Source organism: Drosophila eugracilis, unplaced genomic scaffold (genome assembly GCF_018153835.1).
Source record: "Drosophila eugracilis isolate 14026-0451.02 unplaced genomic scaffold, ASM1815383v1 contig_1765, whole genome shotgun sequence".
Classification (NCBI taxonomy): Eukaryota; Metazoa; Arthropoda; class Insecta; order Diptera; family Drosophilidae; genus Drosophila; species Drosophila eugracilis.
In genome coordinates, this window is record NW_024572605.1 from 3,239,350 (window position 1) to 3,515,817 (window position 276,468).

At 42.4% G+C, this 276,468-nt stretch overlaps 36 protein-coding genes and 2 non-coding genes across 50 annotated transcripts in view; 17 read left to right on the top strand and 21 right to left on the bottom strand.

Moving 5' to 3' along the window:
• Positions 1-19,003: 19,003 nt before the first annotated feature.
• On the bottom strand, positions 19,004-19,549 carry LOC108108871 (caltractin-like). Its single transcript, XM_017217089.1, has one exon. It carries the CDS (start codon positions 19,547-19,549, stop codon positions 19,004-19,006), a length of 546 nt encoding a protein of 181 aa, XP_017072578.1.
• A 3,635-nt stretch (positions 19,550-23,184) lies between these two features.
• Positions 23,185-24,113, top strand: LOC108108913 (trypsin beta). Its single transcript, XM_017217163.2, has one exon. The coding sequence runs from the start codon at positions 23,185-23,187 to the stop codon at positions 24,022-24,024; it is 840 nt and encodes a 279-aa protein (XP_017072652.1). The 3' UTR covers positions 24,025-24,113.
• A 6,943-nt stretch (positions 24,114-31,056) lies between these two features.
• On the bottom strand, positions 31,057-31,565 carry LOC108109017. The gene has a single exon (XM_017217289.2). It carries the CDS (start codon positions 31,448-31,450, stop codon positions 31,178-31,180), a length of 273 nt encoding a protein of 90 aa, XP_017072778.1. The 5' UTR covers positions 31,451-31,565; the 3' UTR covers positions 31,057-31,177.
• Positions 31,566-32,581: 1,016 nt separating this feature from the next.
• LOC108108937 lies at positions 32,582-34,703 on the bottom strand. The gene is made up of 4 exons (XM_017217190.2): positions 34,538-34,703; positions 34,384-34,470; positions 33,983-34,324; positions 32,582-33,931 (listed from the first exon to the last, which is right to left on the bottom strand). Exons 1-4 carry the CDS (start codon positions 34,623-34,625, stop codon positions 32,736-32,738), a joined length of 1,713 nt encoding a protein of 570 aa, XP_017072679.1. The 5' UTR covers positions 34,626-34,703; the 3' UTR covers positions 32,582-32,735.
• A 1,001-nt stretch (positions 34,704-35,704) lies between these two features.
• On the bottom strand, positions 35,705-36,465 carry LOC108108988. Its single transcript, XM_017217246.2, has 2 exons — positions 36,005-36,465; positions 35,705-35,942 (listed from the first exon to the last, which is right to left on the bottom strand). Exons 1-2 carry the CDS (start codon positions 36,345-36,347, stop codon positions 35,776-35,778), a joined length of 510 nt encoding a protein of 169 aa, XP_017072735.1. The 5' UTR covers positions 36,348-36,465; the 3' UTR covers positions 35,705-35,775.
• Positions 36,466-49,412: 12,947 nt separating this feature from the next.
• On the bottom strand, positions 49,413-52,886 carry LOC108109090 (basic salivary proline-rich protein 1). 3 transcript variants are annotated; one of them, XM_017217462.1, is made up of 7 exons: positions 52,758-52,886; positions 52,000-52,264; positions 51,109-51,794; positions 50,934-51,025; positions 50,508-50,874; positions 49,967-50,422; positions 49,413-49,905 (listed from the first exon to the last, which is right to left on the bottom strand). In XM_017217462.1, the coding sequence occupies exons 2-7, from the start codon at positions 52,073-52,075 to the stop codon at positions 49,768-49,770; spliced, it is 1,815 nt and encodes a 604-aa protein (XP_017072951.1). In that variant the 5' UTR covers positions 52,076-52,264; positions 52,758-52,886; the 3' UTR covers positions 49,413-49,767. The 3 variants fall into 3 exon arrangements, with proteins under 3 accessions (XP_017072951.1, XP_017072953.1, XP_017072954.1); XM_017217464.1 differs by lacking the exon at positions 52,758-52,886 and adding an exon at positions 52,584-52,745; XM_017217465.1 differs by lacking the exon at positions 52,000-52,264.
• A 75-nt stretch (positions 52,887-52,961) lies between these two features.
• Positions 52,962-53,946, top strand: LOC108109091 (mediator of RNA polymerase II transcription subunit 8). Its single transcript, XM_017217466.2, has one exon. It carries the CDS (start codon positions 53,068-53,070, stop codon positions 53,824-53,826), a length of 759 nt encoding a protein of 252 aa, XP_017072955.1. The 5' UTR covers positions 52,962-53,067; the 3' UTR covers positions 53,827-53,946.
• On the bottom strand, positions 53,815-61,320 carry LOC108109088 (tudor domain-containing protein 7B). Of its 5 annotated transcripts, XM_017217457.1 has the most exons (9): positions 61,263-61,318; positions 61,113-61,162; positions 60,199-60,426; positions 55,562-58,534; positions 55,383-55,501; positions 54,667-54,940; positions 54,455-54,606; positions 54,250-54,398; positions 53,815-54,191 (listed from the first exon to the last, which is right to left on the bottom strand). In XM_017217457.1, the coding sequence occupies exons 3-9, from the start codon at positions 60,406-60,408 to the stop codon at positions 53,965-53,967; spliced, it is 4,104 nt and encodes a 1,367-aa protein (XP_017072946.1). In that variant the 5' UTR covers positions 60,409-60,426; positions 61,113-61,162; positions 61,263-61,318; the 3' UTR covers positions 53,815-53,964. The 5 variants fall into 5 exon arrangements, with proteins under 5 accessions (XP_017072946.1, XP_017072947.1, XP_017072948.1 ...); XM_017217458.1 differs by having other exon boundaries at positions 61,113-61,277; XM_017217459.1 differs by lacking the exons at positions 60,199-60,426; positions 61,113-61,162; positions 61,263-61,318 and adding an exon at positions 59,553-59,704.
• Positions 61,321-61,421: 101 nt separating this feature from the next.
• On the bottom strand, positions 61,422-63,135 carry LOC108108954. Its single transcript, XM_017217208.2, has one exon. It carries the CDS (start codon positions 63,123-63,125, stop codon positions 61,479-61,481), a length of 1,647 nt encoding a protein of 548 aa, XP_017072697.1. The 5' UTR covers positions 63,126-63,135; the 3' UTR covers positions 61,422-61,478.
• A 3,681-nt stretch (positions 63,136-66,816) lies between these two features.
• On the top strand, positions 66,817-71,698 carry LOC108109147. The gene is made up of 5 exons (XM_017217552.2): positions 66,817-67,658; positions 69,250-69,483; positions 69,526-70,473; positions 70,535-70,905; positions 70,972-71,698. The coding sequence occupies exons 1-5, from the start codon at positions 67,655-67,657 to the stop codon at positions 71,143-71,145; spliced, it is 1,731 nt and encodes a 576-aa protein (XP_017073041.2). The 5' UTR covers positions 66,817-67,654; the 3' UTR covers positions 71,146-71,698.
• A 364-nt stretch (positions 71,699-72,062) lies between these two features.
• LOC108109146 (dehydrogenase/reductase SDR family member on chromosome X) lies at positions 72,063-76,478 on the top strand. 3 transcript variants are annotated; one of them, XM_017217551.1, is made up of 5 exons: positions 72,063-72,163; positions 74,458-74,678; positions 74,741-74,848; positions 75,512-75,893; positions 75,952-76,478. In XM_017217551.1, exons 2-5 carry the CDS (start codon positions 74,498-74,500, stop codon positions 76,346-76,348), a joined length of 1,068 nt encoding a protein of 355 aa, XP_017073040.1. In that variant the 5' UTR covers positions 72,063-72,163; positions 74,458-74,497; the 3' UTR covers positions 76,349-76,478. The 3 variants fall into 3 exon arrangements, with proteins under 3 accessions (XP_017073040.1, XP_017073038.1, XP_017073039.1); XM_017217549.1 differs by lacking the exon at positions 72,063-72,163 and adding an exon at positions 72,793-73,114; XM_017217550.1 differs by lacking the exon at positions 72,063-72,163 and adding an exon at positions 72,793-73,033.
• A 12,910-nt stretch (positions 76,479-89,388) lies between these two features.
• Positions 89,389-93,021, top strand: LOC108109270 (pro-resilin). The gene is made up of 2 exons (XM_017217759.1): positions 89,389-89,505; positions 91,886-93,021. The coding sequence occupies exons 1-2, from the start codon at positions 89,500-89,502 to the stop codon at positions 92,528-92,530; spliced, it is 651 nt and encodes a 216-aa protein (XP_017073248.1). The 5' UTR covers positions 89,389-89,499; the 3' UTR covers positions 92,531-93,021.
• LOC108109269 (casein kinase II subunit beta') lies at positions 89,537-91,857 on the bottom strand. Its single transcript, XM_017217758.2, has 2 exons — positions 91,137-91,857; positions 89,537-91,075 (listed from the first exon to the last, which is right to left on the bottom strand). The coding sequence occupies exons 1-2, from the start codon at positions 91,685-91,687 to the stop codon at positions 90,967-90,969; spliced, it is 660 nt and encodes a 219-aa protein (XP_017073247.1). The 5' UTR covers positions 91,688-91,857; the 3' UTR covers positions 89,537-90,966.
• Positions 93,022-93,143: 122 nt separating the features above from the next.
• On the bottom strand, positions 93,144-93,918 carry LOC108108872. The gene is made up of 2 exons (XM_017217090.1): positions 93,880-93,918; positions 93,144-93,725 (listed from the first exon to the last, which is right to left on the bottom strand). The coding sequence occupies exons 1-2, from the start codon at positions 93,916-93,918 to the stop codon at positions 93,144-93,146; spliced, it is 621 nt and encodes a 206-aa protein (XP_017072579.1).
• Positions 93,919-94,418: 500 nt separating this feature from the next.
• Positions 94,419-99,859, top strand: LOC108109219 (VWFA and cache domain-containing protein CG16868). Its single transcript, XM_017217684.1, has 6 exons — positions 94,419-94,636; positions 94,696-95,024; positions 95,086-95,845; positions 95,899-96,573; positions 96,629-97,210; positions 97,278-99,859. The coding sequence occupies exons 2-6, from the start codon at positions 94,758-94,760 to the stop codon at positions 99,344-99,346; spliced, it is 4,353 nt and encodes a 1,450-aa protein (XP_017073173.1). The 5' UTR covers positions 94,419-94,636; positions 94,696-94,757; the 3' UTR covers positions 99,347-99,859.
• A 409-nt stretch (positions 99,860-100,268) lies between these two features.
• On the top strand, positions 100,269-102,419 carry LOC108109278 (phosphate carrier protein, mitochondrial). The gene is made up of 4 exons (XM_017217770.2): positions 100,269-100,407; positions 100,970-101,182; positions 101,314-102,078; positions 102,143-102,419. Exons 2-4 carry the CDS (start codon positions 100,990-100,992, stop codon positions 102,307-102,309), a joined length of 1,125 nt encoding a protein of 374 aa, XP_017073259.1. The 5' UTR covers positions 100,269-100,407; positions 100,970-100,989; the 3' UTR covers positions 102,310-102,419.
• A 390-nt stretch (positions 102,420-102,809) lies between these two features.
• On the top strand, positions 102,810-105,601 carry LOC108109263 (ATP-dependent RNA helicase DDX24). Its single transcript, XM_017217748.2, has 5 exons — positions 102,810-104,315; positions 104,372-104,491; positions 104,549-105,001; positions 105,058-105,241; positions 105,296-105,601. Exons 1-5 carry the CDS (start codon positions 102,890-102,892, stop codon positions 105,552-105,554), a joined length of 2,442 nt encoding a protein of 813 aa, XP_017073237.1. The 5' UTR covers positions 102,810-102,889; the 3' UTR covers positions 105,555-105,601.
• LOC108109265 (sister chromatid cohesion protein DCC1) lies at positions 105,555-107,059 on the bottom strand. The gene is made up of 3 exons (XM_017217749.2): positions 106,964-107,059; positions 105,765-106,904; positions 105,555-105,705 (listed from the first exon to the last, which is right to left on the bottom strand). Exons 1-3 carry the CDS (start codon positions 106,999-107,001, stop codon positions 105,606-105,608), a joined length of 1,278 nt encoding a protein of 425 aa, XP_017073238.1. The 5' UTR covers positions 107,002-107,059; the 3' UTR covers positions 105,555-105,605.
• Positions 107,060-107,216: 157 nt separating this feature from the next.
• On the top strand, positions 107,217-110,115 carry LOC108109163 (putative sodium-dependent multivitamin transporter). The gene is made up of 2 exons (XM_017217586.1): positions 107,217-108,454; positions 108,513-110,115. Exons 1-2 carry the CDS (start codon positions 107,473-107,475, stop codon positions 109,292-109,294), a joined length of 1,764 nt encoding a protein of 587 aa, XP_017073075.1. The 5' UTR covers positions 107,217-107,472; the 3' UTR covers positions 109,295-110,115.
• A 489-nt stretch (positions 110,116-110,604) lies between these two features.
• Positions 110,605-116,879, bottom strand: LOC108109162 (phospholipid-transporting ATPase ABCA3). Its single transcript, XM_017217585.2, has 10 exons — positions 116,645-116,879; positions 116,072-116,579; positions 114,879-116,021; positions 114,277-114,829; positions 113,259-114,215; positions 113,076-113,203; positions 112,856-112,944; positions 112,609-112,794; positions 111,663-112,547; positions 110,605-111,178 (listed from the first exon to the last, which is right to left on the bottom strand). The coding sequence occupies exons 1-10, from the start codon at positions 116,869-116,871 to the stop codon at positions 110,998-111,000; spliced, it is 4,857 nt and encodes a 1,618-aa protein (XP_017073074.2). The 5' UTR covers positions 116,872-116,879; the 3' UTR covers positions 110,605-110,997.
• Positions 116,880-116,930: 51 nt separating this feature from the next.
• On the bottom strand, positions 116,931-117,855 carry LOC108109165 (40S ribosomal protein S18). Its single transcript, XM_017217588.1, has 4 exons — positions 117,807-117,855; positions 117,705-117,739; positions 117,369-117,554; positions 116,931-117,303 (listed from the first exon to the last, which is right to left on the bottom strand). The coding sequence occupies exons 2-4, from the start codon at positions 117,705-117,707 to the stop codon at positions 117,034-117,036; spliced, it is 459 nt and encodes a 152-aa protein (XP_017073077.1). The 5' UTR covers positions 117,708-117,739; positions 117,807-117,855; the 3' UTR covers positions 116,931-117,033.
• A 236-nt stretch (positions 117,856-118,091) lies between these two features.
• On the top strand, positions 118,092-118,812 carry LOC108109164 (DNA replication inhibitor plutonium). Its single transcript, XM_017217587.1, has 3 exons — positions 118,092-118,146; positions 118,196-118,600; positions 118,672-118,812. Exons 1-3 carry the CDS (start codon positions 118,131-118,133, stop codon positions 118,773-118,775), a joined length of 525 nt encoding a protein of 174 aa, XP_017073076.1. The 5' UTR covers positions 118,092-118,130; the 3' UTR covers positions 118,776-118,812.
• Positions 118,813-118,956: 144 nt separating this feature from the next.
• On the top strand, positions 118,957-120,062 carry LOC108109215 (proliferating cell nuclear antigen). Its single transcript, XM_017217660.1, has 2 exons — positions 118,957-119,211; positions 119,269-120,062. Exons 1-2 carry the CDS (start codon positions 119,104-119,106, stop codon positions 119,941-119,943), a joined length of 783 nt encoding a protein of 260 aa, XP_017073149.1. The 5' UTR covers positions 118,957-119,103; the 3' UTR covers positions 119,944-120,062.
• Positions 120,063-120,080: 18 nt separating this feature from the next.
• On the bottom strand, positions 120,081-124,149 carry LOC108109214 (hormone-sensitive lipase). The gene is made up of 4 exons (XM_017217659.2): positions 124,049-124,149; positions 121,267-123,636; positions 121,081-121,206; positions 120,081-121,019 (listed from the first exon to the last, which is right to left on the bottom strand). Exons 2-4 carry the CDS (start codon positions 123,628-123,630, stop codon positions 120,867-120,869), a joined length of 2,643 nt encoding a protein of 880 aa, XP_017073148.1. The 5' UTR covers positions 123,631-123,636; positions 124,049-124,149; the 3' UTR covers positions 120,081-120,866.
• A 257-nt stretch (positions 124,150-124,406) lies between these two features.
• Positions 124,407-127,055, top strand: LOC108109280 (arginyl-tRNA--protein transferase 1). 2 transcript variants are annotated; one of them, XM_017217772.1, is made up of 8 exons: positions 124,407-124,596; positions 124,674-125,123; positions 125,403-125,575; positions 125,766-125,918; positions 126,192-126,373; positions 126,433-126,596; positions 126,657-126,808; positions 126,867-127,055. In XM_017217772.1, the coding sequence occupies exons 1-8, from the start codon at positions 124,512-124,514 to the stop codon at positions 126,957-126,959; spliced, it is 1,452 nt and encodes a 483-aa protein (XP_017073261.1). In that variant the 5' UTR covers positions 124,407-124,511; the 3' UTR covers positions 126,960-127,055. The 2 variants fall into 2 exon arrangements, with proteins under 2 accessions (XP_017073261.1, XP_017073262.1); XM_017217773.1 differs by lacking the exon at positions 125,766-125,918 and adding an exon at positions 125,962-126,111.
• A 316-nt stretch (positions 127,056-127,371) lies between these two features.
• LOC108108897 (sialin) lies at positions 127,372-134,564 on the top strand. 2 transcript variants are annotated; one of them, XM_017217120.2, is made up of 7 exons: positions 127,372-127,440; positions 132,221-132,285; positions 132,611-132,765; positions 132,826-133,368; positions 133,640-133,919; positions 133,984-134,225; positions 134,292-134,564. In XM_017217120.2, exons 2-7 carry the CDS (start codon positions 132,267-132,269, stop codon positions 134,448-134,450), a joined length of 1,398 nt encoding a protein of 465 aa, XP_017072609.1. In that variant the 5' UTR covers positions 127,372-127,440; positions 132,221-132,266; the 3' UTR covers positions 134,451-134,564. The 2 variants fall into 2 exon arrangements, with proteins under 2 accessions (XP_017072609.1, XP_017072608.1); XM_017217119.2 differs by lacking the exon at positions 127,372-127,440 and adding an exon at positions 128,102-128,175.
• Positions 134,565-135,209: 645 nt separating this feature from the next.
• Positions 135,210-137,152, top strand: LOC108109173 (sodium channel protein Nach). Its single transcript, XM_017217598.1, has 5 exons — positions 135,210-135,601; positions 135,657-136,393; positions 136,451-136,568; positions 136,625-136,734; positions 136,788-137,152. The coding sequence occupies exons 1-5, from the start codon at positions 135,210-135,212 to the stop codon at positions 136,925-136,927; spliced, it is 1,497 nt and encodes a 498-aa protein (XP_017073087.1). The 3' UTR covers positions 136,928-137,152.
• A 115-nt stretch (positions 137,153-137,267) lies between these two features.
• LOC108109172 (2-hydroxyacyl-CoA lyase 1) lies at positions 137,268-139,840 on the top strand. Its single transcript, XM_017217597.1, has 4 exons — positions 137,268-137,449; positions 137,957-138,152; positions 138,224-139,463; positions 139,527-139,840. Exons 1-4 carry the CDS (start codon positions 137,399-137,401, stop codon positions 139,744-139,746), a joined length of 1,707 nt encoding a protein of 568 aa, XP_017073086.1. The 5' UTR covers positions 137,268-137,398; the 3' UTR covers positions 139,747-139,840.
• A 13-nt stretch (positions 139,841-139,853) lies between these two features.
• Positions 139,854-142,579, bottom strand: LOC108109171 (EF-hand domain-containing family member C2). Of its 2 annotated transcripts, XM_017217596.1 has the most exons (6): positions 142,419-142,579; positions 141,810-142,363; positions 141,165-141,684; positions 140,570-141,091; positions 140,390-140,506; positions 139,945-140,159 (listed from the first exon to the last, which is right to left on the bottom strand). In XM_017217596.1, the coding sequence occupies exons 1-6, from the start codon at positions 142,467-142,469 to the stop codon at positions 140,046-140,048; spliced, it is 1,878 nt and encodes a 625-aa protein (XP_017073085.1). In that variant the 5' UTR covers positions 142,470-142,579; the 3' UTR covers positions 139,945-140,045. The 2 variants fall into 2 exon arrangements, with proteins under 2 accessions (XP_017073084.1, XP_017073085.1); XM_017217595.2 differs by having other exon boundaries at positions 139,854-140,506.
• Positions 142,580-143,238: 659 nt separating this feature from the next.
• On the top strand, positions 143,239-144,126 carry LOC108109175. Its single transcript, XM_017217601.2, has 4 exons — positions 143,239-143,297; positions 143,365-143,491; positions 143,549-143,904; positions 143,960-144,126. The coding sequence occupies exons 1-4, from the start codon at positions 143,239-143,241 to the stop codon at positions 144,111-144,113; spliced, it is 696 nt and encodes a 231-aa protein (XP_017073090.1). The 3' UTR covers positions 144,114-144,126.
• A 43-nt stretch (positions 144,127-144,169) lies between these two features.
• Positions 144,170-146,722, bottom strand: LOC108109174 (leucine-rich repeat protein SHOC-2). Of its 2 annotated transcripts, XM_017217600.1 has the most exons (6): positions 145,968-146,722; positions 145,733-145,915; positions 145,501-145,648; positions 144,785-145,096; positions 144,261-144,451; positions 144,170-144,203 (listed from the first exon to the last, which is right to left on the bottom strand). In XM_017217600.1, the coding sequence occupies exons 1-5, from the start codon at positions 146,296-146,298 to the stop codon at positions 144,286-144,288; spliced, it is 1,140 nt and encodes a 379-aa protein (XP_017073089.1). In that variant the 5' UTR covers positions 146,299-146,722; the 3' UTR covers positions 144,170-144,203; positions 144,261-144,285. The 2 variants fall into 2 exon arrangements, with proteins under 2 accessions (XP_017073089.1, XP_017073088.1); XM_017217599.1 differs by lacking the exon at positions 144,170-144,203 and having other exon boundaries at positions 144,208-144,451.
• A 507-nt stretch (positions 146,723-147,229) lies between these two features.
• LOC108109293 (nuclear polyadenylated RNA-binding protein 3) lies at positions 147,230-147,562 on the bottom strand. Its single transcript, XM_017217786.2, has one exon. It carries the CDS (start codon positions 147,536-147,538, stop codon positions 147,335-147,337), a length of 204 nt encoding a protein of 67 aa, XP_017073275.1. The 5' UTR covers positions 147,539-147,562; the 3' UTR covers positions 147,230-147,334.
• A 715-nt stretch (positions 147,563-148,277) lies between these two features.
• Positions 148,278-151,359, bottom strand: LOC108109291 (F-box only protein 39). The gene is made up of 6 exons (XM_017217785.2): positions 151,048-151,359; positions 150,855-150,994; positions 149,792-150,040; positions 149,383-149,727; positions 148,891-149,325; positions 148,278-148,644 (listed from the first exon to the last, which is right to left on the bottom strand). Exons 1-6 carry the CDS (start codon positions 151,133-151,135, stop codon positions 148,366-148,368), a joined length of 1,536 nt encoding a protein of 511 aa, XP_017073274.1. The 5' UTR covers positions 151,136-151,359; the 3' UTR covers positions 148,278-148,365.
• On the bottom strand, positions 150,508-150,578 carry Trnag-gcc. The gene has a single exon. It is a non-coding gene; the product is annotated as a tRNA-Gly (tRNA).
• Positions 151,360-153,772: 2,413 nt separating the features above from the next.
• Positions 153,773-153,843, bottom strand: Trnag-gcc. Its single transcript has one exon. It is a non-coding gene; the product is annotated as a tRNA-Gly (tRNA).
• Positions 153,844-171,584: 17,741 nt separating this feature from the next.
• On the top strand, positions 171,585-172,782 carry LOC108108950 (protein crossbronx-like). The gene has a single exon (XM_017217204.1). It carries the CDS (start codon positions 171,730-171,732, stop codon positions 172,486-172,488), a length of 759 nt encoding a protein of 252 aa, XP_017072693.1. The 5' UTR covers positions 171,585-171,729; the 3' UTR covers positions 172,489-172,782.
• Positions 172,783-241,281: 68,499 nt separating this feature from the next.
• LOC108109085 (dynein regulatory complex protein 8) lies at positions 241,282-242,225 on the bottom strand. Its single transcript, XM_017217451.1, has 4 exons — positions 242,199-242,225; positions 241,909-242,140; positions 241,645-241,855; positions 241,282-241,581 (listed from the first exon to the last, which is right to left on the bottom strand). The coding sequence occupies exons 1-4, from the start codon at positions 242,209-242,211 to the stop codon at positions 241,570-241,572; spliced, it is 468 nt and encodes a 155-aa protein (XP_017072940.1). The 5' UTR covers positions 242,212-242,225; the 3' UTR covers positions 241,282-241,569.
• A 30,688-nt stretch (positions 242,226-272,913) lies between these two features.
• The window catches only part of LOC108109084 (toll-like receptor 7), a 5,502-nt gene continuing 1,947 nt past the window's right edge, over positions 272,914-276,468 (bottom strand). The window contains exon 1 of the mRNA XM_017217450.2: positions 272,914-276,468. This exon is cut by the window's right edge and continues 1,947 nt beyond it. Within this exon, the coding sequence (XP_017072939.1) occupies positions 273,833-276,468 (2,636 nt within the window). The 3' untranslated portion in view covers positions 272,914-273,832.

Genomic DNA, 276,468 nt, shown 5'->3' on the forward strand with positions numbered 1-276,468 from the left:
AACAGAAAGCTTTCGGCTGGCAAATTACATGCCGAACTTAACATTACATTTCCTACTCAGACTTAATTTCGGCTATTGTTATTAGACTTTTCCACTCCTACACCTCGCTTTATGTTGATGTAGGTCCCTTGGGCATTAAAACTTAAGCTTACAGTGAGACCAAGGCGAGTTCATAACTTGCATGACTGGAAAAGTCAGCAATTATGCAGCAGACTATTATGATTTTAATAATCATCTCACTGGCAGTGTTCAGGATATACAAAAATACATTTGGCAAGAGCAAATAAATTCCCATATAATTGCAATTTAATGTAAAAGCAACAGCACCGGTCCATATTGCCCAATCTAAGGGCCAAAGCTGATTCCTAATATCAGGCTGAGGCTCGAGGAGGCTCTATGATGGTAGTTCAGGGGCCAGTATTTGTAGTCAATATTTGATATTTGCACAGATGTTCAGCTGGCAAATTGAATATGGATTTTGCATAAAATCCACTCACATACACACACTCAAGCCGAAGCAGCAGCATAATGATGAGCAAAAAGCCAAAGTAGATAAATACTAAAGTGGACTGACCGGAAACCAAATTGAAAGCAACAACCCATTGACCTCGGCATCGGCCTCGTCCTCGTCCTCGGCACAATTGCAGACACGGGTCGAAAAACAATATGTGTTAGGGAATCAAATCAGGAGTGGAAAGCACTTCGGCTAAGGCCATGCTCTATGGTCACATGTGAGGATGAACATGAATCAATAAATGCACGAAACATTATTTTCCAATCAATTAATTTTCGGGTCACTAGATTTGCCTGTGTAACACATGCGCTGCACTGCACCCACCCACCCAGAGTGGTTGACCCACCGCCCGCTTGACCAATGAACTCTAGGGTAAATCATATGGAATGATTTCATACACACAGCTCATACAACCTCATCGCATCGGCTATTGAGCATAAATGTTTAATCAAATGAAGCATGCACAAATTGGGGTCCGCTCTTGGGCACTCCTGGAACCCTAGGCCTTTGGCCCCCGGGCCGTGGATGGATTCCTGGTTATATACAACCATCCCATGGCCATGGCACTGATTTAATAAACATAAAATGTGTCAGTATTGTAAAATTATTTTGTCGCCGACGGGCAGAAAACAAACAGCGGACAGCAGAAACAATGGCTCACGACCTTAATGTATTTGCTTTTTTATGTTTTATGACAAGATTCCTTTTTATTCCTCTTTGTTTTAACTTTGGGTCTCTGCAATTTTCCGATACATTGACCGCACAGACTGTCCGTCAGCGCATCTCCATGGCTGCTGGGATGCATGACAGGGCGTATACGCAATATTCGCATATGCAAATTAAGTGGCGATCGGCGGGTGACAGGCTTTTATTATGACACCGAAAATTTCATTATTAAAGTGTTGCAGAAATCTGAGATTTAAAACTAAGAAAGTTCTCGTAAGCTTAAAATTCTACAGAATTTTCACTTAATTTTCGCAGTTATTTTCCTAGAAGAATTACCCTATCATTTCCTAGCACTTTATGGACTTTTTGAAGACATCAAAGGATATATCTTTTTACCAAGAAAACAATATAAAATTAAGTACCTTTTGTAGTTCCTTTACGTCTGATCTATTTCGTTTAATTAAACCAGATTTTCTTGTTATTTCAAGGCAATCATTAAAATTTATTTTGCAAACCTAATCAGCTTTCGACCGGAATGCCAAAGCGTCTTGGCCATAAGTAGAAAAGCACAAACTCACACAGAGTTAGGGGCGGGGGGGCGAACACACACTCGTACATATTCAAAGCAATAGAACCGCAATTCATAAAAGCAAACACATATGAATGTAAAAAATACAACAAGCCAGTTACACGATAATAAAACATATTTTAGAGCGGGCAACAAGGAAAATTGCAAGTGGAGAGAGAGAACAGCAAGAAAATGCTTACGACAGTTGCCTTGCCAACCCTAAAAGGGAGGGAGGGAGTGGCAGAGGGAGTGGGTGGAAGAGCCAGCGCACACACAAAGCGACAGAGAGAGAGAACTACTTATGCTAGTCAGCTAAAGTGCAGGAAAAACTATTGCCCACACACACACACACAGAGAGAGAAAGAGACGTTCATCTCGCTCACTCCCAAAGTTGGTATAACATTTATTTGTTTTTGTCGGAAATACTTGGTGCGTATGATAATAAATACTTAATCCTCAACAAAAGAATATTAAAAACAACAATAAATGGAAATGCTAAAAAGCATAAAGAAATGCATAAAAACAAACGTTCATGGAAAGAGGCTAGGATATACGTGTGTGTGTGTGCGTTTGCAGGATAACAAAAGGCTCTTTTGAAATGTAAAATGAACTTGGTTGCTTGCTTTTCATGCTCCTCAAACATGCATGCATATAAAATTAAACATAAAAACAAACGCTTAGCCCTGAGCTAAGCAGAAAGAAGGACGATAGACACAGCCAGCAAGGACACGCCAATTAAATTAACCTGAGGAAACCAAATGAAAAAATATGCTAAATTCATAGCTCACAGTTAGTGGAAGAGTCATTAAAATAGGCGGATAATAGTGGCAAAACAGAGCAGAGAGTTTTTGGCTTAGCAATTAGAACAACAATAATCATACGCCCCGTTGCACACATCGACGCAACAAAATCTATTACAGATAGCGACGGCTTTTCAGGACGATTTCTCGTTTAGTTTTATAATTACCATTTTATGCGGTTTATATTTACACATAGACAACAGACTGGTTGGTGTGTGTCTGTATTCTGTATTCTGTTCTCTATGTTCTGTGTTCTGTGAGTTTTTACCAGCGTTTCGGCAAATATTAACATTTTGCCGCAACGATAAGCGAAAAGTTTTCGGTGCGTCCTGCGTCCTTCCTTCATAGCGATCCTGGTGCGTAAAAGTGTATGTATGGGCGCAGCATTATTATAGAAATGTTTGGGAAAAAAACTTTGCATTGCCATCGGGGCCTGGAAAAGTGGAGGATATGGAAATGGAGATGAAAATGTATAGGTGGGGGCGAAGGCAATCTAAAGCCAAAACACGCTGCCACTGCCGAAAAGTTGGCTCTGTGTGTAAAACTTTAATTACAACTACGAGTATTTGGCGAGTTTTCTCCAATCTCCCCAGCGATAAATGAAAACTTTGCCTATTTACATGTGTAGACATTAGATAATAACATATTTTGGGGGAATGCCTGGCTGACAGAGAGCAATTACTTGTAAATATTACTAGCTAAATAGGACTAGATCAAAGGCAAAGCACCACCAGTCGAGCATGTTGCATGTTCATATGTTTGTTTATATTTCGCTCGTGTGTGGCATGTCGTTGACTCTTGACACAAGTGGCATAAGATGCCATGAGATGTAGCAGCATTTAATTAATTTTGTGGAAATCATTAACAGAAATGGGCAAATATGAATACGGAATGTGTACTGTTTTCCCATTAGAGGCTGTCTATTATTTTTAGGGGGCTGAAGAAATTAACTCGCATTCCTGTCGCTTCCATAAATCACTTATTGTTAGGATTCCAGATCCTCTGCTGCGTTCCATCTTTCCTAATTAATTCAACAAAACTTACCGTCCAACTTTTTGGCATCTTATAAATTTTAAAATGCTTAACTGCCGGGTCTCTCTGCCCAGCCCTGCTGCCATCTCACTCTTAATGGCTTGTTGCTAATCGAATTTCATGGCATTTCTCCGGTTTTCCTTGGCCTCTGTCGGTGTCCTTTTTCCCGGCAGTCCTTTTCCATGACAGTTTAGCCGGGAGTAGTTTACATATTTCCACCAATCCCCAACTAGAGAGTTGAAAATCCATTTAGCGTAACTCAACACTTGAGCATATTCCTTTGGCGTTAACTCTCCACTCTCCACTTTTTCTCCGCCTGGTTTTTTCTATCATTTCCTAATATAAACTTACAGTCAGCTGACAGCCTTTTTAATTTATTTCATTAAAAATTTGTGCGCAGCAAAACTTTTTCAATTCGCATGCAAAGCGACAGCCGATCTCCTGCAGTTGATTAGTTGTGCATTTTGGGCTGATTAAATCGCATTAACCAGCTTAACCCGCACTGCTCCTTTGTGGGAGCATCATTCTGGGGTTAAGGACTTCAAAAGCACAAAAACTCATCGAGATTATTGAAAACCGAGAGTGGTTCACAGTGCTAGAGTGTGAGTGTGTGTGTCAGTGAGGAAAATAAACAAAATGGAGAGAAATCTGCACACTTGACTTTTCCCACAATTCCCGCAGGCAGTGCCCCACTCCTCTTTTTTTTTTTTTGCCAACTCAATTAAATCTTATCACATGAAAGGCGGGCTTCCAGAGGGGAGAGGATATCCCCCATCTGCTCCTGCAGCAACACAAATATCAAACAAACTAATGTCAGTTGTCATAATAAAGCGCAAATACTTTTGATGCCACTTGCTCACATCCACGCGCTTTTCTTTTTCCCAACGTTTGCACGGGGGGAGGGCAAGAGGTGGAGGATTGTACATACATATAAAGTGAAAAGCAAACAGCTGCGCAATTTAACGTCGAAAGTAGAGCCAAGGGCATATAGCCATATAGCCATATAGCCGGGCCAAGAGAAAGAAGGCAAACACAACAGACAGCGAGACAGACAAACAAAAATATATATACTCAGGGATACACATGAGGCATTCGTGCCTGGTGCCCCTCTGACTTCTTCATACATATTTATAATAACTTTAATTAAGATTTTACAAGTAGATTATTTCTTAATAACAAACACAAAATCGAGATAACAGGACCGCAGCAGCCAGCCAGAACAGATGGCTTTGTTTGTTGTCTCAGTTGTTCTCCTTTTTCCGATTAAATCTAAATTTTATTAATTAACTAAAATGCAAAAGGCCTATACTCATGAATAATTAAAGCAGATATAAGCTCATTTAGCGATAACAACTCAACATTAAAGCTCTGCTCTCAACTTACTGTTGAGTGAACTCCTCGGGCTGGAGCAAAATCCACAAACAACAATGAGAACTAATTTCATTATGGCCAGCAAATCACATGTACATAATTTTTTTAGCATTTAGCCACAGCTGACTGCTGTAGGACAGCCTGGAGTAGATGTGTGTGTGGTGGTTAAGGACTCTGGGGAACGGCTGCAGCCATGTCCTTCAGGCAGTTAGCACTGGCACTTAAAAATTAATTAGAGAACTTATAAACAAGTGCAGCATGTGCAAACTAACTCGAGCGGCAAATCAAACGCACTTGACGACGACGTTGTCGGATGTTGGCTGTAGAATGCAGGATGCAGGATGCCGGAACTCCAAGGATACAGGTGGGGTTACCCCTCTCCCTCTTTACAACCTGCATATACCTTCAGCTATTTGTGATTCTCGCACCTTGCCCGCCACAACATTTGGCGCGTTTACTTAATGAACACCGTTTGTGTGTAATTATGCATTAAGCCAGCCGGCTTACACTTTGCATGCCCAGAAGTTGGGGTCCTCGAGAGTCTCGCGGCTGGAAAAATGGTAAGCGGCATTCTTTGCGGCTCCACGACAGCATAAAATTTTAATTAGTTTGCCCTGAGAGATAAATCCACACCCTGGCCCGTGTCTTTGCAATTGAATGTTTGGCGTTTCGGACAGAAGTTCGAATTTATGGTCAATTTGGATTTATTTTCGGACACAAAAAATACGAATAAAATGGGGAAAATATGAATAATTTGATATGAAAGTTGACTCGATAGCTAGCCATAAAAAAGAAGGCTTTAGAAAGGCAGAATAATGGTTGATAAATCAAATATCAGTTAGGTAGTTTAGGTTTTATTTATGTTCTAGTCGTTATTAATATCTTTGGAATTCATGAATTAAAACTTAAATTTTGCATATTTATTTATAGATTTTTCTTCAAATCGAGCTAAATCAATCGAATAAACTCTAGTTCTGATAGAGCAGTAAGAAAAGGTTATTTTTCCACATAAATAAATGACCCATCAAACTAGTTAACATCTTTAAATCCCCAAATACAACCCTCTTAATAGACATTTCCACTGAACTATGACATTCTACCGATTCATTAATGCAATCAAGGTGGAATCAGAGTCAAGTACTAGTCAATTTCCCAGCCATCCCTTGGCTTTGACGCATGTTGTTAGTAAAACAAAATGTCGGACAATTAATTTGCGATAACATGTAATCGTGGTAAGTTAAGTAGTTTTGTTTGTAATGGGTGGGTGGGGAGTCAAGAGTAAGTTGGAGATAGAATGGCAAGGACAACATTCACATTGATGACAATGTGACTGGGACAAGGACATGGACATGGACACAAGGCTTCACGTCTAATGAAATTGTTGTCAGTGGCCCGAGTGCTTTGGGCGGTGGTTGCTGTATGTCTGTCATCTGAAGGTTTCCATCTGCCACGCCCCAAAACTAGATATCTGTGTAGAAATGTTGCACACCCATAGCTATGTATAGCTTATTGTCTGTCGATGGCTGTTGTCATGCCAATTATTTAATTTGTTAGCTGGCTCGAAAATGTTTTTCCGAATTGTTTAAATTAACTTTCGCATTTTTTCTGTGCTTACCTTTGGGCTAATCATTTTACACAGTCACGTGTATCATTTTTTAGATACATTTTTCATGTGAATTATTTGAGTTATAATTTTTGGAATAAATTTATGACTTATCCATGTACACTGGGTATTTATTAATAATTCAGCAAATCCGCACACCGAACTGCATAACTAATAAACCTGCCAGGCCAAAACAAACTCGATTGAAATGGAACCCAAACTCCTGGAGAAGATGGCCAGAAATAATAAATAACCAAAACCTTGTAAACATGCGCATAATCCTGCCGAACTCTAAGGCTAAACTAAAGTAAAAATCACACACACACACACACAGAGAGAACTAGAAGGGGGAATCCCCAAGCCGGAATACTTTTAATCCTCGACATACAATCGACACATTAATTTATCACTACCAAGCCAACTCGAACGTAGGCCAAACAAAAACAAACAAAAAGCCTTTCAATTAATTCCAGGACACACAGAGAGAAATCCCAACACTAGCCGGGGGTTCGGTTTCTCAGTTTCTCGATTTTCCGATTCGAACTACTATATATATACACACACAATTATATATACTAACTAAGATAGTCAGAGAACTGAACTCTATAAATACTTTATCGCCGACTGTCGTCTGGGGGAATATTTTGGCATTTCTGGCATTTGGCATATTGACTTATGAGCGCTGATTTGTAAGCAGATTCTAGCGCCTTGAGCTTGTAATTAATTCATGTCCAGCTTTTTTTCTCAGCCATTTGTCTTGCCCTTTTGAAGGGGAAATAGTGTAAGGAGGAAGGAAAGAAAGGATATCAAATGAGCAGAGGGACTGTAACTCATCTGGGTGAGTGCATTTTTGGCAGGCACTCAGCGAGTGCATTTCCCCAGGACTTGCCAGCGACACTTTTGTGGTCTGCAAGTGTTTTACAGGCGCCAGACAAATGGCCAAAGTAATTACCAACAAGCCTCTGAGGCTAAGTGACTTTGGAATTTGGTATTTCGGTATTTTGGCCAGGTGAATGACCAAAGTGCCAAATCAGGCAAATTCCGGGACTGCGAATTGCAGAAAATGACGAGAACTAACCAATGGATGGATACACTCTCTGCCTTATTGTACATATGCAAATGCCACAAAGGGATAGAGGGAGGGAAGGGAGGGAAGCAGAAGAACGAAGGACGAGCAGCCGCAAAGGATGTGGTAAGTAAATACTAAATTTAGTTGGCTTTGCCACACAACCGCAGCGACATTTCCTCTTGGCAAGGCGTCGACATCATCCTTTCTTCTCGCAGTCTTCGTCCTTTTTCGTCCTGCCCCTTCAACTTCAATTGTATGCACTCCGACTTGGCCCCCGGCTTCTACTCCACTCTCCTTCCTCTCTCTGCGGATTGCTCTGCATAAGAAAATTATGCAAAATAGTAGCAAAGTTTCAATTTCCTCCTCCGAATACGAAAAAAAAAAAAACCGAAAGAAAGGATGATGGAAATGCCAAAAAGGAGAGACGAGCTGAAATGCGGAAAGAAATAAAGAAAATGCAAAGTACAAAATTGTGGTCTCGTATAAATAAGCGTAACTTATGAAAAGTTATGAAAAACTTCTTGCCTTTTACAAGCAATACGTAATTTGGAATGTGTATATGGGATATATATATATATATATGTGCACCGCGACTACGACTCAGATCTGTGGCAACTTTGGCTGAACAGTTTTCTCGCCTTTTGTGCGTGGAGTGATATTGAAAATTATGCCCATCGAGAGGCGTTTTCCCACTAAATTTTCAACTTCTAATGGGCTCAAGGAGATGTAAGGTAATAAAAGAGAAACGATTAGAAGGGAAACTTAGCATGCAACCACTAACTGGAAAAGCAGTTTAAACTTAAAACTAAAAATAAATTCTTTAAAAATCTAAGAAATTCCAAAACAAAATGGAAAGTAAGTAACACATAAGCTAAAGCCCACTCAAGTTCTAAGAACTCTTTGAAAAAACTTGAAAATTTAAAAACTTTATCATAATTTTAAGGACTTAAAGAGTTTGCCCGATCAAGTTTCCACATCAATGAGCCCCAGCCCACGAGCACGAAACACAAATGTTTGCCCAATATTGTGCGAAAGTATCTTTCCATTTATGCATATGCATAGGCGGCTCCATTATAAAGGCAATAACCCCACGCCGGGGCACTCAACACAAAAGATAGTTTATAGTTTTAATTTCTCCCCAATTTTGCCAGCAGCCCACGCAGACAAAGAAATAGAGACTCATAGCCTATGTACTATATATGTAGGATGCTTCCAAAAAATTTGCATGCCACATGGATGGGGTTTGTTGGTTATATGATATTTTATTTATTGTGGAACTCGGATAAGAAGCTGTATGTTTAACATGAGTAACTTATAAGTTTATATGTTTAATAAGGCTGCGCGACAATATGTGGTGACGTCTTCAAAAGCAGATACAAGAAGAAGGAATACATAAGAAAATATCGCATAAAGCAATAAAAGGGTAGCTTAAGAGTGACCAAAGTTTGTATATCGATTGTTGCCCGACAAATCATATTTCAACACTCCTTCTCAACAATCATATACTTTATACATATTAATAACAATTCATTTCATTAATACATTTTACATGTTTGTTCTTTTGCAAGTTTTTAGTTAACACATCTGAGACCATATCATTAGTACTTATATACTTAACATCTATTTCATTTTTAGTATATAACTCTCGTACATGATGAAACTTAATATCAATATGTTTACTACGTTTATGCAAAATCGGATTCTTAGCTAAACATTGTGCGCTTTGATTATCGCAATACAACAAAACGGACTTGGTTTCTAAGAAACCCATTTCATACAATAGTTTCTTCAGATATATCGCCTCTCTAGCTGCCGTGGATAAGGCAATGTACTCGGCTTCGGTGCTGCTAAGTGCCACCGAACTTTGTTTTTTGATTCCCACGAAATTGCCCCGCCAGCAGCAATGAAGACGTACCCGCTATACGATTTGCGATCTGTAGTATCGTTAGCCCAGTCAGCGTCCACGTATCCATGTATCTCCTTTCCAGTAGCCTGATAGTGAAGCTTCATGTTAGCCGTGCCTTTAAGATATCTCAGCACGCGCTTTGCCGAAACTTCATGCTCCTTGTGAGGATTGGCGTTGCGCTGCGCCAGTTTCACTACCGAGTGTAGTATGTCTGGCCTAGTTGTTATAGCCAAATACATCAGGGTGCCTATTAACGATTGATAGCCTTTCTCGTCAATGGCCTTGCATTTGGCGTCATCACATTTGACTTGATGACCCGCCTCCAGTGGTGTAGCTACAGGTTTGCATGTTGACATGCCCCAGGCATGAAGCATCTGCTCGACATACTGCTTATGGCCGATAGCTATGCTGCCAGTTTCGCCATCGCGCTCAACTTCGATGCCCAAAAAGTGATTGAGCTGGCCGCCATCCACAACATCAAACTTATTAGCGATTGATGCTTTGATGCCCAAAAGTTCATCTTTATTTGAGCTGGCAAGTAAAAGATCGTCAACATAAACTGCTATTATATTTATACTACCTTGTCCATTGCGTACATATACGCACGGCTCGCTGACACACGGTGTAAAACCAAGTTTTTTCAATACTGCGTCGAGCTTAGTATTCCATTCTCTGCCGCTTTGTTTAAGCCCGTACAGAGACTTCTTTAGCTTTAGGACCTTCTCGGGAAACTCTTCGCTTACGAACCCATCTGGTTGCCGCATGTACACGTCCTCCGATAGCTCGCTGTTCAAGTAAGCAGTAGATACGTCCATCTGATGCAAATGCAGCTTCTTCTCAACCGCCAATGCCATGATCATTCTAACGGACGGGTATCTGACCACAGGTGAGAATGTTTCCCAGAAGTCAACACCATAGCGCTGAGCACATCCTTTGGCAACTAGTCTTGACTTAAAGCGCTCTACATAGCCTTCCTTGTCAACCTTTACGCCAAATACCCACTTGCAGCCTATAGCCCTTTTATCTTGTGGCAGATCCACTAGATCCCACGTGTTATTGGCCTCTAGCGCATCCATCTCCTTCTGAATCGATGCTGACCATTCCTGCTTCATTCCTGACTGATTAACCTCACCCAAATTTGCTGGAATGTGTATATCCTCTGCCTTCAGCATATTCAGACAGTTGTATTGCTTACGTGGTCGCCCCGGCTTGCCAGTTTTAACGAGTCTTGGACGCCCTGGTCCACGGGTTTCAGATACAGCAGGCTGCTCTGCCTCATCGCTGATAGCACTCTCGTATTCATCACTGTTCTGATCATCTCCTGTGTCCAAGTCATCCTCTCCGACGTCCAAATCATCCTCTGCCTGAAGCTGCTCATCATTGTTGTCTTGTGCCTGCTGATTATCTGCTACAAAATCATCAAACAATGCCATTTCCATTTTATCGCTTGGAGATCCACCTACATTATTTTCCATGAAAATAACATCTCTGCTTTCAATAACTTTCCTTGATTTAGGACAAAACAAACGATATGCTTTTGCCGTTGCTGAATAGCCAATCATAACGTATTCATTACCTTTTTGGCTAAACTTCTTTTTATGGGCTTTATTCAATACGATTGCCTTTGAGCCAAAAACCTTGAGGTGCGACACATACGGTTTCTTGCCAACCCACGCCTCATATGGTGTCATGTTGCACAACGCTTTTGTTTCTGACCTATTGCGCAGATATGCTGCAGTCTGTACTGCCTCAGCCCACAGGCTCTCATCTGCGCTTGAATGAATCAACATACTCCTGGCCATTTCTACCAGAGTGCGATTTGCTCTTTCGGCAACTCCATTTTGCTGTGGAGTATAGGGTACTGTCAGCTGTCTTACTATACCGTTTTCAGTAAGAAATTGTCCAAATGCGTGGCTCACGTACTCGCGCCCGTTATCGCTTCGAATTGCTTTTACTTTCTTTCCGCGTTGTTTTTCTGCAAACACAACATAGTCTTTGAATGCGCTTAGTATTTCATCACGAGATTTTAAAAAATAAACAGCTGTATAACGCGAGTGATCGTCAATGAACGTTGCAAAATAACGCGCACCCCCGACAGACGGTTTGTTCATTGGTCCACATATGTCCGAATGAATCAAATTCAACACTTCTTCTGAACGACTTTCAGATTTCTTTGGAAATGGTTTCACACTAATTTTACTTTTGGCGCAAGTCTCACACGCATTGCTGTTTGAGTCAATTTTTGTATTAACTGTTTTTAAACCATTCACCATTCCACCACTCGCCATTTTAGTTAAGCTTGACAAATTTATATGGCCAAAACGATAATGCCATTTCCACATTGCACTGCTGTTTGTATTAGAATACATACACTGCTTCATTTTTATGTCAATCATAAACAAGTCACCATATCTGCACGCTTTCAATATGTCCACATTTTGTTTATCCCTAATCACTGCTTTGTGGTTATCAAAAATGACTTTATATCCATTTTCAACTGCTTTAGCCACCGATATAAAGTTTGTCTGTAACTCTTTTGCATACAACACATTTTTCAGTTCTATTGTGAAACTTTTTACACTAACACACACAGTGCCAATGCCATCGGCCAACACAAAATTGGCGCCAGCAAGAAATATTTTTTCTTTGTGCTCTCTCATTTCTACGAACCACGACTTATCACAACACATGTGTACAGTCGCGCCACTGTCCAGACACCACATTGATTTGCTCAAATTGTCAGTTTTCTTCACATTCGCCAGAATAGCAAGGGCTCTCTTCTTCTCAGTGCTTGTGTCTTTGTCATTTTTTAATTCTTCTTTGCACTGAGCTATAAAATGACCTTCGCGTCCGCACCTATAGCACTTCTTTTTCTTTTTTTGTATTACCCTTTTGGTATACATTCTTCGCGCGCGACATAAATGCTTGCTGCACACTGCTGTCCGCAACTTCACTTTTCACTTGTTGTCTCTGTCCTTCTTCAATAATTTTTATTTTCAAGTCAGATAAGGACGGCAACATTTCTCGCGTCTCGATTGCCACAACGAAATTTTCAAATGATTTGCCTAAGCCGGTTAGCAACAAAATTGTAAGCATGTCTTCACTTATGTTCATTCCTATTTCGTTTAACTTTTCCACTATGTCCGAGAATTCACTTATATAGCTTTGCACACTTGTACTTTCTAGCAAGCTCATTCGCAGCAATCTTTTAAACAATGCTATTTTTCTAGCTGGTCCGCGCGGCTGGTACACACTCATTAATTTCTCCCATGCCTCTTTTGACGACGTGCAATTCTTTATGAAGTTAATTTGCGACGACTTTACACCCAGCAATATGCTTGCTAATGCCTTTTCGTCCCGTGTATCAAACAATGCGTTTTGTTCTTGGCTATCCCCTTCATTTTTCACAGTTCTCCCGCACACAATTGGCCACAGATCACTTTGCACCAGAATGCTTTTCATCTGTACCGACCATACCGCGTAATTTTCCTCATCCAACTTTTCGATGGAACATAACCCGTGTCCACTCATGTTCATTAATTTTTTCGCAATCACACACAGTAATTTAAATTAATGTCACAGTTTTTTATCCACACGAGCCCTGGGCCCATAACCTGTTGGTTATATGATATTTTATTTATTGTGGAACTCGGATAAGAAGCTGTATGTTTAACATGAGTAACTTATAAGTTTATATGTTTAATAAGGCTGCGCGACAATATGTGGTGACGTCTTCAAAAGCAGATACAAGAAGAAAGAATACATAAGAAAATATCGCATAAAGCAATAAAAGGGTAGCTTAAGAGTGACCAAAGTTTGTATATCGATTGTTGCCCGACAAATCATATTTCAACAATGCTGCACACGCATTTTTCCCACTCTCGCTGGGCAAGGAGGTCAAATACAATAAAGGGCGATGGCTAGGGACGGCGTTAAGCATTCGGAGAATCAGAGTTATGTTCGCATTTATTATGCCGCAGCCGTCGCCGATGTGGTTGCCATCATCCGACTGCCCAGATTCCAGATTCCAGCCCAGAACTCGAACTCTCCGAACTCTCGAACCCTCGAACCCGACTCTCCGATTCTTTGGACACCCCGGGCCTGGAACCCGGTTCGAATGTTTCGTTTGTAAATTAACTTTACAGCTCGCGGCAGAACGCATTTTTTAACGCCGCTTTCGGCTCTTCCTTTTTGTCTCCTTGCTGTTTCATATATTTTGTATACTTTTTTTTTTATATTTTCCGTTACTGAACAGACTTTGGACGCGTATCAAATGCAACGCATGCGTCGACCCCCCCTTTAAAACCAGTTAGCCCCGCCCTTCGTCTTGGGCTGCCAAAGGAAAGAACACAGAATTTTTTTAAATTAAAAAAGTTTTCCAGTTGCCATTCGGCACGTAGCAATACGCAGCGACAAACGGCAGTCGGATATACGCTATATAGAGAGGGTATATGTATAGATTCCCTTTTCCCGTTTGCCCGCCCGCATTGACAGGGGGGGTGTGGCTGGTAATAAATGCGACAGAGCTTCAGCATGCATAGCATGTCCATTTCCCACCCCTTCCCAGAAAGTAGCGGATTTTCAAATTTTCCCTTTACAGTTTTGCTTTATTCCTGTCAATTTCTGCAGCCGCAACAGCGGAATATTGAGAATGAAAAATGTATTGGCAGAGGGAGGAGAAGGTGGCTAAAACAAAGTCGTAATATTTCCGCGTTTCGGGTTAAGACATTAGTGAAAAATATATTGGATTTTTCCTAAAGGAAACCTCTAACGAACCTGGTTGGGATTAAAACTTTGCTGCATCACCCACCCTCCTTTCAACTCATTAATATGATTTTTTCCATGTTGACTTGATGCCCAGAAAAAGCTGAATAAATACGAATATCTATGTGCAACCTTTTGAAGGTCACAAATGGAATTTCACTGCCGGAGACTCAAAGAATTCACTCAGCGAGTTAGTCAGTGAGTCAGTCAGTCCATCACTCATTCAGTCAGTCAGTCAGTTCAGTTCAGGCAGTCAGTCAACGCCTAAAGTTTTATTACTTTTGGTGCTGTCAACAGTGTTTGTTGGCTTTTTGGTCGCTGGGTTTGTCTGTGGAGAAGGAGCCTTGGGCCAGGAAATAGATGTATAAACGCACTGAATATTATGTGCCATAGTTGCCAGGGAGCTGGGAAGGACGAAGGAACGAGAAGGTTGCTGCTTATTTTTTAATATTTGAGCAAGGGCTACATGTCGTATGCGCAATGCCCAGAATGCCACGGCAACGGGGCGGATGGATGATACTCTTCTCTCTGCAGTGTTGCTTCTTGCTGTTGTTGTTGTTGTTGTTTTTGTGCCCAGACAGAGTCGAGTCGGGCAAATATTTAATCTCTGTACGTCATTTGCCCGGCAATGATAATGCGCCCGATGTTTGCATTTGCTCGGCTGGTTGTTGGTTGTCTGTTGGCTGTTAGCTGTTGGTTGTCGGTTGTTGGTTGCTGGCTGTTGGTTGGCAAAGCGAGCCATGTTTGGTTTGTGGCAAACTCCAGCTAATATGCCACACACTGTTTGCCCATCGGCATTATTATTTTGTGTGATCTTGCTGCTTCTTCAGCTTGCCTGCCTTTGCCATGGTCCGCCTCCCTTTTGCAATTCAACTTTTGGCAAACGCACTTCATTATTAACTCGGTCACTGGAAGAAGCCCACCATCTCACCACCCACTCGAGTACTAGTAAAATTTTTATCAATTTCCCCAGCAGCAAATGAAGTTCTCTGGCCAAAACTCATCTGCATACACATGCGAGTATGCAAAATCTAAACTACCCCGAGCGTTGACTACTTAAGAAAATTGTTTGCCAACTTTGAACGAAAAATTTGACTGCCTGCCCTGTGAGTGTTTGTGTGTGTGTGTGTAATCTCCTATGTATGCGTGTGTAATAATATTCAAATTGGCAAAATCCATTATGATCGCAAATATTATTTCAACAGCCCAAGCTGAGTAGAGCAGAGCTGAGCTGAGAACGAACTGGCGGAAAAACTGTTAATGCTCAACGCACTGCAATTGTGTGTCCTTCGAGTGCTAGAAGGATATAGAAAAGGATGAAGTTAGTAAGAGAGAAAGAGTGAGTACGAGGGAAGAAGAGAGAGGAACAGAGCCTTAGTCTGAAGAGCAAATGAATAAAAAAGTACTCGGAAAAACGTTAGCTACAGTAAGCTAACGATAGGTTGTACTTTGCAAGAATGGTGCATGTAAAATTGATACATAATAGCTATGAAAAATTAGCTTAGATTTGCAAAGTATTTGAATTTCAATATGAAAATTACAAAAACTTGTCATTTCGCATCAGGAGCCCTCGTAAGTATGCAACAGTTTTATTCCTTTTTCGTTCCAATCCATTCCATTCGTTCCTTTTTTCTATATTTCGAAATTAACTTGTATAATTCCATTGTAACCCAAAAAAGACCCACACTTAATCCCCACTGTACTCGATCCATCTGCATAGCCAAAATGTACAACCAACAAAAATGGGTTAAAAGTGTTGACAGTCAGACAAAGCGCAAATTATACACTCAACTGGCGCTTTTGTCTGTCGGTATGTCAGTGGTCGTAAGTGGGCCCTGCCAGGGAGAGGCGTGGCATTGACTGGGAATAGTTACAAAGTCCTCTGTTTTTTTTTCTCCTTTTGTTAGCTGGCAAGCTGTTGAAATATTTGCACACGATATTGGCAATTGAGTTAACATAAAGATTGAGCAAATATCAGTGGCGAGAGGAAAATGCATTAATGGGTCAGCGATAAGAGAAGATTGCAGGGGAAACAAATATTCGCCGAAAAATAAATACTATATAGAACTGAAACGGACTGATTGAGGGAGTGCTGGGTGGCGGGTGCTGTACAGAAAATTATGTAAATTTAATCAAAATAAGTAGCAGCAGACGCGGATTGTCGGAGCAGCGGCTAAAAGCGGCTTATAACAACAGCCGTCAGAGCCAAGAGCCAAGGCAACAACAGCGACCAGGCCAGAAGATGAGTACAAGGAGGAGGAAGCATAAGACCGACAACTGGAAAGTGGCAGGATAATAAGGATTCAGCATCCTGCGATGATGCTAAGTAGCCGCCGTTCCAGCCACATGCTGTCAACGCGCTAAACCCAAAATAACCAACAACAACGGCCAACGGACAGCGGCAACAACTCATAAATAAGACAAAAATATATATACACCCGTATATATATTTACTTGGAGCAGCCAGAAATTATGTGTAATAGCGTCGAAGGAAAATAAGTCATAAAGCCAACGCCACGGAAAACAATAAAAAAAATGCTTAATGCCTCTTATTGTTTCGGGCTATCTATTTAAATGCCCTCCGAAAGGTAATTCAGCGTGCTCAACCATCGTTTACTATAAAACAGAAAGAGTCTTACCGCGATGACTGCTGAGGAAAATGATAATAAGATCAGGAAACTCTGAAAGTTGAAAGAAAATTCATTTGCCTTTCCACGAATTTAAATCTGCAAAAGATTACAAAATATATAGAAAAAGTTATCCAGAGAGGAATATATCTCTTATTTTATAAAAACGAGTCATGTTTTTACCTTAACTCAAATATTTAAAAATTTAAAACAATTTAATTTATGATTTCTTCCCCCAAAAAGCATATATATCTAGCAAGTTTTTTACTCAGCTCCTACAACTTTATCGTTTTTAGCCCAAAAAAGAAGTTAATGTACGGCAAAGCATTTTTATGGCTCTGCCACAAAAATGTTCTAATAAATGCAAACTACATTTTCACTCGCTCACCCACACAGACGCACTGGCAAACTACTCTGCACACATACGAGCACACTTTCAACATACACACACACACACATAGACTTACATATACACGAATACATAAAACCAAAGCCATTTTGAAGCACATTTTAATAGCATTGTACGAATTTTTTGCACTTAATTAAGTGTAATTAAATTTGCGCTGCTTACTCGCACAATTTTCCAACCTCCACCGCCCTACCCGTCGTCTATCCAAACCCTACAGCCGCATCCTGACAACGTGCTGTGGTAGAGAAAGCGAGAGAGGGAATGTAGAACGATGCCTAACAATTTGTGCCGTGCCTCACTTGAAGTTGCCAAAGCGCCGCAACTCGAGTGCCATTTACTGGTTTTTTCTTGTTGCAACAAGAGTTGTGCGCTCTTGAAGGTGGCGACTGAATGAAAAGGGAATTAAGTGGAGAGGCGGTTAATGACATTTTTAAAAAATAACCCAATGTTATGGTTATGGAAACGGTTCTTAAGATAAATCTATCTAAAATCTCCATCCAAAAAAGTTCTTTCTAAACATACTTAAAGTTATTAAGTCTGTACCAACCACATAAGCCATAAGGATTCGTCCTGAAACTCAGTGTTACTTCCATCTCTGTTATCGAATTTCAAAATGCTGCTGGCCATAATTGGCCAGAGCCAAAAGCTTCGCTGTTGACTCTAACGCCACAAGCTCGAACTGCAGCAACTCACAGGCATTGGCAGTCCTTGTTTGACAGAAAACTGCAGCGTTGCAGATGGCCAGGATGCAGGATGTTGGATTCAGGATCCTGGATCCCAGTATCCCAGTATCCAGTTACCAGCAGTCAGCAGCCGTAAGCAGTTGGCGCATTGGCATTGGCAGGGGCCAACGTAACATTAGCAGTTAAAAAGCCGGCGAACAATGGGGGCATGTCAATCGCTACGGGCCCTGTTGACTGAAGCGTTGCGGCGTTAAGTATACGCCGTGATGGTGTGTGAGTGTGTGGGTGGCTGGTCTGCCAGCCGCCGGATGTCATATTGCAAAATTGAATTTTTCGTTGCACAGCAGCAGCACTGCAGCAGCGACTGCCACATCTGTTTGCCCCGTCATCATTGCAATGATTTTGAATTGTTGACATCGCCGACGTTTGTCCGGCGAACATGAAGCCAAGCGATTCGATTCGATTCGATTCTAGATTCTATTCGATTCCCGTACATCAATACACTTACATAGCTGTATCAGCTTTATTTGATGTTTAGCAATTTCCTGATTTATCCCTCATGTCATTTCCGTTTTGCATTTGTATGCGCTGACCACCGTTCGACCCCCCAGGACACAAATAGAAAAAAATCTCACAAATATGATAAGCATTGAAATGAAATTCTATGATTTCTCCCTCAATGCTAGGGATGTTGTGTGTATGTTTTCTATGTGATTACGTGTTTTTCAATGGCATTTCCTGCTTAGTCGTTGACTTACTACCAATACCTAGCCGCCCTTCGATTTTTGGCTATTTTTGTGGCTTTTGTGATTTGATTTATATGTTTATATTGCAGTTTATCTTTGTCATTGCCGTTGTTCCTGCTGACAAATTATTGGTTTGATTGGCCTAATAGAAGCATATGTAGGGTGACCTTTAACCGAGAGTTTAGATAGAAAAATTAATGTATTTATTGATCATTAAATTTGTTTCTTAATTAACATTTAGCTTTTCAATACAAGCTAGTCTTCTTCATGATCCGCAGAAACTCCTCCTGGTTGACCTCTCCATCGTTGTCCAAGTCCGCCTCGTCGATCATCTCCCGCAACTCCTCATCTGTCAGCGTTTCACCCAACTCACGGGCCACTCGTTTCAGGTTCCTGAAGGAGATCTTCCCCGTTTCATCATCATCAAAAAGCCGAAAAGCCTTAAGTATCTCCTCCTTGGTGTCCTTCTCGGCCATCTTCATGGTCATCAGGTGCTGGAAGTCATTAAACGTTAGCCTTCCGTTGCCTTCCTTGTCGATCTCGGCGATCATCCTCTTGATCTCCTCTTTCTTGGGCTCAAAGCCCAAGGCTCTGATGGCCACCTTGAGCTCTTTGACCTCGATGTAGCCAGTGCATTCGTTGTCGAATAAGTCAAAGGCTTCTTTGATATCAGATTTCTGCGCTTCGGATAGCTCAAACTTGGGCCCAGATTTCTTACGGCCCTGTTGAGTAGGTTTTTTAGCATTAGCATTGGGAATTGCCGCCGCGTTGACCACTGTGGTGGGCTCCATGTCTGGAAGTTTAATAAAGTACTATGAGTGGTCGACGCTGACTAAGAGGGTTGTTGGGTGGTGATCATGGCTTGTTTATTAGCCATAATAAACAGCTAAAAGTTAGTAGAACTCTACAGCAACGGACTGTTACTAAGGGCAACATTTAAGTTGACTTCGTTCTTAAGGGAAATTTTTTTATACTTTAAGTATTTAACAAATTTCCAACTCATTGGCATTGCATGCCCCAAGATGGGTTAATTAAATGCGTCATCATTATAGAATCAATTGAATTTACAAGCCGCAGAACAGCACATATGGAACTCTGTGGCATGTAAGGCTCTAAACGACGCCCACACAAGCAAATGTAGCCGCTTGCCTTTATTTTTTGGGCAACATTATTTCTATGCAAAACATGAACATTTAATAGAACGCTCTACGAATTTTTAATGAGCTTCTTTGGCTGGGAAAATAAAAGAGTGAGCGCAGAGTAGATTTCCATTTTTCTGTTTTTTTTTTTGGCATTTTACATGTTTTATGAGCTTTTCCAGGGCTTGGTGGGCTCAGGTAGACCAACTCAATTTGGGCCGGCACCTCCAGCAGCTTTTCCTTTTGTTTTTTTTGGCCTTGCAGTTGCCGCTTCACGTACGGGTAATCAAATCAGTTGGTGAGGCAACTGCGTGCGTCACATAAATTTGCGCACATTTAGCAGATAATGAGCACAATTAGGAAATGGCTGTTGGTTGGCTTGGAAGGACCTTGCAGCAGATTGTATACATAACTTATTCAGATTGTTGGTAAAAGCTTTTCTTTCTGTGAACTGAAACGTCCACTCAAATCGTTCGCAGCAATATCTCAAGTTGTCGCTTTCGAACAACCGCATTGCACCTAAGTAAATTATCGTGTTTCATTTGCCAGGCCATCAGTTGACCAACCACCCACCGACCACCGCCCACACAACATCCAGCAGCCAACATCCAGCAACACCCAAAGTTGGCAACACTTAGTCACTCGGTTTCATGAGTAAACACATCTTATAAATTATTCAAAAACGCAAAAAAGCTATTTGCAACACTTTACCGTTAGCAATGCCACCGACGCTGCCGTTAGCATACATTTTTTAGAATTTCTTCGATGTTGCTGCTGCTGCCGCTGCTGCTGCTGCTGCTGCTGCTGTCCCCGGCAATCAGTCAAATACTTTGGCGCAACATATGCGTGGGAGGAAGAGAGATGATGTCGCACTGAAAAGCAAAGGAAGCCAGGTAACAGCAGCAGCAAAAAGCATGACAAATGAAATGTTCAACTTGCGCTTTAAGCCGAACAAAAAAGAAAAGCATAGCCCAGGAAAATGGGGTCGCAGAGAGAAAAGCGGGAAAAAGAAAACGCAAGCCCTGTAGTATATATTTTTGGAAAACTGAAGGAAGTGAAGTGGAGTTACGTTTCGTTTCGTTTCGGCTGATAAAGTGGCTCGTCTTACCGGCAGCTCTGGGCCAAGCTAAAAGAAGAGTCCTCTGTCCGGTCGAATTCACTACTCAACTTGGGGGCTCCTTGGAGGTCCTTTTCTTTTCCTTAGCCTGTTTGTCGCTCTAAGGCTTCCTTCAAATATTTAACTTAAGTAAGCGTTTGTAATTAATTTCACGCTTAATACTGACACTTTACCACACTTTTCAACACTTTTTCGGCGCCCATGCTTTGCCCTCTCGCTTTTATGGCATAATAAACACGCATTTTATAATAAAGTCAAAAAAATTGACTGCATAATTTATGTGCGAGGAGTGAGCGGCGAGAAGTTTGCGGCAAGCGTTTGCCTTCTTCGGTTTTTCTTTGGCTTTTCGCGTTTCCCTTCTTCTTTTTTTTGTGGGTAATTGATGTTCTTTACCCTGCAATTAACCCCCAGTTTATCCCCCTCCCCAGCCCCTGTAAAACCACCTCTCCACAACACAAGATTTATGTCCTGACGAGAGTTATGTGACGAATTTTCTGAGAGAATTCTCAATTACACGCAATTAACTCGCACAATTTCTGGAATAAAATGGCACATAAAAACAAAGTCAAGCAGGAAACGAGGTGGAATTACTTAAACATCATGTGGGTTGTACTAAACTAACTAAAAAAATCAACATTTACACAGATTTTTTAGTTTTTTGATACATAAAACCAAACTTAAAATCGAAAACTGATTATGTAAAAACATATTCCGATACCAGAAGATATATAAAAACTCTCTTTTTCAGATATTATAAGCAATTTCTTGTTTCCATTCGAATTTCCAATTCAGCAATAACGAATATTGATCACATTTCCAGGATAAAATGCAACCGCAAAAAGTTACATGAAATGCCCTACGATTATTCAACTTTTTGTTGATTCATCTGAATAATGTATGAATCGAGGAGTAACCTTGCTCTGCATTTTATTAACTCCTGCCATGTTTAATTAATTGCCGGCCAGGCAATTAGCATGTGAAGAAACTCTATGCCCCCGCCCCTGCTTAAGTGTCAGGAGCAGGAAATTGAATTTTGTTAAAATGTAAACTACATATGTGACCGGGAGTGTGTGTGTGTGTGGGCTAACATATATTTGTGGATTCTGCAATTGTTTACTGTCTGGCAGGCAAAATGAAACAATTAGTGCCTGCCCGCACTGACACTTGCCTGGTCCTCAACGTATCTTGTCCTTTGCCCCCATATCTTAGCACTGAGACGTAGTCAAGGACTCCTCTGGAATATTTATGCAATTCGTTTTTGTCTAAACTAATAAGTTGTTGCTGTTACTGGGGCAGGTTGTTTTATCTCATAATGAAATAGTAGACTGACTGACTCTATGCAAATAATGCAGATACACATGTCTCTCTCTTGGCCTGGCTACGAGTTGTTAACATATTCATTGAATCTGAATCAACTTTTCCACTACCCTCCCCCCACCCACAGACTGGCCAGCTGTGAAATATGACTCCTTATCCTGGCTCAAAGGCAGGACCTCATCCTTGCTTACTTAATTTGTGGAAGCCTGTGTAATTGAACATTATGCAGCCCATCTAATTGGGTTTCGTTTTCCCTTGTGACCTGTCTTAAATGCCCAGAGAGTGTTGTTCTACAAATTGTTGCAAGAACACTTCTTTATCTTCTTTCTCTGATGTTATTTATGAGTTACTATTTCTCTTTACAAACTATTTTTTAAAGTTGTTACTTTAATTACAAAACTAAATGTGCAAATATAAAGATTTTATCAACGATAAATTTTGCAGTTCTGATTGAAATAATGAAAATAATAACTTTTTATTCCAATAAATCATAACTTTATACTCAAAAATACCTAATAAAATCATTGAATATTACTTTCCACACTTTTTTATTGAAATAAACCAGTTATTAAGTTAAAAAATTTATCTCAAAAATAAATAAACAAGAAACCCCCATTTGCTAGACCCACTTCGCTCTATCTACAAGTGCCAAGGTTATTGGGTCAAAGTCAGATAACGCGTCTCCGTCACCTTGGTGAGTAAGCAAATATCTCGCGATAAGACCAATTTCACCCCAAATTACCAAATGGCAAACAGATTTAATTACCAACTCTGTTGACAGACCGATAAGTTCCGACCCACTGACGATGATATAAAGCCAAGACTCGGAAGTATTCCTCAGTCAGACGGTGCAATGTACTCGGCGGGATTTTTAGGGTGCCTAGTAATTCTCGTGGCATTTGGTAGTGTCACACCCTCTCCCAGTGATGGGCGGATTGTGGGTGGTGAGGTGACCACCATCACAGAATTTCCCTATCAAGTATCCGTCCAGTTGAACGGCCAACACATATGCGGAGGAGCCGTCATCGGGGACCAGTTCGTACTGACGGCAGCCCATTGCTTCGAGATTCCCTGGAGCAGCGATGATTACACCGTGCGAGTGGGCTCCAGCGAGCATGCCAGTGGCGGCCATGTGCTCAGCCTACGGCAGGTGATCACCCACGGCGGCTATAATCCCCAGAGCCACGACAACGACCTGGCGCTGCTCATCCTGCATGCCAGGCTCAATTTCACGGAGCACCTGCAGCCAGTGCCGCTGGCCACATTAGCGGACCCACCCACCGTGGACACCCGTCTCCTGGTCAGCGGCTGGGGCTTTCAGGCGGAAGAGAGTTTGGTCAGTACAGAAGTTTCAGTGTCTCCGCAACTACGCTTCGTGGACGTGGACCTGGTGGAGCCGGATCAATGCCGCCGTGCCTATCGCCAGGTGTTGCCCGTAACCCAGCGGATGATCTGCGCAGCGCGTCCTGGCCGTGATAGTTGTCAGGGTGACTCCGGTGGTCCTCTGGTGGGATTTCCAGCGGATGAAGGTCCGGCTAGGCTCTATGGTATTGTGTCCTGGGGTCTGGGCTGCGCTAATCCCAACTATCCGGGAGTCTATGCTAATGTGGCTGCGTTTCGCAATTGGATAGATGCCCAGATGGGTGTAAGGGGTTGGAATGGACTGCTGGCTGGGTGGAGTGGATTGCAATAATCTGGAGGAAGACTGAAGGCCAAAGAAAGTAGTTTAAGATTTGACTAAACTTAAGGAAGTCAAAGAAAAGGTAGTTAAATTTGTAATTAAATAAAATCTAGTAACTAAAACAAATAGATTTAAAGCCCATTTAAAATAAAATTCCAATTTTAAATATTCCAAACGGAAACCAGTTAACGACACCAATGACTTTTACCAAAGAGCCAAACACCTAGAATAAATGCCTTGGGAAAACAAACAGTTTCCCCCCAATAAACACATTTAAATTTTTCTGATCAATAAGAGTTAAGGTTTTTGTTGGGGGAAACCCCAAAATGCATACATATAAATAGAATATGTTCTAGTTAAGTTGTGCGGCTAGCCAGGCCTGATGTTTATTTTGGCCTAAGTGCATAAGTTACCTAATGCTGACCGCAGCTCCCTTGGCTGGCTTTTCTTGCTGTGATTTCATTTGAATAAATCAATTGCCACATGCGCATTTGTTGCCACACCGACCACAACAGCCACATGGCCAACCAGACCTGGCCAAAACAGTCGGTCGGACGGGTAGTTCGTCGGTCGCCGAGTCATTTTGTCAGCATTTGCTGATGCGGTTTTCACACTTTTTTGGCACTTGGCTGGCAACTACCAAACCAGCACAGTTATCTTTGGTGTTATTTCAATTTCTGTTTTGCTTAGATGTTTTTGGCCCAGAGCCCGGGAAAAGTCAACGAACCGCCGAAAAACCAAAGCTAGTCTATAAGCCTTTTCGCGTGGCCCACGAAATTGGATTGCCTGTCGATGCTGATTTAGGCCTAATCTCGATATTTGGCTAATCGGCACACAGTCGGCCAATAAATTGACGCGGCTTAAAAATCCCTATGGCACATTGGCCAGGATATTCTCAAGTCGCGGGGGGTCATAAATAAGCATGACTGTCAGAAAGTAAAAGGCCATTGGCTCAGTGAAAGTCCTTTCCCTATTTCCTGTATATATTTATTTGTTTCGTTTTCGTTTTCCTCACAACAAATATTTACTAAGATGGTCGTAGTAGACCTTGGTATCTATAAAAAGTTTTCACCACACACCTTAGTGTGGAAATTTTTGCAATCTTTGAACTGTCACCAACACAAAACTTGACATTTCATACAAGTTATTCCTGCATATTTGGGATTTTTTGTAACAAATTCAAGTTGTCTTTGGATGGCTGACTTTGGGATGAAAGGGTTTGGGTTGTATGATTTCAAATTTCAGTTTGGGAGTATTGAACCCTTCGCTTGTAGCTCTGTCTTGATAGATTCTTGAATGATTGCTAGAAAAACTGATTTATTTTGGCAAGCTGTTGATTAAGAATTTTATTTATAGGTTGATGACTTGGTGATGATAACTACCATAAATTCCATAATGATATCTCCATTTCTACATTCAAACTTCTTTCCTTTCGACATAGAAAATAATACAAATGCAGTTGGGTGCTGGAAAAGTCAGCAGTACCCCTAAGCCAACACCTGAGCTAACCGAATGAGTCCCCGGCCCTTCGCCTGCTCATTGCTCACTAAACACGTCTCGATGTGTTTTTCGAGTTCTGTAACTCATTTGCAACTAAACTGGGTTCATTAAAGTTAATTTGAACGTGCAACATTGGCATGCCACGCAGTGTAACAACAAGGTGAGGATGGAGTATGAGTGGAAATCGGAAAATGGAAAATGAGTGGTCGGGTAGTTGGCATCTGGGGTCTCTGTCCTCCTCTCACTCCCTCTGGCACGTGGCTTAGCGTCTATAAGTTTGACATTTGCGCAACGCAAAATGACAACTGCAAACCCAAGTCCTGGCAGAGTTGCAAAATGAAAAAGTTGCCAACACTCTGCTGACATTTGCATTTGTCTTTGTGGCAAGCAGGAGAAGCTAGAAGGGGGAAACGGCGATGGTTTTCCTACTGAGGTAAGTAGCAAAGGAAAAACCTTTCAAATTAGGACCAACTCCGGGAGTTCTTGTCGCACGTCTGGGCTAGGTAAAAGAAAAATATGCAAATAATTAGCTGCGTAGCAGAAAAAAAATAGTATTCGGAAAGTTTGAGACAAGCTAGCTGTTTCTGTCACTAATCAATTTTATGTCCTGATACAAACTCAGACACTCAAAGAACCAAAAAGTACTATATCCTGAATATCCTCGAAGGGATGCCACGAAAAAAACAAAGACATAAAGCGAACATTAGGGACATTTGCATTGCCAAGTGTGCTCCATCTCTTATCTCCTTGGCTGGCAGCTTCTCTAGACAGCTTTTGCACACTTTTCCGCTTTTGTTATTCCGCGTATTATGTTACCCATTCCTCGCCACATTCCACTCTCTGATGCCTTTCCTTTTCCCATGCATGCCACTTACATTTTACTTTACGCGCTTTCCCACGCACCACAAATGCTCAGATGGTATGAGGAATGTCGAGTATCCCGGGAAAAATTCCATTGCCCGCTAGCTGATTGCCTGATATGCTCCACTGGCTTTACCCTGGGTATCACAAAGAAAATGCATGCAGATGGAAAAAATTTCCATGCGTTAGGTAAGTGAAAGGCTGGCAGACAGAGACAGCTGGGGAAAGACGGTGAAGGGGAGTGCTGAAAAGCACTAAAAAGTATTATCTAAATGATAATTTGTTGCTTTGTTTGTTGAGTAATGTAATTTTATATTCCTCCCAACGCGGCTACTGCATAATGCACAATGGACATTTTCCCCAGATATCAGACTTTGAAAAGCTAAACAAAAGTTTAAGGAAATACATTTATATATTTAACAAGTGAGTGGCAAGGATATCTTAAGAGGTTTTTAAGTCTGTCAGTTTCGAAATCGCCTTTTTTTCAGATCCTCTTTAGGGAAAACCCAATTAAAATTACGTATACGACTCGCTGAACAGCTTACCTTACCTTTAAGCAATGTAAAACCTTTAATTATTGAAATGCCTTAAGAAATTGCTCAATTAAACGAATGCCTTCAAATTTTAATAAATTACCCTGAATAAATCTTAAGCAATTTCATAGTCTGACTTCCATTTGATTTATTTGATTGAGCTTCGAAAGGATTAGTAAGTCCGCAAGGTTATTATTGCCGCTCTGCATTATTTTCTGGCACTATTTCAGTTTGCTCAGTCAACCTGGCAAGTGAACTAAACAAACAATGTTTAAATTCACATAAGTTGTGTCAACTAACTAACAGCAAAACTATTTCGCATTACGAACCCAAAAGACAATCCAATTGAATGGGATTGAATCGTTTTTGGGGACGCTTCACCTGCAGCACTCAGCTCATTCGGAATCAATTGGAATTGCAACGCAACTTGCAATGCAATTAAATGCCAAACAAAGTTCGCAAAATTCAATTTGAGAAACTAAAATCGCTGCCGTCTCATCTTGGACCCTATCTTCCAAGCTCTATCTCCATGGCCATCTCCATCTCCATCTCCGGCGGATCGTTATTCCTCCGGTTGGTTGGCCAGTCTGCTAGTAGCTGCGGACAAGTCAAAGGCCGAAAGGCAAAAGGCACAAAAAGCCAAAAGCAAAGCTCTGAAATTCAATTCTGTTGCGCTCGATTGCGTTGCATTTCAATATAAATATTTATTTTATTTATACTCGTAGGATTCCAGGAGGACGGTTAGAAGCTGTAGTAGGGGTCATCGGCGGACTTGAAAGTGGTCACGGGGGGGGGAAGTAGGAGTGGCACACACAAATGGACAGAGCGACAAGTTGCAGCTGACAGTAAAAGATGTTGTGGAGCCCATTTGTTTTAGTCAATGGCAAGCACAAAGTCACTTCGGGTCCACTCAGCCAGTGGAGTTCCAGTTGAGTTCTTGGTATGCCAGCAGCCCAATCTGGAAAACCCTTTTCCCTTCTATCCTCTCCTCCTGCCCTTCACTGCTGCAGTCGAATTCAATTTTCGAACTGATTTTCCCTGCCATGTATGTGTGTGTGTGTGTGTGCATTTCCAACTGCAATCGCCATAACTTTGGCTTAGCCATGGGTAACCAGCTCGAAGTCCTTGTCACAACAACCGCTCATCGAGGTGGAGGGGCGGGTCAACCTGATGCAGCTTGGCATTCGGAAAATGCAATTGCAGCCAAACATGCTGGCCAATTTGTACAGCCTAGCGTTAATTTAAAATCATTTTACATGCCAGCTAGATGCTTGACTTGTTCGACTAAACCGAAATATTGATAACTATTTGGAAGGGGACAAAGGAATTCTTGGTTTTTATAAAGGTTAGAACACTTTAAGATTGAATATTGGAAATAGGGTGTTTTATATGCAGTTCTTACCAAAAGCCCTATTTTTTAAACGGACAAATGGGCATACGGACAAAGTACAAGGATTAACTTCAATGTCCTAGTTGATGGGTTGATGGTTCAAATTTTACATTAGCTTGTAATCTCAATACTTGCTTCTCGATAAGAAGAAAACAAAGAGTTTGGGAAAGACATGCACTGTCGTGTCCCGTAATAAGCCGTTAAACCTTCACCTTGCCGCCCTTTGACCCCACACACGCACACACACACACATTTACATTCGCAATCACATATGCACTTGCACATTTATTTGCGTGGATATGAGTATTTCATGCACTCAGCCGCATTAAGTTCGTAATGCCGTGTGTAATTATTCTTTGTTTAAATATTTCACAAAGATGCACTTAAAATGTCAGCGCAAAAAGTGACGCGCTTTCACGCACACAACAGCACATTAACCCACACACACACATGTACGAAATGCACAACCTTTTCGCCTTTTCTTTTCGCTCGCTCTTTCATTATGATCTCCCACTCTCCCTCTCTTACCATTTTGCACATTTGCATTTTTATGAACATTTTGCTTCTTACCCTGGAAACCCCCTCAGCCCCTTTCCACACATCTATCCCACTCTAACTCCCGTAATGCATGTCCTTTATATGCGCATACACTAAATATACATTATGTACGTGGGCCAGAAAGGGATGGTATGAGTTGTTTATTCGTAAGACAGAGCCGGCATTAAAGTGTATTAAATTACTTAAGCCGGTGAGCAACAACGAAGACATATGCTCAACTTTTAAAGCATAATTTCTCAAGCATAAATCTTTGTGGCTTTTCGCGAACAAACAAAAATTAGTTGCACTCGGCGACGGGCGAGGAATCAGAAAAAGTGCAGAAACAGTGTGGCCAGAGGATGAGAAATAGCTGGCGAGAGCAACGGTAAATTATGCCCCGCAATATGTCAGCATGTTGCCATGAAGAGACCATAAGAGAACGAGGAGAAAGGGATAGCCAGAAGTAGTAGCGGGGCATACAGATGGTGGCTGCTGCACCCATTGCGTTTGTCACACTGCGGGGGTCATGGCATTTCCCTCAGGCGCGTTGGGTGGCGGGGGGGTTTCAAGGCCCACCGCCCATGCTTAATCAGAAATTATTTGAAAATGTAAAGTCGACATGTCGACGCACGCACAGCGAGTGCAGCCGCAAGAATACCAACACCCACTAGCAAACCAAAAAAGGACCACCCGAACCGCCTCCGCTGGCAACTGCAATTTGCACACGCCACGACCCCATGACCCACTTCGTCCGGAGCGGTAAATAAAGAAATCTGCAACAAGAAGCCAAACAAAAGCCACATGGAAAACAAAAACCCGCCGACAAAGAATGGAAGAAAGAGCCCCGAAGACGACGCGCTTCCAACTTTCATAGACTAATGCAGACTTTGCACCATGCTGAGCGCGACTGGTAAGAAAGTCGGTGCAGGCGAAAGGGCTTTGGGTTGGTGGAAGAAAGTCGAAGCAGGAGCCTGCAACACTGGCAGAGTCGTGGCTCATTTGTTTGGCCGACTCACACACAAAAGTAAGTCACAGAACAAGACAAGACAGTGAGGGAAAAATGCCTTGGAATGGCGACTATTTCTGCACTCCCTACTTTGTTAGATTTAATATAAAATTTAGAAAACAAAATTGAAAAGAATGCTCTTATTAACTCGTAAGAATATAAGTAAATCGACTACTTTATGAAAAACTTATTTAGAGATTTTATTTCCGGTAACAAAAAGAACGCAGCTTGCTTTTTAGCGACGCCACAAAATTATATTCTTCTTCATAATTATAAAACTAACGAAGCTTTATTCTAACTCATTCCATTTTATAGGGTATCGTATTCGCATATTAGTTTCTAGTTGTGAGACGCATGACAAAGGAGGGGGAGAACCGCGGAGCCTTCATTTTTGTGGCATTCGCTGTGATCCATTTCCACCAGGACTTCATCTTGAACTAGTTGGCAAGTCTGAGCCATGAGTCCGTACTGCCACTCCCACTTTTGCACCCATAATAATAAGTCATGTTAACCGAAAACCGGGCGATGTCTTTTTGTTGCCCCAACATCTTCTCCACCTATTTTTTCCTGTTTATTTTTTCTTCGCAGAGCGCGTGGCATCAACACAAAAACTTTTCGCGCACAATCAGTTGCGTTTCAACATGGTACTGCATCATTGTTGCAACTGGCAACTCCTGCTGTTGCTGCTGCCGCCGTTGCTATTGTTGCCTTTGCTTATAATTTACTTTTACTTGTGCGCTTTGGCTTTGTGCAGCTCGTGTGTCGTGTAAAATATTTGCACAACAAGGCAAGAAGTCGGTGGAAAAATGGGGGCAGCACGACAATGGCGCAAGCATTAACCATAATAATTTTTCTGGAACGGGGGAAACATGGAACCCGGACATGCCCATGCCCATATAGTCAAGGTTCCTGCTACTGCTGCCATTGTTAATCAGCAGCTGGTAAACAAAAGTTGCATTGAGTCTCATCAGAAAAAAGAAGTTGGGGAGTGCAGCAAATAAATAGAACCGAAACTTATTTACTTGGTTATATACTCTTTTAAGAAATTGTTTAAGAGTTCATTTTCATTTTTGATAGGGATATATTGAACCGTTATTTACTTTTTATGATCCTAAAAAGCCCAATAAATAACTTGGATTCCAAAAATAGGAATTATGGCGATGCCGAAAAGTATGCAACAAGCCCCCTTGTCCACGAAATCAAAGAGAATATTAAAATTAACATATTCAATTATTTACTTTGCACATCAGAATGTGAATTAGGCACATCTGCAATGTTCTGCGGGCTAAATATGAAATTGCAGATTTGACATTTCAGGAGGCTTGACCACATGGTCTACTAGGAAACGGAAATTGTACGTCTCTGCAGCCAAGAACGCTTGCGAGAGAGTCCAGACGAGGGCGTCAGTTCGGCGTCCTTGCGGCTGGACTGGTGCTTGACCACATGTCCGGAATTCATGTCCTGTTCTCCGTTTTTTTTCATGATGAACTTGGCACTCCACATGCCATCTTCGTTGAATACGGCTGGGCAACCGGCAGCCAATTTCCCGGGCTCCGATGAACGGATTGGTGCCTTTCGCAACAGAGAAGAAACAAAACGTTTCAGGCCCATTTTCAATATATTTTCGTCGACCGCAGGTGACGGCTAATTTTGCAGAAATTGTTGGAACGTAAAAATTGCTCTAGGACTGATATCCAAAGTAACAAAATGAATATGAAGTGTGACGAGTTTTTCATCGCCCCATTTCCTCATGATGTCATTCCTCAAAAATCTTTCAAAAGATTTTCAACTGCTGAGTTGGCAAGACTTTCGAAAGCTGTGGAACTCAATTAGGCCCAGTTGCAGTCGCTCAGTTCGATAATCGATTAGATTGCCCATTTTTATACATTGGCGAACTGAGAGAAGGAAAATTGCTTAGCAGCCAGAATTGTTAACCAAGTCATAAATACATATCTGTGTGCATGTGAGCGTGTGAGGTCTGGAAACTTTTGCTCCCGCCAAGCTCCTCTACCCCAAAAAAAAAGCCCAACCCAAATTGCAATGCGAGCGCTTTGCAAGTTTTTGGCCCCCGACCCATTCTGTGGCACATCCACATCCAGCTAGTCAGGCCACGAAGCTAAAATAATTGATAACAGATTATGTTTTACAATCTAAGCAAGGAGAGATATAATACGAACATTTTAATGGCCACATGTAGCGGGGCACACGTAGAGAGCACCCGGATCCGGCTCCGTCTCCTTCTCCTTCTACGATCCCTGCTCTGAGTTACCCGCAAAACGTTTGCAAAACTTAATTATTTCGTTTTGACCTTTTTGTCTTCGTGTGTGTGTGTGTCTGCTAGGGGTTTGGGGGAAGTACGCAGAGATGGACAGTTAAAAAAGTTATTTATTTTATGGTCGAAAGTTACTTTGGCCTGTTTTATGGCAGCACAAGCCGGAAGGACGAGGAAACTCTAGTCTCCCGGTCTATTACCAGTAGTGAAGAACTAGCTCCTTTAAAGCTAAATAGATATCAGCAGTCTTTTAAAAATAGATAGATTTTTCCATTAGTCATTATTTTTGAGGAACCTTGTACTAATACGGATGATGATGATGATGATGTTGCATATAGTTCCCCTTTAGTTTAAGACCTATAACCAAGGATTAAGCCAGTCCTGTGCTGTAATTCACTTCGAAACCATCTCCTTTTCGTCATCACTAATCCCTTTTGCAATTAAATACCTAACCAGATTTTCCAAGTGAATAATTTTTCTCATCTTTATTTTAGCTTATTTTCCTGCGGCCAGCACTGAGCTCCTTGCTGGGCTCCTTGTGGCCACGTGAATTCATTCGAGCAAGGATCATAAATCAAAAACGAAAAGGATTTCAAAAATGGAACAAACGTGGAGCAGAGCGACTTAGTCTTTTCCAGGATGGATCGATACCCGGGAACCGCTTTTCCGTTCCGAAGGTTCTACCAGGGTGACGGTAGTCCGGATTACAGAGTGATGCTCCAACTGCGTCTGGGATTGAGATTGCGATTCGGCTACTGGATTTTCTTCATCTTCATCTCTATTTTCCATTGCCCTAAGAACAGAGTCCTTGAAGAACAATGTCTCGTCGATCCTGCGCCGATACAGCCCAGTGGGATGTTCCGGATCGAAGACAATATCCGGACGGATATCACTATCAGTGACCAAGACACGAGCTCCAGGAATCGGAAGGAACTTGAACAGGCGCTTGCGCAACTTGGGCATGTAGGTGACCCTCTGGTGATCGGGCACCTGTGTCAATCGACTGGGAATCACTTCGGGCAGATCAATGGGATAGTCCTTGAGTCTCCTATCCTCCGGTAGCTTCTGCTTAATGGCCTCCAATTGACGGGCGGTTAACTGGAGAGGTCGCTCTCCATCCTTCCACCGCTCCTGACCACTATTAAAGGCGATCTTCTTGTTGTTCTTCAATTGCTTTCTCATAATCCGTTTGGCGGCACAATTGTAGGTGATCTTGGGTACGTACGGAGGAACTGGATACGGCCGGATTGAAATGGGATTACGATTTGGCTGGCTCAGCATATTGATATACTTGGCATCGGCAAACATACTGATGGGCTTGCCCTGCTTTTTCGAAGCAGTTGGAGCTTTCTTCGGTGGCTTAGGCCTGTCCTTTCGGGACATTAGGAAGATATGCCGGTGTCCTTGACCAGCAACGTGCCGCCAATCTGGCTCACAGAGTTTCTTGCGACTAATCCGTTCAAACGGCTGACGGCGAAACTTCAGGCGCTTCTGGTCATCGATCAGCAGCTGCAGACCTGGCACACTGGTCTTTCCCGCCGGACAAGGACACAGATCCGGGTAACTTATACAATAGCGACCCGGTGCTGGTTCCATGCTGATGTGACGAGGTATAAGCCGGCTAGGCTTTGTGGGCACACAGGACAGACGAAGAAACTGGTGGGGATTGGGGCGTGGGGTTTTTGTTATGGGAGTGGCATTCGCTGCGATCTCATAGATGTTTGTATGAGTGTCGCAGGGTCCGGCTTCATTGGGATCACGCCAGCAGCCGGAAAGGTTTGAGATCATGGCGTGCGTTGTCGGACGACGATCGCGGGCATCTAGAAGTCAAATATTAGATACTAAAAATCCATCCTATCCTAATCACTTACTTGATAAAAAGATTCCCTTCTGCAAGTTCTCCCGCTTGAAGAGTCGATCAATCTCTGGTGGGAGTTCGTAAAACTGATAGGGCGGTGGCTTGATGGAAACACGACTGTGGTTTGTGTGTGGTTTGGCAAAAACTGTGCCCTTGGTTCCCTTGAGACGGAGATAGGGCTCCGGAGGCACTCCATAATGATTTGGCGGAAGCTGCCAGCTTCTCCATTTCGTCATAGATCGATCCATGTGCAGGGGCCGTCGTTCTGGATACGGATTTCTCGGTGCCTTGTCATAGCCCGTAATGTGGCGATAGTGATCGTATGTGGCCTTGCTGAAGGCCTCTCGGCGGTTCTCTGAGATTAATTAACTAACCATTACTAACTAACCATTTCAAAGTAGTCCTAATACTAACCCTTCTGGCAATCTGCATTGTAATGCTTGCCAGCCAGCTTAAACTGCTTGTCCATTCTTGGCAAGTTTTCCCTTTTAATGCGATTACCTTGTATTAAGATGGAAAGTATATTAGTTCTAGTTTAGTTTCTAGTTAAGGTTATAAACTAACTTACGAGACACCATAAAGAGCGGCAGGCTCATCTTAGTGGCCACAAAACTTTGCCGGTCCTCATTGTTGATTTTCACTGTCTTCTTCTCCATGTTAGTTAGAGTTACTTTAAATCTTAAATATAATCATTTATTTTAAAGGAAGTTTGTGTTTGAAAGAGATAAGTTTTGAATCGAAAAGTTTAATTATAGATTAAGATAGCCATGCCTACTATGATTTTTAAAAATATTACTAAACTGATGTTAAGAATATTAATAGCAACCAAGGCCTTGTTTCGAAGTACAAAACTAACCAATAAATATGATTGTTAATATAAGCTGAAATAACAAAATGGATTATTATGGCTGAAACTGAGAGACAACTTTATTTCCAGAAGAATCCATGATGACGTCATGCCATTTATCAATGTATCGGATTCAGTTTGAATATACTTTATACTTTACCAACGTATTCAGAGCCAATTCAATGTTCAATTTATTGTTTGTTTATCAATTTGTAAGGACAACCAAAGCCATCAATTCAGTCCAATTTAAATTGCAGACCATTCGACAACCAAATAATTTGGTTACGTTACCCAGATAACTCGCTCACGCTCCACTCCCGTGGATATTTGTAAATATATATATATATATATCGGTCCGCCCATCTCCACACACACACACACACACTCACACCCATATAGTGGCCACATAATTAGCGTAGCCAAGCGAACTGATTAACTTGCATTCAACGATTTTCAATTGAATTTTGCAGTTCGTTGATTTGTGCCGAAAAAAGAATGAGACTGAATACAACGGCAACAAAAAGTTGTATGGAATGGAAGCGGCGACTGCCGTGCAATTTCAATCAGCCGCGAAGGGCGGCAAACGGCGTGGGCGTGCCAGTTTCGAGAAGCCTGAAGCGAGGCACTGGCTTTTTGCTTTTCGCTGCATCGAAGAATGGGAAAATATGCAGCCGGGCAAATGATGAATGTGAAATGTGCCATTAATTAATTTGATTAAATGCAGGCAATCAGTCGAGCGAGGGTAGCCCAAGGGGTTCCAGTAAAGGAAGTAAAGGTGGCAAGTACGGGGGCGTTTTGGTGTTAAAAGCTCCGTCAGTCTGCAGGCCCACTAAAAGGATGTGGCCCTTGTAAGCTTATGGCAATTCGAGGGCAGGAAACGCGCTAAAGGAAGATCATAAAAACTTATTAAACATTTTTTAAATTTAGAACACTTTACAATATATTTATAGTTAATGTTTTTATGCTTTTTCGGCGTCTTTATAGGTTCGAATGACCTTAGGCTTGAGGTCGTCGCCTTTGCCACCCTTTCCTTTCCCCTTTTTGGCGGCTTTCTTGGCCTTCTTTGCCTCCCTTTTAGCCTTTTTAGCTGCCAATCTTTCACGCTTGGCCTTCTTGCGCAGCTCCACTGTAAAGTTACAAAATAAATATATAAAAATTATACAAAAACAAGCATTTAAAACTATTTACCTTTAACAATCCGGGCTGTAGCCAAATTGACGGGCAACGGTGCGCACTTGAAGCCGGATGGTGGAGCCTGGGTCAGGCGGATGAATCGGTTGCCAGTGGCATAGAGCAATCCCAAGCAGGCTTGCGGTCGAATGCGACTTTTTGGCCAATTTTTGAAGTACAGGTCACTCAGCTTGATCTGCTTCTTCTTCACGCCTTCGATGTCACGCCAGTAGTACATATTCCGCGATGTGGTCTTGTCCTGAATCTTCCAGCTGTGATTCGGCGGGTACTTCTGGTAGCTGGTCATACAGCTGGGCTTGTCCACATAGAACCAAACGTCTGCATCCGGATAGAACTTCATTTTGAATGGTTAAATTTAAAATTGAATAAAATTTTAACAAAAATTTTGAGTTTTTGAACTTATTTTTGTCGGAGAAAGTTTCTAAATGCGAATAAAAAGGGAAATTGAACTCGAAAATGGAAGCTATGTAAGTAAGGGGTGCTGTGTTACGAAATATAAATACAAGAAAGTGTATTTCTCACTTTACCTAACATTGCTTGCCATCTGTTTTTATATTGTTGGGATTATCAGCACTCGCAAAGGCAGAGAACAGACGATAGACTAAGGACTCACACTTTCTCATTTGCAAGCTGGGCTTAGTAACTTTTTTTCCTCTGTTTTTATCTGCTTAAAATGTATTTTATTCCGCCTGCGAGAATTAAACTTGACTAAAAGCAGCTAACTGCCGGCTAGTAACAGCGCTAGTTACTTTTCGCCGTAAAAACTAAGCAGGCACTTGCTGCTAAAAAGTTAAGCTCGTTAGGAGGAGCAGTAGAGGGAGGAGGAGGTCCTGGCAAGGTATTCTTCTCCTGACTTGTCACACTAAAGCGACAAAGGTGATGTCGAAAAACTGTCAATTAAGTTTAATTATTTTATGCTGCAAGAGAGTCGAGAGGACACACACACATACAGGGCAGCTAATGTGCAAAAGGCGTCTTATGCAAAGAGAGGTCGGGATTGGGGGTACGCCGAGGCTAAGCAAAGTCAATTATCCAAGCAGCTTTGATGCAAGTAATTGGCATAATGAAATTTCCTCTCCAGGACAACCGCAAAGAATAGAAGCCGCAGCAGGAGCAGCAGCACGAGCAGTGGCAGTAACCAGCAACCAGTAACCATAACCGTATTAGCATATCGGAGGGCTCCCGGGGGCTAACTGACAAGCCGTGGCTTTTTTAGTTCTTGTCCTGCGTATTGAGTAAATATTTAAGCAGTCCGCCAGCTGTCGCACAATATTAATAGCATGCATCCGGGCGCAACTTGAACTTTCTGCTTTTTTTTTTTTGGCCAAGAAAAAGAAGGAAGAACAGAGAAGGACGAACATTTGCTGCCCGTGGCCCCAAAGTGCAAATATGTTGCGGCCAAAGCCGCAAAAACGTTTAAATATTTTATAAGCCAAAGGCACTTGCCAGCCCGACTTGCAACTGAGCCAGAGCAGTGGAAAGTGGCGAAGGAGCAGCTAACTGCTGCAGTTACCAAATCGTCAACAACTAAGGCAGACAGGACACGAATGTATATATATATATGAACTTTATATATCCCAGTCTAATGGGAATCGGTTCGAGTTGGTGGCTGAGTCTGAGCGCTGAGGGTATATTGGATGAGAAAGCCAGCTTAGATCAGATCTGTTTTGGAATTTTCGGGTGAAAGCTGGAGTTTGTAGAGCTTTGAATGCTGTCTGTACTTGTCTTTGGAAGAAGAGAGATTTGTTGTCTTATTTTTAAACAATTTTAAACTTTTTAGTTCCCATTGATAGTGAAAAAAAAAGTTTTATTAAATCATTAAGAAGAATCATATTGATAATAGGAGTTACTTTCTTATCTTTGGAAAATGGTTTATAAAAACTTAAAGCTTTTAAATAAAACAATTTGTAAGGCACTTTATCTAGAGATATTTTAAAAGTAATGTTTTAACTTTTATTTAAAATATTTTAAGAGTGTAATAAAACACTTTATTCCTGCAGGATATCCCTATGTCGACCCTTCTCTTTCCCTATAATCTCTCTCTCTAAATACCCCGACTCCTTTTTAGTTGATTCTGTTGCTATGTTGCCCAGCTCGTTTGGCATTCCCCTAATGCCATGAATTTTCGTTGGTTGCATTTCAGGCGGCAGCTCTTCCCCTTTTCCTTTTGCACCACCAAGCCATGGGGATACTGCACATTGTCTTTGGTGGTTGCGGTGGTGATGGGTGGTTTTAGGGTGGCTTTTGGATGGTGCCTGCTGCATTGTTGCATTGTTTCGGTTGCATATGAACGACAGCTTTCCACACTTTTTATCGCTCCGCTCTGCTACTTATTATAGCATTTTTTTCCCTTAGCTTTCTTGGCTTTTGTGCGCAAATTTCCATGGGGAAACTGAGAGCCGCGGAGTTTTCCGGCTTTTCAACTGTTGAGCTGATTTCGCAGAGACATAATACACTTGTAAAACATTCAGTAAGTTAAGGCCCCACACCACGGTCCTGGATCCCCTTTGAAATTATCGTATTTCAATTGAATTTCTCACATGCGATTTGCATAATTGAATTTGGTCTTGCAATGCCCGCCATCAGATGGCTGGATAATTTATGATGGCCAAAAAGCAAGCGACAACTCCGAGCTGTTTGAGCCGCTCATTTCTGGGATAATTATGCCGCTGAAGATGCGTCTGCTTTATTTTTATCGATGCGCATTAAAAGGCTTTTAAAATTTATTGATATTACCGACTCTATTAAATTATGCCACCACCTCGGTGGCTGGGCGGCTGTATGGCTGGATGGCTCTTTGTGTTGGTGGCGCTACTACTGCCATTGGTGTTTTTGTTGCCTTGTTGCTTTTACAGCCTGACTGAGTGACGCCTGGCGATGGCAGCAAATTTTCCATGTCGCCAGTGGCAGCCAGTGGCACGGCACCAAACAGCAGCACCAGCAGCAGCAGCAGCAGCAACATCAAGGGCTGCTGCGTCCGTTGACTGGCAGCAAAATTGGCAATTCCAAAGCATCAACCGGCGGCGCAGGCGACTTTTGCCATTGCCATTTGGCCCATGGGAGGCGGTGGGTGTCTCGGCGTTTTTTGCAAGGGCATGGCACGAGCCACCAGGCTGTAGCAAACTCAATTTGTGTGAAAAATACTTTTAGTTACTGTGCATATTTTAAATGTTACACAGAACATCAGCCACAAAAGCAGCAGCAACAACGCATCAACATCAGCGAGATGTGAATTTTGTTTCATAAATATATATACATATTTTCTATATATATAAAATAGCGAAAAAAATATTAAAAATTATATTTCACACAACGGGGAGCGTGAGCGGTAAGCTGAATATGGGATAAATTAATGCATAAAGAGTGGCAGCCATTGAAATCAGTTTATTATGCACACACACACGAGCACAGTATGGGCATACGTGTCGTATGATTGATAAATTTGCACTTTGAAAGCACTCAAAATGTGGAAAAAAGAAGGCGAACAAGTTTGAAGTTTGTTTGCTTAACTGCGAAATATGCTAGAAAAATATAAAAAATATTTTCTAATTTAATGAAAAATAATTTGCATTTTATAAGTTAAACTAAGGGAAAAAATTTAAGTTTACTAGACTAGAGTTAAGTGTAGTTAATAAAATGTCTAAAAAACTTTTAGAATGTGTTAATGAAATATATGTAGAATGATATATATTATTGTTCTTTTTATTTAATAAATATTTTGCTTCAAAATATATAAAATTCTCAGTGTTTTGCCAAGTAAAGCCTTAAACCGGCAAATAGGATTACCATTTGCTATTTTTTAAAATAGGCATTTAAACTAAAATAACAAATAATAAATAATTCATAAAGCATTTACAGCTGGAAATAGTCACAAAAAGATTTAATAGAAAAATCATGAAAATGTAACTGATTAAGTATGAAAATATTACAAAGAATTATTATTATTATTCCTCACGCATTACTAGTCCGTAATTGATAAAATATAATCGCTTTATTAAAGCTTATATTAGAAGTAGGCTGAGTAAGTTAATCGCTCTTTTTAAGCCAGCATTTGCCCACTAAGTAATTAGAATTCATCACGCATCTCTGGGGATTGAAATAGTCACAAAGAAGCGGCAAAGAGAATCACATTTTGGCCAACATCACACTTCATTAGCACAGGTTATCGCGCTGTCTGCTGGCCAAAATGTGCGACTGTGACTGTGTGTCTGTGTGTGTTTGCGTGTGGCACACCCCTTTGGGATCCATTGGGAAATTTCGCATGCACATGGCGCAGACATTTGAAAAACGGCCAAAGCAATGGGTGAGATGCCCAATGCCGAGGAGTTCGGGAAAACCCCCGGAAAACTGTAAAACTCCCAGGCACGAAAAAACTGCAAAGTTCGAAAACAGACGCAGACACACGAGCGGTGAAGGATTTTTGAGGCAGGAGGCGGTGCTCTGAGTTCCTGGGAGGCGGGGCAGGCTACCCTCTGAAGTGGCAGACACGTAACCCCTTTAGCTGGTGTCAAAGGCAACATACAAATTCGAAGCTCCAACAACAGCTAGAAATGGCACACTCACTCACACACACACACACTGACACAAAAAAAATGAGGATTAAGGAGTCGGGGGCACACTGGGCGCCATAAATTATGCAGCGCGCGGTAGATGCTGCAATCTGATGCCCTTCTGGCCACCCCATTCCACCACCCATTTGCTCCTCCCCAGCATTTGGCTGCATTCAATTTGAACTCCACACTGCCTCCCCGAACACCGGCCTAGACCCTTTCCCTTTCCCCGAGCTCAATTGCCATGGCGGAAGTAGCAATCCAAGCTTATCCATGGAATGTGGCATCCAACCGGCCGTACTGGCTGCTCAATCATCAATCCGCGTGCTAGCAGGCAAAAACTGCAACAAGAGCTGACTCGGACTGGTTGGTGCAGCCAATCGGAAAAAGGTCATGGAAATTCTGGCTGAACACAATCGAATTTGTGACCTGGTTTAGGCCAGAAATCTCCGATTTTACGGGACAGATTCCTAATGAGATATCTTTGAGATCTTACTTTCAGCTGGTAATTAGGTTCAGAGAGGTATTGGGTTTTAATGTTGTTTAGATTTTCCTTTTGCTTTCTTGCTGTTTTTAAAGTAAACATCAAACCCGCTTTACTACCTGATCTCTTAGGAAGCTGTGAAACACTACCCACTTTGTTTCCCTGAGCTCGTAATTAGCTCCCAAGCACTCAAGTTGAGTTGACAGAATTATGTTTAAACTAATATCAATTATCCAAGGCGCCGAGACACTCTAGAGATCCGCCAGTAGAGGCCAGATCAAGTGGTTAACTCCGCGTGGCGTCTGTGAGTGTCATCAATGCCAAAGTGCCAAGTGGCCAGGGGTGTAGCTGAAGGGGATGAGAGTTCCATCAACACAAAGTGGAGTAACTAAAACATGATACTTACTGGCTATTTGGAAAATATACATAGAATTCCTGATATATAGTTAATTTTTCTCTTTAATATTTAACATAATAAATCTTAGTAATTACATTTACCATTAAATTTCCCCTAAAACTTGATCCCTTGAAAACTTTCAATGAACTCAGCTTCTGACTGGCCATCAACACATTCTTTTCACTTCCGTTTCCGCTTTTCGTTGGCCCCTTTAGTTGACTTCGACCAACGTCTTCATTAGCTGGAATATTTGTCTCCTTTTTCTCTAGCAGTCGTTTCCCTTGAGAGAGAGCAGTAAAGGAAACTAATAATTAACACTTTTTACTGCCAAGAGTCGATAATTGAATTACAGAGTGCAGTCAATGGCAGTTTTAACCCTGCAATTTCATTTCGCCTCCTTTATGTTCTTCATCAGCAGAAGGTCTCAGTCCCCAGCCTTCTTTAAGTTTTTAGCAGCTGCCAGAAAAATATTCGCAAATGCAATCGCTTATACACTGAAAAACAAGAAAAACAACAATCCAAAAAACAAATCCAAATCCAAAGGCAAAAATTCAAATGCAGCAGCCAGCAGCAGGACCAACCCGAATGAATCAAAAAAAGGGGGCTGAGGAGTAAAGGAGCAGAGGCGCCAGCATTGGGGATTCTTGCATAAAAACGTTTAATTAAAATTCAAGAGGTTTTGTTTTCAGAAGCTGCAAGTTTTTGTTTTACTTTTTGCCCCTCAGAACATCTCCCTGCTACTCCTCCTCTTCCACCAGTGCGTGTTTGAACGTCTTGAGTAATAGGTTCCCTTATCCGAAAGAGGGTTTCGTGGGTGGTTGGCTGACTGGCTGAAACGAGGGTCAGCTATGCAAATTGGTGTCTGTTTTGGATCGGCGTTAATTACTTTGAAGTAAAGTGCAAGCGACTAGCAAGTGGAATCGAGAAGCGACAGGCTGGAAAAGAGTATGAGGAGGCTGCGATGGCGATGTTGGAAATTAGGTGAAAACAATAGCAAGAAGTGCAATAATGATTTTGAATCATGCCAGAGGAAAAACTAGCACGTCAAAATTTAAATATTATTACCATTAATCGTATTAGGTTTAGAGGTATAAGTTGGATTTAAGAGCCTTAAATGAGTATATTATCTTTTTAGTTAGGGAAATTCTCTTTTCATTATCATTAACTTAGAAAATTTCTAAAATATTTTAAAATATTTTTACTTCTTAAATAATGAAGTCAAGAATTCATTAGCACCTTAACTGATATATAGCCACTGTAAATCTGTTTAAAAACAATTTTGCCGCTTACAGAAAATATGAAAGTCTCTCTGGACAAACTAAGGCCCAATGATAAATGCAACATTTCGCCCGTCCTTGATAATTTTCCATAAATCCCGAGTAAAAGTGAGGAATCCCCAGCGAATCTTTAGCTCTTTTGCACCCTGTCCTTTTCGCTCTCCGACACTTTTGTGTGTCGATTGGCAGAGCAAACACAGGGAAGTAAATTTGAAAATCCAATTTGCATTTCCATCAATAATAACGGCCGCACAAAGGAATATTAGACGAGGACGATTCTGCCCAACTCTCCTTCGCCTTCCCAACCATCGCCTTCGCGTCCTTCATCTCGATTTCGATGCGTTTTGGGACAGAAGCGAAAGGGAGAGCAGGATGGGGTATCTGGGGGAATGAGTGAGCTAAGGGAGGAGCCGTCAAAAAATTTACCAATCATTAAAAATACTTCCACTTCCGTTTCCTGTGCGCACCATTTTCTAATGCGCCGCCTCGGCTTCCGTTGATACAGTCAGAAAAAGGTTGACAATTTTTGATTATTTTTAAGATTTATTTTTAATAATTATTAAGCAATATTAGTATTAGTATTTAGTATTTTGACCCTCTTAGTGGTTAATAAATTACTTTAATAATAGACTTGGGTTTCCACTTTGAATTGCCCCAAAAAATGTGATGATTGATTGGAGATTTTATCAAAGTATAAATATAAGATAAAGGTTATCATATTTCCTTCCTGTGCAATGACCCCCTCTACTCCAATCACAAACTCCTACCCCCATGAAGGCCCCTCCTGGAGCTTTGTTTGAACAGCTAATGCTGGCCACGTTCCGTTGTCGTGGACCGGCTCTGGCCTGCCACAGTTAGTCATCTCGCGCTGCTTTATGTAATTTATATCCTTGCTGCATTATCCTTTATTTACTTTACTTTTTAGCATTATATTTCCCCGCATTTCTTTTGCGCTTTGGCTTGGACCGGACCGCTTCACTCGTGGGTTTGCCTGGCAAATTTATGTATAAAAATGAGCGAAATTGCAGAACACATTTTTTCCATTACTGAAAATAAATGTCTGAAGGATGTGCCAAAGCCCAGTCAACGTTGTCGTCGTCGCAGCAGGACTCCTCCAGCTCTCCAGCTTTCCAGCTCCAGCTTCATCTGCTGTCTTAGATAGAAAAAAATCGCTTCTTACTGATGAGCTTCAATGAATTCAATCAGAATTCATTTGAATACAGTCCGTGCATACCAAAAGGGCGAGATTAAGTGGCCAAGCTGGAGAGTCGAGAAGTCCCAAGTCCAAGTCGAAATTGGAGTAGAAGCAGGAGCTGGGAGTCGGGGTCGAGTGAAAGTGTGGAGGAGTCAACTCCTTTTGACTAATATGCTTGTGGCCTGGGCGGAGCAACAGCAGTGGGCCAGCTAATCCTACTCTTCTACTCTTCTCCTCAACCCAAATCCCCCCCCGGACTTGACGATGACGAATAAGTAATCAGCGCTAAGTTGGTAATTGAAAGCGCTGCTAAGGCTTTCTTAAAGTCATTTCCTTACTTTTTACCTTTTTAGTCAAGTATGTTAGCAAGAAGAAAGAAGACTATTTCTCGAGAACTGTGTTTGATGATGTCAAGAGCTTGCTAGGCAGAACACCTGCAGACAGTCTTAAAGACAGTCTCCTACATATGCAGCAAGGTGGTTGGTGGGATTTCAGGGCCCAAGGCCATCGGGCACAGATGGAATTCTAACAGGGGAAACAATAAGCAGATGGGGACAGGGCGTTCGTGGGCCACTTTCTAGCTGGAAAGCCATTAAATACTCTTTACAAGTTGGGGATTTAACATTTACCATTAAGGCACATTAGTAATTATCAAAAACTTGATAGAAAATGATAACTCATTAGCTAAAATCACTTTAAAATGAGCATAAAATTAAAAATTATTTATATTTCTCCTGAAAATCGTCATCTCTTTACCTAACTTTTCTTAAGCAGTTCAAGAACTAAGTTAGTTATCTTCTAAAAGTAGTCCATCCTTATTCCAGGTAAACTAGATTAAATGAAAGTGGGCATATTTACCCATTAAATAAATTGGTAAAGCTCTCAGTTAAGCCAACTTACCTTAAATTGGGGGGCCGGAAAAAGAGCGTATGTTGTTCCGCAGAAAGAATCCGGCAGACATTGCGTAACATGAAGTCGCAAAAATTATGTACAGAGATTAAGAAAGTAAACCGTTATCTGCCAACGCCCCCGGGGCTGAGGAAAAAGAGTAGGGGCGGAGGGAAAATTGGATGGAGGCGGAGCAATCCGTGTTGACAGTTTCCGCTGCAGGCGATTTTCCTGAGAAGAACAGTGGGTAGGGGAAAAAACATAATGAAATTATGTATTTTCCGAATATTTCGTGTGTGGCAGATGAGCTCCGGTTTATATGTGCACGAGATTTCCTTCTGTTTTATGTCCGTACGAGGAAATGAATCTTAAAATTTCCTACAATAATAAAATAAACGAACAAACAAATGCGGGATGTAAAAACGAAAGCGAGCATAAATGAAATGAAAAAGATTAAAATAAAGCAGCTCATAAAAAGTTGAACATAAAATATAAATTCTTTTTAAAGATGAAATATATAAAATGTGTCATTATTTTATGCGTTTAAAGGACTTTCAGAAGAACTATAAGGATTTATGATAAGTTTTTTTATGTTATTTTTCACCGAATAATAAGGTTTATATTTAAAAGTATAGAGAGAAAATCAAGAAATAAAATAAAGTAATTATTATATTGGCTTGCCTTAAGGGGTTTATGTTAATTAATGAGCTAAAAACCAAATCTGGGGCTCAAATATTATTCTATTTCTGCCATCTAAATTGTATTTTTGTCACAAATCAGCTATCACCTTACCCACTTAGAACTGGGAAGCTCAATAAGACTGAGTTTTCCACCTCCCTATTAACAAGTGGATCCGCCATGGAAACGGTTAAGCTCTCCTCCGGCTGACTTTGAATACGTTCAACACTTGGCCAACAAAACGAACGTGATGCTTGATTTTGGACCTCAGGTATCTGAATAATTTTTGTGGGCAAACGGAATCGCTTTCCAAGTATCCGATTGCAATGGTTGTGGGGGTGTTGTTTCCGTCTTGCCTCGATTGATTCCGATTCTAATTGTTTTGGTCTAGTGGTAATCGCCTTTTGTCTGTGCAAATTACCTGAGCCGTGGCGAAACTTCAATCCCCAAATGGGCCAATAATTATTCGTGCAAACCCAAATCCCCAAAATTCCCTTGAGGAAAGGAGAGGGGGCCCAGGGAAAAGCAGATGAGAAGAAGGAAAAATTAAGCAAATATCACGTCGTTCACATTTGAACTTCAGACCAAATCAAAGACAAGCTGAGTTTTTGGATACAATGGAAACTTGGCCGGGCGAGAACAAGTTGAATAAACGTTGTGTAGCAGAATATTCCCAGCTAGCAAGTTCGAGTGATTGTGTGTTTTGAGTGAAACTCCGTTTGGTTCAGCTTTGGTTTTAATTACAGAAAGGGCTTAACAACCCGACAATGGAGTTTAGATAGCCTGGAGAAAGTTCAACAAATTGGCAATGTGTTAATAATGGAAAACCAAAGGAGTAGAACTTTTTTCGAAACCGGTGAATGTAGGTAGACTTTTTCCTTTAGTGAAAGGGTTTTTTTTTTTTTTTTTTTTTTATTACAACTTGGAGCTCACAATGGTCGGACAGCTAAATGAGTAGCTGGTTTGAGCAGCTTATGACCGAAACTAATGATATTTGAAATATTCTGACATTGATTGGAAATCAAATTAGTAGCTCAGCGATATATGACATTCTATATTCCGACCATTTTGGCACTATTTTGGTCAAAATACTGACTTTTTTGACAATAAATTAGAATAACAATTCTTAAGTTATATTTCCACTACTTTATCCAGGTCACTACTTTATATCTTTACAGCTAAAAGAAAGTATGATTTGTGCAGCTAACGACCACATCAAACGACTGTATCACTTTCAGGTTGATTTTGGAAAATTCATTTTTGGACCAATCGCCTTTTTTGATAAATCAGAATAGCGGTTTTGAAGTAATATTTGGAATACTTTTTCTAGGTTTATAGCCCATGAAATAGTCAAAAGAAGACGGAGAGCTAAAAGAAATACTGTTTTGTGCAACTAACGACCTAAACTGACAGTTTTTATCACTACCCACTTGATTTGGGAAATTTCATTTTTGAGTCAATTTTCAGTTTTTCGATTAGGGGTTACATCGTCTTTTTTAGCGAAAAAAGCTTTAAAATTGGTATTTTAAGGTGAGGACACAGTTTTACTAGAAATTTAATTACGAGTTCAATGAGATATGACACTCAACAATCGGATAATTTTATGGAAAGTTATGGTAAAATCAGGATAAAAATTTATGACTATAAATGTAGTTTTCTGTTATTTTGTAAGTTGGTTTAATAACTTAAATTTTCTTTCCGTGCAGTGACAAACAAATAAACATAGAGTTTGCAGCAAGCAAGCGAATTCATTGCTAAATCATCGAGTGCAACCAACTCGCTGTAAGTTTGTTTCGAAAAAAAATGCAATAAGAAGAAATGGGGGAGTCCCCCAAACACATAAGGGGAAAAGTCAGTGGGCGTGTGTGTGAGTAAATTGTAGAGTTGGCGCAAACGAGTAAAGAAATCGCTCATGCAAAACTGATTGACTGTAACGAAGAAACTGTAAAAAGAAACACGAAACTTGTTACAGTTGCTGCTGATTTTTAGACCCTGCCACGCCCACACGCGACCGCTTTTTCGCTGCCCGCCTCTCCCCTTCCTGCCCTCTTCTGTCTGTTATCTGTCGGCGTTTATTTATGTACATACTCGTATATACACATGGCTCGCCCTCACATATGCAACGTATTCATTTGGCCACCGATTCCAGAAGATCCTGCTCCAGCTGCATCCTCCGGTTACTGATTTTTATTGAAACGAAAATATCGCTGGCTGGGCTGCCTTTTCCTTTTATGTTCGTCAGTTTCCAGTTTACCCCGACCCTCTCACTCTCTTTGGGGGCACAACTTTTTTCTTGTTGTTGTTGTTGGTTGCGCACTTAATTGAAAGGAATTGTTAATTCACACAGGACCCCATCCTTCGCCTTTGTGCGTGATTGGTTGGCGCTGTAAGCGGCGGTAACTGTACTCCAGCTACCCGCTTGATTCCCGACCCCAAATTCAATTATTTGAATTTCTCCTTGGCGGAAAGAAAGGCGTGACGTACTCACACTCTTCAAAAAAGTCACGACATTGATGCTTGTTTTGCTTAAGAAATATTGTTCGGTTTATAAATTAGTCAAATTAATATGAAATATTCACCAATTTTAACCCTCAAATTCTTATATCTAAAATAGATTTCCATTAAATCATTTATAGATATGGGTTTATTTTTTCTATATATCATTTTCCGAGTGAAAATTCAGTCAAAAGATCCAAACTTGTCTTTTTTAGGCGTTTTGCTTGCCGGAGGACGTCTGTCAGACGACTGTCAGTCTCCATCCTGCGGGACAATTTGTTGTATTTCTTCGTGACACTTATTTGTCATTTTTAGCATATAATAGCATTGTGTGGATTATAAAGGGATTATAGCCCCAGTCCCAGTGTCCCACCCCGACTCCTTGAATCCTCCTCCACTACGTCGTAATAATTGCTCACGTTCTCACGCGCTCTCAACGCCTCACCCCCTGTGGCTTTTAAAACCAATTTGGTAAAACCGTCCGACCACCAACAGCCAAGTCAACCAGGTCAAAAAGCTGCTCCAAGATGTGTGTAATTAGACGTGACTTTTCCTCGAGTTCTTCTGAAGGGTTCTGGTGCAAGCCGAGGGCTGGGTGCCAGGGGCCAAATCGGGCCTTAAAGCCTTCTTAACGCTGTTGTTATTTAGAGCTTAATTGTGCCAGGACACGGAGGCCCCCGGGACTGGGGTTGGGCGCCAATAATTGGGGTGAAGGGGTGAGCGTGAACTGCCCTTAAGGTTCAAGATGGATTAAAGTCCGCTTCAATGGCTAATCCATGGAGCCCCCGCTCCTTGACTGTGCCCCACTCAACCGCAATTAGCAAGGCAGAAGCTCGATATCGACACATTAGCATCCCCTGTGCACCGGGCATAATCTGATTATCAGCCACCCTCGGAAAACCCCAGCGAAAAAGTGCTAATTTGTGCACGGAAATCACGCCCAGGAGCAAGAGCAAAAGCTGGAGCACGGATTTCCCACCACCATCCATGTGCGTGTCACCTTCAGCCGGCTGTTCCCCTTTTTCGCCTTTGTGCAAATTGAAAATATGCCAAATAATTACACATTTTTATGTGAATTTTTCAATTTATATGCCGTCAAATAAACGCTGCGTGCACATCACAGTATTGACATCGAGACGGATGGGGGTTGTGTGTCCCACCTTTTTGCCTCATTTCCTGTGATTTTCGTTAGACGTCCTTAAGACATCTTTTGGGAGTTTATTTATTCAAAAATATCTGACCTTGAAAAGCTCACATACAGTTTCGTAAAAAGTTCGGTAGATGGCGCTTAAACGCTTTAGTGTAAAATTTCGGAATGTAAAAACAGAATAAAATGTATAAATAAATGTAAAGTATATGTAATTAAGCAATGTAAAATCAGGTTATATGTAATTTCTTAAGATTATTCGCCAACTTGAAAGCCCCATTAAAAGCCATACGTTTTTATACTGACTGTTATTTAATGCGTTTACAAATATCTGAGTAAGTTGCACTGAACAACATTTACTCAAAAAAACTTACAAAGTTTAGTGTTAATGAAAACCCTACGCCGGAAGCAGGGTGTCAGGGACCAACAGCCAACTAACTCCGAGTGCTTGGCTTGTAATTGTAATTAGTTATCAAAATATAAGCTGACAAATGCGGTTTCATACATTTTTAATGTACAAAAGAGGGTGATGGGATGTGAGCATGATTAAGATACAACGTAAAGGGGGGAAGTAGGTAAAATAAATGAACTGAATTGGGATAGGGGGAAGTGGGAGATTTAATGAGATGATTGAGATGCGGGTGGCTCTCAGTTTAAGCGCTGAGTGACCGGCAGCTTCTTGCGTCGTCTACGCAATTGCTGACTGCGATCCCAGTACTCATAGTAGCGTTCCTGTTTCAACCACTCCTGATATTTATACCACCACTCCTCCCACTTGATATAGTCCTGCAAGTATATTAATACATTTTAGTATATGCTGTTAACTTTCAGTAAAATCAACACCAACCTTAAGGTCCAAGTCCCTTAGATAACCACGACTCTTGTAGTACTCGTAACGGACGCGCACATCGTCCCACGACAGCATTCCCGACGGTGCTGTTGTGGCCAACTCCTCCGGAAAGTGCCCGGCCGGTGCCGGCGAATACGAATAGCGACGCGGCGGCGACTCAAGGCCCTCTTCAATCATCACTTTGAGGGCCCCACCGGCGGAGTCTTTGGTGATGCGCATATTCTCCATGTTGCTGCGATCAATGCTCCACTGCGCCATTTTGCCAAATCGCTCCGAGAGCGTTAGCCGCGTAGTAGCCGAGAATGTGGGCAACGTGCCGACTTCATCGCTGTCCGAGCCGTTCGAATCGTCCGAGTCCGAGGAGGAGTTCGCCGCGTTAGCTCCGGTGCCACTGGTCGTCCCGCTCGGATGCTTTTTGCGTTTCTCACCTTCAATTTTAATGCGTGGTCGCATCTGTTGGTAGAGATTTGAATTTGAATTAGATTTGATTGGATAAGGACAAAGTTGTATAAAATATCATTCTTAGGAAAGCACTCACCTCCTTCTCCTTTTTCTTCTTTTTAGCCTGTGCTGCCGGAGCTCCAGTTGGAGCCGATGCCGGCTCTGGTGGCTCTGGCGGACGATGCTTAAGACGCGGGTCTTCCGGCGGAGGCGAGTGGCGTGAAGATCTCGGGATCTTCATATGGGCCTCCGACGAGGAAACGCGATCATGGCCCATGTGACGTAACTTCGCTTGGCGGTACTTCTCCATGGCGGATACCGAACTGCCTCCACCTCCGCGCACGGGTGGTGGAGTGCTAGGGCGACCATGGATCCGGCCATGTGACTCCGACGGAGGAGGCGGCGGCGCCCCTGAACGATAATGGCCACGTGGCTTGGGTGGCGGTGAACGCGGACCGCGGGATCTACAATAATGGAAATTTGTTAATGGGGTCAGAAACATCGGAAATCAATTTTAATTTACCGAGATCTATGACGATGGCTGGGTGAACAAAGGGAGCAGGAATCATCGGAGCTGCTGCTCATCGAGCTGTTTGAACGCGATCGTATCGAGTGCTGACAATATTGGAAAAAAAGTTAAATATGTTATTGTTGCTTCAGAATATGTAAAATGTGTAACAATTATGTTGAATACTAACCCTTGGCGGTGGCGAAGGCGGGCGCTTGGAACGCGGCAGGATGTGGGCAACCGGGCCGCGCTTATCCATTCCCGACGACGAGGGTGGCGGAAGCGGAGGCGACCGTCGACGGCTGAGCGGTGAACGTGACGCGTTTGGCTTTCGTCTCAACGACGAGGACGAGCCACTACTGGGTTCCGGCGGAGATCGTGGCCGTCCGCCGTGGCCATTTCCGGGTCGACGCATGAGAGAGTCATGGCTGTTGTTCGGGGATCGCGGCATGGGCGGTGAGCGCGGTCCGCCACGTCTATCCATGCCACCGTGCATGGACATCGGAGGTGAGCGTCGACGCGGAGGTGGAGAAAGCGGGGGCGATTTGCGCATACGCGACCGACTGCGCGAATGGGGCGAACGAGAACGGCCGTATCGCTGGGAGGGTTGACCGGGAGGTGGTCCGCCTGTGGGAGGGTAACGACCGTAGGGCGGTGCTCCACCCTCACGACCTTCGCGACCGTCGCGTTCACTTTCGCCAGAGCTACTCTCGCCCTGAATGTACATCTTCTTGTACCCCGTGTGTCGCCATCGATTTGGATCCTTTTCCTCCGCTTCTATTAACTTTTTGTCCCAGTAATCGTTGGTGGTGTTAGCGCGCGCCTTCTTCATCACGTTGTCGATCTCGCGTCGCTTGCCAGCGGGTAATGAGGGATCTGCAAGTTCGAGAGGTAAAATGTCAGCTTCGGTTGACTGGGAATTAGGCGGTGGGTGGTGGGTAATTGTCGTTCCGGGAAGCCCTTTATATATTTATATATGTATTATGGAGGGTCTCTCCAGACATCGCTAATCCCGGCGAGGCTTGGGTTTTTCCCACATCTAGTTGCTGCTGGTAGTTGGTAGAAGTTTCAGTTCAGGTACCTGTTATTCGGGCAGCTGTCGGCTGCCTGTCCATGTGCAGTTTGGGATTCAGTTCGGCGCGCCTGCGCGACGCCATCGCGGGATTTCGGATTTTTCTCGCTCAGGCAAATATATATGTTGTGTATATCGCGCACGTTTATTTATTGCCTGGCTCAAGCGATATATATAGGTTTTCAGTTTTTATTACCCCAACGGTTAGGGTTTGGGCAACGGTTTGGCGAACGCGACAACACACTTTACCATTTCAAAAAACATACACAACAAGCTGGAAATATATTACAATTGAATATAGAAACATGTAAGAGAGCATTAAAATGACCAACTGAAAACAACAACATCAACAATATCAAGAGCGCAGAGAGAGTATGAGATAGGGCGGAGAGAGCTGAAAACGCAGAGGGGAAAGAGAGTTGTTCCGGTTGACATTTAACCCATGTCGCGTCGCGAGGTGGTGAGGACCTAAAGGCCCCAACCAAATCGATCGTGAGAGCCGATCTACAACCGGCTTGCGCGTATATTTTTTCACATACGTATTTTCCATCATTTCTAATATTTTCGTTTTAGGCACATACACACTCACTCACACCAACACCAATATATTTGCCTTGTCAGCACGAGAGAGGAATTCAGAGCGAGAGCGAGACAGAGAGAGTTAGACAAAGAGAGACGGGACTCCCGACGACAGCAACTAAATTCCGATTTTAGGCTCTGGCGATTATGTAAACGATGTAAAACAGGCACTAGACTAGTTTGCTTACATTTGACGACGTTTTTGTGCACGCTTTTCGAGATTTTGTGGTCTTAGTGTTTTATTGGCAAATGGAAAACACGGCGATGCGTTCAGTTTTTCTCGACGGCCATGTTGGTAAGACCGTAGGACCCTAATGCCATAAAAGGTAGCAGAAAATACTAAGCAAATGCTGAATTATACTAATGCATGTTAAATTTAACAAACATTAAATACTACACGCTCACAACGGAGCGGTCTGCCTGGCGCATGGCCACACTGGCCGTTGTCAAAAAAAGAAATGCAATTTTCATTAAATTGTTAAATCAAAACTATTTAAAATGCAGCGCGACGAGAAACTGTTCGAGCTGACGCTTGAAACGGTCCTGCAGCGCCTGAACGACCTTAAGCTGGCTGTGCTCTCCATGATCCAGAAACTAGAGATGGAGTACGAAACAATCAACTGGCCAACGTTCCTCGACAACTTTGCTATAATATCTAGCCACCTCACCGGACTGACCAAGATCCTGGCCAAGGAGCAGTGTCCACCGCTTAGGAATCGAACCGTACTTCCCCTGCTGGTTTCCATGGACCGGGATGAGACCCTTATCAACATCACAGAGGGTCGTGTGCCGGTCTTTTCGCATGACATTGTTCCAGACTATCTGAGAACTCGCCCGGATCCGATTACAGAGCAAAAGATGCTGCAGAACGACCAAAAGGCGGCCAACTTAACAAACGATGCTGCCATGAAGCAAGTCACCCAATACAACAAGGTCGTCTCCCACGTCCTGGACATGGTTAGCAAGGCGCGTGAGGAGTGGGAGATAGAAAGTTCATCCCGCACCGGCATCCAGCAGACGAGCAGCATGGCCGACACCCAACTACTGGTGGCCGCAGTCGGCATGGGAAAGGGCTTAAAGCTAACCAACTACGTTCCTGGACCGGGAATGATGGTACCGCCATCGATACGTGCCCCATCACCCATGGGTGGCCCTGCAATGAGTCCCGGCAACGTACAGCAGCAGCTGGGAAAGGCGCCATCGGCCGTAAAAACAAACATTAAGTCCGCCAACCAAGTACACCCGTTTTCTCGATAGAAAAAAGATGGTTTATTGGCTATAATCGCATCCTTCTGGCGGAATGTGTCGTCATAATAAGTTACATGTCCCTAATCCTAAGACTATTATTAAGCAAACATAAACGTGAACAAATTCAAATGTTTCGTCTCCTCCAACTCAGACTTCCTTCGTTTCTGGCTGTGCGTGCTTCTCGTTGATGAGAATCTCGTGCAGCTTAATATCCTTCGGTGTTGAGGTATCCACCAGCTCCAGGCCCAGCACACGCCTCTCATCCTTTTGCTTGTGCATGCTCCGCACAATTCCGATAAACTTTTGACCCAGCGTCAATTCACGGAATCGCACACAGTTTTCTTTGCTCCAGACTACGTCTGCTAGTTGAATGCCTGTAAAGCGGATCTGCAGTGTTGAAAGGGCAAAGGCATGTGTTTATCTTCAACTTACCATATAATTGGGCTGGCAGTGCCATTTTAGGCAGCTTCCTTAAATCCGGCTGCAGAGTTTTCAGTTGATCACAGGCAACTACTCCGTCGTCACCCAGATCGACGAAACGGACGTGTATAATCTCATCGTAAATCTTACGAATACTTACGCTTAATTTTAATTAAAATTAGTAAGATTATATAAAACTGGATTTCATTGTTCTCACCGATGATAGACGCCGTCGCTGTCAGGTGCTGCAAATGCCTCTCCAATGGCCAATTGCGAGGGCTGTACTCCCTTGGCTGCAGGTCCTTTACAATGCTCTTGTAGATTCTTCATCAAAGTCTGCAGCTGGTTGTAGCACTTATAGGGTTGGACCTTCGAGAGGATACATTAGGATTAGTACGGACGAAATAATCCTGGGATCTCTAAACTTACAGCAAAGTGACCGGGATTGACGGAGAGGGCAACGCGCACCTCAAAATAGGCGCCTATGGCTGGAATGGCCTCATAATCTTTGAGCATGAGAGACGAGAAGGTGCTGGCTCCCACTCTGGTGGATAACCCCTTTTGTGGCGTCACTGGTGGAGTAAGAGCGACAAGTTCGCTGCTGCTGCTCTGGCTTGAGACCACAGAGCTGAAGCTGCCATTCCGAGGAAGCTGGCCACTGGAGCCCAGGAGCATATAATCGCACTTCTCCGGACGATTAGAGCTGTGCGTGAGGGGAATCGAAGGTGAGAAGGGGAACGTAGGGATAGGGTTTGGTTTCAAGCATTAAAAAATATGATCGCTTGAGGGCTCACTTGGTAGTTGTGTTGCTTATGATTATATTTTTCTGATTATTTACAAAGATGTGTATGACTCTTAGGTATAAGCTTACAGTAGGTTTATTTTCGTAGTATTTTCATTAGCGTAGATCGAAATTTTGTTAGCGATAGCTTATCAAGTCAGTTCCAGTTTATCGAAAGCACTAATAGAAACAGCATTAACCAAAGGATCGATTATAAACGTATTATGAACTTATTAGCACCAGTTGAAATTATATGTCGTTGATTAGGGAGCTTGATGGTAATGTGATTGGATGAAATTGTGATATAGACCATAATGTTTTAGATTGAATGACAATGTAATGTGAACGTAATATGGAGGCTTACCTTGCCATCTCGAACTCGAGGCGTAGACCGATATTCACGCACATGTACATTGACTCCGGATCCTCGCGGACGAAGATGTTGACTAAGGGCTTCGAAGAGTCCATTGCCACAACCTTGAGCTGCGTGAGTAAGTGGTGTAGGTTAGACAATAATTTAACTAATAAATATAAAATACCTACCAGAGCCTCGGTGCGCGAAGGCATCAGTCCACGAAGACGACCCAACATATGACCAGCGATCTCGGGAACGTCGTGCAGGCGAACGGCCAGCGCCTGTGGTGGGAACGAGGCCAGCGCTCTATTGTTGGCCTCCAGGCGGTAAATGTTAGAGATGTGCGTTTTACGCTGGCGACCGTCATCCACATAGTAGACGTCGAAGGTCTCCTCCTCTGGATTTTCGGGTCTGGCAACCAGTCGTCCCCGGAACCACTGCTTTAGTCCCTCGACAGACTCATCACACACAAACACATGGCGATCATGAAGCAGATCTGAATACCTTACTCGGTCCTGCTCCCCCAGGTCAGCCACAGTTTGGACAATACTGCGTTCCACGAACTTAAGATCATCGTTCCGCATCAACACCATCAAATCGCCATCTTCGTTGATATGAGATACAAGAATCGGAGTAGTCTTGCCGATTTTTTTCTCATCACAAAGCGTAGGCACCGGTGTATATTTGATGATCCTGCTGGCAACTAGATCGTTCAAATGAATGTCCTCGGGCGTGGAAGTGTCGTACAGCGTGGCCACCAAACAAGGCCGACGTTTACCATTTTCCACCACTCCCTGTGCAGCTCCACCCAGTTCCAGGAACTGCTTCTCTGTGGTGAGCACATGGGCCACAACCGTCTGGCCATCTAGTTCTTTTGTCAAAACTTGCTGGGCGTGCGGATGGTCCTCAAACTTGTCCAACGCATACATGCTCAAGCAGACGGCCTGTGCCGGGAGCGTTAGGAATTGCGGCGGACACTGAAACAGTTCTCCGATCTCAAACAGAGCCATATCACCAAAGTCCACAAAATGACAGCGGCACGAACGCTGTTCGTCATTTACGGATATCACGCGAACACGGTTCCAGCCATCAGGAATCTCCACTAGATATATTTCCTGAACCAAAGGCTTGGCAACTTTCTGACGGAATTGCGGGGCCGCCATTTGTCGACCCATGTACTTCGTCAGTTCATCAAATTTAGCTATCTGATCGATCATCCGTGCCCACACAAGCTTGGTGGATTCGCAGTGGCTGATAAACATATTCCAGTCGTGCGGCGCGCCTTCCTTCAGCTGCCAAGGCAGCACACACTGCGACAAATTACTGGTCGAGGTGATCGGAATTAGTTCCGGGGATCCAGGATCGTTAGCAAACAGTATAATCCTTGGGTCAATGCCGTGTTCCACGCGAATTTTGTTTGACTCTATAATTAGATCATACCAATGGCTGGGCAGATGTTGCCGGAAGGTGCTACTGTACCAGTCCTCCAGCTTGTGGCCCAATATGCCATGCGGGAACTTCAATAGCTCATTGTACAATCCGTCGATAAAGTCTGCGTCGCTAAGTGTGCAAGAGGAGAGCTTTTGGTGCGATTCTGCGTGTTGGATACGTTGAACGGCTATCTGGGCTGTGCGCTGGTAGGCAGTTTCCTTATCAGTGAACTCCTCCGGGTAGCTACTGTAAACATCACCAGCAATCCGCACAGAACAGTGAAGGTGAGGTGGCTTCTGGAATATGTTATATGCAGGTTTCTCGAAGTTATTTTCCTCGCAATAGCGGTTTAAAGATGAAACTGCATCGAAGGAAGCATCGAGTTTAATGGGAACTTTAGCTTTTGGCGTGGAATTGACTTTGACTGCCTGAGGCTGGACTCCGTTCACTTTTAGAACATCATCCTTGGGCGTGGCAGCAGTGGCAGAGGATTTCGTTTGAGCGTTCTCTGGCGAAGCCGGCGGAGTGATGGGGGTAGCCGTTGGCGTAAGAGCATCCGGTTGCGGTGTTACTTTCAGTCTGTGATTGACAGAAAAGCCAGTGGAGCGCATCTGTCCAGGATGTTGTACTCGCGGATGGATCGGCCTTTTGAAGCTCGGTTCGGCCTTATTAAAAACGTAGTTGCTGGTTGTTGTATCTGGCTTGCGCTGCGAAGCACTATTACCAAGGATCGCACGCAACGGAGGTTTGCCGTCATTGTATTTTCCTTGCCCATTGGACTTTACATGGTTTTGGGAGTGACCATTCATGGCGGGCGCTTTATCGTTTGGTATCGTTACTACGATCTTCTCCTGATCCAACTTTGCAGCTCGCATGGTATCTTTCTGAGCGCGTTCCTGGAATACCTGCCGTTTGGCGCTCTCCCTCCTCTCTTTCTCTTGGCTCTCCTGTATCTTGCGTTTTTCTTCCTTATCCCTCTCCTGCTCCTGCCTTTGGAATTCCTTCTTTAAATTTTCCTCGCGGTTTTTACGCTCGTACTCCTGCAGCTTCCTAAACGCTTTCAATTCCTCTTTAAGCCGCAACTGAAGCTTTTCTTCGAACCTAGCCTGCTCCTTTTTAAACCTAACTGTCAGTTCATTCCCAATGTATTCCTTCAGCTCTTGATCTCGCTTGATCTTTTCCTGCCTTTCCTTATCAGCAGATTCCTTCAGCTCCTGCTCTAGCTGGGCCTTCTTTTTACGTTCAGCGGATTCCCTGAGTTCGTTCTCTTTCCTAGCGTTTTTCTGTTCGGCCTGTTTTTTCTGCTCCTCCGGCTGAAGCTGGAGGGTCTGGTGGTGTTCCCAACGGTCCTGCCGTTGACAGAAATGAAATTTATTGCTCTGGTTATTGACTGATTGATACGACTGCTGGTGCTGTTGATGGTACTGGTGATGGTACTGCTGCTGTTGAAGGTTCTGGTAATGAACTTGATTATATAACTGGTTCTGCTGGTAGTGATACGTTTCATAAGACTTTTCCTGCACCTCCTTTTGCATAGGTTGATAACTTTCCGATTTGTATTTAAGATTGCTCTGCGAATTGAAAGGTTTGATGGGTATCTGATTGTACGCTCTCCGGACAGTTGTTGACAGTTGTGGCTTTGCAACACGCGTGGCCTTGCCTTTTTTTTGCGATCGCACCAAACGCGCAATATGTTCTGATTTAGCGTTATATTTAGCAGTGATGAATACCTGTTAAGGAAATAAAGTTGTAAGTCATTTTGGAATAAACTAGGGATATTCCTGGGTGTTAAGCAGACATTCCCTAAGAATACATTTTGTCTTCCATTCGTTACTTTGAAAATCGTATTTCAATTACATAGTTTTGAAGTTGCTTAAGATTTTTAAGACCAAAAACCAAGACAACCTTTAAATTGAGAACCCTGCATTATATACATTTGCAACTATTTCTGGGAAGGGAAAGCTGCTTCGCTTGGACAACTTTTAAGTTTGGGTAATCCAATATAACCCATAAAACTCCAGAGCCAGCTACTTAACAGCCAAGCCCACAGTTTACTCAAGTGTTTGGAAATCTGAGCTACTTGGAGTTAAATTTTTGTTTATAATTCACATTGCGCTGAGTTGTTTCAATGCAGCAATCATCTTTATAGGGGCACAGCTCCAAGTGGTAAGCAATAGGATCTGCTTATGGGCAGGGCTTTGTAACCCGAAAAGACGTGATAATAGTGCGAAGCAGAAGCTTGGAATGCTACTACAGAATACATAATTGCAGTCAAATGGAATTAAATGAATATCATTCGTTGACTTCGTGCTGCATCTGTGGGTCGTTTGATTATTGATTTGGCAACAATGCAAAAGCGTTGGCCGGAAGAACCCGCCCAGAACGCCCACTTTCGCCTACAGGTGAGAAAATACATTGCTAAACAAGAATAATGCGAACAGTTCAAGTGTAATATGCCCAGATGGACTGACATTTAAAGAGAAAAACAGACGATAGCCAACGTTCGTTCACTTTCACCATGCAATCATGCAATCACACACACACACAGGCCACTTTAAATTGGTGGCCTTTTCGGTTTTCGCGTTATACACTTTTGTTTTTGGCTGTCGTTGCATTTATTAAAGCAAAGCGCTTAATCAGCACGAATCGAAATGCGAAAAACACAGCTCAAGGAATGACTGTTTAATATATGCTAGTACAAGAGGCAAACGAAAAACGAAACTAGACTAAGTAGAATCCATTGTTTACACTTTTCACGGCGGAGATGAAAAGAAGAAGACGCCGTTGACACGTTGCCCCTTGGACGGCAGTCAGCCCCTTTTTGTTGGAGAGTGGAGCGGGAAAGAAGCGGCGCAGCAGCAGCGGCTCCGCACGCGTTCGACCAGAGAATCGAACTGAAAGCGGCAGCCACCGCTCGCCAAAAGCTCCATAGCCAACAGTGATGACGACTTGACTGCGTTCCAGACAAATCTAGCGTCTTTTTAGGTGAGAACTTTAAAATATTTATAATACTTTAATTAACTTAAAATTACTTTTTTTTTTTTAGAATCAATGAGACATAATTCCAATATTGAAGTTTCTTTTTTTTATAGTTATTTCCTTTTTTGCATCTGTGTTTTAAACTGCACTTTTTTATAAAGGTGGAACGAAGTAAAAAAAAAAATAAATGGCCAACACTGGCAGAGAGGTACTCGAAATTTGCGCACGTGAGAGAAGCACCGAGAGAGCAAGCTCAGCAAAGTGGGCGAAAGAAAGCGTCAAAAGTGGGTGGCAGAGAGCCGCTCTCCCCGATTATAGCGATATGCAGTAATTCGCCAAGAATCTTGGCAACAATTAAATGTAAAGGCGAAAGTAAAAGTCAGAGAAATTAGATTGATTGGGTCATGATATTTACCTTATTGGCGTGCTTGTTAAAGATGAACTCATCCGTTGCTTCTAGCAACTCTTGAGGGTTCGGGTATCCCAATCTGCGAAAGGGCATCTCTTCCCCCTCCACATCCTGGTAATCCTTTACTATGGAACGCAGTTCTACCGGCGGCTTCGCGGACGTGATCAAGGCCCTGACCACTTTGGCCACATTCAACAAAATATCTTTCTGTTCCATAGCGATTGGTCAAGCGATCTGGCAAAGAGAGAGGTGAAGAGAGTATCAACCCATTGAGTGTGATTTAAGTGGTGTGGAATGCGTGCGCCCACCGCCACCCCCAAACGCAACAACAATTAGGCGCATAGAAAAAAATACAGCTTGTCATAAAATCATATAAATTGTGCTTTAGCACTAGTATTACTCACTGTTACTACAAAAACGATTTAACTGAAACTGGTTGATATAGGGTTATAAAGTTAACTGTTTCATATACATATATTTAAGAAATATACATTACATTTTAAGCATAAAAAACCAAGAAGGATCTATACTTTTTCTTTAAGTGTGGAAAATTATATTGGCAAATACAATAATGGGAGAATAGATAAGGCGAATAAGAAAGAGAGACAGAAAGAAAAGGCGGACATAAGCGGCGGCGCAGCAGCAGAAAATAAACAAACAAATTTCTCAACGTATCGAATTGCAAATTTCCTGTTATTTAGTCAACTATCAATAAATGGAATATGAAATTTAATAATTTTTGAATTGCCCTTTGCTGCTGCGTTTCTAACTTTTACAGTTAGTGCAACTAACGGCACTTCTCTTATAGGCAATATACTTACAAACATACTATATTTATGTATGTCAATACATAAGTACAAATGTGGCAATATGTTTTAAAATCGAATATCTACTTTATAATCCCGTTTATTCGAACTTACCAATTAACAATTAAATAATACTTAAATCTCAGGTAGATATGCACTGCAATCTGCAAAAAAAGAATTTTAGTCCTTTGAATAAGAAATTGTGGTGTGGCTGGGTTTTCTTCTTTTTTTTAATCGTTTCTTCGCTTTTCCTATTTATTTAACCTTAAATTATAACTCGATTTCAAAAGAAATACTTGAAGGAAATATAAAGGCGCCTTTTAGTATGGCCAGATTTTCGACTTTAAAAAGGTCATAAAATTCGCGTTAATACTGAAAGCTGAAAGATCTAGTATTTTAACACGGCCTCCAAAAGTTTACAGCTTTTCTCAAAAATATATATTTGTCTTTACAAATTGTTTAAATTAAAATTAAAAATACTTAATAGAAGACTCCAGCAATGCCAGACGAAATTTTGTTTCCCTCTACTTCCTTTTTCTGGGCATACAACTTAAGTTTTTTCCTCTTTCTTTTCCTTTTCTGAAATCTTTTGCTTGAAATCAGTTCGTTATCTATTGGGCCCTGCACTCGAATGGCTTTCATTTCAGCACTGGGTATTGGGGATTGATTCCAAGGCACTAGCGGATTGTGGGTATCCTTGCTGGGACATGAAGACATGGGCTTTACTACAACGCTTAAGGCTTCCAGGTTAATGCGCCTGTCGTCTCCGGGAGTTTCTCGTTCCTGGGAATCCAAGGACTCCAAGGATTGTTGTGGTTTTTGAGGCTGGTGATAGGGCTCCAGCCGTGCAGCGGCCGCCGGAGCGATCTCAAACCTTTTTGGTTTTATTGGCCTCTTTAACTTTATCTGCTTTTGGTGCTCCTCCCACACGCGATCCTCCAACTTAATTTCCTCCTCCTTGGCTAGTGCCAAATCGTACATGCTTTCTTGTTGGCTTGCCGGGCGTATTCCAAAGGAGAACAATCGGGAATGGATATTCTTTGGTTTTCCCAATCGCTGAAAAGTCTTTTTCGGGTGTTGCTCCTTAACGAGGTTTTCCGAATCCAATCCCAAGCCGTCATCTTCTGACTGACTTAATAGCTCCATCTCCAGGTAATTGAGGGCCTTCAGGACCGAAAGAGCATTTTGCTTGGAGGCCAAAATAGTGTTCAGCAGCGTCTTAAAACCTTTTGGGGAAGGGGACTTGGATTTTGTAGAAAATTTGTTGGACATTGTCCTCTCTCCGCTAAGTTTCCCAGAAGGCGGACACGATGGTGGAAGAGAAGATGGAGGGGGAGTAGGTAGAGTTGAAGGCGCAGGCAGGGGGTTATTATGTTGATCAGATGAAGGTTCCGGCAGACAGAAGGTAGTGGGACTACGTTCTGTGGTGCTAGTCGCTGACCGACGAGTTGTGGAGCTTTTCATAGTGGACATCGGACGATTCGTAGTGGCCTGACAAGTCTGGAACTTTCCAGATTGATCAACATTAGAGCTAATGACTTTGGCCAACAGATTGGCGGTGGCTACAGCGGGTTTTCCATCTTGTTGGTGGCCGATATGGAAACCCTGCCTTCTGCTCTGCTCCCGATCGTCTTTAGGTTGAAGGTTCTGCTCATCGAAATTCATCTGAGCTAGTGATTCGAAGGGATCCTCCTCATCTTTTGTGAGTTCTTCATCATCATTTTCCAGAGCACTGGCATTCGCATCGCTTGGAAATTGGGATACAATTTCCTTGAAAGTCACGGCGGCCGTATCCTTGGAATCAATGAAGGAGTTTTCAGACTTTTTCTTGCCAGGTGACATTTTTTTAGGATCCCCTGACTCCAAGTCATCCAGTCGTTGAAAGAGTAATTCCGGATCGTTCAGAAATCGTGTCTTTGGCGGTGCCAATTCCCTTAACTTCATATTGTCCTTTCTTTCGCTACTGCAGTGTCGCCTGCTCAACGGAATATTTGAGTCTGAAGACCCGTAAAAATATTGACGGCCAGATCGGCCAGTCGCTTGTCCAACGCTCGTTAGGATTACCATTGATATTAATAAAAATACGACCGTTCTTTGGCTCCAAATCCGTATTGACATTGTTTTCATCAGCACAACATCCTGCTGGAATCGTCGACCAGTTCATTTTTGTAAATCTCCTTATTTTTATAGTCAAGTCTATGACATAACATGCTGATTTGTTAGGTTTTCCGAAAAATTTTATAAAAACCAAGAAATCATAAAGGGTTATACTATTTTTCAAGTGGATCAATTTACTAGTGACTAAGTGAAATCATTACAATATATCATTACAATATTTTCCCAATTGAATTTCTTGCTAAATTCCCAATTTATTTCTGGGAAATAAACAAAACCTTTTCTGAGCGAAGAACTACAATTATTTTTCCTGAAAAACACAGGACAAAGACAAGACAAAGTTTTAAGGACATAGCGAATGCCACGTCGCTTTACAAGCAACAAAGCACATCGGGAAGCAGTGATTGGAAGGTTATTGGAAATCGGTCTGGAAATTGGGAAAGCTCGGCTGTTTCAGTTCCTAAGTCACAGTCGATTTTTCTACGTTCAACTGTGCAGCACATCCTCGCGAAGGATAAGGACAAATAAAATTAAAATAGTCTAAATTACTTAAAAATATATCAGTATAACATACAGAGAAATCTCTCGAATTCGGTTAAAGTTTAGTGCTATAGACAGATTTTCGCGAGTTCTGTACTTCATTTAAATGACACTTAAACGGAAAAGGCATAAAAACTAATCGTTTATCGTGAACTAAATATTAATCTAAAGCCAAAATTCTAACCGGAAAAGCTTGTTGCAAAAAGTAGTGCAATGACTGTCCTCAATATGCACACCAAAATGATAATATTGATTTTATTTTTCTACAACGGATCCTACAACTGGAGTAAAAAGCTGTAAGAGGGTCCTGGCACCTGCCTCACTTACTCCCTTCGGCAGGCGGCGTTTGATTTTCTGTATGCCGTCCTGCGAATCGAATTAAAAATAAGGTAATAAGCAGTGCTACTGGTTCCCAACTCCCTCTATCGATTTTGCAATGTGGCCTTTCACTTGGCCAACAATAAAAAAAAAAACAAAATAAAAATCTGCCTGCGGTCACTAGGCAACTCAGACCAAACAACAACACCAACGGCAGACAACAAAGAAATGGTCAATAAAAGTGCGCAAGAGCAGGGCATCCCCATTGACAGTGGGGTTCAAAATATTAGGTATATCTATGGGGTAGAAGGTATTTTTATCAAAGGAGTTAATTGTTATAAATATTTTTCAGAAATTAATAAGATGAATAAAATATTTATTTAATATAAGGCTTAAAGTTAAGCCATCAATCAAATCTGGTTGCTAAGTTTCCAGGTCTTCTAAGGTCCTTGACTGTTCCTGTTCTTGTTCCGCTTTTTTCTGTTTCCAGCCTCTATTCCATGTGGAAAATCCAAAGCTTTCCAACGGCTGCGCAGTGACATCCTGTTGTTTTGATAGTAAAAAGGACAAAGCCTCGCTTACCCATACAAACGGCTAAAAGGCTGTGCACTTGTTTACAAATACGCACGCCAGACACGCGACACGTGGCGCAGGGAATTTCTTGGAAGTCCTCGGGTCATGGGTGGTGGGTGAAAGGGGGGGCGATGATAGGCCGTCCAAACCCATTCCAAAGACCGGCCGGCTGGGCTGACCTGGCGGATGAGCAAAGTCCCTCAACGGTGACGTCAGATATGACCAGCGACATTGAACTAGTTTCATCAGCAATTTGCTCACATTTTTCCAGTGACGTCAATGGAGAAAGCCTGTAAGGCAGTAAGCCAATAAGGCAGTTAGGTCGACCTCCGAACTTTGCCTTCCGCTCCGCTAATAAAAACTAATACAACATCATTTTCTGCCAATTGGTATTGGCTTGCATCGTAAATCGTCTGCCCCACAGCCCTGAGCCTCTTTTGCGCGGCGACTTCATTAACTAATTAGTAATAAATATATTCGTCTTATAGTTTATGTGAAGCATGCCCTCTAAATCGATTTCACTTTGCTTCTCTGCAAATTCCTTCGTTTTCGTATTTGCAATGCATTTAAAGGTATCAATTTAAATACCGGAATCATATTTTAAAGAAGCGAATAAGCTACTGAAGTAAACAAAATTGACGTCATTATCATCAGTAAAAAATGTGTATAAATTTCCAGCCTTAAAAGTTCATTACTGGGAGTAAAGATTTTTAAACTTGATCTTTATATGAATGTTATAAATTAAGATAGTAAATTGCAAACATTCTACCAAATAAAGAACAATCTTCAGTAATAACAATAAGAACCAAATGATTCTTAAGTTCTTGGAACATGAAAACAAAGCGTCTTGAATTTAATTTCACAATATATATGGCGAAATAGTCCATATGTACATATAGAGATATATATAGTAGTGTAATCCATGTGAAATAATATTTGACTTCCTCTACAAACTGCGTAATTAGTGGACGTTCCTTGAATTACATTCTGAATCTTTATTACTAAAACGAATGTCATAGTCTTCTATATCTAAATAATGGTGATAATAATGTTATAATCTAGAAAACCTAACTTTTTGTCATTTTAATTAGAGTGCAACGTATGTTGTCTGCCTGCTCGTATTCAATTGCAGTTTTTCTAGTTTCGTTCTTATGAATGACCTTGGGCTAGTGCAATATACTCGTACTTAATTCAAATTGCACCATCAAAAAATGTTTGTCTACATCTCGGCAAACACGGCATGAATTTTATTACGGCGCAGATATACAGATCTCTACTATATGGCAGCTATATAAAATGGCCCACATGCATTATATAGAAGGGGAGGAGGAGGCGTGGCAGTCGGCCTGGTTGGCACAAACTGTAAACAACAACAAATGAAAAGCGCCACGGCTTTGGCATTGTTCCGTATGGTGGGGCCTCAAGAAAAAATGGGATCGCAAAAGTTGTTGCCAAAAGGCGCCCTAGGCCTATGAGTGTGATAACAGTGAAAGGTCGATTTAAGGGATATACTCTTCTATAAAAGAAATCTCTATAAGCGAAAAGCCATTTTGGCAAAATAAAACATAAGTCGATAAGAGTTTCTTTTTAACATATTACATATCATGAGGTAAACTAAGCTTACTAGTTTAAGTCCCTAAGGAAGTTGTACTGTAATTAAATCTTTTGTTTTCGTAAACAAGCAGTTGTTGCCTCTTTAACAGGCAAAAGGCCATTGAATGCCAATTAGTTGGTGACACTTATAAAATCCTGGGTCCCATAAGCGTTTTGTTTATTAAAATAATACGTATACGTAGTTGGCAGATGTCCCTAGACAGCCCTTTGCCCATCCACTTCGCCCCGTGTGACCTTGGGGTTGGCTTTGCAACCAGTTGGCATTTCGAACAGATTTGTGGAATATTCATAAATGTTTCTATGTCATGAAATCTGGGGAGTGCATCCAGTCGTGTGATAACTATAAGCGCATAGGAAACAAACTCCGGGGACAAATTTTCCACTCCGTCGGTTATAAAATTCAAGGTTTTCCATTCCAAGGGGACCACTAAGAACATAAATAGATCACAAACAACCGTTGAGTCAGAGCGATAAGAGTTAGTAGCTGAAATCAAAGTAAGCAAATCAGTAAATTAGCAAATTGCGTGACTGGCTGTTTATCGTGATATCACCAGACCAGAATTAGGATCTATTATTTGGTTGTTTATTCACAACACCTCTTAAGTGGAGCTTGTTGAACGAAGACTAACCCCTCTTTTCCCTTTTGTCTTTACAGTGTTCCTATCCCAATATAAGAAGCCCAAACAAAAACATCCGATTTGTTTACCTACGAACCGTTGGAGCAAAACAAAAGTCGCGTCCAACATTCGGCTGCTCCCCTTATCGTTTTTGTGGAATTTTTCAAGCTTTTTTGCGTCATAAATTGAAATATTTTGAGTTTGCGCAAACGCAGAGCAACAATCTGTGCCTCAGTCGACGTCGACCGAGTTCCGACTTCGAGATACCCCGATCGTTTATATAGCAGCACGCTCACAGCCGATTTTCATCAGTCGCAACGCGTCTCTCAGCGTCAACGGAGCTCAGGCCTTCGAAGGAAAACCAACGGAAAACAGCCAAGGGAAAATCGTTCGTAAATAGCCAAGTGCAAGTGCATATATAGTATCGGTACCAAGTGTCGAGCAAAATCCTCTTCGATGTCGATTAATTCGCCAATATCGTTAAAAAACTCGGACCTGCATTGAACAGGCAAAGGCGACCTCCAATAAATACTAAACAAATCGTAATAATTGTTTAACAAAACAAAGACAAAGCCACGGCAAACAAAAAACCGCAAACAACAAGTTGTTTGCTTTTAGTTCGCGTTCCCCTTATTTTATTTTCCTTCCGTTCGTTCGGTTTTCCACGCAAGCGCGTCGAGAAAATCTAATTGAAAACCAACAACAGTTGAAAAGCAACTGTTGCATTCCTTCAACCGTATCGAATTGAAATTACTTCTGACTTTCAAGTGGTAGCACAAATACCGCAGAGAATACAAAAGTTTTGTGTGAAAAAAGCGAACTAAACCCAAGATCTAACCAGGAAAACAACAATTTCGTTTATTGGGCTTAGGCCATTGTATGGGTAAGTAAATTAAAACGACAAAGCTGGGGGAAATTCAGTAGAACTCATTGGGAAACCACAAAAAATTAATCAGAATCAGCTTGTATTTCAAACTGAAATAACATGCAACAAAGTAGAAAGGTGGATATGCCAGTAAGAGAACTAAAAAACAGAAAAGTAAAGTATGGGGAACATTAGTCAGGCATTTAAAAAAGAAAACATTTGTACAGACGGAAAACGATATCGTCAGACTCATGACAAAGAAGATTACTCAGAACTATAAAGTGATTAGAGAAAAATCACCTCATCCTGCACTTCAAATATAAATTACTTAAGATAGCTACTAGGAAAAGATACTAACTACTCGCTAGATAGGTAAAAGGCAGAAAAAAATAATAGAAAACAATTACTTACTTATTTTACACAAAATCTTTAGTTCAGTGTAGGCCATAAAGTACACTGATTATTGTTTACGAAGACATTGTTGTTCGGTCCGGCAAACTAGAGAAAATTCAACTTCATGGCCCACTCTCACATCCGGTGACTCACGTGTAATTAGCAACAATTGCGCGTGCCAGCCACTGAGTGCGTTGCTAATGTGGCACATATGTATGCGGAGCAACGGCATCGTGCTCTGTATTGAATCATATTACAAACAAAGCGAATTCACGACGCAATATGTCTAATCAAAAACATTCGCACGGAAAGCCAAATAAGATAAGCGCATGACTCTGGGTGAGATTTCGCAGAATATCACATGCTGTGCCCCCTGACCTCAAGGCCTAAGCCTCTATTTCTAGTTCCTGGCACGTGGGCACTTCGTTTAGCTCTTTAAGTCATTGTACTTATTGTGTTTTATTGCCTGCAACTAACGAAAGTAAGCAATCAGCACTCGAAACCCATTTTAGTAGTCCCCGCCCACTTCCTGCCTCCTCCTGATAAGAAGTACCTACATATAGAAATTATATTGTCGAATGGCATTTGTTTATTGCCCGATGGTCGAGCGACTGTACATCTACTTGCCTAGATGTTTGCCTCCCCGGCAACACACTGCTCGAAAAACTAGGTACTAGACAGCCAGATGGTTAAGATTAATTATAGGGCCATTTGACTTTGAGAAGGGCAGCGTTACCTGCTGAGCTCGGATCGAAATCAATTAGGAAACTGCAGGGGAGGTACTTTCCCTAATCAGTAAGGAGATCGGGGATAGGTCAACGGTCTAGCATGAAAAATATATAATCTTGAGCTAAAGATTATAAGGGTAATGCCACCTAATCTATTCTAAAGTGACATTGAAGTGTTCATAATTGATATTTTCAAATCAAGGGGTTTATAGAAGAAAGTGCAAATTATACTTCTACTCTTGTCTAATATTAACTAACGTAAAAGTACTTACGTTTTAAATATATTGCATGGGTTATAAATAGGTCTATGTAAATTAGATTCATTCTCGAGGCATACGAAGCAGGGAAAATAGCTTTTCTAATTTTAAAACATAGTCATTGCCATGTAGTTCCTTTTCTATATTGAGATGTCAGGCCAGTAGGTCAAGTTAAACAAAATTCAACCCTAACTAATCTTAATTCATTCCTTCCTTCCTTCCAACAAACAGATCAGTCTAAACTAACGACGAAATTTGGAGACGAGCCGGACCTCCTGTTCAAGCGAGCGCAGGGCCGGATTAGTCTGATCAGTGCTGGAGTAGGAGCCACCCAGGCTGGCCAAGCTGCCCAACCACCGCTGCATTCAAGCCAACAGTTCGCCAACATTCAACTAGACGCCACCCTCAATGACTGTGAAAGTGGCTATGTGCCCACCGTGGGCCGTTGGGGCTCGGAGTGGCCGAGTTGACTCGCCGCTGCTACCAGCCACCTACGGGATGGGGGAGTGGCCTCTCCATTGGAGGAGGGGGCCACTGCCGCCGCCGCTGCCCAGGATCCGTTGCTCCCGGCGGATCAGCAGTTGGCGGATGCGGTGCTCGGTTTGGGATTGGGATTGACTACGAAGCGATCTCTCGCCTCAACTGAGCAACCAAGTGGACATGGCACTGGCGCCATCCGTCGCACACCCTCCACCTCCAGTGAGGAGGATTTGGAGGACGAGGAGGTGGTGCCTCCGACCGACCTGACATCTGTGGATGGATCGGAGCGCTACTCCGACATCAGGCAGCTGCTGGCCAGACAGCAGCCCGTCGCAGCATCGCTGGACGGTATCTCCAGCGGTCAGTGGATAGTGGGCGATGGCTACGACCTGGAGGCCTTTAACCAGGTCAATGGAGTGTGGCCTCTTGGTCATCCGTTGCCGTTGCCCGACTGGTCGAGCTCGGAGTCAGCTAAGGGCACCCTAATCTTCGATAATGTCTGGCAGTATGAGGAGCTCAACGGGATTGTGGAGACCACGCTGCAGCGGATGCTGGAGGAGACACACTACAACACTGTCAACCTGTTTGTCGATTTCTATCGCAGCTTTAAGCGCACTCGTCGCTCTGATCTGCGCAGCTTCTTCCAGTTCTACGATGTGCCCATCAACCGACGCCATCACATGTGCGCCTCGCTGGCCTTTGAGATCATTGCCAGGATGGTGCAGTTGTTTCCGGCGCTGGCCAACTACTTGTACGTGGTGTCTTGCGAGGAGCAAGTTATAGACTGTCAGGACTACGTTCAACTGGACGAAGAGTGTGGTCTGAACTCGGTGGATGCAGGTGTTGAGAAGGAGCATGTGATGGTGGCCATGCGTGTTGCCATCGGCGATCGTCGGGGTGTTATGATCCTGGACCCGGGTTACCATGTCAGTCGGGCGGTGACTGTTATGCAGGATCAGAGCTATCCACATACAGGTGAGTTGTAACCTCTCCACTTTCCTAATAATGTAAACTTATGGATCTTATGTATCTCCAGGCTGGTTCACCCAATCCAAGGAGCCGCATTTGCAAAGAGATTATTGCTATGTTTATAGCCAGCAAAACGGAAAGTTCGTGGAGTGGAAGGAGCGCGAGATCCGTGGCGAAGATACCAGCTTCAAGACCTCGCTGGTTTACGTGGCCCAGGAGTACATAACGGCCATCGATGTAACCGTGCGCCGTAATCTGGTGTACAACTTCCGTTCCCTGCTCTCTCGAGACGCCAAGGGTCAGGTCTATGCGGGTATCTATTTCCCGCTGGTGGCCAACGGTCAGGAGGCCTATCTAACCATCTTCTACGACGGACCCAATGAGCAGAGGGTTAGGACGAAGCTGATGTTTACCGCCTTCAAGGTGGGCAAGGGAAAGGTAAGGATTACTTATAGAAAATACTATAATAGAGGATTTACTAATCGATTTATTAATCTTTTCTAGCTGCCGGATTACGTGGCTCAACATCTTAGCAGGCTGGCGCCGCAGTTAAAGATGCCCCTGCAGGAACTGACCGAACTGTGCAAATCCCTGGCCGAGGTGGTCACCGACCAGAACTTCATTAGCCAGGTCCTGGCCATAAACGACGACATCGGCAACATGTCCGTAGAGAATTGACAGTTAAAGGAGCCTAAGGATGTCGCTGCTACGGAAACGGAAACGAAGGTGGAGAAACAGGCGATAAAAGACATTGACAACGCAGCTGCAACTTAGAGTTCCGATCCCTAAACCCTTTCAAATACTTTGTCCTTTCCACAGTAATATTCTTTTTAGTAGCACCTAGGCACCTCTTACACCAGCACACACGATTTAAGGATATATTTCAATTTAGTCTAGTATATATATTTCAAAATATGTATTCACCTATACACACAAGAAAACACACACACTCTATATGGTATAATCCCAATTGAATGATTTAACCGAAAGCTAAACGCAATTTAATCAAAAACCAGAAAAGCGCAAAAGCATAGATTTCGATTTTCGCTTAGCTTCTGTTTATTTCGAACTAAGTATATACGTATGCGCAACTATATAATGACAAAATTAGTTAATAACTGGTATCAAGGCCAAACATAAATTGTAATTGTTGTATGAACATATTTCCGTTTTAACACTTAAATGCACTGTACTATTTCGGTTCAATAAATAAATCAGCTAGCAAACGAAATCGTGTTATTTCTTTAAAAGGAGGGCTTAATATTAACAATTAATATTTAAAATAAAAAATATAAATATTATCAACTTTTCATATTTAAATTCCGATTTTACTTAACTTTGTAGGCGAACAGAGCAATAACAGTTTTTTAACATTCAGTAGCCATGTTAATAAGCTTAGCCTAACAGCCAAAAAATGCGGTCACCTTAAATCAAATTCCTATTAATAATCAACAATTTTTCAATTTATAATATATTTTTATCAATCTCTAAGGATCAAATATTGAAATAAAAAACATTAGAAAAAAATATTTGTTCACTACGTCAACAATCGATATCTGTAATTAACCATCGATGTCAAAGAACAACAGGAGACTTTAGTCCATCCCTGATCCATTATCTCCACCTTACTTTTTAGCTCGTCTGCAGTTTTTTAATTATATAGTGTAAAGTCGTCGTTTTATGAGTGCACATACAGGTAAAAATACCTCGGCCACTTGCCCGAATTGTTGTATAACAAAACCGCACGCAAAGTCAGCTGTTTTTCCGCGTTATCAGCCGGTAAATTGTACTTGTTTTCATGTGTTTATCAACAGCAACAAGTCAAACGAAACAAAAACAACAACAATCATAGATTACGTTCATCGGAATGGCGCGCAATTAAAACTAACGATTATTTGGATTTTGAATTGCTCGATGTTTAGACTGTAAAGTTTTTGATGGACATCGAATCCTTAGCCTCTCGGGACCGTAATATCTTCCACAATGTTATATAGTCAGTATGCTGACACGTCCGAAATGGAAAAGTAGTGTAACCTGATAGCCCAGGGGTTAAATTACAGGAATAACGACTGTATACACCTTTTATTGCCTGTAATAAAACACAGTTTATATTAAATAATTCCTCAAAGAGATCATAAATCATAAGCAGAAGTTGGTTTCTATTATTTCTGTAAGAAAACTATTACCTTCTTAACTTTTCTGTTAGATAAAAGAACCGAAGCGCCAATGCGGCCGAAAAAGAAACTAATTAGAGAGCGAAAAATGAACCGAACTGGAGAAAAAGATTCAAAAGAGCGAACGCTCTTCGTCTTCGTCCAAGCCTTTTTGCGCCGAGTTGGAAACCGTTTTACTCGTTTTTGTTAGGCCAACTGCAGCAAACGTCTTTTCGTTATGAATTTTAAATTTCAAACTACTTAAAATTTAACTTAGAACTAAAAAGCAATTCGGACTTTAGTACGGTTTTGAATTTCTCGGCGAGCGGTTGTGGATGTAAGGGCCCGCTGGATAAACCGGTTTTGGAACTATTCTTCCGAGAAATTTTCGAAAACGTGATAAAAAAATCCAAGTACGTTTAATTGAAAAAGGGTGTGAATATCAGCAGAGATAAGAGCACAAGTGCATTTTCACCTGAAAAGCTGAATTGAAGGTAAAAAATAATGAAACACAATAGAAACCGTTTGCAAGGGCATCGTCAGCAGCAACAACAATAGAAAAAGAAAGTTAACCATATGCAGCCAAATTAACAACGACCGCGACAACAACACCAGCAACAACAATAAAACTGCTAAGCTTTTGCGTTTTGTTGACGGAAGTCGAAACTCTTGACAGCACGTTCGTAGAGTCATACGTACACTTCAAAAAATTGATCATTATCGATGATCTTTCTAATCAAGTTCCATTTAATAAACATCTTATTAAATCTGATTTTAAACTGGTCTTTAACATCATTAGTCAATTAACCAGATTATGCTTTTTATGAAATTATCAACATTTTTCTCAGTGCACTATGACAGGTCGCCCATTTCAATATTCCTCTCTTTCAAGCAGCAGAAGAAACCGACCCTCGTTGTTGCTGTTTAGCGCCTCAGTCATTTTCAGCTTTGGCCCCAAATTCACTATTTTGGCCCCGTTCATTGGCTTTGGCTATAAGCTCGGTTCTTCAACTTTCATTCCGCCGCTGTTTGGGTTTTTAATTTGCATTTTACGAGCACACCTTAGCCCGTTTCCTCGCTGTCTCTTAATAAATGCGACAAACTATCTTTGGTCTAATTAGTTTAATTGTTCCCCCAGTCTGGCGGAAAAGTCCGATTCTAGTTCACAGCTCAAAAACAGAGTGCAGTTTATATGCATAAATATTTGCGGCTAAACAGTCTCGCTGGCTTTATAAGCCCGGCTAACAAATGCTTGAAATTGCTGGGCAAACACAAAAAGTCCCAGTTGAAAAGCCAACAACTTAAGCGGTTTGAGGGCCAATGGGGTTACGACGATTTCGGAATGCGCTTACTAATATAGATTTTTGTGGAAGATTTATCATTATTACTCTTTTATTAATTAAGTAGATGTGGAAGTCCATTTTGTTTAATAGAATTTGTTTATCATTTACAAATTCATTTATTGGTTAACAAAAAGCTTAGAAACTGTTACGGTATTTAATTTATATTTTAGAGCAATGAGAATTCTGGAAGCTTGAGTACTCACAGCCAAATCATGAAACTTATCAATCACCAGCAGATATAGCCAGCACACCTAGAATCCCAAACCAATACACCGTACAGATATGCCCGCTGGCACTTGGTTAGCCAAATCTTGCTGACTCAGTTGAAGAGTGTCGCAAAGTGCACTCAAAGCGAATTGACTCGCCAATATTTATTATAATGTTACCGGCTAATGGCTGTGACGAGCCAAGATTGGATTTTCTTATCAGCCGGCGCGCACTTTGCCCCGTTTCAAACACGATTTCTTATCAAGACCCGTGAATTCCCTTTGCAGAATTCCAGACAGAAGACGACTGAATCAATAGAACAGAATCATGATCGGACTATTGCTGTGGATATTTTTCGTTGGCCTGTTGCTGTGCGCTTTCCTGTTCTCCAAGACCACCAAGGAGTTCCCTAAGTCATGGTTCGAATGGAAGACAGAGTTCCGGTACCAGTACCTCGGAATCGTTGGACTCGTTCACGATGCTCAATATGCGGCACGGGATCGAGTGAGTAAGTACATCACCAGCTGATGCTTATCCCACAGCCGTTAATTGTCGCCATTATCCATTAAGCACTTTATAAACAACCGGATCGCATTGCTGTCATCACCGGAGGCAATCGCGGCATCGGACTGCGGATCGTGGAGAAGCTGCTGGCCTGCGATATGACTGTCGTCATGGGTGAGTTGACCAATCAGCCGGGGAACTTGTTTTTCTAAGCCCTATACAAAAGTAGGCGGTCTGTTTATTAATTCCACAAACATTTTACGTGCTGCAGTGCACGTGCTCGGAAAAGCAAAAAAAAAAAAATATTTGAATCCCCGACGATCGTCGAAATGCAGATCCATTCCCACCCTTGTCAATGCGATCAAGAAATCATGATCCAAATGCCTGATTTCATTACCTAACCAAGTCTCGTACAACGATTTTCGGAAGATCCGAGCGATAAGAGTTCATTGACATTATAGAGGAAAGTAATTTACTTTTTACTAGAAGAGTGCACAAGAAAATTTTTTATGCATTTTTTACGTTTCTAGGAAGTAACAAATATATTTAATAGCTCTTTAGATTCGGAAACATAAATTAAAAACTAGTTTTGAAAATTTAATAATAAATTCAGTTAACATTTCCATTTGCTTAACAGTCGACTGTTAATATCTACATTGATGAAATGTAAAATGTATACATGTCAAATGAAAACAACTCACTGGTTAAGTCAAGTAACTCCAGGTGTCGCCAAAAGTGGTGTAGATAGTGTGCTTAGTATGGCTCGCATAGTAGTAGAGATTTCTTATGCATTTTAAATAATTTCGGTAATGTAAATAAAATTTGTGTCCATTACAGGTGTCCGTGATCCCAAAAGCGCTGAAACCGCCGTTGCATCTATAGTAGATCTAAAAGCTACCAAGGGCAAGCTAATCTGCGAGCAACTGGATGTGGGAGACCTTAAGTCGGTGAAGGCCTTTGCCCAACTCATCAAGGGACGTTTTTCTAAGGTGGATTTGCTTCTGAACAATGCTGGTATTATGTTCGCTCCATTCAAACTCACCGCCGATGGCTACGAGTCACACTTTGCCACCAACTTTCTGGGTCACTTCCTGCTCACTCATCTGCTCCTGCCCCAGCTGAGGGCAGCGGGCAAGGAGGGAAAGAATGCCAGGATCGTGAACGTCAGCTCCTGCGTGAATCTCATTGGACGCATCAACTACAAGGATATCAACGGACAGTGAGTATAAAGTATTAAGCTTTTAGGTTCTTAACTTATTCGGTTTTGCTTTTCGCAGAAAACACTACTATCCAGGAACTGCCTATAGCCAGTCGAAGCTTGCCCAGATTTTGTTTACCCGTCATCTGCAGACGCTGCTGGATGCAGAAAAGTCGCACGTACAGGTCAACGTGGTGCACCCGGGTATTGTAGACACAGATCTGTTTGAGCACTCGGCCACCACATCGGTGCCTATCTTCAAGAAGCTTTTCTTCAAGACCCCTGAACGGGGATCCCGTACAGTGGTCTTAGCGGCCATTGATCCCTCCATCGAGGGTCAGGGTGGTACTTACTTGGCCAACGGTGGCAAGGGACCCTTCCATCCGGATGCCAAGAAGCCGGCCAAGTGCGAGCAGCTCTTCCAGTTCTCCAGCGATCTGCTGAAGATCCAGCAGTACGGAAACGGAGAATTCTAAAAGAATCCCATACTCACTCTGTCTCTCATTCCTTCTACTCTAATGGTGCAACGTACTTTTCTAGATTCCGTCGCTTTTTTGTAAATCGATTTCTTGTATGGCTTTGTATAAAACACATTTTTATATAGAACTGCAGCTGGTGTTTTGGGCTCGGATCCTTGGAACTATTGATGCTAATCTGACCAAAGTGCTGTGCTAGGCTTTAATTAACTTGTCTTCGCTTGATTGCCATCGTTGGGGTCTGAGAATGCAATTAAAAGAGCAGCAAGAAACATTTTTGTTTGTGAAAATGCACTCAGCTGCTGGCGGCGGCAGCTTGAAAGGCGACAACAGCACCAACAACAACAACAGGCATATCTGTTATATGTCAAATTTACAAAAAAGCAAACAATTTAATTTTGTGCGCCTCCTCAAACAATGAGCGATTAACATTCAACATTTTGGAGGAATTTTAATCGACTTCAGTTATGGGTTATGGGGATATGGGGGTACCAGGAGAGGAAGGCGGTACTACTACTCAGGTAGGTGGGCAGGTAGGTAGGTGTATCATCTCAAAAACAGCTAAGAAACAACTACAACACACGGCTGTCACTTAAGCGAACTGAGCTCTCAAAGCGAACGACATGACGGCAGGAAAAAAAACCCAAAAACAATCTCATATTTAATGCATATCCAAAAAAGAGTCTATCGCTTTATGAAGAGATAGACCCGGCGATAACTCAATGTGTGAAGCTGCCGATGCGGTGGGCGCTGTCATCAATCAAAGCCTCAGTGGACGACAACGGCCCAGATTCCCAGGCTGTCTTCGCAGCGAAGTGGAGTCCCAAATGAACTCATCTTCTGCGGCTCTTTTCATCGGTTGCATGTTTGGTCAGCATTAGCAGCTTGATTGGATTTTGGCCAACTAAGATCGGAGGAAAGGTTGGAGCTGGAATAAGGATTATTAGGGAATTATATGAAGCTTAGATTTAGAGGATCAGTCTATATTCCCACTCGTTGAATTTCCTCTAAAAATAAATGTGATCTACATTTAAAATGATTTATGGAGTAATTAAAGGTTTAGTATTGAAACAAAACCTGATGACGAAGGTTAAACAACCTCGGAAAGAATTATGTTTCTTGACCTTGTATGTGTGGAAAACTTTAGAAAGTTAAAGATGTTATTTTATAAAAATGAGAATCTCCTTTAAATCAGTTATTTTTGTTGAATTTATTTGCAATACTCTTTGTCTTGATGCCACTTACTCGATCAGCCATTGACCATTTCTGGCTGGTCAATGGAGTCGAAAAGAGTGGCAGCCATTCTGGCATTCCCCTTTCAACAAGATTCTTGGCAGGGTCCGGCTTCAGATTCAGTTTTCAATTTCGGTGGCATCTACGGCTACGGCTGCCACAATCCAATTAACCTTTTGACATTTCTCGACAGGCTGAATGCGCGACCAAGACTTCTTAGCCACTTGGCAATGGCTAATGACCACGCGTAAATCAAATAAACCTGGCCACAGTTGCCGGTTTATGCGGATGCAACAGATCGCGTTGTGTGCACCGGCGGTAATTAAAACACTCAACGTGCCTCACCTGACAAGCTCAAACGGTACGCCGGCACCTGCTGCACAGTGAAAAGATATTTACTTGATTTTCAATAATTTATATTGTGAGTAAAAAGGGTAATAAAATAAATAAGGCTTAGAAATAATCTCAAATTGAAATACAAACAGAATAATTGTTAGGAAAATATCTATGAAATAGTAAAGAATAAAGCGTTAATTGATAGAAACAGCTGTTCCAAACGCTTTTTAACTCCGAACTACGATTGATTAATCAAACACGAAAATTAAATTTTATGATTTAGTTTATTGCGGCATTTAAAGTAATTAAGACCTCTTTGAAATTTTGAGTTGGAAACATAGTTAACTTATTCTAATGGCGGTTTCTCTAAGTGATAGCTTAATAAACTCATCGGATAGCCTGGCACCAATGCGCATTTGGATTGGGGATTGCGGATTCCTCATTTTAGTTATGGCTTGCTTTTGACACCTGGCCGAGGAAGTTTTCGAATGGGGATGCTACCAATGTTGCTGCTGCTGTTACTGATGTTGCTGCTGTAACATGGCTCCTACGCCCACAGCAACAATTTGGCCGACTCTTGCCACATCGTTTAGTTTCCACACGCTTCTAAAATGGCTAACGGAGCATAACAATGCCTTTGGAGGGGGCAGGTGTTTTTTTAGATTGGGGGTGGTGGTGTGAGTTAGTGGGAGGTGGGCTGCCCACACGCGCTGATGTTGCTGCTGCTGCTGCCGCCGCCGTAAAAAACGTGAGCACATGCGTCGATGGCGTGGGCGCCATAAATCACCTCATGATTAATGTACAGACACTTGGCCACAACCAGAAGAAGCCTCACAGCTCGTAGCTGTGAATTTAATTGGAGCAGCAAATTGTTGCTAAGAATTCGCCGACAGCTGAGTGCAACAAAATTGTTGCCGCTGCTGCTGCTGTTGATGCTTCTTTTGTTCGCAGTTTTGCATGTCGAGTTGTAGGCTCGTACATTTAAATAAAAACTACATTAGGTGGGAGAGCAGTCGACGCTGGGTTGGTCAAGCAGATGACCAGTGCGATATTAGGAAACTCTGAACAATTAATGGCTAGAGATTTGTGGCATTCATCTGAAGATCCGCTGGGGAATGTTGCGGCCAAGAACTCCAGCTGTGCATACAAATGCGAATAACTAGGATGATGGATATGACTGAGATAATTATATGACCGCGCTTAACTTGGCCCGAAGTGACTGAGAAGTGAGCAATAAAGATCCGTCCGAAGCGTTGTTTAATTTTACGATCTTTAATTACCTTCGAGATTTATGTTTATTACATTTTAGTTGGCTTGATTTAAGGTGTTTGTACGAGTATCTCATTATTACTGGAGGGCTTGCCAGTTTCATTAATATTTTAATAGTTACTAATAAGAAATTAACTTAAGCATCATTAAATCATGTCAGCAAATCGGTTAAACTACTTTTAATGCACTCGTTGAAAGATTTTCTGAAAAACTGCACAATAATATCAGAAAACCATCTGCAAGGTCGTAATAAATCAAAGGTTGAGAACAGTTCTTTGTAAATTTTTTTACGAATGGTTCAAAAACTGATCAACGACAAGGTTATAATAAATAATATGTTTAAAAATAGTTTCAAAGCGAATTTGATTACAATTTTGAAAAGGGTTCACTCTTTGTATTAGGCCCTTCAATAATTGAGGCAAGTTAAATGAAATCCAATTGAGCTCTTTAGCTTTATCCTATTATTAAGCACTTACCTTTGTTTAAAAAGGTTTCCATTACGTATACGCCCCGTGGCCAGCTACTATATTATTTTCCCGTCTTTGATTCGCTTATTTTGCTAAATTACTATGCATAATTACTTTGAGAGGTGATCAATCGCTTCGACCCTTGCCAATTTGCATATTGACACCTTCGGCCAGCCCCCCCTTGAAAACGCTTTGCAGTTTATTTTTGGAAGTACTTGAATATCATTTGGCCCTGCCAAAAAGGCGGCTTGTGAGAAAGAAACAATAAGTACATACGGATATTCGCATTATTTTCGATGCCCTTTGGCGCCACTTTGATGTGGTTTGTGATGATAATAATAATGGAGGATGGCGTTGCTAACCCATTTAACGCTCCATTATTATTGTATTGTACGAGTTTGGGCCATAAAGGCCAAAGACTCTCAGCGGCAAAGAAATTTGCCATCGAGCCCATTGATAGTTACTGGGCTCAAGTGTAATTAATCGTAAGTATTTACACAGCTTGAAGTATCTCAGTGGATTTTATAGACGAGGTGCCTCCGTTCGTGTTCTCCTTGGCTGAAAACGAGAGTATCTAGAGCAATGACATATTGACAGGAATAAAGGAGCCACTAACTTACTGACAAGCTCACCGACTGACACACAGACCTCAATTACCCTAACCAATTGTTGTGAAGTTTGCCTATTGCATAAACCACAACAAACAAATGGGAAAGATGTGTGTTGGGACTGACTGACAGGCAGGCGGCTCTCAAACGACCTTGTCCACGTTGAAAAACTGTATCAAGTAGCAGCAGGAAATTGGGTGACGACAACGCTCCGTACGTCGCTGCATTTCGTATATAAAAGTGAATGTTTATGATACTTCAGATCTCGAACTCTTGTGGTAACACAGCCGCAGAAATTTTTCAGCCAACAACAAAGAAGAGTTTGGGATTGGAATTGAATTGGATTGGTTTTGGTTTTTGGCTCTTGGCTTTTTGACTTTTTTGTTTTTGGGATGGGGTCTGGCGCGATTACGCAGCTTCGAAAATACCCGTACTCAAGTATTGAGAGCGAAATTCAAGTTAGAAAGTGAGTAAAGACCCTTTCGAGGGGCTCCCAAACAGTCGCAACCGTTCGAACTTATTTGGATACTTTAATTAAGTAAGCTGGCACTTATGCAACTCCAGTTTAGGTTCAACTAATTGATCCCGCTGTTGTAATTGTTACCATCTTATTGTTTCTGCTACGAAAAACAATGCGATTAAGTTGGATTATCAATTAATAAGACAAGTGTAAAGGTGGGAAAGTAAGAGAGAAGATCTATGAACTGCATATACTTTCTTCTTTAAAAAGTAATTCTTAAAAGAAACAGATTTATCTGAAATCTTCAAGCATTTTCTGTTCAAATATTTTTGTAAGGGTTAAAAGCAGATGTTGTGGAGATTTCCCAATTGGTTCCTCTTGTTGAGGTAGCTGAAGTTTTGCCTCATCATGCCCACAATTATGCGATGTGCCAATGGTGGGCCAGCCTTCTCTGGCAGAGAACTCCTGGTGCAGTACCAGGCAATTGGGCCTAATCCGAGCCATTGTTGCCGCCGTGGGTGCCAATTAAACTGCTATTTAGTGCCCAGTATTAAGAGCCCGTCAGTTCCGCTCTAATCTTATTTATGCTCATTGATTTCTTGTCAGCCTGTTATTGCCAACCAGCAAGATCTGCACAGACAGGTGGGGATTGGGATTGGGATAGAGATGGAGAGCTGAGCCATGTCGACTGAATTGTGAAAGAACACCGACGAGCCGCCGAAAATAAAAGATTTTTCGCAATAGCCCCCAAAATCATTACGAAAATTCTGCCAACTGTAAGTCGAAGACTCGAAAGATTTTTCATTTAGCAAAAATCATATGTCAAACACTCAACAAAAATAGACGCTGCCTTCTACCTGTTGGTGGTGGCGGTGGCATTCAGCACATTCACCTGCCTCGAAACTGAGCCAAGATTGCTTCCTAAGCTTCCTTCTGGCTGTCGGCCCAGCTCAGACTCAAAACTCTGGCTAAGAGTCTCGGCATCATAATTAATCTGCTTTGGCGTCTCATTTTTGACTTTTTCATCATTTTTATTTTGTTTTGCGTGTTGCAGCAATGTAAAGTGGAGAGTCCCCGACTTTTGATTACTAGTCGAAGATGAAGCCCGAAATTGCATCGGCGCTAGCTTTAATATATAGATAGATGGTTGCTTTCAAGTCAGTTTGTCAGTTTTTTGTTTTTAGTATTTCTGGTGGCATGCCACTCGAGCAGAAGCGGCGCCCCAGACAACAGCAGACAGCAATTTTTGGTTTACATTTGGCATCTTTGAGTTATACTCGTACTGGCACATATTTGCCATTGTCTGTTTGTCTCGGTCGCTTAATGGGGGAGGTTAACTTCTGGCCCAAAGACCATTTAGCCAAGAACAATTTTAGCCAAGAACTCTTTGTAATCTATCTCATTTGCGAGCAAACTTACTGACTGATTGACTGACTCAACGCCAAACACTGATCGCTGTTTGTTTAACTGCCATTTTCACACAGAAGCCAGCAAGTTTAGGGTTTCGACTTTGGGTCGACGTCAGCCTGGCAAGGTCAAAAGAATGATTGAATGTCTCTTAGCGCTTTTGAAGTGTCAGGTAGAGTTTTGAAAAAAGGGGTGCATTTTGCAGGCTGACCTTCACATTTTGTATATCAAACTAGCCTTTTAAGTTCCTAATTGCCAATAGCCAGGGTAGTCGTAGATGGGGGTAAAATTGTTTCATTCATTGATGGGACGAATTTAAGTGAAAGAAAAAGAATATGTTTACATAAAAGGACCATTTTAATGAACAACTGATAAACAAAAGTCAAATTTTAATGGCCATTGTAAGTATCTTGCATAAAAGAAAACCAAAATACTGAAAGTCATTACTTTTCTGACATATTTTCGCAGTTTTTCTCCAAGTGAAACATAATTCATTTGCATATTTCCTCATACTTCACATAGCCCCCATCCAAACCAAGCTCCTCTGGAAACAAATGCAATATACAGCCCATAAATAATATGCCAGCCAATACGTGCATATCTAATTAGCCCAGCGAAGTTCACATTCTAAAAATCCAAATCTGTAGCAGCGACATCGGCGGTCTCAGCAATAAAGAAGCGATTTAGGGGGCCATAAAAAAAAGCTTTCCATGTGGATGGTAACCCACAACAACGGCAACCCACAGCCCAGCGAGACTAGCGAAGTGCAACTGCAACAGATTGCTGCTGCGCGGCATCACGTTGTTGTGACTGGCAGAGCCATCAAATTGTAACAATTTTTCACCTGTCGTCTGGGGGCTGTGCATGATTATTATTACATCAGTAGAAAATCATAAATTCCGAAATTCGTGAGCCTAACGCTGCAGATGCGTTGCAAAACATCCCGTCCTCGGATCATCCTCGTCACCCACTCTCGAAGATATGGATTCAAGGAAGCGAATTCGCTGAGGTTGCTGCTGCTACTTCTGCAACAATGCGTTTGATTTATGCCCCCAAGTGTGGCATCATTTTGTCAGAGTTTATTGAATTCGATGGCGAATCAATTGCAGAAGAAGATAAGTACTGTATTTGACTTTCGCCCCGTTTAGGAAATGCCAAAGGAACTTGCTCACATTAAATATTAATTATGACCATGGCTTGTCTATTGCAAGTGGAATTGGAAAATCAATTTTAGGTTTTTCAAGTAACTCGTATATAGTATCTTTTTGGCAGCTAATGCTTCGTTTCCATCGCAGCCTGAATTCCTCAAGGCTGGCGGCTCTTATCGCTGATTTATCTGCCACTTTTCGCAATTTGCCAGCGAAATAAAGTACGAAAATTAGGACCACAACTAATCGCGGCCTAGAGAGTCCATTGGATACCTTTTGACTTTTGAGGCCAAGCAATTAATTTTCGGCCAACAAAACAATTGCTCCAATGATGAGGGTGATCTCCAAAGGCGCTCAGTTCGAATTCGAAACCAAAATTGATTCGGAATTGCTTTTCGCTCTACAAAGAGCAAGTGCAAAGCAGGTCGCTGCGTTTATGCGATCACTGGGATCGTGATAAGGGAAAGGAATTAAATATAGATTTTAGGATTAGAACTTCAAACACCTGTTTTTTAACCGTCTTAGATTTTTGTTGGTAGATTTTAGTTGGGATTTACTCTTTGTAATACAGATTAAACCCTCTTCTTCCGTGTAAACCGCTCTCCATATTAGCAATTACATGCCTGGCGGCATTCGCTCGGTCTTAGAGCGGCAAAGCTTTCATTATGCGGCAACTTATTATTAATTGTTCGGGGTAGATTGTTCAGCATTTTGCGAGGCGACATGCAAAACAAGAAAGGATGTGCCTTGACATTTGCTACGATCAGATGAAGATCGACGATCGAGAAGCGTTCGGATAATGGTGATGATAATGATCGATCGACTCCCCCGACTCAAAGACGGATCTTCGCTGTTGGCGAATTGCATTCGTGATAATGACAGCCTCGTCATTCACATGCCAATTGAAAGACTCTGGCAATGGCTAGCAGTTCCAATTCCAATTCAAATGACAGGAATTATAGTCTAAATTGGTGGCTCCCACAATTTCCCAGCAGCCAACAGCAGGTAATGCCCATGACGAGACGTGTTCTGCGCTAAGGTAAAAGTCCGTCCAGTTTCAGGTGGCTCAGCTGCTACTTGGGGGGATCTGACCCGACCTGGACCGACCCACTGAACCATCATCTTGCACAATCATCTGCATCGCACTGACAAACTGGCTGAAATCGAAAGTGTTTTTTCGGTCCTCACCGCTTGAAACTCCCATGGAGCTGGCTATGGAGCTCCAAGTCAGCTTGGAGCTCAGGAAAAATTCCACAATCATTTTGCCTTACTCGATGCTCTTTATTAAAGTCTTCAGTGCCTTGTAGTTGGCGCTGTTATTGTTTTCGCTATTGGTTTTTAATTGTTTTCAAAGCAACAGGCACATTGAGGCAACATTAACATCCATTTTTATATTATATTAAAGTTATAATGTTTAAGTATCTTTCCAACCACTGTGCAACCCGACTTGAAGTTCAATTCAGATGAATTACAAGCAAATCATATTTGCCGGCTCGATCCAGCGTGTCAGAGTTTCAATGTCAATGCTGCGAGCTAAGGATGAGGCCGCCGAGGTTCAGTGTCATGGATAAATATCGACGGCCCAACCTTTTCTTCGGCGATGGAATAGAGTTCGCTGGGAAGGCGGAAGTTGGATCAAAGAGTGCTCATCGATATGGCAACGTGCGAGAATCGTAAGCATGTTGTTTGCTTGTCTATTAATATGTGTGCTGATTCAGTTTTTGGAATCCGAGAGCTCTTGCTCATCACGGAGGTGCTGATGTGGGTAGGCCCGCAGAAAGTGCCAATCAAAAATAGTGCCCCCCCACTGAAATGGAAACAGGTTGACCCCCACGCAAGAGGATGTAGTCGGAGCTGAAGTTCTTACAAGTGGCATCGAGTTGATCCACACGTACGTAGCTCTACACTTGGCGAGCGGATTAGCTGCGAACTCCGGCACATTATCTCTAATGCAATCTTCGGCATTCCAGGGCCAGAGACAATGGACCATTCATCCATTGACCTGTGGGGCAAACCTCAAACGTTGTGGCACGCACTCATCGAAGGTTCTTCAATTGAATTCGGTCATCTAATGTTTCTCAAACCAAATCGGGAATTGTGTAACACAGACAGAAGTGCTATGCAGACAATCGCCGAACAAAAGGCAAATATTTCGGTAGCTGCAACACCATCATTTGTTGCCTTGACTGGCAGTGGGAACAATCTTTATGACCACTGGGGCCATAAATAAATCACAGGACCCATACTCCCATCGCCTACAAAATGCAATGTTTAGTCGCTGGCTTTTATTTGTCTTTTGGTTACGTGTGTATACACAGGGAGAAATGTCTGCAAATTAGCAAAAATAACTCACCTAAAAAGTCTTTATTTGTTAAGAATTAATATTAGCTGATCACCTCCCTTGACAAATGAGTATGTAAAAACTACCATCATTCTTGGAAAGTGTTTCTTTTTGTTGAGTGTGGGAGGCCCACATCAATCATCGTGCCTCCCTGCCTGCCTCTGATTGAGCTTCGTCAGAATGCCCGTGCCACAGCTTCTCCTGGCCCACCGTTCTGTTTCAAGTTTAATTGCTTCGCATATGTTTTAATTATGCCGAGTGCTGAGATTTTAGAGCCAAGAGCCAAGAGTTGTGAGCTGTGAGCCAAGTTTCACTGAATGGGGCACTAGCAGCAACTAATTTGGCAATTTGGCCAACTGCACGAGGCGGCTGTGTGTGTGTGAGTGTAATTACTTTATGGAGTGCACTGTGAATGCGTCTTTTATGACAGCCATTGAAGTGCAGAGCGATCGAGATCGGGTCCATTGCTCAAATGCCAAAGGTGAGTGGAGCCACCGAGGATGAGCTGAGCACATTTCCAGGTGCGACCTTCGCGTGCTTTGGTTCTTTGATGGAATGTTATCAGTAAGTAACTGCCGGGACTTGGATGGTTTTGGATGTTGTTAATGAAGACGTTTGAGTTAAATAGTTATTTATTAGAAGTCTATATAATATCTACTCAAATAATGCAAATAATAATGGATAAGTTATGATAGTAATCGAATAATAAGTAACTTACACTTTCCCACAAAGAGCTTAATGACTTTTAAGGGGAACATTAAATCACATCTATTAAAAAAGAGCTGTCATACTGAAAGCCACTCATTTCCTTATAGCCCTCCCTACCATAATTCACCCACACCCAGCTTACTCACATCCATTCCAGTTCAGTTCACTTGAGAGTGGCTCGAAATGTCAAAGTTTGGCAATTTTTTGTGTGAGTCAATCGACTTTTACTCCGATTCTGGCAAGATGGCAAGAGGCAGCGACCTTCGCATCGGGCGAAAAATGCAGTCGGTGTGAGGTACAAAAATCTGAAAACTCAAATCCGAAATCACTCTCGAAAGATCATCATCTAGAGTGGTTCGATATATACAAAGTGAGGCGCAATTTACATCAAAAGATGCCTTAATTGATTCTGTCCGCAGTGCCATGGTTCCGTCCGTCTTGGGGGGGTATTGCATCAATAATTATCGTAGTTTCATTTAAATTACACGTTGGCGGCGCTCCACTCGTCAGCATTCTAGGTTACAAAACAAACACAGATACCGATCTGAAGATACAGATACGTATTGAGATTCGGATACGGATTCAGATTCGAGCATTTGTACACAAGCATTTCAAGGTCCGCCCCTCTCCAAGCTCTAGAGCAAACCATCAGAAATTACAAATCGTCATTGTCTTGGACTTGGCGCATCATCACCTGGCTGGGTGCCATTAGCTACCCTCTCCATCTCCATCTCCAACTCGAACTCGAACTCCATCTAGATGGCCTCTCTGTCTGGCACGTTCAATGTAAATTAGCCGATGCAGGAAATTAAATGATTTTTTAATGTGCTGGAAAAATGATTACAAACGTAAAAAAAACAACCAGAAGAGACGCTGAAAACTGAAAACTGAAAACCGAAAACAGATTTCAAGTTGTTCATGGAGTGCTATTGAATATGAATTTCAGTTTTTGTTTCCGAGACAAGGAATGCGGCAAAGCGAAGTTTTATTTAATTGTTTTGTTTACAATCCAAAACTCATATTAGCCATTATGAAGTGATGAAGTCTGCCTAGCTCTGTTATAGTTTTTGTTTATTTATTTTAATTTTTCGCATTCGCATATTTGCAAACATAACTTCAAATGATCTTGGTAATTACAAAACTTTCGGAGTTTATTCTCTAATTTATTTTTATTGTGGTCGGTGGCAAGGTCGTGTATTACTTGCAGAAAAGCACTATGCGGAATTCGCTGTGAGGAAGCTATTCAGACCAGCCTTCCTATCCTCCTTCCTTCTCCTCCTCTCATCCCTTCAATATCCCCCGCCATTAATTTCCAGCTCATTATAGGCGTGGCATCGTTTGGCCTCTGAATTTACAATTCATAAACTTGGCATTATCGAAAATGAAAGTCAGCTCGTGCCAAATCGCATAATGAGTACAGACCGTTAAAACAAAATGCCTGCCAAAAATTCAAATTCGCTACGCAAGCGATCAATGAGCCAAAGACAATTGACCAAAGAAATATTTGCAGATCGTGATGGATGCTACGCCCACTGTTTGAATGAACATGGAATATGGCAATAAAAATATTGAGTTACTTTTCCCTGTTGTCAAGTATTGTGTCCAAGAGCTGTTCAAGAGTTCAAGTCTCCTTTGTGTTATGCAATCGACTCTTTAATGGGATAAATAAATATCCAAAACTATTGAGCAAACAATTCGAATTATTTTTGCAGGAAATAAATGAATGGGTTTTTTTGGCCGCAATTTAAGCTGATTTAAGCTTATCAAGGATATCTAAAGATAATATCTGTTTTGTTAAATAAATTTATTTTGTTAAACTTTCATTACTACAGATTACAAGTCAGTTATCAGATTTTAAAGAATATTTTGATTGATTTCCTCTTTTTCGAACTTATGTACTGCTTACTTTATTATTACTTACTATTATTTCAAAACAAAACACTTTTTACAAAATCAGTAAATGCATAGCCTTGCTAATTTTAATTATCACATTCCATTCAGATACCCATAAAAAATTCAATTATTCAAAGCAATAAAATCTCCATAAGATTCTTTAATAATTATATTTTGTATAAATTAAAATTCTTCGCTTAAGTTCAGTTTGATATAAATCAAAATTTTTGGCACCAGGGCGTATCTTTCCCACCAAGATAACGTATCTGAAAATCGTTTTGAAACGCTATTTCCCTGACTGTGCTCACAGCTCAATTGCAACTTTATCCGACTAGAAACCATGTCAACGCCAATCCAAACGGCCACATCTGTGAACTCTGGGGCATAATCCAGCTCATTAGTTGTGCCGAAAAACAAAACCGAACAAATCCCAGCGAAAACTCCCACGCACTAAGGGGAAAACAATTTGCTGCAGCCATGTGCCTGCCTGCAGCAAGTTCGTTGCCTGAGTCTTTTGTTTTTTAGCTTTTCGAGGCAGCCGCTGCTAAAGCTGCCGCAAGACTGAAGCTCGCGATCCGAGATGAAGATGCGTGGAGCAGCTGCCTCCGCTCACTTGGCTGTCGACGTCGCTGCCTGCTGCATGACTAATTCCATTACAAATAAGTGTTTCTGCTATTACACGAACGGCAACAAATGTTTATGAGGCTGCAACCGCAGGAGCGCGGAGCACGGTACTCCCTCGGCTCATTTGTTTGGATGTTTGGATGTCGCCGCGGCACTCATCTTCGCTCATTTGCCGAACAGAGAAACGAAGCCAGCTCGTCAAAATGTTTGGCGCTTTAATTTCAAAGTAACTAGTTTACTATAACAAACCTCCTCAAGCGTTTTCCCTCTTTTCTCGCGAGCACCGAGAGCAATCTGCTCTTCCTCCGCTCCGTGCTTTGCATTATTTTGTAATGTGTTTTTTTTTCTCGAGTGCGCTCGTTCGGCTGTGGCACTCTTTTTTTTCGACTGCCCGAAAATTGAAATAACGAACTGAACTGAACTGAGCTGACAAAAACAACAAAAAAAAAATACACATTTTGGCGCGCAATTTTTCGAAGCCGACGTCGACGCCGCAGCGTTAGCTGCTGCTCATTTCAAATATAAATACTGGCCTACGAAATTGTTTCAGTATCACAATCAAGTCAACCATCTTCACAAGAAGAACACAGCCAACAGAGCGAATTTAACAAAACCGTTTTCGTGTGTGCCAAAATCCCAAACAAGTGACAACACAAAATGAAGGTATATAGCCAACTAGAACTGTCGAGTCAAGTGCAAAGTGGTGTGCTGTGTGAAAAAGGATCCTCACTAAAGGATAAGGGCATGAATCTTAAAGAATGATTACAATATAAATATTCAGGATAAAGGATATTATGTATTTCGAGTATATTAGGATACAATAGCTATCGAGGTTATCAAGGATATATTCATAAGGAGTGAATAGTCAGGATAAAGTGAACTTGATTTCAATTTAAACCAGTAAAATATAAAAGTTACGATATATTTGAATAATTTTTATTATTTATATATTTAAAACATGTTAGAAAAACAATACAAACTTCAAATTACATTTCCTCATATTTTAAACTCGCTCACAAAGGTGATAAAAACATATTTTCAAATTTTTTATTCACATATTTCCTACAAGCCAATCAATCGCCCTCATTTGAAATCCGTTTTTGGCAATAGATCGATCAATCAATTAAACAGCTCATCATGCTAATGAAGCTTTCATTGTCTGACATAGCACTTGGTCCGCTAATCGGAAGGAGAAGACATGAAATATTAATATTTAAGCCATATTAAGAGTCAAGTTCAGCAGGGCGATTAATCAAGCGTAAATCCGCATAATAAATTTCATAAGCTGTCATCATCGCGGCTAAGATAGCCATCAATTTGTCGGGAATAGCTACTGTTTATTTATTTTTTTCGTTAAGTTACGGACTCAGAACACGACACCCATCTCATCCGCCTGGGAAACAATTGCAGCCAGCTATCCCAGTACATTTCTAGGGTGTGGGTAACAAAAAATAAACAAAAAAAAAAAAAAAACAGAAGCAGCGGCAGCTGCTGCTTGGGGTCATTTTGCAATGCATAAATTAGAGAAACTTTAAGTGGCGGAAGAAGAACTACTGGACATGCCCAAGTAAGGCAGTCTGGAGATGACCAGGCGGCGATAAAAAGAGGCAGGCAAACAAGCGCAGCCAAAAAGCATAGCATTTTAACGCCAATGAAGCATGAAAGTCATTGACGGCCCTGTGCCCAAACACTCGGCCATAAGATCTTTTGCACAAGATTCGGAAATAAGTTGTGCAACCCAGCTCCGAAGAGGTTCTCCCACAGGTTGTCCGCGCCACATGGCGTATACTTAACATTCAGACGCATTGCGCAAGCCAGAGATCAGCCCTTCACTTGCAGCTCAGCCAAATCCAATCCGATGGGAGCTTCACCTGAGACCCAATTACCGCAGATTTGCATATGACCCAGCTAAATGCTGTAAAGATGGGAAAGACAACGACGATTCTGGGCCTGCTCGCAAGCCATCAAATCCGAACAAAAGACTGTCAAGCGGTTCACAGGCTGATCAGTTATGGTTATGAGAGTTTAATAAGACAGCGCAAACCAACGAAATAGCCAAACAGTAGTACATTACGATTATAGGGGACACTCGACATTTTCACAACAGAATTTTTGCATTAGGGATCAGAAATGGGATGGGGTCTCCAAATCTGGTCCTTGAGGATGCGTATTATCTTTAATCATCTCGGCCTGCGATCGGTAAGCCAACTGATGAATCTTGAAGCCATAGAGCCTTAGAAAAAGTAACCGAATCTTAAGCAAATCGTATCCAAACATCTGGAAGCTGAACTCACCTGGGCACAAATTTCTGCTTTGTCCGCTTGGGCCGTGCATCTGGATTCACCATAAAAAGCATATGCGGGAATCCGGTGCCAAAGAAGGCGCCATCCAGATTAGAATGTCTAGCTGCCTTAGGGATGTACACATCGTTGCACTTGGGGCAATAGATGCGGACCATCTCCTCACCGGGATTATCGCTCAGTCCGATAGGCAGCACTGACTGGCGCTGGCAAAAGGCACGGGGACAGAAACCAAAGGCTCCCTTGTGGTACTTATTCAACATTAGCTCGATGCCCCGGTTAGTTAGGATAAACCGGGCATGGATTAGGCCATACAGCTTCTCTGCGCTGGCCTCCAGTTCCGGTTCAGCAGGTGCATCCGATGCTGAGCCCGAATTAAGATCGAGGATCACCTCTAAGGCAGATCGGTAGTTGGTCACGTTCGAATCAAGAAAGTTAAGGTTGAACTTGTCATGGATATAGTCCTCATCAACCTCGCAGAAGAACTCGTTGCCACGCTGCTTGCAAAACCAATGGATCCAGGCGGTCTCATCCGAATCTGTCATAGCTGCTCGACTTTAGTTGCTATCCAGCTAGAGAACAAAAAGACAAAATAACTTAAAAACGTTAAAAATTTCGAAGGAATAATTTTTGAGCGTGAATTTTAGGACAGTGTTTGCTACATTAGTATTTGGGATGATTTTTAAGTTTATCCTCTTAACTCTATTTACTTACCAAAAAAAACCTTTTATTTAATCCCATAGGCCTTTACGTCTATTGCGCTGCTCGTGTGCCTGGCTGCCTGGACCCATGCGGAACCACCAGTGCCCCAGAACCAATACCTGCCACCCAACCAGTCGCCCCAGGCACCATCCAACAACTATCTGCCGCCCACGCAGGGCTTCCAATCGCCGTCGAACAACTACTTGCCACCCCAGCGGACTGGTGGCAATGGAGCTCCCAGCAACAGCTATGGAGCTCCCATTGCCCCACCTCAGGGTCAGTATGGTGCTCCAGCGCTGACAGGTGCCATCTTCAAGGGCGGTAACGGAAACGGCAACGGCGGCTATGGAGGCGGTAATGGCAACGGCAACGGCTACGGACAGCGGGATGAGGAGCAATACGGACCGGCCAAGTATGAGTTCAAGTACGACGTTCAGGACTACGAGTCTGGCAATGATTTCGGACACATGGAGTCCCGCGATGGTGATCTAGCCGTGGGCCGCTACTACGTCCTGCTGCCCGATGGTCGCAAACAGATTGTTGAGTACGAAGCTGACCAGAACGGATACCGCCCAACCATCCGGTACGAGCAGGTTGGCAATGGCAACGGAAACGGAAACGGCAACGGACGCAATGGCGGCGGATACGATAGCAACGCGCAGCAAGGCAAGTTCAACGGCTATTAAGAGGGGGAAGTGAGGATTCCCGATTTAGGTCGACCCCGCAGCTATACTCGTCTACTTCATGGGATCGCTGGCCGAGTATTAAACGCACATCCAGCCAGAGAGCCAGCGATCGCAGTCAGTCTATAACTATTTCTATATGCCCTTAGTGGGACGGCCGCCATTTTGCCATAGACAGGCGCGTTCCTTTTCGTTTCCGTTTCACTACCGTTCGTTCCCCGTTTCCTGTCTCTACGCCTGGAACTTCTTGCCGTTTTGTTTTGTTTAAGCGCCTTCATTTTGTGTTAGTCTACGCACACACACACCCCAACACACAACTCACACACACCATGACCATAACGCATTCATACATACATGCATAAGGATTGTATTTAGTTTTTAAACGAAAATGGAAATTCGAAAGTGAAACGAACTTATGAGATTTTTGTGTATATTTAATAATTATTAAATGAATAAAGAAGCATTTTTGTATAAAACAAAGTCAAAAAAGAAAATTTTAAATGTGTTTTTATTCCCAAGAAGAAGAAAAATAGTAGTACCAGTAATAGTAGAAGAAAATACATCACTGCAAAGTAAATAATTTTTAATCTACAGACGGCTTTGGTACTCCAAACTTCTACTTCAAGATCCTCTCCAAATGTCCCTGGTTGTTGTATCGATAAACCGGATCCTTAAGCTGTCCCACAGTTGAGTAAGTCAATTGAGCCGTAAAATCATCATTATTGTCTCCATTTTGCTGAGAGCTGAAAGTAACTCTCTGCAGTTTATTATCCTGTGAGATGACGAAGTAACGACCTTCTCTGATTTTAGGCTGCTGACTGTCTACAGAATCCTTTTGAATAACTGGCTCTTCATCGTCGGGATAGATTATTTTGAATTGAGGATCTGGTGGACCATACTGGTTGGCAGGGCGAGAGTTGGGCAGAATCTGTTCCTCGGGAATATCCAGTTGTTGCGGTGACAGATAGTTAGATTCAGGCTTATCCACTGGATTGATTTGGTCCACTCGTGCCTTTGTGATCTCTACTTCCTGACTTGAACGTACAGGAGGCACATACTGGTTGGGCAAATTAAATGGAATTCGTGGATGCCAACCAGCAGGGGCGTATGGTGCTTTACGTCTAACCTCTACTTCACATCTTACAAAGGCCAGAAATGCCATTAGAAGTACAAACTTTAAGAGAAACACTTTTAAATACTTAGGTATTTTTTTTAATTGAACTCCAATATCATACCTTTGTCACCATTATAGCCAACGTTGCGCGTAAAACTGCGGTGCAATGCTGGGGATTTGCTCATTTTTATATTGAACAATTAGACCCATTGCAATATTTGTCATGCCGGACACGCACCTTGTTCGTCTGACACCAATTGGACTGCATCTGTTCCATCTTCAGACTACATAGTCACGTATCCAACCGACAAAAATAAAAAAGAATCGACTGTACACAACCTTGACAACGGATGAGCGAATAATTGGCAAAGGCTCAAATTTGGTTTCGATGACAGAAGTTAGTTAACGGTTGTTAGTTTGTATGCTTAAAAAATGAAAGGGAAAGTAACTTGATAATCACATAATAACATTATTGAAACATTTCAAGTAAGGAGACGAGTTGTAAAATAAATTATTTACATGTAGTACTTTCTTGGAGAACTTTTAAAATAGTTTTTGGGGATACTGTATTTAATTTTACTAACTTTCTTGGTATAATACATATTTTTATTTTTCCAATTATATATTATTTAAACAATTACATTTTAATCTTAAATATACGTTATTTTTAGGGTAGCCGCATTTTAACTTTAACCTCTTCAAATACATTCACACTCTTACGTGTGGGATTTCTACAGCTCATGTCTGCGGTCCTACATTTTACAAGACACGGTCACACTGCGTGAATGGAATGTAAATGTACACTGAAGCATTAACAAATTAGTTCACTTACAAAGTTAAATCGGTAGAATGGACGGATTTATTTATTGATAATCCCTGCTCTCAGTGCTCGAAAGCTATATAAGCGTGATTGCCATGCAGAACACTGACGAATCAGCAAGATATATGTGACGAAACTCCATAAACAAATCAGCGTGCAGCTCGAGAAGAACCTGGTACTACTGAATCCCAAAGGAAAAAGACCGCAGTATTCTTTAATTATGTTGTCTTCCAGATATGCGGTAAACTAACTATTATGCGCCAGTGGCCACGGAGCCCGCCGGAAACCCTAAAACCATGTGGTCCAGCTGCCGCATCCACGTCGCGCTGCTCATCCTGGCAGTGCTGGCGTGCCCAACTAGCAGTCAACAAGTTCCTCTGGCCATAGCCAACTCAACTAGCAACCAAGTGCCTACCGATCCTGGCTTCATGCCCCTCCAGCAATCGCCAGCAAGCGTCTTCTTTGTAAACCACAACCAGCAAAATGCCATGCAGCTGCGGCACAGCATGGAGGGCAAGCTGCGAAATATTCGCAATATGGAGATGAGGGTAGCCAAGATCCAGGTACATTTTCTAAACACTGTACTTTATTAAGAACAGCTCTCATGCCTTAAATCCTTTTTAGGAAATATTCGACTCCCTACACTTTACAAGAGTCAACGCAGCCCCGCCCACTCGCCAAGTTTCGAGCAACCAAAGCAACCCGGTGAATCCCCTGCTGCAGCGAGATTTGCTATTTTTCAGCAGCCGCCTGAGCAAGAAACTGCAAAAGGCCACCCACGTAGTTCTGGAACTGCGAGAGCTCTTTCGTTACAATCTCAGCAAGGTCTGGCAATACAGCTACGACGACGAAGATGAGGAGTCAGAGAGCGAACTGGACCTGGAGATGGAGTTAGAAGATCTGCATTCCAGGAACACGGCTTCACCATCAACCGAGCAAATGCAACTCTACCTAAACAGCCAAATAGAGAACTGCCAGCCTGACTACGATACGGACTTGGAGTTCGGTTCGTCACCAGCTCAATCAATTCACTACAACAAGCAACAGATCCAAATCCTAAATTATCTCAAATCGGATGATGCTCGAGCTACTTTCTTAAATGAGAATAATGGACGTTCCTTGGCTGTTAATGGCTATATATCGGATCAACTGGTTCTACTTAGGCGCAGGCTCAGTCGAAGCGATACGGAAAACTCGAATAGCAAGCCCAGCAGCGGCAACCACTTTAAACATATCTATTTCCTATCGAATTCAGATGGAGCCTCCGCTAGCCTGCATTTTCGTCAGCTTTACGTATCGGCAATTAAGCATAAATTTGTGCTCTTCCTCATCGATGTCGGATCGGCTCTGAACACAGAGTTGTTTGATCTTACAAAAAGCTTTGGTAAATATCTGGGTTCTTTTGAGAGGCAAGAACTAATTTATTATTACTTTTAGTTCATGAAATGCTCCAACTGCTAGAGGATACGGATAAAGTTTCTCTGGTAACAGTTTCGAGTGAGGCGAACTTCATGGCCCTGGATTCCTTTCCCTCAGAAGCTGGGCACGGGATCTACAGTGCGACTCGTGCTCATAAAGAGGAAATATTCAGCTACATCAACAACTTGAGTCGGGCACAAACTCTTACGAATCACTCATTAGGGTTTGAGTACTCCTTCGAGTTACTACATCGATTGCAGCAATCGGGAATGATTAACACGGCGGAGCAACCAGTGGAATTTGTGTACGTCACACGCGGTTTACTGACAAATTTGTCTGATGCCATGGCAGTTCTGAGAGTTGTGGCCGATGGTCAACAAAAGCTCAGGGCCCCTGTGATCATAAACACATGCGCAGTCGTGCTCGATGAAAAGAGGATTATGTATGAAAAGCAATTCCTTAACGATGTAGCCTCCCAGAACTACACAAAATACGAGATCGATGTCTCCAATTGGTGGCCCATCGGAAAGACAGCATCTCAGCTGGCTGGACGCTTCTTTGTGCTCAGCAAAATGCATGCGGAGACTTCGCTACCGCAAACGAGTTCAAAGATATTTGCACAGCTCTTTCAAGAACGATATTTGAGCGATACGCTAGAAGTGCATTCCCCAGTAGTGGACGCAGACAGTGGAGGTGAGCTTTGAAGAACTAATATGTTAATATCGACTAAATATTTCCATCTTTGCAGATGTTCTTGTCTCTATCACTCACGCTGTTCCTCCCTATGGCGTTGTGGGCGTAAACTTGTACCTGTCGGATCTGCTCGAGGATCTGCTTAACTATCCCAGTGCTGTACCCAATGCTAAGCAGGGCACAGGGTATGCCTTTCTACTCGATCGCTCATCAGGAAACACACTAGCTCATCCAGCCTTCCCACGGCCGCTTATTCAACGTGAGACCTCGTATCCCGTAAACATCGTTTACCTGGAAAACGCAACGGACTTTTCCACTCTCATACGAGACCGCTTACTACACGAGGAAAACGGTAATGCCACCACGGATGTCTATGTGGGCAGACAGCGTTTCCAGCGAACGTACCACTGGCAATCCGTCCTGGGATTTTATGTGCTATGCCTGGTCAGCAATGGAGGTGATTCCCTTCGCAATATTTCCTCCTCGCAACGATATAACCTTAAGGACACAGTGCCCAACTATCAGCCAGCATTCTATGGCGAGAGCATGGACTTGCTTTACCATCGCTTGGACCTTAATCAGGGCGGCAGTGTCCCGCCAAAAACCTGTCGCTACTTCAGACAAATGGCCACCATGGGTAATTTGTAGTAATACATTTCGAAGTTCCAACATTATATTTTAAATGGATTTTCAAATTTCTGCAGATGCTCCAACTTTGTTCCTAAGCGCTGGCGCGTTCGAGTCTCCGTTCGGATTCCTTCACAACAATAGGCCTCGCACACAGCTGCGACATGTAGAGTCCATAATGGCATATCTTCGTGACTCCAGTGGCCTGTTGGCTAATATGGGCCTGCGACCCAGTATTCGACACGAGGTGAGTATTTTGTATCAGGCGATGCAGCAGTTGCGACGCCGTCACCAGGATGCAAGAGGATCATTGCGCAACCACATCATTCGTCGGTACGTGGCCAGTGTGACTGGAGTCTTACAATTGTATCCAGGTTGCTTGCTAAGCAGCAGCTACGATCCAACAAGGAGGCCTTGGTTTCGGCAGGCAATGGCGCAACCAGGCAAGATTGTAAGCACAGCCCCGTATCTTGATGCGGGAGGAGCGGGATACATTATAACCATTGCGCACACCATCTTTGAGGGCAAGGCCCATGCTCTGCACTCTGCTCAACAGGACAGACCTGTGGCAGTGGTGGCCCTGGATGTTCCATATGCCTTCTATTACCGCCTCATCATAGATGGCACTCCGATCTGTCAGCTTCCGCATATGAAGTGTCTGCTGTTCGAGCACGAGGGATATCTGCTGGCCCATCCGAGCATGCTCCAACCCGCTACACTCACGAGAAATCAACGGCGCCCACACGAACATCTCACGCACAAGGAATCCTACTTGGCGAATGACGTGCTTAATCATGGCCAGTTGGTAAGAAAACTGGGATGCGCCAGTTATCAGAACCGTACTCTGCAGCGTTACTACGCATTCAACACATCTCTCTCCACCATCCTGGGAAATGTGGTGCATGGCGAGCGAACCAAGTACGCTATTGCCTTAATCCGGGGTAGCAATCTCTTCGCCGCCGTTCTTAACTCAAGTTGCGATGGCGGTGCCTTCTGCCCATGCAGCACCATTGACCGTGAGTGCCTCAACTGCAAACGGATGGATCAAACAGACTGCGAGTGTCCATGTGAATGCCCTATGGTGGGAGACAGTACCTCGCCATCCGCTCTTGCATACTTTGCCAATTACACGCAACAATTCCCGTACTGTCCACCACCGAGTGAGCACTTCATTGCACTTCCACCGACCGCACAACTTCTTAGTGCCCTGCCCAGTTGTCCGGGATCTGCTGGTACGTGCGAAACTTACTCTACTCAGAGGGAATGCCTCGGAGTGATGGGCTGCGAATGGTGTCAGCAGGATGTAGACGGTAATAGCTTTTCAAATGCATTTTGTTCGTCGCAGGCGGGCTGCTTTAACGGTGTGCTTGCCTCCTTGACGCCTTACGGAGAACTAGATGAAATGGAACTGCTAGCTGCTCATAATCCGCAGAGGGAGCAACACGCCTACTCAGCATTTGGACCATTGGGAGGAGCCATTGTGGTTCTTGTCATGGTGATAGGGTTCGCCATCTACTGCTACAGGCACAATCTGGATGCCCAAACGCAGGAACAGTTCTATGTGGACTCGGTGCAGGAAGAAAATTATGGGCTGCCGCTGTCTAGATTCAATTTTGACGATTGCAAAGCGCACGATGAACCTCCTATAGGTGGCGGTTATGACCATGCATCTGCACAACGGCACCTCATGCATGCGGCGGATATATCGCCCTATCACGTATCCAGCGGTAGTAGCTACCGCCGACCTCCAAACGGGGAGTCCGACCATGGCTACAGCACCATGACGCCACATGAGGACAGCTCCGACCAGCAGTGTTTCACGCTTGCAGAACCTTTGCTGTTGCATGACAAGCGGCACAGCAAATCGGACACCATGTCCATATCCACCTCCATATCGAGTCCCACGAATCGCCAGCAGTCCTCCACCCAGCCCAACACGCATCCATACTTGAGCAATCAGCCGACGTCAAAGACGGAACGCTACAAGCAGGTGCAGGCCACGCCCTCCCCTTGTCGCGGACCGCCAACAGGTGTTGGAGGTGTCTACGGACAGACAACGTTGCCCCTCGAGGGGGATGAGTCCCGACCACACTACATCCTCGCTCCAGTGACGGTGCACCGGCATATGGAAACTGCCGAATCGTAGTCCACATAGTTTTGTTAAGTTTTAGAGCGTAAGATGTCCGCTTGTTTGCCAATTTAGTTGAGTAAGTTTTCAAATGGGCAGTTCAACTGCCGCCAGTCCAGAATGATGGGTCCGCATTCCAGACTTGCTAGGGGCTTAGTGAGCTCGCTATGGACTCCAGTTCTGGCCCATCTGTATCTATTAGAGCCTCTAAGTACGAGTCTAACACCAACTATTAAGTGATGACATTGTTTCTGCCATTTTTGATCGATGTATTGTATTGTATTTTACTGTAATTTATTGCAAAAAGTATTACTATATTATGTGCAGCTATATACTTCCGATAATTATAGCATTTATTTTATAAGCACCAACAACATTAATGTACTTACTTGTCTGATTGTAAGATACCATGTCGTATACCGTTTTTTGTAATAGATCCTAAGCCCACAAAGTTACTTACTACCGATTTTAGTAATACACATCTATAATAGCATTGTACGTTTCAAATAAAATGTTTAAATTTTGCAAAAACCCACAAGATCTTAACCTTGATCCAGAGCGATCCGATGAATCGATTGGCTGCCAACTTCTCGTCCTCCGATCAGCTGGCCGACCGTTAATGAATTTATTTTTACACAAATACAGTTTATAAGCAAGACAGACGCTGCTCAATGGGCAATTTCTCAGCTGGTAGTGGTGGCCAAAAAATGCCAATTTATAAATAACAATGTCTTTTCAGGGGTTGCCAGGTGGTTCTCAGGGCTAATAGAATAAAAGCTTAATATAGGAAAGTTCCATCTATTGGTTTAGCTACGTTTTTTGTGTAATTGCCTTTTACCCGATACCCAACCGTTTCGAAACCGTTAGCGACCGATTCGTAGCGTAGACAGACCTGACAACCCTGGACAGAAGCTGCTAGCTCTCACTTTTCCATTGCAGCCATTGCATTTGGTTTTCTGGTTTGGCGCACGACGAACGTTGTTTTGGGTCCCAACACTTCAGCCCAACAACAACTCTATACTTCAGCTATATTTCAGGCCTATCTGCACTTCATTTCCTTCGATCCCCCGCACTTTAAAGTGAGTCCATCTCGTTTGATTTGGCGAAAACCGTTTTGTTTTCAAATATTTTCGAAATATATACCAAGTGCTCTAATACGAACCGAGAGGAAAACATTACGCAATGCATAAAAAGTGTTTGGCGAACGCGAAAAAAACAATAGTTATGTAAAAAATAATTGCAACTGTATAGTTTTGAATTCGATAGTAGTGGATTTCAGTGAAAAGATAGTAACAAATTTCCAAGGAAAGGAAGTATGCACTGAATGATCGGAACTTTAATAAAGTATTTGCTTATTAATTTGTGCAAATAATTTGATATTTGATCAAATTTAAAGAGCTTAAAAAATACAGATACAATTTTAATCTAATAAAGTCCACATTCGAAATTATTTTTTGTGGATATTTAGTAATATAATTCCTAAAAGAGCGTAAAGCCTTGCTAAACAAATAAATCTATAGATTTCATAAGGTCACTGAAGTGCACTAAAGTTTAAGATTAATGTACATTTTTCGGACCCAATTCGGTTACATCATGACCTTAACCTTAAAGCTCTAAAACCCTCGATCTTTATTATTCTAGATACTTTTTAAGGCACCACCATGTTTAAGTCACTGTTTGATGCCGCGCAGAACTCAACGTTCAAGTCGCCATTCACCAACGTCAACTGCCAGGCAGCCACGCCTGCTTCCGCCCCCACTTCCTCCGCTGTGGTGACCCCCGCCCTCAAGGATGTCACTCCTCGCCAGCTGACTCCCCACCACAGCATCGCAGCCGCTGCTGTGGCCGAGGGTGGTAAGTATGATAAGTTATGTCCTAGTTAATATAATATGTCAGTTTAAGATCATCATCACTGTCAAAAGTTATATATATTTCTTAAATCATTAAATTGAACTAAGTCCTTTTGGTGCTATAATCTGCTTCAGATTCCTGCGAATTTGGCTCGAACCACTACTTCCTGCTGTGTGGCCTGGGAGGCATCATCTCTTGCGGCTCCACACACACCATGGTGGTACCTTTGGACTTGGTCAAGTGCCGTCTGCAGGTAGACCCAGCCAAGTACAAGAGCGTGTTCAACGGCTTCCGCATTAGTTTGGCAGAGGAAGGCGTCCGAGGATTGGCCAAGGGCTGGGCACCCACTTTCATCGGCTACTCGATGCAGGGTCTGTGCAAGTTCGGTCTGTATGAGGTCTTCAAGAAGGTATACGGCGATGCCATTGGCGAGGAGAACGCATTCCTGTACAGAACCGGACTCTACCTGGCCGCGTCGGCCTCTGCCGAGTTCTTCGCCGATATTGCTCTGGCGCCCATGGAGGCGGCCAAGGTCAAGATCCAGACCACACCTGGATTCGCCAAGACACTGCGCGAAGCTCTGCCCAAGATGACAGCACAGGAGGGCGTCGCTGCCTTCTACAAGGGATTGGTGCCACTTTGGATGCGCCAGATCCCATACACCATGATGAAGTTCGCCTGCTTTGAGAGGACGCTGGAGCTGCTGTACAAGTATGTTGTGCCCAAGCCCCGTGCCGATTGCACAAAGGGTGAGCAGCTGGTGGTTACCTTCGCCGCCGGTTACATTGCCGGCGTCTTCTGCGCCATTGTCTCGCATCCTGCTGACACAGTGGTGTCCAAGCTGAACCAGGCTAAGGGAGCATCCGCTCTGGATGTGGCCAAGCAGCTGGGTTGGGCTGGTGAGTACTGTTGTTCGAGATTTCCTTGAGGCTCCTTCATCTAAATGTAATTCAATCTTTTCAGGACTTTGGGGAGGTTTGGTGCCTAGGATCGTGATGATCGGCACATTGACCGCTGCCCAGTGGTTCATCTACGACGCTGTCAAGGTGTTCCTGCGCATGCCACGCCCACCACCACCAGAAATGCCCGAATCGCTGAAGAAGAAGTTGGGCGTGACTGGCGAGCAGTAAACCAAATATAAGCTAACTGTTTTTTAAATTTAGAGCGATCAGAATGTTAATCGAATTGAACTTGATTTGTATAGATAAACCACAAAGTAAATAAAAATCACAAAATGGAACGCTCTTTGAATAAAGGGATTAACGTTATTTGGGACAATCATCAATGAGGGATTTTGTATTATAGTAGAGTTATAATGTCACTGGATGCACTATAACTATATGGTCTTTGGCGACCTTCGACAGAGGCAAGAAATTAAGTAAATGAATTGAATAAAATGAACATTCTTGGTTTTCTATATGAATTTCAAAAAAAGTTTTTTATTTCCGTCAAAACGGAAGAACGTAAGTCATTATGAAAATAATTCACAACTAATCAAATTTAAAGAACCGCGAAAGCTTGAGTTCAAAATGCGCCATTTTACAACACTAAAATGCGATCTCTTCCCAACGCCGAACAGCTGATCGACTGTGTACAGAAGCATAACAGCCCTGTCCAATGTCAACAAATAGCAGCAAGAAGAAGCAGTCAACACGCGGTTTTATTTAACTGCAGATTTGTTAGATTTTCGTGTAGTTAAAATATATAATTATGGTTCAAAACAAACAGAAAACTGCAAAGCCACCAAAACTTTTAAAAAGTGCGGCCAAGGATGCTGCACTTTCGAAGGCAGAAAACTGGCAAAAGGTCAAAATCAAGGGCCACGTGATATCCGATGAGTGCGGTGGCTACGAGGGATTAATTGGGTTAGAGGTCCTCAAAGATTACGATGCAGCGCTGGTAAAGTCCTCACAAAAGAGGCCTAGTTCCCGGAATGCGGACAGGGAACGTAAGCTGAAGAAGAAAAAGAAGAAGGTTTTAAAGGGCGGCGATGAGGACTCGAGCGAGAGTTCCAGCGAATCGGAAAGTGAAGACGAAGTGGCCATCACAGCCAAGTCCAGTAAAAAAGCTCGCCTAGCCGAGCGTCATGCCCAAAAAATGCAGAAGCTGCGTGAGAAGCGGGAAAAGCGTAAAGAGCTTCGCAAACAAAAAAAGTCACAAGGCAAGGAAAAGGACAACAGCGACGACTCCAATGATGAGTATGAGGCAGACCGCTTTGCTTTGCTCAGACCACCACCATCGGATGATGACAAAGAAGATGCCAAAGCAGACGATTTGGGGGATCAGCCAGAATCCAGTGACGAAGAAGCCCCAGAGCTAGTTTCAATAAACACAGGTGAAGGGGAGGATGTGTCCGCCTGGAACGGCCTGGGTGTTCCAAACCCCATTCTGCGTGCTCTTGGCGAGCAGGGCTTTAAGGCTCCAACCCAAATTCAGGCCTTGACCCTCCCTGCTGCCATCCACGGAAAAAAGGATATCCTCGGAGCAGCTGAAACAGGCAGCGGAAAGACTCTGGCGTTTGGCATACCCATGCTGGCGGGAATCATGGAGCTAAAGCAAAGAAATATCCCGTCTGGCATTCGGAAGGCACCCAAGGTAAAAGGGCAGCAACCGGAGCCAGCGGCCGATGAGCACGAGTTAACACCTCCGCCAGAGGAACTGGATCACGTATCCGGAGCCAGCGATGAAGAGAGCGATGCCGAGGAGCATAACCAGCGCAAACAAACCCCCTTGTATGGTCTGGTTCTCACACCCACTCGAGAGTTGGCAGTACAGGTAAAAAATCATCTAGTAGCAGCTGCCAAGTACACGGGCATTAAAGTAGCAGCAATCTTCGGAGGATTAGCGGTAGCTAAACAAGAGCGGGTACTTCGTCAGTGCCCTGAAATCGTCGTAGCCACACCTGGTCGCCTTTGGGAGCTTTATGCCCAGGGCAACCGACATCTTGGCAAGATCGAGGATGTCAGCTTCCTGGTCATCGACGAAACGGATCGCATGGTGGAAAAGGGACATTTTGAAGAGCTGCGTAGTCTGATGAAGGTGCTCAACTCCGACGAGCAAAAGAAGCATCAGCGCCAGAATTTTGTTTACTCGGCCACATTGACATTGGTTCATGATCTTCCCGATCACATGCAAAGTACGTTATTTAGACTACAATTAATCCTTTAATTGAAATTAATTTGCATTTTACAGAACGCAATGTGGGTAAACGGCCAAAGTTTGTCAAGCAAACGGTGGATCAGAAAATTGAAAGCCTTATCGAGGAGTTGGGCATCTCACAACCAAAAATTGTGGATATAACCAGCTCTCAGCGTGAGTATTTCAAGTAAAATTTATGCTAAAAACTATCTATAAAAAGCTTCATTACAGAAACTGCCCAAACATTGACCGAGAGCCGTCTTTTGTGCCCCATCGATCATAAGGATTTCCATCTATACTATTTTATTCAGCGACATCCCGGCCGCACCATTGTCTTCTGCAATTCCATTGATTGTGTCAAACGATTGGCTACGCTTTTTGGTCTCTTGGACTGTAATCCTCTGCCTCTTCACGCCAACATGATTCAAAAGCAGCGTCTAAAGAATCTGGAACGCTTCCGAGATAGTCCCACGGGTCTGCTGATAGCCACTGATGTTGCTGCCCGAGGCCTGGATATACCGAATGTGGAGCATGTGATCCACTACCAAGTACCACGTACCAGCGAGAACTATGTCCACAGATCGGGACGCACAGCCCGAGCGAATAAGCACGGCATAACCGTCATGTTCATGGAACCTGGAGAAGTCAAAAGCTATGTGAAGCTTTACAAGACATTAGAGAGAAGTATGAGATAGTATAAAAAAAATCTGAATGAATTTACACAGAAGTATTTATTTTAGCTGAGGATCTGCCACTATTCCCCATTTCGGAGCGTTTCATGGGAGCAGTTAGGGAGCGCGTGAATCTTGCGAGAGATCTGGACAAAGAGGAACTAAAGCTTAAGCGCGTTCAGAGCGAGCGGGGCTGGATGAAGAAGCACGCTGAGGAAATGGACATGATTATCGATGGCTACAATGACGAATCGTAAGTTATTTAAATAATAATTTGTTGAAATCTATTGAGAGTTTTCTAATGCAGTGGCAGTGACCAGGATGAGGATCCTTTTGTGATAGAGCGACGGCGAAATCGCCTACGCGTGGAGACCGTAAGAGCACAGTTAAATGCTCTTCTGGCCCAGCCCATCTTCCCCAGGGGATTCAGCTTTAAGTATCCCAACAGCGAGGCAGCCCAGTTGGCCACGAGTCACACCCAAAGTGCTGTGGAGACCATGAAAGCAGCCATAGAAGACCAGAAGCAGGCCAAAAAGGATCGCAACAAACGCAAAAGGAATGCCTAGTACGAACTAAAAAATACTTTAATTAAATAAAGGATAACAAAAATTAATCTATTAATGTTTTGAGACAAAGTATCGCACTCCTCCATCAGTTAGCGAACGGGCGTGCTTTGCTAGCAACGTGGATACGGACAAAGTTGGGGTAGTAAAACATCTAAACACAAAAATTTGAAGTAATACAGTATCCTAAGATAATATTAAGTTTTCACTCACTCAATGTATGGCTCCATTTCCTCCATTGTCCATCTTTGTTTCGTCTTAAATAACGCCTTCATACGATCGTTGATGTTTGTTGGCAGTTGCTCCTCGGAGAGAGAGCGGATGCAGGGCTGAGCACCTTCCTTGTCGCAAATTCCCAGCCCCCGAAGATACTTCAACTGACAGGTCATGCCCTCTGGTAGCGCTTCCTGCCAGGTGCGCATAAACTCTTCATTGCGAAATCGCAAACCGGGCTGAAGTATGTTTTGTGCTACTATCCGGGAGACCAGCGACTCTTGGTACTCAAACTTTCCCGGACAACGTTCGCTTGGGATGGTATATATATCAAAAAGCCCGGCAACAACATCTTCAGGAGCGATGCCCTTGAGAGCGTCGATTGTTTCCTCCCGTTCCACTTCATCCAGAGCCCAGGAGTTTTCGCTGACCACTCCCAGCATCATGCTTATTATTCTGTACTCGTATTCGTATTCCATTACGCGCATTCGACCATCCAGCTCAATGGCTCTATATTGGTTTAATCCTTCCATAAACTGCGCTCGGCTGCACTGCACCGTGTCCAGGAGTTGGGAGAGAGTGAAGAGCAGTTTCTGCTCAACGCAAAACTCGTTCTCCGGCCCCGAATATCGAGTCAGTTGCAGGAGCTCGCCTAGTTTTCGAAAACGCGGTTTTATCTCGCGACACTCGAAGTACTCATGGAACACCTTGAGCACCGGTCGCTGCTCCAGGGTCCTTGGCACCTCCAGTTCGTCCTCCGTGCTGTCGTTGAGACTCCGCTCCAAGGAGGCATTTGCATTGCCTGTGCGCGGGCTCTTTAGTGGCGAGGTGCTGGTAGCGGCGGCGAACTTGAGATCCGGAACCAGAAGCAAGCTGTTTGAGATTTCGGCTCCCTTCACATCATAGGTACGCTCGTCGGTGCAAAGCACCACTTTCTCGTTCTGGCCGCCTTTAAAATGTAGCGTCTGGCCGTCACGTATCTGCTCTAGCATGTGCCCATCCAACTCCAGGAGGCGAAGATTTTCCGAATCCACGTCCGCCGAGGGAAAGTAAAGCGCCTGAGTGAGTTGTGTCAACTGGCGCTCGTCCAGTTTGGCATGTTTCACAATAGCTTTCACATCCTCCGGCGTGCGAACATATCTAATGAGGAGTGCATAGTTAGAGGTGCTTTTGGGAAGAACTCAGTGAGTGTTACTTACAACTGAGGAGAATTTTCATCCACTTCCATTGACTCCATTTTCACATGTAAACAAACCAAAACCCAATTGGTCGAGACAATGGGCGGGAAAAATGAATGTGACCTTAGCACATCGAAGCTGCCACATCGCTTGAGCTTAAGTAACAACCAAAAATATGTATGTGGGATTTTCGAGCAGCTGTTCAAAAGTAAATACCCTATGCGAAAAGTTGCAGTTTTTTTTCCAACACTATGAAAGGTCACTCTGACCGTGCAGCTGATCAGTTATTTAACGGTCAAAGCTTCCGAGAGAACGTATATTTTTTAGCTCCGTAATTTCGCTTGCACGCGTGTTGTTTTTGCCCGTTCGCCGTGCACTTGGGCGCACTTTAAAAAGCATTGACTACGGGAAAGGTCATTGCGACGAGGGAGCTCCAATCACTGGTAGTGACGTTTGTGGAAAAATCAATTCAGACCAGTGACGGACGTCGACCTGCAGTTCTGTGATAAGCAAATACCCTAAACAACATCATGCCTGTGGGAAAGTTTGACGCCTGGGATACGGCTGTCCTGATCTGTATCCTGGTAATTTCGGCCCTGATTGGCATATACTACCGCTACACGGGCGGCAAACAAAAGACCACGCAGGAGTACCTGATGGCGGACCAGAGCATGACTACCTTTCCGGTCTCCTTCAGCTTGATGGCCAGCTTCATGTCGGCCATCTCCCTAATGGGCGTCTCCAACGAGTCCTACGAGTTTGGAACGATGTTCTGTGTAATCAACATTGCCTACGTTCTCAGCACTCCTATTGCCGCGTACGTTTTCCTGCCGGTATTCTACAGGATGCGGACCACCAGCGTGTACGAGTACCTAGAGCGACGTTTTGGCCAAGCCACCCGGTTGTGCGCATCCCTAGCATTTACCGTGCAAATGGTGCTCTACATGGGCATTGCTCTCTATGCTCCGGCTCTCGCCTTGGAGGCAGTCACAAACATTCCGCGGTCAATGGCTATCGTGGTCATCGGACTCGTGTGCACCTTCTACTCAACCCTTGGCGGACTAAAGGCAGTGCTTATAACGGATGTCTTTCAGTCCTTCCTCATGTTTGCAGCCATCTATGCAGTGATTACTGTTTCGGCCATAAAAGCCGGAGGATTTGCTGCCATATGGGAGGTCGCTGTGGAGCGAGGCCGAGTTAGCTTTGATGAGTTCTCCTTGGACCCTACCGTGAGGCACACTTGGTGGTCACTCATAATTGGCGGCATGGTCACCTATCTCTCTCTGTATGGAGTAAATCAGACACAAGTCCAGCGACTGTTGAGTGTTCGCAATTTAAAAAGCGCTCAGTCGGCGCTGTGGTGGAATTTGCCTATCCTGGGAATGCTTAGCTTTAGCACCATATTCAGTGGACTGGCCATATTCTACTATTACCGCGACTGTGATCCTGTGCTTGAGGGACGCATCGAAAAGCGTGATCAAGTCATGCCACTCTTCGCACTGGACACAATGGGTGAGATTTTGAGAAATTCTAAAGTTTTTTGTTGCTGATTAAACTTGTTTTTGGGCAGGTCAATACCCTGGGTTGTGTGGCCTGTTCGTCTCCGGAATATTCTCCGCCAGTCTCTCTACGATTTCTTCGGCAGTCACATCGCTCTCAGCCGTTACGCTGGAGGATTATCTAAAACCCTTGTATAAGACGATATTTAAGCGGACATTGGTAGACTCCAAGTCCACGCTACCCACGAAAATTGTGGCTTGTATCTTTGGCCTGCTATGTATTGGTCTGGCGTTTGTGGCTGGCTCCATGGGCGGTGTCCTGCAGGCTTCGCTTACTATTTTCGGAGTTGTGGGCGGACCGCTGCTTGGCATCTTTACCCTGGGAGTTTGCACTACGCGCACCAACCAACGAGGAGTGCTATTGGGATTCCTCGTATCTCTGATAATTTCCTTCTGGATGGGTTTTGGCGGACCCAAACCAAAGCCTATTACCCTGGAGTTCAGCATGTCGGGTTGTGAAAACGCCACCTCTGTGTTAGCAAATGCCATTGAATTCAGCGCTAATACCAGTCCGGTGGTCATCGAACCGCACTACTTTTGGTTATATCGAATTTCGTACTTATGGTTAAGTGTGATCGGCTTTCTTATCGCTGTGGTCGTTGGCTACGGTAGCAGTATTGTGCTGGCGCACTTTGGAAGGGCAGAAAACACGGAAATCTACTTGGACAAGTATCAGAAGCAACTGGACTACGACCTCTTCGCACCCGCGCTGTCTCGTCGCTGGCGACGCAAAGCAGAAGAACAAATACAAACGGTTCAGGACGAAACGCTCACCAAATTAACTCAACAGTAGTTCCGACCGCTTTAGAATTAAGGTAATATATTTATGAAAAGAAAAGAATTTCCAGGAGGCGTTGGCTTAGTCTTGTTAGAGATGTCGTACCTAAACGTGCATAACTTGTGACCTTTTTGTATACCTGTGTGAACAAAAATTGCATACAGAGCGACCAAAACAGAGTCTTCCATATACATACATATAAACAACGATAATTATTAAATTATAAAATTATTAAACGTGTTGCGCATGTTCATAGGAGATTATAAAGGGCCTCGTAGGAATAGGCAAATGTTTTTACAATAATATTTAAAGGGTAGAATTCTACCTCGATACACTTTTACAAGGGACAATAACTACATTGAAGCCCAGATAGCGTGTTGGCCGATTACTTTTCCATGTTGAGCATTGACAGCCATAATGTTCTACATAAATTATTGATTTAGTTGTAACTTAATTTTATCGGTATATTTATATTCATGTCTACTTAATTTAATTAAATCTGTTTACTCAGTTATACGACTCACAGTTTCCACAATCATCTTTCATATATATAATACAGCTCGAGGTCAGGGTTTTAAATATACACTACAGTGAGCACTCCTATAAATAGTTACTGAAATGCTCTTAATGCATTACACTGCGCCACATTGTGAATTGAGTTTACTTATATACTACCTCTAGATGTACACAAATATACTATAGAAATAAATATATACGTGCGTCGCGTCGCAATCAACTTTTGAACAATAATAACTCTAAGCAGTGAAAGTTATTTGTATTTGTAAAAACAAGCTGCTGACCATTAAAGAAAACTGTTCTACAAAATGTGATTGAAATAACAGATGTTTTCGTTATAAACTCATGAGGCGTAAAGCTGAAGCTTGGATTTTAATTATTACTGTGAGGGACTCATATGTTTCCTCGAAATCACGATGAGCTGAGAACTTCCTCCGATAAGCAAATTCGTTTGCTATCAGCTGCCAAGGTTATGTGAGGCTCTCCCAACATTGCGTACTCAATGAGGAATCTATTTTGGAACAAATGCTATAACTTTGTAGCGCTTACCTTTTCCAATTGACTATTGCGCCATGCGGGAACAAAGTCTAATTGAGGGTCGGAGACAGTAAATTGCTTAAAATTGGAAAAGGCATGGGTCACCATGTGAATGGGTTTGCTATAAACAAATGCCAATTGAAATGTGTGGAAACATCGTTAATATAACTTGTCCACGTTTGTCTTGTTTGTGGAAAGTTTTCTGATCGAGAGTTCAAAGTACCAGTAGACTCGCATGACACACATTTTTGGCTAATGTTCTGGCGAAAGAAGAAACCAAAGCAACGCAAATAATCGTAAGACTTCAACCGACTTTTGTTTACTCTTAGTTTTATAATAATATGGTTTATTTTTAGTAATGTATTCACAGAAAAGAGCTTTTAACATATTTGTTTGTAGGTAAAGTTAAAAAATACATACATACATACATCAAATTTAACACATCAGAGTATAAATTTGCCAAAAATGCCGGTTGATGACTCGGCGAAATCGCTTGATTTATCTACTCTAATTTCACAACGCCAACTGATGAATTAAGCGATTTGTTAGCATTTTTGTTTGCTGAAGCTTTCACAGATATGTAGCTATTCAAAGTTACCACTGATTCGATAAGGGGTTCCGCCACTCGCCAGGTTGATACACCGAATGATTCATAAAGGGTTTTACTATTGATTAAGCTTCCTGACAAATTCCATGAACACATCATGGAAAGTTGTATAGCTGACGGAGTAGTACAATATGTTCATTTCAAGTTTCAAGTTTTCCATGTAGTTAAAGATTGCGGACCACTTGACCATTCCGTTTGGTATGCAGAAGGTAATCATTCCTCGATACGAGAACTTATTGCTGAAGTAATAAGAAATCAAATTGGAAATATGTTATTTAATTATGGCAAATGCTACACAAAACTTAGGCTTTTCTAAGATAGTTTTCTAGTAGTTTACATATACAAAGTTTATAACAGTGCGAGTCCCATTCGAGATTATATGCCTTGTGCGGAAGTATAAGCGAATCCCTGGAACTATTTACGTACATATGTACATATATATGTGAAGATTATTGTTTATCTGTTTACGTATTCTTGCAAACAAACCATAGTTCATTGCCATAGTAAAATAGATATTGTAAGGCCTCATCTTTATGGCAAGTAATTATTTACATACATATGCATGTAGATACCTGTATACAGGTAAATAGGAGGTAACAAAGTTAGTTCAAATCAAAAACCTTACTTACACTTTTAATATACATACTTAAATGTATTTAAACCCCAAAATAATGAACCAAAAAACCAAAACCAAAAAAAATGTCAACTTAAGACGTAACATACCTGACAGTGCAATAGGGATGATCCCTCATGAAAATATCCTCAAGTCCTTGTAACAAAATATCGTATTCTTTTCGAATATCTGAATTAAATTTTGTGCCATCTCCATCCGACTTTCTAAATAAATCCACTGTATTCCTATGTCTCACATAATGCCTAAATGGCCTCCGACTAGAACCACTAATACTCTCCATTTCACTATCGCTTATGTCCATCATGGTGATCCGCTGTCGATCTTCCATTGCATCGTTCATTTCCGCTTCGGTGCCCATCTTTACTTTGACAAAAATGCCCATGTTGAAGCGATACTTGAGCCGCGCCAAAGATCCATAGCAGAGCAATGAACCTTGTTCCATGATACCCACATTTGTGCATAGGGACTCGCACTCCTCCAAGCTGTGCGTGGTTATAAGAATGGCACGACCGGCCTGCCGGATATCCTCCAGAATCTTCCAAATGTCGTATTTTGAATGCATGTCCACGCCAGCAGTAGGCTCATCAAGGCAAATTAGTGTTGGCGCCAGAGTGGCAATGGCAATCATTAGCTTTCGCTTGGTGCCATTGCTGTAGGTGCTGATACGCTTATCCATGTGGTGGACGAGTCCAAAGCACTCGGCCAGTGACCTTACCAATTTTTTCACGTAAATTCGCCGGATACCGTTAATTAAACAGCTGAAGCGTAGCGTCTCCCTGCCAGTCATGTGCAGCAAGAGCATATCTTCCCGCATACAGAAGCCCACGTGCTGTAGTGCGTCCTTTGAACGCATCTTCATGGAATAGCCCTTGATGTAAATGCTTCCTACCGTTATCGACTGCATGCCCACGATCATCTGGAATGCGGTCGACTTTCCTGCTCCATTTCTGCCCAACAGACCAACGCACTCAAAGCTGGAATGAAAATTTGGCTAACAAAGCCCCGGGTTATATATTCAAGAATATTTGTACTCACGGGTGTATGGCCAATGTTAAAGCTCGTACTGCCAACAAACTGCCGTGGCGTTTCGACACGTTCTTCATGATGAGAGGGAAACTATAATAATCTTTGGAGGACAAGTAGGACAGCCCCTGCCGGATTTCTTTTACTTCTATATCCTCATTTATATGGTTTGGCTCTATTTTGTCGTTCTTTATGGATCTGAAAAATATAGTTAACAGTCAGTTAGTGCGACATACAAGACTTTCGATCTCAACATAACTTGAAGACATAGTTTATGCGACGCGGAACCCACGTCAAAAGGACCAGGCTGAGGTATACCGCTCCGCTCATAGTCAGATACTCCAGTTGCTTCCAGCCATATAAATGGCCTGTGTTAACCAAACAAATAATCTAATCAAGAAGGAGCTCAATATAAAGGAAATAGGGACGAACTCACCGCAGTGAAAGCAGTGATTATTATGAAGATAGGTATGTAGGACTTTATCATTAGCTAAGATATCATGCATGCCACAAAAAAACGAATAATGCGGATGAATCAAGAGGACTGTCTCAATTATAGCATAGCGGGTTTCCTCGGCCTTGGGATGGATGAACAATGCCAGGGCGCCTGAAAATTAAATCTCGTTATAAAACCTTTTACGGTACTATTTCGCTGCGGTTACCTATCATATTTATGTACAAAATTACGCTTAATATCTTGCCAAAATCATTTGATATCAGACACACCAGGTAGGTGAACGAAATGACCGAGAACCCGAAAGCGAACAGTAGGAGTGATATAGACATTACCGATTCCGTAATGATTCCGGAAACCACGATCAGCGACACAACCATGCAGATGAAGATGCAATAGTCCCAGGACAGGTGTGACAGCCAGTAGGTGACCCGGCTCATGCCGCTGGCAAATTGCTGGTACTGCGCGTTGGTTTGGCGCTCGAAGATCGGCATTACGGCAAAAGTGGCGGTCGCCAAGATAAGGTAATGGAACACGAGTATATCGAACTCTACGACACTGATCTGGTTGAGAACTGGTTGTGCCATGTTGATTTTATCCTGCCACGGATGATTCACAATCCGAATATCCATTTGGGCCAACTCCTGTCCAATGGTCGCATACACCATGCCCAGAGAAAGCGGCGATCCGCGCTCGAGATTGTTATTCGACCAGGCGATGATCAAACTGTCGTCGCTTTTGAAAGTGACACCGGCCAAATACGTCTCATGAACCATCCTCTGATCCAACTCCATCTTCTTCAGGAGATAATCGTCGAGAGGAGTTCCTTTTATACTGAGAACGGACGCCCCTTGACGTAGGACATTCTGTCTGTAGCGTTGGAAATACCTATCTTCCTCATCGGTGGATTCAATTACAAACACCGGCGAGGAATATACGCTCAGATCCGTGACCACCAATTCTTTCGGATGACGGTGGACGGTAAACATAATGGCCGCAAAGGAGAATACCAACATAGAAATGATGATCGGCATTATGAGCAGGGAGCAGTAGAACTTTCGGTAACGCCACGCGAAGATGCGCTTCTTCTCCATAATTCCCCGCCATTGATTGCAGCACTTTACGCGACCATCATCTTCGCGGACTTCAAAGGAGGGCAGTAAATCTGGAGATCATGAGTTGTATAAATTCCTTGTTTATTAAAAAAAATAGATAATACTGCTTACCAAGCAGAGATGCCATGGGCAACGGGGGTGCTAGCAAGGTATTTGATTCACTCCGCCTACGGATCTCTCTCATCTCCTGTCCTATGCGCAGGAACACACTGCCCAGCGTGGGCGCATACACACTGAACTCCTGGATCATCAGATCTCTCAGAGAAGCCTCCAGATCCAAAAACAAGTTCGGAAACTGATTTACATATTTGGTGGGCAGTTCGTAAATTACGTAAATAGCGTATTCGGTCTGCAATCTTATGCCCGGAAGGCGATTTTGCAGAAAGTCCGTCACCTCACTCACTAAGCAGCCATCAAGCTTGGTGCAGATCAGCAGATACGTCGAGCCAGTGTCGGCCACCTGAGTGAGGAAGCCCGTGGTTCCGTATCCAATCACCTCGCCATCACAGAGGACCACAATCTGATCCGACACCACCTCGGCCTCGTACATGTTGTGGGTGGACATGATTATGCATCGTCCATTCCGTTCCCGGCGCAGTAGGTCCCACATATCACTCCGCAGTTGAGGATCCAGACTGGTGCCAGGCTCGTCCAAGAGGAGAATCTGAAATTGCGAAAAGTTAGACCACTGGCCAGGAAGCTGAGGGTCAAACCTTCGAATTGCCACAGAGGTTGCAACACAGCATAAGCATTCGCTTTAGGCCGTTGGGCAGGTCTTTCACTTTGATATCGGCATATTCCTGCAATTGGGCGATCTCCAGATACTTGTCCGCCTCGGCAGAAGCCTCCTTTCGGTTCATTCCCTTCATCCGGCAATAGAACTTCAAGTGCCATCTGGCCTTGACCTTCTCAAACAGTGCATTTCTCTGCGGGCAAATGCACATCCCCTGAGTCGCCTTCCTCTGCTTTGTAGCCAGGTCATATCCGTTGATAATAATCTCTCCCGAGCTGGGTCTCACGAAACCGGCGAGGAGCTTAAAGAACGTGGTTTTTCCCGAATCATTGTGCCCGAGGATCACTGTGATTTCGTTCTCATAAAAATTCAGACTAATATCACTGATCGCAGAGCGTTCGTTGTAGACTTTGTCTAGGTTTCTGACTTGGATAATCAATGGATTGCCCTTAACCTCGTTCTCCTGCCTCTCAATATCCGGAAAGTCAGATCGCTGCCGTCCCTTTCGAGGGAACCAAAAGGAGGGTTGAAACAGAAAATACCACTTTTTGTGCCGATAAATCTTTAGGTGATCCACGTAAGCAAGGATAAGCAGGCGCCATAGGATGCCAAGCAACATGAGAATCAGAATGGGGCCCAAGGCTTTGAAATCATCATAATCGGTCCCCTCAAAGAGATTGCTCCAATGTTGTCCCATCTGGAGGTTCTCGCTTATCATGAACGCTCGCAGACCCATAGCCAACGAGCTATTTATGAATAAACAGGCGAACACGGCCCTTACTAAAGAGGATTTATAGGTCATAAGCAGAAGTATATACGGTAGGCAGCCAAGCAGGTGGATTATTAGAATGGCCACCTGCACCCCGATAGTATCCGAGAAAAATGTTGATATCATAAAAGCCGAGCACAAGACCTCCAATTTGTATAGCAGAAGAAAGAACAAGACCAGAAAAAAATCGCTCAGCGGATAGTAACGCCATTTCAGCAGGATAACCATAAATATAGTTGGAATTGACAGGAGGAGGAAGCCTACCAGAAACCAGGACAGCCAGTATATCCATGGCCTAGCGCCCAAGAGCTGAAGCATGTCCCTTATATGCTCCCGTCTTTCCGTCACAATCATCTGAAACAACAAATAAGCTACTGTACTCATATCAAGCTAAATAAGCATACTTGGGCAAGATATGCAGCGGATATGGTGAAGGGCAGGAAGAACACACCGCTCAGTGATACCCTGTTATCCGTAAACGTGTCTTCCAAGTACTTAGGTTCGGGATATTGCTGCAAAACTACTCCTGGTAAGATCGCTCCATCATTTTTGGATCTGATTAACGCTTCGCTCAGCTTGGCCTGCACAGCTAGGAAACCCTCGACCTTATAGAAATCGGTGTCCAGCTTTAAGTTCTTGTATATCATCCTACTATCCCAAAACAGCTTGGGATTGCTGCGCAAGTGAAATGGAAATCGCAACGCCACAGAGACATTGTCTGGAAGGACGATAATGTCGCTATAGCTGTCGTCAAACTGTATGCCCACATAGCCGTATTCATCAACATTTTTGAGTGCACGATCCAGTTCAAGGGCGTTTTTGAAAGCCGTAGTACCTTTAACCTTCAGATCGGTGAACAAATCTTCGATGATACTCGTCACCACCGGATTCTTTGGTGAGTAGAAAATGTACCTGATTTTTGGGTATGTCAAGCAGGCCTGGATTATTGTGGCAGTCTGAAGTTGGCTTATACATACGGCATTTCGGCTGTAATATTGACGGGGCCGTACTTTTTTGCGAATTCAGCCTGCGGCTCATGAAAAAGTGCCGAAGCAGCATAGATGAGAAAAACAAGCAATGGACCCACAATGATAATCACGCTGGTGAGCTTATTGGCCAGCTGAAACCGAGCCGTCTTGCAAATAACCAACCACAGCAGACAGATATTGCTCTGGGGTTTCACTAGCGATGGACTACTGGACATATTTTAACAATTTTGATCACGACAGAACGTAGACACATTAGAAATATAACAAACTTCACTTATACTCCGCACTAAAACGTTCCGGCTTCCGTGTTTTCTTTTATTTTGTGGTTCATGTGAAACTAAAAGTAGATTCGGATATCCGGCAGGGAACGTAACAGCTTACTTCTTCTTGGACACACCCACGGTGCGACCACGGCGACCGGTAGTCTTGGTGTGCTGGCCACGGACACGGAGGCCCCAGTAGTGACGCAGACCACGGTGGGAGCGGATCTTCTTCAGACGCTCCAAATCGTCACGCAGCTTGGAATCCAAGTTGGAGGAGGTCAGCTGCCAGTACTTGCCATCAATGATGTCCTTCTGCCTGTTAAGGAACCAGTTGGGCACCTTGTACTGCAGGGGGTTCGAGATGATGGTGACCACCTTTTCGACCTAAGAATGGGTAGGAAGCGCCTTTAATGGGTGTGCCCAGGGTGGGTCAAGATGGAATAGCTTACCTCCTCCTCGGTGCATTCACCGGCGCGCTTGGTTAGATCGACATCGGCCTTCTTCAGCACAATGTTAGAGTAGCGACGACCAACTCCCTTGATGGCGGTCATGGCAATTCCAACCTTGCGCTTGCCATCGATGTTCGTATTCATAATACGCAGGATGTGCTGGAACTTCTCTGGGATGACGAGCGACTAGAATACAAGACAAATAATTATTAAACAGTATTCTACACCTCGCCATTTCGGCATTTTTGCAACAGAAGGCACTGACAAATGATGTCTGCCAAATCAACGCCTTTCATGTTTAAGACCTCGGCTCCCACTTCTTCGCTGAGCACTCACCATTTTGCCGTATGTATTCTCGTATTTACTCCTCACTGCAATAAATTAAACGATATTTTGGTTAAAATTAAAATTAAATTGAACGCGCAGCACACCACTCACCGGAAACGGGAAAAGAAAAGAAGGCCGATTTAATGTGGCTATCTCAGGCGCAAAGAATGCACTAAAAATGTTTGCCACGTTCTGTTGACGTGCTGTTAATCACTCAATGCGTGCTGTTAAGCGCACTCGATCTCATTACCGATTTGTATTTAGAAACCGCCAAAAGTTTAAAATTGTCTAATTATATACTTAGTGTTTTGATAAAAAAAAAGGACAGCTACGTTTATTTAAAAATAATAAAGAATAAAAATGGCTGCTTTACTTTAAACTACTATATTGCATCCCTGGTTCTATCAGAGCACCGTTATATTAAAGCCCTGCAGAATGGGGGAAATAAATGGTAAATTAAATAATGGTAAAATTAAATTTGTATACATTATTTTTTGAAGCCCTCAGTTGCGTAGGACAAGATGATATAGTATCTTTGCGAATCATCTGCACAATGGCTCGTGATAAGAAACAGTACAACATCGAGGAAGTGGACATGTATGGAAACACTGCTCTCTTGAAGGCCTGCTATTTGGGGCGATATGATTGCGCTTGCACACTCCTGGAGTTTGGAGCAAATATCTTTGCCATTAACTATTTTGGTCAAAATGCTTTGACCCTGGCGAGCTATGTTGGCCATTTGCCCATGGTTAAGGAGCTATTAAAACGGAGAACTTACAAGGACTTCAATTTGTCCTCAATGATCCCGGCTCTTTGCGTGGCAATTATGCAAAAACATTCTGCCCTGGAGGCATTTTTTATTCAACTAGATCCAAAGGGAGCTAAAGATATACACACAGTACATGGTAATTCGGCAAAACATAGAATTCATAAAAAACTTTCTTTTTAATTAATTATTTTAATTTAATTATTTCAGGGTTGGGAATTGAGGACCTGCGAAAAATGATGCGGCAAGCAGAGAATTCGAGCAAACACAAATCATCCTCTTCTCACAATTTTTTGTTTAATGGCCGTCGTTAAATCAATGTATTTTTGTAATTTCAAATTGTATAATTAAGCATTTTAAAATATATATTTCCTTCATAAGTGTGACCATTCCCTTTCTTTATCCATTAGGTGGACAGTCCAACATTTTTTAATATCGATAGCTGCGGCACACTAGCAATCGATATCTTCTGTGGCTTTTTACATCCCTATCCCGCCATTTAGCCCGCCTGATTCCGATCCATAGGTAGAAATTTGCACACGTTCGTCATTCATCATATAGTTACAGCCGCGGCAGCACTATCAACTGCTTATTTTAACAGCTAAAATTGCATTTCCCCTTAAACGTTAAAACACATCCATCATGTTCGAAGCACGTCTTGGTCAAGCCACCATTCTGAAGAAGATCCTGGACGCTATCAAGGATCTGCTCAATGAAGCCACATTCGATTGCAGTGACTCTGGAATTCAGGTATAAACTACATTAGATGTTTAACGTGAAGAATTCTTACACTTATCAAACTCACAGCTGCAGGCCATGGACAACTCTCATGTGTCTCTCGTCTCTCTGACCCTGCGATCAGATGGCTTCGACAAGTTCCGTTGTGACCGCAACCTCTCCATGGGCATGAACTTAGGCAGCATGGCGAAGATACTCAAGTGCGCCAACAACGAGGACAACGTGACGATGAAAGCGCAGGACAACGCCGACACTGTCACCATCATGTTCGAGTCGGCCAACCAGGAGAAGGTCTCTGACTACGAGATGAAGCTGATGAACCTTGACCAAGAGCACCTGGGCATCCCAGAGACGGACTTCTCGTGTGTGGTCCGTATGCCGGCCATGGAGTTCGCTCGTATCTGCCGCGATTTGGCGCAGTTCAGTGAATCCGTCGTCATCTGCTGTACCAAGGAGGGTGTCAAGTTCTCGGCCAGTGGTGATGTGGGCACCGCTAACATTAAGCTGGCTCAAACCGGCTCTGTCGACAAGGAGGAGGAAGCTGTTATCATCGAGATGCAAGAGCCTGTAACGCTGACGTTCGCCTGTCGCTACCTGAACGCCTTCACAAAGGCGACGCCATTGTCTACCCAGGTGCAGCTGTCGATGTGCGCAGATGTGCCGCTGGTGGTCGAGTATGCGATCAAGGATCTTGGCCACATTCGCTACTACCTGGCACCCAAGATCGAAGACAACGAGACATAAATCGGCTGTCTTCCTTATATTTATATCGTAACTTCTCATCCTCCCACGTACAATTCATTCCTAAGTTTTAAGTTAAATCCGCATTTTTGATCAATAAAAGCTATATTGTATAATGTTAACTCGTTGAAATTGTACAATTCATTTTAAGGGTAATAACCATTTATTCGCATTTTATGTATAACACTGGGTATAGTTGAAGGAGAGAGATTGCAAACATATATTAAGAGTAATAGTATATCAAACACCTGGTGTACCAAAGATATACATTCAGACGGTTTCACGTGGGATAGGCAAAGAAAACTAGGCATATCTTCCACATAGTATAAGTTTAACTTTGTTAGCCTCGATAGCACCAAAAAATCTGGATAGACTATTGGGGAGTTAGAAAATAAGGGTAATGAGCGAATATTCTATACACATGTATATAATAAGTACTCGTTTCGTATCAGGCACATATTCGGGAGTTTTGCATTAAACAGCTCTTAGCGAGTGTGTGCCTGGAATCAAGAGCATTAATCGTAAATATATATAATAAATAGTGCGTGCTTACACGCTTCCAATACTTGCATACTTGGCTTGCTTATGCTAAAAGCTATATATCCTATACATATTTTGTGAGTATATAAAACATAGAAAGCTGTGTCATATAAAAGTGTATAAAAAACGTTTGAGATTACACATAATAAATAAGCAAGAAGAGTGCGTATAACAATGAACAATTCAGTTTGTTCCTGCGCATAACAAAATTCGGTTTATACGCCTATGTGAAAGGAGAAGTCCAAAGGGGATAAATGCATGTGACAATATATTACAGTGATGCTAAAACCCCATTGTCACTCACAATTTACCATCGGTGATTATTGTTCCTCGTCGGTTGGTTGGTTCTCCAGTCCTATAGGTATATAGACCGATTGAAATTCATCCTATGAAGCTGCCAAACTTGCACTGGGACTGGAGGACTCCTCATCGTCCAGCGAGCTGCCTTTGTCATTGGTTTTGAGCTTCGGATTTACTTGAAGCAACGTCTGTAGAGATCTTATGCACTTTTTGGACCCTTCCATAGCTTCGTTGGATAACTGAATTAAAGAAACTCGCATTAGTATTTAAGTTGGTTTCTGTTGCCGAAGGATTTAATACCATTGTGAAATTGAGGAATCCGTGGGGAAGGCCTTCTAGTATTTCCAAGTTTACTTGTCGACCAAGGCGCTTGAGTTTCTTGGCAAACATTACGCAGTCATCTAGACAGGGATCCATATTCAGGGTCTGTAGAGGGAAAAGTACAATTTTAAATTACATTAAATTAATTTCGCTTAATAAACTTACAAGTATTTTTGTCTCCGGGAGCTGGGAAAGCCATTCATCACTGGCCCAGTACGGCGACAAAAATGGATCCTTAGGCACATCGAATGCAAACTCCTCGCTGGGACTCCGTGCTATCAGTGCGTCCATGTTGCGGACGTCTTGTGTTTCCATTACATTGCTTCCATGGATCTCATAGGATTGTGTGCAACGGGTTAGGGTGGTGGTTATATTATTAACGGCTTCCTGTAGTCGACCCTGCAGCGTATCCATCGCGACGAGATCTCGACCTGTTTCCACCAGAATATCTTCATCCGAACTCACTTTAGCATGTCCATTCGCCTGCATTTGGTCCGCCTCAGCAGCCGTCTCTTCGGTTACCTCCATTGTAGCGGTGTCAATCAGATACTTGTCCAGAAAGTTGTCAATATAGGCTGCAGAAGCGGCGTCCTTCGGTGGATCGGCTGATATTTCAATCGGGTAGTGAACAATAGGCTGTGAATCGTCCTCGAACGAGACACACGAGCTGTTGTCGCCCTCGCTGTTAGGGAGATCTGTTCGCTCCACGGTCTGGCTATGATAAGAGGCCGAGGCACTGGCAAAGGTGTCGCTGCTCTCGTCATCGTGTTCTGTATTGGCTTCCAGCGGCGTGAGCGGACTTCTGGCAATTGATGTTCGGCGACTGGAGTTGTAGCTTCCCATGTTTGACTTAGGGACATTGCGTATTTGGGCGGCATCCTCCACATGTTTAGCATTTTCTTGAAGCGTCTCCTGAGCAGGTGCTGCATAGGCACGAAGGCAACGCATCATAAAGCCGAAAGGCAGTAGGGGATCCATTAGGCAGAGAAGACGGGCAGGACTGGGCACAAAGCTTACGAGAGTCGGGCAATAGGCCAGAAACAGACCGTCTGGAATTCGAACTCCCTGCTCGATGCATTTTAGGGCCACACCAATTGACAGATTCGCCCCTGCCGAGTCTCCAGCGCACACAATTCGCTCAGCCGTCGTACCTAGGAGTTCGGTATTATTTAAAAGCCAACAGTAAGCGTAGTAAACCTCCTGCAAGGCGCGTGGAAATGGAGCCTCTGGGGCCAGACTGTAATCCACGGATAGAATGGGGCAGTCCAGGGCCACGGCCCAGTCCCGCAAATACAGTTCGTGGGACTTGGATGACTGGGCTACAAAGCCACCGCCGTGGCAGTGAAACAGAATAGAAGGACTCGGCGGTGTGGGCTTGTGCCAGCCGCGATATCGTCCCTCACCTAGCATTCCGGATCGTCTTTTGGCGCTCAGCAGGCGTACAGAAACCGGTAGACCAGGTCCCAGATGAGCCGTAGGCACAGGAATCTCCACAAAGTCGTCGTCGCCTTGGTTCTGATTGACATCGCTGCGGGGGTTCTCCGATGCCTTGAAGTCCTTTCGGCGGGGCAACTTTAGCGGTTCAGCTGGCAGTTCGATCAGTCGATTCACCTTTATAGAGCTGCCTACAATGCTGGGCAGCTTGTGCATCATTTCGGATTCGGCAAGAAACCAAAAAGACTTGCAAAAGTCGATCTTAGCATTCTGCGAGATGTTGACGATTCGGCGGGCCCGGAGTTCCGGATTCATTAAGTACTTTCCGCTGGTCCACAAACTGCGAGTGGTTTTTAGAATGGTACCGTCGCCTTCCTGGGAATAGTAAGATTCCGAATAGCTGGCCATGCTGATGCCCAGGAAGCGAAGTACGCCGCGTATCGAGTCGCCGTACTGAAAGCCCAGACAGCGCCCGTAAAAGCAATACTGGTTAATGGTGTCGCCGAGTTCGAAGAGCTGCTCTGCGGTATGGTTTCCGCAGGCAAACAAATCGCCAGTGCTAGCCGACCACTGGCGCAGGATGAGCAGGTACTGCAGGCAGGTGCACAGCGAGGATAACAGCTGGGAGCAGGCCTCCACCTCTTTCATGTAAAACTTCTTACGGAAGAACATGGTGGAACGGGTGGCCATTAGCTGCTGGCAAATGCCGATGCCATGAGTAATGCAGGCGTTGGTCACGTATATAAAGCTGCGATATCCATTGCCCGGCGTTTGCTCATCGAAGTCGTACTCGTGGGCGAAGGTCTCAATTTGCAGGACCAGCCTGTTTGCAAGGACGATGAAGTCCTGCCAGGCAACGTGTGCTGCATGGAGACGCTGGCCGAACTCAGTGTGGTCCCTGGCGAAGAAAATGGCGTGATCCTGACAGGTGGCGAACAGTGTTCCATAGGCGGCCTGAAGGTCGGCGGGTACGTTGTGGGTGTCCTTTCCATTGACCGGGTGTGGGTTGTCGTCCTCCTGGCCCAGTTTCAGATTGTCGTTGAGGAGGGCAATAAACTTGGGGCTTCCCCGCTCGGCGGAAACCGCGTCAATCATTGTGCGCTGCCAAGAAAATCAAGTTGGTAACCATTTATTAGCTACAATTGCACACAAACAATGATTATCTGGCGCATCTGGCAGGCGATAACCATGTCCAACTAATGCATTGTTTTTCCGGATTAGAGTGACTAACTTTGATGGTTTGAAGGTCGTCTTTACAGTAGAGCTTAAACCAGTTTACTAGTGTCCACGAACTAACTTTATGAAAATAATAAATCAAAGTAAACGTGCAAGTTTGTCTTTTTTCTTACTACACCAAGTACTGTATTCAAAAATATTAATTACAGCATTAACCGAAGAAAAGTCATATAAAACTTTCACTTCTCAACTACGCACTAAACAATTAGTCGGAAGTTAGTACTGTTCAGTATGACGTGTATCTGCAATATATTTTTCAAATTATAAATTTTCTTACAAATTAAATGGTCCTGAACTTCAGCTTAATACATTTTTAATTGGCCCAACTATTGCGGCATCTAACATAACTATTGTTATAAGACTTCGCGACAGATTTAACCGAATAATGGTCAGTGTGGCCGAGTTCAACAAATATACGCTTTATTTTTTATGATAGGGTGTTCCAAAAATCACAAAGATTCTTAAAAGTTTATTTATTTCAGAATATTATCTAAGAAAGATTATAAATGTTTCTAAACTTCTGTGAAAAATGTGCATTTTGTTCAGTGTTTCAATAGAATCAGCATAAAAATACGCATCAGGAATACCCTCGTTATTTATTTGATAGTGTATTTAGACCGGCCTGCATTGGTCACACTGCATGTGTTGACAAAATTTCGCAACAGAGCGGCTCTTAGCTTAATTGATTGGCATTAAATTTACTATGTTTGCGCTGTGATTGAAGTCCGAAGAGTAAAAAAATGAGTACCAGCATTGTTCATTACTACGGCGCCCAGCAGAGCAAGTGCGGCTACTGCGGGGGAACGAAGTGCAGCATGTCACACGGTAAGAAAAACAGAGGTGTAGAACTCTCAGAACCAAGTGCAATGTATCCATTAACACGCATTCGTCATGTATGACAGGTATGCACGCATATCTGTTGGCATGCCAGGACTACCAAGATCTCATTGATCGCGGCTGGAGGCGATGCGGCGACTACTGCTATAAAATGCGCAACAAGGAGACCTGCTGCACTGCCTATACGATTAAAAGCAATGCATTGAAGTTCAAGTTGTCCAAGTCACAGAAGCGCGTTCTGCGACGAGTGAATCGATTTTTACGAGACGGAAAGCGGGAATTTAAATTGGACGCGGGAGAAGGAGATGGGGAAGACGATGCGTGTGACGCCTCAGGCGCTCCTGAGGTCACTGTCAGCGAGCCGCAACCCCAGCTGCCTGACAAACGTCCAGCTGTTATCAATGTGGATCAGATTGCGTCATTGGCGCGGGCTCAGAAAAAGCCGACCAAACTTGTGGCTGCTCCAACGTCAGAGGCTCCTTCGGTTGAGGCTCCAACGCTGGGATCCAACAAATGTACGTACACCCGCTTATCTCATCAATTCATATGTGTCATTATCAATTTGATTGTTCAAAGCTATTTGATTTGATGTATGTAATTTCAAAATTAATTTGGTGAAAACTTGTCATACCCTTTTTTTCCTAATATGATTCTGTTTGTACATTGTTAGTCATAAAATGTGTTCAGTTTTATTCGATTGCTTATATTTTGTTTACTTATTTAAATGAGTCAACTCATACACTAAAAAGGGTATGCAAAAACATTACCATTGCGTTTATTCATTTATTCACTAGCTGCAGCACCGATCTCAAACAAACCATGCAAGAAAGCCAAGCAAATGCGGTTGGAGCGCCGACAAGCCAAGCTGGGTGACACTGCATCGACAACGACGAAATCCCTTTCCCAGGAAAAGAGCCTGCGCGATTTCCTGACGTCCGATAGCGAGACTAACAAGCATCAGCTAAAGGTAAGTGCGTGGTAGATATATAAAGAAATTCCATGTTATTATTAGACCGTGTGCAAAGCTTACCTAGATAGCGTGTTTCTATGCTCATAGAGTTTATATGTGCATTATGTGTTTTCTGTGTCCCATCCCCGAATACGAGTCTCCCTCTATATGTAGACAAACTGTCTTTGTGCTGTTTGTGTTCTTGCAGATCGTATTGGTCGCTTCCTCAGACACACAGCGCACTTGTGCCGATGCAGTGGTCGCGTTGTATCGCAAGTACCAAGTAACCATTCACAATGATAACCCCGCATGCATCACCCTATCTAGTATGCAGCGGTTTTTGGTCAAAACACCTCTTAAGGTAATTATAAATGAAATTTACTTTACCGAATATGTATTCGCAGCTACGTTTGGTTGACGTTAATGGCGAGGAATTCAAGCGGACGGTTTCCGCAAGCTTCGCGCTTTACAAGAAATATCAGATATCGATACACAACGATCCGCCCAAGGATCAAGAGGCCTACGAGGATCATCTGAAGCAAACGCCCATAAAGGTTTTCCCCGACTTCTACTGTTTTTTTTTAATCCGAAAAGATTTTCAGTGTTGATATCGCCTTGACGTCTTCCCTTGCAGAATGAAAAATCCTTAGGAGCCCCCGAAATGGGCTATGGTTCGTTTCATCAGCAGTACTGGCTGGACGATAAGCTGATTGCTGTGGGCGTTATTGACATCCTGCCCAGTTGTGTTAGCTCTGTTTATTTTTTCTACGATCCTGACTACAGCTTTCTATCGCTGGGCACATATGGTTCACTTAGGTAACAAACAATTCCGAAGAAATGAATCGTAACTACAGCTTATCCTTAAATCCTTTCAGGGAAATTGACTTGGTTCAGTCGCTTGCCGAGAATGTGCCTGAGTTAAAGTATTACTATATGGGCTTCTACATACACTCCTGCCCAAAAATGCGCTACAAGGGCAAGTTGTCCGCCTCATACTTGCTGTGCCCAGAGACTTATGATTGGTTACCACTTACCGATGGTAAATTTTACGTTTAAGTTATCTTTGTTCTTCACTAATATAAAATTATCCTATCTTTAGCCATTCGATCTAAGCTAGACGAACACAAATACCAACGTTTAAACGCTGATGCTAATGCCAGGGATGTAAATGAGTTTTTAATGGAGCATTTAGACGATGTAAGGCTGCTTTTGGGTGTTAACAATTTCACCTACTATAAGAACTACAACCAGGTATGTATTATTGAAAGTAAAGAAGTAAAAATATTTATATAAATTAAATTTATTACAGCTGAGCGACTCAGAGAACGAAATGATAATTGAGTACAGCAAGCTTGTGGGAAAAGTATGTGCCCGACGAATGCTGTACGTTAATATTGTTTAGTTTGTACGTTTGGAATTTTAGTCAAGTAAAGTTTGTCATTGAAATTATTTACATTGTTTATACACCGTTGGCTTTATTAAAGATACACTAAGCTAATTTTGCCTTCTAAAAATAGAACGTTTTAAGGGTCTCTGGTACGTTAGCTCCAGGCAACCTACTTTGTGGGCATTTAAGGGAAAAGATGCTTGTCATTAATACATATCCCGTTGACAGTTTCCACTCATAATCGCTGTTTATCTGAAACAAGCAGCTAAATGCATCAATTAAGCTTTATGGGCTGGCAACATATACATTTTCTGTTGGTACAAGTCATATACCCGTCGCAGATAATGCCCATTATATGGCATACACAACGCTAGATAGTTGGCCAGGAAGCTACTTGTCGGAATGAATTTAAGTCTCGCAGATCGCTGGAAGGTTTCGGATGTGTGGAAAGGTTTTGGGTGGGAAACTGCCTACTCTGAAAATAAAGTTATCCAAGGTGAGAAGTGTGAAAAGCTATTTGCGGGTATAGGTGAATATTTAATCATAAATAAACGTAAGTCAATAATATTTGCTCTGCTTTGGCTTTTCACTGTAACTTGTGAAGTAAGCTAATTAAACAAAAATTATAAAACAAGTAAACGGTCAAGTGAGTTTTGGCAACACGTGTGTTTTAATGGTATTTTTTAAAAATTTATTAGGCACAGGACGGGTTTTTTGATTTGCTCAACTGCCAAATTCATGCAAATGCGGGCATAAACTATTCTATCATACACCGTACTTTCGGTGTACACAATAAATTAGTAAACTTAATATAATGTGGTCATATTTTTGAATTATTAGTCACTGTGTTTATTGGTTTACATTTTAGCACGATTTTGTGATTTTTTTGTTTAAAAATTTCTCGAGGTGGAATCGCATGCGATTTCTGGCACGCTATCAGAAAGCGTAAAAAAAGCCATCCAGTCGACAACGGTGAGCTTCAACCGTCAGCAACAGTTTAAACAATTTTTAACCGTTTTGCGCTGCCTGGCCACCGCTGCTGCTGTTGCTGTTGCTGCTGCTGCGACTGCTAAAACTGAAACTGCGGCTGCGGCAGGTGGAAGTTTTGCTTAAAATCGTCGCCCAAGTATATATGCCATTGGCAACTGCCGATTTAGCTTCATTCGCCGCGCGACGTTCTCAGCAGTTCGATTCGGCCGGCGAGCTCCCAAATAAGTACCAACCATATAAAGTGAGTTCAGTTCGGCGGTGCAAACTAGCTATTAACGCATTTTCCTCGGGCCTCTCAACGGGAAAGTCCAGTTTTTATTATTTTGAATTTTCAAAAATATCTTCACCTGCCACAAACTTTATTTGAAATTTGTTTCGGGCGGCTGTGGTAAAATTCCATGCAAAATTGGTGCCACGAAAGAAGTACGAATCGAAAAACATAAGCAGAGATAAACAGAGATGACTTTGAGTGTTTTGTGATCGCGAGTTGTTTTTGTGCCAAAAGTGTCGTTCATTGCAAATTTTCCATAACGAATCGATAAACAGAAATCTAGGAAGACAGGCCCCCTTATGTTAGATCTTTATTGTTTTGTTAAACCAACCAAATACAAGAACATTCCCATATTTACTTTCGTAAAATATATTACTTTTTCAAAATTGTATAACTATTTGCTATATCTTTCTCGAAGAAGAGAGAAATCGGCGAAATATTTGTGCAAAACATTCGAAAATAAAAGCCAGAACTGACGCTTTTTTGGCTTTGACCGTTTTATTTTCAGTTACCCAAAAATTTGCATTTCAAATAATAACAGGTTTTGTTATTTCGATTCATTGAACCGCGACGACTATTCGAAACAATTTCAAATTGTTTTGGATTTGAATTTGGACAAGACAGGTAATCTGTGGGTACCGCTAATTCCAGGTCTTGGTAGCAAGCCAAAAGCCGGGAAGCTATAATCTTTAATCTCTGAGGCTAAGGATTTCAGACTGTGGACCGAGTCTGGACAGGTTGATTGAAAGAAGTATCTAGGTTAATGTACAGGTTTGGGTCTTCGCAAAATATTCACACGCCAGCTTTTGATTTATGCAACGACATCCAAACCGTTTGCCCAATCCCAGTCAACTTACATTTTTACGATTTGTTAAAAAATATGAACAACACGAGCCAATATTTGGCACTCGTGTTTTATATTAGCAAGTGTGCGCAATTTTTTCAATTGTCGCATTGATTTCGCATTATTTAATTTACTGCATAAATGAACAGGCATTTGAAGCCATTATTGTGTGTAGATTATTTTGTTTACATGCGTCACGTAATTTTCGAAAATTTAATTATAACGTGCAAAAATGCAAAACAAAAAATCAAAATACAAATTATATGATTTCAATGGGAATTGGTGCAAAATGACTGTTCGCCCGAGTGAGGCTAGGAGGCTATGAGAACCGAAATTGAGCAAAAACAATGATCTACAACAATAACTGCCAACTAACTGGGTTCATTACCGGTCTTGATTTGCTAGCCAGTTACGGTTGATTGCCGTTGAAATAATTTGCAGAGTTCTATGCCTGCTCACATACCAAACCAAATAATGTGAGACCATTTTTGGAGACCAGGGGATCCCAAGAAAAAACAAAAGAGGAGGAGGGACCAACCTCAAACCATGTCAACTGGGCAACCAAGTCTTATGTAAATCGAACGCGTGTTGTGAATATCCAAAGTTTTTGCCTCATCTTTGGACTCGTGGCCAAACTACCTATACGTATCCTACCAAGAAACCGCTTTCCGATTGTAAATCAAATCATTTATCGTGCTAATACACACAGTTTGCAGTAAACAGGGACCACTGCGATTGCGGCTAATTGACGATTAACCTGACTCTAATGATCGTCGTTTACAAGCTGATGGCCAACTTATCACGACCATGCCCATGCGCCCGATTCGACTACATTGTATAACTTTATAGCACCTCTTTATGGCCCATAAATCGTCGAGCTGATTTTATGGAGTCAATGGTAAACGATGTTGATAAAAGCGTAACGCTGCAGATTAGAATGAGAAGCTGGCGTTAACTTAATTTCCCCATATAACCCCAAGTAGGAAAAACCAAAAGCATTTTTTAGCCCTAATTATTTGTTTAAGCTTTCAAAATTCACAATTTTGCACAATGCTTTTGGGTTATCGGGAACCAAGATCGCTGAATTGCTGTAACAGACCCTGTAATTAGAGGCTTACTAACTTACTATTAGCCCCAAATTAATGCCGAAGGTCATTGGCTGCGTTCTTTGATCTCTTCTCAAAAGGTATAATTAAAAGATTTCAATTCACGTATTGCGAATCAATAATTCCAATCTAGTTCCGACTATTTGCCAAATTAGTTTTCCCGAATCCAATCTACGGGTATTCACATTTAAGTCACGTAAGACCCTCAAAGGAGGGTCGAAGGGGTTTCTTTTTTTCTCATAGATACAGTTATCTAGTCATAGGATACGATATCATACTACTAGTTGGAACTAAAAATAAGTTGAGAATTATTTTTACTGCTGTTTGTTTGGCATCTCTGGATCGAGCTGCTGTTAAAAGATAATATGACACTATTGCCATTCCTAGGTTCCATTCAGAAAATTGATTGCCTGAGTTGAGATTGCTTATCAGGTTGTGTACAAAGAAACTCTAAAATTTATGAGCCACTTCGTAAAATAACATTTAATCGTATTTTATGATTTAGGAGTACAATTCCAAATGCTTTGAGTACGGGAAGTTGAATGTTCTTATGGGCTTATGGGCCGGCCACTAGCATTTTGGATTTTGGCCGGATATATAGGGCAATAATTAAGCAAGCCAACAGCAAGTGTTCGAATTCAATATAATTCGTAATTATATATGTATACATATATATGACAGTGCCTTTTATGTAGACAAGTTGAAAAGCTTTTGCGCAAACATTTCTTTTGTGCGAAATGCAGCGAGGGCAGCTGTTTAAATGCTCCAACCACCAGAACATCACTTCGGAACGATGGGAGATCTAAGCAATACTATCGCCAGATCATATCCCAGAGATCGTTCGGATAGGATGATTGGGAAATGGGGATGGCATGCCGCCGGGCAATTATCATTGCTTCCTCGATGCAAAAATATTCCGACATTGGCAATGCAATTCGACACTTTCGTGGCACGATCGGCGTCGGAACTGGTGGCACTTGATTTAGTTTCGTATTTGGTTATTTTGTTATTTTTGCAACTCGTAACTCGATTTGACTAAACGGGGCCCTCACGTGCCGGTTTTAAAGTGCCAAGTGGGACGTGCTTATAAAATTTGACAAGTGCATTGCACGCAGATACCGCTAAAAGTGCTCTAGAATGATATGGCTTGTGGCTAGTAAAATGAGGGTTAATTCGAAATAGACCGACTGCTATATGTGCACTTGTGATTATCGAGTTTTTATTTAGTTAGCAGTATTGCGACATCTCTATGGGGGCTATCACTTTCAGATTGCAACTATTACTGAAAGCTTAATAGAGCTGAACTACTAAAAAGTGTTACTTTTCTACTATATATTCTCCCTAACAATATAAACGGATTGTTGTAGATATCTAGCTTGCATTTAAACTTAATTGAGAACTTAATGAACATTGCGATAAGCAATAACCTCTATTTAAACTAATTAATTATAGTTAGTAGATATTATAGGTTTCATTTTTAATGACTTACTATTACTCACAACACTTTATTTCTTTTAAAAACTGCTTAGGATTAATAACAGTAATAACTTAGCAACTAACTTTCTTTTGAAATTTAAAGGATAATTAGCGGAAATACAAAAACTTTTAGTGAACTTATGACATTATATAATCCTATTAATATATATAATTTATTTATTTAAAATCATTTTAAAGACAAGTTATAAACACCACGTTTATTAATTGAGATTTATGGTTTTTTTCCCAAAAGTTAACGCTGTCCGCTGGCACTTAATTGATTTATTTTTAAACTTAATTATATTCAAAAGAGTGATACAAAATTTATGACCATTTTATACACTGGCCAAAAACTTTTACCTGGACAGCTGGTCGGCTGTTTAGAATGTAAATTTATTAAAATTAATAGACGTCTTTAGGATCAGGTGATACCGAAAATAGCCAAGGATGACTCGACAGATAATAACTCATTTAATTTATGCGCCAATAATTTTTTGGCAAAATGCCTCGGGGAGTACCCGTACCGTAAGGTGATCTGCATAAAAGTCTTGCTAACAGCTTCCTCTTTTTGTTGTTGTTGCCTTTCCAGCTGACACCTGACGCGAGGCACCGGAGCCATAACAAAAGCCGCCGAAATGGCCTTCATGCCGTGCTGTAAGTATCCACTTGAACGAGTATATATTGCCACACACACACTTTCGGATTCACCAGAAGCACGAGTCATGAGCGAAAAATGTCCCATCAATAACACCTCACGTGCTCTTCGATCGGCCAAGTGAAAACCCCGAAAAAATATTGTTTCGAATTCAAATATTGAAATTTGCGCATGCGCAACCCATTAGAGATCTCCGACCCGCCCAAAACGGGAATTGGGATCTTGCCGATCCGCTAATTGAACTAATGGGCTGCTAGGGGCCTGTGTCGCTATCGAAAATTGAATAACGATCTGTCAATAACCAATATTTACTGTCGTTTGCAGTCTATGTGCCTAAGCGGATCAACCTGGCGATCATGCTCTTCATGGCCTGTCTTCTCAGCTACATGATGCGGGTGAATCTCTCGATCAACATCATCGCCATGGTAGAGGATACAAGCAGCCACGAGAATGGAACGGAAGTGGAGGTCCTGCCCAATGTAAGTATTTAAGTTAATATCTTAGTTAGATATTTTAGTTTAAACTTAACTATCTTCTAGTATGGACCACGTTATAACTGGACCCAATCGGATCAGGCCCTTCTTTTGGGTGCCTATTTCTATGGCTATATGATAACCTCTTTGCCAGCCGGAACCTTGGCTGAAATGCTTGGAGCTCGAAATGTAGCCGGTTATAGTTGCCTGGTGGCCGGAATCCTTACGGCTCTGACTCCGGCGGCAGCCGCCTGGGACAAATATGCGGTGTTCGCCGTTCGTTTCATGATTGGTTTTCTCAATGGCGTGGTGTATCCATGTTGCCACAGTCTTGTGTCCAAGTGGTCACCTCCAGATGAAAAGGGAAAGTTTGTGGCCTCTTTGATGGGAGGAACTTTTGGCACGGTCATTACTTGGCCAATCAGTGGAGTGATCATCGAGAATCTAGGCTGGGATTGGGCCTTCTACATTGTGGGCATATTTGTGTTGGTTGTGGTGGCCATTTGGTTCTACTTGGTGGCCGATACTCCCGCTCAGCATAGCACAATCAGCCTGAAGGAGCGGGAATACATTGAGAACAGTTTGGGAAGCACTCTGAGCAACAAGAAGGTAAGCAAGTTGATTATCATTTTTAGATTTCATCCATTAATTAAACAATTATTACTTTCAATCATTTCATTGGTCAAAACTGGCTTTATCCAAGTCTTATTTAAGACATCTGTTCGATGAATATTTTTATGACTCATGCTTTCGACTTTTTCGTAAACAAATTAGAGCCTTTAATTGTGATAAATGAAATTATTTCATGGCAAAACAAAACCCTAAACATTTGGTCTTATGGAACTATTATAAACCCAATACTTTTGTTTTCCTTTTGCAGAAGTGGCCTCCATACAAGGAGCTGATCCTGTCCCTTCCCTTCTGGTCGCTGATGATGCTCCACTACGGCAGCATGTGGGGCTTGTTCTTCTTGATCACCGCCACGCCCAAGTTCTTGAGCGAGGTCCTGGGCTTCAATCTCTCCTCTGCCGGTTTCCTGTCCAGTCTGCCTCATGTGGCACGTCTGCTGTGTGCCTTTGGATTTGGCGCAGTGGCGGATTGGATTCGCCGACGCGGTTGGTTGTCCGTAACACGCATGCGAAAGGCCTTCTGTCTGCCCTGTAAGAGGATTTTACTGATTCATATTGAAAGTATTTTATAGTTTTCTTAATTTATTTTTAATAGCTCACATCTTGCCTGGTGTTATGCTGATTATCCTGGCCTACTTTGGTCGCGATCCGTACGTTTGTGTGGCCATTATGACCATTTCTCTGGGTTTCAACGGTGCTGCCACGGCCTCCAATTTGGCCAATTCTCAGGATTTGGCACCCAACTATGCGGGCACGCTGTATGGAATCATCAATTGCATTGGCACCACTCCGGGAATCTTCTCTCCCCTGATTGTGGCCGCTTTCACGAAAAACGAGGTTTGTGGGGATACGTTAAAGTATCTTATAAATATTATTAACTAACATCCAATCCTTATACAATAGAACACCATCGATCAATGGCACTGGGTCTTCATAATTGGAGCCGCTGCCTATATATTGCCTGCGCTGTTTTTCTGGGTCTTCGGTTCGGGCAAGATCCAGAAATGGAACGAGGTTCAAACCACCGAGTCGCGCGAGGATATTGTCAACACAAAGTTGTAGTTTGTGCCCTGGCAATCATCTGTGATGTTGTATTCTTAGTATTATGCCATAACTACGATGTGTACTTGTTTATAGAGAGTCCTATTAAAGCTTTAGCTGTGTATTTATTATTAATCAAAATAATGGTTTCACTTAGCACACGTGAGATGTGACTCACTAGTCAGGTGAGGTCAAAACCAGTTCCTCTTAGATTGGCACAACGACCTTAGCCTGGTTTTCGGGGGAATACTTTGGCGAACTGGTTGGGGCTTTTTGCAGAACTTTATTCGATTAGAGGCACTCATGCAAAAAACGAAATTGACACTGATAATTAGTCAAATGCTAATCAAATTTGAGGACACTTTGAACTAACAAATTGCCGCGATTAATTGCGTGTTAGCATCGTGTTCATACGAGTTTGAATAGGTTATCAGTGGGGACAAAACACAGTTCATTAGGTGTGAAAATTCATTTTAAATTTCAAAATGTATTTGGTTAGTCATAGATTTGGTGTGAAATACCAAAGTGTGTCCAAAGTATCTTATAATATGAAAAAAATTTTACTATGGAAAATGGAAATAGTCCAACAGTTTATTGATGGCCTGGTAAGCTTTAAGATTCATACTAATATCCTTAATGGTCACAACAAATGAGAAACTTTACCCTGACAAGTTAGCCACTTAACCAGCCCATAATTAGCACCCCAACTTTATGGCATTAAGGACATCGGCGTGGCCTATAAAAGCCTGTGCTTAGTCTGTCCGCTACAGAAAGTACAAAATGATAGAACCGGGAAAGTGGCCATCACCTGGCAAAAGGACCTCCGAAGCAAGTAGTACCAGGAAGGGAAGGAAGAATCCTAGTACTCTCAAGGCGGCCATGCTCGCCACTTTCTGGGAATACACGGAGCGGACCAAAGTTAGCGGCATATGGCTAATGCGTCGGAATCGCACCTACGGCCTTTCCAGGTTTATCTGGTCTTCTGTTCTGCTTCAGTTGCTCCTGCTAAGCATATATCTAACCCTGCTTCTATGGCTAAAGTTCTACTCATACCCCATCTTGAATACCATTTCCAATGACCTCTCAATTACGGATGTTGCCTTTCCCGGCGTTACCATTTGTAGTCCAAAGGTTGTAAACTCGGAACGGGTGGAACGCTATGTGAAGACACTGTAAGGAGTTTGAAAGTGCCTCCATAGATTGTATTTACTACTGTTTCCTCTTTAGTAAGATTCCCAAGGAGTACGACATTGCAGAGGTCACAGCCGGCTTTGATTTCCTTAACGCCTTCACGGATCAAAGTTTTGAGCCACCTGGACACGAAAGTTATCGGGCCACTGATGCCGTCCTACGGCTAAACAACGTGTCCACCTGGGAAGCCGCCATGGCCGTCAGTCCGGGTTGCGAAGACTACGTGAAGCGCTGCTTCTGGGGACATACGGAGTTCAAGTGCAACCAGAGCCACGAGTATCTATCGTTTATCCCCACGACGGCTTACCTAGGTCCCTGCTGCTCGTTTAACTACAATCCGAGGAACGCCAGTTTCGTCCCTTTTTCAGCAAACATCTTTGGCATGGATGGTGGATTGACTTTCGTGGGGGCGGAGGGCAGTGAACGAAACCTGAATACTGGTCTCATTGTTTTGGTACACCATCCCATGGACTATGTGACGGAGTCGGCATCTTCGGTTACCATTACTGCTCGTTCTGAAAGCTTTGTGGAGGTCTCACCCACGGTGCAGAGTTCTTCGGCGGAGGTCTTGGAACTTTCGGAGCGTAAGAGGGACTGCCTCATCTCGGACGACCTGCAGCTGAGGAACTATCGCCAGGCTGCCTGCCTGCTATCCTGTCAGACAGATGCCATTGTTCAGAAGTGCGGATGCCATCCATATTTGCTACCCATTGTGGGCAACAAGTTCAAGGAGTGCAATCTAAACGATACCTTCTGTTACTCAGCTAACTATGGTTGGTTAATCTTCTAGGTTTTTATGTTTTGTAATAATATTTTTCCTGCCTTTATAGATAATTTTAAAAGTGTGCGCTGTGACCAGTGTCTGCCCAATTGCTATGACGTTACCTATTCCACGCTCTCCTATAAAACGGATCTTAATCAGCATCAGTTCTCCGTTAGCCGTTTCTAGTAAGAAGTATCTACTGTATAATCTATCAGTTATTCAGGTATTCGTTTCCCAATAGCTCCCCAGAGCTCCTGAACAGTGACAGCTTCGTTCTCCGAGTGTACTTGGCCAAGCAAGTAGTCCCAGTTATCCGTAAAGTGACTGTTATGTCCTGGATAGGATTATTATGTAAGTCATAAAACTTCTTTGTGAATCAAGAAATTAATTTGTTACATTTTCAGCTGATTTGGGTGGTATCTTCAATCTTTGCCTGGGACTTAGTATGATTTCTGTGGTTGAATTTTTCTACTACTGTACGTATCGCTTGTATACCAACTATCAACTGCAAAAGGCCCAGCAGCCTAGAAAGGCATGGCAATAGATTTGGTATAAATCTAACCGTTTGAGTGGCTTTTTAAAAATTCAAAAGTAAGCGCTACGGTCAAAAATATCGATGACAGGGTTGCCATATTTAGCTACAGTTGCTAATTACATTTGGTATTTTAATAAAACGGTCATATTTATTAGTATTAGTATTTTAGTTTAAAGTGCTTACTCTGCAGAGATTATAAAGAATTATAACTTTTAATTAAGAAAAGGAAAAAAAAAACATATTGGAATGATATAGAAAACTCTTGCGGCATACGTTCATACTGCCCTTAATACTCGATAGACGCAACAATCGACCTCTGATAAAGGAGATAACCAATCGATATCGATGCATCGATAGCGGTCACCGCTTCTGTTGGACTCTATATTTTAATTTGTTTAACAAATTGTAAGGCCAGTACGCAAGGTAACGCGGCGGCGCATAATACATTTCTAGTACAATTATAATAAAAATCCGCGCAAAATGGCCGAGGTTGAAGCCGTTCAGATAATTGCCGAGTCATTGAAGCAACAGGTAAGAGGATCACCTGGCTGTCGGTCTATTTGTCCGACATCTTTGTACTGCACTTTTCTGCATTTGCCCCTTGCGCGAGCATCTCGAAATATATCTTACAAATTGACGGGGCCGTGGAATCTGCGGAGCTGGCGAGAACAATGGAGTGGTCTCTTATCTTGAGGCACCTGTTTGTTGTGCAAAGTTCAAAAACACTTGGTAGCTGTTGTTGTTGCTGGAATTGGCCCACCGATTACTCCCGTTCATAAAGAACATAGCGGATTTGATAAAGAACGTGTTCCAAAGGTTTGGGACCACGACCCAAACACCTTGTGCTTGCAGCGGCGATTATCGCCGGGGGGCAGATTAAAATCAATAAAACTTTAACCGGATTCCGGGCAAATCACTTAAGAACGTGTTTGCACATTGGCTACTGATTTGCTCTATAAATTTACAAGTTATGCGATTGAATGTTTGATTGACGGCTATGTGGCGACTAAAAATAATAAAATCTTTATTCCCAAACAGGGTGTGGAGTATGTCTTTGGCATCATCGGCATTCCGGTCATCGAGCTGTCCATGGCCTTCCAGGCTGCCGGACTCAAGTACATCGGAATGAGGAACGAGCAGGCCGCCTGCTATGCTGCCCAGGCGATTGGATACCTGACTGGCAAACCTGGTGTCTGTCTGGTGGTATCCGGCCCTGGACTGCTGCATGTAACAGGTAAGAATACGGATAAGATAACAAGCTAAGCTAAGCTAATCCTTGCTAATCCTACCTCGCTCGCTAACCAGGTGGCATGGCTAATGCACAGGTCAACTGCTGGCCCCTGATCGTCATCGGCGGAGCCACCAACCAGGATCATGAGGGTATCGGCGGGTTCCAGGAGTGCCCACAGGTGGAGCTGTCGCGTCCTTACTGCAAGTACGCTGCCCGTCCGGCTACCGCTGCCCTTATCCCTCTGCACGTTGAGAAAGCTGTGCGATATGCCACCTATGGACGTCCTGGAGTCGCGTACCTCGACTTCCCCGGCAACATCCTGCAGTCTAAGGCACAGGAAGCTCGCATCTATAAAGCTCTGCCCCACCCGGCTCCCCCACTAGCCTATCCTCCCCACGACGATGTTATCCGGGCCGCCAAGTTGCTGCGCCAGGCCAAGCGACCATTGGTGATCATTGGCAAGGGATCCGCCTACGCTCATGCCGAGAACACATTGCGGCACTTCATTGAAAATACCAACTTGCCCTTCCTGCCTACCCCAATGGGCAAGGGCGTTGTGTCCGACACGGCACCGCAGTGTGTCTCCTCGGCTCGAACTCTGGCCCTACAGAAAGCCGATGTCGTGCTGCTCCTGGGCGCTCGCCTCAACTGGATTCTCCACTTCGGAAAGGCTCCGCGTTACGATAAGGATGTGAAATTCATCCAGGTCGACATTAACCCCGAGGAGCTGCATAACTCGGTGGTGGCCTCTGTGGCTATCCAGGCGGACATCCGTCCTTTCGCCGAGCAACTGTTCGAACAGATGAACGCCGTGAACTTCCGTTTTGGCTATGAGCAGGATTGGTGGAAGCAGCTAGCCATTAAGTGCAAGCAAAACCGCGACACCGTGCAAAAGATGTCTTTGAACACAGATACACCACTCAACTACTACGCGGTGTTCCACCATCTTCGTGAGCTGTTGCCCAAGGACACGATCATCGTTAGTGAAGGAGCCAATACTATGGACATTGGACGTTCTATGCTGTTGAATGAGCAGCCACGTCACCGCCTGGACGCCGGTACCTTTGGCACTATGGGAGTGGGTCCCGGTTTCGCCGTGGCCGCCGCCCTTTTCTGCCGCGACTTTGCCCCCGGAAAGCGAGTGTTGTGCGTGGAGGGTGACAGTGCCTTTGGATTCTCGGGCATGGAGATTGAGACTATGGTGCGATACAAGCTGCCCGTGACCATTGTGATCGTGAACAACAATGGCATCTACGGCGGATTTGACAAGGACACCTTTGAGGCCATTCGAAGTGAGGGCGATCTTACCCAAATGTGAGTGCTGGTAGCTTATCGGTTTATCTGGTACAACTACTTACGGCTAATCTTATCTTGCAGCACACCACCCTCAGCACTCGGCGTTCAGGTGCGCTACGAGGAGATGATGAAAATGTTCGGCATGCAGGGCTACTTCTGCACAGAGATCGAACAGCTGCAGGCGGCTGTCAAGGCGGCCAATCAGCTTACGGATAGGCCCACAATCATCAACGTGGCCATTAGCCCGTCCTCCGATCGCAAGCCGCAGTCCTTCAACTGGCTTACTGAGTCAAAACTGTAGGATACCATTTACGTTTAGGTCTTAAGCACAAAGTTCACCATTCCGAAAGTTATATTGCCACGAATTTTTCTGTATATACATGCAATTTTTGATACGCCCTGTTTACTTCTTAAATGTTGGCTCGCTTTAGTTCCTCCTCTAGACCAAGGTAGTCCAGGAACCAGGTGAAGTCCACCAGTCGACCTTTGTGCAGGAAGGGCAGCTTAGGGCACAGTTCAAAGGCGATGTTAAGCGGAGCAATGTCGGGCACTTGGTCGCTGCGCATGTTAAAGAAAGCCAGGAAGTCGCGCACCTCGATCTCATTTTGTCCGTTGCGCTGCAGCACCATTAGAATGTCCTCCACAAGCTCCAGACTGAAAGGTAGCCGGCAGCCACGCAAAGTGGACCTGACTTGAGCCTCGCTGATGTAAGGCCTGCAGGCCGGATTGATATGACTCAGATGATCGTGTAGTTGATCCACTCCGTTCCATAAGGCGCGCTTTAGCTCAAGTTGGGCAGCAGCTCGCACTCGATTCCTGTCGCAGCTAGGAGGCATTGCCTGTTCAGCCGAGAAAAAGCGACAAACGGTCACTATTTCATGGTTGAGCAGGCAATCCTTTGACAGATACGAAAGGAGAGTGGATCGGAGCGTGTCAAAGCTTACGGTGGTGTAGTCACCGAGGTCTCCATCCGGCTTGCAGCTAAGCACAAACTGCTTGTACTCTGGACGCACTGCCTCGCGGATCTTCTGCATGATCAGTCGTATATCGGCTACGGGGAACTGAAAGGAAATAATAATTTTTGATATATAAACATACAAAGAGGAGCTGCAACATATGTTTACCTCGCTGGGATGTTGTTCCATGTACATCAGAGTAAACTCGTCAGCCGAAACAATGTGGAAGATATGATCTTTCAGAGTCATGGTGCGTCCTATATAGAAGTCATTAGCTCTGTAGTACTCAGGCCGCGAGGAGCTAAACATATCCTGACCAGGCAGTGGAACACGTGCCTTCTTAAGGAACTCTCCGCCCAGGAAGCCTGAGTTCCTGCGGGACGACTCGTATATCTGTACTGTGTCATCGGCTAGGAAGTAGCTAATGACAAAATCACGCTCTCCATTGTCTCGAATGGCCGAAACGAGTTTAGCCCCAAAGCGCAAGATGCAGCCATCGTACTTGAAGAGCTTCTTGAAGTCTGCCTGTGGGGGTTTGGGCTCCACGGTAATGCAGTTGCCCTCGGAATCCTCATGGCTACCCCATCCATTGTAGGGTGGCAGTCTGCGAGATTGTATGCTACCCTGAGTGTATGGACGGATATCACTTCTCTCTGGAATCGGTTGAGCGCAAAACTCCTGGATGCCATACTATGTTATGGAAATATAATGATTCTTTCTTTAAGCCTCAATTATTATGAAAAACATTCCCTTCTTCACTTACCTTCTCCCGGTAGTAACTCTGTGTGAACTGGTCACAGCCTGTAAGGACAACAGCCCTTCCAAAGACATTTAAAACGGCTCCGATCTGCAGATCCTGATCAGTGTAGTTCTGCACTTCTCTTTGGCCAGTGTTTAACGGGTCGGCTACGTAACGCACATCGCGCATACTGTTACCCAGGACATTAAGCAAGGTCATAGCCGTTTGTTGGCCAGGCAGGGGAAGTCCCGAGAACTCTTTTGGCAGCTTTCCTCGTTTTAGGAATGTGCTGGGTCCTTCTCTTCCAGAATTCCGTGGGAACTTCTCCTTAATGTCAATAGTGTCATCGGCCAGATAGTAACAGATTTCCAGCTTTCTCACATCGCCAAACTCGCTCCGATCGTTCCAATATCCCTGGAACTTAAGCACCCGTCTATCGAACTCCAGAAATTGGGCGAAGGTATGCTTTTTGGGTATAGCCGAGGAGCAGGAGTTAGCTGTCTGTTTTAAGGCAGAACGTTTTCGGATTTCCGTGGTGGGATCACTGAGAAAAGAAATTTAAGGTTTTTATTATAAATAGAAGGCTTTGAAATAGTTGAGTTTCTTATATATAAGTATTTGTCTGTATTAAAAAAACTTAAAATTTAAAAAAAGGTCTCCCCGTCTTACCATGGCTCCTGCTGAGCCTCTGGCACAAAGATGCCAGCTCGGTTAAGGAACTGTCGCGTGAATATGTCGCATCCGCTGATGTGGTAAACCCTATCGAAGATCTGCACATCCGTATCCACGTTTAGATCAAAGATGGAGATAAACTCGCGGTCGGTTGGTGGAGCTTTTGGGATTCGCTGGCGGTGAACCAAGCAACCCTGTGGTATACCAGAATTCTCCACCTTTGGCTCGGTGACCTGCATGGTGCCATCCTCCAGGTAAAAGTAGATCTTCACCTTGCGCACCTGGTAGGGGGCATGGTAGATCTCGGTCAGGTTCTCCTTGAAGTAGGCGGTGAAGCAGAGCACCTGTTTGTCATAGGCCAGCCAGGGGGGCAACTTGGTGGTGGCTTTCGGTGCCCACAGACTGTTGAGTTGGGCGGGCACGGGTGGACACTTTGGATCAGCAACGATGCCATTGGGTTCCACCAGCTCGGGTTCCCGGCGGTCCGACAGCATCTGAATGCCCTGGTAGTGCATCAGGGTCTGTTGTCGCGGATGGCGACGTTTGCCACGCTGTCAAGGAGTCTCATATTAATTATTGAAGGATACCTAATCGAACCATTCTTACATCGTAGAACTGCGCTCCTGGCAGCATGGGCATTCCCGGTAATCTCATCATTTTCACAGGTAATTTCGTACTCTTTTGGTTAATCCAAAGTGTAATTTTGTTGCCAATTGCCTTGCCAAATCGTTGTGGTTACATTTGTATCGAAACCAAAAGAAATTCTGTGGCAGTTAACGCCACGCAGCAGAATTCTGGACTGGCCGAGTGTTTCGACATTTCCGCTGCTATTCGATAAATGGAACAAACGGAACTATGGCAATGCCACCTCGCCATGGCAGCCTGTGAAGTCAACTGGCCAACAAACAGCAACTGGTAGCGGTTTCCAAGGAGGGTTTGGGTCAGCATCTACCCTGCTAGGCATAGCGGCACTGTGACTGCTTCAGGATATTAGCATATAAGTGTTATGATTAAATTCTTATGAATATGATAATATATTTTAGTTTCATTTTAATTTCTAGACCGCATTTTGGTATCCAATAATAATCTAATCTAAGCTAATCATATTGGAAAATAAACATATATCGTCAAGTGCCAGTCCAACCTGTAGTTGACTCACGTCACACCGTCACACTTTGTCGTTGAACCTGAAAGCTTTTCAATCAGTGATTGAATTGGTGTCGCGGTCTAATGACTTTCTAGAGTCATGGCCTTCGCTTACAGTGGACGCTAGAGGTGCAGACGTAGTGTTCGCTAATTAGTCTGACAGGCAAAAGTAGGAAACCCACAGAAGCACGTGCTTTTTCTCACCTCTCTCTGAAACTATCAACTCATCTTACAACCTATAGTAAAACCATGGCATAGCACTGAAATTCTAAGAAATGAGATGATAAACGCTCTTCAGAGCTCGATCAGACAACACAGAAGCGGCGATATGAACCTATTGTGAGTTAATGAACTGTGAAGTGATATTTGATTTATTTCAACTGACTGGAGATCCTCTCTAACTTAGAGCCAAGATTGTACTTCTACTTTTGGCCCTGGAGGCTGTAACTGCCTTGGAGACTAATCTCACATCCTGGCGACATCATCGAAGACAAAAGCGATTCCTAATTTATCAGAACGGCGGTGTTATCAAGGTTAGACATTGAATATTTATTTAAAATAGTGATCAACATTTATATGTATCTTTAAAGTTTGTTTCAGGTTGTGCATTTCCGGTTCCGTTTATGGAGAAAAAGGTGTGGCGCCAGTTGGTTTGGCTGATGAACTTCCACTACCAATTCAATGAGCCACAAACTCCTATATACTGGTGGAAACTATGGGATGGTTCCCGTAATCTTAAAGGACCTATTACCCAACCAGTTACTCCATCGGTTCCCGCTCGTCTTCTAGTGGATGAGCCTCAGCTTTTGCTTTTCAAGTTCGCTGAGGGTTACATGAATCAGTTGGGTCAGAATGGAACTGCCTGTCTCGAGAGATTGATTTGTGAGAATGGTCAGGTGGACGAGCACAGAGGACTCTATGCGCAACTTCTACACAGATTGTTAAGGTGAGCTGATTTTCCCTTTCAATATAGCAATATATAAGATATATAAATTCCATAGACCACATCGAACGCTGGACGGTCGATATATAGATGCTTTTAGGATGGGTCGCCATGGTGTCAATTGCCGAAAAGCCTTTCCAGAGGCCAATCACTGCGTTTTGGATGACTATATACACCTTCATGAACGAGGACCCACACAGAGTTTTCTTTAAGCGTAGAATTAGATTGCGGGGAGGCTTTCCCTTTAGACAAAAGGCGCCGGTTGCCAATAGTTCAATAGCATTTACATGACATGTACAAAACTAATTAATGGTAATTAAAGATAATAATTAAATAATTATACATGTATGACTATATACAACGAGGTCATCCAAATTCCAATGATTATTTGGCACTGGATCCGTGTTCTCCATCATCATCATCATCGTCTTCATCCGACACTCGCCAAGTCAATTGGTAGTACTTTTTGTCATTGCTGGTTAGCCAAAGGAGAGCACAGCGGTTGGTGCAGAAGTTGCAGGTGAAGAGCTGCTTGGATGTGCTGCCACGCCTATAAGAAAGCATTTTTAATATAGCTAATGGTTTGATTGAAAAGAATATCCCGAAATGAAAGGTAATTCCAGCCAAAATGTAAAAAAACTTTAAAAAGGAAGATTCTAATCGAAGTCAGAATGAGGATGTACTTGGTAATCTCTTTGTGTTAATACTTATACTAAAAACCTCTACATTGGTAACACATTGCCCACTTATGCAGTCCCCACTGTACTTCTTGCGGTTGTGATAGGTCCATCTGCCCCAATTAGAAAGCGGACCGGTTTCGGTGATATCAAAACAATGACCACATGACTAACGCCCAGCATACGTAAGCATAACTCGGACCCACCTTTTCACGACCATGAAGTAGTACGAGGTGTATAGACATCTGGAGCAGGTGGAGTTCGTGCAGCGGGCGATGGGGCCGTTGTTGATGTGGGAACTGATGTAAGGTTCCGGCAGCAGGCGATGCAGGGCGGTGTTCTCATAGACGGGGACAGAGCGATTCAGGGTTTGAACGGCATGCAGGCAGTCGTCGTAGAGTGTGACCCGATTTTCTCGAGAAGGAACCGGAAATACTGTACGAGTGCCTACGGGAAGCATCAGCCTGGTGTTGCTCTCTAACTCGCGAATCCAAAAAAGACCCTTCCGATGAATGGCGCTGGGAAAAGGGAATAATATGTTAGTAAGACAAAATTAGAAAGAAAGGATATCCTAGCCATAGGTCGAATTGGTAAAAACAATAAAGTATCTAAAGTCAATAGAACATTTGCTATATATTGGTTTTCTCTATGCAATTTTCTCCCTATATCTGTTACCATATACTAAAATTCCCTTAGTCATGTTCAAAGGCAACATGCCAAGAAAAGCGTAATGCGCTTTTCAACAAACATTTTGTTTTCTTTGGGTTTCCTAAATGAAATTTAATTATGACCAGATTTGTTTACAAAAAGAGGAGACAAAAAGATTGCCAAATAAATCAATCACTGCAATTTATTTATATATTGCACTGCCAATACCTCTAAATCGATATCATTCCAAGAATAAACAAAGTAGCATTCTTACATGGGCGTGCTTCTCTGGCGGTTGTCGTAGAAGTTTTGGTAGAACCTTTCGTAGACCATGGGTATGTAGTTGATAGCCGTGTTGTGGAAGATGCGCACATGGTTCATAAACTTGGAGAGTGCAGCCGGTAGATAGACGAGAGCACAGCCTGACAACGAGAGAAAGATATTAAGAATACTCTTCTAGTACCCACCATCTCTCTATCCGGATCCCGATGCCCAGGTCTACTCACGATCAGCGGCAAGGGACTGTAGCATGGGCAGGTTGGAGATGCGCTCGGGGATGTGGAGCAGCGCCTCGTTGTCGCTCACATTGAGCTCGTTCAGGCGGACGCATTCGCTCAGCTGTATCGGCAGGCGGCGAAATTGGTTCTTGGCGATATTCAGGTGCTCCAGATTGCGCAAGCTGCTCAGCTCTAAGAGTGGAATAAGCAGAGGAATGGCTCCATGACATGATGTTCTACTTACCCACTGGAAGTTCGGTTAGCTGATTGCCCGAGACATTTAGTTGCTGGAGACTCAACAGGAGACCTAAGGTGGGAGGCAGTTCCTTCAGCTCATTGTTAGAAACGTCCAGGAACTCCAGGTTCTCCAGCATATAGATATCGGTAGGCAGCTCACTGAGATTATTGCCCGCCAGATGGATAAACTTTAGGGTAGTGATGTTTAGCAACCATTTGGGTATAACCGATATGAAGTTCTCTTTGAGGTAGACCTCCTCGAGATCCTCGTAGAGAAAGAGATCCATCGGCACATCCTTGAAGTTCAGGTAGCTCCAGTGGAGAATCGTTTTGTTCATGTTGGCGATAGCGTTGATACCGTTACAGTTACACAATGCCCGCACCGTGGTGGCGTCGTCAGGTTTTATTTGCTTATAGTTTGATGGTGTTTCAATTATATTTATTTGCGTCTCTACGCGGTCATGATCATCATTTGGCACCGCCACCCGCCAAACCAAAACTGCCACCGCCACCAGCGCCACCACAGCCACCCAGTGGCTCTGGCCCAGTGGCAGCGCCACTAGAATCAGCAGCAACAGTTTGCTCTCTCCCCACCGAGAATCTCCTTCGGTTCGGTTTTTACTATATTTTTTCGGCTAAATTTGTCTCACTGCCGTGTCGCAATTTCTCGCGAGCAAAACGTCTCTGATTTTTATTTTCTTCTTACTTATTTATTGTTTCAATAACGAATCACCCATCATCGCTGTCGTTCACTGTCCACCGACGTATACGTAATGTGCTGAGCGCCCGAAAGTATACCTCTTTTTTGTTTTGGAGGCGGCTAAATGCCTTCCGAGCTTTGGCACTGACATTGAATTTTCCTGCTGCATTGATTCTACCCCAGCTCCCTCTTCCTGATTGTTGTTGTTCTTGTGCTGCATTCAAGGTCATTGCTGCAAGCCAAACTAAAAGGGCAAGCTTCTGAAGCTTTGCTGAGGAGAAAGCTTTGTGGTAAAAGAAATGGGTTATGACAAGTTTCCATAAAATGGCCAATGGAAAGCACATTTTGCAGGGAAAACCAAGCTTAAAATGGCCAATGGAAAGCGCATTTGGGAGGGAAAACCAAGCTTAGCCTGCACGAAAAATTTCCTTGAATAAGTCATACATTTCGGAAAAGTTTTTAAACTGCAAATTAATCAAGAAGAAATCAAGATTTCTTTAAAGATAGTCAAAAACCTTTTTTAAAAATTGCTTAAACAAACACACAAAACTTTTAAAATTTTTCATAAATAACATAATAAATATTGTTTTATTTCGTATTCGAAAGTTCACACATGCCGACATACTGATGCCTTTTAAATTCAAAAATATTTCCCCCACCCTCGCATTGGTTTCTCAATATCCATATCCATATCCGTGATGATGATGATGAGGGGGGTAAGAATAATATCCATAAGGCGGCGGTGGAGGAGGAGGTGGTGGTGGCACTCCGAAACCCACACCAATTGGCAGCTGAAGAGGAAATCCAACTACGACAGGAGTAGCCATTGCTCCCGCAATGCAGAGTACGAGTCCGAGAAGAGCGATTACAGCTTTCATGTTTCTGGCAAGATTTCACAACCGACTGACAAATCTGAGGAGATGCTACTGGGTTTTAAGCGTGTTGCTGTTAGGTGATTTTTTTTGGACTTTCAATCACAGCGTAGACAAACAAACGAAATGAATTGAATTTCACCTGCCCAAAGGTGTAAATTGCCTTATGATTTGTATTTCCCCCTTTCAGTGCGAGTAGGTAATTATTCATTTTGGCTTTATTTTGCACATCAGCTTGGTATTATTATTGGTAAATCTTTTCTTCTAGAAATAAGTAATAAGACAAAGTTTGGATGCTTTTTTTCTAAAGTTCCAATCAATCTTTATTGTGAGTTTAAAATACCTTTTGAATATCCTAGAACTTTTTTAAAGAAGTTTCTTCCAGAAATCATTTTCAGTTCCTTTACTTCTTCAATAATGATGATCATGATGGTGGGGATCGTAATGAGGATCGTGATGGAAATCGTGGTGACTATCGTAGTGGGGGTCGTGGTGTGGATCGTAGTGTGGATGTCCTCCATGATGAGGTACAGCAAAAGCGGCTGCAATGATGAGCAAAAGTGCAATGAGTCCAATCACAGCTTGCATATTTCTGGTGTATATCTTCAACTGATGCATTTGCCTCGGATGCATCAGCCTTTTAAATGATTTTTGTATCTGTAATTTTGGGAATTTCACACCAAGGTGGACAAACAGAGCCGAATGTAAAGTAAACTTCAATAGCCCCCAAGTAAGTTGTTAATTATTTTACATATTTGGGTTATTTATTAAAGCTCTACACCGTTTATCACAAGTCTTAAAGGGGGATACAGAATTAGTCAAATCTCTGAAGTCTAGGTTCCTGATTTGACATTCACAGTCAGCTGTTTGAAGTCCTGATCGTTGAGCAGCCGCCATTTGTAGCCCAAGATCAAGGAGATCTCTCGCTCGACAGCCTCGTAGGATCGGGAGTTTTTCTTTAGCCAGGAGTTAAACTCATCGCTCCATTCCGGATGTCTTGGCCAGTCGCATCGCAGAATCACTGCAAATCTTCGTACATGCAGATGCTGCAGATTCTTGGCAGTTCGTGCAATCAGCAAAAGCGTCGAGGTGGAGACTTTCTCGCGGATGATCTGTGAAATATGGTGATAGGGTGTTAAGTGGCTGTTTATAAGTTTGAGAAATACCCCTAAAATTAGTCATTTAGTTAAAAGATTGTTAAGTTATAAGTTATTCTTTCTGATAAGTGAGTTGATATGTACATAATACTAGAAAATAATATGATCAAGTTTAGATATATCATTTTCTGACCCATTAACTCATTTTTTAGTCACTATTTTCAATATCTAACCGATTGCTTATGTTGCAAGTATACTCACCAGAGTGTCCACATTGTGGCATTGCCGGCACATAAGCAACATCAAGCTGTCGATGCGGCTGTGAAAAGGCTTGGGGCTGGAAAAGCGCGGCAGTAGCTCGTGGCCATAGACAGCCAGGGTGTTCCGGTAGTGGTCCACCATGCGGACCAGGAGCTCGGCCCGAATACGGGTCTGCGGTGCACAGTACGTGATGCTGTGGACAGGTGCCTCCGGCTGCATCACCACCTCGCCGTCCGTCAGGTTCTCCATTCGCAGGTGGACACGCAGTCGGGGATTGGTCTTCTTCACATTCCGCCAGGCCTTAACGCCGCAGGCACTTATTGTCAGGTGGTTTGGTGTGTAGCAGTTTTGTAGCAAGTGCAAGTGGCGCAATTTGGTGTCCGCCAGAAGGGACAAAACATCGTCATCTATGTTCTGGGGCGATATGGTGAGCACCTAAATCCAAATATTTATTCATCGCTGTGATAACAACCTCTGTTAAATCGTTTTCACCTGCAGATTGAGAAAGAGACCCACATGCATGATGGGGCAGTGCACTGTGGTGACATTCACCAGATTGAGGACCCTCATCTTCGTGCAACAGCTGCAGACCACCTCGTCCAGCAAATGATTTGCCTCGTAACGCTCTAGAACAAAGTCCACTAACTTGAGGGTGTGAAGGTCTGTCAATCGCAGGAGCAACTCCTTCAAAACCCTTAGCAATTGACCTCCAGTTCCGAACAACTTGATTCCCTCCGGGTCATTGGGCTGAGACATATTACAGGGAAAGTGATAGACAAGTGTTCTGATTCGGCGACCAATGCCAATGAACTCTGTACCAGGATTCTCCTCTCTACCCTGGAATAGTTTAATATTATATATTTTGAAAATAATAAATGAAATCAAAATAAGTTTATGTTACCTTATCAATATTCCAAGTCAACATAGTCATGAATTGGAAAATATTATTGAAACTGTGCCATGGACGAAACTCGATCCCTCGCAAATACTTTCCAATCTTTGAGAGACAAAACTGTGTTCGCATGTGATCCAGGCAAAATTGCCAGCCGGAGTAGTAGTTATACTTTGGTTTGGTGAGGGTGCGATCGTCAACCAAAAAGTTATTCCAAACCGTTGGCAAATAGAAGGCTCTGTACCACTGTCGGCAAACCTTTAAAATATCACAAAAGATCAACACCCTTTAGCTATAGGAGTTGTAAGTATAAACATATGTTCGTAAACTTTGTCTACAAATTTTGCAAAGATTAGATAATGATTTTATCATTGAACAACTATAAATTATACTTTTCCACCTAAAAGATAAGCTGCATAAAATCAAGAAAACTAAACAACTCTCGCTTTTAGCATAGGCAATTCTGTATTTTTTACGACAGCGAACAGCTGTTGTTGGTACTGGAAACAATGCCATATGAACTTATTTGTCTGTTTTTTTCAAAGGTCAGCTCGGATGTGCCATTGTAATGTAAACATACTGAATTTTTGGTTAAACATTTTGTAAGACTTTGAGCCAAAAATAATATTAGCGTATAGTGCTTTTAAGTAAGAAGACCATAAATTTAAGTTTTTAGTTTAAGGTCATAGAAGTAAAAATATTTAATTAAAGAAAAAAAGTAGATATGCATCGGCCGGGAATCGAACCCGGGCCGCCCGCGTGGCAGGCGAGCATTCTACCACTGAACCACCGATGCTTGGTGAGAGCTTAAGCTCCCAAATCTTAACTTAAATTTGAGGCTTTTTAAGCATTCTATATATAGAATTATAGATCGGTCTTTAAATTTCTTGTCAAGATACTTCGTAATTTTGGGATTTCCAGGCGAAAGAACTCGAATTCTAGAAATTTTACTCCTGATAAATTATAGAGGTGACATAAAGTCTATATAATGCTGTTAATAATACAGTAATACATAAGAACTTTATGTGACGAAACTTTCCAACTATTATTCGTGTTATTTCTGTATACGCACCAGTCCGGCATAGTAGCGCTCTTTGGGGCTGAGGTAGGTAAAGATTTGTTCAAGAACCAAATCAGGTAGATAACGCCAATTCGATTCTATCATGTTTTCAGTGTCCTGTTCCTCATCCTCATCAACATCGATGTAGCAGGCTGTATGGGTAAGAGATTATTATGATGCTCTGTCATGTGACTCCTTTGATTACCCTTCTCATCTCCATCGATCTTCCAGCCAGCCTTTTGCATAACCTCCAACTGCCCGCTGCCTTTGCGCCCCACACTCATTGCACTCATGTTTGTGATATATTGTTATTATTATTGTACGAACTTTTGAATTATTTACAACCCAAACGACCGCACTGAACTATATGTACTCTAATTTTGAATTTTTTTTTTGGCACAGCCTGCTCAGATGGCTTCTTCTTGCTTTCGGTTTATTTTTATATAGTTGGACCGATCGACTGTCCGCTGCACTCGCAGTTGCGTCGCGTTTGGCCAGCGACTGTCTCCCGAATAGATTGTGATTCTTTCACATATTCAAATCGCTCTGTTGGCTATTTTCGAAAACTGAAACTAAAAAAATCGGAAAAAAAACGTTTTTCAGTTTCTCGTGTTCGAAATTGTTAGGTTCTCGCCGCCCCACACAAATTGCCAAAGACCTGCGTTTTCAGCCTTCTTCTCTTCATAGCTTTTTCCGATTTATTTTGGTTATTATTTCTTTTGTTGATCTTTTTGTTGATGCTTGGAACTACGCTCGAGATATGGCAACTGTTGTGATTCCGATTCTCTGTTGTTTTCATTATTCCGATTTTAAAATTAGACACCGGCACTTTGGGCAAGGTCTTAGGGCCTACGTTCCGTGGCACCGAACTGGGGCAACTTGTTGATGCCCCTGCTGGCTGGCGAGGTGTAAATTATAAATAAACACTTGAGCTGTTTGGATTTGTGGTGATCTGATCGATCCGCATCTTATTGCATGTGCTTCCATATATCTGTAGACGCTTTAAGTGCATATGCACGTGTCTGGAGTAGTCGTGCACTGAAAGAAATTTGTATAGTTCTATACAAATTGTATTTTGCATACTTTAGTCTCTTTAAACACATAAGCAAATTGGTTTTGCTAAGCAATATCATAATGCCTCTAATCTACCCCATACATTAGGAAAGTACAGCATTACTTGAGTCAAAGAAGCTGTTAGCTACTTACCAATCTTTGCCAGTTATCTTATTCTTCGCTTTTGACACTTGACCCCACTTTGCCCGCAGAAGGCGGATGAAAATTCCATCAGGCCACGAAAGGATGCCATCGTCGTTTCCTTGACGATGCCACCAACTGAGCCAGCTGTTATCCCGTTTTCCGATTTTCCGCTGTCCACTTGTGCATTGTCATTTTCTCCACACACACAAATACACTCACTACTTACGTATACGTAATATAGCCAAGTTGCCGGAGTGTCCAGGTACACTTAGCGGAAACAGCTGTTTATGTTGATGGGCCAACGCCAAGAAAGGCATTTGACCATTTTCCTGGCTCCTTTTTAGCCCTTCGCTTCGCTTTTCCGTATTTTTATTTAGCGAAAAAAAACAGCGGCAACTTTTCCGTATTGCAATTTCCTTTTTGCGTTGCATACTTTTAGGATCATGGAATTTTTCCGCGCCCAAGCACTTAAAAATATGCTGAATATTGAATGAGCCCGGGAACTAGTGGGAGAATTCAGCTGGTACGAGAGAGCGAGAACTGCAACAATGCGCAATACGGGCTTAATTAAAACAATTTTAAAACCAGTTAAAACACACTTCAGTCCACCATGTGCACACATATGCACACAGCCAGGCGGCTGACAGTTGGCAAGAGCGCCCTTCCGCCTTCGGTTGCGAAAACATCAAATATGACAGGCCAGGCCTGCAACCAAAATGTTCCTATGCAAATTTAAATGTCAACAAAAACTTGCAGTTTAACCCAAAAACCTTATTTGTGTCTGCCGGCCCAGATGGCCGTCATCTCTCCTAGCCTTTTCCAGGGCTGCGGAATTGTGTGCAAGCTCCATTAAAACTGACCAGCGATTAGAGATGACTACGTGAGTTCAGCTTTAATCTTTTTTTAATTTAAAAAAAAATGGTTACTTAAAGTATGTATATATCACCGTTAAAAGTATCTTCATAAATATGTTTCCTAACTTCTTAAAATTTAATCTGCAACAATTTTCAACAAAGACTAATTTTTATTTCTAAACAACTTTTTTATGAGTTCAACTCTTTCGCACCTCTAGTTGGGATTTGTGAAAATTATGGTTGGGGTTTGCCGGTCAAAATATGCATATGGATATACCTCTGTGCGTGCTGGTGGGTCGGCGGCTTAAACTGGAAAACAGGAAGTGGCTGGTTGGCTTGGCTAACCAAGCCGGCAGGAGCCGACCAGGCCAACAAGTCCTGTTATTGTTGGCTTTGCCGGTTTGTTTGGTTGCATGGCCTTGCTCAGGTGCATCGCACTGGCAGCTGTTTGGGGGCCATTGTTTGGCCATCGGATGTTTCCGAGTTTCGGAATTTAATGTATAATTTTGTAGCATTTTAACTACTGCCTGACTGCTTGACTTGACCCATTCTGACATTCTGCCATTTGGCCATTTTGGCCATGTGGTTATGTAAATTGTGGACTTCTGCTTTGGGGCGACATCGCTAAGGAGGTTGATGTGTTGTGACTTGACTGTGCATTTGTGAATTGCATTTTAATGGCCACTCGGAGGGCTTTTCCTTTGGCGAGGGAGTTTTGAATTCAAATTTATTGATACTTTGAAAGGGAAATGGGTTAATAGTCCTGGTTTTTGGCCATTTTCTAAAAGGTTTCATTGACTTGAATTCACTTCTTGGAATTTAAGCAAAGCGGGTTATTTTCAAAATAAATGTTTGTCTTATTGAAAAAAAAAATTGATTTGCATCGGCCGGGAATCGAACCCGGGCCGCCCGCGTGGCAGGCGAGCATTCTACCACTGAACCACCGATGCTTGGTGAAGGAAGGGGTTTCAAAAAATGTCCTATTTTTAGAGGAGTTAAAAATAATTTATTAATAGAACTTAAAATTAATTAAATTCTTATCTTAATATTGAGATAGGGAGTGAGCACCCTCAAATCTTTATTTTTGTATAATTCTTTAAATTTTCTTTCCAAAATAACATTCGTATACCTAATATACGAGTATATGACAATTTTCTTCAGATACGCACCTTCGACATACATTTTGAAACTTCCTTAATCTTTTTTACCATCTACTTAACAAAGGCAAAGGCAGACATTTGTTTGATCCGATTGCACATTGGTTATTTCGAAACTTGGTTTTGTCCATTTTCTGGCAAACTTTGTGACAGCTCGAAACTGCCTAAAATAACAATGAAATCCTAGAGAGCAGCTGCTGCTTATGCAAAGTTTTTGTGGTGAGTGGATAACTTAAAGCCCAAAAAGTTTGCATAAACATATACTCTCGTGTATAGGGCTCAATCACATCAGCAATTTTGCAGAACGGCGATGCGATGGTCCCCTCGACTTCCGTACCATCCGGACTCAATTGTTCTGCCATTGTCACCAGCCAGCAAGCAATTTGGCTTGACAATAGTCATGCATTTTAATTGTGCAGCAGCTGCGGTTCATCGGAAGGAATTTTGCTGCCCTACGGAATGGGTGGGACTGGCGGCCTGCTAAACGCAGCAAATTGTGTGGCCATTAAAAAAAGTGCCATATAAAAATAGGAAACTTTTTTTCGCCAGCAATTATTTGTAAAATATTTATTTAACAATTGAATTGAAAAAGTTTCTGCCTCTGGCAGTTGGCCCCCCAAAAATGTATAGAAGAGGAGCAACTTTGGCCTACTAATCAAATGAATGGGAATTAAGGCAGCGCCAATGCAAAGAATATTTTCGCTGGCTGGTTGGCAGGCTGGCTGGTTGGCTCGCTGGCTGGTTGGTGTTCAAAACAATTAAGCTAAAATTGTTATTGCAATTTGAAAACAATTGTCAAATTATGCAAATTCCATTTGATTGCCTCGAGTATTTTTCAGAACAGAGCACCCCTCGAGTCCTCTGCCAAGCTAACAAGGTAAACAAGGCCCAGACTTTACCCCTGCCCTAAAACCCATCTCAAGAAACCAAGCCAAAACTCTGGGGGTGGCGAAAACTGCTCAAAGATTTATGGGCAAATGCCTCAAGTGTTTGCCGTGGAAAGGGAAAAAGTTTTTGGGAGTGCGTCGGCAGCTTCCTTTACTTGGCGACGAGGAGGTTGTCAACTGCAAGGCGACTGCAATTTGCATAAAAATTCATTGGTTTGGCGGCAAGTTGACAAAAAAAAAAAAAAAAAAAAGAAATGAAAAAGTAAGGTAGCAGCGGAAAGAGCTAAAAGAATTATCCTTGGGATAACAAAATGTTAATACTCTTCGAAGAATATTTTAGTGAATTAAGGTCTTTGAATTAATTGGAAAAGTTTTTATATTTATGGTTTGGCTTGTCTTGAGAGAAGTTTATATATTTATTAATTTAGTTCCTCTTTTTGGGTTTGGTGTTTAACTAAGCAATATAATTGGGTCTTCACTGAACTGATGACAGACTAGTTTAAAGTTACTATAAGAAATATGAAAGACCTTTACGGTAGTAGCTCTCTGCTCAGTACAAGCTGAACAGTCGCAACAGCTTCTGGGTAACCTGTAAAAAACCAGTAGAAAATAGCATAATGACCAGGATCAAAACATGTGCCACCAACTTCCCGACAACATTTCCGTTACATTAACAAAGCGCCATTGTGCGGCACGAACGGCAGCAACAATAATGGCCAAGTCAAAGGACAGCTGCGAAAATGGCGCACACGCTGCGCTTTACAAGCGTAAACTACATTTTTTGCCTTTTTTTTTTGGTCAAGTAGTGGACATCAGATATACCACCTAACTCCCATACACACGTTACCTATACCACCAGAATCCATGTAGTCGAGTGCGTGTGTATTTTTCGGTCAGTTTTGTAATTGAATCACGTTTTGTATTAAATAAACTTTTCAAATTATCGAAAAATTGACTTGCACTACAAACGGCGTTCTGCCTAGTTTAATTTACTTGTGTGTGCGTGCCCCACTCACACACACACACAGAGCTAGAGCAAGAGGCCGTTGTGCGTGTGTGTTAACCATTAACATAAAAAAGCCACCCCAACTGAATGGGCTTCCTCCCTACACTTTTTGGCCGGTTTTTTATGCAAAACACTTGACAGCCTCATTAGTATTGAAACGGTCAAAGTTGTTCGAAAACGACCTCTCCCTGTGTCCCTCTCTTTAGTGTTGGCCTCCTGTTCGCGCATTGACGCGCCCGCATATAAGTATGCTGCAAAAGTGGAGTTAGGGATGGCAAAAAGGATAATCCTTCTAAAGTATTGAAAAATGTTTAAATATTATGCGAGTTGGTCATAAAAATCGTTTCAAGAATATCACATAATCTTAAAAACTGAGAGGAATCTCCATTTATGCAGCTTAAATGCTGGAATATAGCAGAAAAAATCAGATTAATGCAATATTACGACATTCTTGTCATCCTTAACTGGTAATGCTTTCGCCTTTACTGGCTTTTCCATCATTTCCCATTTATTTGTGTACATTTTTTTGTTTGCTCTTGTTGCTGCCTTTAATCCCATTGTTTGCGCATAATTGAGATAAAATGAGTTAACAAACAAATGGATTCATTTTTGTGATCACGTGCGATTCGAGGCGTCCATGTCCATGCACTTGCTCACTTATTGGGCGCACGGGCTGATGTACGTGTCCAACTCTTGGCCAGACCAACGGCAGCAGCAACAAAACCAACGTTGGTAATACACAATACAACGTCCGAATTCCTTTCATAACATATTTTGCATGCAACACTGCGTGTCCGGCAAAGCTTGGCGCCATCATTTTCACCCATGCAATCGTCCTTCGTCCAGTTTCGTGCAACAACACCACACCAAGACTCTCCCCCTTGTGAGCCACTCCCAATTTGGCCCACACACTCGCGGGCCAACTTGTTTTCGCGCCATTTGCACGCGTCATGAATTTTTCATAAACATTTAAAGGGATTTCATTACATCGCCTGCACACATGCAAACACCAGGAACTCCCCACGTTGGTTGGCATATTAAAAGCGTTCAACTTTCCTGGTTGAAAAGTGTGAGTACAGTGTGCCTTCGGTGTGATGAATCTTTGAAGAGTAAATGTGATGACAATTGAAAACAGAAGCTATAACTTTATAGTTTATAAGTTTTTTTTGAAGAAACTGAGACTTCTAAGTTGGAATTTTATAGTTAAGAAAAATTCTTAAGAAATTATTTTTGGGGAAAGGTTTCATTTAGGATTGCCTACATATTTGTTTATAGAAAACATACAGAAGTTTCGCTGTATATATTTACCTAGGACATCACTTCCAAACTCGCTCTTCAAGGAGCGTGTACATTAAAAATTTAATTCTGTCCACAACATTCGTTTTGCCAACGGGCTGTCCATAGTCCATAGTCCTTTGTCCTTCAGTCTGCAACCTGAAAGTTGCTTTCGAAAGACAAATATGTACAAATAAACCGATCGAGGTTATGAATGCGGTTTTCGTGGGGCAAGTTAAATTTGCATTGGCCTTCCATGAGAACATTTTTAAGTCATTAAGTAAGTAAAGTTGGAATGTTGCCATTGAGAGGATTTTGGAATGTATAAAAAGTTGTATATTATCATATAACCTCCAAGTTATTTGTTTATTCCCTTAAATGATTTAAATTTAAACCAATTTATTGACGAGCGTGCTCTTTGTTTTTCAGCACTGACCCGAATTTGTTAAGTTAATTAAGAAATTATTAGCTGGCAAAAATTGGGCGTGCCAGCCTATAAATATAATTAAAATGCAGCTTTCAGCTTAATATGCAATTTGCATAATATATTGTGTATATTTGCACCATCCAGTCCAGCTCAGCGAAAGTATCCGCCCTTCACAATTTTCGCATCAGCGTTGACATGTGGTTCCCAATGGTGGAGCCGGTCACGCCGACTGACATTTCGTGACAGGTTGTTTGGTCCTTGGACATCCTGTGGATGGCCCCAACGGAACATGCGACATTTAATTGCATACTGGGGGAAAACTATATTCAATTCTTTAGTTTTTTATGGCCACGTAAGGGGGAAACTGGGCATTTTCATGGAAATCAGAAAGGTTTTTCGATTTCATTTAGTTTTTATGATTGGAAACTATTAAAGGAACTTTTTTGTAGATTTTTAAAATAAATATTTAAGAAATATTCTATAATACTAAATGAAACCCCTTTCATAACAGCAATTAGTAGCTCTCTTTGACTCTCGTTTCCTGATAAACTTCCTCCCTCCCAAAGCCATCTCATAAAATGTTTATGATTATCCTTGAAATCTTTTTATCAACCTAGAACAGGTTGCTTGGAGCACACAAAGGCTAAACCATTAGGCATTTTAATTACCAGCACGTGGCTTCACAAATATTTAACTGTCAGGCGGTAAAAATGCAAATACCTCATCCTGTTACATCCTGCCACGAGTCGCCGTGTCACCGGAAAGTACCGCCAATTTGCAGTTACGGGCTTGTGAAAGTGACTCCACCCGCACCATTTCATTAAAAATAATACCAAAAGCTGGGCCAAGTCAAACTATCATACCTATGAAGAGCGAATCACCCGCTGGCAGCGAATTAAGCGAAATTAGTGAAAGAGCAAGAGCTGGAGTCGGACTAGGACTAGGAGCAGGGGGTTCATTAAATGGGTTTAGCAAATACTACGCACATCAAACTGCCGAGTGGGTAGCTGCTCCATGCTCGGATTTGGACTGAAACTGGGACTGACATTATTCATATTTCATGGCCCCAACGGCGGCTGCTGACGAGGACACAAAAAGCGAGGAGTGAACTCAAGTTGCCAAGTACAACAATTATGGTTTCGCTCTATTTGCCCTGCACAAGCACGAGGGGGTTTAGGAAAGGGCGGTGTTCAGTAGTATACCACCACCCTGTAAGAGGTGTGTTTGTGCTAGCGATTAGCCTGACGTGTGCATAAAAGCCAGCCTGACATTATAATGCCTTTAGTTTTTATACCCACAGCAGGGCGGGGGGCTTGCATTATGGCAAGACCTTTGCCAACATGCACAATTCTTGCATATTTATGCACTTTTAATTGTGTGTTTGTTTGCACGCTTTTGTGTGCTAATTATTGTCAGTTAGCTGGCCCATATGGATTTTAATTAGTGGGCGGGTTGTCAGATGCCTCAAAAGAGGCGGCTAAATGTGCTGCAATAGAAGGAAAAACTACACTGATTTTGGTTGTGATTTTAGCAGGAATATATTGTAGTCTGATTTACTATTAAATTCAAGTTTCATCCTGTAAATACTGACCCAAGAGTGGACCCCTGAATTCTACTATTTTCGATATATAAAAGCTATTTCGTTTGCCTTTCAATTTGCCAGCGCATATCACAGACGCATATTGAAATGTAATATACAAAATGTAACTAAAATGTTTTGAGAGACAGCCAAAAACACAAAAAGAAAGGGGCTGCGAGTGGGTAAATGGGGTGTGGGTGTAGATGTGTGGCAGTGGCAACGTTTATTTCATCGTCTAAATGGAGTGCAACTGGGCGAAACTGAATCTGAAGCGGGCGAATCGGACCGGACTGGGCGCCATGCCATTTGTTAAGTGCAAGTTCAATAGCATTAAGAGTGCAACACAAATAACCATAAATTCGGAAAAGGTTGCAAATTTTGCATATTTTTGCTAGTCGACGCCCTCGGATGAAGCAGCTACGAGTAGCGGAGTAGGAGTTTCTGATTGGTAAGCCAAAAATGAAAAAAAAAATCTAGAGTGGAGTGGCATTTTTGCCTTTGCCAATGCCGTTTTCAAATAGATTACGTATGCGCCCGGTGGTACGGCATTCAATGCTCTTTTTCGTGTGATTTATTGGGGCGCCTCGATGTCCACACAACCAGTTGGCCAGTCCAAGGAATTCCAAGCCGACTTCCTTAAGTTATTTCAATATTTACACTCCTGTAACATATGGCCAGATGGATAGAACGAATAAGAGGGCGGCACGATAAATTGCCAGCCCCAACCGCAATGATTTACTGCCCCAGTCCGTCTATATATATGTATATATAGGATATATATATATCCTATGTAAACGCACCTTTGTGTGCGGGAAATGCTGCTATGTTTCTATTTTCTACTCAAAACCGCATTTATATTTATTACTTTGGCATAAATCTTGTCGCATTTTCACATTTGTGTCGAATTTGTCGAGTTCGCATGTGTTTATGTATTCACATAGGGCCAGAGCCAGCCACAAGGATCTCCATTTCCATTCTCCTCCCTTTCCGGCTAGCTATTGGCACGTCCACAGCTTTTCCCTGTAAGTATGTATGGGTGGGTAAACAATAAACTGACCCCCAAGTTCAGGTCAAGCCTTGGCAGCCACCTGGCCAGCACCTGATGTGGAAGTTTCCTTCAACGGCGAAAGTGCGAAATCTATGGCGCGTGTGGGTTTCTTTCTCCCTCGTTATTGTACACGAAATGAAGTGTACATAATTTGGCATTTTGGCAGCATAAATTTAGTACGGTGTCCCAATAAAACCATTGTAGTTGTCAAACACAAAGAGCCATTTTTTCAATGTGCTAAGGTCAATGAGTGTGCTAGCAAGGAGCACTAAATATGCCTGTCAACATTTCTTCTGGTAATTGTTTTCTTTATGACTGCAATAACTGACCAGTATTAAATTCCAAACTAAGACAGAGAGGTTCTGTAATAGCTCTAGCTGTTCATCAGCAGCCAACTTGACTAAATTAAAGTCATAAATAAATGATTTCCCTCACCTTTCTGTCTACAATTTATTGATTAGCAAGCCAGAGTGTAATCAAACAGCAAACTACCTGTAAAATTAAAAACCACCACCACTTCAACACCTTGCCACCTCGCTATGACTCTTTAATAAACTATTTCATCTATCTAATAAAGCAAATGAAAAACAATTTGAATTTAATTGCTTGACATGCAGAGGGAGTGTGAAATTTTTGGCCATAATTTTAGATGTCGACCAAATCAACTGCCAGTCAAATTGTCAAAATATTTGTACAAAAAGTGTGTGTGTGTGTGTGTTTGGCCAGAAGTGTCACACAGGCTGGGAAAAATGAAAACTATTCCATTTCTGACCATGACACGGCTGTCAAATATGTAAATTTTCCTCAGTTACTGGCTTTTTTCGGAGCAAGAGCGAGTGTTTGCGTGGAAATTGCAAAATTGTTGGACAATTATTCAAAATTGATTATGGCGTACTTTTGCAGTTTCTGCAACTAATAATGCATGTTAGGCAAACAATTGCAGATATTAGCACTATTAACTAGTCGCCTGAAAGTACCCATAAAATGGAAAATTGAAATCAATTAGCTTTGCGTCACAGGAACTCACCAGCAGCATTGGAAAAGAGAGGTGAAAATTGTGTGTCAACCAGAGACCAGAGTCTATGGAAAATTGCCTAAACCTCCATAGGGTGCGGCATTATCGCAAAAATGGGGAGTAGACCAAAGACTAAGGGGCAAGAGGACCTTTTTCGGTTCGTTGGCTCTGCTCAAAAATAACAAACTTATTGTTTAGATTTTGCCAATGACAGTTTTCCATGGCCTTTTGTGTGTGCATCGAAGTAAAAGTAAAGCATAACACACAGGCAGAGGCACAAGGGGAACCAGCTCATGGCAACTGGCAGGATTGGTTGCCTCCACATCCACATCCAAATACAAATCCTTGTACACTCCTCCCGTTACCCGAATCTCTGCATAAATGTGGCCAGAATGTAATGCAAACAATCGAAAACTGTCAGTGTGGGTGGCTGACGAAAGAAGACTCAGCTGCTTAAGCGCCACCAGAAGCAAAAATATATATATGGTATGTGTCTCAAATCGAAGAGCAAAATGTGGCAGCTTCAAATACTTACGAGGTTTTAGCCAGTTTTACCACAAAAATTGAACTTCAGTTTGTCTAATATTCAACGATTTGTTTTAACATTCTTGGGGAAAGCTTACATGATCGATGGAGATTGCAAATACTACAAGTTTTATGACTGATAAAGATGGTATTTATAAAATACCAAAGGAAAAGTGTAAAAGGATTTGGGAAAACTAAATGAATATGGGTTCTGTAAAAAGTTCTGTAATAATCCAAAAGTGCTTCTCAAAGTAGAAGGAATGCTTGAAATTACATTTCTTAAAGCATACTTCTAGGCATAGTTTGCTAAATAATTACCAAAGTTACTTTCTTATTACCAAATAATTAGCTTAACCTTGCCAAGTCGGAAAACCTATTACTTATTCAAGCCTTTTCAACCCCAAAATGTGATATAAACATTTTTATCTTGCATTAGCAAGTCCACCGGAATCAAGGTAGTTACGTTAGAACTCACTTAACTTGTTGGACACCCATAGCCACACCTTCCAGACGCCCACTGCTACCAGGTACGCCCCCCATCAACGCCCACTGCCAAGCCAGAGCATCACTCAAACAAAAACACACACACACACACTCCTGCTATCCTCCACAGACTCTAATTTGATCAGACTCAATTCAAGAGTGCCTTAGGGGTAGTGACTCCTCGGGTTTGGTAGTGACATGACTGCTGGCAGTCCTTGCATACCTTTTGGCATTTGAAAGCTGTTTGCCAGGGCGACAGCTGCTGTCGCATATTCCGTCACTTTGTTATTAACTGCGTTGCCCTTTTATTTTTTACTTTATTTCTTCTTTTATTTATTTCCACCTCAAACGGCAGGAAGGGGAATATAATTCAGCTTCAGTTGAGGGAAAAACCTGTCACTCGCTCGGCGACAGATGACAGGATGGATTCCGCGTGGATTCATGTTGCCTGCTACTGCTGCTGCTGATGCTGCTGCTGCTGCCACAAATAAACTAATCTAATGGCAATTTGCATTTGATTGCGAATTGGATTTGATTTGGACATTCCGCGTTCCACGCTCCGTAAAACTTTCACAGAGCGTGTATTAAAAAACCATTGGCACTCCCAACTTGCTGCGGTCCGTATCCACATGGAGTTTTTTGGTCCAGTTGATATTGCCGCAACCGAAAGACTTCAACTTGATATAGAACACTCGGCGAACTTTTTGGCCACAGTCATTCGGTTTGGTTTGGCTCAGTTCTGGGTTCTGTTAGATAACTAAATCGAGCTGTCGCATAATGGCACACTTTCCGCTTCCGCACATTGTCGAATGCCAAGAACTTTGTTAGCCAGTTTTTGCTATATAGAGGGATAGGGCCATCATCAATAGCTCAAACGGAATAATTTTAATTGCTAGAACAAGCAACAATAGCAAACGAATTGCCAGCACTGCCCACAACATCCGCTTTTGGCTTCTAGACGGTTCCTGTTGGCCTCTGGTCAGTACTCTGCTCCGCTCCAACAATTTTAATTGTAACTTTTACTGCCTGCCAGCTGCAGCAAACAGCTAGTAAACAGCCTCGCTCATTGCGGCTTCGGTTGGAGTTTTGTCTTTAAGCTTTTGGAGTCAATATTTGTGTTTAAGCCATGTTTGATTTTGCTCTAAAAGGTGATAAATAAGTTAGGTTTGTTATTAAGAGTTTACGGTTTAAGTATCATTATTATCTTTTTAAACATATAAAGTAGATCTATAAGATATATAAAACTAACCCTAATGAGTAAAACTACTTAAAGTTAAACATAGTTATGAATCATATACCCATATCCCCTAACTTTCCGACATATTTAAGACAATTTCTCGGAAGAAAAACAGTTTTTCCTTTAGTATCTTTTCTTTTCCCATAGTTACGTGCTGTTTTCCCCCTATGTTTTTGTGGCCTTTAGCTTAGAGCATTTTATGAGGCTGACCATCAACACGGACATTTATTGGATGACACATTTTTTCCAGCTACGTTCCTGCTGCTGCTGCTGCTGCTGCACTCCAGCAGATCGGCAAATTTGCGGCTTTGCTTTCTTGTGTCAATTATTTAGCTGCTTTTTCCGCTGGCCTCTACTGATTTTAATTGAACCTCATATACAAAGCAGGGCCAGGCCACTGCACCAGAGCTCTTCCAGATCCCAAAAGCGGCGGCCTTAACTTCAACGGCCAACAACTGCTTGGCTACTGAACCCGGGGTTCCGAATGGCAATGGCGATGGCGATGGCGATCCATTGGCGATGTCGATGTCGATGCCGTTGCTATCAGGCACTTTTATCGCCAGCCACATCTGCACCAAATAAAATAATTGAACGTTTTGCGATAAGCATCGCCCGGCAACTTTGGATCCTCTAAAGAAGCGGTCCAAGAGCCAAGCCAGCCGCCAAGAAGACTTGGCCAAGTTGTTGTTGCGGCTCCTGGCTGGTTTCGTGTACAGCCAAATGTCATGTTTACAGACCGCACTCAGCCGATTTGTGTCAAAGTTGAGTTTAGTATCTATAAAATTATATAATACACTTCCTGATTTCATTTTTTTCTCTGTTTCTTTTTTTTTTGTCTTCTTTCAGCAATGAAAATCTAGTTCAGTGTCCGCAGGTTTTTGCCCCCTTCGGTTTTTACAACCTGAGTTTGGCATTGTTTGGTTTTGGCCCTATGCTGGGACTGGGACTGGGACTGGGACTCGATTTGACTGCACCTCGGGCCTTGGCCATTGTGCTGGGATGCCTTTCGGTTGAACTTGTTAGGCCAGTTAATGTTGGCTCTAAGGTGGCAAGCCAAAAAGCAGAGTTTTAGGGTCCAGGAAATGGCCTTTAGATGGTTGCCATTAATTGAAGTAATTAATTAAAATATTTTTCCCAATAATTACCAAGGAAAAGGGTAAATTTATTTAATAAATTTTTATATTTTATATATTTTAATATTTATATATTCCTTAAGCTTAATCCTCCATTTCAAATGCCATAAAGAAACGCTCTTCAACTGCTCTGATTACGATTCCTTTCAAGATGGGCGGTGTCCTCACAGTTTCTCAACGATGTGCCGATAAATGCTACTCAGTTAATAAATAACTGCCCCAGGTGGAGGGCAATAAGAGGCCCAAGCAGGCTGTGTGCCTGAGTTGTCTTGACCCTGTTCCCCATGGATTTTGATTAACTGTTGTCAAGGCAGAGAGCCGGCCATGGCACGAGCTTCTCTTCGGGCTGATGGCTCTTTTCGATTGCCTCGGCTGCAAATTACTTATGCATTATTATAGCTTTGATTTTCGGCTTACGGTGGCTGCCCAGATACATCAGATATTCGTTTATATATATATATATATATGTATATGGATATATAAAGAAGCAAAGAGCAGGGCGCACGCTGGTTTATCTTGATGAGGACGCATCCTCTCCATCTCCTGATGCTGCTGGTCAGGCTGGAGGAGCGATTTTTCAACAGCGGCGCGTTATGCTGTCTTCATTGTGGCATTATCTCAGCTCCTCCTCCTTCGCTGCCTTTGTTTCCCTTTCTTACTTACCCCATTTCTTGGTTTTTTTTTGTATTCTTTTTTTTTGGTTGCATCCGTCAGCGGAGTTGCAGAACTGATAAGGAAACGCTGCGAAGCTGCTACCATTTTTGCATTGTACGCTAAAATATTTCTCATGTAAGGGCCCCGCGACGAGGAGGAGACTCTGATTTGGCCATCCGATTTGGGATTCCGCTCGTTTGGATGCTGCGGTGTCCCCCCGTCCTCCTCTTGAGAAGCATTAAGGCAGCACCAAAGGGTAGATCTGCTGGACTGATAACATTACGTATACGCCGGGCTGTCTTCCTGTATTTGTATTTACCTTTCAGTTGCTGTGAATTATTTTTGACAACTCTCTGGTCATCGATTAAGCAGCTTAAGGCTTATCAGCCGATTCCCCAAAAAAGGCGAGCAAACGGCAGAAAGAAACTTGGGTGACTGACCCTGTGGATAAACTTGAGCTGTTTGTAAATAAAGTCTGGAATGTTCAGAGAGCAAACATAAACATATTCCTTGAAGGATTGTAAAATATATAAACAAAATTGACAGAAAAATAAGTTCATTGTTGGCCTAAAAAGTTAAAAGCGGGAATCACGGGAAAAATATCATAAAAAAGAGAAAAACAATAAATCTCTTAAATGTTACAACGTTCAGAAAACTATAAAAAAAATTGCTACTATTTTATTGTTCTTTATTAATTACCAGTACTAATTCGTTAATTCGCTTTACTGGCTCATTAAAAACAAGACACAAATTACAAGACCCGTAACCTTTTGGCTAAGCCCCATTCTTCAGTTGGCAGCTGCATGGGCCCAACTCCAAAGATCAGAATCAATTAATACAAGATTCTTTGTACTGCTTTTTGCTACGTACTTCGACCGCAAATGCCAAGTTCAAATGGTTTGGCCTGAAGAGATATATAGAAGAAACTGAGCTCCCAGCTAAACGATTTATTAATGCAAACTGTCTATCGTCGTCGTTGATGCGGTTTGTGGCTTGATTCGCTTTTTGTTTGTTTAATTGAAATGAATTCATTAGGCCTTTGATTTGCCTTGCAAATTGGAAATCACAGATGGATCATTGAGCTGGAGTTCGAAGCTTGAAGACAGAGACTGCTCCTTTTTGTTGGCCTTACCTTTGGCGTCTTCTGGCCCGGCTAATGGTTAATGGTTAATGGTTAACGGGTGATGAGGTGATGGGTGACGGGGAGCACATCAAAGAGCGGCCATCCAGCTACCAGCAACTTCAATGGTCGCTCTGCAATAATTTAAAGCGAATTAAATATACGAAAATTAACTGCAGCAACAGTTGCTCCAATTCCAATACCAATTCCCATTACCATTCCCCATTTTCCATTTCCATTTTCCATTGCTAGTCGCAACTGTTGCACGTTTTGCATGTCAGGAAAATTGCTTCATTTGTGTCCGCGCGAATGTCAACAAGGAACATGATAAAGCGAGCGGACATAATGAGAGTGACTGACTTGGAGGGCTTCACCCTTTTCAGAGTTGACTGGTCAAAGGGCTTACTACTATGTAGAGCTAACAAGGCAAATGCAAAAATTAAACAAAAAAATCGAAAGAAAATACCAGCAGGGAGATTTTGTGAGAATTTTAATTATTTCCCGAGGCAGTTGGAAAAGTCTGAAAAGTCTGTTCTAGCAAAGCGAATTTTTGGGCAGTACAGTTTTAGGGAGAGGTTTATTGAGGCAAAAATATATATAAATATAATATAAGCTAAATTATGCATTAAAATAAAACTTAGATTGATATTTAATACAATATTTAAAGATTGAAAAGGTAAAATATCAGAAAAATATTTAAAAAGGTATAAAGAAAAGGTCTCAAAAATATGATTTTCTTTACACTTTAAGCTGTTTATTTCCTAAAATATTTCTTAATATTAAAGCTACTTAAAACTTCCAAACAAAGGACTCCTAACCCATATGCCGAGTTTGATGGGCGCAATTTGAGGCCACAAAACTTTTCAATTTCCCAGCAGCAACAGCAACAACAACAACAATAGACCTGGCAACGCGTTATGGCTACGTGACTGCCGGAAAACTTTTTCCAAGAATTCAGGTCTTTCAAGCGAAATTAAGACTATTCCGCTTAGCCAAGAGCTTAGTTGATGGAACTAAGCCAAAGGCACGTGCTTATCGAGCAGATCGGCTGGCATTATGTCAACCATCGAGTGATTGCTTCTAAAGATTACACAAGTGTCTCATAAAAATTGAATTTGCACTTGAGAGAACGAGAAGAGGTTTTGTATTTATGAGCCCAGAAAAGCCTCGGGGCCAAAATGCTTGGCCAAAAGACTAGGGATGCAGGGCAATTATGCAACTGTTTGGTGGGCAAATAAAATCCAAGCCAAGTATTTTTTTAGGGGGAAATCCTCGACGGCAGAGCTGGCGGACTAAAAACTCCAAATCGATATGCAAATAAACGAATGAGGCGTACACACACAAATCGCTGAAAACGAGCTAAGCTGAGCTGTGCTGTGCTGCCACGCCCCTCCGCTCAGGCCGCCTTCTTCTCCTTGGACGCCGCCGCAAAATAAAAAGAGGTTTTGACCAAATTCGTCGTGGTCGTCTGGTTTCGGCCAGATATTCCGACTGCGATTCGTTCTGTGGATCCATTCTCTGGTGGTCCTCGATGGGTATTTTGTTACTCCTGCTGCCGCTGCTGCTGCTGCTGCTGCTGCTGCTGATGCTGCTGCTGCTGATGCTGCTGCTGCTGCAATTGCTATTGCTACCAATTGTGCATGCAATTTATTTTTAAAGAAATAATTGCTTTGCCGCATGTTGTTGGCCAGTTGAGCTGAGCTTCGTTTGAGCTGCCTGCGATTATGCAAATATTAGTAGAATGCCGGTTCGCAGTCGTTCGCTGCTGTTTTTGCTCTTTTCGGCCTGGACCCCGGCATTCCTATATAATAATAAAGAACGGCAAGTGAAAGAGTTGGCCGGTGTTTGCATATAATCTAATTTGAATTTGAATAAGCCACACACAGAGTCTGCGATTTGGCCAATGCCTTCTTTTGCTTTTTCTTCTTTTTATTCTACCACCACATTGGACACTTTTCGCATAAATCAATAAATGTGCAAAAATAATTCAAATTTCCACACATATTGGCTATAAGTTGGGGCGACTATTTATGACACCGCCTGAAAGTATGCTGCAACAGGCAATAAAGATTAGACGCACTCAAAGTCATAATTCATACTGCTTGGAAAGTTTTCAGTTCTCTGATTTCAGGGGTATTATAAAGCTTTAGAAAGTCAAAAAGGAAGCCAATATATAGTTTTATCTGATTTCAGGAAGAACATTCTTGGTTTTCACAAAACAAATTGTTTCTGGTTATAAAGTTTATAGTTCACTTTAAGTTTGGCCAGATTGCTTCCAGAGAAGCTTTGATGTTTTAAGCTTATGATGGATATTCTAAAGTATACTATATCTTTGTTTTATTGCATTTTTAACCAAACTTAAATCATTAAGAGTAACTTTCATTATTCCAGAACGTATATTTCAGTAATCAAAAGCGGAAAAAGATCAGTTCCCAAACTTCAACTTCGTTCAAAAATAATATTTTTTTTTTTTACACAGTTTCCAGTGTTTCCCGTTGACTACACCCTCGAGCTTTCTGCCATATATAACTGATTGATAGCAATCGCTGAATCTGAAATACAAACCCATTTCATTTGAGTACATTTCCCAGAAATCCCTCCCTCCACGGCGGGAAGAGCAAACATTTTGTGGCCAACCCGCAACTTTCAGCGAGAACTTTAAAACACGCCAATTCGTTTATTTTATTCAACTTTGATGCAGTTTTTTTGGTTCTTTTTTTGGTAAGAGGTTCTGGGTTGGTTAATGAAAGTGCCAGTAAATGAAATTGGCATCGCGTTATCCGAGGGCCCCGCCAAAAGTGGCCATATGTGGGCCCCGCAAGAGTTTATCTTATAAAACAACAACGGGCACTTAAGTGTTATATGCCACCGTATTACAAATGCCGGACCTCAAAATCGGGCTGGGTTCTCTGCTCGTTCTCTGTGGCAAGTTCGCTGCGAAAAGGCAAAAAGGGGGCAACATAAATGAAGAAAGCTGATAAGAAGGACAGGCAGCAAGGCGGAGAAATTGCTGCCCGCATATGAGTTTGAGTTCCAACTGGAATGAAATCCGAAATTGAATGCTGGACTTGGACCTGGACGTCGACCTGGACCAGGTGACAGCCAGCCAGTGGTATCCCTATCCCCCACAGGTGCAATCCCTGAAAAATCGGGCCACATATTAGCAATTGCCTGGGGCCAAACACGCTGACATGGGTTAAGTGCACTGAGAGAAAAGGGGATTTAAGAAGCTTATACCTTAACTCAACTTTAAACTTATTTAAGCTACTATAAGCATATTTATTATGGACAGAAAACCAAAATCTTAAGAGTACTTATTACCATTTATTTCTCTCAGTGCAACCCATTGACATTGTAGGTGAAAATATGTCTTGCCGCCAATCCCTTTCCACGCCTGGGTGTTGCACCCATGTCATGCCCCCTGACAACTGGCGTTAACCACCAGCCTGGATCGGATCTCATTCCCATTCCAGTCAAAAGAAATAAAGAAAGTCTGAAGGTTCCCAAAACTTGCAGGTCGCAAATCATAACGTATCATATCGCCTCATATCGCGGTATAATTTTTAATGAGTTGCACCGCCGCAACACCAAATTTTATTTCCGTTCATTTTTTTTTTTTTTTTTTTTTGGCAATTCCCTTATCGTGTGGCACGTTTATACATTCGGTTCATTCCCTTTTCTGGGGCTGAACTTATCAAGGAAGCGTCATTGTCTGTCTGTCTCGGTAACTGAGGCTTTTGGATATGTTTGCCAAAATAAATAAAATGTGAAAAAATAATAAGAGAGAGGGGAGAATGTTTATGTTCAAGGATTGAAGTTGAGATACTCTTTTTAAATATTTATGACTAAAGGTTACCTACTTTGAAAGATTTTTGAGATATGAATATCAAGTTTTATATTAATATATCAAAATAAAGGAAATAGATTGCCTACTTACCTATAAAATTTGGATCTTTTAACGATATTTATATATCTTATTTAAGTTATCCTTGCTTATGAAAGTTTCCCTTCTGATTTTAGTACAGAAAAAACTTCTCCCAAAATCCTAACCTCGTTCGTTAGCTTATTAGCAAGACTTAAAACAAGCTTAAACCAAATAAATTTAATAAATTCTACTTCTTGATCCAAAAACCATAATACCCTCTTCCAGCGTAAACCAATCATCGTGTTAAGGTGCCAAAAAAAATATCAAAACTTATTTTGCTGTTCTGCCAAAAGCGATTTCTTTAAGAGGAAAGCTGAATTTCCCCCAATTAGCAGCTTCGGCCGGCGGCATGCAAACATTTTTGCCTGTTTGACCAGTTGGCTAAAGCCAAAGCCATAACCAAAAGCTAAAAGCCAAATTCAAAGCCTTGCCACAGCCACTTCCGTCACATAATAAATTCATAACAAATCACACGGACGCAGAGCCGAACACCAGCTCACACGGCCAGAACATGCGACATTATAATGCCACATTATGTTGCCAGTGCGTGAAAGAACCGTACATCAGAACATCGTGGCGACAATAAATCAAAAATCCACACTCACACATGCAATGCCTTCTATGTCCCGTCTCTCCAGATCTTGAGCTCCTCCCGATCTTCAGCTTCTTCTCCATTTGCCCAGCTTTAACTTCAAATCCCCAACTCCCCAAGGCTGCTGCGGGCTTGGTTTCTGCGTGTATCTGCTATTCGCAAAATTATTACACTTGACATGATTGAATATGCCGCTGAGTACCAGTTCCAGATACCCAGTTCCAGTCCCATCGCCAGGTAATTCCCTCCTCTCTATCCCCCTCTCCTTCTCCTTCTCCTGATATCGTGGCCTTATGTAGTTGTGACTGGACATACATAGTTTTCTGAGGTCTCTGCGGACAATTCCCGTTTCTCGCTTGTATCTTGTTTTGCCGCAAGTCAACATGCCGCATAAATGTAAGTTAACGCATTATTCGCCAAAAAAGACACTGAAAGCAGATATTTTTTAAAAATTACTTTAATAATTAAGACTAGGCAGAAATGTGGAAAATCCAACACCAAAGAGAAGCAGCGTTTTAAAGAGAATGTCAAGTACTTTTTGCTAACTTTTTATATAAGTCTTAGTTTTAAAACTTTTCGGTAAAATATGTCTTGTTAAGTTAAGAATTTCTTGTCACAATATGTAGTTTATAAAATTCTCTTTATTTTTCGACCTTTGTTACCCTCCAAAACCTACACAGTCCGCTAGATTCCACAAGCTCTTCCAAGTCCCAAGCTTCCACCGCTTACATCTTTGGAAGAGCTACAGCTACCATCTCGTGCAATAACCAACCATGTGGGTCACCACAGAAATCAACCCCAGGATGGCCCTCATCAAACAGGGCTACCAGATCTTGGCCGAGTACAATCTGGTTAAGGAGGAGCTGAAGAACATCTATGCCATTCCAAGTTACTCCAGTGGCCTCCACTGGTTTGGAGTGATCTTCGTGCACAGTGGAATCTATGCGGGCAGCGTGTTCCGTTTCTCCATTCTGCTGCCAGATAGTTTTCCAGACGATGTCTCCCTGCCCACGGTGGTCTTCACTACGGTGATCCTTCATCCACATATTTGTCCGCAGAACAGAACCCTCGATCTAACGCCCTTCATCAAGGAGTGGCGGAAGGGTCAACATCACATCTGGCATTTGCTGCGGTACATCCAGGCCATCTTTGCTGATCCTGAAGGCAGTATCTGTACGGGTCAGTCGCTTTCGGGGGATCTCGTGGTCATGGATGAGGTATATAACATGGAGGCCCTTAACATGTTGGCCAAGAGTAGGCCGGAGTTTATCAAAAGGATTCAGGAATTGGCCATCTCATCGCGTCTGCAAATGTACGACCGACCTCTGACGGATGATCCTCATTACATCATCGTGGAGCCCTATTGTGCGGAGAGGCATCTGAAGTTCATGGATCAGCTGAAGAGTCCCTGTTGGAAAGAGGCCACCTCGATGGACAGCTCCCAGCCTTCGAAGTTTTTGGGACACATAGATTCCTCAAGTAAAATAGAAGAGCTGCCCAAGATGGACCTTAGGCAGACACCGGGCACATAGATTCCTCAAGTCAAATAGAAGAACTGCCCAAGATGCATCTTAGGCAGATACGGGGCACATAGATTCCTCAAGTCAAATAGAAGATCTGCCCAAGATGCACCTTAGGCAGATACCGGGCACATAGATTCCTCAAGTCAAATAGAAGAACTGCCCAAGATGCACCTTAGGCAGGTATCGGAGCGGCAGCGGAAAGAGGTTGTGGTTTCTCAGTAGCGGAATGGGGAAACTATTTTATATAACATTTATTAACATAAAAGTTTTAAGTTAATAAAATTATGTTTTAATTTCTTTTTTAGTCTAGAATTTGAGATCTTTTTTCCTAGACTTTTCATCATGTTTTTCTCTGTGTAGAAAGGTATAAAATGTAGATTCTTAAAAATAATTACAAAAACAAATATCAACCCATTATAAAGTTATAAATTTTGATTTTTATTCAACAATAATCATTACTATTTGCTAAAATCTCACCTAAAAAGTGGCAATTAACAGCACAAAAGTGGAAAACAACCAACATTTGCTAATGAATGAATTTACAACAAAGTTTAACCTTTTAAGCTGCTTTGTTCTTGTTTTATTTAACAGTTTTAATTCTCATTTTTTTAGTTTAACCTTTGCTGTCAGCAGCATAATGACAATAGGAAACTACTTTAGTAAGTGGCCACCACTTATTGTTTTTAATTTCTAAAATGTGGACCACAAAAAAGGAAACATTAATTTGCATACTTGAATTTCTCTCAGTGAGTCATTAAGTCAAGTGTGCTTATACATATATATCTATATATACAGCCCTGTTTCGCCACATTAGCGATGTTAATAATGTCATCTTTCAGGTGCAATAATCAAAATAATAATAATTATGACTCGTTGCCCCTTGGCAAAGTGAAATGCATTCCTGTTCTCCCGCTTTTTGCTCCCTTCAATTTCTCGAATGCATTTTGAGGCAGACTGTTGCATGCGATGTTAATAGTGATCAAAATTATAGTATTACTTATGAAATATAATATTGAAAAATCAAAAAAAAATGAAACAAATCTTAGGAAAACAAGACACTGCCGATAGGAAAAAACTGTCTTTGATTTTCTTAACAAATGGCTAAGTTTTTCCTACTTTTACGATAAAAGTAAACCTTATTAAGGAACTATACATTGTACTTACACATTATATACAATAAGTTGTTACTTTGTTTGCTATATTTTTTTAAAATTAAATACTTAAATCATATATTTTCGCCCTCTGCTGTTTAACAACGCATCAAAAGCCTGCTCTGGCATGCATGCAACTGCAACTCAGTTTGCGAAAAGGGAGACGGCGTCGTCAGTTGGTGCAAATATACAAAAGTGACAATCTGATTTATCACTGCACTTTGCCAGCAACATCGTCCATGGCCATGCGAGCTCTTTACCTTTCCCCTGTATTCTCCCCGACAACCTCTGGATCTGGCTCCTCCTCAACCGTTGGCTTACCAAAATTGCTCATGAAATTATGGACATTAGTTGGCAGCCATATTTTAGGCCATTTCGCTAGCGGGCCTACTAAGTGGGCGACTATATCACAGTCGCACACTGCATTTGAGCTAATTGCCTGGGAAGCAAATCTTCAGCAAGTCTTTTGCAAATCTTCTGCAAGTTTTGCCATCTAAGGAGAATCTAGAAGAAGCTTTCTTTGCCTAATAAGAAAAATTCGTGGGCGTTGTAAGAGGACAAATGGGGTAACAAATTGCTTACTTACTTTTGAGAAATGTTGTTAAAAAAGTAAGCAAAAAAACAATCTTCTGCTTTGTTAACTACGTAATATGGATTTAAACTAACAGCATATACCAATTTATTAACTGATTTACATAGTTCTAACCATATATCTGAAAACCGTTCAAAATATTCAAACTCCTATTCAGCAAATTACTCCCAATAACCCAGACCCTGTGGAGCTATATAGTTCTATCTGAAAGTTAAGTCACGTCCAACATCGAGAACCGCCCCGCACTCATTGAGGGCCTTTATTGAGTGGGCGTTACGCCAAAAATGAAGACATATTCGTAAGCTGAACAGCAGATACAAGCCAGTATACACAGAGAACGTTAACATTAACAATTAAGTTGTAATAAATTTAAGCCCCATAGCGTGGGCTGTGGAACAGCTTGGCCAATGTTAATGGTCTCAGCTTCAATTAAAAGCCCATAAAGAACTGCGGCCAGACTGGTGACAAAATGTATATAAGGTTCCATTGTATTGAACTTCGTTTTGTCGCGAGTTTTGTTTACTTTTTTTTGTTTTTTGGGGTCCGTTGTCCCCAGCGGCATGCCCCCCGCCGCTGCAGTTATCAGCGGCCATCAAAACAATTGCCACCATCGTGGCGGATGCGACAATGATCATCGAATCGGCTGGGTCTGCAGATGGCTTGGTTTGGTGGATAGCTTGGTCTGGGTGGGGGGTAAGTGTGGGGTGGTTGTGGGTTCGTTAGCTCCGCATTCGTTTGTCTGACAAGTTGGCGGGCTAACTAAACTAAAACGCCGCTTCAAAAACGTATTCAAGTTCAATTGCGCCAACAGGTAAGAAGCAGGGACAAGACAGCCAGACGTCAATGTACAGTGGTGCTAAGATATATGAAATTTGGTTAATAACAATGATAACCTTGCAATGATTACTTAATAAACTTCTTAAAATATCCTAGGAAATAGTTCCCCTATCAGTTATTACCAACTTTTTAACCCATTGATACACTTTTAGCCCATTAAGACCCACTGTGCAGCGCCTGTTGCCTGTGGCCTGCGGGCAGACAAGATTGAACTCCTGCTCGTTGCTGCGGCAGCTTTTCGATTTCCTTGGAAAACCGCTAGAGACCGCCGACCAACGACCCCCGGAACCGCTCTGCTTAGCATTCCCCGGGCTCTCAGTTCCATCCAACGCCTCGCTCCTGGACTACCCAAAAGCTACCCTGGAACCGCAGTCTGAGGACGGGCAAAGACACAGATTGGTATTTATATGCAAGTTCATGGCTCGGCCGAAGCGCGCACACACATCATCATCGATTATAATCGAAATGGGATTGTAAATCAAATCGCATTGAATGGTAGTGACTTTAAAATGGGCTTCATTATCGCCGGCTGCCCCAACCGCTGGCTGGCTTGGTTTCGGTTCCAGTTCCCGGTTACCGTATCCCCTATACCGCATCCCGTTCCTCTCTCCTTCTCGCATCCTGGCTCGAGTTTGTCGTTGTTGCTATTGTCGGTGGCTGAAGTGACATTCAATGCCATAATTTATGAGTTTATCTTTTTCGCGCCGCCAAATCGTACGCTAAATGCTGTCTGCTCCGGCGCGCGGCTTTGGTCTCAGTCTCAGTTTCGATCCGCAGACCATATTGCCGGGTACTTGGATGGGTTTTCAGATGAGGAGTGGGGTTTGGGGGGTTGTGGATGGGGGACATATGCAAACCAACGGCAAACAAACGAAACGTGCATATTTTATGGCACTGCTGCGGTTGGTATAGCTCGGCTATAGCCTCTATAAGCTATATCCAAAGCCCAAGTTCCGATTTGTGCTGTTGTTGTTGTTGTCGTTGTCGATCGTTTAATGTCGAGCAATTAAAATTGGAGTTTTTCGTGTGGCGGCGGCACACAGCACAGCACAGCACAGCACAGTCAGTCGCCACTATAGTAGACCCTTGGTATTTGGTATGTGCTGTAGTTTATGAGTTATGGCCCTCGTTGTCGGCATAGCCCTGCATAGCTTTTTGTGCTGTCAATTGAGCCAATGCCATTAGATACCAAGTCCACCAGAAGCGAATATATATGGCCCAGCTGCTGGGAGTGTTGGCATTGAAAATGTTGCGGGAAAATAAGGAAAATCAGTTGAGTTTTTGGGAGACATTACAAAGGTTTTGCAAGGAATTTAGTTAGCTGTAAGAACGATTATCCCTTTATTTTGGCCATTTAAATTTCACTCTATAAAACAGTACATAAGTTCTTGCGAAAACATTCCTAAAGCTGTTAAAACTGCACTCCAATCTGATTCCCCACCAGCAGCATCAGCAACATGAAGAGCCATGGCAACAGCAACAGCAACAGCAACAGCAACTATCCAACATGATGCCCACTTCTTTTCAATTTCAACGCACTCGAATTCGTTGGCATGGGGCAGCAGCAGAAGTATGTAATCACGGCTCCTAATTCTAAACCGTTTTTCATGGCCGAAATGCGAACCGGTTGGCCAAGTTTAACTAATACATCATTACGCTGGCATTTTCTGTTCGTTCCTGTTTGTGGCCTGGGCCTGGGCCAGTGGAGTGAAGGAGATGTGAGGTTGCTGGTGGTGTTGCACTCTCGTAATAATCAATTACGCGTCAGGCACGATCTTGGCAAAAGAGTGCGCGCGATCTTCGCATGCCTCACCGCTCAATAATCATCATCATCATCATCATCAACATGAGTATCACTCCGGCTGCTGCTGCTGCTGCTGATGATGATCGTGGAGCTATAAGCTATATCGTAAGCTCCCAACTCTCCGCTTTTCGGCTTGCAACTCTCATGCGCCGATAATAAATTACAAAACAAAACTTTAAGAACAGGTTCAATTACATTTAACAAGAGCTACGTCGGTCGAAACAGCTGATTTGTGGTTTTACGACGGACCGCCGGGGTGGAGGGTCTCAAGGGGGGACTGCAGAGGGGCCGTGTGGCCGGCCATTGGCAAATTAAATAGATTTACGCTGGTAAAGTGTTGCTGATTGGGATAATCAACGCGCTGGCAGAAATGCCGATCTGCCGCTCTGCCGCTTGATGTTGCTGCTGTCGAGGCATTATTACCGCCGCTTGTTGTTGCTGCTGTTGCAGCTTGTTATTGCAATTGCAACTAGCTCAGAACTCGGAACAACTCGGGCTGGGTCTCGATTGTTGTTCGTTGCGGCCGCCTCAGTAATCCCAATTTGGAATTAAAATTTGCATGGTCGTTGACGTGCAGCAGCAGCAGCAACAGCAACATGCAACACCATCATCAACACACATTGACACACTTTTCACCGCCGCTGCTCCTACATACTGTTGTTGTTGTTATTGTTGCATTTCCGGTGGTGTTGAAGTACGCGTCCGGTTTTAATAAAATTGCTGACTCCGCTCAAGTGTTGCTGCTGGCTGATGCAGCAGCAGCAGCAGCAGCAACAACAGCAGCAACACCAACATGTTGCCGCCTGCCTTTGCTGTTGCTACGTTACCATGTTGATATCACCCGCAGCGTAAATCTTCTGGATTAATCCAATTTAACACTTTATGCTGCACTGCGCTTTGGCCATGTTGCTGCTGCAGCACCAGCAAGCAGCAAGCGGCAAAGTTGCGGTAAGTAACATCAGCAGCAACAGCAGCTATTGCAGCCGTGTATATATCAGCGATATGGCTGTGGGCCTTTGCACAGCGCGAAAGCGATTTCGAGGGGGCAATTTGGGTCTACAAAGGGTGTTATGTATCTCAAAAAGGCAACTTTGGTAATATTTTGAAGGTGGAAAATTGTATTTTCTTTGGAAATTTAGATCTTTCAGAGCTAACTATTTGAAAACAAAAAACTAAAACTAGATTAAATCACATTTGTCTCTAGGGTTTTGGTCAAGTCTGAAAGTTTTGAAAGGTCTTTGAGTTAATGAAGATTATTCCTACCCTAAAAGCGACTAATATCTCATGATATGTTACAAAAATGTGTTTCTATGTTAAAAAAGGGCAACAACTTCTAATGCTTCTAATGTAAAGAAAATAATTTTCCCAATCAAATGACCAACTGACAACTTTTCTTGCCAACAAAATGGTATTCTAGCTTTAACCTTAGGTTACCCTTTAGTTTTTCTCAGTGCTCTCTGCTGACCTTTCCCACTGGTAGTCACTTTGTGACTCTGTTAGTTGGCCACCTTTGGCCACACACATGGCCAGCACCCCCTTACCCCCGCCCACTCACTTTGTGCCACACACCCATGCTTTTATTTTAAGCCATCCCCGGCAAGTATTGCCCATGTCTGTTATTTGTGCTTTTATTTTGCCTTTTCGCTTTGCTTTTTTGGGAAGAAGAGCGCAAAATTTAATACGCTTGTGGTCACATGTGTTGCGCTCGGCTTCCTTTTTTTTCTACATATTTTTTTTTTGTATAAAATAGCAAAGACAGCAGCATGCCACACCCCGGCCGCTGCCCCTTGCGTTTCACTTTGGCGACGACCGTGTTGCGCATTTCTCTGGCGGAGGTTCTTTTTAATTTCGGTTTTTTTCCCCATTTTTATTCCTGAGAGCAAAGCGCGAATTTAATTAAAATATGCAAATCGCTTTGTGGCATTTTGATCAAGTGTTGAGCTCGAGCTGCAAGTCCGCTTAAGCTGCGAAGTTCCACTGACACTTTTTTTTTCTCCTTTTTTTATTTGGCAACTCGAAGTTTGTCGATAAAACCTGGCGATAAGAACGGACAAAGTCGGCGGTCCCTGCTCTACTTTAACCCAAAAAGATATGTAGAAAAAAAAAGAACGAGGGGCGACTCCCGGGAAGGAACAGGAAGTTGCACACCCCTCCATTCATGCAACATCCGAACATTCGGGGGAGTGTGATTTTTATTTAGCCGGCAAGCAGTGCCAGCGCAAATTAAATTTATTGCACATTTTATTTTCTTTGATGTTCGTTTGTTAACAAAATTGTTTCCAAGGGGGATTAAGGTAACGGACGCGGATTAGCCGTGGCATTAACCAAACACAGACAACATCGTGATATGGCGTAACTCTTGCACTTCATCACTTCATCTCTGCTCCTCTCTTTACCACGGTGCTTTCCCCTGTTTTTCCTTCGTGGAGTTTTTCATTTGCATTTTTATGGCAAACGTCTGGTCGAAGAAAAGAGATAGCTGGCGCGGGAGGAGATGGGCAACAAAGTCGCGCAAATGCGATTAAGTCATTTGGCTGGCTTGCTCTGGAGGTTACCTCTGTATCCCATATACCTTCTCCCCATGCGCTCCTTCACTGCCTTTGTTCGCTGCTTTTAATTTGGTCTAATTAAACTGAGAATGTGTAGGGAAGTGTAAAAAAACATTGCACAGTTCTTCAGAGCTGCGATTTAGGGACAAAACAGTCGAATTTGCATTTTAGACGAGCTTAGAAGAGAGTTGGAAATGTTGGAAATGAGCCATGTCTGTTAGGGATTAATTTAGATATTTGAGAAGACAATGTGTGATGGTTAATGGTTGAAGATTTTTGGGGTATAACTTGATAAGTATTTAAGAATAATATAAGTTTTACGAAAGAGATACCTTTCCCAACCCAAAGTTAGTGAACAAGAAAAGGAAGAAGTGATGACATGTAAATGTCATAATTAGAATCCTAGTTAGGACATTTTCAAATATGTAAGAAAAGGTTTGTTTCCTATATTTATCTTATAGAATTCCCTTACAATGTTCTATACATTCCGAATACCTTAACCCAAATACCTCTCCCCAAGACATCTGTAAATTCCCCTCATTTTTCCACTTACCCCTTACTGGGTAATAAGGTAATAAAGTTCGCACACCCAATTCAATTTGCCATCATGAGAAGCAGGCAAGAGCAAGAGCAAAGGGAAGCAAACAAACACATTGTCTTCCAATATCCCGCCAAATGTTTACGTTATATCCGTTCCATATACACTTCATCATACTCAAAAGCCGCTAGCACCTGTGCAAAAGACCATTCGGAGGGCAAGTGAACCTGGCCAAAAGCCCAACTTTGTTGTTGTTCTTGTTCCTGTGACAATGTGAGCCAAATTCTAGTCAAGAAAATTTCCTTTTTTCCCAAAAACCAGCAGCTGTCTGGCAAGAAGGAAGTCGAAACGAAACGAAGCGATTTGGCCCAGGTAACAGCTAACAGGTAACAGGTAACAGCGAACTAAACGGGGGCAATGTTTGAATTTTCATTTTCTTGGCTCGTACTTTTTACCCTTTTTCTTTCTTTTTGGAATATTTGCAGTGGGTAAACCAGGACCAGGATACTTTGCATTGGTAATTTGGCGTCATTTTCAGATAGTTGCCACTACGTGTCCTGCCTGTATTTGCAGCTCGGGCTAAAAGAATTGACCCAGTTCCGTTCCCTGGATCCTTCTGCTCCTTGCCACGTTCATATTAAGCAACAAAGCAGTGGCAGGGACAAGCAGACAAACAGAAAACCTGCCCATCGACAAACGGCAACTGGAATGGGAATATCCTTGCAACTTGAGCCAGAGCTGTCCGCAACACGTTCTCTGGCCCCTCTTTTCTTGCCTCACTGGCAACATGCAACATGGATGTCGTCGCCGCATTCAGCAGACCGAGTTCTCTCTGCCAGATCCTGGCCCTTAATCTCCCCTCTGATTCCCGCATATCCTTGAGGGCCAACCTGGTGCTGTCTTGGCCATCAGTTTGCTTTCAGTTCCCTTCAGTTTTCCCCCCGCTTTTCTCGCTCAGCTGAATGTTGCTAAAGCTTCTAATCAATTTTTGAAATGACTGAAATTCCGATTCAAGATTTCTATTTTCCTGACCCCATTTATTGTCTTGTTTTCACGTTTTTTGTTTTTTGTATTTTTTCTTGCCATCCATTTGGTGTTTTATTCCATGTTTGATTTTTCTCTGTGCGGTTTTCCTTTTGCTGTGTATTTTAAAATTCGAGCACTTATACTCCGGGCATTGTCAAGTGCCGTGTAGGCTGAGGCCTATTCGCAACGGCTGTCTTTGTAACTTTGGTAGTTGTCATGTACAGGATGTTTAACATGTCCACTTTTATTTACCTTTTCCCTCAAACATCCTTCCATTCCCCACTTCCCACCTCACCAATCTGGATCAGTCCAGTCAACGCCCCCCAAATCCTGCCCAGAGCCATTGGATGTCCGGACTTTGGACTATGGACTACGGACATCGCCTGCATTTGGCTGACAAAACGCACTTTGTATAATCGAAAATTCTTTTAATTGAATGCAACTCGGTTTCCATTCCAACTTTACTTTCGTTTCGGTTTCCCTCTATATATATATACGAGTAAAAGTGCATATGTATGTGTGTGGGGATTTTCCTCCGGCTGTCCAAATATTTGTGCTTCAATTTAAATTCCGTGTACTCGTAACTGATTTTTATTTCGCCAAGGATTGAGATTGGCATGTGATTGTGTGCGGTCAGTTTTGGAAATTAAGTGGAGCAGCCCAGTGCGTCTCTGCTGGAAAAAACTTTTGTTGGCTTGTTTTTGGTTTCGGGGCTTTGTTCTGAATTCGGTTGACCAGCCCAGGACAGGCCAATTAATTTGTTAAGAAAAAGTGCAACGCTGGCAAATCTCTACCAGCCCAGTTGAATGTTAAATGTAGTTTTTGTTATTAGAAGGAATAGAAAGTAAAGATGGGAATAAATCAATAAATAATTCTCTTAAACGGTTAGAATTTGTTTTTATACCCTTTACTTGTGTAATAGAAGGGTATATGGCTTATATTGAATGTCATGTAACACGTACTGATCTTAAAATAAATTGGGTATGGTTTAACCATGACGCTTGTCTAAGAGAGACGAGATTACGAGTTGGGATTAAGTCTGCAAGATACTTAAATAAGCGACCGTGCCCACTCTTACGCCCACTAACAAGACAAAACAAATTTAATATTAATTTTAAAAGTTGTGTTCGTCTTAACATAATATCTTTAGTCAATATCTTTCGATTTATCAAACATTTTTCAAATCGCAACAATTTTGTACCATTTATAACGAAATAAAGCGTTACGAAGGCCTTACGTGGTCATGTCACGTCACAGCTAGTTAACGTGGTTTAAATGCCTTGAAAGCAAAGATAAAGAAGAAGAAGAGTGAGTGAGATATGATTTAAATGCTTTGAAAGCAAAAATAAAGAAGAAGAAGAGTGAGTGAGATATGATTTAAATGTTTACAAAGAAGAAGAACAAAACTGAGAGAGTAAGGGCTTTCAAAGAAGAAGAAGAAGAACCTACGCATTAATGAGAGATGATGAGCAAAGATCTTGCGAAAGCTCCCCTCTCTCTCTACCGGTAAAATGCGCTCAAAGTTCTCCCAGCAGCTTGCAGTTTTCGGGTAATCAGTGAGTTAATTAGTCGCACCCCCGCAAAGTTGTTTCTAGTAAAAGGTGTTAAAATGTGTTAAGAAGTGTTCAAAATTAGTTAAATATTAAATAAAAAAGGGGTTTCAGTTAAGTGTTTTGTGTTTAGTTAAGTATTAAGTTAATTTTTTTTTTTCTGTGAAAGTGAAAAGGGTGCTCCGCTGGGCAAGTGAAAAAGTGTGTGTAAGTGTCTCTACATATCTGCACGAACTTCCTTATGTATGTAACTATGTTTGTGTGGTCATTTGCATGTGCATAAATTAGTATATATGTATGTCTGTTTACATATTTCAGAAATATATGCTGAGATATTGGAATGCGATAAGGAAATGCGACGATTTGTGCGAGACAAAAGGTAAACAATAACAAGAATATTGACGAAAAAGGGAAGTTAAGGTAAGTGGTACTGATATATATATTTTTGCATTGCTCTTTATATCGTTATTACTTTAAATATATTATAACTAATATATTTAAACAATATTTTTCTTATTATGCCAATGCTGTTGTTTAAATTCCTCCTTTTCATCTTTTTACTAATGCTTTTAACATTTTCATATAGTCTTACATATTTCGACTGCCTTATGGGTATAGAAAAAATGTTTTATTAGGAAAATCTTTTTTTTATGAAACGACATTTCTTCTTTTTTCTTTTTATATTCTTCTTCTATATATTTTGTTATATTTTTACATATTTTTGCAGCTTTTTTTGGTGTTTCTGGGATTTAAAAAGTGTTTGATTAATGAAAACTATTATATTTAAACGTGATGTTTCCTTACTGTGTGATGTTTGTTATAAGATTTTAGGATTTTCAAATATTTGTTATTGTTTTATATATTTAAAAATATTTTTACTGTTTTTTATAGGGTTTTTGGGATTTATACTAGTGCTTTCCCATTGCCCTTCAGAAGAGGGTAGAAAAGTGGAAAGATCAAGATTATTCTGAAATTGCTACGCTGAGTAATGGGTAGCTCAGAATCGAGGCACTGATCGTTGCGAGCACTATCGTTGTTTTTGGTTTTATTTAAGGCGATTAGATGTTTATATACATATAGGTGTTTTGAAATAAATATAAATCACATTTTATAAAAAACACAATTTCTAAAGCATTTTGTTTGACTTAATTCAGGAAGAAGCTTATTTACCTTTTCTCTCTTAACTCTTTACACCAAAACACTTTTTGAATTATGTTGAATTGCTTAAATATTCTTCTTTTAGAATATTTATAAATAATGTAGAATATATTTAGACCTCTTAGACCTTTTTTCGGGTAATGTTAAACAAAAACATGCCTAAGTTATAGTCTATAAATATTCTCCTACATATATATCTCTTTATTACTCAACTTTCAACCATCTCAAACCTTAAACAAAAGGAGTCTTAAGGTATTTACCAAACTATTTTCTTCTCCATTGTCCTACCTTTCACATCTCTTCTAATTGCCAACGGAATATTCATAGATTGCCTTGCCATGAAAAGTCAGGAAAAATCAGTAATTTATTTTGTGGAATTCCCTTTCAGCTCTCTCATTGTTTTTATTTCAAGCCTAAACCGTAAAATTCTTGCAATGGAATTTTTTTTTTTATAAATAACTTAAATCAAACATTTATAATGAATAAATCAGAATGCGGCTGGTTGCGAATGCCGGCAGCCACAAAAACATATACACATGCAATTGTTCAATTTATATAACCTGACTAATTCCAATGCACGCAGCCAGCCACCCAGCCAGCCACCCACACACGAGGTTGGCTTTAAAATCAATTAAAGTTTCAGATCGTTTCGAAAACCGCAAAACCAATAAAACACAATGGCAATGCATTCGTTGAAAGTTACGAGGACAAAAAAGTGATTTAATGCCAACGATAGATAGCCAATGACCCCATTCGAATCAAGAACAAGGTCTCAGCAGGCGGCCAGAAATCAATTAACCGGAAGAACAGAGGCGAGGTTTCTGATCTAAAGATAGGCCGTAACAAAGTAATTAATTAAGACTAAGCATATATCTAATCTAAATTCCAAAACAAACATTTGTGGTTATGAACAGCGTTTTCCCAGTTCTTTTCTTTTAGTTTTTTAGTTTTTTTTTTGGGGGGTAATTGTAAATGAAAGCTGTCAACTGGAAAAGTCTGGCATTTGGTAGTAGTTGATAGCTGATAGTTGGTAGTTGAGAGGCTGGATAATCAATTTGCGGTTACATAAACATGCATCAATGTCGCCTGTCCCGGTGTCCGTCCGTTTGTCCGTTTGTTCTGGCAATCTGGCAGAATGACAGCCATGGAATGCTCCGACTGCTCATTTCTGGTTAGATAAGCGCTCTGGCTCTGTAGATTTAAGATTTCTGCCAGCGATCATTTGAACAAGCCCAGCTACAAGCGCCAATTAGAAAGAGCTGGAAAAATATTTCACTCATTTTCGTTTGTCAACGACCATGAGGAAGGAGAGAGAGAGACTGGTTCCATGCCTTTGGAGTCCATGTTCCAATGTTCTCTGATTACAGGCCGAGGCAGAACCATTGGAGGAATGAGTAGATGTCTGTGTGTTTGTGTGTTGTTGCACCACCAGATCATAGATAATAATATTAAATTGGTTAAATGCCGTCTTGGATTACCACAACCAGACATGGGCATACCATTGGGTTCCGACTGACTCCGATTTTCCTGGACAGGCGACGACCACCCCGGGTGGAGCGGTGAAGCGGAGTTTGGACTTAAAACTAAACTGCATTTTGGGCCTGGCTTATCTTCTATCCCATATTGATATTATATGTATATATATTTTTTTTTTATTGGGAAATCAAGATGGTTGGTAATTAATACCCTTAAAAAGTTCAAAATGTTTTTGGGCTGCCCCGAACCCCGGCGATAAGTAATCGATTTCGTTGGCCCGGTCTGACATTATTGAATTACCAGACGACATTTGATTAATTTGCATACGACAACAAATTCGTGATCTAAATTATTTCTAGCTCTCTGTGAGAAGCGGCCCAAGATCGATTTGCCCAGGGAGAGATCCGTTCTATCCTTGGCAACCCAGCCAAGTTCTGCCTTTTATGGCCAATTGTAAAATGTTAAATGTTCTCCAGGGGAGAACTGGGATTTCGCTTTACGGATTTCGGGATCTATGTGGCGTGATTGAAGGAAAAGGGCATGTTTTTCCCCGCCGTTGACAAGGCGCCCGCCTAATGAGCTACCATAATTCAATGCCTTCTCGAACGACCCAAATTTGAATGCCGCCACCGCCGCCGTTTTCTTTGGGAAATTTGTGCACTTCAGATTTTCTGTTTTTTGCATTTCCTTCACCCCCTTCTCCTTTATATATATATATATATATAATTTCACCAGGAAATCGGTAAACAATGGCAGCGCGATTTTATTGTTTTATTTGATTGTCCGAGATCATGAACTTGCTCTGCGGTCGCTGAGGTTCTCCTTTGTCTTTTGATCACTTTGGTAGCTCAAATCAATACGGAAAATGAGATTTTAAACGGTCATAATGTGGCAGAACAAACTATGGCAATATTTGTGACAAAAAGCCTTTTTTTTTGGTAGCGAACTTTGGAACTGCGGTTCATAATATAACGGTTTGTCGCCCGGTGGGTGGTGCAGTGAGAGAAAACTTTTGTTAACTCAAGTTATCTATTAGATATATGAATAAAATCGTTGATTATCAAGACATTTTCTTCAAGGAAACCTTCTTTTTTTTATATTTTGAAAGCTGATTAGCTATGAAAACATTATAAGTCTTTTTAATAAATATTTATTAACTGGATTTTAATCTCTTTAAGCCTTCAAAGCTTATATTAGCTTATCATTAATAGCATTTTATTTGCTTTGTCCAGAATAAAAGTTGCATTAATCATTGATTTCTCTCAACTTTATGGATTAACTAAAATAACAAAATGAACAGCAAATTAAACCAGCTTAACTGCTAATTGGCTTAAATCTTTTTTAACCTACTTATTACCTATTTATTTTAAGTGTATTCCTTAGCATTAAGCTTAAAATTCAAAGGTAACTATGGCATGGAAAACACAGCGACAACAAAGCGGTTAATTTTGCAGCTTTTGTTGCCCGATTTCCCTGGCTTTGTTTTCCAACTGGCAGCCAAGTCAGCAAAGTCAGTTGGAGTCACAGCCAAAGTAGGATTTTGGATACGGATTGGTGGAGAGGAGTAGGAGTGGGAGTGGGAGTGGGAGTAGAAGCCAAAAGCTGGAGTCGGGCAATACCTAATTTCATGTCATTAGTTTGTGTGATAACTGTTACCATTGAAAACGAGCCAAAACGGAGAAGCTAACCGGCTAACAGTCGTCCTCGTTGTCGTCTGTGTTTCTCTCTTCCTCCTCTCCTCTGCCCTCCTCCTCCCTTCTCTTCTCTTTATTTCTATCTCTATTTTTTGGCCAACTCCTCCTCCAGCGCCGGCAATCCGAGTCGGAGGCAGAGCTATTGAAATCATTTAAACCATTTAGACCATTTAAGCTATTTACAATTTGCCATCATCACGACATTTTCGGCTGCCGCTGCAGCCGCCAGCGTTAACGGCTTGAACGGAAAGCTGTAGTGGCTGAAAGAGGGGGGGTAGAAGGGTTCGGATTTGGCCAAAATCAGAGCATTTCAATTGGAAACATTTGTAAAATGTCTCGCTGTTGTATGCTGGCCAGAGTTTAGAGCTCCAAGTTGTCCCTATATGAGTGCCAGGCACGACGACGACGACGACAGCAGTTGCAACTGTAGCAAAACTTGGTAAGTTGGCCTGGCTAAGTCGACCGACCGACCAAGTTAAGAAGTCACACAGAGAGTCGCGGAGTCGCAAAGAGCCATATGTCAAAAGGTCAATGCTGATTTCTGTGATTTCCTGCAGTTGCTGCCGTAAAATTTGTTAGCAAAACGTTTGGAATTGCTTAAATGTCAGCTCGGTGCCTGAGCCTCCTAATGGTGACATTTCTTTCAGCCAAGTTTTTTCCCTTTTCTCGATCGGTTCCAACCCAAATTAGCTATGCAGTCAGCTCCTTAATGGAGTCAAAGTTGGCTGCTTGGATTTTCGTATTTGAATTTGCATTTCCTTGCATGATCCGGCTGTCATATTAATTAAAATAGAATGACGGGACCCCCACACGGCTGTTGGGTCCAAATGGACCCCCATGATTCATGCCTTCGGTTTGTTTTTGGCTTTTGGCTTAATTTTGATTGCATTTTGATGCATTCTACTGCAGGGGGGGATTGATGAGGAGGAGATTTGCATGGCTCTGAGTCAGCATCTGCACGCTCGGTGCTCCACGGTCATTGATTGAAAGATCGATCGGTTAGACAAAAGCAACCAAATGAATTTCCCTCCAACTCCAACTCCAACTCCTGACTGGAATAGCAGTCCCGGCCGCATCATTGTCTTGCCAGTCGGCTCCAAATGGAGCAAAAGCCTTGTCAAGATTCTCAAAATGCAAATGCAAAATGCAGCCAAGTGACTTGACTGGATGTTCCTCTGACTGGTCGGTCGCCTTCCTGCTGCCTTCGCCTTTCTTTCATTGCGCTCATTGGGTCGTCTGTCATTGGCTTTGATTAAATTGGCTCAAAAGTTGTTAGTCAGTTTGTGTGGCTAGGGATGGAGCAGCAAAAGGTCTTCAAGCTAGCCTAGCATGCTAAATTCCCGGGAGAAATCCTTTAAAAATCTATGCTTTTCTTATGTTTTTATTTTAACTTTTTTTAGTGATAGAAAACTTTAATTAAAATATTTTCTTGTTTTTATCATCCCTGGAAGTTCTTGTTATCGCTTCACTTTACCGTTTGGCCAAATCGAAATGCAAATTATGATGATCTCTGCTAAATTGCTGAAATTGAACTCCCACAGCGAGAGAGCCTTGCGGGGGAGTGAGTTTGTTTGGCATAATTAGTTTGGCAACATGTTTTGTTGGCCCAGCAATAAAAGGCCCGGAGTTTACAGAATTTGTAACCAACTATTTAGCAAACACAAAACTTTCGCCGGACTTTTATTGCAGCCAGCAGGAGCATCCTGGTTGCCCACTTCTTGCCCTCCAGTTTGCCAAGTCAGCGAGCGTGGCTGGCTGGTGGAAAAAAAAAGGACATGCGGGCTGCCAAAAAATTATATGCAAATCTAATTAGTAAATTATTTGAAGCGTGAAATTGAAAAATGATTTTGTTTTGTACTGTGGCTGCGTGTGCCCCGAGAGAAGTTTTGGAAAAACTGGCAGACCGACCCCAGGTTCAGTTCCAATCCCAGTCCCAGGTTAGCTTAATGCAGATTTTTTTACTTTTAAATGCGTTCAGCTGTAAGCGGTCAGATATGCAGAATGCAGAATGCAGAATGCTAAATACAGAACCTACAAAAAAGGGAAGCTGCTGCAGCAGAAAAACCCCGCTGGCCATTTGTCGGACTAGCAGTTTCCGTTAATTTAAGCACAACTAAAGCTTTTCATTTAAATAAAAGTGGAAATGACAACTGTTGTTTTAACGCTTCGGCTGTTGTTTGAAAAGAAAAAACAAAACTTATTGCCTGGCAGCTAATAAATATTTTCCTCAATTAATCTGTAATAGGTGGAAAATAAATCTTGTTTATAAAAACAGAAAGGAAATTAAGATAAAACTGAGCTACAAAGTGCTAAATGTTGGTTAAGCTATTAATTCGGTTAACTAATAATAGTATTAAAAGGGTTTGACATTAACTATTACATTAAATGCTTAATTAAATAGACATTTTATAGATTTAAGTTTCCTATTTATCTTGACAAACAGAACCCTAAAACATTTTCACTTCTAAAACAAAAACCTAAAGACAAAAAAATATCTAGAAAATAGGTTTTCCTTCCTGCTTTTCAAAGAGAGCAAGGAAAAACTTATACAAAATGCTAATTTCCTGGGGATGAATGCAGACGGGCAGCAGCAGCTTTGTCTTTCCAGCAATTCCGAGGTGACGACAGCCTAGTAAAATTAAAGCAATTTTCAAATTGAATTCGCATTTATGAATAACAATTGCAACGGCAACAAACTGATGATCAACAATTGCAACTCGCAACTGGCAACTTGCAACATTCGCCCACGTGATGTGGAGTTTCGGTTTCTGTTTCCGTGGACAGACTAAGAGACAGACGGTAGCGATGCACAGTAGGCAGCAAATTGGTCTATTTTCCAAATGTATTCGCTTCCTTGTGCCTTTATGTGGGCCGAGTAACAGCGGCAGCCTAAATGGCGTTGTTGTACGCGCATTTCATGTCGCCAGTGCCTCATCATCATCATCATCATCATTATCATCGTCATCCTGGTCCCCTGGAAACCCCTTTGCAGAATCATGATCATCATCCAGCTACATTGCCAGCTTCATCTCCATCTCCACTCTCTATTCTCCACACACAACCAGCTCCATTTCAGCTTCAGCGTCATCGTCATCATTGCTGTTGTCGCCATCGTATATCATGCACAATTGTTGGTCGCATGTTTGCCGGGTCGGACAGGGCCGTGCGGGGAAGGGCAACAATTGCGGAGGAGATGACAACATAAACAATCCTAAATGTAATCCAACAGTATCATCAAGTCGAGCGCGACGCAGTGGTGCGGATCGACCCCCAGACAAACTTCTGCACGGTCCCCGAAAATATGATTGCATACAAATCAGACAACATTGCACAGTGGATCGCTGGGTATTATCTGGGGTTATCCCCTGTTTATTTATAGTTTTATTGTGCACTCTGGTTTAAGTCGCTGTTGGCTGGAGATTATATTCTTAACACGCACATTCTTTCTAGATCTGTGCTTCAATTTGAGAAACACGACTAATGTGAGAAAAATAACAAATATTAGCAATATCTTCTCTGGCTTCTAATGTGATAAAATAGTGAAAACAAGACGTAGAGTGAAAAGAACTACTGTTTTGTGCAGCTAATGACCAATACTTACCACCCCTATCACACGTTTTTCGATTTTGAGAAAATCAATTTTTGCTCAAATTTCACATTTTTGATAATGGGAAATGGAAAAAATGTAAGTTTAACATATTTGAATGCAAACCAATTGGGAGTCATGGCAATCCAATTGCGAGTCTTACGAGGTATTACATTCCATATTTGGATCATTTTTGGCTTTGCTATGGACAGAATACTATACCTTGGAAGGAAAATCAGGATGGGCCGAATCTCGCATTTTTTATAAGGGGTACCATTATTCTTTTTTGTCAAAAATGGACAAAAATTAAGATTTTTTAGCTGGGAACGCAATTTTGCATATAAATTCATATTCCATATTCCGACCACTTTTGGCTTTGTTGCGGACAAAATACTAATACTAATAGGGGTAACCCACACCACCCATATCCTCATCCAGTTTTCAGAAAATCGGGCGAAAAATAAACTTCCCAGGTGTAAATTATTTTACAGTTTCCATTCCAAATGATATTAAAGAGATTACTTACTAAACAGAATGATTTTAGACTACGAAATCGTGTTATTATCCCACTGTGCCTTGGCCACTTGGCAGGCAGAGGCGTGCATTATGCGAAATTCAAATGCCTGACGGCATATTTCACAGCTGTCGCCCGGCTAGCAAAACTTTTCGCAGCCGCCGGTGGCGTCGTTGTCGTCGTCGTCATCATCATCGCCACCATCGCAGGGTCGTCCATCGTTCTCGTCGCTCTATCCTGAGTGCTATGGTCGCCTCGATGCTCCGCGGATGGCAAAGCCATCACTGTGCTGCAGGGAGGCTTCCATCGCGTTGACACTGCCCGTGGCACTTTCAAATTCCCGCTGCAATGGGGCATGTGTTGCAACGAATTTTTGTAGCTGTAAAAAGGGCCACGATTCGATGGGTTAGGGTATTGGCATTGGTATTGGTATTGCTGATGCTGATACTCATCCTGCTGCCGAATCGGTTTGCTTCGGATTAGATGATGGCCAAAAGGGTGCAGGCTGCTGCAGGCGAAGAATGGTTCTACACTCTGAAATAGCACTTATGGCTGCAGTCGTTTAATTAGAACATTCCTGACAATTGCCAATTGCAGTTTGTGCTTCTTAGACCTTCAATTAGTGGTGAATTAAAATAAAGGGGCAGCTCTTGTTTTATTGAGGAAGAAGATACATTATTAAAGTGATTCATGATATACTTATCAGGCTTATTAAGTTTTTCATTTTAAAATTTGGGATTTCATTCTGATCTTTGTCTATATATTGGAAAAACTATGAACGAAAATACAGATCAGTCTGTGAAATTTCAAAACTAATAAGTTTTTAACCTAGAAATCTATGGAGAAAAAGTGATGGCACAAAAGTTGTCAGCGGCTTTTAAACCTATTAAAAAGGTGTCTGAAAGTATGCTTTAAAATCTAAGACTTGGTCCAAAGACATCCAACCTTAGACATATTTTTAAAAAGTTTCAAACTCTTAGAGCTTCCTGTGACACCCTCTCTTAAAACTTCATTCTCTGAGCAACCCTAATGCACTCAGCATTTACCACACACGGACATAAATTGCTCGCAAATTTCATGAGCATCAGATGCATTCGCTACAGCAACTGCAGTTGCTAGTTGGAGTTGCATGTGGCACTTGCTAGTTGCACTCTTGTTGTTGTCGCTGAATTTTGATTTAGTTACGCGGCATATTGCGTGAATTTGGAAGTCGGGAATGCGATGCAACGCAATGAGCAGCTGAAGATGGGGGTTTATGGATTGAAACTGGGAAATGGAAATGGGAATGGAGATAGTGGAGCTAGAGATGGAGGTGGGAGGAGTATGGAGACCATGAATGTGGATGCATTAATTGAAAATTGCGCGCGTCGCCTGTGTGAGGCGTTTATGCAGCAATGCATCTGTCCGCCTGTTTGGTTGGCTGCTCTGGCCGCTCATTACACGTCCGCCCTGACATGATATGCATATGATATTTGTCGCCTGACTGCGCTGGCAACTTGACTGGATGACTGGATCCCTGCTAGTGTGATTCCCTACTTGCCCTTCTACTCATCCCTTTAGCCCCCAAACAAGATACAAGAGAGCATCAACACTTAATTTCAATTGTCAAGCGGCAGCCCACACTCTGCCGGATATACGCTTGCCAATGTCATATTTAATTATACTAACTCAATTTGCTGTGGCCGTGCGGTGGCAGCACAGCACAGAGTTTAAGTGCAAGTGCCGAAGATCTGGGTGGATCTGGGTGGGCCACGGAGAGGATTTCAAAAGCCAAAAGCGAATCGCCGACACGGCAATGCTTAAAAATAAGCAAGCAATGCGGGAATCTATAATGGTCGACTATTGGGTGTTCTAACAAGATGAAAAATTAATGAAAAATTTAATAAGTTGTTATATATTTTTATATTATTTAAAATTGTTCCCACAAATATCTTGTTTGAAAATCTAAAAAGGCTTAAGACCTCCTCAAAAGGTGCTTAAAAGCATGCTACAGTAATATAGGGCGTATATTACCCCTTACAGCATATTTTTAGGCACTTTAATAAAGTATTAAGTAGATATGAAGTTAAAAAAGCAGATTGTGGAAATAAAAACCTTAAATTAATATAAAAAAAATTAATTTTTTTTACTTTTTCATAAATAAATATTTACATTATAATAAATGATCTCTCATCAAGTAACCAAAATCCATTACCATAGCTAAAGTTCCCTGCTTAAGACCATGTGAAATGTGTCCGTGTGTAAAATAAATGAGGAAAAGACATTAAAGAAAGTCATTAATATGCAACAGCAGACTGTCAGGCGGTAACTAAAGGGGAGGAGGGGCTGAAAGTCAGACAACCGGACAGCAGCTGTCCGGACAGCTAGGGCAGGAGTACGGGTGATGGGATGCCTGAGAATGCTGAGAAGCTGCGACGCGGCAGAGTATCAATTACTTGAGAAAAATTACTTGTCCATCTTTGCGGGAAATCCAAACTAAAGCGAACTGAGAGGCGCGTGTGTGTTCTTAAAGGCGGCGGCGATCAAACGTTTTTGTGGGCCACAGCTACAACGCATCGGCATATCGGAAAATGGAAAATGGAAAACGTATGAATTTTCGTGTGTGCGAAGGTGTGCTTCGAAAAAAAAAACAAAAAAAAAAACAACAAAATGTAAGGGGGACCCGCCGTGAGGAAGTCTTAATTTCCGATGGTTAAACGTGGCCATTTGTCGTCGTCGTTCGGCTAAATGCTCCATTCATTCAGGGCCCTCAATCTTTTACTGCCCCCATTCCCATTCCCATTCCCAGTCCCTTTCCCCTCCCCTCAACATGTGGGGCGGCGGTACATTTTTTTAAGCCTCGTGTTTTGTGTTATATATTTTGCACTTCTAAGACATAAATTTTATTGCGACTGCGACCCATAAATATGCACTGGGAGAGAGTGAGGCCACCCCGCTCGAATAGTTCTGGTTTGCTTTCCAGGATTAGTGGAGTGCACTTGGATGGGTCTATAAAACGGAGGCCAACGAGCTAGGTGTGCCCCCACGTACATGGCAATTTCAGTTTTTTTAATGCAGGAAATTGTAATTATAAGAAATGGTTTCTTTTGCTAAGACCTTTTGGAGGTAAAAATGTAATTTACGAATATTATTTTATTGACCAAGAAATGTTGAGTTAATCTAGGTTTTTCTCAACAAAATCCTTAGTTTATTAACATATTTTTACACTGATTATTTAATTTAAAGCCACTCTTGTAATGGGTATTCCTAAGTCCGTATGTCTTAGATGTCCCCACCTTGTCCCAACTTGTTTTATCTGCTGACGTTGACTCAATGTCGAAGCCAAAGTCAAGACACCGAAGCTCCTACTCCAGCTCTGAATCCAAATCCGAATCCGACTCCAACTCCAACTCCAATTCCAGCTACGACTTTGTCCCTCAGAGCTCTCTGTGCTCTGTGCTCTGTGCTCAATGAAAATGTCATCCTGCTGTGTTCCAGTTACTTGGCCCCATGCATTCGCGATTGGCTCGATTGTGCGACTCTGGGCGATGTATCTTTTGGCGGCCCGCTGCTCGGCTCGATATTGAAACGGTTTATGGTTTTTAGCAACGCACGGAGGAGGCGGCATTGGAATCTATCGGGGGTATAGAATATAGAATGGCTCTGGCTATGGAAGTGAGACTGTGACTTCGAGTGCGAGTGCCTAGGCTGGCCAAAACTTGATTTGATTTTTCTTATCGTTTTGCGTTTCGGTTTTTGCATTTTTGGGAAGGCACAGCCAAGGCAGTGGAGCTCCCTTGTGGTGCACTTGTGCAGTGCGTGGCATTGGTATCTATAACTGCAAATCTCGAACGTGCCTCGGTACACATATCCCCCTACCTCCTCTGTACCCCTCGAATGGAGACGCACATGCTCCACAAAGATTAAGCCAAAATCGTATATCAGGCGCGGTCTTATATTGCGCATATGGCCATGTTGTGATTTGTATGGCCAGAGCGTGTGCAGAGCAGAACCGGCTCGATCCGCAGCTATATAGGAATGTATATCCATATATATATATATATATATAAGCTGGCATATTGGGTGGCATGGCAAACATTAATAATGTCAAAATTGAGACACTCGAAATGAATTCTGTGTCGTTTGTAATTAAAGAGCAGCGCTTGCGGTTATAAATTTCTAGCTTACCCCACTCTCTTGAGTTCTTGGCTCAAAGGCTTTGCAGATTGACTTTTTTTTTTTTTTTTTTTTTTGTTTTCCAATTTTATTCTTGGCTTGTTTTTTACGCATCGTTGATTGAATTGTCCGTTGAGCAAACATAAGTCTTACAAACATTTGCTTGTGTTTGCTTTTTTCTCCTTTTCTTTTCCTTTCTTTTGTTTAGTTTTCTTCTATCCGTTTTGAAAAGCCAAAACCACATTTGTCAAAAGGCGAATTTTCTCCACTTGACGGCACACGTCGCTGCAGCTTGTGGGTCACACGTGTCAAAGGTGGGCAGTTGGCTGGGAGTCCAATTTGTTGGGAGTCCACCTTCTCCACCTTCTCCCCTTTCTCCAATCGCAACAACAACTTCCAATCGGGCCTGACTAATCGAGCATTCAGTTTTTTAATGAAAGCGTATTAATATGACGCTAAGTAAACTCAAACGGCGAGTGTCTGGGCATTTGTTACGTTTCTATTCGGCTGACTTCGGACACAAGTCCATTCAATATTTGTTGTCTATTTTTATAAGCCAAGTTGACAAGTGAAACATGTTGCGTGGAAATCGCTTGGAAAACATATTTCTTGATCCCCAATGCCTTTCAGACTTTCGATTTGTTTGGCTGCCTCGAAGTGAAATGGAAACTAGAGATACTTATCTGATAAATAGGTGTAGGGTTATAGATTGATCTGTCTAAAGTCAGCATAGAGAGAAATTATCAAAGTTGGAAAGATATATCCAACACAAACTTTTAGTTAACTTTTTCTCTGAAGAACTAATAACATAAATATTGGCCAAAATTACATACCAATTGCTCCTTCTTGGTTTTTGTTTGATTTTCCTTTAAAAGCTTTTTGGCCTTCATTGCAGTGATTAATTTAGTCCCCTTGGCCATCAGGGGAATTAGTCACTAAAACGCCCTGCATTATTTGCCTTGGAAAGGTCCTTATCTGTGCATCTGGCCAGTGGACCCATCGAAGGCAGCCAGGCAAATAGAAACCAAAGCAAACATGCAAGTAAATATCACAAAATTGCCAGCAGTAGGCAGGAGTAGCAGACCAGCAGAAGGAACAGAAGAACAGAAGGTACCTGGACCAAATCAGAATCTCCGGGGTATGGAGACCCCGTCGCAGGCACATAACATAAACATAACTTTGGGCCCGGTCTTAATGCCAACGATTTGCGTTGCGATTAGACCAAAATGATGCATCACATCCAGTGCACACTGTATGCTGTATGGAATGGGAATAGGAATGAGAATGGGAGTGGGAATGGGTGACTTTCTTGCTGCTAGACACACGCAGCGAGAGTTAAATATGCTCACCGTGGGCACACTGTAACGCAGTAGATGGTTTGATAAGGCGAAGGAGAGCCCATAGACCATTTCATAGTTAGTTTTGCCTACTTTCAAGGAAAACTCGCTCACATAAGGGCCATAGCAATCTGCGTAAGAAATGCAACATTGCACACTACTTATGCTGAGCAAATAGCAAATAGCTGCTGATGCTGCTGCTGCTGCTGCTGTTGTTCTTCATCAAGTTTGTGGTGGTTGTGATGGTGTAGCCAGGCCAAACCAAACACCACTATGAATAATCCAAAATTTGCAAATACACCGAGCACGCTGCGGATTGCCGGAATCTCCAACAGCAGCAGCAGCAGCAACAACATCAACAACAGCAGCAGCAACACCAACAGCATCAGCTTTTGAATGCTGCGAATCTCTGCCACTTTATCTCAGTGGTTTCTCATTTTTCTGCTATCCGCACCCAGGCTATGCCATACCATACCAGTCCATGCCATTCCATCTCATCCCTAGAATATTTTCCCCATTGCTCACCACTTGAGTGAGTAGTTTTGGCCAGAAGTCTCGAATGGTAGCAGCAGCCGCTTTTGTTCATCCAGATTTCACTGATAAGCATTTAAATGAGGCTCTGTTCTTGGTCTTGGCTGTTGTTGTTTTTTGTTGTTGTTTTCTTTGGTCTAAGCTCTATGGTCATGAACCAACCGTTTCCCCCATCCGTTTCTACATAGATAGTTGTGCGTATTATACAAATATTGCACTACTTTAGTTATGGATTTGTGTAACTAGGATGCAACCTTGGCAACACACAACAAAAATGTTGCTTCTGTGTGTGGGGCACAGTAGGACGGAGTCTTAAGAAAAGGGATTACATTTTTGAGTAAAATATCTTACTCACTAGAAAAACTTTGAGATACTTTACTTAAGTTAGACATCTATTTACGTATTTGTTTGTAAAATGTTTCTGATAAGGTTATATACTTTTCGAAGTAATCTTACGACAATTTTGGTATCTAAATAACCTTAAAACTTTTATAATTATTTCTTACAAATATCAGTAGCAGTCACTACTCTACATCATGGCAAATTATGCCCATAAACTAAGCATAAGCCTTTGAAACTTTACAAGAATTTCTTGATATTAAATTACCGAAAATTGTCTAGTAAGCTTGTTCTTTTAAGAATACTAAAAGTTCTTATGAGAAATGTCCATGGTGGCGTGGAAGCATTTGGCGTTGCCCAACCCACGGCATTGTCCACGTTCCGAGGAAAGCAAGTGAGGCCCAGACATTCATTGCCCACTTCTAAGTAAAGAAATCGAAACCGGGCAACAATAAAACATACACACGAGGAGAGAGAAGAGAGGAGAAATCAGAGCCTCCAGGCTGGTTGGATGCAGTGCAGAGTCTATGGTCTTCCTAGTGGAGGGCAGCCACAAATGGGAAATTCCTTGGTATTTAGTGCAGCGGCAGCAACAAATGCACTTACGACTGATATTATGATTATTATTACGGCCAAGACGGCCAAGACGGCCAGGACGTGGCTGCAACAACAAAAGCAAAGACAATAAATCTGCAGCAGCTTCTTTTCAGCGGCAAATGAAAATGTTTGAAAGCGAATGCTGTGTGGGGATGGTGCAGAAGCAGGAGGAGAAGGAGGAGCACCAGGAGGAGCTGGACCAGCAGAAGGAGAAGCGCCCGAGGTGCTCAGATGCATACCAGCTGATAAGGAATATCTCATATTTTTGTTTCACTCCTGCCAACTGCCTACAGTTTCCTTTTGCCCAGGCTTGGACTGGACTGGATTGGCCTGGCCTGGCCCTCTTCTTCATCGCCTAAGTGCAGTAAGTAAGCCCTTAAAAGTAGTGCAGCTTGCTGCTGCTGCTGCTGTGCAAGTTGCAGGTTGCAAGTTGTAGGAACGACTTGGAGTCGTGGCGTTTTTGCAAGCGCGTTATCGCTGAACAGCCGCATAAATAATGCGGCTTAAAGAGCAGGTTGACGCCTACAAAAACAAAAGGGGACTCGGCCAGAAGAAGTCGCTCCCAATTCGCAATGCGAAAAAAAAACAAACCCTTGGTCTCATCCCGTTTTGGTTACCTCGGGTAACCCTAAGTAGTTGTTACTTTTTGGCATTTGTTGAAGTTCCGGGCGGTGATTAAGTTGGCTGTCCGTTCAATAACTTTTTCGCTGGAAAATAATTGCAGTTTTTTTTTGGTATTCTTTTTTTCTTTCTTGTTATTTATAACTCGTGGCTAAGGCTGAGCCTGTGATTTCAATTAAAATGTCCGGCTAGCGCGCCTGGCGATCACCTTTCTGGGGAAATTACATAAGAACCGCCCAAACCGAATGGCAGTGCATTTTCCGTGTAAGCAGCGTTGGTGTGTGTTTTTATGACAATTTCTCTTGGTCCGGGCTAGTTGGCAGTGCAGGTTGGCGCTTCCGTTGCCAGCAGCAGAAGCAGGACTAGGCCCATCTTCCACAGTCCATAGTCACAGCACAGTCGAAGAGAGCAATTATAGCGATGGCAAAAGGAACAAGACCGGCCAACAACAGATATTTTACGAGCCAGCATTTCGAACTCCATTAGCTGCAGAGTTATGAAAGTTTTATTGCCAGTCAACTGACTCTCTGGCTCGCTGTTTTTTCCACTAAAAGAAGTCATTGGCATTGCGATGGCCGGGATGGCATTGGCTGGAGGAGATGGTACTGGTTCAGGTATCTCCTGGCATGCATCTAACAGCACATACACATGTTCGAAAGATATATCTATATATCCCGGAACCCTCTTTAACAGTCGATGACTTGGTTTTCGGCCCGGCCAATGCATATAACTATTTTATATATTTTATGTTATTTACCAATGCGATGGCCATCCCTGGCAAATTGTTTTCCTCACCCAGGCTGGAGTTCATTTGCCTCTGCCCCTCTCTCTGAAGTCGAAATGAATTTTAATATTTTAGCACTGAATAAGAGCAGAGTTGTCAGGTGCATAATAAATCTATGAATTCTGTGGAATTTTCCATTTATAAGCTTTAAGCTGATGCTTAAAGTGCCTGGCTTTAAGGTTTTTCTTTGCTTTTCCAGAAATAAAACAAAAATTCTCAGCATTTTTTATATGTTTTTAAAATTTCTTTTATCTTTCTGAATATTTTAGTAATAATCTTTTGTTCTTTGCAAACTTTGCCATCCAATTCTTAAGCAGAGACTAAGACAAAGTATCTAAATAATCAGTAAGACTAAATTACAAGCTATTTATTTGGCCAAAAACTTTATTTAACTGCATTCCGTTGGCCAAAAAACGCAACAGGTCATTGCAAACGTTGCCAAAAAAACCGAATTTAACAGTCTCAGGGAAATAATTTTTACGGCAAAGCTAAACAAAAAAAATGCGATGCTCGAACATTGTCTGGGTTTTGGGCCAAAAGGGAGTTGTTTTCGTTTTCGTTTTTGGTTCTTACAATGGCAAATGGCCATTGCTCGCCCGTTGTTTGGCTGCTTTTTATGGCAGACTGCGAACTTTTAGTTTAACGTGCGGTTATGTGCAGCAATTAAAAGTCACAAAGCAGACATAAACATTCCACCGCCCACAAGAAACTAAAGCAGAAAAATGGAAAAACCAGAAGAGGGTACAAAGAAAAATTTAGCTAAGAGCCAAGGGAAAAGAGGAAAATATTGTTACGAGCTGTTGATGATAGAAGGCTAAGCATTTTTCCAGGTTGCTGGCTAACTTTTTTTCGACTTTTTCCTACGGCGTCGTTTGTTTTATGACTTAATTAGAATCCACATCGCCAGATTGGTAAAGATTATTTTGTCAAATCAGCGTGAACCATAACGGTGTTCTAAGGCCAACTTGAAGCTAAAGAGAAAACACCTTGCCTCGTTCGGTTCGTCTTGGTCGCTGGGTAATTATGCACGCGACACATGTTGCAAGCGCACACTTTGCGAAAATGCCGACAGGCCCCCGCCCCACATCTTTCGAGGTGACCATGGGTTAGTCGTCTTGTCTCATTATCATTACAATAATCACTTGGCGGCGGTGGCGGTGGCGACGACGAGGCTGCCGACGTTGATACCGATCTCCTGGAGAATGTCTGTCTATCCCAGGCGGGCGGCGGTGGTTCATTATCAGCCACAGCTATCCTCATCATCACCCTGGAGTATATCCAAGGCCCCCCTTGCGTATACTTATTATGAGGCAGACAGCCAGCCACGCCCCCTGACGCATTGGCGTCAGTTGGCAAGAAGCCAAGCCTGACATTCAACCGATCTCATAGAGCAGATAGCGAATATAGTATATATATGAATATATCTTTAGATGTAGGAAAGAGGAAGGCGATGAGGTTTATGCCAGTCAGCAGGAATATTAGTTTCCGAGATAGTATTAGGATAGGTAGTATAGGGATAAGTAAGACTTAACAGATTTTTAACAATCTTAACTTTATATCCTTCTTTCCATCCCAAACTTGTTCTTTCAACCTTTCTCCTTAAGGCCTTTACCATTTCTTTGTATCATTTAAAATAAATTACGTTAAAAAATATAACTTTCTTTAAACTTTCTAATGTCCGCAATGTTCCGTTTCATTCTGTCCTTGGCCCCCTCACTTTCAACCCACTGCCACTCGAAATGAAAGGTTAACAGATTTAAGGGTTTTCTTTTCGTTGTTTTTTTTTTTCTTTCTCGTGTCGGCCACGAAACTAAAACTGAACACTTGTCGTCATCTTGCAGTCGTCGTGGTTGCAGCGTCGCCCTGGAAATCACAAAAGTTTACCAAGTTTTTCATTTCGTTTTTCAGCCGCCTTTTGGCCAAAGTTGCTTTTCACAATTTTCCTTCGTTCGTTCGTGTTGTTTGTCTCTTCCGCTCCAAGCAGCTCAAGCTTAAAGGGAAATTTTAATTAAACTATTCAAGCGGCTGGAGGAGGATCAGGAATGGTACTGAGTTCGGGCTTGGGTTTGGGGATTGGAAACAGCAGCCTGGAGCTGGAATTGTGGCCAACAGCTGGCAGACATGAGGCACAGACACTTTTCAAGTGCGTACTTTCTAATTTTCACTGCAACACGCAGCACGGCAAGCAAACAAATAAGCAAAGGAGCAACAAAACAATGCTAAAAACAGTGACAGACTTAGATGCCTAAGGAGCAGTCTGAAGAAGGAGGCGGAAAGATGAATCTGTACACGGGGAGAAATGTCGGCAATCACAGAAACGGGCTAATAATATGGCATGAGGATTCATCATGAAAAAAACTCATCCTGCAAATACTCCAAATTTATGTTCAGTGTAGGTTTTTCTCTCACTGCACTCTGGTGTGACTTTTGCCAGTGACTGGTGGGTGTCTAGTCTAGGCATCGGTTGTTGTGTCTCGTCTCTTAGCTGCTTAGTGGTTCCATCTTCCCCTCGTCGTCGTCGTCGTCGTAGTCGGCGGCTTCTTCTTGGGGAGATTTCAATGTCGAGACACTGTCTTCCCTCGTTGTCGTGGGCAACAAGTGCGGATGACTGGGTGGGTTGCAGATGCGAATGCGGATGTGGAGGGCAGGAACTCGGATTTATCTCAACAAGCAGGCATTACATGTGTATGTGGGTAACATTGGTCGTGTTGGCAGTCAGCAATGCATATTAGGGGAATGTTTTTGCCTCTGGCTTGTTATCCTTCATAATAATTAGTTCAAGTACAGTTTGGGAAGAACTAATAACGTACAATTGTTGCATAATACCCTCTCCGGCTGAAGGGCCTGGGCTTTGCTTACCTTTTTGAAGTGCTTTTGTGAGGGGTATTATGGTTGTAGTTTTGGGAAATATGAAGTTCATAAAGTTTTGAACTGAAAATGAAGGAAAAATCATCAATTTTATGGGTAAAAGTGATAGATTTTCATCAAAATTGTTTGATAATATTTTTAAGGTTTAAAATTAGTTATAAAATATGAAGGCCTAATAGAAAGAAGCTTTTCCTAATGCTGAAAATACAAAAATTAAGTACATACCCCTCCTACCTCAAATATGAGTACAATTTTTCAAATTTTCATTTTACAAACCGCGAAAAATCATGAAAAAATCTTACAAAATCAGATCCCAGGGCACTAAACTTAAATATAAATCAATAAAACTTTTCCACTTTTGTTTATGACATTAACAAATGGCAAATTGTAATAAAAACGGGCAACAAGAATGGAGAACAACTAGATGGTTTGGCCTACAAATTACAATCGAAAAATGTGGAACAAGTCCCGGAAGAGTTCTCCACTCCGGCGGCAACTTTACGATAGAGCTACGTTGCAATATGTTTTCGGACCACAACGAAATTATGTTTTTCGTTTTTACGAGAGATAACAAATTTTTATTGATGTCGATTTTTTGGGGGGAGTCTGGGTGGCTAGAAGCGGGAAGCTGGAAGCTCACTTCGTTGGCCAGCGGGTCGTTGTCGGGTTCAAAATGTCAAGTTGGTTGGGGCAACAACACAAAATCGAACATGTATATAGTTTTTAAATGGGAAATACAAGCAGAGAGTGCTCTTACAAAATTTTCAATATTTCAATATATATATATATAAACGTTGAAATCGAAGTAAAGTGCTGATAACGATTTCCGCTCGCTTTTTGAGGTCCCCTTAATGACTTCATCTCGAAAACGTTTTGTTCGGCCCTTAACTGCATTTGCATGCCCCTTTTTTTTTTTGGTTGCCGTTTTGTTGCCGATAAGCGTTGACACCATTAAAAATTAAAAAATATTTTGTTTGGCTTTCTGATGCTGCTGCTGCTCCAATTATAATTTTCATCAGCTTGGTCTGGGTTGGGGCATCATTCATTTGCATTTCTCACTGGCACTCGCTTTGTCTTGAACTCTGCTATCAACGCACAAGTGACAAACTGGAAATTTATGATTTGAAAGTGTGTCGTCGAGGCCTTCCACTCACTCTCCTCGAGTGTCAATGCAATAAACACTTTGGCTTGGTCTTGGACTGGTCCGGGTTGCCAAGATCCCAAGACGTGTTGCATGTGTCATCAGCAGAAGCAGCAAGCCAGTGTCTTCTTGGTCGTGCCTCGGGCACTTAGATAAGAGCCAGGGTCTCTCTGGTCTCCGGAGTATGAACCTTTCGAGTGCCTCTCACTCTCAGGCCTACAAATTGTCAACTGAATATGCATTCCACACGCCCCTAAGCGCCTTATTCGCCGGCAATCAAATAAATTTTATAGAATTTGTTAATGGGAATGACTCTACTAGGGAGTTAGGGCTGGGGAAATGATAGGAGTTTGGGAAAGGTTAAAGATTTAAGTTTGGTGTTTTTGAAAGTTAAATAGATCAGTCTTAGCTTATGTTTAATGTGAATTTTTTATAAGATAATTTTCTTAAATTTTGCAAAAAAATGCAATAAAAAGGCGGCTTTATTAAAGCTCTAAAAAAAGCTAAAAATTTAACGATTGCAAAACAAATTACTCGAAAATCAAGTAATTATCTTTTTATTATTTCAATCACACCGGGAAATATGTTAATAACTTTATTTAGTGCCTGAAAATTAGTTATGTGCTTGGGTAACGGGAATCGGCATGCGATCGATCCAACCCTAAGCCGCACATCCTCTAAATTGGCCTCACACAAAGTGCAGTTTAAGTAGCCGGCTCACAGCAGTTGACAACTGCAAAATGTTGATGATGACTTAATCTTGGCAGGCAGCACAGCAGCAGTCGTGGCTCCAGCTGCATCTACAACTTGCAACTTGCAATGCTGGATTCTTGGCAAGGGGTATGGGAATACTTACTACCAACAGGGCCATTACCAGACGCCATTTGGCTGCCGCATCTCCATCTCCTTGCTTAACGAGTAGTCCGGACTCCGGATCACCATCTCCAACTCCATCTCCATGCCCCAACTGCCTCCAACAGTTAATCTGCAATTTTATTATAATTTGATTTTTTAATGCTCAGCGAGCAATGCGCGCGCTTCTTGGCTCGTTATATCGGTTATATACCCAATGTCTGTCGGCTAGTCGAGAGTTATGCTTTCTTTTAGCCAACGTCGACGACTTTTTACGATTTTCTGCGTTTTTACAATGTTGCTAGGGAAAATGAAAAACAAAAAAAGGAAAAGGAAGGAAAAACTATTGGGCCTCCCGCTAAATAATGCACATTTTAATATTCGGCGGCGGCGAGGCAAAAATAATAATTTTTTTTGCTTTTGTTATTCCGTTTACTGTTGGCCAAGTTGAGAGTAGAGCTCAAATGGCATATGAAATGTTTCCGCCTCGACGACGTTCGTGTTTTAATAAAAACATAAACAATGTTAACACACACGGCCGTGGTCAACTGGACTGGACTTGGCTCAGCTGGACTGGACTGGACTTGGGCATAAATATGGATATGGGCTACAGTTTCTGGCTGCCACGGGCACTGCTGCCTGAATTTATGCAAAAATATGTTTTCTTTTTTCCTCTCTGTTGGCAATTTTTCCCACAACAATCAATCAAAAATCAAGTGACATTCTAAACGACAGAGCCCAGCAGTATGAACAGCAAAAAAAATTTGTGATTTTAAATTGCTGCAGGGAGTTTTGGTGGGAGAAACGTTGGCCAGTTCGTCAGTCGGTCATTCCATGTGGGAGCTGCTGCTGTGGGAGCTATGGAGGGAGTTCTGGCCAAAGGAGTTTTGGCCATTAGCATATGGCCAGATGGAGGGCCACTCGAAAGTTGAGGAATTTCAGGGGTTAAGCCGCTGGGGAATTTGCTACCAAACTGAAAAAATGGGTTAGTTAAAATCAATCTTATATGAAGAGAATTTTAGAAAGGATTTAGATATGGGTTGTAACCATTATTAAGTAATCATCTTTGCAGGTGATCATAGCTATTCAGGTGAAAGTTGGCAATAAAAGTCTAAGAAATGTTTATAAAAATCTTGAATATTTAAAAAGATATTTTCAAACAAGCTGTTGCAGATCCTCCAGCTAAAATTGAGGTTTACATTTTTGTACTACGATTGCAACTGCAGCTACTCTCCTACTATTCCCCAATCAATTTTCACTATTTTTGCCAAAGATGCTGAAGTGCAAAACCCATTGACTTTGACTCGCGGCCAATCTTGAAGTCTCGTCAAAACGGCATTTTGACGTGAATATACAGAAACAGCCTTTCTTCTGCCCCGCCAAGCTGTGAGTCTTCAAATTGGATTCTGAGCCGGGGTCTGAGTTAGAGTTTGGGTATGCTGCCAACTTTTTTGATGGCATAACGACGACGCCAGCCGATGCAGCCAGCAAGTTGCAAGTTCCAAAGTTCGTGTGGCTGGTGTTGCTACGAAAGGAAAATGATGACCCCCCTAAACTCCTCTCCTGCTCTCCTCCAAAAAAAAAAAAACCAAAAGATGAAAAGATGAAAATTCTGAAATGCAATTTGCTGTTATTTTTCCCTCACTCGCTGATTTGCTGTTCTTTGGCTGCCGAGCTGGCTCTTTTGTTTTTAACAAATTCAATTGTATTATGCAACAGCTGCTGCCGCGTATCTAAAACTGAAATTTATACAAATATGCAATACATGAAGCCGATTTTAGCTGAGCTTTTGCTTTTGGTTTTGCCTTTGCTGTTGCTGTTGCTGCTCCCCCCTTGCCGGCAGCCTTTATTGTTGCCATCAATAAAGTTATGTAAACATGGCCAGACGACACACACTCACGTTTTACATATGCAACATTTAAGGTTTTTTCTTTCATTTCATCGACCCCAAGCTACGAAAACCTTTGGGCAGATAGTCAGTCAGTCATTCTGGCATTCTGGCATTCAGTCAGCTTGCCAGGGAAGCAGTCAGGCGGCGAGTGAAATTTACATGAAGTACATCATTGTTCAGCGTTGTCAAGCGCGCAAAATTTGTATGAATGAATGCAGCACAAGCAGTGGCAGAACTACACAAAAACAACGACATTAAAATTAGTTTGAAGGGCATAACGACTTTGAAATGCTCTTTAAAGAGAAGGAATTATAAGAAGAAGGAAACACTAAGATATACGATGTGGTTTTGAGCTCAAAGCTAAGGTGACTAAAGTGTCAGTCTTTGGTTTTTCAGATTCAAAATAGCAACTTAGAAAACATTAAATAATCTAAAGTAAAATCTTCAAGATAAGTAAATGAATGAAATGCATAATTCTTATTTCGAAAATCACTTTGATAGCTCATATACCTTCCCGCCAAAGTGCATCCATAAATCGTTACTTTTGCTACCTTTTGGCAAACGTGGTGTGGCTGGCTATTGTTGCATGCCGAGAACAAAACGAGACTCCCAACAAAAGGCGACGCTGGACAGGGCCAGAGATTGGGTACTTCTTTGGTCTTGGCTTGGGGTTTGGTTCGGTTTCAGTCTGGCTCTCTCGTTCAGCTGGGCATTTGCATATGTTTCCTGTGACTTTTGACGATTATATGATTTTTCTGCTCTTTACACGAAGCTGGCTTCAGTTTTTATTTTGTTTTTTTTTTCGGGGTTGGGAGGGGGCTGCCTGCCACTTGCGCAACGTGTCCGAGGCTATTCCTCCGGAGCAGCTACTTCTGCGGCTCCAACTGCAACTGCAACTGAGCAGACGCGTTGCATAAAAATAAATCTCCGCACAGAATAGAAGAGCTCGGACTTGGCCATATAGAGAGGGAAGACCGTAGAGATGGAAATGGGAATGGAAATGGAAATGGAAATGGGAATGGTGTGTCTCTCCCCCTTGGCAGAGTGCAAAGCCCTGGAGATTTACGTGCAATTCAACAGTTTTATGACTTTACCATCTTTATACTGCACTCGTATGTATAATTCCCCTCATCCCCCCTCTCCATACCTTTCCTACGTTTTTATTTCACGTATTTCAATCTTGCTTTTTGGCTCGTCGAGCATGCTTTTCGGCTTGTTACGGGCCAAGATTTGCTTTTTGGGAATGTTCTGGGCAGCATGGAAAATAATAACAAGGGAAGGAGTATATTTTGCAATTTGCAATGATTTTTACTGGGATAATTGATAAGCCTTTAGCATTAAGTTTTAAGAAATTATTTTAAAATTCAGAAAATAATAAACGATCAATGGGGGGTATAAAACCCATAAAAATATTCATAGCTTGGTATTTGTCAAAAAATTAGCATCTTAAAGCCAATAAATATTTCCAACTTGGACTTCACATTGACCAAATACGTGAGTATTCAGGAAATTAATGGTTATTTAAAGTTCATTCAGGCCAGAGACCATTGAATGTTTTTTTCTTTTAAGTAAGTTGTTTTTTTTTGGTGGGGAAAACCAAAAAGTAAACTGCGATCTGAGACTGTTTAAGGCAACGTCGAGGTGACAACCAATTAAATAACCATATTTTTCATTGCCCAAAGAGGCCATTAATATGTCTTAAGCATACGGCTGTGAGAGGGGAGCACAATGGCCCCAAGTTCGAGTGGTACAAGTCACTAGTAAATGAAGCCATTTAGTGGCTTGTTCTCGGGCTGGTCAGCAATGGATCATGGGATCATCGGATTTTTTAGAGCATTGTTATGCAAATAGCAGACGGCTGCTGACCGCGAATGATATATGCCCGAAATCGGAAAATAAACTTAAACTCTTAAGATGTGGCATTCGAGTGGCTGAGTGGCAAAGTAGCAGAGTGGAGACAAAAACCCCAAATCTTAATTATAAGCCATGAAGTTATATGAAAAACCAGTTACAAAATATTTTCTTTTTTTTTTTTGGGATGACAGCCGACGGTAGACGTGGTCCATTTGCATAAGAATCGATGTGGCCAACTACAATGTATTAACTTGTTTTATGTTTGCCATTATTGGCGATTTTACAGACAACTCTCGGGGCTACCGTGCAACGGCGACAGTGGCTGGGTGCCGAGAGATAATTATAGGAAACCCTCAAGCCATCCAGCCGTGGTAGTAGCAGGTTCAAGATCAACTCCCTCCCGTTGCCGTCATTAACACGCGGATAGATATAGGATGGATTCCAGCAGGTGTAGGTAGGTGCCTGGGCAGTGGCTCCTGGGTCCCATAAAACTATGTACAATTTTTAGTGGGCATTGGCTGCTGGGCCGCTGCTGTGCTAATGAATATTTATGGCATCTTAAACATAAATTATTTTGCATAATATCGAGAAATGCGAAAGCCAGAGAAATTTATAGTTAATTTGATTGATTTTATGTGCGGCAAGGGAGCACATCTACAACTTCTGGTCATCATCCTCCTGGTCCGCTGCCATCAACCGCAACACAATAAGGCATTCTCTCGAACAAATTGTAGGCTTCAAATTGATTAATGAACTAGGCACCTTGAGAGTGTCTCTGGACCTTGGGATGTGTGATTTCTAGCACGGACATCATCGATCGATGGGATATAAGGTATATATATATATTGTTAAAGATGCGCAATCATTAGGCAGCTGCGATCCTTTCAGCATGACACCGCAGGATCAAAAGGGCTAAAATGGGCAAGGCGGCGAACAAAAAACCGCTTAACGATTACAAAACAAATTCGATATTGATTATGGTGCGGCATAAACAAAACGAAGTGCTGCTCGAAACACAATCAAAACGCCTCAAAAGTGAAGAAAAAGATCATTAGATTGATTGATGTTCAAGGATGTGGTATGTGGGAACCAAAAGTGTTGAGTAACTTGGCTAGGAAAATGGTTGGCGGGAAATAGATAATGAAAATATTTAGATTTTATTTTGATATATAGCTAAAATATTCTTTAAATATGATAATGAAAACTTCGATCTGTAAACTACAATACAAAATTTTTAAAAGTTTCCAAAGTATTCGATTTTTGAGTTTAAAATTGGGAAAGAAATGCATTTCCCCGATAGTCAAAGATCAAAGTAATTGAAAATAATTTCCTTATCTCATTACAAACGTTAGCTTGGAAACTGCCTACTTTTCTCATCACTCTAATATATGATTTTATTGAACTGGGAAAATGAGAAAATTCCAACAGCTCCTTTCTCAACTGGAGGGCTATGTAAATCAAAGACTTTTGCATTGGCTGCCAGGCGCCCTGCAGCTTTCTAACTAATTAACACTTAATTCTACATCATCCATTTGGATTTGGTTTTGTAGTGAGGAAAATGTAAATGGAAAATGGACGTTAGAGGAAAGGGGAGGGAAAACAAGCAGATGGCCACCAGTAGTTGGCTTTTCCGGACGGCAATGCATTTCATGTTGTAAATTTTGTGGCAATGTCTTCGAATTTCGAATTGTTGTTAATCGCATGTTTGTCGAGCGTGTAATGCGCTGCATGGAGCGGTGGCAATTACTTTAGACCATGGTTATTACTATTAGGCCAAGTCTCTCTCTCTCTCTGTGTTTGTGTGTGTCTCTCTATATGTATGCATAATGAAACAAGCAGCAAAATGTTTGGCTTAATGATTCACAAAATTGTCGAAAATTTACGGGTAACCCAACTGGCAAAGGTTATAAGGGAATGAGAATGTGTACGGCATTAATTATATGGCCAAGTTAATGCATTTTGGCCCTATTGTTACAGCATGCAAAATAACTAATTGTTATTTTCTTCGCAAATTGGATTTTCATAGAGATTATAGCAATATATTTTGCATATATTCTCATCCCAGATATTGATATTACAATTTACATACCTTTCTGGCCATAAAACAAATATTAGGTTTCGGGGGTCTCTGCTTGGATTTGACCAGCTTACTTTGGCTGGCTAATAGACTAAGACAAAGGTCTATTAAATTAATAATAATGACGCATCCAGTTATGAGATCTCCACAATTTCCACAATCAACTTCCAAACTTTGCAGACAAAGCTCCCAGGAAAAGCCTGGCCCATGTGCAAAATGTTTTCTGTGTGTGTGTTTCTCGGGGGCTGCAGTAACTTGTATTCATAGGGAATGCATTTTCCAAGCCAGCCAGACCGAGTCCCAAATAGTCATCAGCCATATCAACTGGTAAGGGGAACATTGTCCGTGAAAAGTGCAGGGAAGCCTCGCTATATGAAACTTGAAAGCTAAGACATGACTTTAATATTTACATAAATCTAAAAATAATACAAAATCATAATTGATTAATATATTTCTCAGCTGATTTTGTTAATAGTTGGTGGTACTTCATATTGAGACTCCACAGTAAGGGGCAGACTAACCAAGGCGCCACATACCGCGTGTCGGTGGGGCGTTTAGTGGCGCCCCGATTCGCAGTCGTGTGTGTGCTGCCTCACGCACAGACATTCTCATCGGTGGGCAGCAAAGGGGGTGATGGGGTGCCATGGGGCGGGAACGGACGCCAATTAGCGTTCAACATTTTATGACAATTCGAGCGTGGCACAAGGAACGAGCGTGTGTGTGCATTGCTTAGGGGTGCAAGCACAGGAAAATTGCAAGAAGAGTGAAGAAAATGAGTAGGAAGCAGCTCCTCCTCCTTCAACCTCCTCCCTACATTCTTCTTCTCTATGAGTTTGAGGTCCTCAGGTGCCCCAGGGGTGGTGGCACGAACAGGCAGCAAACGCAAAGTAAACGCGCTGCAGCTCTTAATTATAATTATGGCAGCGAGCTCCTGGCAACTCTCTTCACATCCACACACACACACACAAACAGGAGTTGCAAGCTCACATACACAAACACACACACTTTATACGACGGGAATGTCCTGCGGGGGGACAAGGCGACATCGACAACGGGGACTCTTTGACATTGGCGCGACATTGACACAAAATGTCGGTTAATAAATCTCCCCTTGGCTGAAAGCGAAAAGCGTATTCGCAAACGATTTCAGTGTCAAGTGGCAGTGACACTTGAACTTTTGTGGCATGGATGGGATAAAGCCTGGGAGAAAGGGGCAACATCTATTGGTTTTGCCACACAATCGAATTCAATTTGTCTAGAAGTTCTGTTTGGGAATTTTCGAATAAAAAGGGGGAGTTATATTTAACTTATAAGTTAGCAACAAAAGAAGTTACTTTAATAAAGATTTAAGGGCATTTAATAAAGTTTTTTAATGTTAAATATTTTATAAAATTTAGTCTTTGAAGTACCTGTAAAATTCTCTACAGATTTTGATTTTTTTATAGAAATATTTTCATATTTTTAATCCCAAAATTGCTTTTGGTTTCATCTACAAACGAAATTCCTTTTGCCAAATCAAAGTCTCACTTAATTTGCCTTGAATTCCTTTGCTTTCTTCTCATATTTCTTAATTAAAAATAGCTTTGTTGGGAAAAAAAGCGACTTAAAAAATGAATATGCCGCCTTTTGTGACTTTGACTGCGAACTGCACTCCTGATAAATGGCCACACCTTTAATCATTCCGCCACCGCAAATCCAGCAGCGTGTGGATCAGTTTCTCAATCTTTGAAGTGACCGAAAAAAGCTGAAACTGAAACGAACTCGAAGTCGGCCAAGTTAAGCAGTTGATTTGTGCCGCGATATTCGACGAATTCGCAGCCGAAAATGATAATTTATTTAGAACAGAAACAGAAGTGTTGGCCCAAAGAGCTTCTGCTTTTGCCAGGCTTCCAAAGAAACAAATTTATTCGAATTTTTTGGGGCTTAAGGTCGTGAGTTTTGGGGGCTTTTTGGCATTCCTTTTCCGGATATTCAGACTCCAAACTCCAGGCAATTAAAACAAATCGGCCTTCCAGAGCGTGGAACTTAATCATTGGAGAAGTGAGTGAGTGGCATTTCTCGCTTTGACGTTGGCCAAAAACATCGCTCAGTCTAAGCCTTTGAGCATGGCCAAGGGGATCAGCAGAATGAGAGACAGAGAGAGAGAGAGAGAGCTCTGAGCAGATGGAGATTATAATTAAATGGGTTTACCAATATGTTTTTGCTGCATTCATGGCTTTTTTTTCTTTTGTGTTTTATAACAGGCTTACGTTAATCTTAATGAGGTTATTCCCCATAAAAATGGGCCATTAAATCGATGATTATTAAAGAGGCCATACCTCTGGCATTTCAACATACGATACTTTACTCTTTGGAGTGTCAATAATTGCACATTGAACATTGAAGCTGGCTTAATGCATTTGACTTTACCATTTAAATAGTAATTAAATCTTGCTTAAAGCCTTCGATTTGACACTTTGACTGGCCACACACACGCACACACAACACCTACCTACTACACTTACCATAAAGGCCAAGTTTCGGCCCATGAATCACGCAAATTGACTGACACTTAAGCCAAATTGGAATAAAACGAGGAAACGACAACAAAAGCTTCGGCAAGCAACATGACAAAGTTTGATGGAGTGCACTTAAAGCTATGCGAAAATGATTTTCAGACTTAACCCGGGATTTGCGAGCCATTATCTTTGGGTCTGTGAGATGTGGTTGACTGGCTGGATGACTGGATAGCTGGCTGGATGGCTGGCTGGGTGGGTGTGTAAAATGTTGCATATGGCGAATGTTTGCACAGCTGTTGGTGTTATTTTTATCAAAGTCTCCTCTACTCTCCTCTCCACTCCTCTCGCGTTGTTGATTTAAAGCATCCTGGAGCGGCCAGGAGGCAACCGCATAAACGATGCACAAGCTTACCTTGTGAAAAAGGTTTATAATGCATAAAATATATAATTTGCAAAATTAATTAATTTTTACAACACATTAATTTCACCCCGGCCAACAGGCAGCAGCAGCAGCAACAGCAGCAGCGGCAACGCACACACGCAACGGCACTCAGTCAGCCGTGCCACATGCACCGTTGCCCCACTGCCACATCACATCAGTCCCATGTCCCGTACACTATACACATATATATATATACATACATACTATATCCCCGATCCAGCGACCAAAGTTGCGGTCGTCTGGCCATTGAGGCAGGAGTAACTGGAAAAGCGCTTCCAGCGCTCATTATGCTGCGCCACTTGTATAATTTTTATTTAATTTATTTAAAGGTGGCTCAAAGAGTCGTACAATGTGACCACAAATGGGCCAGGGCTGACAAAAAATCAACGAAAAATAAGGGAAATATGAGATATATTACTGATCTATCATTTTGTGTCATATGTTAATGATGATGAGAAACTAAAGGCATAAACTTAGTTTTTACTTAAGACTTGTTCTTTCTGTGGAGCTAGAAACTTTTGCTAAGATCCACCTATTCTACTTTCAGCTAGATCAGTTAATATCTATATATCTGTAGAGCTATATATAGTATTACATTCAAAACATCTGTAATAGTTTGTGGACTTAAGGTTACCTTGATCTTCAAACTTCTTAAATTAAGTTGTTTCTAGCCAACTTTTCATACTCCCCTCGTTCCAAATCAGTACTTACTTTACACAGTGCGACTTTGCATAAATATTCAAGTAACCCTGGAACAAGAAGACCCGCTCCCCTTACAAATAATGCGGGAGGAGCATTACTGCTGCTTAAGGTGTGCAACACACAAGTTCATGTAGCACTTGGCCGCATGTAGATTCTGCGGAGGAAGCATAACTTTTTGAGGGCTTCGATCATTAAGCCCAGGACGAGGACGAGAATGAGGACCCCCGACCGGATCGACTCCTCCTTTTGCCGGCCAGCTGGTCATGTTGGAAATTATGTCTTCTGACACGCAGGTCTCCGCTACACCAGCCCGAGGGTTTCCCTCCTGCGAGTGGAATGGAAACCCAGCCAAGGGTGGTCGAGATGAGGCACACTTTATAGAGTTGTGGGTATCCATCATACTCGTACATACAGACATATATAGAGCTGTTGTGCGAAACTAAAATGTGCTACATTCGCATGTTTAATTAACGAAATGTTTGACAATGGACGGAAGACCAGAAGAAGGCCCGTTCCCTTCCAGTGGCGTTTGGGTTTGCCTCTTCCTCTGCCACTGCCACTGACACTGCCTTTGCCTTTGCTTTTGCGGTGGAAAGGGCTTTGATGGAATGCTTGCACAAAATGCCAGGAGGAGGCACGCACATGGCATAAGTGTAATGGGTCTCCTGCATTATTGAAATCGACACAATTTTACTTTTAAGCATGTGCATCCCCTCCCTATCCTGTTTCTGTTCCTCTTCTCCCGGCTGAGTGACAAAGCAACAGCAGCAGCAGCAACTGCAATATCAACTTGCAACATGTTGCGTGCATTGGCAATGTGTGCTCGCCGCAGACAGACCCGCCATCAAGTTCAAAGTCGAAATGCTTGTAATATGCAAAAATGTTTTAATTAATCACTTTGATGCGCACCGGCATCCAGCTCCACGGAGATCTCCAACTCCATCTCTGGAGACGGAGACTGAGACTGAGACCAGACGCAGTGCAGGCTCGTGACATATTGAGCCAAGATGATGATTGCTATGCTCCCTGCCTTCTTTTTTGGCCACACCATGGCGTCCACCGTAATTTATGTCTTAATAACATCCATTAATCGATACAAAAAATGTATTAAGGCGATATGTCTGCCTGTATATATCCTCCAATAAGTTTCACCCGCAATTTGTCAAAATTCGATGAGAAGGAAGTGCATTTTGCATTGCCCTTTGGTGATAAGTTATTAATGATCGTATCTCAAACTGAAACAGGGTTGGAAAGTGAGATATTGTGTTAAGAAGACTTAAAGGTTTCCATTTATAAAGAAAATTCTATCCCTCATGGATAATCCTCTTAAATTTGCCATCCATTTAATAATATTAAATTAAACAGCACTTTAAATAAAGCGAAAACAATCAATAAATTCATTGCAATACGCATCAAAATGTTCTTTATAAATAGTTGATGCCAGAAACTACTTATTAATTGTTGCATGCGCTGCTTTTTTTCCATTAGTAAAATTCACAAAAATTAAAAAAAAATGCCACTAAATTCATGGCAACTTTAACCCGGCCAATTCGATTTTCCGCCATCAATTTTATGCCAATTTGGCTCATAAAAAAATAGCTTCAAACCTTAATGAAAAACGATATTGGGCCATTAACATCCGACTCTTCCCAACTTCCAAACTGAACTGCCATTTCGCATAAAGTTAAATATGCAGCTGGTGCTTGGTGCAGGGAGCTGGGTGCTGGTTGCTGGGTGCTGGGCGCACCCGCAAGTCAGGCTCTGAAGGCTACAAACGCGTTTAATTTCATTTAAATCTCGGCCCATAAAAAATATATACATATCGGCCAGTATATAGCCTGTATAACTGTATAATTCAGCCTGTGACGATGCTCGGTCACAGTAGTTCAAACTGGGTTAATGACAAGCTTAACGGTCACAGGCGGAAAATTAAAAAAAAAAAGGAAAGAAAAAAAAGGTAAGAGGAGGCTGGTGAGAAAAAATTCCTGGAAAAGTGTGAAAAATGTCAGGCCAACGCCGGGAAAAGTATGAAAAATATTGAACGCAAGGCATGTGGATCATTGTGGGGGATTCCCCGTTGGCCATTGTGATTGGGTTGGATCCAGCGGGGATTTAGTATACCCGAAAATGTAATTTAACTAGCGAATTTTCCAGTTTCCCAAAGAGAGTGGAAGCGGAAGAGTGAGAGCGGAAGCCAAAGCAAAAGGACATTTTTAATCAAAATTCACGGCTGCGGCTGTGGGATGCCGTGTCCTTTGTCCTGGGCGCCACGTTAGAAAATGATGCCATGGATTTGCAATATTAAAACACCGCAGCCATAGGTTGACAACTCAAAGCTTTGTTGCTGCCACAAAAAATATGTTTTTAAAAATTCACAGCGCCATTCGAGTGCGTTTCTAGCGAATATTTGGAAACATTTATTTGGCATTTTTAGTCAAGAGGAAAATCAATAAATCCTTGGGATATTAAAGTATATAAATGGCTTCTATATAAACTAAATTTAACGTAACTTTTAAGCTTTTGAAATTTATGAAATATTCCCATATAAAGATGGCCTTGAATGAGAACAAGAACATCGACTATGTGGCAAGTTGCAACAATAAGGCCAATAAATTCCATAAAAATATGCTCCTCTTTGTTTGCGATATTTCTTAATTTTTCGTCTTCTTCATAATATTTCGACCCGAAATGCCACACACAGAAAGCCGAAAGAGACAAAGGTCTGTTTTGATCGTAAAAAGTTTGAAAGGAAGGCCAGAAAACCAGGCAAATGCCAATAAATGGAACAAGAAAAATCCCAAGAGTCAGCGGCATATTTTGCTTTTATATAGAACTTTTTTTTTTCCTTAGTTACCTCCATAAAGCGTAGAAATAAAAGCACTTAAAGTTTGTCATCAGCTCGATCCGTATAGCATGTTAAGAAATCGAACTGAAATTGCGGCACTTAAGTCGGTCTAGAAGTTGGCTTTTTAGTGGCCACAGAAATTTATGACCCAAGTGATAATGTGAGGCGCCGCAAGGTGCACGCCATAACTATAACTGGATTTTTCAGAATCAGAGACCCTCATATGCATTATAATGATGATAAGATGATGATGAGGGGCTGGCTGGCATGCTGGCCAAACTTCCGATTTATCTCAATTGCTGGAAATTGAAACGCCAGCGCATTTAGCAGCAATTTAGAGCACGAAAACCTGAAAGCAGATACATTCCGAAGGGCTAACCACATCGAATGATTCCAATGTCTTCATTTCACCTAAGTTAAGTTTTTCTTTTTTTTTGTTAGCTTCATGATTATGATTATTATAATATATGTTAACTCTTTTGAAATTGGAGTAGGCTGAGTGAGTGAGCTGTCAATAGGGGGAATGTTGCTGTGTGTAATCAGAGAAGTGGGAAAGTCATTGTAATCTTGGGTGTTTAGGGGATACAGAAAAAGATGAAAAAATAAAGGTAAATCGCTTTAATTCTCTCTTAATAAATTCAAAGTTTTTCGTGGATTGTGTTACAAATCCATTGATTGAGGTTCAATCGTTCATTTCCCCTCATTTTCTAAAACCTTCAACAAGCAGCTGTTGCCGCGGAAGTATACGCCCAGCAATAAAATGCCTGCTAACATATCAAATTATTTGCCAAAATAAAAATCTCAAAAAGAAAGAAAAAATGGAACAAAATCTGTCCAAACACTTCAAAATAATTTGACATCAAATCGCTGGATTCCCACAAGAAGAATATCTCTCAGCTCGAGCAGATTTCACAGATATCCCAAAAAGATTGTCAAACTAATTTGGCGCAGGTAGTCTCGGGTAAGAGATGCCTGCCCCATGATCATTATGAAGATGTTGAATAAAAGTATCGCATGACAAGAGTTCTAAAAAGGTTGACAAACGTCTAGGGTTTCCAGATGGAGTCGAAATATGGTCAGAAAGGGAGAAAGGGGGAGAGGAAGAACCTCCTGGATCGCAGTCAGCGTTTTCGAGGCTAAGTTTCAATCTGTGGCCAGCGAGCAACAGAGCGAGTTTATGAAGCGTATAATTTTCATATGCAACACCTGCTGCTGCAGCAGTTTCTCGTCCAAGGGTCTGAGAGAGTCTGGGATTCCGATTCTTTAATGGCCGTCGAGATTCTTGCATAAATAAAAACTTTATAATTGCCGACGGACTGACTGTATGTACCCGGCATTATTATGCCTGCACTTGGTTGGGTGGGGGGAGGGTGGTGTTCTTTTGCTTATAAATTAAGTCGAGCTCCCACGGCCACTGCTTGTACTGTACATTAAGGACACTTGATAGCTTAATTTATTGCGAGAGCAGAAGATGCAGGACGCAGGGCGAAGGACGAGGCTGCAGAAAAGGCCAGTGCAAAGATAATTGCATGCAGGCGAGGACCAGGAGGACACCATGTCCTTGTTGTATTCCACTGGCCCCCTCAGGATTCTCAGTACTGTGGCACCCACATCTCCATATATGTGAGGCTGCCACAGCATGTGTGCGGCGAGAGAGGTAGGGAGTCCTCGCGATGCTGCTGCATAAAACATTTTAAATTGAGCGTTAAAATTAAACGATGCATCGCAAAACTAACAAACGTGGCCAGGAAAAAGGGCAAAGGAGCACTTCGAAGCCACCGTCCTGGGGGTTATCCTTGTTGCACTTGTTTATAAGGCCGTTAATCGCATGTGTATATGGCAGCGTAAGCAGCCAGCGAATGCATATAAAACTTCACTATATAAATTCAAACGTCGAGCGCTCCTTTGTCCTAGTTTTTTCTATGGAAAATGAAATCGCCAAGATTTGTTTAGCGTGAAAAATGGTGTCATTTGGGTTAATATACTACAGGATTTGTTGCATGCCATTCGAATGTGTTGCACAGTACTGTTAAAAGAAATTGACTTTAATGATTATTTTGACTATTTATGAAAGAAACTAGTTCGAAAGGTCAAAAACTAGATAAAACTTAAGTGGATTTTTACTTTAATAGCTGTAGGTAGCCTCCTCTTCTCACACAGCCTTTCCCGTTGGAAAAGTTTCCAAAGAAGTTCAACTGTAATTATATCTAGTAACAGGAACTAGCTTAGACTCTGCTCTTCACCTGCTCTAACGGGCAAATACTTTCACTTCCCCTTTTAATTAAACTGGGTCGAACGATTTTCGTGCAGAATTTTTCATAAATGCTGAATGAAAATCAACAAATCGAGGTCGTTGCAGTCTTGGGAGTGGGTTAGACCATGGCTATAGGTAGTCTGCCAGCTAGTTAGTTGCTTAGTCAGCCAGTCATCCAGTCACTCAGTCAGTCACTCATCCAGGAGAGCAAACAAACTGATAGATACGTCTAAACAAAAAGGGTGCACAGATTGACTCAGTTTAAGTCCCGAAAATAACAACCTAGTGAAATGGAAATGCTGCCGTTGTCGATGTCGATGTATATATACATATTTTTTTTTTTTTGTGGCCCAATCAAAAACAAGTCAACGGGGCGACCCACTTGGCCCGTCCGGACTCGGTTTACATTTTTGGCCTGGCTTGCGTTTAGTTTGGGGTTTTGCTTTTGGCCCCGCTTGCAAATTGACAATTTAGCCTTTCACCTGTCTAAACGAATCTATCGTACATCAAAATAAATATTAAAAACCAGCTAACAATGGTCGGGCAGTCAGGGCAGCCAGGGTAGGTAGGTATCATTCAGGTATCAGCAGGCAAGGCTAGACAAGGTTGTTTTTCTGTCTTTTTTTTTTCTATTTTTTGGTTACCAGCCAGTCAGTCAGTTGGACATTCTGGCTGCCTGGCTGCCAAGTAGCGCAACGTCACTCAAATGCTCGCTCCGGCATGGTTTCGTTGATCAAATTTTGAAATTTGAGGCCGCCGCACTGCACTCGAGAGTCGAGAGTCAAGGCGAAGCCGTGGCCATACTTTTATTGACATTTCGGCGCGTTATCGCCGCGCCGGGCAACAAAAGGAGTCAACTCGAGAGCTCGAGAGCCAGTCAGCCAGTCAGCCATATAGCCATATAACCATGTAGCCATCCAGTCAGTCAGTCAGAGAGTCAGGCACTCGGACAGCCCCTAATCAACTCAACTGGTTGGAGGTTGTACTCTGGCCACAAAAAACTATGCAGTTAGGTGAGCAGAAAGGAAAATAGCTGAACCGAAAGAGATACGCTTTGGGGTGACTAAGGAATACCCTAGAGATTGGGTATGAAGCAGGGAAATCTTTAAACAAAACTGTTTAACTTTTCTAGAGATTTTTGAAAGGACTTCAAAGATACTTCATAAAAACTTACCTAAACACCCATAGCTTTTACTTAACTTAAGAATATTTAGAAAACCAGTTTTCTTCGTAATTGTTTTTTATTGATTTTATAAACTTTTAACCATCTGCCCGTTTAAGAACATTTTTGGCTAGATAACTCAACCAACCGCAGAAACATTTTGCCAAAGTAAGAGCAATGCCGAGCAGAAATGAAAAAGTCGAGCGGCAACGGCAACGGCAACTGAAACTGCAACTGCACCGCACATTATAATTTCCATTAGAAGGCAGCCGCGTCGACGAGATGGCAACAAGTCGCGAGTCGCAAGTTGCAAGTTGCAAGTAGCAAGTCCAAGTCCAAAGTGGCGATGCCATGACTACGGCGATGGCGTAAACAGAGAACTGTCATTATGACAGTTGATTCTTTGCGGCTGCTGATGCTGTTGCTGTTGGTGTTGCTGTTGCAAGTGCTGATGTTGCTGCCACTGCCGCTGCTGCTGCTGTTGCTGTTGCTGGTTCTGCCCATTTAAAATTATGGCCACCGAGTTGAGTTGCCGCTGCAGTTGCAACAACTGGCAGGCAGAGATATATAATTTTATACTTTCGCATAATGTTTTGCATTAAAATTATAATAAGTTTCAACTTTTGCATTGCAGTTGGGGGCCAGTTGAGTCGAGTGGAGTTGAGTCCATTTCAGGCTTCCCAGCTTTCGGTTTTCCAGAGCCGAGTTCTTTGGGTCAATATCTCTGCGCTGCTGCTGTTGCTGCTGCTGTTGCGTTATCTTGACTGCAGCAGCGGAAAGTGGAGCAAGTCGACCCACACCATTCCGAATGAGACAGTGAGGCTTTGGCAGACGGACAGGCTGTCATTTATTTAATGTCTGAATGAGAGGGGGAAGGGAGCGAGGACAGTTGCAGTTGCAGGGCATTCATAATAGGTTTTTTAATGACACTTGCAATGGCTAAAAGGGTCGTTGCGCCAAGTGTACGCTTTCTATTAACGATATGAGCGAAAGTTTTAACTGTCAGCAGTTGCCTAATGAGTCTGCGGATGTTGAAGTCCTGGCCATGAGAAATATTCTCCCTTCTCTTCTGTTCCCGAACTAACTTTAGATTAAATTAAGCTCATAATTTTCGGCTTGTTTTTAACTCTTTTTCAATTATTTCTTTCACACCTCTCGCCTTAGTCTATCAATAACAAATTGTCTAATAATCTCAGCAGCTGCTCCGCCCCGAGCGTCTTAAGAATGATTAACACCAAACTTTGGCTGGCCTTTTGAGGAAAGTTTGTTGGTGCAGCAGCAGCATGATAAGGAGAGGTAGGAGGAGGAGGCAGTTACAAAATACCCAAAACATCAATTTATTCTCATTAAAAGATATGAAGGTGTTTGCCTGTCGCCTTGACAGCACCAGCCGAGCCACCTCAAGAAAAACTTTCTGTGGAAAATCGCAACAAAGGCATGCAATTTACAAACTGTTGCTGCCGGGATGCAATGTTAATGTTGTTGCTGGTTGTTGCTCGTGTTGCTGCTGCTGCTGCTGCTGCTTCTGGCGTGGCAGGAACTTCAGAAACAGCTGCTTTAGAATTAATGCAACAAATAGACCACAAGTCCCCCGGGAGGGTTAAACTTGAGAAGGCCAAAGGGGGTTAAGCCGGCGAAGCCAAAGGTAATAAACTTTAATTGAATTTTCATTATACGCAATTTTTCTAGGCCCGTTTTGTGTTGGCTCTCTCTCTGTTTGGCTCTGTGGTGATGAAAAATGCATTTCAATATTCAATTACGGTTTCACAAACAAACCTGACTCAGAGAGGGGTGATTAAAGACTTCTGGGAATAAGATAAATAGGAAGTTTAAGACAATTAGAAAGAAAGAATGTTATGCTAACTTTTGGGAGTTAAAAGCAGGCAGAAAATTATATTTTAAGTATAGTAGATTGGAGATCTCAACTTCCTTCAGTTTTAGTCATAATTCCAATGGCTAGCAACTCTAGAGTTTCACCTCTGCCTTCCAGAGAGGATCTTCCTAGACCTTTTCAAGGAGCAGCATCACCAGCACGCCGGCACAAAGAGCAGCGTGCAATTTGTGTTGCCTTTGTAATGCAAATTCAAGTGGGAGTCAAGTCGCGGCACAGAGTGCTGCTGGCCACGCCTACGAAGGCGGATGGAGGCAAGCATTTGGCACTTGCGCCCCCAACCAAAACAACAACAACAACAACAATAACAAGAGTCATCGCATTGGCATTCATCAACGGCTTGGAAAACACACGTTGCCGTGCCGCATGTTGCATATAAATGTTGCCCTGCCACATATGGTTGCTGATGCCGCTGCTGCTGTTCCATCCAGGCAAATCGAATCACTGCCGCCTGCTCATCATCAACATCATCAGCGGCATCTGCATCCAGCAACTCATATGAGACCATCACCAAACCCAACCCAACCCAACTCATCCTCATCCACAGCCACATCCTCCTCAGCGAATCTCCCCTGGTGGTGTCAAGTGCAGCATCTAATAAATCATTTTTGTCGGCGGTTTGTTTGCATTTTGTATACATATACCGCCAGTCTCTACGGAGCTTCAAATTGGTCTCATTAATGACTCCGTCGACGGTGATGGTTTCTCCAAAACTATTCCACCAAAATAGTTTTCGGTTTCGGGGGAGAGATATTCAACGCTTTCTGCCAGCTAAACGCATTATCTTAGCCCAACGCCGGGCTCATTAATCAATTTTCAAAACGATATCTATCAGATTTATAAGCACTTCGATTAATGTTAAACATCATCAAAAGTCACACTAGCAAAACATATATTTTGGCATGCGCCATGGCCGGTGATTTACATAAAATTGTATTTTAAATATTTGGTAGATTGATTACGGCTCTCAGAAACGCCCCGAGTCTAAATCGGCGCCTATCGTGCCGCAAGTGAAATTTTTATATTTATTTATAGGTTTTTAAAGAGGGGGCTAGACACGTGAAGTTGGCTTAAGAGAAACTTGAAACTGGCATGGGTTTCAGTACCTTGTTTAGTGCTGTGAATATAGCAAGTTTAAGGCTTAAAAATGTACCTTAAAATATGCTATTTTTATTAACATTTTCTATCCTGAATTGCTTATCCTCTTGAATCTTTTTCCCATGGCCTAGGCCTTCCTCTGTAATACTTAACTCCCCTTAATTTTCCATTTCCTCTCCTTTTAATGCTAATTTGGCGTCTCCTTGTCTAAGCGTTTCCTGCACCTTTCAGCCTGGAAACTCCCCTTTGACATTTTCCACACCAACCATCGGCACTTTAAAGTGAATGCCGACTTTAGCGTTTCGATGAGATGGCGTTGGAGGTGGGCTAATGTCGAGGTGTTACGGTCGAACATTTCAGTCTCGGGTGATATAAAGCTAAAAGCCGCAGCAACACTATTCCCTTCACATTGACAATAAAAAATCTTTATTTAAAACATCTCACGGCTCTGGCAATAAAACACCGAAAAAGTGTTAGGTTCAACCCGAAAACCGCAACATGTTTGGGGCATTTACACGTGCGGCAAACAGAGCGGGCCAAAGGCGATGGCCAGACAGGAAGCACAAGTATGTGAGTAGTGTAACATGTTACGACACTGAGGGAAGTTGTTTTATTTACCTTTTTATAGGAGATTTTACAATAAATATAAATTATTTTTAATAGAGTAGGCGATCACATACTAAAAACTTAACTTATCTTGGAATTCATTTACTAATTAAGTCATTTTGATAATTTATTTAGAGTCATAAACTATCCATCTTGGCTAAAAAGATAAGCTAATATATCATTAAGCTATCTTTATGCAAATTAAAAACTTTAATGACCTTTGTTAATGTCTTAATAACTTTAAATTTTAACATAAAACAATAATTACAAGTGCATTAAAAAATGCTAAAACTTGTTGCATGATTTCTGGTAGTTTTAAGTTATTTTTTGGCATACTAATTATCCAGATAGTAGACCACAATTAAAACCCATTTTAAACTAAGTAATTACCAATTTAATGACTCATTTTAATTCTTAATTTTTCTCACTGCACTGCGCAAATGAAGCAGGGGCAAAGGGTTTTGTGGCATTGACGTTGGCAACGTTGTTGCCGCTGCAGCCATTTGAGTTCGAAACTGTCTCAACTATAAAGGAAATCAATTACTTTCGCCCTGCACACCAACTGAACCATCGGACTCCGGGATGGACAGTCTAAGAGAGGGGTAAAGTCAGGGCACTCACACTTCCGCCCGGCAATGGCGTTTAGATCGGGATATAGTGCTGCATTTGGGGGCCTTGACTTGCCCTCAGTTCCTCTGCTGCTGGTTTTTCGGTCCGGTTGCAGAGTCACGTGCTCTCCAGAACGCGCTACAAATTTGTTACAACAAATGCGTGGGTGCAATTCGAAATGCGCTTCTTGCCGGAATAGCGAAGGTGGCTTAACGAGTTTCTAAAGTTGGGATATCAGTTTAAGCTTTATTTTTCGATACACCCTCGCATTGAACTTTGCACGAAATGGACCTAGAGAGCGGGCCATGTGGGTTTAGGTTTAGTGTGCGGCTGCTCGAATGGCACTTTGAATATAGTTACGCTCCATTTGGGTTCGTTGACTTGCCCCCGGGCGTGTCCGCTGTCCAAGTTCCAATATCCAAGCTTCCAGTTCTTAGTTCCACGTCTCAAGTCAGGGCTATAGTAAAAAAAAAAAAACGGACAACGGAGGAGCCATCGAACATTCGACGGACACTTTGAAGTGCAGTTTATTTTATCAAAGTTATTTTGGTTCGCGCTTTTGAGTTGCCCAGGGCCAGGTCGATAAGATGCGTTAAGTAATTATAAATGTTTAGCGGCCAAATGCGAAAACGCAACATTTGCTATCTGGCATCTTAATGCAAATATTTGACGCGCTTACGTGCTGGCCTACCTCTCCATCACCCGAAACATCCCGTCCAGACTTTGACTCCCTTAGCTTCGGTTGGTATTGGGTTATCTAATCAAAGCGGCGGAAGATGCCAACTTTCTGTGCTGCCAACTTACCAACGTCAAGGGGCTAAGAAACGCAATTGCAATCCACTTGCCAGTGGCACATTAAGCAGGAAAAGGTGTCGGTGGCAATGAGGGCCCAATGCCGTCAACACCGGCAACACCGCATGCCCCAAGAACTGGCAAGGAAGCCCCCAAGGGAATCACCACAGCAACAGCAACAGCCACGAACGACGACCATTATCAACGAGGCGCAACTAAAATATTTTAATTAACGCAATATTTGCACAAAATAACCAACATTACAAGTTCAAGGCGCTAGATAAGCGAACGTATCGTACAAAGTACTGGGCGGATCGCTAAGGGGGATTGGGAATGGGTGGTGGGTATGAGCCAGTCAAGTGAAAAAAGAAGACTACTTGGGTAACCCAGTGAACATATGGTGGGAAATATAATGACTATATGCCTTATTTTAACTTAAAAGTTAAAGTATGTTTTGAAAATTTTAATATTAATCCAACATAAACATGAGACCTTCTTCAAAGTCTGTAATTTCGAAAGAAATTTATTTCTTCAAAGGAAGGTTGCAGGTAAATAGCCTATTGGGTTACTTAGTTTCTTTGTCGCTAAAGAGTATCCCCGTGTGTGTGTGCCAGTGTGTGTGTGTGTGCTTGACACATGCGGACCTTTCCGCTGCACTTGACTCGCCACAACACGCAATGGCATGGAATGGATGGCCCAGAGCAGTAGAACCGAACCCAGAACCCCAGAAAGAGGTAGCCACGCAGGCGTACACCACTCAACGCCTTTTGCAACAGTGCGTGTGTGTGTGTGTGGTAGAGAGTGTGTGTTTGTGTGTGTGTCCATCTAAGATAGACATGCAGATATCATTGTGGCAACTACTCGCTGGACACTAGCGGAGTACATACATAAGTATCAGTAGGAACTATGTACGTACTGCGTAGGTATGGTAGTACGTCGCAGTGCCACTCGGAGTTCGAGGTGCAGTTCCAGTCGACCGGCGACTATCGCATTGCAATCAGCGCATGCGTTTACAACGTCCGATCAACTGGCCATCGTCCCTTTCACAGTAGCCATCGCCATCGCCATCGCCTTCGCCATCGCTCCCCAGACTGGTCTGCTCCGCAGTGATGCAACTTTGGCTTTATTCTGAAGGGATCTAAACCGCCGCCTGCCTAAATCAATTTCAGCTTTTTCGAGTCTTAAAAGTCTTACAGATAGTTCAATTTCTAATTTGATAGACACATCAGTTTAAAGTTAAAATGTGTTCTTAATTTGTCAAATTTTCATTTATTAGAATTTTGGCATCACTGCCGTGCTGGGGTCGCCTCTGCTGTTGGTACTAAAGCTTGGGCCTTGGGACTCCTCATCAGTGCGATGCGACGGTCGCGCTCGCACGCTTATCGCATTTTAGTAGTGCAGCGATTTATCAAAGTTAACATAGACTTTTAGCTTGCGCACCGCTCGTCGGTCGAAAGATAGTCCCAGAACGAGAACGAGAAGGTAACCAGAGGGGTAACCAAAGCGGGGGTAACCAGAGGAGTTGAGAACCGGAGCGGACAACCTTCTCGATGTCCATTCGCCTCGAGGGCCGCCGGTTGGCACTTGGCGCTTTTGGCGGCGCTGCAACCTCAACGCACTGCGTTATAAATCATTTTTATTTGTTTGTTTTTTTTTGTTTCGTCGAGCGGGGAAGAGAAGAGCGAAAAGGGTTGCCTCTGCTGTATCTCTAATGTTTTTTTGGGCGGGGGGAAACTCCGTTTCTCGGGGACTCCGGTGATTCCCATGCGTGGTTATCTAAGCGCAAAATCTAAGCCAACAAATGCACATTAATGATGCATCTAAAGCTGGCTAGTTAGGCTAATGCACACGGCATCTGCTGTTCCATAGATTATACAGTCAGATGTTTGGATATGCGGAATGCTGAATTAAATACCTGCCCCTGGAATGCGAAACACCTTGTGGCTTCTCCTAAATAGCTGCCTCCTTCCGGGGATATATCAAATCGCTTAACTCTTACTCTTTGGAGTTACTTACCAAACTTCGTAGACTTGCAACCAATGACCTTGAGCTGTGTGTTCTTTTGTTTGTTTTGCAACTTTTGTGCAACTTCCAGTAAGACAAAGAACAGCTCGCAAAAAGTTACTCTGATGGCGGAGGTGGCAGCAACACACGCACAAACGCCGTAGTTCGTAGGACAACTTAATTACAGTGGCTGCCAAAAAAAGGGGGGTAGGGAGTCGGAGCTGGAGTCATCCAATTGGGATACCCGGGTAGCTGGGATGTCTGCGCGGTGCCGAAAATATCACTTAATTAACATTTTCGCCTGAACCTTGCCACGAATCGCGTCGCACGGTGGCGTAATTAACGCGTCCACTTAATGCAAACGCCATTGAATAAACGAGTAATTGGACGACATGTTCCTGTTCCTCCGATGTGGCCCGAAAAACCGAAAGACCAGGCGGCGCAAAAACGGGTCTGCCTGTGGGGCAAAAGAGGCCTTGGCTATGGGAGCTATGCAAATCAGTTTGGATGGTGGATGGATGGGGCATGGATGGTCTCTCTCTCTCTCTCTCTCTCTCTCTTTGGACTCCCCAGGTCTACCCTCTTGGCTGGCCGGCCACTTGCTGGGTGGCCGTGCGACAAAAATTAAAACCAAACAACGATTTCCAATCAAAGCAACAACTTGGCCAAAAGGAGACGTCGGCCTGGACTTGCTGGTTGTTGGCCAACGTCGCAATTCGCGCCCCGTAATTATGCGACAAATGCGTGAGGCAGTTGGCTGTGAGCTATGCTCTGTGGGCCTTCCAAGTTCCAGGTTTATAACGTAATTTAATTAATTTATGCACTCGCATTATTCAATGAAGCGCGCCACCTGCATGCGTAATTATTGCAGGCACTGTGCACAGGATCGATCGGTGGCCTTTTTCGAGGGGCTATCAATGGCATTCGATCCTCGAGCTTCCAAGCTGGCGTCGCTTTGACTGCCGGATGAGGCGCCGCTTTGCATGCCAAAAGGTTGACAGTGAATATTTCCTAAGGCGCCTACAATTCGCTTTAGGTTTTTACACTGGCCATAATACTTTTTATGGCCCTGAAGATATTCAAAAGCTTTTATGATAAGGTGCCGTAATGGTTCATAAATATCTAAAAGTGCCTGAGGGCAGGTGGAATTACAGATGTTCGGTTGAGTCTGATTTGGTTTGGTACTGCAGGTAATTCGATATTCATGTTAATTATATATTTTAGTTCCACCCTTTTATTAGTTTAACATCCAGAAGCTCTTCTAGTTAGTATATATACTTGGTAATGTGCTAAACGCAGGGCAATCATCATCAAAAAGAAACATGAAACGAGGTTCCATGTTTGCTCGCTTCGATTATCCAGTCATCTCAATCAAGTTGAGAGCAAAGTATCTTGCCATATATTTATCGCAAAATCAAAACAATGGACACAGATCACACAATTCACTCATTGTGCTTGTTTCTGTATCTTTTTTGGATGAAGATTGAAGGGGGCTAAAATCCCCGAGGGGCGTGTCGTCTGGCCGGACATGTGCGCGCAATTAGACATGCCTGGCACTGTGTGTAAGCCTAAGTATCCATAAGATACGCACAGAGAGCTGGGGATCTTGGAGACTGGCTCTTGCTTGGCTATGCTATGGGGAGCAGAAAATCATAATCCGCCACAAGCCGTTTGTACAATTGAACGCACTGTCGAGTGTTGTGGAAATATCTGGTATCTGGTATCCCAAGTTGGGCATCGGCCTCTGAAGTTGATTGAATGACTCGGGACCCGGGACTCGGGTGCGTAGTTGTATCTACGGAGTGTGTGTGCCTCTGACAGCTGGACAGTCGGATAGTTGGTCTTTGCCTTTGTTTATGTGAAGTATCTGCAGTTGACGTCGTGGTTGTTGCCTCAGTTGTTGCTGTTGCTGTTGCTTTTGCTGCTGTTGTCGCGTGTGACATGACACAAAGTGGACAGTTTTGATTACTGTTGAAATCGAAAGGGAAATTGTCGAGCTGCAGCTATGCAATGTATGTGTATGTGTTTCTGTGTGTGTCTGTGGGTCAAACGGTCTTCGTCTAAATCCCGTATAGACCACTCCTCTTGGCCCAAATTGGATTTGGGTTTACGGGGTGCAGTACGACGAGTAGTTTGTTTTTTGGAGCACCCGTCGACGGATTAATCGCTCAACTGCGGGACAGGTTCGCGTCCAAAGGCAGTTAGGGGATTTTCGTGTTGCAACGATAAGGAGGACAAGTTGGGTAAATTTTGAGTCGACTTTAAGGGGGAAAACTGCTGCCTTTTAAGAGCAAGTAACCACAATCACAAAGGCATTAAAAATGCATTTATAACTATTAGGTCAAAGTGATAATGAAGAGATTTAGGGAGAGGTTTCTGTTGACTTGCCTTTCAAATTGCCATCTAATTTCCTTCAAAACGCCTATGATAATCTCCTATTTAATAAGAAAATACTAAAAATACATACACTTGCCTTTCTAACCATTAAGGATGCCAAGATATGACACTCAAGTCAGTCTTATTAAGCCTCCTTAGCCATAATGAATGACATAACAGTTCCAGTTAATCATAATATCTTCCTGGCGACGCTTTTCCAACGAGAGGGTGGTGGGGTAGGCTGAAGGGGAATAGAATCATTAGATTTCTAATGTTTCCTGCTTCCCGGTTATCTGGAACAAGTCTGTGGGCCCACTCCCAATCGCTTTGTCTTTAATTCAGACCTTGATTTATGATCATTACCATTGCCGTCGTCCTGGTTGCCAAGAAGAGAGCCCGGCCCCAGGGCATCTATTTAGATGTGCAGTTCGGCATCCATTACTCATAAGCCAGCACTGCCAACGAAAATCAATTAGTGCAACCCACCCAGGCCAAGACATCCAAAGGAGTCATCGTCGTCGTCGTCGTCTTGGGAACTGGATCCTAAGCCGGAGAACAAAGTCATCGGCTACAGTCAGCGGGTTGATGAATTGGTTTTAAATCAAAGATAATGCAATAGCGAACGTCACAGTCATAGATACTAGCTTAAAGTCGCAAAAGCAGGCAGCAGAAAGACCTGTGTGTTGGCCAAGTTATAAATTCAAATCTCACAACCACGCAAAAATGGAATTCATTCAGCGGAGAGACACAGAAGGAGAGAGAGCGAGCGGCATGTGGGTTGGGTTTTGGCCATGGACCCGACACGAGCTGCCCGTTGTTATCGGCATGGGCAACATGTTGCTAGTTGCTAGTTGCTGGTTGCTGGTTGTTTGCTTGCGCTGCAGTTGCACATGTTCCTTACCGAAAAAACACGAAACAAAAATATCAATTATGAAGCGAAAGTCGCCAGACGACGACGATGATGATGATGATGGGAATGATGATGATGAGGATGAGGATCAGGATGGCCATGGGATATTGCCTCGTATCATATTAGTCGGACAAGCAATGCGGTAGTTGCGGAGAGCTGGCTGCAACACATGTTGCTACCGTGCTGCCGCAAGTATGACATTTGTTTTAGCCGCTTATCGCGATGCGAAGGCCTTGCCTACTTGGCCTCGCCCATGGCCAAGAGGTTTCTATTCTGGCTTTGGTTGGTTCTATTCCGATCCGTTCCGTCATTGATTATGCGCTAAATTCCAAACTGCAGCTCGTTTATTATGTTGCCCAGCCTGGGATTCAGCATTCTCCGTGCTCCCCATGCCTTATGCCCCATTCCCAATTCCCCATTCCCCCAACTTGCTGCCATAATGAAGGCATCTAATTTGTTGGCTTAGCTATGTAATTGATGCATTGGGGTTATGACATAGTTTGTGATAATGCGCTGCGGCTTCCATCTAATAACCAATGCACCGAGCACTGAGCACATTGCAATGTGCAATGTACATGAGCTTTCTGCCAGGCAGGCGTTTGTTTTAGGGCCAAGTACCGCCTATAGCCCACCTTCCACCGCCCACCGCAACAAGGCTCATCCGTCTGCCACACGCAATTGTTGTTTGGGTTACGGGCTTTCGGCTGCAGCACAAACAACATATGCCAATAATGGCAGTTGCTTTAGGCCTGCTTGACAACTTGATAACTGTGTTAGGCCCTCTACATGCTCTCGTATAGTTGTGTGCGTTTTGGCCCGGTCGTCGGAATCCTGAATGGCTATTTCCCAATGCGGTTTTCGGTTGCCGGACACGCAACTCGGTGCGGAATCTAAAAATAATTCAATGTGTTATTTTGAGACTTGATGAAAGGGCTGTCAATGTGGAAATATTAATCCAAGCAACGACATCGAAACCGCTGTCACAAGTTTTTACATGGGAATGGGTTAAGTGAGGTGTGTTAATCGGTAATTTAAGTTAGTTGTAGATTAAATGACTCTATTAGAGAGTTGTTTTTACAAACATTCAATGTAGACAAAGAAGAAAAGTTGGTTAGATTGCCCTATAAGGAATATTTTTACCATTAAACAGCTTAAAATAAGAAAGGCATTAAGATTTCTGCCATAGCTAAGGAAAGTCATAAAAAACTTCTGCTAAATCTCAAGCAGTTACTATATGTGTCATCTTAGCAAAATCTGTTACTCATAAAAATGCATTTTAGCCATTTTACGAGTTCAGTGACTTCTCGGGCCAATCTAATCCCGAAGCTTCAACACTTTAGCCTTGCATTTCCTGAACTTTAGCCAATAATTGTAATGCCATTTGCATACTGGCCAAATTGATGATCATATTTTTTAATGGCATTTTCGATAAATTAAATGTGATTTTTATGAGCTCACTTTGGAGTGTGCAGCCCAAATGGCCCATGTCCGATGGCCAGGAACATTTTCAATTTGATGCACTCAAAGGCAGTGGTGGTGCAGGCAACGAGGCAGCCTTTGTGGCATCATAAAAATCAAAACATACAAATCTTTATCAGCAAATGCATCGCTAGAGGAGGAGCAGTTGGACTCTTACCAAACCTCAAAGGCGAGTTCCTTTAGGGCTCTTTGACTTTTATTAAAAAATAAAAAACATGCATTCTGAATGCAGGTAAGGGAATGAAAAGAGCTGCATACAAGCTACTGTTATCTAGTTTTGATTTGATTTTCTCCCTCTGCCAGCGAAGCTTGGGGAATTTTTTAATATGCATAAATAGCTCGTAAATATGCAACATTTGCCTTAGCCCAAGCGGGGCAATTCGAGTTGCCGGCTTTGTGTAGAGTCGGGAATCTTCTTCTCAAACGAAAAAGAAATAAGATGAACCCAAGCTATATATAAATATATATAGAGAGAGAAGAAGAAACAAATTTTCATTCAAATCCGTCTGGGGCACACATATTTCAGGCCATTTTCAATTTATTTAATTCGTTTGGATGTCAATGGAGATGCGACGTTAGATAAGCCCTGGCATTCTGCTATCGCTCTCTCGTAATATATTCTAATTTTTTAATTAATTGCTAATGGTTAGGCACATCGACAACGGATCCCAAATCGCTGCTAATGGCCGACAGTCTGTGTATTGGCCTGAGACTCTTAACGGTTGGCTTATCGTCTTTTGGGTCTACCAAAAAGACCTCAATCAGGGCTCTCTCTCCGCTGCTTGCTGGATTCCCGATTCTCAGATCTCGATTCTCGGTTGTGGCGAGTCTTTAATTAGGGCTGCATTCGGTTTTATGGCCCACAAATCGCAGCGAGTGAATCAGCTGCCGGTTTCCATAAGCCATAAAGCATAACCATTCAATTTGTTCGGCCCATGATTTTTGGCAATACACCATACCCCATAAAAGGAAAAAAAAGAAGAAAAACCGAGGGTCTCTCCGTCCGTTGGGTTTATCTCGCTCTTCAAATCGCAATGTTCCGATTTCTTAAGGGGGAACCATCGGGCACTGGGCCCTGCCTTCCTTTGCACTTTCTTTTCAGAATCTGAGAGCCAGAGAACATCATGTAAATCGCCCAGATATCGAACTTGTTAACAAGTACTTAAGGGCTCTTTATAATTATGTATGCCCCGTTGTTGCCCATTGCCAAAAGGTGTATGCCATAATGAGATTGTGATTTCTTTTTCGTGTGGCACAAATGCCGGCTACCAACAAATTATGCGGCATGCAAAGAATTTCGCGGCCATTTCTGCTGTAATTTCATACTCATCCCCTTTATATTCCTTTTGCCGGCTTTGCTGTTATACATACACATATGTCTGTATGCCTTTTGGCCATGTAATTTTAATAGGGGGAGGAGGCGAAGGACCGCTGAGGTTGCATATCGGTAGCTGTCATCATTGGGTTTTCGTTACCCACTCGCATTGGGGTCAAAATCGGGCTAAAATTAAGCCCTCGCATATGTGTGCTCTGGATCAGTAGGTAGATTGATGTGAATCGAAGGAATTTTAGCCCCCAAAGGATGGATTTTGGTGTCCCAAATGGGGTTACTTAAGATTTCTGCTAAGTAAGAGCTTCTAACGGGGGTATCTGAGTCCTCGGGGCTAGTTTAAGGAATTTTTTCCTTTTGTAATTCAATATTTCGGATTTCACACTCCTTGACAATCTTCTAATCTTAAGTAAGTTCATCCTAGTTAGCCTATTTACTCTCTACATACAAATGTCAGCCTCCATCGAAGATAACCCAAAGAAAAACTCTACCCTCATCTCGTACTTATGGGACCTTTTCCTCAGCTTAAGTTTCAGCGGTTTTCCGAATGTGTCGCCAAAGATAAATCTGCGTAGATAGGTGCGTAGATATTTGCTTAGATTTTGGTTACTTTCTGGGTTAAAGGTCAGCATTTTCGCAGGCACACACACTGCATACACACATGCTGGCATTGACGCATTTAGAAAGCCAAAACCCTGAAAAGCTGAAGTGCAACTATGGCCAAAGCCAGTGCCTCACCAAGCCCACCTTTTAATAATTCGCTTGGCCGTAAAGAAACCCAATCCGACACTGGAAAAAGTTTTGGTTCTGTTTGATATTATATGATTTCTTTGTATATTTTGGCTTTAATTCTAATTTATTTCTAAACATTTTTGGGTTTGAAAGCTTTAAAGTTTCTACCTCGTACTTTTAAGCTTATACATTTTCTGCAACTTCTTTATTTAGCTGCCTCTTTATACATATTTTTCTCAGTGCAGCTTGCAACTATCGAGTCTTTGCCTGTGCCTCTCAATTAATGACGATCATTGTCAAGGCTTCGGCGCAGCTAAATAGAGGCAGGCAGCAATGTCGCTGTTGCGTAGGAGTCAACATTGCTGTTGCAGATGTGTTGTTGCTGTTGGTGGTGCTCATGTTGCCGTTGGGTAGAGTTGCTGCTGGCCCGTTAGTGCGCCAAAGCCAGTGCCTGGGCTTGTGTGTGGCGCATATTTAGGCTTGTTGCAACATGCCATTTACAAGTGCGCCTGGGATCGCCTTTGTCGTCTTGTCGCCGGATCGAATGGTATGGCTGTATCCCCAGTATCTGGGTATCCAAGTATCCCAAGTACTGGGAGGACTCGCAGTACTTGGTATCGAACCGTATCGCCTTCGGCGTGGCCGATTATGTTGTCGCTTTTGGAGGGTGCGTCAATTTATGAGTTCATTGTGCGTCTCTCTGCACAGGAAATGTTCTGCCTTCGCGAGGGATTTTTCATCGATGGTTTAATAATAGGCCGTAATCATACGATTCCAAAAGCAGCCAAATGAGATGGTGGAGGTGGTAAAGGTGTGAGCCGATGTGTGCCGTAAATACCTGATGATGTATTTCTCAATGATCTTCTCTAACCGAACTTCCTTGTTTAGGGGGGAAGGTGTCATAGAAATTTCTTTGAAATTAAAAACCCAAAAACCTATTAAGAAAATATTAAAATTTACTAAATACCAAAAAACAAATTGCTTGTTAGTTAAATTTATTAGTTAATATATAGAAGAGCTACTGTTTTCTTGTATTTTAAAACTCAGCTTCATTTTGAATTAATTTCTAACTTAAATTTCCAACCTTTGTGACAACCAAACAAATCTCAAATCTGTTTTGCTGACAATCAAGATAAATAAATCTCAGTCTTTTATAGTTCGAACTATTTTTGTGACTCTGCCCCTTTGAGTTGCCCAACTTCTCTTGTATTTTATTAGTGGCATCAGATGGCTCCCAAGGCACTTGTTGCTCATTTCCTGCAGAACGAAGGTGCGTAACTCCGGTCGAAAAGTTTCTGCCAGGAAAAATCGTACAAGCTAACTCCTAGACTCTAAGTTTCCACACAGCATTGGGAACTTCATCCATCATTATTTGTACGGGGCGATGGGTGGTAGAGGAGGAGGAGCTAGCTGGTGAGTCTATTAAACATTTGATAATTTCATTGGGTTTTCCCTTTGTTTTTGCTGTTCAGACTGCAGCCGGGAACTTCTCCTTCTTGGCCGGGCAAAGTTGTTCTATTTGAGTTTATGTGTGCGCCGGGGGGAAACAGCTGTGGAACAAGCAAACAGTGGGTGGCCATCTGTTGGGTTATGGGTTATGGGTTTTGGGTTTGGGTGTCGGGATGCTGGCTGTTGGATGCTTTATGCTCAATGGGTTCTGGGTGGTTTGGCGGTGCTTGACTTACGACTTTTGCGGTTGCGAAAAGCGCTCGCCGCTGTTATGATTTTCAAGTTTTCAAGTTTATTGCGGACCAGAGCTGTGAGCTGTGCAGGCAACTTTCCATTGTGGTTAAGAAGCAAATAGGTTCCGTCTTTCTTTCTTTTTTTTTTTTTCTGATTTTTTTCCCCCTGAAGCTCCAGCCCACAGAGGGCAAATGCCACATTGTTGTTGAGCGGCGAGAACTTGACAAAACATTTCGACAACGTTGTAACGACGGCCCGCATGCCGATGCAGCTTGATGTTGCAGTTGATGTTGGCAAGTTTTAGGCGCAGACAACGCCTCAAACTAAACAACAGGAACGGAATTGCAACGGAAAGAGGATCGGTGTGGCAAGAGAGAGAGGGGTGGGTATGGAACCGGCACAATGCGATGCCGCCATGCCGGAGAGTTTGCAACGATTAATGATGCAAATATTTTTTGAAAGCGCGAAAAATTGTGCATAAATTTACCATGACCATGGACAACAGCAACACACCAAAGAAAACAGCAACATCAGCGGCGGCGGCGGCAGCGGTAACAACAACATTTCGCTTGTTTACGAGCTGCACTTTGTTGCAATATACTCTTATGGTAGGGCTATATGGGCAGGGATCTAGAAGTGGTCAATATTGGCAGAGAAGTTAATGAAAATTTGGTAACTTTTTGACGGAACTCTTCGGATGACTTGTGAAGAGAGTTAGAGGTGGCCTCATTCAAGCTAAGATCTTTGTCTGACAGTTTAATGGGCTTACATCTTAATACGATTTAGTTCTTTACCTAAACCTGTTAAGCTGAGAAATTAAACTTAAACTGATTAATAATAACATCCATATCCGTTTCTCTTTCTCCTAAGATCATATACCCTCCCTGAACCAAGCTTCCTTTTAAAATAAACGAAGGGCATCACAATATTGCGATGCCGGAGACAAAGTTCCCCTGCAGCCCAGTTTGCTGATGTTGCGGCTGTTCTCGAGTCGTTTTCCTGCCCATATGCCGGCGCGATGACACTTAACAAATGATCGCATAAGTGCACACAAAACGCACATTGCACGGACGAGCACTGGGGCCATTGATTGGGTTGTTCTAGGTCCAACTTGGGATCGGGATCGGGCCTGGGATTGGGATTGGAGCCTTTTGTGTGGGCAATTCTCAAGTGCTATCACTGCTCAACCGGCATATTTTGTATCACAACAAGTCGTGCGAATGGGGAAAAACCTAGAGCCATGTGAAATGTTTACAAAATAAATGCGGCACTTGAATTAGGCAACATTTGTTGCCGACTCAGTCAAGTGCTGTGGCATTTCTCTTCTTTGTATATCTTGTTGTTGTTGCCACAAACCTTATTAAAGTCAATCTGTTTAATCAAATTAGTAGAAATCAGCACTGGAGAGGATGTGAAGGTGGAGATGCTGAGCTGCTTGGATCCTCACGAGATGCGTTGGCGTTGCTTTTGGACCGAAAAAGTTGGCAATGGCATTTGGTGCCGCTACACCCACTTTTTTTGTTTGGTTTTGGCACTGCCAGCGGAAAAGGAACCTTTGTCCGCCTGAGCTTGACTCTTGAGGTTGAGCTGGAGTCGGCTTTGGCCTGAGTTTTCCTGCCAGTCAGTGCCTCAGTGTCTAAGTTGCACATTAAGCCGTGCATTTAGTCGCCGGGTCTCTGGGCTGGCATTTGAACTTATTGCCACAGTTGGGCGCGCTGTCATAAAACCAAAACAAAAACCGATGAGGGAAAACAAAACTCTGTAGGTTGGCATATGGGTGAATGCAGCTCTGGAGTCAGGAGCGTAGTTTAGGGGAAAGTTAGGGGGAGGAATTAGTAGGATTTTTTAGAAATATATCTCATTTTTTAAGGGCTCTCTTAGGCAAAATATAAAACTTAAGAGGACTTGCAAGACTACCCCCTCATGTCTCCACCTCTGCAAACTGGTAACTCACACCAATAGCCTGTTTATGGCTAAAAACAAAAGCCACAAAAGCCAAGAAACTCGGTGTGCCATGTGTGCCCTTTGGCACTTTATTCCTCTCCAGCTGCCTGGCCCCGTCGTCGTCTTTGGCTTAGTTGATGATCCAGGCTGTGGACCCGGCCAAGTCGCTGGATATCTTTTTTTTTGGGAGTGGGTGAAACCTTGACTTGGCTGTGGAGAATCCTTTAGAGCGTAACTAATTAAAATATCAACAATTTAAGAGGCGTAGTGAATGTGCTAAATTGACTTTTCCTGGGGGGGATGGCTTTGTCAATGCTCAATGACTTTTCCGTGAGTGGGTCGCAATGCGAAGAAAAGGCTTTTCTTTGGGGTCAAATATTGTGCATTTCGTCAAGTGGCTTTCGAGAGAAATGTTCTGCCAGACCTTCAACTAATTAAGTTGCAATTAAATGTTTTAATAGCTGCCCCTCTGCTCCAAGCGGAGGCCCACATCCGCCGGCTGGTAAACGGCTACAAAACTACAAAATGCGTGGCGTCCAAATGAGGAGCGCGCCTCATTAAAGAGCGCACGGTCCGCGGGGCTATTACCAAAAGACGTGCGAGGCTCCCAATGCAATTGCAAAAAAAATGTGAAAAAAATACAGGAAAAAGGGAAAATATTAAGAAAAGCAAAATGTTATGAAAAACGAGAGATAAGGCTGACTTTTGAATGCTCTTTGTTGAAGCTAGCGTTGAAGGGAAGTTTAAGTTGAAAGACATAAACTTCTAAAGCTAAAGCATCTTTAATCTTAGGAACTAAAAGGTCTTAAATAACGGTTTTTTTTTATAGAAAAGCTGAATCTGTAACCCAATCTATAGAAAAGACTACCCAAAGTAGAATAATTAGTTCCAAGTTGACCCTTCTTAACCCTGAAAATAGGCTTGAAATATGTTTTCAGCTAGTAAAATGTGTACTAAACCCTAGCCCACTCAAAGAGTTTATACCTCAGAGAAAAAGGGCATCAGTAGAGTGCCTCAATAGGTTCCTTTTATAACCTGGCTCCAGCTTGGTTGCCGTCTCCGCTTCAGTCGCCGCTGTTAAAAGGGCTGCGCGCATGCGCAGAACACATGCCGTGGGCACTGGTCGCCTTTTGCTGTTGTTGCTGTTGCTCTGGCTGTTGCTTCTGCGGCCATTGCCACTGCTGCAATAAACGTCAAAATGCGGCCCATTGCTGTCCATTTCATCAACGTGTGAAATAAATCACTCAAAGTGCTGCAGATCCATTAAGGGCAGCCGCAGTCCTCGTCGCAGCCGCAGCAAAGGCAAAGCAAAAGTAAAACCAAAAGCAACAGCAAAAGCAAAAGCTACTGCAGCAATGAGGCAAGCTCAACGACGCCGCGTTGCCTTTGTGGTAAATACATTTTTAGCATTTTGTCTGCTGATACCTTTGGGTGTTGTACATGGCAGCGACGACGTCGGATGATGACGACGACGACGACGACGGCTGCTGCAACAATAAAGACTGCATGCCACTGGCCACGCTCTTTATTTTTGTGTTTTATTTTTTGTTTCGCTTTTCCCCTGACTCGGCCCCATCAATTGCATGTTGTTCACCTTTCTGCAATTTCAGTCCTTACCTTGGATTCTGTTTCTCTTGGCCAACTTTGACTTTCCATTTGGGTTTCCCTTTTCGGCGTGCTACGCGCCAGCTTTACATGCAAAAATCCAAATTATATTTTATTGCTTAAATTCAATTAACGGCGGCCAGAGTTTCCTCGAGTCCCGCACTCGAAATCAAAATTACAAGAGCCTGCTTGGGCTTTCATTTACCCAGTTCTCAGTTCTCAGTTCTCAGTTCTCAATTCTCTGGGATATGCAGCTGTTTTTACGAATGCACTAAACCCAGATTCCGAATTGGAGTTGCAGTTGCACATTTCTCTGGGGCAACAGTAACGAAAGCGAGGCTTGCCATTAATTCGGGGCAGGCATCAAAACAAGTGCCTCTGCAGGCGTAGGTAAACCGAAAGTTGATTGAAAGTTCGAGCTGATGGCGATGGAAAATGAAAATGCCAGTGGGGAAGTTGAGCCTATGAAAAGCAGGGGAAGTCAGGAGAACCTTTTTGGTTTAATAAAATACGGAAATATGCAAGGAAGTGTAGATATTAAAGTGAAAATGTGATATATTTTCAGCAACTTGAAGAAGAATCAAACCAAAGTATAAGTTAATATCATCAAAACCACTTTCTCAAAGCAAGGGTCTATTTTCGTAGTTAACTCGTAACTCGTAATAAGAAAACAAATGCCTCGGCAATCAATTAATGCTAATAATTAATTCATAATATCTGAATTGTGAAAACAACCTTCGGCTGATATCAATCAAGGTGCATAAACATTTGCCACCACCCTGCCCTGCCACCGCCCACTCATTAGGTAGAGGCCCTTGGGGGGTCGTAAATGCATATTTTATTCCTTGGCGAATTGGCTTGGGGGCCTGCTATTTTCTGGCCATTGTCATAAAATGCAACTAATTGCTTTAATTTGCAACAGGCACACACACACTCTTATACACTTGTAATAACTGGCAATCATTGAGGCATATAAATCTTATAGGAACTCTTTCTACTTAATTAGTTTTAATGTCGCACAAACAAAAGCGCATAACTAACAATTAAGCCGTTGGTACTCATAAACTCAAATACCCAGCTATGTATGTGCATAATGTGTGGAAAGTATATAGCAAATATATATTGCAAGTGAGTGTGGAGCATAAATCTTAATTACGCTTCGTCGAGCGTAAATCATCATCAGCCGGAGGAGCCCCCAGTCTCGGCTTTTTGGCCTCAGCAACTCAGGATGAATTGATTCATGCGGAGCGTAGCTTCGAGTTCCTCAGCCAAAGGCTCCGCTGAAGTTTGACAATTTGTTCGGCGACTTTTTACGATCTTCTCCGCTTCCAGTCTGACTGACTACTGTCTGATTTGGGTTGGCTTTCATACTTAATCATATTCTTAAATCTAATTCAGGGGGTTTGCTTAAGTCAAGCCAAGAATGCACTAAAAGAAGGAATTTTGGAAAAACAAGAAACTAAAACTAATTATGTTTCAAGATTTCAAAGCAGACAAGTTGGAAAACTAAAATAACAGAGTCTTAAAGTGAAAATCAGCTAATCTTATACCACATTTTCCATAATTTTTAAAGCATTTTCAGTAGTAAAACTTATTCGCCAAGTGCAGGGTCATTGGAGGAAATCTAATATCTGTTCTATGCAGTTAGCAGCCTCTTTATGACTCTGACAATCAGGCTCGTTGGTCGGCGCAATTCAAAAACGAAATTTTTACAAGTTGTAAAGATTAAAAGTCCATTAGGCAGCAGTCTAAGTCTCAGTCTCAGAGTCAGAGCCAGCTAGAAGCCGCACGTAGAACTTGTTCCTGACCAACTCAGCATCCATTTAAATTCGCGCAATGCAATCACTCAAATTGGCCAAAGCGCCAGAACGTGCAGATAGATGCAGGATGCAGATGGTAAAAGGCAGTATTACATGAAATATTTTAATCCATAAGATGCAGTTAAGTGCATCCATCAGCGCGTATTTAGAATTTAATAAATACGGAAGCGAGAACACGACTCCGAACACGACTACTCCCTAGACCACAAATGCACTTCGAGAGGTATTTTAATTTATTTAAATTTCTAGCCTCGACTGCAATTTGGATTGCACTGGGCGAGGAGGTGGCCGCCACAGCACACGACTTGGTCCAGGTAAGAAAAGTGAACATCCATTAGTTGTGCTAATGATGCGCAACCCACTTTGCAGCGTTCCGCCCCAAGTAGAACTCCAGATGCACTGGCTCCTCCTCTGCCACATCCCCCAGCCACATTCACATCCATATCCAAAACCAAAAGCGAAAAGCCAGTGTCCTGTGCCGGGAACTAAGGTAACCGGCTACTTTGGAACGCATTTGGCCAGTTTGGTTAGTTAGCTGCCACTCCTCCTCTTTGTGGCTCTGCAGCTAATGTAAGTGGCCGGGCAAGGGATTGGGAGTGCAAGTGGAAAGTGGAAAGTGGAAAGAGATTTGCTTAGTGAAATAGTCAGAATAGCAAATGCGGTGAGTGCTAAAAACTTCCTGTTAACGAGTGTAATTTCGGGACTTTATTGAACTCTACTTTGTCCTTTTACAGGTGCTAAGCAAGTTATGGACTTAATAAGGTAGTTTCTGGTATCTTTGAGACTTTACAGGTAGACCTGAAAGGTAGAAAATGGTAAACATTAAAGATCTGATTGGTTAGAGGTATATAGTTTCCCTACCATCAATTGATTCAAGTAGAACTCATAGGGTATGTGCCCACTGATAGGATCTATGGCCACTGGCCACATTTCATCCATTTCCTCTTGGGTGAAGGGCTCACCCTCTTCCATCATCAGCTTACCAAAGCTTTCCTTCGTGAGATAACCCTTGTTTTCGGGATCTAGAATCTTAAAGGCCTGCAGAATTTTCTCAGGCGGAGCAGGTTCCATTCTGTCATATATTAGATAATAATAAAAGTGTCTAGCTGAATGACTTTTACTCACTTTCTTTCCATGAGCAACTGCGAGACATGTGGCAAGAACTTGGTCAAGTGCACTTCGCCACTGGTCTCCTCCGATTCTGTGGCCGAGATAACTTCGTTGACCTCCTCCTCAGTGGGAACACAGCCCAGAAGTCTCAAGACAGTGCCCACTTCTCTTACGTCTATGAACTTGTCACCATGATGATCAAAAACACAAAAGGCATCTGATATGCGTTTCTCCAAGTCGTTGTTTACTGAAAAAAGAGATATTAAATTATAACTTTAACTAAGTTCTGAAATGGAAGACCTTACAATCCATATCCATGTTGAAGGCTTGGCGTTTTCCCATCAACTGATACAAGTTGTGGGTGGAAGGTATTAAATCAATAGCTGAGTTAAAAACAAACACTGTTGCCATGGGTGATTTGAATTAGAGGAAAGAATGTACTATTTCTTGTACTTTTTAAGTAGCTATTTGTTATGGCTTTTACTTAGTCTCTTTTACCACAAAGAAATAACTTGAAGTAGTCGTTTTCATTTTGGGATCGACCACTAGATCCAAATCCACACAAGGCTATTGCTAAGGCGGGCCCCATAATGCCGCAGTAAAAACCTCTATAGAGCGGCCCATTAGGCAGCTCATGGAGGCCATCATATTGGCCCATTACCATTTCGCCGATCCACCGGCTGTCTGGTAAGGAACACGGAAGTTTTCCTTGGCCTTACTGGGTGCTGGCCAAGCAGCGGCAACAAGTGCATTTTCGGAGCTGTGCCCACTTTAATGGAAATTACTGCAGAGCTCGCCATTAATTTTCCCTCACATTTGTCTGGCCATCTAAGCTGCAGTTTCAGTTTGCAGTTTTCAACGTTTTTTTTTTTTAGTTTTGTAGTTTTCAGTTTGAGGCATCGGCTCTCAACGCATTCGATTCGATTAAAAAATGGCAAAGGCAAGTACGAGAACTGCTCCATTCACGCTAATGCGTGTCGTGTACAACACGCTTGCCACTTGAGCTGTTTGCCGCATCTCCTAGAAGTTATATATATATATATATATATGCCCTGTTTGCCGCTCTGATTTCCCGCAGCTCCCATCATCACCATCGAATCCACGTACACACTTGCCTATCTGCCGCAATCTCCTTTGCTGTTTCTGGACCTGGCTCTGGATCTTGACTTGGCCCTGGATCTGGGCCTGTGCCTTTGCCTCTGCCTTAGCTACTGCCATAAACACTAAAAGTGTTCGTCATTTGCTGTTCCAGATCCAATTAACCATTTTGATGCATTTGCCTCCATTAAGTTTTTCTCTCTCTCTGGCTCACTCGGCCCTTTTGCCAGGGCTTAGGCTCAGTCTGAGGCACTGAAAGAAAATGTGTAGAATTTATATACTTTTTAACTAGAAACTTGTGTTCAGCTCTTGATCAGTAAGTGTAAGTTTATTGTTAGATATCAGTAAAAGGCCAATGTTAGGTATTTATGGAGCTAAGACCTAAGAAAGTGTCAAATCCAAGAATGTTAACAAGGGCGTTTTGACAGATTTTTAAGTACATAGATAGTATAGATATTATCCTATATAGATAGTATCAAAATGTAATAAAAATCCATAAACTACATTTCTTTCTCTGTTCAATTTCGCTGCTGACTTACAACGTGATCGGAAGTTTGTCTTAGCCCATCTTCAGCATACCTTACCATACCCATACCCAAGACCATTCCCCTACTATAACTGACGACGTGTCCGTGACTGGCCGTGGCTCATACGAGTCTGGCCTAAAGATGGGGCTCCTGCGAAGTACTTTGTAAATGTTGGCATGATTTAAGTCGGCTCTTAGTCTCTTTATTCTGACATTTACCCCAGGTTTGTCTATTAGGCATGCGATTAAAATTTAAATTGAAGTCGCGCAGACTCCGCAGCGGGATTGGGTTTCGCTATAGGATTGGCCCTGGCTTGATGGTGATTCTTTTATAGAACCACTGGAGCCACGCCCTGCTGCAATCTCGGTCCGCTCTACAAGTTCCGGTTACTGCCCTGCGTTTTGCTCATCTGTCAATTTCGACACCTGTGGCAGAGACTGTTCAGGGACCTGGAAACATGGGGACATGGAAAGTGTTTCCTGTCCCCTGTGAAAGGAAGAAATCTATTTGCATGGCAATACGTAAGATAGTGATCTTTGAGCTTTATAAGCAATTAAAGTCAGTGCTAATTTATTTCGATTTTAGATCAAAGATCTTTATTAACCAATCCCAAAGCCCTTCACTCGGCACCATAGGCAATCGCATATTAAGGTCACATCCACTCGAATCGATTGCCCTTTTCAGATGCCAATCGAAAATGCCATTTTCCATTAATAAACAATTATTATTATGATTTCTTTTTTCATTTTCGTATATATTTTTTTTGCATTTAATTCCCAATTGAAATGGCGTTACAATGCTTCGTGCGTATGTAGACTGGAGTAATTAAAAGGGAATTTAATAAACATAAACATCCGAATAATGAATGGCTGGCTACCTTTCACAGCAACAACAGCAACAGCAACACCAATGACCAGCCAGTAAGCGGAAAACTCTGGACAAAAGGCGGCCCAGAAACTTTTGTTGAATTAATTAGAGTAAAAAGGCTGCCAGACAGCAGCCGTAGCCGCAGCAGTCTTTAGCTACCTTTGTACTCACATTTTTTTAAACGATTCGTAAAAAGAATTCAATTCAGTCGAAGTCGGAGTCAGAGTCAGAGTCGAAGTGATATGAAAGAATTGATTAATAATCATAGCTAAAACCACAAAAGACCAACCCAGGGGCTTGATCGGCCCCCACTCGCTTCTCTCGTCTTTCAAAAAATCTTTGGCTACTGGCAAAAGGCGGCCACAAAAGCGCTGACGCCATGGTCCCACTCTCGGCTCACATCAAGGCCAATTGGGCTGGCTCCAAGTTTCAAGCTTCAACGGATCCATGGTTACACAGGGAAAATAAGGGGTTTTTTATCTAGTTTTTTTTAAGATAAGATGATAATATCAAATCTCGCTAATTCTTATATTTAAGCTTAGAAAATGATCAATGTTGATTTTTTCCAAAGATTCTTCTTAAAATTTGGATATTCTTCAATTCTCATCTTTCATTCTCTGTAAATCTTTTCTAAAACCTAAGAAAACACAAATTGTTCTCAGTGTATAGCTTCAATTGCAGCCCCCAAACCGGGTACACATGTTGCTAGTTGCTGCCGTGCTCCATATTCTGGATACTGAGAGCGGAGCTCGGGACTTGACTTTGATTCAATTTCCATATGAAAACATCGATTTGCGTTTGTGCGCCCGCGTCGTCGTAATCAAAGTGTTGTTTATGGAACACGTCCGGCGTGTTTTGCTCTTTTCTCAATATTTTTTTTTTCTTTTCTTATTTTTGCCTTTCTGGTTACTGGCTAACTTGTTGTTGTTGTTGTTGTTGTTGGCGCTGCCTCGTTGGCTGGCTATAAAAAATTGCTCACGGCAACAATTGCGCGCGTCGGCTGAAAAGGAAAAAAAATATATGTAGCAACGATTACATTTGCCTATTGCAACGGAGAGGGGGCAAAAGCGGCCAAAGCCGAAGCTAAAGCCAAGCTATGGACAAGCTAAAAGCAAACGAGTCCCAGTCCAAGTCCCGTCCCGAGTTATGATTGAGTTCTAATGAGTTGAGAAAAATGTATCAAGGAAAACCAGTTCCCGGAATCGCAATTAGATAAGTGGGTTTATTCATGCCACAAACGTGAACGGCAAGAAAGCGCAGCGAAAAGTTGCAACAAGGAGAGTCGGATCGAATCGAATCGAATCGAATGGATGGGAGTCGGGAAATGGAAATGGAAATTGTTTCCACCGAATGGCCTAACAAATGTGTGCTACACATTTTCCATAATAAGGCGTTACAAATATTTTTCAATTTAATTTATTTTTTTTTTTTTTGTATTCGATGGGTAAGGTGAAAAATGGACATGTCCAGGTGAAAAACTGGTTTGACTGGCCAAGAAGGAGGAGCTTTTGGCGGAGGATATGCAAAATTGAAATTATCAGGAATAGAACGACGAATTATGACAGTGAAATGTGTAGATAATTGAATGATTTATATAGAATTTATATTATTACCTCTTCCAATCCATTTTTCCTTGATAGAAGTTAAACGTAAAAAGGTAGAAAACCTTTCCCATAACTTATTTTTTTCCCATTGCCCGAGATTAGTTCCGTATTTATCTCATTCAGTCAGAGATATTCATTCACCTTTCAACTCCAGATTCTGCACTAGTTAAGGCCTCGATATTGGAAGGCGTGAAATATTAATATGGCCAACACGCCTGGTAGCCAAAGGGAAAGGTCGGTCCGAGGTCTTCAATTTGAGTTCCAGCGATTTTCCGTATCTGCCCCGCCGCCAGTTAATTGCCTCACTTTCTAGCCGTAAAAATCGACTACGCCCTAATGTGCGTGCCTTTCCAATTACCAGGTCCAAGTTTGCAGGCCAGCCCATCATTAGCCACGTTTACTAATGATTTCCAGCCAACCTAGACCCTCAAGCCTGGGAACCTGGCAAAGAGAACTGTTCCAAGTTTTCGCATGCATGTGATAATGGCTTTGTTTGGCGGCTCTTTGATTTTTTTTGTTTGCCCCAAAACCCAATGGGACCAGCCAACAAGACAATAAATCAATAATTATTGCAAAATAATGCTGCAGTAAAAATACCAACAAGAACAAAAATAAGGAGATAAATTGCTGGACTGTGCAGCGGACGGGCAGGCGTATGACTTAATTTGCCAATTTGAACGCCAAAGGCTAAAGCGTACTTACTTCTTAACCGAAAAAGGCCAAGCCAGCTGGCCAACTTGGCTGCCCCCTTCGATCGTTCTAAACGTCAATTTCCGTGCCGGCAGCCGCCGTGCCGTTGTCTTATTAAGGCCCAAAAAGCAAACCAAACGCGTGCGCGGTGCCCAGCAAAAAGCCAGGCCAAAACCGAACAGCAGCCGGTGAAAAATTGTAAAAAAAAATATGTATAAGAATTCTATTATAGCCATGCCACACAATGTGATTAACTTGTTGACCCTGTCGAAAGAGCAAACAATAAAAGTGTAGATATTCTTAAAAATTTAGAACGGCTCTCTGATCGGTCGGTTGGTTCCGTGGCCCAAATTGCACACGAAAGGCTGAAACCGCATGCACTTCCGTGCCCTGCGGTAAAAATGATTTTATGCAAACAGAAATCGAAACCGAAAGCCTCTTGGAAAATTGGCATTCGTTAGGCGTTGCTAATAATTGAAAATCCCCCAAAAAGAGCCAAGACCGCAGAAAAACAAGTTGGGAACGCTGAGGAATGCCAAAGTGCCGGGGCCGAGATTGCCGAGGCGCACCTGACTTTTGGGCCAGCTGGGATTTCACAGTGGTCAATGGGAAACTGATTGATTAAGGCATCATTTCAGTCCATAAAAATAGTTTCTATAAATGAATAATAAAGTTTTTTTTAAATAAATGTTTCAACTTAAAGCTTACTAATTGGTTTTTCCATAATTTTTAATGTAAAGGCTTAAAAGCTCATAGCCTTATCCCCATTAATTATCAATTAACCATTTATCTCCTTTCCATACTTAATATTTACTTAGAGATTTCCAAATGAATTATCACTTAAACATATATTTTAGCTTTCCAATTTTCCTGAAATTTATGGAAAATTTTAAAAGCATTTCCATCGATTGGCTGAAAACCTGCACCACCGTGCATATGGCACATGTTAATTTTCATTGTCAGCTTTCGCTGCAAATTTATGAACACTTCATAGCCGGGCATTGCAGTTGGCAGAGGCAAATGAAAATTTCATTGAAAGACAGAAGGAAAACCTGGGTGGAAAATTGATTTTGCCATAGCATGACAATCACTCGGCCCAATAGCCGCCTTTAGCTGCAAGGCTCACGCCCACCGAAAAACTCCAGAAATAATAGCATAAAAGAGTCATAGTTAGCCTGGCTTGGCCAAAAACCGCAAATCGTTTCACCGTTTTCTAAGCCAGCTGATTCATGGCTTAATCATGGAGAATCGGTAGCAGAGACTTGCAGCCCAGACTTGCTGCACCCAAAAAAAAACAGCTTTATCAGTGGGTCGAGGTATCGAAGTATCGAGTAGTGAGTGGCTTGTGCCTGGAGGCTGCCACCGAGCCACTTGGCTGACTTTTTGTGGCAGGCCAATTGATTGTTTGCTCCACAACTGCAGGACTCGATTGAGATTTTCGTTTTTTTTTACCGGACTCCCGCTTGCCGCGATACTCATACTTTAATTGCCAAGTTATTACCCAGCCAGTTTTCACTCTTGTTGCTGTTTTTTTTTACTTTTTTTTCGTTTTGCCAAAGACAACGGGCCACATCCGCTAGATGGCTGCTAGGAGAAGGAGTGAGTGTGTGGCCAGCAGCTTCCTCCAGCCATAAACAACTGTTTGGAGTGATCTCTGCCAGCGATCTCCTCTCTCAACGCCGATCAGTGATCCGCCATCGCCGTTTGCGCATGCGCACCGCTGCCAAGTTATAAAAGTGTAAATAAGGTAATTAGTGCTTCCGGGCATAATCATACAAACATGACGTAGCGCGCTGGCTCTGGCGCTGAGTGAGTGCACTGAAAGAAATCTTATACTATAAAAGTTAAAAAACAGAAGATTGAAGTTTAGAAGATGGCCGTTAAAACACACCTTAAATCAAGATCAAAGCTGTTAGAAACCAAAATATACTTTCTAAGGGTTGAAAGTAACATATTTTCTCCAAGTGCAGACCCTAACCCATGTCCCTGCCTCCGAGTTCTTGTTGTTTTGGGCTGGCAGCTAACGAACTTGACGCATCGCGCGTTCCACAGCTGGGACTCAAAATACAACCGGCGTGGAACAAGCATGTTGCTGATGACAGCGGCGACCACGACGACAATGTTACGCTTTGATGGAGGAAGCCAGCAGACGCTGGAGGAGAAGACTCTAGAGAGGAGAAGGAGGCTTCAATTGCTGATAAGCAATAAAAACATAGAAGCGGCAGGACAGAGGGAGCAGGGAGAAAAAACTTCAATCCGTCCGGTGACGGTCAATAAAAATTGTGTGTGCGAATGGGAGGCTGTTGTCGTTGTTGTTGTTGTCCACTTGGCGCTATCCATTACGACCGCGAGATTTGGCTAATTATGATGCCAGCTGATCGGCTAGTTGACTCCTAAGTGCCCCATGGAGCTTTGTTTGCCGAGTCTGATGCTGGTTAATTGGCAGATTGGAGAGCCAATTGATGAGTCTCGCCCGAGAGGTTGGAGCTCAGAGCTCTGAGTTTTGAGGTTCGAGGAGGAGATTAAAGCAAATTTGCTAAAAGCCTTGATATGAAATGAATACCAATCAAACAATTTCTGGCCAACAACAGAATGAGGAGTAGCAGGCAATGATTGGGGTTATGCCCCGTAATGGAAGCCCCAAAGAGAAAAACCCATGAGAAAAACTCAAACTAATGTGATCGACAGAGCAGAGATTCTCATTAATATTAACTGTATTTTAAGGGGAACTAAAACCAAAGTTTAGTTTATTCAAACTCATGTTGGGAACCTGACAACTTAATTACAGCAGCTTTTCTGTGGCTGCCACTTCGGCTGTCGGCTGCCGGTTGACGGTTGTCTCTGGCGGTCTTTTGTGGGCACATTAAACCATGATTTGTAGTGTTTAAAATTTGATTTTTCTCTTTCTTGGCTTTTATTTCGAAATTAATTAACCGAAAACTACTGTTAACTGTGGGGCATTGTCTAAGCGCAATCGTCGTGGACACAGAAAACGTGATGTTTTGACGGATTTCTCAACTTGTCGATGGCCGCGGGATTGGAGTTTGTGTCTTGGCCCCTTGAAGAAAGCCCCCATTTTGATGTCTTAATTAGGACTGGCAGCCTCTTTTTTTTATTGTTTCCATTTATTTAGTATTTGTTTAGCATTTTTTTTTTTTTTTGCCAAAGAATAGATAACTGCAAAAGGCGGTGGCGAATCAAAGGCGCCAATTAACACGAAGTTGTTTGGCCAACTCTCGTATTTACCCTCCGCCCAGTTGAGTGTGAAATTTAATCAGTGTGCGACCGAACGGCGCAGCCATTTGAAATTCATTTTGCTTAACTCCAAACTGTTGTTTATTAATTTTGATGCCAAATTTATTTGCCTTATTAGCATTTCCTCATAATTTTTGATAAAACAATTTGTTGCCCCTCTCGTTGGCCAAATGCCAAAAACAAAGCCAGGCGAGAGATCAGATCAGCGGGCCACGCATTTTTAAGGCATTTCATTGACTTGCTTCACGTAATTTATGGTTACTCCACAGTTGGAATTGAAAAGCGAGACTCAACGCCCTCGCGTAGAGGTTTTTATCTAACTGGGATAGGGATAGAATCAAGATCTGGAAAGAGATCTAGGATGGAGATGGTTTACTAGAAAGATTTGCATAGAATGGGAGGGATGTGTGCTCTATGGTCTAGGAGGTCTCTTGGTTGGGGGTTTACTTTACCTTAACTCAGGATTTTGTACTAGAAAAGAAACATTAATATTATAATATTTTTTATCAATTTTTATACGCTTTTAATCACTTTCAGATTAATCTTTTGGTTAGGATTTAGAATAAGATACTTTTATACGCATTTTTAAGCCATCAATCACACTTCTAGTTACTAGTTAGAGTAACCAAAATTCGTTGTTTTTCAACCCCTAACCATCACTCTTCTTTCCTATTTAATTGTGTGTTGGTATTGCCATTTCGTATCGCTTTGCCTGTCCCATCATAAATTTGCCAGCTTATCTCCGAAGTCAGATCTCCCATAGCCAGCGACCTAAGCATTCGTGTTGATTCTCATAATATGCTAATTAAAATCTGGGTCTTCTTCTTCGAGGCTGCTGTGCTTTGGTTTTTGGTCAATTAAACAATATCGACATCTAGTTTTGTTTAAATTAGCATTAAATTTTTGGACTGCGACTGCGACTGGCATATGGCGATGAGGTAACAAATTACGTACAAGCATTTATCATGTTATTGGCATCGAGCTACAAATAGCCGGCAAGCCAATAGATTTTTATTCAAATCCAAACGATTAACGCGGACATTTTGGCCGGGGTATAAATTCACTTTGGCTTTCATAAAAGTGACAGTTTCTAATGTCAAACAAAATTCGCCGCACCATTTGACCAGTCCAGCAGCTATCTAATATCTAACATGGCCATCAATAAGTGTTTGATATTTTATTTGACATTTTTGTGCTGACTAGTGGTTGGCTGGCTGGCTGGCTGGCTGGTCAATTGGCTTTATTTATTCACTGGCTGTCGTGTGTTAATAGTGTTTCATTTAAATGTTAAATACGTAGTTTAATTAAACTGATTTATTGTGGGTGAGCAGGTGATTTGTTGTTCCGCACAGCCTCTGGCCAAAGTTCACTCTGCAATTAATAGTCATTCCAATGCAAATTGAGATCATAGCAGCTTGAAATTGAAAATTTCTTAGTTTATGCAGAATGACTTCTGGAATGCCATTGGAGAATGGGTTAAATTTGTTTAAATTGCCAGTAATTGCGGCAGGGTTAAATGGCCTGCCAAAAAGGCATTCAGAGATGTTTTATAGTGCTTACAGAGTTTAACCCTTTTTTCTTACTTCCCAGCTGCAGAGAAGACGATCATCATTTAAATACCAGCTGCTCTTTGGCTTATGAAATCGAACGGAAGAGCCGAAGAGCTGGCTGCGCGGCACAAATAAGCACTCAAAAATTTATAACTGTGTCTGATCATAGCAATTAGTGTGAATTTGATTTTATTGCCGGTTAAAAAAACGGAAAGTGTTCAGAACCAGCCAGCAGCCAAGCAGCCATCAGGGAAACAGCCATCAGGCAAGCAGCCACAATGGCCAGTCGTAAACCCATAGCGTAGCTAAAAAGCTGCAAATGCACTCTCAGCACAGGCAAAAATTGACACTTCGTTTATAACATGTTATTAAATTTCGTGTACAACCAATTTTTATTTACGTTTTTGTCATAAAAGTGGACTGAACTTAAGTTCAGGCTTACAATAAAGGCTTAACTTTAAAGAAGAGTTATGTAAGTCACAGATTTAACCTATGCTTCGTTATAAATATGTTACAATATATTTTACAGCATATTTTAGATTTATATCTGTCGTAAATAGGAGTAATAAATATAAAAAAATACATTTATTACTTAATGCTTTTAAATCCAAAAAACTAGCTGAAGTTGCCATTTCGAAATCGTTTTTAATGGAAATATTAAAAGTTATTTTTCTCAGATCAGCATAGATGTTTAAAAATAACATTTAACATTGATGTTTTTATATTTTTTACTCCTCATTTTTCTCCGTGCACTTAACTCCGCCCCAGTCCGGCTGAAACTCCGACTCCGGAGACAGTTAATTGGGGGTCCGCCCTGTGGTCACACGCAGCAGCCGCAGAAGGAACCGCAGTCAAAGTCAAAGCCAGGCATTCATAATAAAAGCTGAGGAATGAGTAAATTAAGAATTATGGCTTTTGCATGCAAATTCAAAATTTCCGATACACAATAAATTACTTAAGAGCGTCCCCCAAAAAAAGTTAAAAAAAATAAAAATAAAAAAAAAAGCAAAGAGGAGCAAAGCCAAAGGCTGAACAAAAGCAATACTGACGATGCTTTCAATAAAGAAGTTGTAGACATTCGCGATCTGCGAGCTAAACTTGTGAGTTATTCGAATTGGAACTGTCAGTGTACACGGAGAAATCAGATCAAGATCAGCTTTAGAGGTTAATATTAGCAAAACAAATTGGATATATGTTTCTAAGAAGATTAATAGATTTAAAAAAATATTTGAAAAGTTTTTGATAAATTTTAAAACCAGATTTTATGAGGGCTTAAATATAATTTTAAGTACAATTTTGAATGCTAAGCTTTAGGTATTTTTATACCCATGATATTATCATTTAAAAATCTTCTTTTAAATAAGAAATCTTAAATTTTTCTCAGTGCCAGAAGTCAGGCCTTGAACCGCGATCCCAGGCAGGCAGCGAGATTAAAAGGGTCAGGCTTTGGCTTTCATGTGGGTGGCCTCATGCGGAGCAACTGTCGGCCAGAAGTTAGCATTCAGTTGGAATTATGATTTAGCCGAAAGTGAAATAAAAGGACGATCTTCAAGTGCCCCGCCTATTTTCTCAGCTTTTCAGGTCAAGGTAGTTGCCTGAAATGGCTTACTAGAAGGCCAAATCCCTGTTTTTTTTTTTTTACCAAAACAGAATTTGGAGCCAAGCATCCAGCTGTTAAACTAATAAGCCAAATTAAGTGCGACTCCTAGGAAATGGTTAAAAATCGCCTGGGCTAATATCCAGCGGCGTTGGCAATCGGAGATTTTCATTTTCCAGCTACCATTTACATACAACCCGAGCCACTGGAGCACTCCAGTTCCCAGTTGCCAGCTGCCAGTTCGAGTCCATGTGCTCTTTTTCCCACAATAAAATGATAAATGAATTTCAAACTGTGCACGGTATTCAAGACCAACTGTCCATCAGTCTTGCTTTTTTATTTCTGCCGTTGCTGGAAAACTGGAAGACCAAAGAGGCAATGCCATTTCCCGTTGATATTCAGGATAGCCAAGTGGGGGTTTGGCTTAATTCTGGGCAGTAAGGTGCGAAGTTGAGACTTAGATTCTTAAATATATGTTTTGGAAAAAGAAAAAGATAAGTTAAGTAGAATATTTTATCATATTTCTGCCTATATCTTAGCGTAGAAAATGTCAGAGACTTAAACCAACTCATTAAATACAAATTTAACTCTTAGAATGTCTATTAACCACCTCTTTATTCCCCCAACCCATATTCAATTACTTTTGTATTTAATCGGAGTTGTTTCATTTTCCCTATGGCCTCCTCTGTCAGCTACAGTTATGGCCATAACTATTTTTAATATGCTTGCCATTATGGCCCACCTTTCAGCATTTGTTAATTGCTTTTGGCCAAGACAGTGGATAGGAGTGTGCGGGTGTGGTGGACCCTGGGCAGGCGTTACCTGGATGCGTGTGCTGGCCATCTAGGAACCATCCTGCAGAGCCAGCTTTCATCTCCTGCTGCTCCAGCTGCACTGCACTGCACTGCACTCCTTGATGCTGATGTGGCAAACGTGCTTCAGTCATTTGGCCAAACGATTGTCGATCATGGTCCGTTTGATAGCTGGCTGGCCAAGAAAGTTGCAGCGAAAAAAAAAGGCAGCCGCAGCAGGGGCAATTAAAGTGCAGCTGGCCAAGAGCTTTTCACAGTTATGTCATAAACACTCGGGCTGTGAGCTTGGCTGTCAGGGCGTCCGCAAGTGTCAAAATGCCTGTCAAAAGCCACCCACATGTCGGTGCAACAACTTCGATCGGTATACGGTATTAACCATCAGCCGAATCGACGTCATCCCATCTTGCCACTCGTCATCGGCAGATTTATTAGCTTGCAGTTTCTTTTCGGGGCCACTCAATCTATATATATATATATCTATATATATACGATAAATGATAATCGGCTGCGGAATCTATAATAACCAGCTGTCGCCGCGGCACTTGAAATATGTATTTATGTATCTTGCAGATACAAAGCATGACTGTCGGCTTAGATTGACTGTGCGTGTTGAGTTTGATTTGCAATAGGAAAAACAGAAAAAAAAAACAGAAAATTAAATCAGTTTCTCAATCTTTTTGGCTGCTGGCATTCTCAGCTCTCTCAGTTCTCTAGAGCAGAGCTTTGGAAGTGTCAAGGTCTCGTAGCCTGACTTGATTTATGCTAATTCGTAGGCCACGTCTAGCAATTTTCGATTTGGTCAAGTGTCAAGCATTCAACTGGGTCATCGCTGCATTCGGAGCAGGTGATTTGGTGATTTGGTGATTGAAGGCCCACCGCCTTCTAGCTCCGATCTTATCCGATTTAATCCATCTCCCCCGAGCATTAATCACTCCCAACAGCGGCATGCACGTACTTTCTCCTCCACTCTGAGTAATCATCTAGCCAGCTACACACATCACTCGGCTTCACTTGGCCAAGTTCCTCTGAGTGAGCAATTGCAAATCCCGAGAATGTTAATGCCACCATTGACTGACAGCCCAGTCGGATTTTGGCCTCTTGCAGTTGTTGTGACGACAAATTTATGCTCTACATTGGAATTTCGGGAAAATGTTTGGAGTCGTCTCTTGTGATGATTTCATTTGGCGCTGTTTGTTGCTAAGGAAGCTGCATAGCTCTGTCTGATAAGTTGTTTATAACTTTAAGTAACTCTATACTTAGTACTTAGTACTAAGTTAAAGTATTGATGGTTTCTGCAAAGATGATTTTCTTTATCAAGAGAGAAGTTCTACTAAAGATCGACTTATCAACTAATACTAATCATTTCGTTAGCTACTTAACAAAAACCTTAAGTTTAAAATCAAATTCTTTAAGTTAAAACTATCCAAGTGTGAAAAACTAAATTCGTGTTGCTAGCAGCTTGAAAGCATTTCACCTGTTTGCCTAGCAAATTGAATTTGCTGCCCCATGTGAGTCATCCGCAACCGGAATTTGTCTGGCGGCGGGGCAGGCGACGGTTGTGGCCGCATGTCAAAGTCGTTGAGAGGGAATGTGTTGAAAAAAGGGAAAACTTTTCTAGCCGCAAACGTTAAACGCGAATGGAAGCAGAAGTTGGCTATATATCTCCTAGATATATCTCCTATATATATAGTTTACTTTGGCTTAGGGGCGGAAATGGTGAAAAAGCTCTTCTGTGGACATCCAGATGTTGGTGCAGTGGAATTAATTAAGTAACATGCAACGACGTTGACCTCCGAGGGGCATCAAAATCAAAGACACAAGACGGTTCTCGTGACAGACAACAGTGCGTATGATTTATATCTATTGACCCAACGCAAATGTCACAATAATAGGCAAAGCTAGGCTCTGAAATGAATTTACAAGAAAGAAAAAAAGGTACACAATTGCATAACTAATCTGCGGCGACACAGAGTGACATTTTAATTGTGCCCCCATGATATATGGACAGTGGAAGATTGCCGTTTGCCGATTGCCAATTGCAGATTGCCGTTCCCATCAGTGCGGCAATAGTGAGAGTGTAGATGCATGTAACTGCCATATGTTGCCGCTGCCAATTAGACAGCGCAAGTTGTTGCCACGTAAATTAATTTAATTATGTCAATGCAGCTTACCTTGGAGTCAACGCTGCCAGCTGAAGCTGAACTCGAAGCTGAAGCTGGCTTAGTTTATTTGTCAAGCGGTGTAAAATGGCGTAAACGACATTGGTAGCGGCAAAATCTCCGGAGTAGCGGAGGGCAGCAGGAGCTTCGAAGCAGTAGATGGAATAGGAGCCGCTGACATGCAATGTTCCCGGGTCGATTAGTGAGTATTAAGATAGATATTGGCAGCTAAGAGAGGTAGGATGGGGAAGCCAATTCTCTTAAACACAGATTATTAATAGAAAGATATTTAGGTAGATACATAGATACATAGATACAAAGATACATAGATAGGTAGATAGATAGATACATAGATAGAAATCTGAAAAGTTAATATGATTAAAAGTGATTAAGTTATCGACTTAAGTCTGTTAAAAGATTCATTCGATTATTTTTATTCACTTTATGTCCCTTCTTAGCATGACAACTTTACAATCTCCCCTCGTTCTCTGTGTCAGCCGCTGTTGGTCCAGTTTGAGCTGATGTTGCTGTTGCTGCTCTTGTTGCATGTTGTTGCTGCGCGGCGCTTTTGTAATTAATCAAACCCAAGCACATTGACAGCGCGTAGACAGAGCATGGAGCTCGTAGCTCCGAGCTGGGTGCTGAGCTGTGAGCTTAAGAGGGCTATCCTCCGACCACTCCGTCTACAGCTGTCCAGCTCTCCAGCTGGCCCATGGCATGTTCGTGGCCATGTTGATGTCCCTGACCGACCGCACTGGCGAACTTTAAACTTTTAAAAACAGGACAGACCGGGGGGAACTTTAAGCCAAGTCCACCCGCAATGTCACCAATGTCACGATGCCAAAACGTTGAGAGCTGCCTCCAGTTGCCAGGGCTCAGCCAGGGCTCTGCCAGGATATTCTGGCCAAGCTGGTTGCCCGCACTCTGGAGTCGTCGTCCCAGTGTAGTGAAAATAAATGGCCCGGCATTATCGCACTTGCCATCAAAATAAATTTCCACCTGTACAATTGCAAATTGCAGTGATTCCTCCAATGTCGTTGTTTTCCAAGTTGTTGCTGCCGCTGCTGCTGCTGCTGGTGGTGGTGGATTTTCACTCAGCCAAACTACTGACATACAATTCTCGGACGACAGGCGAATTTCCTTTTCGTTGGCGGTAACAAGCGGGTCTTCAGTTGGGGATTGTCATGGTAATTATAAAGCAATTTCCACACGTATCGAACGGCGATCGGGCCATTGGGAGCAGCACCTGTAGAAAAAAAGGAGGGTCTGAAATTAACTTGAGCTCCACTTCGACTTCGGTCAACTAGTTTGGCCAGCTCTCGCGCATTTGTCAGGGCAATTTATGCACACTGTTCGACTGAAATGTATCTTAAACATTTTTGTATCTTCTTCTACCGAAGCTCCTGCTGTTGCTGCTGCTGTTGATGCTGCTGTTGTTCCACTTCAAAGGAAAATGTGCAGTACGTGCAATTATGCGCCGCGTTGCACATTATTAGAAGTGACTGTCCAACGTGGATGACGATGACGATGTGGATGAAGATGATGATGATGATGATGATGTGGTTACATTTGATAGCCCGCCTGCATGCCGGCGATTAATGCCTGATTAGACACTCGACAGCGGCCGATTTAGATCGAGATTGCGATATGGATACGGGGATATGGGCTATGGTATATGACCACATAGATGACAGCCAAGAAGCAATAGCTGGCTGGATAATGATTGAAATGTATCTGGGGCTCTGTTTTGCCACGTACGCGTGTTATTGGGCATTTCCTGGCCACATGTTGTACTTATCGGCCACTAAAATGTAAAGAAATGTTTCCTACACATCTCGATGGCCAGCAATTGATTTACGGAATCGCAAATGGAGGAAATGCCTTGCTAATTAGAGGCGAACGCTTGGCTAACCCACTTCCCATGGACAATAACCACTTGAACTGCAATCCGAAATAAAGCAAGATATTTTATAGATTTTCCTTCAATCTCTAATAAGACCAAAATTCGCATAAATCACTGGGCGTCTAACTAGGTCACTGGGCAGAGAGTTCCATTTAAATGGAAAATGGAAAAGCACTTGAGAAGCTCCCAAGAAATTTGCCCCAGACTGGCAGGCAGCAGCAGCAGCAGCATCAGCACCCACATACAGAAGCTGCCACAGAAAATTGTCCAAACAATCGAAAGAGCCAAATGTAATGTAAGTTGCCCAATAACCGGTGGTTAGGGTATGAGAGCAATTACCAGAACGAGATAAACACAGATGAAAGGCAAACGTTAAAAGGCAACAATCACAGATTCAATTGAAATGAAAACCAACTCGGAATGTTGTCTATTTTCTTTCCGTTTTTTCGCTTTTCATTATTGAATTTATCTAGCAGATACACATGTACGTGCCACCGGGTCTGCTGTATGTTTTTTCTTCTTCTTGGTTTTTGTGGCTATGCGTTAATGAAAAATTTCACTTTTCAAAATGCACAGAGCTCTCTCGGTGGACGACTTCAAAAGCAAACAGCCCCGGCCATTGTTGGCCTATACAAATCCACTTGAGCTACTTTTAACGCTGCAGCTACGAAGGCAATGGCCAGATACAATAATTATTACGATCAATTTAGATGCAGATTGCATGCGGCGGCAATTGAGGTGGGTCCGTCTTTGAACAACGCCCACCAAAGCCACACATAAAGCTGAAATACAAAGTGTACACTTAGGGAAAAAGGGTGGTAGATGGAAGTATTGGTATTGGTACTACAGTATAGACTAAGAGGAAGGTGTGTTGGCTTTTCTTATTTATTGAAAACAAAAAGCATTCTCTTTACTTTCCCCCCTTTTCTCTCAGTGCACACACTCGCAGATACAATTTTAACTTGATTACTAATGCATAGCTACTTCGCTTTTCTTGGCCAGCTGGCCGGCCACTGGGATTTGAGCCGGGTGTTTTGTTTGCATACCGGCCAACGGGCCCCGTAACATTGTCATAATAATTATGAGCCGAATAAAAGGCCTCAAGTGAAACGCCTTCGTGGTCGGGTCAGTGGAGCAATTAGAGCGATCTCAGCCAGGAGATAGATACAACAGCCATAATGAAGTCTGGAAAATGGTAATAAAATCGAAAAAGTCTCCCAAGATAAACAAATTCAGTTCGTGCCACACATCGATATCCTTTTAAATAATGCTGAGCTGGCACTCGAATATGTGTAATTCGGCAGCCGTTGGTTCTGTGATGTTTTATGGCCACGACGATTGATGCTTTGAGCTTGCCAAATGAATTCATTCATTCATGGCCAGCAGAAAGAAATGTTTGTTTGTTAAAATTCTTGTGAAGGTAGTGGCTAATATTTACTATTGAGCAAGGCAGAATTGTTGTTTCAAAATTAGGAAATTCTTTGTTTGATTTTTAAGCAAATAAATAAGTTAGTACGGCAATTACTTTGCTACTTTTTGTGGTTATTTACATAAATATGAAATAGTAAAGATCTATAACTTTCTATTTCTAAGATATTTTCTTCTATTTATCAAAGGAGACTTTTCTTTCCAATATACAAATTGGCTAAATCAATGACAATTCAAAAACTGAATGCCAATAAAGCCACTTGAGGAATTCTCTCATATTTGCTGTCTCTTGTAATCAGTTTTCCACCATGATAAGAGAAGCAGCAGGGTGCTTGGAGAAAGAAAACCAATTAGAAGATGTCGGCGGAAAAATAAATGCACGAATGCAAACAATGTGCAGCTTGATTGCTATTTGTTGGCCGCAAAAGACAACTGCAATTTGTCGATAAGACACGCTTAATTTGCTGCTGTTCAAAGATAACTTAACTGAGCTGAAAAGCAAACAAACATAATATGGGTAGGAGATATCTTTAAGATTAGGTCTCTGTACTTTAGAGCTCTGAATGCTGTGAAGACATACCCCCAATATCAATCGAGCTAATGGAAAACTTCCGGTTTCCAAAAACTCTTAAGCTCCCCGCCCGCATCTCAGAAGCTGGCTGTCTTTAATTTTAAACACAAATCTTAACGAAATTAATTTCAAAGTGAAATTCTTCTCAAGACCTCCAAGATGGGCTTATGAAAATGAATGTGAGGTCCGGTTTTTCAATTTCCATTTGCTCCACGAAAGCCACAAAACCCGAATCGACAAGCGGAAGTGAGCCATGCCAGCCCCAGCGGAAACTGCAGCTTTACGAGTTGGTTGGTAGCCGAACCTATAGCTCCGGCTTACACATTTTTAATTTTTCATTTTCCTTCAAAACGGATCCCAAATCAATGAGAAAACGGTATTGCATTCCATTTGGTTTTCGAAGGGCAACCGCAGCACGTTCCTAGGCCTCGTCTACCTCTCGACAGGTGGCGCTCTTCCTGTTTTCCAACCGTCTCGTCGTCGACGGTCATAAAAATTGAGCTATTAAATAATTTCTGTCACACAAATTTGCTTTTATTGTTTATTTCCGTTTTCGTTCGTACGGTGCCAGGTGCCGCCCCCTTTTTTTTTGGGCAGGGTGTGCAGGCAAAGAGTTAGCCCCACAAGTCTTCGTTTTCCTAGACTTCCCAGCTAATTAGCATTATTATGCACAATTCTACATATTTACTTAGTCGTATTTGTTGTGCCATTAACTCGACGAGAGCATTTTCCACTTAAAAGTTCAGTTCTTCTTCATCATTTTTGTCACTTTGTGGCTTGTTTGTCGTCGTTGGGCCTTGAGGTGTGACTCATCTCCCGAACTGCGACTTTGATCTCTGTTGTCTTTGCAATTCTGCTGGCCCTTTGATGTCTCTTTGGAACAATAAAAATCTCGAGTTGCCGCAAAAGTTTCCGCAATTTGCGGTGCCGTGACAGGGCATGGTGTCTTTTCAGGGGAAAATGCCATTAAAAATCCAGGGAGGCGACCAATAGTTTTTCCACTGGCATGCAGCACGCAACAAGTGTCAACTCGAAATACCAACTTGGTGGCGTCGGCGGCATCGGCTTTTCCCTTTAACTTTCCACCCATATATACATACATATATGATGACAATAAATCCAAATAGAGGTAGATACAAAGTCGGACCAACTGTCAGTCCATATAATTGACAAGCTGTTGCCTGGCCTTCCTTCCCACCTTTCCGAATGTTTGTTTGCACGGCTTTTTTCTCACCCTAGTTATGCCAGTTCCGGGCCAATCCCAAACCCATCTGTTATCAGGGCGGAAAGGAAAAAAACAAAAAACCGAGAAAAAATAATAACCAAGTAAGGAAAACAAAAACAACAACAAAAAGGCACCGAATAAATAACTGGCACAAATCGTTGGCTCCGCGTAAATATCATTTTTAAATATTTATGTTTCAATGAAATGAAAATTGCAGGCGAACAGACGTTGTTTGCGATATTTCTGCACTCGTGCCGGCTCTTATTCACGTTCCATAAACAAATACTCGAAATCGGAATCGGAATCAGAATCTGGATAGTGCGGCACCAGTTGTGACATATTGACCCGCCACGCCCTCTTTAACCCAGAGCCCCCCTTTTATCAACTGGGTCTGAAAGTTTTTTCATTATTATTGAATCTCCTCCAGAGCTGCATTTCGAAAGTGTGTCAATAATTGCAATGGCAAACAAAGGTGCAACGAGTTGCAGGATGGTTGGGCATCATGTGTGAGAAATACTTTAAAAAATTGGGTTTTATATATATTAGTTTAAGTTGCAAGTTAATAATTCATTTGTGACATGAAACATAATCTACTTTCATCAATAGATAGTAGAAGTCATAATAAAACATAATCATTAATCTTATCAGGTGGGGAAAGCTAATCAGTTCATCGTGGATTTCCTTGGATTTAACCCTATTAACCGCAGTTTAATCCATAAACCATTCAATTAACTTGGTTTTATTTCCGTTTCGATTTATTGCTAGCAAACCTTTCGAGTGAATTGAATTTACATCCACCATATAAACCCAATCAAGATGAGTTTCCAAACTTCCGCAAGCGAGGGAAAAGCCGCTCATATCCACCGCGTTCGATTCGAGAGTATTACAATTTTGGTTTAAACGCATTTCCGCTGATATGCATTGTGTGCATTTATGCTACGGCAATAACAACAGCATATTATGTATAAATAAACAGCTCTGAACTTAAACAAACTGTTTGGATTTTTTGTATTTTTTTTGGAGCTCGACAGTCGTCGCCATATTCGGTGTTCGATTTTGATTTCATTTTTTCTCTCCTTCCATGTGGCGACGCATTGATTACGGGCGCACGTCTGTCTGCCACTCAATAGCTTATATATATATATATATATATATTGGTATAGTTGGCACCATTAAGGCTGACTGCCCATATAACTATAACTGAAGAACCCCCTTTGGAATGGATAAGATCGCGTACATAACTCATTACTGCGTAAGCGATATGATAGACGAAACTCTGGCTGTGCCGGTTTCCATTTCAGTTTCATTTTCGTTTTCTGTTTTTCCTAGAGTTAAGAACTTGGAAAAGTAGGGGGAGACTCAATCAAGACGCACTGAAATCAGTTTCACTGCAACTGCATTGGGTTTTCATTGTACTCTAGAAGTATGTTGGGTTTGGGGATCTTGGTTTTTCCAAACGTAAACCTTATAACCTCTTGATAATTGGATTTTGTGTTATGATCCCTCATATATATTTACCCCAATATCGTAACCATTTAAAAGAGATCTCATATTTATTTTTCGCACTTCGTGATCTGATACTAATCTTAACTAAATAGCTGGCCCTCAGGGGTTAAAGTATTTATTACTTTTGAAAAAGGGAGAACCAATCCATGGCTTAATCTATACCTGCAAGAGTATTTCACACGTCGTCTATTCAAACATATAACTTTCGAAAGTCTGTTATTGTTGTTCTTGGACATCGCCAGTTGCCGGCTGACTGATAATATGATTCGTGCCCACTATCGATATGAGGAGTTGGAACCAGAGGGTGACTATGTGGGAGACTTGACTGCAATCTGGCTGGCCCAACCATTCCGATTGTTTTTCCATCGACTCGCTGTTGTTTTTCCTCAGTGCAGTTGTTTGCATTGTCGCACGGAGAGAAACGCACGCGTTAAGCACACAATTATGCAGACAGTCAGGCATTCGGCATTTGCCATGGTCGATCGGGGTCCGCAGTATGGACTACGGACTACGGTCTACCGACTCCAGCTCCATTTTACACACCAAAATTAGATAAACAAACAGAGACCCAAATTCAATAAACAAACACACAATACTTTGATTGCACTGCAGATAGTCACTCGAATGGGAAGAAGATACAGATATATACAGATACAAAGATACATAGATATATAGAAACAAAGATACAAAGATACATAGATACAGGCCTTGTCCGAATCATTTTTGATGCATCCATCGCAGTTGCATAGCTTTGGCTTTGTCCGCCGGGCAAATATGACTCAATTTGGAACTGGGAATTGAGAAAACTTGTAACCTCCTGCTAATATGCAAAATCAATAGCTCCCCCCGGGGCACGAACTGGAGTGGGTTTATTTCCCAAGTGTCCCAGTGCCTGGCTACCGTTTTGAATTTCCACAAAGGTGTAAAATGGAATGGGTTTAGATCGTTCGAAAGAGAGAGTCAGCTTTAATGCATAATTTAAATAATTTAAAATGCAATATTAGAAAATGACAAAAAGCAATTAGCCAGCTTTACAAATCAAACAAACAAATGTCTGTGATTTTCGCAGTGTGGGAAATCTACTCTTGCTGCTGTCTGTTGATTTCAATTTGTCACTTTAATGGTTCTTACAAAGTCACTCAGTATTAGTTTCGATATGGATAATTCATCTCGCTTAAAAATGTGATTAAAGTTGCATGGCTCATCTCTGTTAGAAAATCACACAAAGAAGTTTAAGGTGAGGTGTTATTTTGGCTGGGACACTGACTGATTTTATCTCATTTTTCTTAACTAAAATCACTTTGCTAACTTACTTGCTTATTGCTTGGCTTAAATGGACTTACTTCCCATTAAAACACACAATTACTACAGCTTTCCCTTGGATATTTATCTGCAAACTGCATTTGGTTATCACAAGTACTTAAAGGCACATTAGACACATTAACTAAATGATATCTACTACAAAGTGTTATTCAATCGAATGGCTTTTCCTACCAAAATACCATATAATTGCTCCAAGTGATTATTGCCAAGGATAGCATTACCAAGTATATGCAAATCTTTGGCAATTGCCTGGTCTCTCCCTCTCGAACTCTGTGTCAATGCAATCGCAATAAAACGCAATAATATCGGTTGCATTACAAATCAATTTCTGGCCAAGCACAACACATCGGATGTGGATGTGGATGTGGATGCAGCACTTGGATCCAATTGCCATTTGAAGAGAGGGCGCACCATGGGTGGGATTTAAGTGGGCGGCAAATATCCTAAACGATAAATATTTAAAAGGCTGTCGAGCGTAGAGCCAAACTATGACTCCGGCTTAGGATCAGGCCTTGGGACCAGCCTCCTTTTCCACTCGGATGCAGTGGTGTGTAGTTTCCTTGCCGGGATTTCTCTGTGCAATTTAGATAAGTATTATGACATATTTGACACTCTTTCAGTTTGCCAAACGGACAGCCAACGACTCTCTGTGATTATTTACTCGAAATGAAACTGCAATGAAGTTGCCAGAGATGCAGACTTAGTAGGGGACTTAGTAGGGGGGCATTGGGTATAAAAATCAATGAAATGCAATTACCGAGAATGCCTTGCCAGACGATACTCACTTATAATAACATTTGTTGTTATTATTGTCGGTTGTATTGATAAAAAGGGTGTGTCTATATATATATATATATATATCTTATATAGGCGTTATTTGTCGCCATGAGCATAACTGATAAGCTGCAATTACCTGCATTGATAATTTCGAATGTATTTCCATATAATGCATACAAGCCCCGACCATAATAATCGTAATGCTCTGCCATAAAGGCCAAATGACAACTCTGAGGGTCTCTTCCAGCTGTCCCAGGCTGCTTCTCTTCCTCCTCCTTCCCCTCTTTGACTTGAACTCCAATTCCTGCGAGTTGGAGCCGCGGGCACACCCATAATTGAATAACCCAGCGACGTGTGTGAGATTGCGGGTGTTTGGATTCGGATTGCTTTTTGGCTGGGTTCCCTTGGTTTACCAATGCCGACTTTCCAGGTTGCATGTTTCAGGCACCAGCACGTGTGATTATTGTTTGTAATAATGTTTACAGGATCATCTTTAAGGGGAGTACAAATATACAATGGACTTCTAGGTCAAAGAACTGCGAGGTAAAGGTACTTTTCGTTATTTTCCTTTATGACCACAAAATCAAAGGAATCGAATTATTCATCAATGTGAATGCCAGTCAATATAAGTAAAGTAAATGGTAAGAACCAAGATATTCTATATAGGAGATGATACATAGAATAACTTATAGATCATTTCTCTGTGAGCTTTCCCAACTTTTTCCAGAATGATCTCCTACTCTATACCTCTGCTCTAACTTCCAGGGCCTTTCCTATCAACTTAGTTGCCATTCTACTTTCCAGTAGCTCCTATCAGTTCGAACACAACTTCAATTTCCCTGCAACATGCAGTTCCAACCGAAAAACAAACAACTCTTATAGCTGGGCTCTGCTGATCATTGATAATTTTTCCAATGAAAAGAAAAACAGCTCTCTCATGCATTCTTATCAGCTGAGAGCTGTGGCAAGCCCCGAAAATTGCCTTCGAGTGTTAAGAATTATTAATAATAAATTACAAATTAATACTGGAGCCAAGTTCCTGCAACGCTAATGAAATTTCAATTAGCTTGTCATGTCGTGGAGGAAGTGCCTGTCGAGTCGAGTGGGGGCATGCAGCTTTAATCAGTGGGTGTCTGCGTGTGTCTGCCAGCAGCAGATCTTATGAAATCTTAACCCATTTTATATTGACAAGTGTAATTATGCGCACGACACAATTGTCATGTTGAATATTGTCAAACAATTGTTAAAGCCACAGTGGCAGCACAGCACCAGTAGAGTTATGCAACTTAGGGCCACGTGCATCCACCTGCAGTCACGTTGCAGTTTGTCATCCTTTTCGGACATGAAGGAACTTTGGTTGGGGGGACAAATCCGAGAGAGCCATTCTAATGACAAGGGCTACGTGTCGGTGCTAGCCAGTTGGTTGGTGGTCCTTTTTGGTCAATTAGTGCTCGGAGACCTCGCTTTTTCCCCCATCACATACATCCACAATGAGGCACTTGTGCAATAGTTTGAATATCTTATGGATGCATACATAATTTATGACATGTTTCATATTGGAATGGCCTGGTAGAGGTTGCCTCAGGGAATGGCTGTTTCAAGATGCAGGAAGGATAGGATATGTTTTACTGATCAAGATAGGCTAGGGTAGCAGTTGGAAAAGGTTACAGGAAGGTAAAGGATAACCCATATATCAGAGTACTTATTAGTTATCATAAAAGATAGCCCATAGATAAGGTTTTTGTAATTGCCTAATTTATACCTTTAGTGAAGTATCTTTCAGATTTATCTTTTTGAACTGAGTACTCTTCTAGGCATTTCTATAAGAAGTTAACCTTACTTAAGTAAGTTATTCCACTTCTCAATTCACAGGGTATTTAATATTCTAAGCAAACAAAGATAGAAGATTCCCCTACACCTATATTTACCAATTTGAAACTGCTGCTTACAATTTTAGTCATTGATTGCCCGAACTGCACGATGGTTCGTTAGAATTTTGTTCATTTTTTCCAATTTTCTTTCATTTTTTTTTTTTATTTGATTGGAAGAAAAATTATTTATGACTGTTGTGGTATTTGAAAATTCAAGCACACGCAGATATATTTTGTTTGTGGCAATACTCGTGCGTCATTCCCATCGTCGTTTTGCCTAATTGGAATTCATTCATCGGCATTTGCATATTGTTTTGTTTGGGCCAAGCACTTGGCTCCTTCTCTACGTTTTTGTAACTGTAGTTTCGTTTTTGGAGTGCCTAGAAAGGTTCTGCTTAATTGTGGCCCCGCACACAGAGGGTCCAACTTAATCATAAAACCAACGATCCAGAGCCCACGGTATCCAGGCCTAGGCTCAGCAGTCAGCAGTCAACACATTATAAGGGCCTGTTGCCCCAATCAAGCGTGCGCGTGAGTCGAGTCCCATCTTTTTGCGGTGGCTAACTGAATTCAATTACCAAAGTGCCTACTATATGCAAATAAGCCAGGAGTGCACTTGACAAACGCACACACACACAGATACGATGGAGATAGCATTTCTGGACTTGGAGATGCGCAGATACTACTTGGCTCTGTGTGGAGATTCAGATACAGTGGCTCCAGATCGGAGACGGGCCACTGAGGCAACAAATAAGTCGAGTTGTTGCACTCGAGCTACCGGCGGCAGCCACTTGCCTTCCTGCCATGTGAAAAGTCAGCCGTGCAGATAAAAACCTTAATATAAGCATAATTAAGTTGATGATTTGTACAAAAAGGGGGGAACGATGATAAACACAAGTGCCCCGACTGCTCTCTTCTCTACGGGTATGGCATTGTGAGGCTCCCACACAGTGGGCACTAGCTATGGGGGATAGTGTTAAAGGAAGGTATATGATAATATGGTACTATGAAACAGACTTCTGAGAAGTTATTATTAGTTAAGTTAATACTTTAAAGACTTCATCTCAGTTTTCCAATATTTTGAAGTCTATCTTAACCAGGCTCCCCTGTACTACCACTTGAGCTACCATCAGCCAGCTGGGGCCAGAATCTTTTTGCTGCCTGTTGCTGCTGCCACTGTGGGACTGCCAAAAAATGTGTCGATGACGTCGCAGCAAGTTCAATGACTATCTCGGCCTGGCAGTGCTAATGGCTTTTCCCTTGGCAGAACCTCAAATGCTCGATTGCCCCCGCAGCATTGCATAACAATTAGCTGAAGGGAATGGGGTTTAAATATGGTTGTTGATGGTGCCAAGTCAATCGAAATGAGGCACAAATAATAATTCACAATGGAGTCGAATATTTTCGGAATAGATGTCTTCATTAGGCGTTTCGGGGCGAATCTTCAGAGCTGTCGATGAGACATTTTGGAGTCCAAATCGGGCTGCACCCCTTTTTTGGGTTATATAGATATTCGAGTATATTGTATCTATGCTAAATTTATGCCTAATGAGCGTAGCATTCGGTTTGATAACTCATTTGTTTCCCCACTTCTTATAAACGAATTGAGGCTAAATTGGTTCCACATCATGTTCACCAGCTACCGATGATGAAACTGGGTTCTATCTCTGATTCCGGAGGAGAGAAGTTTTGGGGTAAGATGGTTGCTGGCTGTTAGTTCTACGCAGCATCAGCTGTGTGCCAATCACAAAGCCAAAAGCCAAGAACCCGTCCATAAATAACTTATGCCCGATTCTTGCTGCTTTCTTGCCTTTTGAGCAAATATCTCCATGACGGGCAGGCAATGCCAAACCATACATATAACATGGAGAACTAAAATCAAAAGAAACAGAAGCCGTAGCTGGAGAAGCAGCAACATCAGCAGCAGCAGCAGCAGCAGCAATTCAAACGAAAACAAGGCGAAAAAAATTAAGAAATTCTCTGGCACACACTTTGGAGTTTATCATTGTAATGCAAATGAAGGAAGTGCGCGAGACTGCCTCTGACTCTTCCCTTGCTGCCCCCTCTTTCACCGCTGCCCCTTTCTGCGGAACCCACCTTTGCCATTCTGTAGTATTCGAGGTGAGGCTGTGGAACAGCAACAACACATCAGCAACAGCAACAAACACATTGGCAACATTTTGATGCCGTGGGAAATGCGAAAGCGGCACACGATTCGCTGAATGTCACACTGAGAGAAACTTTAAAGTGAAATTAAAAATGTGTTTATAAGACATGTCCATCTAAACAAAGCTCAAACACCTTTACCTTATCCCCTTAATCCCAGTAAATACCAACCTGAAAAACTTTTCTCCCAGTGCATCCGCTTATTCTTCGATGTTGGGGCTAAAGTGGTGCAAGGTGGGGCCGGATGGCTGCTCTTACTGCCGCTGCAGTCGGATTGTCAGTGCGTCAGTCAGCCACTCTCTCAGCCAGTCAGCGAATGTGATTGCACAAGAATGGCAGCGAAAAAGTTATGAATATGAATAAATAATTTTACGCAGATTGCCACGGCTAAGATAAAATATGCTCGCTGGCAAATGCAAGAGCGTTAGCCTTACCCTCACCTTGCCCCTTCTGCAATACCTTCTTTGGCAATCAGTGTCAACGTAATTCGAGTATTTTTCGAGGGGAAGCACTCTGTCCTGTGTAAAAGTTACAAAGTGATTGAAAACAAAAGTTTCCTTCGTTTTCCAGGGGGTTCGATAAACACATTCAACAAGAAACCAGATCGTATTAAGCAGAGTTATGACCTAATTTTGTGTGAGAGAATCTCGAAAGTTTTATTGATAGAGAAGGAGAAAGGTAAGTCCTTGGAAAGGGATTAAGTTTATAATAGAAGTTTTTGCTGTTGGCTTTAAAGATGTTCCATCTTATTGTGTTGATCTTTCAGTTAAGATATGGATATACTTTTTGCCACTTACTATATACAACAAGCCCTGTTGAACAGTTTCCTTTCGGTTTTCTCAAGGACTCGGCGGAATAGTTAAATATTCGAGTTCGCGGAAAACCGCATGCATAAACAGCCGGCAGCAGACAATAGTTTTGCCGAACTCTGCAGCATTGCGGCCCAATTTGGCCTGGTCAGAATGGAATGGAATGGGGTTAGTTACTATATAGCCAGATTGACCGAAGGCCCACGTAAAATAAACCCACCTACAGTCAGACAGTTAGTCAGTTAGTCAGTCGTTCTGGCCAAGTGACCAAACGACCATCCGTCGTGTCGGCCAACTTGTTTTGTAGTTGTCTATTTATGCGCTTAGTGCTGTACGAGTATGCAAATAGTTGGCGTACCTATCGCATTGCCCTCGCACTCCGCACTGCCGCACAGTGAACCAGTTTTTGTTTTGTTTCGAACGCCCCTCGGTCCTCGGTGCTAGTCCTTCGTGCCACTCCTCCCCCCCTTTAAATCCAACCCTTGTTTGCATTTTTTATTAACAAACAACAAAAAGCTGCGAGCGGCAGGAAGGGAATGCCAAATATTTGGTAGAAATGAAAACCCTTTTTTTGTTTTTGTTTTTATTTTTGCCCATTGGAGTGGGCGGACGCTTAGCAATCCGGCTAAAATGCCGATAAGCCAGAAAGGGTTGTACAGAGGGGTTGGACTATATAGTACACCAACCCCCCTTTGAAAAAAAAAAACCCAACCCAAGCCAACCTTTGGGCGGATTGTTTGTGTAGTTACAGCGATATTTCATGTATGCCACGCATAATCGTTGTTGTTTTACTGTATTAATTTTGGTTTTTAATAAAGCATAAATATTTGTGTTTGCGCTTTAGACTCTCGATTCCTATTTTTATTAAAGATTGCCAAATCAAAATTTAGTTCATCTGCCCGCTGGGGAAAATCCCCTCCGGCGAATGCTATTGACTTTCCACATAGAATGGAGATTTGTTTTCATGGTGTGCGAGAGCAAATAGTTTTGGGAGATGATGATGATGATGCCCCAGGGTCTCATTACGTGCCCGTTATTCCGCCTTATCCGTGCAGGTAAACCTACACTATATATACTTTATATGTCCAACGATTATCGGTGCCTGTCAACTAGCATTAATTGCAAATTCCATTCCTATATGACAGCCTGAACTGAACAACAGGTTAATGGTCCGCGAATATGGTCATATCTGGTAATAACTTTTATGGCCAGCAAGTGATTTGCCTTACACATGCAGTTTGCATGTTTTAATTATTAAACAAATCAATTTTCTTGGTCTCGGCTAGCCAACAACTTAATGGCATTTATCCATTTCTTCGCCGGTTGCTGGCTTATGCAAGTGCACACCCGCCCAATTAAATTTGCATAAATGCATTTTTAATATTGTTCAATTTTTGCACAACGCTAACGCGAACGCGTCAACCCACTTCACTTTACTGGGCCATCGTTAGACGAGAGAGCTGGCCAGCTCGGGAGTGCCGGCTAATGACATCGGGTGGGTGGGCGTTCTAAGGAAACTTTAAATCGATTTCAGTAGTAGTTGGCCATGGTCCATAAGATATTAATGTTGCAAATTAAAGAAGTTGATTGAGTTGCTTTCTCGTTTAGGGGGCATGGTTTGTAAGAAGTTTGAACAGGAACTTTGCTTTGGGAAAGACTTAAAAGGGGTTTACTATTTTGATATTGTAACATATATCTATGACCAGGAGTTTTTGAGGGTAACCCTATCACGAAAATCAATCTACAGATCGCTTTAATGTATCTGGATTATTACCATCTGTGTTCTACTTTTTTGATTTAAGATACTTAATAAAAAACAAACTTAATGCATTGACACTTAATTGCTATTGACACTTCCTTGCAAATTTGTTAACGGAATCTACTTTATTCCTTTTTATTTGGTTTTTCCGTGAAAGGTCAAGGGTTTTCCCCGTAATTGTCAATGGCCAAAGCCAATAACCTCAATGGGGCCCCACCCATTTTATTATATATTTCTCTCTGTAGCAGCAGAGTGTGTGTGCTTTCCATTTCGCCATTTCCATTAAATTGGCAACTAGCTGGGAATTTCCTTCATTTTCCTGCACTTATTTTGTTGTGCTTGGTTACTTATTGATTTTCAATTAGTTTGTTTTCCTCTGGCTCTTGCAGCTGCGATTTTGGTGTGTTTTTCTTTCTGTTTTTTTGTTTTCCGCATAGCATTTTCCACCAGCGAATTGACACACTTAATTTGCCGTCGATGGCGGTGAGTGTGTGGCAAGTGCATTACATGACACAAACTTCTCAACTCATAAACTATGCAGTTGCAGTATTTGTTTTTTTTAAGCCAGATACGGAGAGAGGAAGAGCATCCATCGATTTTGGCCGCGACTTGTTGGCAAGAGCTTTTGGCCCTTTGGCTTTGGCTCTGACTCTGACTTTGCCAAAAAAGTGTCAGGGTTATACCAGAAATAGACACATGCCAATAGCTTGGCCATAAATAAAGTATAAAGGGGGCTATAAAGAGGGCCTAGGGGGTTTCCTAATATTCCTAGAACTTATTTAAGTTGGCTTTAAGTATCTTTCCCTAGTTTAGTAATTGGGAAAACAGAAACGTTTGTAAGTTTAATCCATTTATAAAATTGCTCCGCCATGCGTTTAAATTAAACGCATTAAATGGGTTTTTGTTTCCTTCCTTTTCGTTTTAAATTTTATTATTATTTTATTTTTGGGAAAATTAGCCGCTGATAGAGTTGCGGTCAGGCGAGGCATGAAAATGCCGGTTGGTTCCAAAAGGGGGATAAACGGGAAAAGCGGGAAAATAGGAATTATGCAATTGCAAATGTGCGAAATACAATTTTCGCATTGGACCGCATTTTAATTTTGTTTTATAATTTCGCAAATAATAATTTACATAAACGAATGGCCCTGGCATATGCAGAGTGTTTGTCTGAGTGCGTTTTCCATTAATTTATTTATTTATTTACAATTATTTACAAGCAATTAACTTTGGGCATGGCTTTTGTTTAGTTAGTTACTCGCTTTTGGGTTTTAGTTAACGTTTGCATTTGTGACCTTTGCAATTCCCAGAGTGAAAATGCCGAATGAATAAATTGTAGTTTTCCTATGTCCCTGTGTCCCTTTAACCCTGTGGGAACAGTGTCAGTTGCATGTGTGACGACGCAGCAGGATTCCCTTTTGTGAAGGGAAAAGGAAAACCTTTAATTAATTTCATCTTCCAACTCTTATCTCCTCTTCTTCTAAAAGGAAAACCCATTTCCCCCCGCAGTGAAAAGATAGTTATGATTTAATTTTTGTCAATATTTTGTAATGTTTTTGCATTTTATTTTCGTCAGATATATTCGTCTGCTTGGTTTTATGTAATTGTAATAATTAATTTAATAATACATTTTGTCATTAAGTAAATTTAATTCAATTAATTTAGCTCCCTCCTCTCTATACAGTACGGTACATAAATACATTAAGTGCTCTAAACGTGGATTGATCTATATACATTTAAGTTTATCAAATATTCATTTTTTTAGTTATTGTTTCGTGTAGCTTAGGATGAATGAATCGACGAACACGAACGAATGGATGTGTACATATCTCTTTAGCATTACTTTAAGTTTTAGTTAACAAATAGTTTAGTTTTTTTAGTTTATAGTTTAGGTTTACGTTCTGTACGCCTGGCTAGAACTACTACATAGGTCTACGAATTACAGTTAAGGGGCATATTCTCATGTGCCGTTAATTAATATATCACATTGAATTTGAAAGTGTTTCTGCAACATTTCTAGTAATCGTTTACGTTTATCATAATATTATATTCGTAATAATAATATTCCTATATGCTTGTATATGAATGTGTTGTGGGCGTGTCTTGTGCGTGTTTCCCCTTTTTTTTTTGTTTCTTTTTTGGCAGTGCTACACTACGAAACATCAACAACCACAACATCCAAAGGCGAAATGCTTCTCCTCTCCTCTCCACTCATCCGACAAAAAAATACGTATAAATATATTGTGTTCTCAGGAAATGCCTACGAAAAAGTCTTTTTGTTTTGGATGTATGAGTGCCAGTGTGTGTTTGTGTGTGTGTGCGTCCTGTTTCTGCTCTTCCTCTTTCCGAGTCCTTGTGCGCCAGTGAGCGATCAGCTCCAAGATGGCCGCTCCTGCGCCGAAAGACCCGACTGCGAGGCTGAAAGAGATGGCCATTGGGGAGTTTTTAAACCAGGAAAGCCTGGCCGTTCTTATTGGCCGCTTCACTTCCACCAGCTGCCTGCTGCTGTTGCTGCTGCTGTTGTTGTTGCTGCTGCTGTGCCGCTGCTGCGGATGTAGAGGCCTGAGCCGTCGACTGAGTGCTGGTACTGGCCTGGCTTAGTCCACTGCCACTGCGCAGGTGCACGGGCGCTGAAGCCACAGGCATAGCCTGCTGCGGCATGGCCCGGAACTGAGGTTGCAGCAATCGCTGTTGCTGCTGCTGCTGGTGCAGGCGCAACTGCTGCTGCTGGTGGTGCATCATGCCCGTGGGAATCATGGACAACGCCTCGTGCTGGTCATACGCGCTGTACTCCGACTCGATGCTGTGGTAGATGTGCTCCGAGGGCGGACGCATTGGCATGGGCATGGAATCCACAACCCGGGCAGCTCCTCCTGGTCTCGTAGGGCGCGGTGAAGGTGTGGCAGTGGTGGCCGAGCTGTAGTTGGCCTCCATGTCCTCGGTGCAGTAGTATGCTGGTGGAGGTGGAGCCTGGCGGAAGATCATGCCAGGCGACACCGGCTGCTTGAAGCGCTCATGATGGTCCAGGGTATAGTTGTTTCCACGGGGCGACAGCTCAATTGGGATGGCATATCGCAGCTTCTCCCAGAAGTACCTATCGCAGGTGAGCAGGCGGTTGGAGGGCACTGATTTCAGGTATGGCGACAGTTCGGCCACATCCTCAGCCTCGGCGGAAACGCTTGTCTCCTCGATGATAACCAATTTCTGGGCCAAGCCCCTCAGAGACTCATGGAAGGCGTTACGGAATTCAATGCGGTTCCATTCGGTGGCCAAAAGGTTGCGGGTCAGCACCAAGATGATCTTCCTGGACGCACGGGCTCCCTCCACCAACTGGAGGTGCGAGGCCTGAGGAGGCAGATCGCGCTGCTGGATGCATAGGCGGAAGGGTGGGCGACCGTGCTCTAGCTCGGCGGCAATGTTGCGGCACACAAACTCGTAATCCTTCTCCGAGTGCAGGATGATGGCATCGTACAGCTTACCGGCATCCTCGAAGCGGGGCTCACATACCCTGACTCCATAGTGGGCAAACAGCCACATGCGAACGCTCTCGCGGAAGACGAAGACAATGATGAGGACAACGACCAGGAAGATCAGCACGAGGACAGCAGCCAACAGGGGCAGTCTGTAGCCTCCAGCCAAATCCTGCGAAGAACTGATATTGCTGGCACTGGCATCGAGCAGTTCGGAGCAGTCGGGTCCATTGGCCAGGTTGCCAATCAGTTCCAGCTCACGCTTGATTCCGGCATCCAAGCAGTAGATATCGTGGGCATCCCGCACCACCATGGCATTATCGGAGACGAACTGGGCCAGTTCCCTGAGCTGCTGGCAGCGGCATGACCAGGCATTCCTGCCCAGAGTCAGTCCCTGGAGGCTATGGCGGTACTGCAGATGGGGCAGGGAGCTCAGACGGTTGTTGTCCAGACGCAGAACCTCAAGGGAGACCAGCGGCTCGAAAGTGGCATTCGAGATGTGGGTCAGCATGTTGTTGTGCAGATACAGTTCCCGGAGGAGTCCCAGCGAACGGAACTCGGTTCCCTCCAAGTTGGTCAGCTTGTTGTTCTCCAGATGGAGCACTCGCAGATTAACCAACTGGGCAAGACTTCCATTCTGCAGAGTCATCAGGTTGGAGGCGTTCAGGTAGAGAGCACGCAGATTGCGACGACCCATCAAGTGGCCAACCTCCAGCTCGGGCATGTTGTTGCCATCCAAGTACAGATCGCTGACATCCTGAGGGATGCGGTTGGGCAGAGAGGCCAGATCCTGTCGGCCACAGTCCACAATGTTGGTGGCCCATGTGGCGTCGTGGAAGCAGCTGCAGTTTCCGGGGCAGATCACCTCGCATTCGCACTGCTCGTACTCGCAGCAGTGGCAAGTTGGTGGGCAGTGGCTCTCATACTTGCACACGAAGTCGGAGGCGGACAGGGTGGACAGAGGACGCAGTGGAGCACTGCGACTATGTGGCATCAGGCACTCAATGTTGCTGAGATCCACAACATGGGGATGCTGGCGGGTGGTGAGGTTGTTGATGCGCTGCAGCCACTCCATGGAGCAGTCGCACTCGAAGGGATTGCCGCCAAGGTAAAACTCAGGAACTGGTTTCTCCAACGAAACGGGAGCCACACGCAGGGCATTCAGCGAGATCTTGGACAGCACATTGGCATACAGATCCACTCGAGCCAAACGCGTCTTGTCCACGAAGGTATTGGCCTGGATTTGTCCAATAATGTTGTTGTTGATGAACAGCAGTTCGATGGAGTTGGGCACCGACATGGCTCCGATCTCTGTGATGCGATTATGCGAAGCATCCAGAGTGGTCACACGAATCTCCTCCTGCAGTTTGTAGTAGTTGCCCAGAGCCTCGATATAGTTTCCATGGATATCCAGCCACTTAAGGTTGGAGGGAATGAAGGCATAGTCGAACCAGACGAGGTGGTTCTCTGACAGATTGAGCCAGAGCAAAGAAGCGAGAGTAGCGAAGATTCCATTGATGTCGGTGAGGAAGTTCTTGTCCAAACGGATAGCTTCGATTTCGCTGTTCTTATCGAAGGCACCACGCTCGATGCTCTGGATGCGGTTCTTGG

Bases quoted from the DNA above. Each gene is read 5' to 3' on its own strand.
- LOC108108871 (XM_017217089.1), bottom strand. From the start codon at position 19,549: ATGGAGCCCACCACAGTGGTCAACGCGGCGGCAATTCCCAATGCTAAT.
- LOC108108913 (XM_017217163.2), top strand. From the start codon at position 23,185: ATGTACTCGGCGGGATTTTTAGGGTGCCTAGTAATTCTCGTGGCATTT.
- LOC108109017 (XM_017217289.2), bottom strand. From the start codon at position 31,450: ATGGGCCTGAAACGTTTTGTTTCTTCTCTGTTGCGAAAGGCACCAATC.
- LOC108108937 (XM_017217190.2), bottom strand. From the start codon at position 34,625: ATGGAGAAGAAGACAGTGAAAATCAACAATGAGGACCGGCAAAGTTTT. The intron at 34,325-34,383 runs GTTAGTATTAGG...AATTAATCTCAG, and splicing joins CAATGCAGATTGCCAGAAGG to AGAACCGCCGAGAGGCCTTC. The intron at 33,932-33,982 runs GTAAGTGATTAG...TTTGACTTCTAG, and splicing joins GAAGGGAATCTTTTTATCAA to ATGCCCGCGATCGTCGTCCG.
- LOC108108988 (XM_017217246.2), bottom strand. From the start codon at position 36,347: ATGAAGTTCTATCCGGATGCAGACGTTTGGTTCTATGTGGACAAGCCC. The intron at 35,943-36,004 runs GTAAATAGTTTT...GTAACTTTACAG, and splicing joins TACAGCCCGGATTGTTAAAG to TGGAGCTGCGCAAGAAGGCC.
- LOC108109090 (XM_017217462.1), bottom strand. From the start codon at position 52,075: ATGGCGTCGCGCAGGCGCGCCGAACTGAATCCCAAACTGCACATGGAC. The intron at 50,875-50,933 runs GTAAATTAAAAT...CCATTATTGTAG, and splicing joins AGCCATCGTCATAGATCTCG to ATCCCGCGGTCCGCGTTCAC. The intron at 49,906-49,966 runs GTTGGTGTTGAT...ATATACTTGCAG, and splicing joins TAAGGGACTTGGACCTTAAG to GACTATATCAAGTGGGAGGA.
- LOC108109091 (XM_017217466.2), top strand. From the start codon at position 53,068: ATGCAGCGCGACGAGAAACTGTTCGAGCTGACGCTTGAAACGGTCCTG.
- LOC108109088 (XM_017217457.1), bottom strand. From the start codon at position 60,408: ATGGAACAGAAAGATATTTTGTTGAATGTGGCCAAAGTGGTCAGGGCC. The intron at 55,502-55,561 runs GTAGGTATTTTA...TTACTCACGCAG, and splicing joins CTTCGCGCACCGAGGCTCTG to CTCAAGGTTGTGGCAATGGA. The intron at 54,399-54,454 runs GTGAGAACAATG...ATTAAAATTAAG, and splicing joins AGCGACGGCGTCTATCATCG to CGTAAGTATTCGTAAGATTT.
- LOC108108954 (XM_017217208.2), bottom strand. From the start codon at position 63,125: ATGAAAACAATGTCAATACGGATTTGGAGCCAAAGAACGGTCGTATTT.
- LOC108109147 (XM_017217552.2), top strand. The intron at 70,474-70,534 runs GTGAGTTGTAAC...ATGTATCTCCAG, and splicing joins TCAGAGCTATCCACATACAG to GCTGGTTCACCCAATCCAAG. The intron at 70,906-70,971 runs GTAAGGATTACT...AATCTTTTCTAG, and splicing joins TCAAGGTGGGCAAGGGAAAG to CTGCCGGATTACGTGGCTCA.
- LOC108109146 (XM_017217551.1), top strand. From the start codon at position 74,498: ATGATCGGACTATTGCTGTGGATATTTTTCGTTGGCCTGTTGCTGTGC. The intron at 74,679-74,740 runs GTAAGTACATCA...TTATCCATTAAG, and splicing joins TGCGGCACGGGATCGAGTGA to CACTTTATAAACAACCGGAT. The intron at 74,849-75,511 runs GTGAGTTGACCA...TGTCCATTACAG, and splicing joins CGATATGACTGTCGTCATGG to GTGTCCGTGATCCCAAAAGC.
- LOC108109269 (XM_017217758.2), bottom strand. From the start codon at position 91,687: ATGACAGATTCGGATGAGACCGCCTGGATCCATTGGTTTTGCAAGCAG. The intron at 91,076-91,136 runs GTGAGTTCAGCT...ACTTTTTCTAAG, and splicing joins AAGCAGAAATTTGTGCCCAG to GCTCTATGGCTTCAAGATTC.
- LOC108108872 (XM_017217090.1), bottom strand. From the start codon at position 93,918: ATGGAACAGATGCAGTCCAATTGGTGTCAGACGAACAAG. The intron at 93,726-93,879 runs GTGCGTGTCCGG...AAAATACCTAAG, and splicing joins ATTGGTGTCAGACGAACAAG to TATTTAAAAGTGTTTCTCTT.
- LOC108109219 (XM_017217684.1), top strand. From the start codon at position 94,758: ATGTGGTCCAGCTGCCGCATCCACGTCGCGCTGCTCATCCTGGCAGTG. The intron at 95,025-95,085 runs GTACATTTTCTA...AATCCTTTTTAG, and splicing joins TGAGGGTAGCCAAGATCCAG to GAAATATTCGACTCCCTACA. The intron at 96,574-96,628 runs GTGAGCTTTGAA...CCATCTTTGCAG, and splicing joins AGTGGACGCAGACAGTGGAG to ATGTTCTTGTCTCTATCACT.
- LOC108109278 (XM_017217770.2), top strand. From the start codon at position 100,990: ATGTTTAAGTCACTGTTTGATGCCGCGCAGAACTCAACGTTCAAGTCG. The intron at 101,183-101,313 runs GTAAGTATGATA...AATCTGCTTCAG, and splicing joins CGCTGCTGTGGCCGAGGGTG to ATTCCTGCGAATTTGGCTCG. The intron at 102,079-102,142 runs GTGAGTACTGTT...CAATCTTTTCAG, and splicing joins CAAGCAGCTGGGTTGGGCTG to GACTTTGGGGAGGTTTGGTG.
- LOC108109263 (XM_017217748.2), top strand. From the start codon at position 102,890: ATGGTTCAAAACAAACAGAAAACTGCAAAGCCACCAAAACTTTTAAAA. The intron at 105,002-105,057 runs GTATGAGATAGT...TATTTATTTTAG, and splicing joins TTACAAGACATTAGAGAGAA to CTGAGGATCTGCCACTATTC. The intron at 105,242-105,295 runs GTAAGTTATTTA...TTTCTAATGCAG, and splicing joins GATGGCTACAATGACGAATC to TGGCAGTGACCAGGATGAGG.
- LOC108109265 (XM_017217749.2), bottom strand. From the start codon at position 107,001: ATGGAGTCAATGGAAGTGGATGAAAATTCTCCTCAGTT. The intron at 106,905-106,963 runs GTAAGTAACACT...ACTCCTCATTAG, and splicing joins GATGAAAATTCTCCTCAGTT to ATATGTTCGCACGCCGGAGG. The intron at 105,706-105,764 runs GTGAGTGAAAAC...TTTTGTGTTTAG, and splicing joins GAAATGGAGCCATACATTGA to ATGTTTTACTACCCCAACTT.
- LOC108109163 (XM_017217586.1), top strand. From the start codon at position 107,473: ATGCCTGTGGGAAAGTTTGACGCCTGGGATACGGCTGTCCTGATCTGT. The intron at 108,455-108,512 runs GTGAGATTTTGA...GTTTTTGGGCAG, and splicing joins CTTCGCACTGGACACAATGG to GTCAATACCCTGGGTTGTGT.
- LOC108109162 (XM_017217585.2), bottom strand. From the start codon at position 116,871: ATGTCCAGTAGTCCATCGCTAGTGAAACCCCAGAGCAATATCTGTCTG. The intron at 114,216-114,276 runs GTAAGCAGTATT...CATGATCTCCAG, and splicing joins GCCCATGGCATCTCTGCTTG to ATTTACTGCCCTCCTTTGAA. The intron at 112,795-112,855 runs GTTATGTTGAGA...TATATTTTTCAG, and splicing joins CGCATAAACTATGTCTTCAA to ATCCATAAAGAACGACAAAA.
- LOC108109165 (XM_017217588.1), bottom strand. The intron at 117,304-117,368 runs GTAAGCTATTCC...ACCCATTCTTAG, and splicing joins GTGAATGCACCGAGGAGGAG to GTCGAAAAGGTGGTCACCAT.
- LOC108109164 (XM_017217587.1), top strand. The intron at 118,601-118,671 runs GTAATTCGGCAA...TAATTATTTCAG, and splicing joins AGATATACACACAGTACATG to GGTTGGGAATTGAGGACCTG.
- LOC108109215 (XM_017217660.1), top strand. From the start codon at position 119,104: ATGTTCGAAGCACGTCTTGGTCAAGCCACCATTCTGAAGAAGATCCTG. The intron at 119,212-119,268 runs GTATAAACTACA...TCAAACTCACAG, and splicing joins GCAGTGACTCTGGAATTCAG to CTGCAGGCCATGGACAACTC.
- LOC108109214 (XM_017217659.2), bottom strand. From the start codon at position 123,630: ATGATTGACGCGGTTTCCGCCGAGCGGGGAAGCCCCAAGTTTATTGCC. The intron at 121,207-121,266 runs GTAAGTTTATTA...TTCCCTCTACAG, and splicing joins TCCCGGAGACAAAAATACTT to ACCCTGAATATGGATCCCTG. The intron at 121,020-121,080 runs GTATTAAATCCT...TCTTTAATTCAG, and splicing joins GATTCCTCAATTTCACAATG to TTATCCAACGAAGCTATGGA.
- LOC108109280 (XM_017217772.1), top strand. From the start codon at position 124,512: ATGAGTACCAGCATTGTTCATTACTACGGCGCCCAGCAGAGCAAGTGC. The intron at 126,597-126,656 runs GTAAATTTTACG...TCCTATCTTTAG, and splicing joins TTGGTTACCACTTACCGATG to CCATTCGATCTAAGCTAGAC. The intron at 126,809-126,866 runs GTATGTATTATT...AATTTATTACAG, and splicing joins ACTATAAGAACTACAACCAG to CTGAGCGACTCAGAGAACGA.
- LOC108108897 (XM_017217120.2), top strand. The intron at 132,766-132,825 runs GTAAGTATTTAA...ACTATCTTCTAG, and splicing joins AAGTGGAGGTCCTGCCCAAT to TATGGACCACGTTATAACTG. The intron at 133,920-133,983 runs GTAAGAGGATTT...TATTTTTAATAG, and splicing joins AAAGGCCTTCTGTCTGCCCT to CTCACATCTTGCCTGGTGTT.
- LOC108109173 (XM_017217598.1), top strand. From the start codon at position 135,210: ATGATAGAACCGGGAAAGTGGCCATCACCTGGCAAAAGGACCTCCGAA. The intron at 135,602-135,656 runs GTAAGGAGTTTG...TTTCCTCTTTAG, and splicing joins GAACGCTATGTGAAGACACT to TAAGATTCCCAAGGAGTACG. The intron at 136,735-136,787 runs GTAAGTCATAAA...TTACATTTTCAG, and splicing joins GTCCTGGATAGGATTATTAT to CTGATTTGGGTGGTATCTTC.
- LOC108109172 (XM_017217597.1), top strand. From the start codon at position 137,399: ATGGCCGAGGTTGAAGCCGTTCAGATAATTGCCGAGTCATTGAAGCAA. The intron at 137,450-137,956 runs GTAAGAGGATCA...ATTCCCAAACAG, and splicing joins CCGAGTCATTGAAGCAACAG to GGTGTGGAGTATGTCTTTGG. The intron at 138,153-138,223 runs GTAAGAATACGG...CTCGCTAACCAG, and splicing joins TGGACTGCTGCATGTAACAG to GTGGCATGGCTAATGCACAG.
- LOC108109171 (XM_017217595.2), bottom strand. From the start codon at position 142,469: ATGATGAGATTACCGGGAATGCCCATGCTGCCAGGAGCGCAGTTCTAC. The intron at 142,364-142,418 runs GTAAGAATGGTT...ACTCCTTGACAG, and splicing joins CAGGAGCGCAGTTCTACGAT to CGTGGCAAACGTCGCCATCC. The intron at 140,507-140,569 runs GTAAACATATGT...ATTTCCTTTCAG, and splicing joins TGGAACAACATCCCAGCGAG to TTCCCCGTAGCCGATATACG.
- LOC108109175 (XM_017217601.2), top strand. From the start codon at position 143,239: ATGATAAACGCTCTTCAGAGCTCGATCAGACAACACAGAAGCGGCGAT. The intron at 143,492-143,548 runs GTTAGACATTGA...GTATCTTTAAAG, and splicing joins AGAACGGCGGTGTTATCAAG to TTTGTTTCAGGTTGTGCATT. The intron at 143,905-143,959 runs GTGAGCTGATTT...TAAATTCCATAG, and splicing joins CTTCTACACAGATTGTTAAG to ACCACATCGAACGCTGGACG.
- LOC108109174 (XM_017217600.1), bottom strand. From the start codon at position 146,298: ATGAACAAAACGATTCTCCACTGGAGCTACCTGAACTTCAAGGATGTG. The intron at 145,649-145,732 runs GTGAGTAGACCT...TCTCGTTGTCAG, and splicing joins ACAGTCCCTTGCCGCTGATC to GCTGTGCTCTCGTCTATCTA. The intron at 145,097-145,500 runs GTAAGAATGCTA...CCCTTTTCCCAG, and splicing joins CGCCAGAGAAGCACGCCCAT to CGCCATTCATCGGAAGGGTC.
- LOC108109293 (XM_017217786.2), bottom strand. From the start codon at position 147,538: ATGAAAGCTGTAATCGCTCTTCTCGGACTCGTACTCTGCATTGCGGGA.
- LOC108109291 (XM_017217785.2), bottom strand. From the start codon at position 151,135: ATGAGTGCAATGAGTGTGGGGCGCAAAGGCAGCGGGCAGTTGGAGGTT. The intron at 149,728-149,791 runs GTAACATAAACT...AAACTATTCCAG, and splicing joins TGACTTGGAATATTGATAAG to GGTAGAGAGGAGAATCCTGG. The intron at 148,645-148,890 runs GTGAGTATACTT...CATATTTCACAG, and splicing joins GCCACAATGTGGACACTCTG to ATCATCCGCGAGAAAGTCTC.
- LOC108108950 (XM_017217204.1), top strand. From the start codon at position 171,730: ATGTGGGTCACCACAGAAATCAACCCCAGGATGGCCCTCATCAAACAG.
- LOC108109085 (XM_017217451.1), bottom strand. The intron at 241,856-241,908 runs GTGAGTAAAAGT...AATATATGACAG, and splicing joins CAGTTGCTCATGGAAAGAAA to AATGGAACCTGCTCCGCCTG.